Here is a 288,358-nt window from a genome sequence, read left to right on the forward strand (position 1 = left end):
AAGTTGCCATACTATAGGAGAGAAAAAAGAGGACCAGATTTTTATTTTATATCTAGGGAAGTGTTATTCCCTCGTCTGATTTTACCTTCGTTCTCAGGAATGGATGGAGCCAGGATGGTAGCCAACCTTAGGTACTTGCCTGTAGGTACTTTCACGAAGAGTGTGGATACAGGGAAGGCCTACATCTTAACGTCTGTCAAGTGTCGCAACCCCGAGTCTCACACTAGGTTCAAGTCCTTAGTATTGGCCTAGAAATGCATTAATCCTACCTGGATTGGTCTTTGATTTTTAGACCTGTGAGTTCTTTTGGCATTATCCAGGTTATCTCTGTGCTCCTTGTTTGATCTCGTTCCTAGAATCAGACACAAACATTAATCATAGTCCCACAACAATTATCAATAAATGGCAGGTTCCCATAGTCTAAAGCTGTTTAGGTACGTATTAATAATAACAGCAAGTATATATATTTAAACTAATATTGTAGAATAAAATTAATATTGATCATATGTACCTAAAGTACATAGAAATGAGAAAAAGGGAAAAAATAAAATAATGTAAAAATAATAATAATAAAATAAGGAAAAGAGAAAAAAGGAAAAAAGAAAAAAAATTAAATTTAGGAATTCAATGTGTCAAAAGCAGAATAAAACAGTTCCACTTGTCAATGGGTAGTTATCTCCAATGCATGTATAGGATACAGTCAATCAGTCTCAACAGAAGATGCTCTCTTTACATGAGAACAGTGAATCCAAGAGTCCTTTTCTCCAACCTTTATAGATGTTGGAGTAGTTAACAATATTTGGAATGGTCCTTCCCAGGAAGGCTGGGTTGCTCCTGTACGCTGGAAGTTCTTTATATACACGTTGTCTCCTGGGTTCAGGTCGTGAAGTGAAAAGTCTAGTGGTCCGGCTTGTACTGCAGCTCCGGATTCATGTAGCTCACGCAGTTTGTGCTGTAACTCCTGTATATAGGAAGCAACAGTAGTATCTCCCCCTAATAGCGATGTATAAGCCGGGGAGAAAGGCTTAGCCTGTATAGGCGGATGTCCAAAAAGCATCTCAAATGTGTAGTGTGGGTGTGCACAATTTTTGGGTGCTAGACCAAGATGGAGATTTTTAAAATTCACAATTCAGCTCCCATATCTCTGCCTCCGCACTGGTTGTTCCCCATGTTTGGAATTTGGGCTGTCTTCCTTCTCATCTTTGCCTCTTGGAATCATCACTGTTTTGTTTTGTTTTACTTTAAACTTAAGCACCATCTTCTATACAGTCTTTCCTGATTCCCACATTTAGTTCTTAATACATTCCATCCTTAAACTACCTTGTTATATATACACATATGTATATGTTTGTGTGTGGGTATTTAGAGAACCCCTAGGTGTCAATGTACATAGCAACAGTCCAGAAGTGGCAGGGGTGGGAAGAGAAGGCAGAATGGAATGAAATTAAAGTAAGAACTGCTTAGTCTTACTCTCCTCCATCCTTCCAGGTAAAGGGATATAGTTTTAGTTCCAGGGATCAGTGCTTATGCTCTCAGTTATACCCTTGGTTACAGCAAACTAATTCTTCTAGGGGAATAAAAAAACCAAGTTTATGTTTAAGGTTCTGCTTGTTGGAAGAATTATCAGATCATCCGTATAACTAAACAATATTTTTTTAAACCTCTGGGGAACATGTGGTCCCTCTTTTCATGTGGGATATTTGAGGTAGAAGCTTCTAGCTTTTATACCTAGTGAATTATTCAACCAAACATGACCTTTGTTCTCTTGGACCACAGTTAAGGCATCCAAGGAAATATGCTTCTAAGTTGATTTGAACTTTTATAAAGAGAAAGAGAAAAAGTCACTATAAAGAGTTGGGAATGATGGTGCATGCCCATAATCCCTTCTACTGGGGAGATTGAAGCTGGTTGAATCCCTTGAGTTTGGGAATTCCGGGCTGAATAGGGCTAAGTCAATTGAGGGTCCACTTTAAGTCCAGTACCAATATATTGAGTCTCCAATTGTGGAATACCACCAGGCAGCCTGAGAAGGGATGAATTGGCCCAAATCAGAAAAATAGAGTAGGTTAAAGCTTCTTGAGCAGACTCTACAACTCTCCAATAATCACCACTGCCTTTTCTTGTCCACATGTGCCTATTAAGGAAAATCTCTGTACAAAACCTACAGCCTCCACAGCTACGTGGATCCCAACTGTTTCTCTGCCATTTCAGATGCAGATTTCTGCTCCTATCATGCCCATGCTCTCCTGCTTTCTCTCTAATTTTGCAGGCTTGCCAAATCTCAAGAATTCTGTCCTCAAATCATATGATATTTATTTCAAAATGCTGATTTACATTTCCCAGAAGGCTATAGCCTCTGGAGGCTTGATCTTTTTCTTTAAATCCTTAACTTCTGTCTTAAAATCAATTCTAAGTATTGGTTCCAAGGCAGAAGAGCAGTAAGGGCTAGGCAATGGGGGTTAAGTGACTTGCCTAGGACCACACAGCTAGGAAATGTCTGAGTCCAGATTTGAACATGGGACTTCCCACTTTTAGGTCTGGCTATCTACTTAGTTCCTTGCAAAATCAAGTGTAGCATCTTGGCCTCTAAAATACTATAGAATATAATATGGAAATGTTTTGCATGATTCCACATGAATAATCAATATAATGATTGCCTTCTTAAGAGTTGGGAAGGAGTGAAAGAATTTGGATTTCAAAATTAAAAAAAAGAATTTTAGAAATTTATTACATGTAATTGACAAATATTTAATGAAATAAAAAATACTTTAAAAAATACTACAGTATAGCATCAAAGTACATTGGTTCCAAATAGAAAAAGGATGATTAGCTAAGAATCTCAGGTAATTACCCTGGAGTGTTATCACAGAAGAATACATAAAAAAGACACTGATACTATGTAAATCATGATTTGATAGGCTGCTTCAGTAACTACCATTCTAAATATGTAGGATTCATTCTATGCAAATATCACAACAGGACATACCTAACCATAAAATAAAAGCAAATACATAAAAACAAACATATAAAACAACAATAACAGGTCTACAAAATATCCCACACAAAATAACAAAACTGTGCACATAGAAAACTACAAAACTAAGGCAAACAAAACCAATGCAACCAAGATTAGAAGGGAAAAAACAAGCTGGGAAAAACATTTTTATAACAAATTTCTCCAATAAATGCCTCATTTCTCAAATATGTATTATAAAGGGGGGGGTGATTTATAACTGAGGGAGGTTCAGACTTTCAGTATTGAGAGGGGGAAAGAGAGGAGAACCTCCCTTCTCAAAGCGGGGTTTAGGGAAGGCAGCTGATGTTTAGGAATGGCTCAGAGAGAGAAGAGGGGATTTGAAGATTTTCCCCCTTCTGCCTTCCCTCCTTAGCTAAAGCTGCTCTCCCTGATTCACTCTTGCCCCTCTTGTCCCCCCTCCACTACTCAAGACTAAAGGGTTTCCCCTTGATCTATTCACTCACACTCAGCCTGGGGAACAGATAACTTTTAATATCAATTCAATCAAGTAATACAAAAGGAATAACAGGCAGGGAATAATGGGAAAGGAATGTGGGAAAACGGGGTCCCTGTCTCTATCTAAACCTTTTTCCTCCATCCTAGAGTCTGGGGAAACTCAGGCTTTGGCAGCCTGAGCCCCCTGAGAGAAAGTCAGGTTGACTCGCCCCTGGGTAACAGGAGCTGAAGTAAAGTCTGCTCAGGTTTCTTTTCAGCAAGTCCCTTCAATTGGGAAGTGTTTGGGGGGGGGGGAGAGTCACAAGCAGGAAAAGTGGGTAACCCTTAGAAGAAAGTCTTTTCCCAACTTCTCTCTTTGGCTTCTCAAGACCGAGTGCAATTCCTCTATCAGCCAGAGTCTTCTCTTCTACAAGATTCCTATCCCTTGGGGCCCCTCCCTCATGGAGGTGATCAATTTAACACTCTCTTCAGCCTGGCACTTTTTCTTTAGTGCCAGCCTCTGTCACAAATATATAAGGATGAATGAAATTTATAAAAATACAAATCATTTCCCAACTGACAAATGGTCAAAGGATATGGTTTTAAATGAAGAAATCAGTTATCAATAACCATATGGAAAAAAAAGTTCTAAATCTCTCTTGATTAGAGAAATGCAAATTAAAACAACTCTGTGGTACCACCTTATACCTATCAGATTGGCCAGTATGGCAGTAAAGGAAAATAGTAATTATGGGAGGGGATGTGGCAAAATTGGGACATTAATGCTTTGGTGGTGGAATTGTGAACTGATCCAACCATTTTGGAGGGCAATTTGGAATTATGCCCGAAGGTCTATAAAACAATGTATGCCCTTTGATATCTCTCCTAGGTATGTATCCCAAAGAGATAGTAAAAAGTGGAAAAGGAACTTACTTGCACAAAAATATTTATAGCTGCTTTTTTGTGGTGGAAAAGAATTGGAAATTGAAGGGTTGTCTATCAATTGAGTAATAGCTGAACAAATTGTGGCATATGATGGTGATGGAATACTATTGTGCTGTAAGGAATGATGAACCAGATGACTTCAGAAAGAGCTGGAAAGCCCTTCATGAACTGATGAATGAATGAAATAAATAGAACCAGGAAAATATTGTACACAGTAACAGCAATATTATGGAATGATCAACTGTGAAAGGCTTCACGACTCTCAGCAAAACAATGATCCCTAGATCTAGGAAAGTAATGGTGAACCCTTTAGAGACCATGTGCCATTCCCTCCCCAGAGACCTAGCTTACCATGCCTATCACTGTATGAGCTCCCCTATCCTTTACCACAGATAGGGGAGGAAGCGCTACCATTGGGCTGCTGGGCAGAGGGGTGGGTGAGGTGAAAAAAAGTCCTCAGGGAGGTATAAAGGGGGAAGGGAACAGCTCTCCCAAGTCCCTCTGCCTTTCTAGTAATGAACTCTGGTGGGTGATGGCTCTTGTGCCCACAGAGAGGGTTCTGCATTCCCTCTTTGGCACATCTGCCATGGGTTCACCATCACGGATCTAGGAAAAGTCTGAGGGACTTATGACAAAGAATGCTATCCACTTCCAGATAAAGAACTACTGGAGTAGGAATGTAGATGGAAGCATATGATTTATCACTTGCTTATTTGGGTTGATGTTTTGGGATTCTGGTTTTATAAGATTATTCACTTACAAAAATGAACAATATAGAAACATGTTTTGCATGATAATATATGTATAACCTAAATTGAGTCACCTGCCAGCACTGGGAAGGGCAAGGGAAGAGAGGGAGGGAGATAAGTTTGACCATATAATTTAGGAAAATATATGTGGAAATTTGTTATTATATATAATTGGTAAAAAAAAAATAATTTTAAAAAGGAAAAAAAAAATTAGAGATAAAGTTCTGGGTTCAAATCTAGACTCAGACAATTCTCAGCTATATGACCCTGGGCAAGTCACTCAACCCCATTATCTGGCTCTTACAACTCTTCTGCCTTGGAACCAATATACAGTATTAATTCTAAAATGAAAGTTTGTTTTGTTTTGTTTTTTAAAAAGAGTTTAAACAGTAAACATGGGCATCATCCCAACTTTTATTTCTTATGGCCTCTTTCTGAGTTGAAGTTGTAGTGTAAATCTTGAAATTTCTCAGACTTGTGAATGTTAAAAATTTCCACATTGGGGAATTCTCCATTGGAACAATTCCCTCCTGGGAACATTCCCCATTTTGACAGTGAGAACTCTACTTGGATCAGAAATGGGAGGACCTCTACTCCACCCATACTTAGGACTGCTTTAGGGGAGAAAACTCCTTGCTAAACAATGAGGGTACTTGGGTCCATACTTATAGTGAGGCAAAAAGTTCTTTAAGCCATGCCTATTTTTAGAAGAAATACAAAGGGGTGCTAAGTACCTATTAAAGGTCAGGCAACTTGTAAACTTGCCAGGAGCAAAGAGGTGAAAACTTATTCAGAAGTTTTTTTCTGGTACAAACTTACTAAAGGGATTAGTCGACCCAGCAATGATTTCAGAATGGGCTGTCCCTTGGAAAACGTCTACTGTAATTGGTAGATGGAAGAACTTAGGGGAGGTGACATAGGAGAAAACCCCCTATATAAGAAAAAGCAGAATCTCTTGAAAGAAAAATCCTTTTGGAGGATCTCTTGAGAGAGGCTCTGGAGAAGGGAATCTCTTGAAGGACAATCTCTAAGGAGGTCTCTCAAGGGAGGCTGTCTCTGGCTGGAAGGCTCTTGTAGGAGGACTCTGACTCTGTCACTAGAATCCTTGCTTAGACAGACCTTGTGGTGAGTGATAAAAGACTGACTGACTGATCTCTCTCTCTTAAGACTCAGGTCTAGGCCATGTTGGCTTAAGGCCCTTCATACTTATTTCCTTTTTCTCTCTTTCTCTCTTTTCTTTAATTCCTCATTGTATTATTAATTAAAATCTCTATAAAACCCAGTTGACTTGGGTATATTCATAATTGGGAATATTTCCCTGGCGACCACCCTTATATTTGATTTAAAACCAAGACACTGTAGTGAAAACATATTTCCTGCGGTCACAATTTACTCACTCACTCTTATATCTACTATAATTTATATCTTCCACCATTTTAACTCTTACAGTTTATGACCCCAACTCTTTTAACTGCCACAGTTTATGGCATCCACTTCTTTTAAATGACACAGTAGGTAGCTGGTAAATGTCATTTAACCTCTTTCTCAGCCAAGAGCAATTCTGATCATACATGTCTATACTTTCTCCATCCTTGGAGGGTTCAATATACAAATCAATAGGCAGGCCTAGTTTATGCCTAAATATTAGCAGGTAAGGTATAGACTGAGCAGCATGATTTGTGATAGAATTTTTGCCATGGAGAAGGAGAGCCATATTCTAGTCATTCTTCTCTTTCTGATCTTTGATCTCCTTTGCCTCATTTTCAAACTGATTAATTTTGGCTTTCAGTACACTATTTTCTGTTTCCTTATCTTGCTTTTTAAGTTCTTTTTCCAGTTGTCTTAAGCCTCTCTTAATTTTGTTTTGAATTGTATTTTGAGTTCTTCCAAAGCCTGTGTCCAATTTGCTGGAGTTTCTGTGTTTTTGTGTGGTGTTCCTTGATTCTCCTCTGTTACATTTGCTCTTTGTTCATTGCCTGGATAGAAGCTGTCAATTGCAATTTCTTTTTTCTTTTTCTGTTGTTCGCTCATATTTGACCCTTCTTTCCCTGCTGTAGTTGCCTTCACTCTGTGATAAAGGATGAAAATAAAGCAGATTTTTATGTTTTTCCTCTTGTGTTTCCCTTACCCAAAATCCTACTCTAACAACTCTTTCTCCTCTCATTGTGTTCGGTCTGTGGGTTTGGGCTTTTCTTTCAACCTTCACCCTTGGAGCTTAGCAAGGCTCTCAGAGCAGTCTGTGGGGGATGGGAATTGGAGCTTGAGCTTCCTTGCCCTCTGAAGGCTTGATAAGATTAAGCCCAGCAGAGTTGAACTTGCAGAGCTGAATGTGCCCTGAGGCCAAAACCTGGGGGAGGGGGGCAATATGGAGTGTGTAGGCTGCTCTGTACTTCTTCTCCAACTGCTTCCCCATCGCCTGTGTTCAGAGCCCTGAATCTGGCACAGCTTTGCCTGCAAGGTACTCCCTTGACTAGTACCCTTACCTGCTGAGAGATTCCAGCCACTGCTGGAGGCTCAGTACTGTAGGTGGGGGAGGGGGTCCTGGGACCTTCCTTCTTCCTTCCCCTTAAACCCAAGTGTTCTCAAATTCAGGCTTTTTGGGGGGCATACTTTTTAAGTTGAGTCCAGCAGGAGGGTTCCTTGGCTCTGTCCTGTTGTTAGGTTTGGTTTTCAGTCCCCTAGGAGCATTTGATTTTTAATTGGTAAGGAAGAGTTTTCAGAGGTCTGAACTTTTGCTGCCTCTACGCTGCCATCTTAACTCCAAGAGAGCCATATTTTGGCTCTACTGAAATGTTTGTTTTGGTCTCAGTGTTCCCAACTTGCTCATCAGTGATGTGAATTTCAAAACTACTCCACCCTGTTCAGACCATTCTTTGGAGGATGGGATTTAGCTATTTCCTGATCAATGACAATGAAGATACTTGGAGTAACAGAGTCAGCTCTTGAAAACTGCAGTCTCCACCCTACTCAGGTAGAGATTAGGAAGGGCTGCAGCAAAACTCAAGATTTAATTATTTGAGAATATGGCCCTCAACAGACATGTGCAAAAAAAAAAGGACAGACCTCTGGGCGGTCCTAGGGCAAGCTAGAGCCACCATTGGGACTGGTGAGGCAGGGAACAGCCTCTGGGATTCGCTCACTTCCTGGGGGATGGGGGGGGGGGGGTTCATGCTAGGAGCTTGAGCAGGGAGGAGGCCCGAAGACAGCTTCCCTTGAGATCGATCACGTGAATCAAGGACTGATTCTTCTTCTCTACCTTGGCCCCTTTGGCCCTAATCTCCTTCTGCCTTGGCCAGAGATTGAGTAACCCCTTTCCCTTTTCTCCTCTCTCCTTCTCTCCCTCTCCCTTTCTTACTCCCATTGTGATTAAACCACCACAAACTCCCTTCTGACTTGAGTGTTTCATTTTTAGGAATTTCATAAGTAAATTACTTGGCGGCCATAAATTAATATTATAACAATCTCTAAAGGTGATATATTCACCATTTACAGTGATCCATTGAGACTTTTTTTTTAAACCCTTACCTTCCATCTTGGAATCAATTCTGTGTTTTGGTTCCAAGGCAGAAGAGTGGTAAGGGCTAGACAATGGGGGTTAAGTGACTTGCCCAGGGTGATACAACTGAGAAGTGTCTGAGGCCAGATTTGAACCTAAGACCTTCTGACTCTAGCCCTGGCTCTCAATCCACTGAGCTACCTAGCTTCCCCTGTTTTAGACTTCTTGATGCTAGCCAAAGCTTAAAATATTTTTCAAAGTCTCTATCTTGGTCCAAACAGATTCTAAAAAGAAGGCTACATACTGAATAATACTTCTTCTGTCACTCTCCAAAATTTAGCAACCATGGATGTTTTCTGATTCCTAGAGAGGTATGCCAATGCATAGCTTGTGAAGTAGTCACTGACTATCAGTATATGACTTACATTCTTCTTATTACCATACAAAGACAGAGAGTGAGTGAATGTGAACAGATTTCAAAGGTTTGCTAGTACTTACATTCACCAAATTTGCAGCATGAGCTAATGACATTTTACTTTGCACACAATAAGCACAAGAATCATCCTTCTTGGTGATATTCTTGGTGAAGCATTCTTTTTTTGGTAGGGTAGGTGCTAAGATCTTTTGCTTGTCAGCATTATGGTTCCTTCTTGAACCATGTGTCCAAAAACTTTCTTGACCAGAAGTTGGCAGCATTAACTGATCCTGTAAGTCATATCAATGACAGTCTAGAGCAGTTCACTGTATAGTTCCAACTTTTGCTATTGGCTCAACAACATAATGCCTTCAGGTAACTAATACTTGAGACCTGTGGTATTACAGGTTTGATTCTTGGTTTGTATCATTTCACATAGACCTTCATCAGTCATTTGTTCTCTTTATTGATCCTCCACAACAACTATAAGTTAGAAAAGGTGGATTCAGAGAAGAGAGGTTCATATAAGCTGTTGGAATGCTATCCAGCAAAAATCCCAAATTTTTAGCTGTCCTGCTATCTGCTTATAATCCATTTCCCTTGATGTTATATTTGACCTTTCATTGTGATCATTATAGTTTTATGGGAAAGAGAGGAAAATAAACATTTATATAGCATCTACTCTGTGCCAGGTGCTTTACATATATTATCTCATTTGATCCTCACAACAACCTGGGGATATATATATATATATATACACACACAATTATTAGGCCCATTTTACTTTTGAGGAAACTAAGACAGATAGAGGTGAAGTGACTTAACCAAGGTCACATAGCTGTCTGACACTGTATTTGAACTCAGATCTTCCTGAGGAGGCCCAGTGCTCTCTTTACTATGCCACTGATGCTTTCTTTAGACTGCAAGCAATTTTGGGATTCAATTAGTATTATTCTACTGACTTCCTAATCTACATATCGGAACATAGTCTTACTCCTGTGCTCCATTCTTGTATTACCATATGCCAGTTAGATATCTGTACTTGGATGTCTCTTTGGCATTTTCAACTCACCATGTCCAAAATAATATGTGTCCCTCTTCCAACCTTCTTTCTTAGGAGAGAAACTCTCTACCCTTCTAGTCACCAAGGTTTTACAACTTCAGAGTGATCTTTGATCTATCCCACTATCCCCCATATCCACTCACCTGCCACATTTTGTCAATTGTATCTTCATGCCATCTTTCATATCTATCCCCTTCTCTCTACTAACAATACCACCACTACTTTAGGCCATCATCACCACTCATCTATTTTTGCAATAATACCTATAATATCTTTCTTTGTCAAGGATCTTCCTTCTCCAAATCATCCTTGACCTAGTTACCAAAATAACTGTCCTAAGCTATGGGTTTGACCATATTATTCTTCTCCTCAAAATTTTTCAGGGGCTCCCAAATGACTTTAAGAATGAAGCACAAATTCTTCAGCCTGCAATTTAAAGCCCTTCACAGTCTGGCTTCAACCTACTTTTATAGACTTTCCATCATGTATTTTTTCTTATACTGTGTCCAGCTACATTAGAATACAAGCTGTTCTCAAACTTGGCTTCATATTTCTAGCTTCTATGTATCTTCATGGACTGATAGTAAAACTCTTTAAGCTTCAAATTCATAAAATTATAGATTTAGAGCTGGGACTATGGAAATCATCCAGTCCAATGAACCCTCTCATTTTATAAATGAGAAAACTGAGGCCAAAGACAGGAGAAAATTTGCCCAAGGTCATGCAGAAGAAAGGAGAGCTGGAATTCATATCTAGCTTCTCTGATTCCAAGTCCAGTGTTCTTTCCACTACATGACAAGTTTCTCTTATGTAGTATTTCCAGCACTTTGTAATTCAAACCCTATTCAAACTGGGTCATCAGACTAACGTCTTCTCTTTCACAAACTATTTGCTAGACAATTTGGACAGCTAGCCATTCTGTGAATTCACACATTATTTCTCTATGTCTGGAATTCATACTCTCTTTGCCTTTTTGAATCCTTAATTTCCTTCCTCAATAATCAGTTCAGATGCTGCCTTTTAAGGGAAGCTTTTTTTTCTTTCCCAAGTTATTAGTGCATCTCAAATTACCATGTATTTACTTATCTGTGTACATGTGAGTCCCTCAGATAGACTGTAATTAAGGCAGATGCCATCTTGCATTTTTTATTTTGTATCCCCAGCTCCTAGTAAAATAGACAATAAAGGTTGCCTTCCGAATTTTCTAGGTAACTCTATTTTCCAGCAGTAGTACTGTTTGATTTGGACACCAAGGACTCCATGCCCCTCTCACTTGCTCTCTCCTTTCTAGGTTCCTTTTGGTTATTCCCCATGAGATTGCAGTCTCCTTTAGGACAATATAATATTTCTTCTTATAATTTGTATCCCAAGCACACAGTAAATGCTTAACAGTTGTTTATCGAATTCATTTGAATTGTTAAAATATTGTGAATTTGTGGTAGACCCAGTTGGCTTACTGGGACAACTACCTTCAGCCCATTTCCATAACATGGAAACTGAAGAAAAGTTGGTGGGGGAAGTCATCCAAATTATGTCAGTCAAGGACAAGACAGTCAAGGGGTTCATATGGACATTGTGCACTTGAATTGATTCATTCTAGGTTAAAGACAAAAAAGGAAAACAAATGAGTCCATAACAAAAGTAAAAGTCTTCAAGAACTGGAAGGGGTGGAGGAGATGAAAGCAGAAGTAAGAACAAAAGGGAATAGATGTTGGAAGAGTTAGACAGAGGGAGAAAAGAAAGGTCAGGAAGCCATAATTCAAGAGGCAGTGTGGTATAGTGAATAAAATGATGGAGTTGTAGTATGAAGACCTACATGGGTGTAAATCCTTCCTCAGACACTTATTGGCTTTGTGACCATGGAAAAGCCATTAGATCATTCAGTGCCCCAGTTTCCTTATTTTTAAAGTGGAGATAATAATACTTTCTTTTTTTTCACATAATTATTCTGAAGAAACTCTCTAGAGGGGAATTTCAGAGATCAAGGTGATTGAGATAATTGCTTTGGGTATTCCCCACCCTCTGATTCCTTGTCTCCTACTGTAGCTAAATGGAGTTACAGGAAAACCGTACTGTCTTGAGTTATATGGGGTGCTCAGGAAGGACCAGCATCTCTGGAGTGAGGGCTTGCCAACCCCTTTTCAGGGATGTTTATCCATCTTTGGTATTCATCTTTCGCCCAACTCTTACCTGTGACTCCAAGAACTAGTAGCATGTAAAGTGTTCACATCCTGTTAAAAACCACCTCAGCATACAGGCTCAGCTAGGTTGAGGGTAACCCACAGTCCTGAAATTGGTCAGTGAGTTGGGGGAGGATGTCTCCCCCAAGCATGTGAAGGCTTCCCTTGATGGAATGGGTAGATAAGAAGAATGTGTTCCAACAGCCATGAAGTGGGCTGAAGCAGGTACTGAGGAACACTTAGAACTTGGTCAGACATAGAAGATGCCAAGATTATCCATTGCATCCCAGGCCATTTCCAATCACCCTGGCTTTTGTCTTGCCATTAGGCTTTGATGATTCTGGAAGAGAGTGAGGTGGACAATTTTGTATAACTGTTTCACTTAAATCCAATTCACTCATGTCAGGCCACCACCTCATGATGCTGTTAGTCCTCTTCTTATCCATAGGATGAACAACAGAATCTCAGTTAGGTCCTTAACTAATACTCCTCCCTAATTAATTCCTTTGTCAGAAAGTATTCCCCATAGAATCTATTCTATATCTTTTCTTTTCTCAAAAGCCCTTGATCTATCTTTCCCTTCTCATTCTTCAAGCTAAGGATTTCATTGAGAAAATCAAGGTCCCTTGCCTCTCCCCTAATCACCCCAATGCCATTATCCTTCATTCTTCTCTGTTAATTTATTCCCTGATAAAGAGGCATTTCTTCCCCAGAGAAAGCTCAGGAGGATCTTAAGAGATATCTAGTCCAACTCCATCATTTTACAGTCAAAAACTGAACTCTAGGGTGATGAAGTAATTTGCCTAAGGTCACTATGTAATATGCCACAGAGGACAAATTTAAACCCCAGTTCTCTGACTAATCCCTCCTGCCTTCCTCAGCAGATTGTCCTAGAAACCAGACTCTGAAAGACTTGTTTCCCTTTTCATTCTTGGGGTCCACTGTGCTGATAAGTGATTGCTTCAGTAGCTTACTACATCTGGATGCAGCTCCAGGCATGCTTCACTTCATCCCCAGCCACTTCATTGACCACAATATATTTAGTACTATATACATGTTGCTTTTCCCCTTTAGAATATAATCTCCTTGAGGGCAGGAGCTGTTTTCATTTTATATTGGGACCCTGGCTTCTGGGGCATAGCAGAGTGTTTGACACATGGTAAACACAATATAAATTGTTGTTTGTTTTTTAAAATAAACCTTTCCCTTCTGTCTTGGAATCAATACTGGGTATTGGTTCCAAGGCAGAAGAGTGGTAAGGGCTAGGCAATGGGGATTAAGTGACTTGCTCAGAGGGGCTAGATTTGAACCTAGGAACTCCCATCTTTAGGCCTGGCTCTCACTCCACTGAGTTACCCAGCTGCCCCAATATAGGCTTTTTCATTCATTCATCTTCTCTTTTTCTCTAAGTTCCAATGTCTTCCACTATACAATTCCTTCCATTGCCAATTACAAACATACCACAAATGTTCTCATCTTAAATACAATAGAGCATCTCACAATACTCAATCATTCTCATTAACTTTTGTAAATTGTGTAAATTCTCTTCTTTTTTTTCCAGCCAAACTCTTAGAAAAAGCTATCTACACTTATTCCTTTTCTCTTCTCCCTCCTCTAGCCTTTGTAGTCTGGCTTTCAACTTTGGCATTCAATTGAAACTGCTTTTTTCAAATTACCAATGTAGCAAGGGCTGTTGCAGCACAATCATTTAGCTTCTTCTCCCCCCATCCTTCTCCAAGGGAGGCTTTACTTTTCACCAAAAAGGGAAGCATGAAGTTGGGGCCAGAGACTTGATCATACTCCCTCTCCTCAGAAAGAGGGAGTACTGGGCTGAAATGATATCTATTTGCTGCCTTAAATATTCTCAAGTTCAAGCTAAACTTTTGGTCACTGTTCATTCTTTGGAGAGACCAACCTTTATACCCAAGGTCTGATACCCTTTCCACCAAATACCAGTTCCAATTTCTCTCAGTCTCCTTTGTTGATTCTTCCTCCATGGCACATCCCTTAACTATGGGTTTGCCCTAGTGTTTGGTCCTAGATTCTCTTCCTCTTTCTCTTATTTAGTGACCTCACAACAAAGAAATCCTATTTATTCAAGCCAATAGCAAAACAGAAATTAGAGTAAATTATACATAATGAGGATAGATGCCAGTCAACAACACAGAGTGAAGGACCTCTCCAAGGGGAAGAGACATAATTCATCTCAACCAAGAGAGTCCCAGATCTGTTGTGGAATAACTGAGGAAAGAATTCGAGCTATATGATTTATTAGCAAAATAGGATAACAAACAGGTAAATGGATTCCCCAGTCAGTCCAAAGACCCTGAACATAGAGTGAAATAGGTTTCATGTATTAAAATTTTAACCAAATAAGACTAATTAATTAAAAGAAAATAATTAACCAGAATGCAAAATTAGGTAGTCTGATTTCTATTTGGAAGAAAGATTAGGGACTTTCCAAATTGGGTAGGGGTGCAATTCCCTGAGATCAGAAAAAGATGTGAGCCATTCCCCTCAAGTATCTGTATTCAATCAAAGGAACATTAAAACAATAATTGACCAATGGGGGCCAGTTTTCAGAAAAGACAAAAGAAAAGTTGCTTGAGTGTATAACTGAGAAAACTCCTTGAATCAGACTTTGGATCTGACTGGGATTCTGGTCAGAATAACTTAGATCCTTAGTAAGGGTCTTTAATCAGTAGGTAGAGGTGGTCTCAGCTTCCCAGCTACAGAGTTAGATTCCAACAATGCAATACGGTTTTCTCATCATTCCCACAACTAAATAGTTTCCTCACAAGATAGAAATTGGACTAGACCTGTAATTGAGTAGAAAGTAAACTGAGCTAGATCCAGAATTGAAATCACTAAATGGAGTCAGTGTGGTTCACTCAGTTCCCAGTACCACTTGCTGTTTTAATTCCCTAACATCTTATCCAAGAGGAAATCCCCTGAAGTTTCTAGTGCAGGAAGCTGAGGATAGGGACATGATGGAGACCGCTAACTCCTCTCATGTTAACTTCGCAGAGATTTATTTTTCCCTTAACTACCTGAAGAAAGACTAGCATCATCTAGCTTCTTTATTGAAGTTCAAAGTTAGAAACTCTGGAAGTCTGAAGAGATTTGGAGATTCCCAAGCATAAAGAGAGGGAGACCCTACCATGTTCTTGCCTACTCTGTCCTGCCCTTTACATAGGTTTAGGGCAATGATCTGTACCAAAAAAGAAGAAAGTCTGATACCAGTGGACTATGGGACAAAGATTACACTAGAAAAGAATAAGAAATGAAAGGGATGTGTGTGTGTGTGCATGTGCGTGCAGCTGGATGGCTCAGTAAATGGAGAGTCAGGCCTAGAGACAGGAGGTCCTGGATTCAAATTTGATCTCAGACACATCTGAGCTGTGTGACCCTGGGCAAGTCACTTAACCTCCATTGCCTAGCCCTTACTGCTCTTCTGCCTTGGAACCAATACATAGTATTGATTCCAAGACAGAAGGTAAAGGTTTAAAAAAAAAAAGAAATGAAAGGGATGCCAACTATTAGGGAAGAGATGGATTGCCCCCTCCCTGTTAATTGATGGTTATCAGAGGAGTTCTTTTCTTTAAGCTCCAACCAGAACTGATGAAGTATGAGTACAAAGACTGAAGCAATCTAATAGGATCTTGAGGTTCCTAGGGACATAATGAAATAAGTACAAAGGAGTGTGGGAGAAGTCCAGATTATCCAGGTGGGAAATGGGTAATCACACATGTGCTAACAATGCTGGCTGGCTGGAGAGGTCAATGAGGTGGATTGAATGCTGGACTTGGAGTCAGAGAGACCTGATTTCAAATGCTGCTTTAGATACTTACTAGGGGTGTGACCCTGTGGACAAGTCCTACAATTTCACAAATCCACACAACTTAATCTGTAAATTGGAGCTGTCTTATTTGGTTGTTACAATTATGTATGTGTATATATATATATATATATATATATATATATATATATCTTTAAACAAATCTTAAGGAACTATATAGGTGCTAGGTCTTATCACTAAAGTAGCTTTCATCTTGCTCTCGGTCATGCTGTTCCACAACACCTGGAAAATTCCACCTTTTTCCTTCCTTTTCCTATGCTTCTAATTTCTGATGACCTATTATAGGCATTCCTTCATTGAACAATCAAGAAATGTTTAAAGGGGCAGTTAGGTAGCACAGTGGATAGAGTCCCAGACCTGGATTTGGGAGGGCTTGGATTCAAATCTAGTCTCATACACTTTCTAGGTATGTGACCCTAGGCAAGTCACTTAACTCCATTTACTCAGCTCTTGCCCTTCTGTTTTGTTACCAAGGTGGAAAGGAAGAAGAGGAGGAGAAGGACCAGCATTTACAGTCATGGCTCTGGAGAACTGATAACAGGTAATGCTACCTACCAATGCTACTCAACACCTGATTGAAGGATGTATCTTCAGATGTACATTTTTGAACATGGCCAATATGAAAACGTGTTTTGGTTGGCCATGCATTGTCTGCTAAGAGTTTTGTTTTTCCCTAAGCCTCCCTCTCCAATGGAGTAGGAGATAGAGAAAATATATTTTTGCAGTTGAAAAAAAATGGAATTAAAAATAAGTAGAACAATCTTGGTGCTGAAACTTTCTATATCTGTAGCCTCTCCTACTAATTTGTAAGCTTCTTGAGAAATGAGACTGTCTTGCACATATCTTTTGCTTCATTTTGTATTCCTAGCACTTAGCATGCTGTCTAGCAAATTGCTGTTTACTCATTTTTAGCTATGTCCAACTCTTTTTAATTTTTTTTCTGGGGGGAGGTTCTTGGAAGCATCTTACTGGAGTGATTTGCCATTTACGTTTCTAGCTCATTTTGCAGATGAGAAAACTGAGAAAAAGTTAAGTGAGTTGCCCACATTTTCATAGCTAACATCTAGGGTCAAATTTGAACTCAGGACCTCCTGATTCTAGACCTGGCATTCTATCCACTTCACCCCACCTAGCTATCCCATACATAGGAGATACTTAATAAATGTTTATTGGATTGAATTTGTATTTCCATCCAGATACAGTTTTCGAACTGAGCTTTTAATGAATGGTTTTTCATTTGCTCATTCATTGTCTAGAATTTTTTCTTAAAAAAAAAAAGTCAGTTAAGTGATCAGATCCCAAAACAAAACATAACGTGCCTGCTCGCTGGGAGCTTACACTCTAATGGGGATTGCAACAAGTACACAATAAAATAAATACGAAATAAACACAAAGTAACTTCAGCAGCTCTCATGAGTCCTCAAAGAGCCCTCTATCACTCTGCCCCCACCCTGGGGAGGGCGGGACCTCAGCTCATCGCCTCGCCCAACTCCTGGCATCTGCACCAGTTCTTGGCTTTGCCTGCCCACACTTGTGTACGTCGGATTCGCCTCTTCCGGGTCAGGTGACCAACAATGGTCACATGACCTGGCCCGAGTTCCAGCGGTCTAAGGCGGAAGTAGAAGAGGAGTTCGGCGCCGCTGCTCGGCCTGTTGCAGGTAGGGGTCTCGCCTCGGAACCTAGAGGCCCTGGCTGGCGGACCTTGAAAGGGTCGTGCAGCTGGGACCGGGCCAGGCCGAAACTGCCGGCCGGCTTTTGAGGTGGGGGGGAGGTGGCTTCCTGTGGGAGGGGCCTGGGACGGTGGTTCCGGCCTCTGAGGAGGGGTTGTCCATACACCCACTTGGGTAGGCTGCGGGGTGGGGGAAGACTCGGAGAAGGGAGGGGAGGGGGCGGGAGAGCCCTTCTTTCTGGGAGAGACATGGGGACAGGGCATGAGCCGGTGACCTCTGGAGGAGGGGTCTGGAAATGGGCCTGTCAGCATCTATTAAGCTCTTATTCTAGGCTGGGTAACCTAGAAAGTCGAAATCGGTCAGTCCCTACTCTGAGTCCGAGAAGAAAGGGGAGGAGGTCGTTGGGAGACGGGATACCGAGTCATCCTGCTTGACATGAGGACAAGGAGTAATCCTTCGCACCTATTTGAACTTCTTCCCTCTCAGTTTCCCCGTCCTCCAACTCCCCCTTCCCCTCTGGAAGAGTTCACTTCATCTTGTTAATGTTTTAGTGTCTCTTTCATCTGACTCCCCAGTTTTGCTGGGGTGGTTTTTCCATTTCTGCAAGAGTCGCTGATATCTTCAGATCATCTTTCTTTGTAGCTTCCTTTAGCTCAACTCACTCAAAGTTTAAAAAAAAAAGGATGTGGTTTGCTTTGGCATTGAACCAGACCTTATTCTCAGGTGATGACTTTGCCTAGCTTTGGCTGTCAAAACTTTAAAATGTTTGCTTCCTGCTAAATAAAGTCCTAGACTGAGAGGTTTCTCCATGTTCTGCTCTATTTTTACTTCTTGTTTCTTCTTGTTTTTTACCTAAATTATTCAGTCTCCTTAACTAGGTGATGGCAGCAGTCTGGTCCTGCTTATCTAGATAAACAAATAGGTAGGGTTGACCTAGAGAGAGACCTCTGTTAATGTTTGCAATGACTGTGACTCTGAATCATAGTTTTTCCTTATCCCATTATGCAACTTGTTTTATATAGAGACCAATTCAAAGTCTTTGCAGTAGTTCTATTTTAAATTCTATCTACTGGGGAGCAGCTCAGTGGATTGAGATCCAGAGCTAGAGACAGGAAGACATGGATTCACATCTGACCTCAGACACTTCCTAGCTGTGTGACCCTGGGCAAGTTACTTAACTCTCATTTCCTGGCCCTTACTGCTCTTCTGCCTTGGAACCAATACCCAGAATTGATCCCAAGATGGAAGGTAAGGATTTGAAGAAAAAAAAAAGAAATTCTATGTACTGTTCTCCTAGAAGTTTGGACATCAATAATGAAATCCAAGGGAAAGGCAGTTTTGAAAATAAAATAAAGTTACATTTTTAAAAAAATTACAATTATTTTAAAGATTTCAAGGAGGAATGTTCTAGATTGTAACTTTTCACTGCCTCAATATGAGTTTCAGTGGCCAAAAACATTCATTACTTGGTGACTTTACTTTTAGTGATGAGGCTCTACAAACAGTAATTCATTTGGTCTTTGAATGCCAAATGTACAGGCTGTTACAATAATCTGTATATAAAGTCATGTACAGGCTGTTACAGTAATCTGTATATAAAGTCTTCCACATAGGTGAAGTTCATAAGAGTATGTTTTCTGCCGACATAGCCTTAAATGAATGAATGAATGAAAAATAATTTGTCACTTACTATGGCTGCGCACTAGGGATACAAGCATAGAAGCAATATTAACCCCTGTTCTCAAGGAATTTACCTTCTGATGAGGAAATACTCAATACTCATAGAATAATAGCGACCAGGAAAGGGCTTTTGGTCCAGAAAGTTAGAGGTGATTCAACCTCAAGGTCCCAAGGTCACTTCTTTGCCCCTGATTAAAACATTGGAGTAGGATTTAGAGCTGGAAAGAAAATTGAAGGTTGTCTGTAGTCTAGCCACCTCATTTTATAGATGAGAGAACTGGATGCTCAGAGGGGAAAAAATTTGTCCAAGGCCACATAGTAGAAGACAGCAGGGTTGTGCACTGATGTGCTCTGATGCCAAATTCAGCATCCTTTGCACTCAATGATGCTTTGGCTTCATGGAGGATTACAAGCACTGAATAAGAACTAAAATCCTACAGAATTCACATGATGCTTCATAATATTTTGGAAAATTATTGCTTCTGTTCCCTTTATGGAAGAAAACCTCAGTACTCTCCATCTGTCTCTCAGAGACAATTTAGTAATTACCTACAAATATTGCAAAAAGCTGTCTCACACACGTATTTCTTTATAAGTAAGGGACAGAGGTTAAGTTATGTTTCTAGCATTTCCTAAACAGTGCCATTTTATGTCCTCTGTGGGGACACTATATTTTTAGTCTATGTTTAAATGTCTATGTTAAATCTATCTACTTTCCCTCAATTTTTTGGCCTTAATTGTTCCCCAGTTTTAAAAACATGTTAAAATTGGTCACTGACCAGATGATTCATTTTGGGTCTAGGATAGTTATTAGTAAGAAGTAGAAATAACCAGAATGCTTTTAGATATAGGCTCATTTAGTCCAGAAAATACCCTGTGGCTTAGGCAGGGCTGTTGGCATTCCCATTTTATAGGAGAATAAGCCTATCGGAGTGACTTGTCCAAGGTCCTTTGGCAAATAATTGGCAGAGTGGAATTGAGAAGTGAAGTCTTTTGACTGTTTATTCCCTTCCCCCAAATCTGGTTAGACAAGCTTGTCTATTTTCAGTCACCAGTTCCAAGTTATTACTCCCATTATTTCTAAGGAAAGGGATAGAAATGGGGGGTGGAGAGGTGATGGTGGCAGGAAAGCTTTAGTAGACATTAGTTATTCTTTGTTTCTTAGAGGAAACACTTTATACATCTTAAAGGTCTGTTCTGCTAAATATCAAATTTTTAAGCAAAAACTTTATCCCATATAAAATTAAGGTATTTAATTTCCAATTGAAGTTTATCAAAAGTTAGTTTAAATCCTCTGGAAACTTTATATCTTTGCATGTTGCCTTTGAAACTATGAGGGCAGCGACTAAACATTTACATAGGACCTAATATCTCCTAAACACTGTGCCAAGCTCTTTTACAAATTTTATCTCATTTAATCCTCACAGCAATTCTTCAAGGTAGATACTCTTATTATCTCTTTGTTGGTGGGGAAACTGAGGTAGACAGATGTTATGTGATTTGTTCAGGGTCACACAATTAGGAAATGCCTCAGTCTGGCTTTGAACTTAGGGTTTCCTGACTTAAGGCCCCACACTCCATCCATGTGTTGTCTACAGAGAAAGATTTCAGTTGTGGCTTCTGGGCTTGGGGTATCAGGAAGAGTGGGTGTCAGGGAGTTCTTTCCTATTTGTAGGAGTAGTGTTACATATGAACACAATCAAAGGAAGTGATAGATAAAGATCTTTTCAAGGATCTTTGGAGTAAGTTGTTTTTCTTTTTTTTTCCTGACTTTCTTTGAGGCTCAAGAAAACGGGAAATCTCACTGAACTGAAAGCTGGCTTTAGGGATTATTATCCATCTCCATGTTCCTTGCATGGCTGTCTTCCATGCCTGGAATACCATTCCTCCTCATTGTGAACCTGTATTTAGCTATCTCCTGATTGTAACAATGAATATACTTAGCTCTTCCTTTATTGGGAAGATTGATTTGTAATCCAGTCTATTTTAAGTAGATCAACCCATTTTAACTACAAAAAGGTGTTAAGTAACTACAAAAGGTATATAATCTAACCAAAGAAGGTGTGAACTAAAGATTGGGCAGTCCTGGAGAGAAGCGTCTGCTGTGATTGGTAGATGTGAAATTTAGGGGAGGTGACACAGGAGAAAAAGATCTTTAAAAGAGTACCTGAGGCCAGAAGAAGATATATTTGATTTGATATTCTATTCGAGGACATTGAAGAGCTTTCTGACTCCGAGGAGAGACTGTGGAACTGGACCCCTGGAGGAGCTCGAGACCTCAGACTGCTTTCCATTTTAGATGGTCACCCTTGGTGACTTAGGCTGACTTAGAGACCCCGCCTTTCCGGAGGCCTGAAGTCACTCACCAACAGTGACCGCCAAGTTTATTTATTTAATTAATTGATTTATAATATTTTTCCATAGTTACATAAATCATGTTCTTTCCCTCCCCTTCTCCCACCCCCTCCTGTAGCCAACAAGCAATTCTACTGGGTTTTACATGTGTCATTGATCAAGACCTATTTCCATATTATTAATATTTGCATTAAGCTGAACATTTAGAGTCTATATCCCCAATCATCCCCATCGACCCATGTGATCAAGCAGTTGTTTTTCTTCTGTGTTTCTGCTCCCACAGTTCTTTCTCTGAATGTGGATAGTGTTCTTTCTCATAAGTCCCTCAGAATTGTCCTGGATCATTACATTGCTGCTAGTAGAGAAGTCTATTATATTTGATTGTGCCACAGTGTATCCATCTCCGTGTATAATGTTCTCCTGGTTCTGCTCCTCTCACTCTGCATCAGTTCTTGGAGGTCGTTCCAGTTTTCATGGAATTCCTCCAGGTCATCATTCTTTATAACGCAATAGTATTCCATCACCATCAGATGCCACAATTTGTTCAGTCATTTCCCAATCAATGGATGTCCCTCATTTTCCAATTTTTTGCCACTACAAAGAGTGTGGCTATAAATATTTTTGTACAAGTTCTTTTCCTTATTATCTCTTTGGAGTGCAAACCCAGCAGTGGTATGGCTAGATCAAAGGCTAGGCAGTCTTTTAAAGTCCTTTTGGCATAATTCCCAATTGTTTTCCAGAATGGTTGAATTATTTCACAACTCCACCAGCAGTATATTAGTGTCCCAATTTTGCCACATCCCTGCCAACATTTACTATTTTCCTTTACTGTCATATTGGTCAATTTGCTAGGGGTGAGGTGGTACCTCAGCGTTTTTTAAATTTGCATTTCTCTAATTATGAGATATTTAGAGCACTTTTGCATGTGCTTATTGATAGTTTTGATTTCTTTATCTGAAAACTGCCTATTCATGTTCCTTGTCCATTTATCAATCGGGGAATGACTCCTTCAAGGCTCCTTTGCAGGTGGCCTTTCCCAGCCTCTATTCATACTCTTGTGCCCCTGTACCCTCTACCCCCTTCCCTTTGAGATTTCCTTCCGTTATTTACACTGACATTATTTACATGGTGAAAAATATCTTATTTACACATTGCTGTTTTCATGTTTCCCCTATTAGAAGCAGAATTCCTTGAGGGGAGAAAGATTTCACCTTTCTTTAAATGCCCAATGTTTTGCACACACAATGCCTGGACACATAGTAAATGCTTTTTATTTGCTTGTTGACTGACTTCTCAGAGATTTGAAGGGGAGGAAAGGGAGAGGAATAAACATTTTTGTTGCACCTACTTTATGCCAGGAACTGTGCTCAACTGTAGAAATATTTCATTTAATCCTCACAACAACCCTATGAGGTAGGTGCTGTTATTATCCCCATTTTACAGTTAGCAAAATTGAGACAAACAGAGGCTAAGTGACTTTTCTATCACATAGCTAGAAAGTGCCTGAGGCTGGATTTGAACCCAGGTCTTCCTGACTCCAGGCCCAGTACTCTATCCACTATCTCTCCTAATTGCCCTTTATATGGCATCCCACACCCCCCATTTTTAGTCCTCTAGAGATTTGAAAAATTCAGGTTCCATTTATTTTCTTTTTAGTGTTTATGTTAGTGTTGATTTCATAGAATTCAGGAGTGGAAGGGACTTTAGCTATCATATGGGATAGTGGTTCATGAAGTGAGTTCCATGAATTTGCTTTTAAAAATGTTTTGATAACTATTTCCATGTAAGTGGTTTCCTTTGTCATCCTGTAATGGCTTTTATTTTATGCATTTTAAAAACATGATTCTGAGAAGGGATCCATCAGCTTTCTTCCATACCAGAAAGACTTACTTAAGAGCCCCTGCTTTAGTCTTGCTTCCTTTTTTGTCAGCTGAGGAAGCTGTAGCCACAAGAAGCAGCTGAGTGACCTGCTCAAGATCACATGGAGAAGGCGTTGCTGGCAAAGCCTGCACCTTCGCCCAAGTCTCCTGAACTTCTTGTACAGGACACTTTCCACTTCATTACACTCTGAGCGTAGTCTATTTGGTGAGGAGAAGACCAGAGGCTGGTATGTGAAGTTCTTTGAAGATACAAAGTGAGAGAATATGAAGCATTTCTTCTGTATTTCCTTCCTATCTGTCTGTGGAGACATTTCTTCTGGAGTGGGCTTGCTTCTGGTTAGGGAGAAAAAAAAACGAATGCCTCTTCCCACAGCTGGGTCTATTCCAAAGAAAATCCTCTTGCTGTTTGATTATCAAGTTCTTCCTGTATCGTCCTCTGTAGATTTCACTTCATCACAAAGTCAGTAGTCAGTGGTCTCTAGTCAAAACTAGAAGATAAATACTTGGATTCCTAAAATTCCTCCTAGAACCTGTAGTATGAGAGGTAGGAAATGTCAGGTGGTGATTTGGGAGTCTTAGAAGACTAGGTATAGTGATTTAATCTGAAGGGTCTTATTGGATGTAGATAATGATGGATTTTTAGAGATCTCATCTTCTGGGAATGTAATTGGGTGTGTCTGCCCTTTATACAAATCTATTCAGGTTGTTGATGGTGTTGTTTGAGGAGCACAAAGCCCTGTTCAGGAATTTGCTTTCTGAGAACCACCATTTAACTTTTGGCTCTTTGGGGTGTTTCATACTATGTAGCTGAGGGTGAGACATTTCTTCTTTGTAGCCCTCAGTTTCTTCATTTGTAAAATGAGAGATTACCCCCTAGGGGTCTTAGAAGTCTAATTCCAAAATCAAAATCCTTCAATGTCTCCAGCCTTGAGCTGAAGGGAATTAGAAAGCCAGAGTGACTTGCTTTAAGTGGAATATTGACCACACTGAAAAGAAACAGTGGGTTGGCAAAACTCATCTTATTTCAAGGTAACTATTCAGGCTAGTCTTGAGACTTAAGTATCTTTGTTTTTCAGAGGTCAAATACAAGAATCCACTGTTCTAACTCCTCCCTCCCTTCTCCTCCTCTTGTCTCTTCCCTCCTCTTTCCTTCTAGCTTTTTTTTTTTTTGCACCTGGCTATTCAAGTCCTTTGTTTCTTTTCTACAATTTTTTCTTCTCTCATTTTGGAACCACTGTTGCTTTTAAGTAATTCAGTTTAAAGGAATCCTAATGAATCTTTGGTGCTTATCTTCTGGAATGGGAGGTTGAAAACTTTGAACCAGAAGGTGGGGTTAGTCAAGTGTACAATTATGGCTGGGATGATGGGATAAGCTTGGGTGGTCCTTGGGCTTTGGGCAAGGGATGCTGAATTTTAACTTTTTAAGTTTTATTTTTATTTTGCTTAAAGATAAAGTTGATGATGATGATTAGGGTCCTTAGTCAGGGAGGGGGAAGGAGCTATCCCTGAAACATGGCAAAGTTAATGATAATGTCTCATAGTTGGCAGAACAAGACTTCTCTTTAGTGGCCAGAAATCTCTTTTCTTTCAATTCAGTTGGTGGTGGTAACAACTACTTGATGACTTGAATGTTATCTCATTAAATCTTCCTAACAAGCTTGTGAGGTTGGTGTTATATTGTTCTCCTCCTCTTAAGGGGGCTTCTCCAGGTTAACTGACTTAGTTTTGAAGTTAGTGCTTGAAGCAGGATCTGAACCCTGATTTTGAATTTGAAGCCCAGTGTTTTATCCACTTTGCCATGATCTATTAGTATTAAGCAACATCTGGAACAGATCTAAGGCAAAGGGAGGAGAAAAAGGTAGGGAAATAAAAAGGGAAAAAAAGGTTGGAAAGCAGACAAGAGGGAAGATAAAAGGGAGAAGAGAGAATAAACCACCTATGCTGCAGAATGAGAGCATTTGAGTCTAACAAATGGTTGCCTTAGATACTATTAAGTGGCACCATTACTGGATGCTATCTGCCTGGCTTTTGAACTAATCTTTTATTTGTTATTTCACTAAACTTTATTACACACATTCTCTCTTTCTCTCTCACACACACACTCCCCTTTTGGTGATACAAGCATGACATAAGAAATTAAAGAGTAACATGGGGCAGCTTGGTGTTGGTGTTCTAGAAAGAGCCCCATTCCCCTTACCCATCAGATATGACTGCATTCTGGCACAGATACTTACTTAATAGCTGTGGGTCCCTGAGCAAGCTGCTTAACTCCTGGCCCTCACTTTGTGTGTGTGTGTGTGTGTGTGTGTGTGTATACACATATATAAAAGGGATAAAAATATTTACATCATTTACTTCCTAGGGTTGTTATGAGGAAAGGTTTGTAAACCATAATTACAAAGTGCAATTCATAGTAATTAATAACAGAAAGTTGTTGGTGCAGGAGATAGAGCACTTAGGAAGACCTGAGTTCAAATCTGGCCTCAGACTTTAGCTCTATGACCCTGGGAAAGTCACTTAACCTCAGTTTGCCTCAATGTTTTCAACTGTAAAATGGGGATAGATAATGATGGCACTTATCTCCCAGAGTTGTTGTAAGGATCAATGGACATAATATTTGTAAAGCATTTAGCACAGTGTCTGGTACTTAACAGGCAAGTTGTTGTTGAGTCAGTTAATCACACACAGCTCTGTGACCCTGTGGACCATTCTGGCCATAGTGTTTTCTTAGTATTAACAGCTATTACATAAGTTTTTATTCTCTTCCCCTTCCATTATTAAGAACCACAATGACAATGAGAACGGATTTGCTTTTGGAAAGTTTGAGAATCTAGCCATCTAAAAATAAACACTAGGAAAAATAAACTTTTAAAAATCACACCCTTTAATAGCCCTATTTCTGTAGGTGGCCACAGTTAAGAAATTAGGGATAAACCGAGCAGGTCAGTTACTCACTGTCAGCCTGGAGGAACTGAGTTTGTGGTATTCATTTCTTTAAAAAAAATTTTTTTTTAATTTAGGATATTTTTCCATGGTTACATGATTCATGATACCCCACCCCTTTTCTCCCCCCTCCTGAAACTGCCAAGCAGTTCCACTGGGTTATACATGTATCATTGTTCTAAACCTATTTCCATGTTATTCATATTTGCAGCAGAGCGATCTTTTAATATCAAAACACTCATCATTTCCATATCAAACTGTGTGATGGATCTTATGTTTTTCTTCTGTGTTTCTGCTGCCCCAGTTCTTTCTCTGGATGTGGAGAGTGCTCTTTCTCAAAAGTCCATCTGGATTGTCCTGGCTCATTGCATTCCGCTTGTAGAGGAGTCTATTACATTTGATTGTGCCATAATGTAGCGGTCTCTGTATACAATGTTCTCCTGGTTTTGTTCCTTTGTGGCATTCATTTCTTAAGGAAAGTGATAGTGCTGGTTGGTGTTTGGGAGGTGCATTGAAGTTGATCCTAAAGGGCTTCTAATGAGATCAGTACATGTGTACCTTTCTTGAAAACTGTAGCCTTTTGCTTTGGTTAAATGTAGAGAGTGATTTGTTATTAATGTCCAGCACAGACATCTTCCTTTAGGCCGAGTTGAATGGTAGACTTCCTGTGGGAAAAAGTTGATTCCAAAGGAAGTGATGTGTTGTCTTAGACACAGATCAAGTTTTTTTCCCCTTCTTTTTTTCCTGAGGTCAGTGTTGTGGCTGGAGTGACCTCAGTGTGTTTTATAAGCATTTTTTTTGGATTTCAGAAGATAACATAATTTAGTCAATATGGACAATTCTTTTGTCTAGGCAGACCCCAATTACTCTCCCCCTCCCTTCACCCCTACAATTTAGTAGTCTTCCTGAAATGCTGTGGTAAGGGTAGAAAAAAATACTAGCTTATAACCAGTCTTCTGGTTATAGACTTCTTAGAATGTAGCTTAGACTGCTCTTAGGACAGCAGACTCACAGTTCTTTGGTAGGATGGTCCTTAAGGGCTTTCTAGGTTGTAGGTAGGACGGGCCTCAATTTGCATTCTGTTGGTATAGTTGTTGAAGATTTAGGGCCCTCTCCCTGTCATTTTGAAGCTTCTGAATGGGATCTTGGTAGAACCTGCATTTCATAAAGGGTTAGACTAGTTCCAATTTTTATATTATACCTCTTTTGTTCTGCATATTGTTTCACCTGGTTTGGGAAAAACATATTTATCCTTGTGGATCCAAGGTGATGATGGATTTTCTCCCAATTATGGAACTGTCTTTAGTTTGACATTTGCAGGGCATTTTTTCATATTGAATTCTGAAATATTTCCTAGTTGTGTTTGCTTGTTCTGACCCCTCCTCCTGGTACAGAGTACTTTCATAGGGTTGGGTTGGCTTTTTTTTTCTTATAAGATTTCAACAAACTCTTCCACTGAGCTTGAGTTTATTAGAGCTATCGCAAAGTGCAGCAGCCTGCCTCAGTGGGTAGTGAGTTCTTTATTCCTAGAGGTATTCAAAGATAACTACTTACTAAGAATATTTATTGTAAAAGGTACTTCTTGCTTAGGTGAAGGCTAGAGACCTTCCTAATCCTCCTTTCCACTTGGAGCTTTTGTAGGTTTTCTGAGTTACTGGGGAAATGGGATCAAATTTTCTTCTTTACCAAATATGATAATTAACAACACCATCACATTGATCTATTTTAAGACTGGCAGAGAACTTCCATAATAACTGGCTTTTGCATATGCAGAATCAGCATGAGTATGACATTTTAAAAGGCCTTTTCTAATTCTCTCAGCTTAGGCTAATGAAAAAGAGAATACTCCCTGATCTTTTGAAAGAGCCCAAGGGTAAACATCATTCAGCTATTAGGTTATTATCTGGAGTAGACTCAGGAGAAAATATTCAGAGTGGAAAAGTCACTTGAGTAGGTGGGTTACACCCATCAGGCTGTGCTGTTGTTCCTGGTACAGGGTAGTTTGTCTGTGGTTTAATAGTCTGGGGCGGGGGAGGCAGCTATGTTGCCTCAGTGTTAACAGTGTACATTTTGTAGGAGTTGTGTGCCTTCTCATCCCATACTTCATTTTAATGTGTATCCCAAGCAGAGAAATCAAAGTTAAAAAGTTGGTAGTGACAGGTTTATACTCCTGTAGGGCTCTTCTTTCTTCTGACATCTCTGGCTGTGCATTGTGGTCTCATTCCTCATACTGGCTCCAGACTGGGAAAGGGTCATTAAAAAAAAACCAAAACACCTAATAGGTCTGGACAAGCCTACAATGACAAAATCAGTATTTGGAAGGAGAGCCTGACATGCATTTGCCTGTCACCTATCCTAAAGATGTATATTTGTGTCCTGAAGCCTAATGTGACAACATGCAAATCTGGGTGCTTCAACAGTCGATCAGCATACATTTATTAAGTGCTTATCATGTGGGGCATCTAGGTGGTTCAATGGATAGAGAGTTAGGCCTGGAGATGGGAGGTCCTGGGCTCAAATTTGCCACAGAGACTTCCTAGCTGTGTGATTTGGAACAGTCACTTAACTCTAATTGTAAAGCCTTTATTGTTTTTCTGCGTTGGAACCAATACTTAGTATTGATTCTAAGACAGAAGGCAAAGAACCATTTAAAAAATGATTATTATGTGCCAGGCACTGAATTAAAAGCTGGGGATATTAAAAAAAAGGTGAAAATACAGTCCCTGCCTTCGAGGAGTTCACATTCTAATTAGGGGAGATAACCTGTAGATAACTGTGGACTTAAAAGATATGGACAATGTTAATACATGGTAATCTCAGAGGGATACACCTAGCGGTTGGGGGATTGGGAAAGGCCTAATGCTGGAGGTTGACTTTGAGTTGAGTCTGGGAGGAAGCTAGGGAAGTTAGAAGTATGAGTGGAGAAAGGACATTATTCCAGGATGGGAGACAGCCAGTCGGACAGCAAGTATTTATTAATCCTTTACTGCCTGTCAAGCACTATGCTAAGTACTGTAGATACAAAGAAAGTAAAAAAAAAATAGGTCCCTGCATATGATTGTGATGGGATACTTTTGTACTGTAAGAAATAATAAGCAGTAAGGTTTCAGAAAACCCTGGAAAGATGTGAATTGGTACAAAGCGAAGTGAGCAGAAGCAGAACATCCTTGTACCCAGTAACAGTTACATTGAACAATGATCAACTATGAAGGTCTTTGCTATTCTCAGGACAATGCCAAAAGACTTAGGATGAAAAATGCTATCCACCTCCAGAGAAAGAATGGATGAACTCTGAATACAATTACAAATACAAATATGAAAAGCAAATTAAAAATTTTTTTTCTTCATTTTTCTTAGGGCTTTTAACATATATATGTTTTCTTCGGCAACATGGAAGTTATGGAAATATGTTTTGCATGACTACACACGAACACATGTATAATCTATATCAAACTGATTGCTTTCTCAAGGAGGGGGGAGAAATGCAGGGAGGGAGAGAATTTGGAACTGGAAACTTGAAAGATGAATGTTAAAATTGTTTTTACATGGAATTGAAAAAAATACATAAATTTTTTTGAAAAAGGAAAAAATATCCCTGCCTTCAGAAAACTCTGCAAACAATTATACACATATAATATAATACAGTGTAAATGGAGATTTATCTCAGAGGAAAAGTACTAGCAGTGGAGGAGGGATAGGTGGGGTGAGGGAGAGTGAGGAGCTGAGGTTGATACTGAGGTGGCCAGCCTAGGTATCTGGGAATATGATGGTTGGTGTTCTTGATAGTGATAAGGGAAGCTGGGAAGAAGGGAGGTTTTTGGGGAAAAGATAGTGGCTTCTGTTTTGGACATGTTTGAATTGCCTACAGGACATCCAGTTGAGATATATTTCCTGAGCCACAAGGCTCAGGAAAGAGACTAGGGCTGGATATATAGATCCAGAAGTCTTAGACATCTAAATGATAATTGGACCCAAGGGAACTGATGAGATCATCAGGTGAGATAGCATAAAGGATGAAGAGAAGAGGGCCCAAGTCAGAGCCTTGTGGGACATGTACTCTGTAAAGATTAAAATTTAGGGAAACTGAGGCAGGTAGAAATTAGTTTCTCTCTGCAAAGGAGTATTATATTTTTATGAGTTTTATTAAAGATTAAGGATTAAAGAAAATACAGGATAAGAAAACACATGTCTAGGTCACAGAGAGGCCTAGGCACAACCTCACCTACATTATGAAAAGAGCCACCTCTGCTCCAAAACGGAAGTCCACAAGCCCCTCAGTAGGCGGAGAACTCCTTTAAATAATCATTTGTGTTCTCGCCCAGGGGAGAATTCAGTGTGATTACAAAGCACTCTGGGGAAGTGGAGCAAAGGATTCTGGGGATTGGAGTCCTGAATTCGAGTCTACTTTTACATTCCCCGTTTGATCGTTATTGGGGAGAGAAGTTTCCCCAAAAAGGATCATGAAAACATAATCAACTTAAACATTACAGTAATTTGAGGATAAGAGAAAACAAAAAAACAAAAAAAACCCAAAACCAATAATTGCTGGACGCATTGACAAAAAGCCAGTTAGGGGGAAGTCCCCTTTGGCATGAAAGTATACATACAAATAAATGTTCAATCAACCACACCCATAGTTCATTCTTGATCTTCTCATGCAGCTTGTAGTCTGGAGGCTTCTTCATTGTGTCTTCTCCAACAGTTCAGTTATGGATTCAGAGAGGTATCATCTTTCTTTACCTAAAATTCTTCTCAAAAAGAATTTAAACTTTGCAATTTAAATAATGATATTTTTTACAACTCTTAGTATACATATACAGGAGGGGTACTGGAGCTTGAGAAGGAATTAAGAGGTTTGGTATAATCCCCATGATGAGTGGGATAGTGAATACATAGGTAGCTTTTATCACTGTTGCCTACACTGAAAGCCCCCTCTGATGCCTCCTTATGGTGTAAAAGTAGCTCTAGATTCTTTCAGACAATTTCAAATGAAATATAAACTCTAGTAGCTCCTTCCAAGCTGGAAGGGTGTTTATGGAGTCTGAGAGGGCTTCTCTGTTATCCAAGGACCATTCTAATTTTTTTTTTTCAGTCACATTTAGAAACAATTTTTGATCATTGTTTTTGGACATTTTATGATTCAGATTTTATCTTCCACCTCCTTCCCTCCCCACGGTAGTAAATAGTCTGATATAGGTTATATCAGTGTTTTCATTCAATACCTATTTCCATACTGTTCATGCTGTGACAAAAGACACATACCCCAAAAAACTCATGAAGGAAATAAAGTGGAAGATGGCATGCTTTGATCTGCAGTCAGACTCCAACAGTTGCTTCTTTGTTGTGGATAGCTTTTTCCACATGAGTCTCTTGTAGATATCTTAGGAACTTGCTTTGCTGACAATAGTTTAGTCCTTCATTGATCATTGATTGTATAATATTTGTTTTATGGTTATACATTGTACATTGTTATGGTATACATTATACATTGTTCTCCTGGTTCTGCTCACTTCACTTTACTTTGCAACAGTTCATTTAAGGCTTTCCAGCTTTTTCTGAACTCATTTTATTTGTCATTTCTTATGGCCCAATAGCATTCCATTACAATCACATACCACAATTTGTTCATCCATTGCCCAAATCACATACAATCCCCTAGTTTCCAATTCTTAAATAGACCAGCCTAATTAAATGTATAGTGGATATCACTGGGAAACTGGCTGTTAGGACTTGTTCTCCCCAAAGCCTGGAATTAAAGTCAGGAGGAAGCTAAGCTTGGTAGCCATGTGGCTAGGAACAAGCCTCTTATAGTGTCTGAGTCTCAGTCTTTTCATCTATTAATTGTGGAAAACATTTCCTTTTCAGTTCTGAAGATGGACAATGAGATTGCCTTAGAGTTCTTTATGTGAAAGTGATGAGTGTTGTGATCACCATGGTTACCCAGGGATAAGTCTTTTGTATTATCACATTCAGGAGATAGAAGAGTTGAGTGTTTCGGTTTCTGTGAAGGTTTTTTGAGAAGGAAGATGCCAAGGTTAAAATGCCTGCATCCTTCTTGTAGAGGTCTTCAGTGCAACTTTGCACTCCTGGAAACTGTCCATGATGAGGTTGTGTAAGGCAAGAAAAGGAGCTGATCAAATAGTTATTGCATTTGTAGCTCTGAAAGCAATTGGGAGCATTTACCCTAGTGGGTTTCCCTACTGTGCTGAACCCTGAAGCCCTCTGGGACTTGGTCATGGAAGTATTTTGCCAACTCATTTTAGCCTTGAGGATTCAAAGTACTCAGGGCAGACCTTTTTCTGCTTCAGAAATTTGGGTTTCTAAGAATTGAGTTGTGCTTCTTTTGTTCTGTATACTACTTTGTAAGTTGCCACTACCCTGTAGTTATGCTAGAGATAAAAAATTTTCCCTATCCTTAGACTAAAAAAATAGATCTGACCCACGACATCCTAGGGCCTGGTTTGTATCAGCCCTGAACTCATTTTTCAAGTCCCTTTTAGTTTGCTCTAAAGAGTAACAGCTCTAAAGCATTAATTAGCATCTTTCATTGAGTGGAGTGCAGGTTGGGAATCATGTTGTAAACCTGAACAACCTCTCAGAAGAAAATGTGGAAAAAAGATCATCTACAAATGAAATCACAGGTGTGAATGAGGTGAAGAAGGATGCATCCCTGGCACTACTTTGACTAGTGTGTGGATTCCTTTTGCTTGACTGTGATTATTTGTACAGGGATTATGTTTTTCTCTTAGTATTTATGTGTGTGAGGTGCTTCTGGGGTAAGAGAAGAGCTAGTGATATGGTAACCGAAAAAAGAAAAGAGGGTCACAAAGGCATCTATTCAAAATGCTTAAAAGAGAACTGAAAGAAGTTCCTAAGGAAACACAGTCAAGCAGGACAGCTTTGAAAGTAACAAGTTCAATTTATTACATACCTTAAAAGAGCAAGTGGGATATTAGGGGCATCAAACTCAAAAAGAAACGAATCCCTGAGGGTAGCCTGTTGATTTAGAAAACAACAAATTAACATCTATTTGAATTTTATTTTTTATTTATTTTGTTAAACATTTACCAATTACATCCAATTTGGGCTGTACGGAGCAGTTTTGCCCGCATCATCTCTGCTGTACCTAATAGAAATTTTGTGACTCCATGTAATCTTCTTTTTCCAGTCTACTTTATATGTAGAAATGATCTTTCCCTCTCTTCTCTGTTTTCTCTCTCCCTCTTTCTTCTCTCCCTCTCTTCTCTCTCTATCCTCTTTTTCTCCCTCCCCCCCATCTCTCAGTCTGTCTGTCTGTCTGTCTCTCATTCAGAATAAAAAAGTAAAAGGGAAGGGTCATAGTGGCTAGTATCTTCCCTGTCTAGGGTGGTGTTCCCATCAGTGCCTTATACCTGGGGCTTTCTGAAGTGGCAATTCCCAAAGCCCCACTTTTCCTCCTGAACCACAGTATGGGGTGGTGAACAGAGTTCTATTTTGGAGTCATGAGATCGTGATTTCTTACCAATTCTGCCACTTACTACTTGTCTGATTTTGGGCAAGACCTAAAATTTTCTCATCTGCAAAGTTAAGAAGTTGAATTATAGGATTCCTAGGATCCCTTTGAACTCTAAAATCCTTCAGTGTCATGGAGGAATTTGGCATTGTCAAATCATACTTCAAAGGATTCCTGACTGCCCCAGGATGAAAGTGTTGCCTTCCTGCTCTTCTTCCCTGGGGACTTTTGTCAGGGTCGCTCAAGTCTGAGCAGCTGTAAAGTTCACTAAGGCCTCAGTAGTTCCTGGGTGGCCCAGTTCACATCGCTACTGATGACTTCTTGCCTCTATCCTATTTTAAAACTGAGTTCTGTCTGTAGTGTACTTCTTTTCTCACATGAACCCTCTCTAAAGCTTATTGATCTATTGTCTTACAGTTTCATGGTGATGATATGGCATCTGCTAGCTCCAGCAGGGCAGGAGTGGGCCTGCCTTTTGAGAAGTCTCAGCTTACTTTGAAAGGTGAGTGAAACTCATTTTTATTTTGCCAAAGGCCAGTGAGCTATAGCAGTAGCAGTAAAGAGAATCTTCTCCTGAAGGAACATCTAGCTTGGTCCTGGTCAGAGAGAGCCAGCCTCTTTGTGAACTTAGCCTTTTATTGAAAGGTCTCATTGTGTTGGTTAGCACTGTTGAAAAGGGAGGCCATGTTTCTCTGAAAGGGGGGACACCCCCCTTTGTCCTCCTCCCTTATACAGCATTCTAGATCTTCCCTTAAACAGTCTCAGAAGAATTGGTAAGGAGGGTAGTTTCTTGACCTGGGACTTGTTCCCAGTTCTGGATCTGGGCCTGTGGAATGATAGTGACAACATTTAGGAGTTGATCTTGGGTCTCTTGGCAGGGCCATCCCTGCCAGAACTCTATTGTTTGTTTTCAGGGCCCTGGAGTTCCATTTCTGTTATAGCCTCTGAGAATGAAGGTCAGTAGGGCATATGAAGGGAGGCCTCCACCAATGACTTCATTCATTCTTTCTTTTTTCCTCAAGAGTGCCCAAAGGCAAGAGGAAAGGAGAACTTGGTGGTGTACCAGACCATAATGTTCGCCTGAGATGCTATTTTTAAAATGAGAATGTAAGGCCCTGAAGAGTAGGGTCTTATACACATTTGTCTTTTTGTCTCCATTGTCGAGCCCAGTGCCTACTGTGCAGACATTCTTAGAACATTCAAGATCCCAATGTTTTTATTGTTTACTTCACTAAAACAATGACTTGCCTTAGAGGCCCTGACAAGGTGGTTCCCATGCACCCATCAGAACACACTATAAATATTGAATAAGCTCTTGTTGATTGATTGGCTCCCCGAACCTTTTGTTGACTCTTAGTAAACTACATTTCTTGCTCTTGGATGGAGGTAATTTGATGACATTTTCTATATAAATCAATATAATTGGAGAGTAGGTGTACCCTTTTCAGATGTTTTGTTTTTGTATTGAGACCTGCTTTGGGGATTGCTTAATTGTCTTTTAGGAACCAATTAACTGCTTCCTATTCCCCAGAAGTCCATTGACAGTTTTGGAGTAGAGGTTTAGGGGAAGGAGCACAGATGTAGAACACCTGGGTTGAAGCCGCTCCTTTGCTACAAGATTGGCTTTGTGACCTTGGACAAGTTTCTTCCCCACTTAAAGGTTTAACCTGAATGTAATACTATATAAGTTACTTACCTGACAAGGTTGGCATGAAGAATGTTTTTTAGCTAGTGTAAAATATTTCATCAGCTGAAAAGTATCATCTAATTGGGAGTTGTTATTGTTGTTAGAAAGGGTTCTGTAGTCGAAAGCACTCTGTCAAATGGGAGCTGTAGTCACCATTGAGACAACTGCTCACATCTAAGCATCCATTGCTTCTCCTTGCTGTGGTTCTCTACCACCACTAGGTGGCCTCCGTCCCTTGGAGTTGTGGGCATTTCATTCCTTGGATGAGATAGTTTCTTACTTTTGCCCTTCTCTCCCTTTCTCTCAGCCACACGACATTGACACTTTTGAAGTCAAGCCTTGGCTTTCACTTACTCCTTGATTTTTCTCTTCAACACTCCACTGGCCTCATGTAAGATTTTAAGCTTCTAAAATAGGCAGGTATTTTAGAAAACCAAGAGGCATTTATTAAGCACATATTCTGTAAATTTGTAGGGACCTTTCTCGTAGTGGGATAACAGCCTTAAAGGTGTCATAAGGCTATAGAACTCCAGCCTATGCCCATCTAAGAGATCTCAGAGAGCGGGAGGAGCTTGTAAAATCTTTACAAAACGGGGGTTTTTCTTTGGCAACACATACTAAGAGCACAATGATGCAGAGAACATTACTGTGGCCCCTGCACAAGGATGACACTCAGAAGTTCTGGAGTGTTTTTGAAAAGATCTAAACAAAGGGGATCACAGCAGTAAATTAGCTTCTAATCAGTTGGACTGAGAACTTGATAGGCCATTTTGGAAGGGAGTATATGTGTTCTTGTGGGTCAGAGAGAGAAAGCATGCCACCTACTTGTGGGAACTTAGATGGAAACAGACAAAGGAGACCAAAGGGACCATGCAATAGCTACTCAGAGTTATTCTAGCTTTTCCAAAAGGTAATACTTTATTTTTTAAACTTTTACCTTCTGTCTTAGAATCAATACTATGTATTGATGCCAAGGCAGAAGAGTGACAACAGTTAGGCAGTAGAGCTAGGAAGTATCTGAAATCAGATTTGAACCCAGGCTTTCCTGTCTCTAGGCATGACTCTTAATTCACTGAGCCCCTAGCTGCCCCCTCAGTAGGTAGCACTTGCTTTGATTGTTGATGGCTTAGGGGTCAAACACTGATGACAGCTAAGATATTTGCTTAGCTTATTTGCTTAGCTTTCTGTTCTAGGAACCTTATAACCAGTGAGAAACTGGTTATAACTCAGAAACTCTTTCAGAGATGGGTATGAAGGAACCTTGGACCTGGCTTTGATGACTCCCCTTGTCTCTCTTTTTTTTGCACAGTGGTGTCAGCAAAGCCCAAAGTGCACAGTCGCCAGCCTCGCATTAACTCCTTTGTGGAGGTGGCAGTGGATGGGCTCCCTAGTGAGACGAAGAAGACGGGGAAACGAATTGGGAGTTCTGAACTACTCTGGAATGAGATCATCGTCTTGTAAGAGAACCTTTCTCCCTTTTGAAGTAGTCATGTGGGAAGAGAAGGCGCTTGTTGGGGAGCACAGTGTCTGGTGTGGCCAGCCTCCCTTCTAGTACTTCTCTATCACTGTTTCTGTATCACTGCAGTCAAAAAGTATTTGTTACCAGCTAGAAAATTTTAGGATCACCTGTGAATGATAAGAGATAAGTTTGTATCCTCAGGGCTTTTTCTTGGGTTATAGCACTAGTACTGGCCTCCTTTGGGCTCCAGAACTGCTTGAGGTTTGAGTGGCATAAACCAGATACTTGTTTTTCAGGAATGTCACAGCACAGAGTCACTTAGACCTGAAGGTCTGGAGCTGCCATACCCTGAGAAATGAGTTACTGGGCACTGCTTCTGTCAACCTCTCCAATGTGCTGAAAAACAACGGGGGTAAAAGTGAGTATGAGGAAGGGGAGTTGGGGGCAGAATATTATGAGGAGTCACTAAGGCATGCACATACTACCAGCCTTCAGCATTTGTAAGTCAAAATCCCCAAGCATCATAGACAGTGAAATTCTGTGGTTAAACTGTTACTGGCATCAGGCAACCCCCAGGATTTTGTTTTCCTCTGATGATCACTTTGAACTTTTAGAAGAGTAAGGAACACAGGAAGAATAAGTCTGCCACAAACAGGACTCGAGCCCATTCTGTCAGAGCCATCAGTAGAGGAGAGAGAAAACTTGCCCCTGCTGTGGAGTACTTTGGGATGCTAGAGCACACCCTTTCCCTATTTGTCTTAGTAGTAGAATAGGAATGTGATGTGTGGGGGAAAAATAGCCCCAAACTTCCTGTTCTCAGTTATTTCCTTTCTACTCTTAGTCTCACGATAGAACAAGGCAGCAGTGAGTGTACACATAACAAACAGGCCCTCAGTAAGGCATGGTCAAACTATCTCTTGCTTTTTATGTACCTTAATTAGCCAAGGTGCCTTAGCCTGCCTGGAAATACAAACCCAATGGCTATTTCTCACCATTCCTGGTCAGTGGACCAGCCCACAGCTGTGGTATTCTGGCCCCATGTCATAAAGGATTCCATTCAGAGCGCTCTGAAGCGCATAGAAGGTGTTGCCTTCTATGGAGAGGCAAATTTGGTCCATCTAATCTCAAAGCATACAGTTTCTGTTGTTTTGTTTTTGTTCTTTTCATTTCTAAAGTGTTTAAGGCACTATATGTGCTGTTTTCCTGGTTCAGCTAACTTCTCTTTGTATCCGTTCAGATAAATCTTCCCAGCCTTTTTTCTTCTTGGTCATCATTTCTTAAGTTGCCACAATATTCCATGCATATACCACAATTGGTGCAGCCATTTTTCCCATCAATGAACACCCCCCCCCCCAATTACTTTGCTATTATAAAACGTCTTCTTTTTAACATTTTGGTATATATGGGATCTTTTTTCCGCTTTTGAATTCCTTGGCTTATATACCTAGCAGGGGGAATCTGTGGGTTCTATGGACATTTCAGTAATTTTCTTTGTATGATTCCAAATTGCTTTCCAGAATTGTGCTTGTTTCTTTTCTGAAAGCAGTTCACAGCTATCACTACCACTGGCATCTTCCCTATCTACCCGTTAGCAAGCCAGAAGAACAGGAATTGTCAGCCTGAAGCCCCATTTTTGAAAGTTTACTGGCTGCCTCTTGCTTTAGGATGTTGTTTGGGAGGCTGGTTTGGTTAGTGAAGTGTACCATATTGAAATATCATGGAAACAGTACCTTAATTAGACAGGGTGTTACTGCTTGCTTAGAAAAACAAACCCTATGGATATTTACTGCTGTTTGCAGTCTGTGGCGTGGTCCATAGCTGTGGGTTTCTGACTCCATAAAGCCTTCTATTCAGAGCAGAGCTGTATGCAGTGATTGTAAGTCAAATAGAAGTTTGCTTCTGTCTCCCCTGATGCTTGCCATCCTGGAAACATGGGAGGGACGGCATTCTACAAAGAAGAATTTAGGGGCCTCTTGTCTTGAGGAAAGGTAAACAGCAACCCGAGGCCTAAATAGGAGGTGGCATAGATTGTTTCCATGTTAGGTTGGACAGGAGGTGTGGAGGAAAATTGTCACTAATGATGACTGGCTTTCTTTAAAGTTGGCAGAGCACTTTACATATATTATCTTCCATGATCCTCATAACAGCCCTGTGAGGTAGTCTCAGGGATTTTTATCCCAGTTTTGCAGATGAGGAAACTGAGGTTCAGAGGGGGTGTGACGTTCACATAACTAGTACTTGTTAGAGTTAGGTTTTGAATCCGAGGCTGCCTTGCTCCCTGTCTACCCTTGTCTGCCTTTAAAAAGGAATATCTCCACTTTTCTGTCATGTTCTCTGTGTGGGTTTTCTATGCTGGAAATGTTTCCATAGTAGCAAATATCATAAGCATTGATCCTCAGCTAAGTCTTATATTAGTATTTTTGGATCACGTTGTGTTAAGAAGTTCTTTAAGTAAATGGACTGATCCATCCAAAACTGATTTTCTCAGAGGAGACCTGAGCAATGGCAGTTTGCCATTCTTACCTGTAGTTTTTCAGCTCCACAAGACACAGTTAGCCTTTTCATTAGTTCTTCTATTACTCTGCATGGATGGAAGATGACTGGAAAAGTCAACTGGCTGTTTATACCTATTTTTTCTTATTGAAGCTCTTGCTAGGATAAAAAAAAAACCCAAAAAACTATTGGATTTTTCCTTGGCAGAGCAAATGGTGATGGAGAGTTTTCTTAAAATCTTAGAAATACACAGTGGCCAGCAAGTACTGCTTTTGTGTTGAGACATCTCCCCTGCCTCTGCCTCCAAAGGGACTTAATTCTAGGCTCTGGTTTGCATATGGAAGCTACTTTCTGGGGCTTTCTCTTCATAGGAACAACTTTGGGTATGGGAGAGAGTATTTGAATGGGGATGTTGAGTTCTTTCTGCGCTAATGGCAGGTAGGTCTGAGAGTAACTTGCATTTCTTAAATGTGGTTTCCCCTATAATAATAACAGTAATGATGAATACCTCCCATTTCTGTCTTACTGTATGCTTTGTGAAATGTGCGGCTCATATTGGGAGGTCAAACAGTACAAATGTTATCATCATCATTTTGCAGATGAGAAAATGGAGACTTTTTGAGGTTAAGTTGACTTGTCCAGGATCATGTCATTAGTAAGTTGTAAGACAGGATTTAGATCCATTCTGCCTTTTAGAACTTTATCCATTGTGCTGTTCACCATATGATCTCCTTATCATTATGACTTTTGGCTCCTGCCAGATTTCCCTGTTTTTCAAGAAGGTCATGACCCAGGGTGCTTTTCTACAAGCTCTATTTCCTTCCTCCTCTTTGTATTGCTTGTTTTGCCTCACTCTGCCTTTTTCTGATTCTAGCTATCCCTCTCCCAGTATGAAGCAAAGATTTATTAATTTATTTTAATCTATAAGCAGAGAATTTTCTTTGGTAGATTATATTCTAGGTGCTAAAATTGTGAGCTCTACAGCATGCCTACCTATTCTCTTATCAACACTAGGTGTCCTTATGTATTTGAATGAGGTACCCAGGACATGTGTCCCGGATGTGTGCATATTTAAAAACCAACTTTAACATTTTTTTCTTTTTCTTAATGATACATTGTTTTGACACCATAGAAATTTCCCAGCAAACACCCTAGCACCATCATCTTATTAAGTTATACCCCATGAAAATGAGACAACTTCACACTATGTAATGTTTTGGTTGTAACCAATAGTATATGTGGCTTTGCAGTTGCTAACAGAGAGAAAAGATGTGTATCTCAATTTGGATCATATAGTGGCAGTGTTTTCTTTTGTATTGGATCCTTATTTTACTGCCTCTGAGCCTTGTCTTTATTTCTCTTGTTATCATCATTCTATGTGCTGTTCATTTGTTTATCCTACATCGGTTCACCCAGCTCTTCTCATGTTTCTCTGAATTCTTCATCATTGTCATTCACTTTTGCTTTTTTTGGTTCAGACCTATGACTTCAGTTATGTAGGGAGCCCTAGAAATTCCTTCTCAGTGCAGATTGAGACCTCCTCTATAACTTTTGATAACTTTTGTGAGAATTAAAATTAATATACAATAACTTCAAGTATTATATTTATAAGATTTATTAAAAATAAAAACTAGAGTTAAAAGAGAACTAACTAACTCCAGCCGCTGTCTCAATAAAGAAGAGAGAGGGAGGAGCCACAGAAAGTTAAAAACAATCACTTAACAATACAAACATGAGGATGCAGGGAAAGGGATGTTGGGAGATACAAAAGGAGTTCTGGGGAACGTCCAAAGGTAAAAAATTTCCACTTATACACTTTATTCTATAACTTTAAATAACTAGGTTGTTGTGTAGGTCCCCGAGAGTTGAAGTGACTTGATTGTCCCAATGCTCAGAAGCTGTCAAAGGCCTAGCTTGAAATCTGTTTTTCTCAGTTTCTCAAAGCCAGTGCTCCATCTGTTATACTATATTGCCTCTCTTCCCTTACAGGATAGTAATTTTCCATTAGTTTCATATGTGATCAGTTCTTCTGCCACTACCTTAAACTTTCTCTAATCTTCCTGTTTAATATAAATTAAACTTTTAATCTGCTAAATCTTTCAAGAAGGAAAAAAAAACAGACCAAAAGTAGATCAAATTCTCTTTTCCTTGACTAAACTGTTGTATTTTATTTACTGTTTCTCTAGCTTGACTGAAGGGGAGGGGAAAGGGAGGAGAAATTCAATTGTCAGAAATTTATTTAGCACCTTCACTGTGCCAGGCACTTGGGGACAGGGGGAGGGAAGTGGAGGATTGTATCTAATAATTACTGGAGCTGGTAAGAAGGTGATGTTGAAATAGTTCTCTGTGTTATAGCTAGGCCTGAAGAGCTTGTGTTCAAGAGCAGAAACTGCTAAGTCAGTTTCCAAAGGACTCCATAACAAGCTTTTTATATTTATAACTTTTGGAAACTACTGAGATCCCATTGTCTCCACCCCAGGACATCCCTAAAGCAGTAACACAGCCACACTTGGCTCAGTAAGGGGGCAGTCAGCTTTGGAAGAACAAGAGACAGCTTGCTGGGGCCATCCACGGCCCTGGGACCAGGGATGCGGGAACTTCACTGTGTTGTTGGGCCCTTGATACATCCTTAGGTGGACCCTATGCCGAATCAGACCACTGGAGCCCCATTGAGCTCTGCAGTGTACGTTAGTCTGCCAGCCCACAGCCTCCAAATGAAAGCTTTTGTTTTATTGCACTCTGGTCGGGTTGCAGTTACATCAGCGGCTACTGTTTCTTGATTGGCACCAGATGCCAAGGTTGGGTTTTTTTTAAGTCTCTGAAAAGCGCCTTGTGTGTTTGCTTTGCATCCTCCTGCACCTCAGGGGTACATACCCAAGCCAGAACCTCAAGGAATTCTGAAAGAAGCCAACAGCAACCCCACCCCCACCCCTAACCCCCTGAAAGCTGCAGTTGGACCTGTTTCATGATTTTGGTGTCAGAAGAGGAGAACTGTTTGAAAGAAAAGGTTCTTTTAGTCATGAGCCTTAAAAAGCAAACACACAGGCCCCTGAAATGAATGTTAAAACAAGCCTGCTTTCTGTGTTCAGGCTCTAAGGCTACCTTGTAAAATCTCCCTTTCAGAAAGAGGAAGAAAAAGGTCTGTGCTAAAAGTTGTCTTCTCCCCTGTTCTTGGCCCCTTCTGCAGAGCCTGGGATTTAGCTTCAGTATTTCAAGTGATTTGTAAGTGCATCAGCTTAGGAATGGGCATAATGACCACCAGAATGATTTAATTAAACCACATGGAATTTACAGGCAAATGTCCCCAATCCCATCCCTGCAAGTAGGGAATCATTCTATAACTAAAAACATAAGCTCTGGCTGAGATCATCTTCCTTTTCCTTTCTGCAAAGGGCTGGAGGTTAGCAGAGTTTTACCACTCAGTTCCTTGTCCCCTTGTTCTTCAGTCTCTTCTATATTTTAGCTCAGCAGATAAAGCTTTATATTAGAGTGAATAGATTTACTTTTGCCCACTTTTGATTGGGATCTTGTTTGAGAGAATTTTCTTGATTCTGGCATACAGGTCATTTTCTTAAAAAATATCAAGAATGTTAGGAGAATTTCTTCCTAAGTGGGATTGTTCAGGGAAGAATTAGAAGGGTCCATTCCCCCTCCTCACCAGACTCTCATTTGATTTAATGAAGGGGAAAGAGTATAAACTGAAAGGAACTTTAGAAGTCATTAATCTAAACCCCCCCCCCCTTTTTTTTAATATGAGGAAACAGATTGAGAGTGGTTAATGACTTGGCTAATAACTTGCCCAAGGTCAGAGTTAGATAGAAGTCCTAGAATTTCCTTCATTTTTTCTTTTTAACACCTAATCTTAAATGTATACCATGGAACCATTCTTCTATCCCTTAGTTGGCTGGTAAAGTATCTGAAAAGGCATTCCCACAGTTTTCTGCAAAGCTTGTTTTTTTAATAGGACAGTGAATGGCTACCCAGCCTCAAACTAGAACCAATGATATGAGAATGAGTCTATTCCCTTGTATATGAATTGTTCCTTTACCTTGCCAAAAACACAAATGAAAAATTTAGTTTTAAGTTATGGTCCCTGATCTGGACCAGTCCTTTAAAACAATAACTATCTCCTACTTGTTTATCCTGCCTTGACAGTTCTCCATAGGTAACTGTGGCTACTTGGAGAGCAGTGAGGCCAAGCCTAAGTTTACCCAGGTGTAGTGTTCATTCATGGTGCTCTTTTTCTTCTACTGTCAATCAGAATACTTTGAGTACTTTCTTTGACCCAGTCTTTAGAAAAGGAGAGAGTGCCACTGAATGAATATCGGAGATCATCATTATACTCATGTCATCTGTGCATTTCTTTGGGTCCACTAATTGCCATGGGGCAGCAGACTCACCTCCTTTTTCTAGCTTTAGAACTTTTAAAGTCTAGGTAGCCAAGCAGAAGGCTTTCCAACAGCAGGCTGCAGCTAGTGCCCTGTATCTTTGCCCATTTGGAATTTTGGCCATTTTTTTCTTTCTTCTTAGTAGAACTAGTTGTATTGCACTTTGTAGAAGAGGGAGGATAAAAATGAATTGGATTCTCGCTGAAATGGTTGCCTTCATAGGGTTTTTGTTAAGAAAATTTTTTTTTATGAGACTGGTGATTTCAAGGGTACAAAGAGTGTCTAATAATGGACTTATTCTGCTGATGCAGATATCTATCTGCCTTTCCAGCTGGTAGTCCTAGAGAATTAGGGCCCTTGAGAGGTTAATGACTTGTGCTAGGTCACAAAGCTAGTATGTAGTAGAGTCTTATTTTTGTTTTTTGTTAATGTAACCTTTAGCTTTTTTTAGTTATTAAAAACAGGTAGTGTAGTCCCTCCTTGGGGTGTGGGGTAAGTTCTGCTTTCACTGTCTCAATGTGGGGTGGGGTGGGGAGAGAGAGAGAGAGAGAGAGAGAGAGAGAGAGAGAGAGAGCGAAAGAGAGAGAGAGAGAGAGAGGGAAGGAAAAAGAGAGAGGGAGAGAGAGAGAGAGAGAGAGAGAGAGAGAGACAGAGACAGAGAGACAGAGAGACAGAGAGACAGAGAGAGACAGAGAGAGAGAGAGAGAGAGGGAGAGAGAGAGAGAGAGAGAGAGAGAGAGAGAGAGAGAGAGAGAGAGAGAGAGAGAGAGAGAGAAATTGTGCCTTCAGAATGTAGAACAGAGGAGTTAGAGCAGGGAGAGAAAGCACATGGAGTCATCAGGTGTTTGCTTATATTCACCAAAGGTCTTGGAAGGTATCCCTTATGGGTACAGGGGCTTTACTGTGATTAATTAAGTGGTGTACAGTAAGTACAGTTGGCATAAACCATCCCCTCAAAGTCTATGGCACACATTCCTCCATAAAACCTATAGAGTCCAGGAGAAAGTGGGCTCAAGCTTACAGAATGTCTTTTGCAAAAGGACAACTCATCTTTCCAGGGAGTCTTTTTGTGGGATGTCCTTTCTCTCCTTTTTGGGGCCTTCATAAGGTTTCCCTTAGGCCAACCCTTAGCCTTTGTGGTTTGCAGATTGAGTATTTTGTTTTGCTTCTTTCTTTGGCAAACAATCAGGAAAGATATACTTACTGATTTAAAAAGTAATAAATTCAACTTCTTTGTTCCATGACCCCTTCTCTGCTTCTTTTTTTCTGTATTTTGTAAATATCATTGGATATCTTTATTTCCTAGTTAGAGGCATCATGTTTGTGGTGCGTTTGGCTGTTCTTTCTTCACCCTTCAATATTCCCATCTATCTTTTAGTTGCTCATAGTTGCCTTTTTTATGGTATAATAATATTCTTTTTAAAAATTAATTAATTAATTAAATTAATTATTTTTATTTGGCCAATTTCAAACATTATTCCTTGGTTACAAAAATCATATTCTATTTCTCCCTCCCCTCCCCCTGCCCTTCCCATTGCTAACACGCAATTCCACTGGGTAAGGTATAATAATATTCTAATACATTCATATAGTATAATTTGTTCAACTGTTTTCCAAACACTGGGCACACAATTTTCCCTCCCTTTTTAGCTATTACAGAAGGTGCTAGGGATATTTTGGAACACATTGATCTTTTTTCTATATTTTTACTCTTTTTAGGATATCAATTCTCAGATTGGGGTCACTGAGTGAATATTTTTGTAATTTTCTTACATAATTTCCCTGTTACTTTTCAAAGAAGATTATGCTTATTTAAAACTCCCCTGATGAGATATTAGCATGCTTGTTTTTTCAACAACTTCACCAGTAATGAATTTTATCATCTTTTACCATCTTTGCTAGTTCAATGGGTATAAGATAGTATTTTAGTTTTAATGTATATTTTTCTGAAATTTAAAGTTTCAATACTTTTTTTATGTCTCTTTGTAAATTGAGTGCTTTTTGAGAACTGGCTGTAAACTTCAATTTCTTTTCAATTGGATGATGACATTAAAAAAGCAAGTTTATGTTAATTTCTTCCGTGTTTTAGATGTTAGACTTTATTATTAGAGGTGCTAATTGTAAGGACTCATTGCAGCCTTTCCTTCATAATGTTTATAATAATAATTTTGGCATCATGCAGCACAAGAGGGTAGTAGTTAGTAAAGTTTCCTAAGGGCAAGGGGGATGCCGGATTTGTTCAAATTGGGCCTGGTTCTAGGAATCCAGATTAATGAGGTGAGCGGGAATTTCACTCTTCTCTTGGTGAATAGAAGTACTGATGCAGGGCAACAGCCACTGATGTGAACTGAGACTTCATTCAAGTCAAACTCACCTGCTTTTCCCAAAATAATAATTATTCCCTTTAAATCATTCCTGTAATCTGAAAGTTGTTAGGGCGTAACAAACAGTGAGATTTACCAGAATAGATGAGGGCTTTGTATCCTGTTTTAAGGGGACCCTCTGTTTGCTCAATTGCGTATCTTATGTGACTTGTAGGATAGATTTTGATAATGAATGGGGAGGTTTTGATACTGCTTATATTTGCTATTTTTAAAGTAAAGAGAACTCTGTGTGTGTATGTGTATCCATACGATTTTGGAACGAAATATATTGTGGCTAGACTAAGAGAAGCCAAGAGGTCCATGAATAACTGATAGTTCTTATATGTGTATAGTTGAATAGGTCCTGTGAGATGAAGCTCTTTTCTCAGGGCAAGTTAGTGTAACCTCATGTGTTGTTAGTCTGCACTTCATCTGTAAGCCAGAGAGTTTGTGTGCAGATGGCAAATAGGATCAGGACTTTCCCCTCAGGGAAGAGATTGAAACAAAATGGATTCCATTGTGGGATGGTGGAGCTTGTCCAAGTAACAAGAATTTAGTTTTCTCAGGCTGATGCTTGTTTGAGGGAGACTCAAAATGTATTTTTCCCATCAGGCTATGACTGGTGGGAAGCCAGATGGTGGCAAAGACATCTCAAGTATGGCAGGTCCTTAGGAGAATTAATATTGAGTGAGGCCTGAAGCCTCCTTTTTCTGTAGCAGTAGTTTGGAGGAAGAAAGTTGGGATCAAGCCTTAGGAGCAGGGGAAGCTGGTGAAGCTACAGATCATATGGATTGCTCAGTTGTATGAAGGACCAGGGAGGGAAAATGACACTCTGTTCTTCTGGTATTTCTTCTGTGCTTTGTTACCAAATAGTTCTGGACATACACAGTTCACAATCATGTGCAAAATGAGCATTTACCTGTTAATAAATACACTGTTTATTTTTTTCCTTTTTGAGAGGAATATGGGAATGATGGTGGAGTGAAGAAGAAGCCTTGTTTGTTTCAGTAATCATTATGGTTAAAGCCAAGTGAACCACATTGTCAGTTTCCATAAAGAAGCCTTTCTGAGCTGAAAGTTTCAGTATTTGGTCTCCTCTAAAAGTACTGTATTGACTCTTCCCACCCCCCCCCCCCCACCCCCACCCCCAGAAAGGTTGATTTAGGAAGGTTGAATACTAAATGTTGAATGAAATCCTTACCTACATTTTTTGGGTTCTGAGAAGTCAAGGACAACATTTCCTTCTTTTAAAGTAGTGCATACATACTTTGGGAGGGAGGTTTCCAAGCACAGCAGAGCATCTTAATCAAAAGTGCTTTCTCACATACCCTGCAGAAATACATAGTAGTTGTATTGTTATTGTAGTGTGTAGCTATAATGATTTACCAGTTGGGATTTTCTTCTTTTTTTTTTTGTCATCACCATAGGGAAAAAAACTTTCAATATTGTAGATTCTATCCATCTGTGCTTATTAATATATTATTACACATCTAAACACCACAATTAAAAAAGGGAAAAGTTGAATTCTAGTTTCCCCCATTCCACATATGGACAGTCTTTTACTGGACATTAGTTATATGAAACCATTGGGGGAAATGGCTTAGGCCAACTTGAGAATATAAGAATTTGGAATCAAGAATCTCTATCTTTTCCTTGGAATTAGAGTTAGGATGCTTAAACTTATATTTGGATGAAATTTAATTTATTTTAAGAATCTAGTATTAATTATTTTCTAGTAGGAATGTGAAGGAACCCTTTGTTTGGCTCCTGAGATTCAGGTAAGGCTTAAGGGTTTCCACAGATCCTTTTACCTCTTAATGTGGCAAATTAGGTCAGCAGGAGCAGTTGACCTAGTAATCTGACCTTTACAGCTTATTTAAATTACAGGAGAGTATTTGTGAAAGATATCTATCATGGAGCCAAAACTTTTGTTTGTAGGGTAGGCACAGTATAAGAGAGTGTGTACATATGTCAGAACTTAAGGAATTTATGATTTTTTTGTGTGGGGGCATGAATCCCTCCACTGACATGGATTATAAATTATTCTTGCTTTAATAGGTGCTCTTTGTGAGTTGCTGTGGCAGAGAAACTCACTATCCTGTGATCAGCCTGGTGATGAGCCCTTCTAGTCCTTGGTTGATAGGCACACTCATTGCTGGGCCTGTACTTGAAGCCCTCCCACCTTATTTTTTCTTTATTTATTTTTTAAATCCTTACCTCCTGTGTATTGACTCCAAGACAGAAGAGTGGTAAGGGCTAGGCAATGGGGGTTAAGTGACTTGCTCAGGGTCAGCCAGCTGGGAAGTGTCTGAATCCAGATTTGAACCTAGGACCTCCCATCTCTAGGCCTGACTCTCAATCCATTGAGCCACCCAGCTGCCCCCCTCCCACCTTATTAAGAACAACAAGGACTGTCAGTTCATTGGCATAGCCTTTCAGATCCAGGGGCACATCTACCTCACAGTGAGGTTTCAGAGGAGGAAGCTAGCTAAAGACTGAAAGGTGTTTGCTTATGGCTTTCTCTTTCTTCGTTGATATACCACCATGTGCTTGATGTGGAATAAAGGGAATAAAGAAGAGGGGCATCCTGATTCCAGGTGTCAGGGCAAGTTTATTTTCAGTCTGTTGAACCTTTTGCTAAGATTATCTCAGGGATAACAAATCATTACAACCACCAACCCTATAACTTAGAAAGTACATCTATGCTGATTTGTGAGGTTGGCACAAAACTCATACCCTGGGCAGTAACTGAATTCTGCCAGCCTAGTATTTCCATTTGTATTTATGCCTTGTTCTTTCCTAATTTCACTGATTTATTTTAACCATTCTATAAGTTGGTCTCCTCTCCTGAAGAGGCCCCATGATTAGAATTGGAAGGTGACAGATCAGTGGGTCACAGTTGACAGAGACTCTAAAACATTAGTCAAAATCTGGCCTCAGACACTTCCTAGCTTTGTAACCTTGGGCAAGTCACTTAACGCCTGTTGCTTAGACCTTACTGTTCTTTTTCCTTGGAATCAATATTTAGTATTGATTCTAAGGTAAAAGGGAAGATAAAAAACAAACAAACGTAAGAAAGCATTAGTTATAGAACAAACAGAATCGGTCCAGTTGGAGACACTCCCAGTCAGAAGCCCCGGCTGAGACCAACTAGTCCATGCCGTCAAGGACATGACTTATGCTTAGTTGACATTACTGTAATAATTTAAAGGAATGGGTTGGAAGGCAGTAGGAAGGAGTACAAGAGAATAAAGAATGTCTGTTAAGTCTGTCAACTTTCCTGTTGAGTTCCAGAGGGAGGACAGCTAATGCTCCTATTTAGAGTTCCAATTCCATGGTGAATTTTCCAGTCACACACACTCCTCCTAGGCTTCACTGGGTACCCTACTCTGTCCTACAATTAGCTAATCACCTTCTCTTAGCCCCATTATGCATTGTATAGCTACCCTGCTATGTGGTTTTTTTTTTGTGAGGCAAGCTGAAGAATGGAAGATTGTATTCTCAGGGGTTTAATAATAAAAAAATATACATAAAATACCTCCAGAGTGAAATGAAGATAAAATGTACTGTACAGTACTGTGTGTATTGTATGTGTGTGTGTGTGTGTTTTATAAATAAAATAGATCTGGCTAGAAATAGTTAGTGGAAAACGAGGAAGAAAAGCAAAACTGGGGCTATGAGATACTGGAACAAGCAGAATTGGGCCATTGTCATCACTATCATCTTAAAAAAAAAAGCAAACAAAAACCCTTCGTTAATGCTTTTTTACTTTTGCATACCTCTTTCTCCCCCATTGGTCCTTTTACTTGTGACCAAGAAAAGCAGCACGCAAAAACATCTGCCATGACTGGGCCTGAGAGTGTATGTACCCTCTTGACCTAGTGGTCTCTACCTTTCTGGCTTCCTGGGGAGAGTCCAGGCCCTTCACAGGTCTGCCTGCTTTGGCCAGCCTTTTTAAAGATCAGGCTCCTTTGTCTCATATGAGAGTCCAGGAGTAGATATAATATCATAGATGTCCAGAGAGAGGTTCTTGCCTGGTGGTCTTTGACATTGTTGTCTTTGTTTAGAAAATGATGTCATAAGAAAGAATGAATATATCGTGTGGGTTGGTTATTGACTGTTTCTCCAATACTTTTGCTTGGTAGTTAATGAAAATGGATATCACAGTGCTCAGCACCATCAGGAAGTATCTTGGAAATAAATCAGAACACATTGTTTTATCCTGGTGTATCTGGTTGCTGCACCTTAAGGAAGGCAGAAAAAGAGGAAGAGGTCTGCATAAAGGCCTCTAGACTTGACAAGTAAGGGAAAAGTTCCCTTTAAGGATTAGATAGATTTGGATTAATTAGAACTCTTTCAGGAAGAAAGAGGAATATTGGGAGGGAACTATCAATCAAACTTGGAATTAGTGGACACTGAAGCTGAAAAGAGCTCATTCTAAGACAAGTAAAAAGTACTATGTCTTAGAAAATGAGTTATGGGACGTATTACCAAGAAGTGATGGTAGCTGAAAATATTAGTAGAATAAAAAAGGGATTAAAAAAGTTGCATAGACAGTACATTTGTACTAAATAATTCCTGGAGTAGAAAGGAATTAAGACTGATTGTGTATTATGTTGTACTTTCAAGAACTTTATAGCCACATTTAAATATCATATTTGCAGATTTTGTTGGTATGCACAGAATATTTGCCTCATATATCATCAGTGTTCTCCCTTTTGTGCCAGGTTCATAGATTTGGCTATTCTGAACCCCTTCCTTAATTTCAAGAGCCTCCCTCCTTTCCATCCCAATCCCAGGGCCAAATCTTGACTGCTTTGCTCTCATAGGACTGAGCTAGTGAGAAGTTGATCATGTTCATTTCCTTCTTGCCAATACTCTTGAGGGAAGTGTAGTAGATACTATTTGAAAATTCTCTCAAATGTCCTTTTTTCCCCAATATGTCACCTACCTTATAGCCCTTCTTTCAGATTTCTGTAAGAAAAAATAGAATTGAAACAGAAAAGACAGAAAAAAGGAAGAGTAAGTGAAATGGGAGGCTTTCAATTGAAAAAATCCTTAATGATGAAATTGGTTTGCTCTCTCTCTGTATTGCTTTCTCTATCCAACAGTGGAGAACACGCAGCTGACTCTGAACCTACAGACAGAGAACAAAGGCAGCGTTGTCTCAGGCGGAGAGCTGACAATTTTCCTGGACGGGCCAACTGTTGATCTGGGAAGTGTGCCTAATGGCAACGCCGTGACAGACGGTGAGTGCTGCCCCACTGCACATGGTAGTGCCTGAATAGGGGAGTGGCAAGGTTTGAGATGGGGGTTGGGAGGTGGAGGAGTGCTAGCACCAGGCAGCCTTATTCTATATACCTCTCAGTCAGTCCTGATCCATATCTGGTTCTAGTTCCTGTTTAGGTGAAAGGTACCAGAGCATCTTGGATTCACTAAAGAGCTGGGTGTATTTTCTGGTCTCAGATTATGTCTAAGTCAAGAATCTGGCTTTCTATAACCTGGTTTTCCCAGGCTTTAACTTGATTGAGGATGTATATGAAATTTAAAAGTAAATGCTTATTTCTCTGGTTTAGTAGCAAAGGCAAAAAGCTACATTTAGTTTTTGGAAATAGCTGTTTCCTCTTGCTCATTTTTCCTCTTCCTTATGTAGTTGTGCCTAATGGAGAGATCTGAGGATATACTGTGTGAATGCACATGTTCTTTGGAGATGGATTCATCTGTAATTCATATACTTACAGGCACTAATATTTTAGTGTATTCTGGATCTCCTCAGCATAGCTACTACCTCCATGGAGTAGATTTCAGCACCGCTAGGCTCATTGACTCTCGGCCATTCTTTTCTCTGTCTTTTATAGTATTTCAGAATCCATCCTTCATGATGGAGGCCTTTTTCTGGTTTTTGAGTTAATGTTTCATGGATGTCAGTGCAACATTCTGGTTATCCATTGTTGTCTGTCATTCTTACTGAAAGACAGATCATCCTGCTTCCCATCTTAACAATACAAATCTAGCAAAACATGTACAGAGCTAGGAGAGATGAACATTTTAGATCACTTGCTCTACTGTGAAACTGGATCTTTTGGATCCAGAAAGAAATTATTTCATGAATCCTGGCCCCTGAAATGGATTAGCTTTCCTCATACTTCCTTTGCTAAGTATCTTGTTGCATTTAGTATGACCATTTCCTTGTCTCAGAGAGGTTCTCTGTAGGACAGAGGAGGCAAGGTTCAGGGTATTCTGATTCTGGGATAAGGAGGTAGAGCATGGGGACCATGAAGAATAGACAGACAGACCTGTTCAGAAACTAGACCCTCATTTGCTAGGCTGAATATGGGCAGGCTAGGAAAATGCTGAACAGGACTAAGGGAGACTGGCAACACAGTCTCAGGGCCACTTTGGGTGCAAAGTTTAGGGTCTTAGTGGAGCATGTCCCATAGATCATTTTCTCCCTGTGTTTTCTTACACACTTGCTCATTTTCTGAGACTTTGAAATTAATTTCCATTTAAGAGACCAAGATCCATTGAGGTTTTACATCTCAATGTGGTCTCATCATAGCCTAGGGGGGCACAAACTGGTAGAACCTCTCAAAGAGGTAAGATTTAACAAGGCCCCATCTAGTTGAGGTGGAAGAGACTCATCACCAATTGGCTCACAGGCTAATGACTTTTGTAGCCAGAATATCCTTTAAAAACTGTTTACCAAGTTACTAAGAAATTGCATTTTTTTTTTGCCCTTGGAGGGACTATTCACACTTAGGAAATCACAGATATTAAAGCTATAAGGGACCTTATCATCCCTCTCAACTTATTAATGAGAAAATGGAGGCCTAGAGTTATAGATCTAGAAGTGGAATGGCCTTTAGAGGCCATCAGTTGAGTTCTACTCCTTCATTTAACAGATAAGGAAACTGAGGCACAAAGAGGTGAGAACTTGCTGAGGAATCATATGGCTAGTATGTGTCTGAGATAGCATTTGAACTCAGGGATTTCTCATTCCAAGGACAGCACTCTCTCCATTGGGCCACCAGCTATTTCCCAAGACTTTGGAAGGCCTAGAGCAAAATAACTTTTTTCCTAAGATTTGCATTTATGTCCTCTTTCTCATGTTGACTCTAGCCAAGTCTCCTAGCTATCTCTGTGTCCACTTGCTTTTTCTTGGATTCTCTCCCCTAGTGACTATAGGGTACTTGGCTTCCAATGTCCTTTATTTAATTTTCCATTGATGGTTCCTGCTGCCCAAACCAGGGTTCTGTCAGCTATGGAGGGAGAGGGGAAGGCCTAGCCCTATTGTAGAGACTGAGGGTCTAAGCTTTCTGTCCTCTTTGTATGGATATTCCCATCAGGAGCACAGTTATCTGGGAGAGAGCCCAGTGGGACAGCTCCAGCGACTGAGGCACGGCACCAGCCACCCAGCACAAACTGTTTCGGAGGCAGATCCAGGTATGCATTTCTTACCCCTACACATTGGGAGCACCCAAAATAGAGGAGGGTCTTTGGCATTATTGAAAAGTATTTGGAAGTAGCTAAGAGGCAATTTACATAGGAAAGTTTTCAGAAATTCCCAGTCTTAAGAATTGAAGCTTTTTCTGGTGGTCCAAAGGTGAGAGGAAAATCTAGACCTTTGGGAAAGGCAGGAGTTTAGGCTTATTGGTAGGGATGGTGGTTGACAGATTTGATTGTTCTGAGTGACCAGTTTGTGGGAGGGCATAGAGGATATCTTATCTTTGTCCTTTCCTCCATCAGGTGCTATTGTTACACTGCCCCTTTTAGAACCACCATATGTATGTGTATATTTATACATATATAACCCTTGGAGTCTGTGTCATGTGTCCGATTGCTCTCATCATAAGTGACTTCATTTTATTTAGTGAAATTTCCATTCTATCCTTGGGTTAATAGTGAAAGAACATTCCCATGGCAACAGTTATTGGGCAGAGAGGAGCTGTTATGACTGTATTGATGCTAGAGGGATTGGGGGTGGGGTCTGCATGGCTTGTTTATCACAGTATACAAAGTCTCTAGGCATTTTAAGGAAGAAAGCCATCTCGCTGTGGCTGTCTGGTTTGCTCCTCAGGGAACAACTGATGGATTGATTAGTACAATCCCCATTAGTCTTGGTAGATTTGGGCAGAAACACAGAGAAGCAGCAGGCTTTAAAAAGCAAAAATAATTAATGCTTGCGCTTGTGTGACTTCCAGGGAATAGGCATGGCCTTTGGAAATGTCCTTCTACCCATTTCAATTGACCACAGTGGCCTAGATTGGTTTCATTGGTTGATGAGGTGGAGGCATTTTTACATTTCTATAGTTTGAGAAGAGGGTGGGAGGGAGATTGGGTATTTGGTTTGCTTATGTACATTGTCACTAAAGTCATCCTTTGAAGAGATGGGATAGTCATGTTTAGACATGATCCATTATACAGTTTTATAAAAGTCTGAATGGGGAGCAATCAGGTGGCTTGATGGATTGAGAGCCAGGCTTAGAGAAGGGGGGTCCTGGATTCAAATCTTGTTTCAGATACTTCCTAGCTGTGTTGGAACCAATGCTTAATATCGATTCTAAGATGGGAGGGTTAGGGTTTTTAAAAAAGTCTTTATCTTGCATTACTGAGATGGATGGTGCCATTAGCAAATCCTATTTCAGCTAAAGGAGCTTCACTATGGGAAATACTATATCTGGTCCCAGGCTAAAGTGGTAATTAGATGTCTGTGGGGAGGGAAGGACAGCTTAACCATCTCACTCACACACATTGGAGACATTGCTTCTTTCTTATCTCTAGCTACAAGTATTTGGGAGTTCCAGTTGGTTTAGAAAGCTTTCTTTGTAGCTGACAGAGCTATTGCTCAGTTTTACTTAAAGGACTAGGGGCGGTTTTGATTTTGATGGGTAAGCTGTCACAGTACCTTGGAATTACATATCTGACCTGTGCCCCCAGAATTTCTCCTAAAGATTAATTTAAGGGAAAACACACACACATGCACATGTATTCTTTCTCTATATTGTAACTTGTTAAAAGTTAAGTTAAAATATCCACTGGACTCTACCACAAAGATAATTCTACTTTGGAGCCTTACATATTATAGAAGTCCAGTAAATACTAATTGCTTTGTGATGGACAAAGTCATTTCTGTATCCATGTAAAGCCCCATGTGGGTGACCAGACTGCAGCATTGTATGGCCAGTAGCAATGTTTTCCTATAGGTAACCATCTGAATTTCTTGGATGATGCCCTTGTGGGTTTACTGGGCATGCTGCGGGTTTACATGATAGCTGCTGCCATCATTCAGAAAATCATTTGGAAGATGTTGCTGGTTGGGTAGCATGTTCTGAGCCTCTCAGCTACTCCACATTTTATAGTTGCTATCCCATCTGGTAGCAGTTAATGCAATAGTAAATTTGTGGAACCTAGCAGATTTGGGGGTTTGAGCTAGGGAGAATTATTGCCTAGAGAGGCCTCGGATGGAAAGATGGGTTGGTGCAGGGAAGCAGGAAATCCACCTTCTACCTTTTCAGTGACAGCACTTTGCTCTCCTGCCCCTGGAGCACAGTGAAAGATTAGCTTCTGTGCTCAGCCCCCCAGACTAAATATTTAGTTCTCACTGTCTGAAGGGCAGGTTTTTCTTGGACTTAAATCATGCCAGGCCCCTTGAGGAGACTGAAATACATATGCATACTTAGTGAGGACAGTGGCATTGTCATGGTGTCATGGTGTTTCATTCAGTATCTCAGAGCTACTAGACTTTAACTCTGATTGGATTTGGTTTTAGTGGCTTTTTTTTTCACAGCACACTGAGATCATCAGGCAACAGCTAACTCCTGTCTTCCAGGCTAGGACATAAAGCTTTGTTTTCAAGTGGGACCTGCCTGTGCTTACGAATTTTGTGGATGAAATGTCTTCATAGATTCCATCTGATTTCCTGTGAGGGGGCCAGTGCTGAGGTGTCCTAGCAATGTACTTGGCTTGAATTGTTTTGGGAACAGGCTTACAATCAATGGATGTGTTTCGTTACTTAAAAGAAGACAGATATTTCTCAATCTTGGGGAAATGTGAGAGGAGAGGTTTGGGAACTGAAAAGGTACCCCTCAGTGCTCTCTTCCCAATGAAGACATACACATTTTAGAACTCATGCCTCTCCAGGCCCACTAATAGCTAATATGTTCCTTTTGGTTTATTTAGGAGAGACACATTGCAGCAGCTCTAAAATGATGCTTCATGGCCAGCATAGGATTGTGGATTTAGAGCTGACTAGTCAATTTCTTCATTTTACAAATAAGGAGCTTGAGGCCCTGAAAGGTAAAGGGTCCTATCAGAGTCACCCAGGGGTAGAGGTCATGTCCAAGCCCTCATGCTCTGACCCCAGTCTTGTCCTCTTGCTACAGCCTTACAGTTTATCATCTACTTCCCTAAAGTGTCATATAGACAATCCTATTGAATTTCTGAATTTATTTTGGGGGAGGAACAGCTATTCTGGAAAACTATTTATACTAGGAGTTGGGTAAATGATTTCCAAGCAAAAATTGAGGAGTATGGCATCTGACAAGTAACTATCATGCTATTTAATAAGTCCCAAGTGTTTCATGTTTTGGAGAATCTGATCAGATTCAATTCTATAATTATTCATTAAAGGTCTATTATGTGCTTGATGTAAAGAGGGATTGGGAGTTAGTTTCTCTATGTTGAAGATCTTCATGCAGGAGCTGGTTATTTGACCATATGTTTAGGGGCTGCTTATTCAGGGGTGGGTTGGACCCTCTCCAGCTTTCCATCTTGGGACTGCTCTGATTCTGAATACAACAAACATATAAGATAGAGTGGTTTTCTTCAGAGCAATTTACTGTCTTAGGAGAAGCCATGTGCATTGATTAAATAATAATATGAGATCTTATTTGATCAGGACCCTGAGAGGCAGTAATTTAAGAATTAGAGAAAGTGTAGGCAGTGTGGGTTTGAAGTATTTGGGGGAGATTTCTTGGAGGAGGGGTGAGGATATAAATTGGTAGAACTTTTCATAACACACAATAGCTCAAAATCACATCTGAGGATAGTTGAGGAGAGCCAATGAAATTTATCTGGAAGGAGAGGGAAGGAAAATTCCCCAAATATAGTCTAAGCTTATTCTGACAGCTTTCTTCAAAGTTACTATGACATTAGAAAATGAGTGTGAAATTCTAGACTTCAGTGTGGAAAGCCATGGTATTGGGGGGGCCTTTCATTAGTGACTGAATTTTCATTTACCTAGGATTTACTTCCACTACTATGTGAAAGTTGTAAGGGGACTCAAGAGAGAGTAAATAGATTATTTCTGAGAATCAGTTTACCTCTGCACTTAACCAGGTGTATTTTCAATTAATTAAATGATTCCTTAGTAAAAGACCTTCTTCATTCCCAACAGCCATCCATAGCATACATCTTGCTCTCCCGATGGAGAATGTAGGAGCTGTAGAAGTTAGAAAAATTTGGATCGAGTTTAATCTCTTATTATCAAAGGGATTTTCATGAATAATCCTGAAAATATGGGGAGTTTCCTTTAGTTAAGATATTATGGTGAATTTTTATTTGTTTACTTCATTTTACTTTTTTTCCTTTTGGTTTCTATTTCAATGAAAATGTATCAAGTATACCAGCTGAATAATTTTATCTGTAGTAACCTCTGAGGATATAATAGACTTGTAATATTCTAGATGTGAACAAAACTCCACAGACATATGGAGACCTCTAAATAGTTGGCCAACTGTGTCTGCAGACTGCCTGCCCCAGAATGGTTAGGAAAATAAACTCAAGCTGGGTGTGAGCCCACTGGGAATATTTCATTAAATCAAGGGAAGGCAGAAGTGGGGGATGGACTGAGAAAGGGGAGGAATTAGTGTAAGCCGGGAAAGAGGAACCAAGCCTCTAGACATGGGACTTCATCTTTTATTCTTTCAAGGTCCGCCAGCCTCCTTTCCTTGACCTGGGATGGAGGGAGCCAAAGCCACTTAGTTGGGAATTTCCATTACTTGCAGATGATGGGATATATGGTCAGCATGAAGTTGTTGATATTTTTTATGTGGTGGTTCCTATTCCCTTTCTGTATGCTCTGTTAAAGTCCATTTCTTATCATGGGGAAGAGAAATGAATATATGTAATATGGCAGGGACAGCAGTGATGCCAGCCAGCTTGCTATTTCCCCTCTTCTCTCCTCCAGGCAACACTCATCTTTGTGTCTTGGCACTGGCTGTCCTTCAGGCCTGGGTCACTTCCCTTCCTCACTTCTGCCACTGGGCTTCTCTGGCTTCCTTTAGGATTCAGTTAAAATTCTACTTTCTGCAGGAGGTCTTTCTTGGTTCCTTCTGGTTGCAAGTGCCTTTCCGTTTCAGTTTGCCTTCCATCTCCTCTGCCTAGCTGCCTGTGTGTAGATGTGTTTTCCCCCATTGGAATGTGAGTTCCTTGAGGGCTCATTGGGTTGTTTTCAACACTATGTACAGTCTCATTTGCTCAGCACAGTGCTTGCCACATAGTAAGCACTTAATAAATTCATGTTGATTGATTACATATCTCATGCTTTGACTTTGTCATGGCCTGAGCAGCTGGCATTTATAGAATGAAACAAAAAATACTGGAAATTACTCTTTCTATTTTTTGAAAGTAAGACTTCCAGCTCTTATAGGAGTTGCTTCATCCATTTATCCAGATATCTGTCAAGCTCAGCTCTGTGCACTGTTCAGGGTACAAAGCACAGCTAAGGCTGGAAACAGGAGGTCCTGGGTTCAATTGTAGCCTCAGACACTTTCTAGTTGTATGACCCTAGGCAAGTCACTTAGCCCAGATTGCCTTGCTCGTATGTACTTCTGTCTTAGAATGGTCAGAAGATAAGGGTTTAAAAAACAAAAAAGAAAAAAGGTAGTTATTTTTTAAAAAAAAGTTGAACAAAAGACATAATGGGAGCACAGATCTAGAGCTCTAATCTCAAAGGCCATCTAGCCCTACTCTATCATTTTACATATGAGGATGACGAAGTCCATTTTGAGTAGTAAGTGATTTGTCCAAGTCATGCAGGTAGTAAGCATGGGAGACAGAATTTGAACCCAAATCCCCAGAGTTGGTTGGCACTCTAATTTACCCAGTATTATGGTCTAAAAGACAACTTGACTTTGTCAGTAATGATCCAGATAAGTATATTTATTGCTTATTACTCTGCTTGGTAACTGATTGCCTTGATGATGATGAGGGCATGTAGGTTGTCCTACTCATTGTCACAGAGATTTCTTTGTGTCCTTTTTTTTTTTTAAACCTGGAACTCTTAGCTGTCTTTCATTAGAATTGAGAGTTTTGCATATACCATTTCAGATATTACTTTCTTTAACACTAACAAATAATACTAAGTTATAATAATTTTTTTTCTTCTTATCCTAGAAACTCATTTTCTTTTTTATTCAGGTTATTGTGTGCAAGGGCTTATCAATGAATTAATCAACCATTAGGCACTAATTTAATAAACAGTAGCAAGCAAATAAATAGCCAATGAACTAAATAATCAGTAAAGTGGTTGCTATTGGTCTGTCACTATGCTAGATTTGGAGGATATGAAGAAAAGCTCTCCTTTGATCTGTCTATCCCTGCTGCCATCCTATTTCTCTTCTGCTCTTAGTGGCCAACCTCCTCCGGAAGACCATCTACACTAGCGACCACCATTTTCCTCTTACTCTCTACTTAACTCCTTATAATCTGCTTCCAGACTTTATCATTCCAACTAAACCATTCTTTTCAAAGTTTCTACTGATTTCTTAGTTGCTAGATTCAGTGTCTTTTCTCAGTCCTTTGACACCATCAATCACTTTCTTTTCCTTGATACTCTCTTATTTCTAGGTTTTTGGGACACTTTCTCCCTTCTGATTCTCCTCCTGCCTGTCAGACTGCTCTTTCTCTGTCTCTTTTATTGGAACGTCCATCACATGATACTTTCTAGATGTAGTTGTCCCTCAGAGTTCAGTCCTGGGATTTCTCTTCTTCTCTCTCCATACTACTTGGTGATCTCATGAGCCCCCATCTCTGTCCTGGCAATTCTCAAATTTACTTCTCTACCCCAACCTCTCTGCTGACCTCCAGGCCTATGTCCAACTGCTTTTTAGACATGTCCATGGATGCCTAGTAGACATCTTAAGCTTAATATGTTCAAAACTGAATTCATTTTCTTTTACCCAAACTCTCTTTTCCCTCCTACCTCCATCCTTCCAGGCCCCCAAGCTTGCAACTTCTCTTGGATATGTCCCCTTCTGTCCTCTAATGTTGCCTGCACTCTGGTGCGGACTCTTATTGCCTTATGCTTAGACCATTGCAAAAACCACTGAGGGAATGGGATGGTCTGCCTGCTTCACATGTCATCCTGGATATGGGGAGGCTTGAAGCAGGCAGGCCTCCCCTCCCCCCACTGTTCTTGCATTTTACTCCCTCAAAAATGTGCTCTTTACTCCAGTGTTACCAATCTCTTGACGGTTCCACAGCCCCATCACTTGGCTTTGGGCATTTTACCTGGTTGTCCCCCATGCCTAAAATGTTTTCCCTTCTCCACTCTGCTGACCTTCCTGGCTTCTGTTAAGTCCCAACTAAAATTTCATCTCCTTCAGAAAGCCTTGCCTAACTCCTTAATTCTAGTGCCTTTCCTTTGGATAATTTAATAATTATATTATTCCTAATAAATAGGAAAAATTATTTCCTATTTATCTTATACATAGCTTGCTTTGTATATATATTTGTTTGCCTATGGCTTCCTTCACAATATTGTAAGTTCTTTGAGAGGAAGGACTATATTTTACATATCTTTGTATCCCCAGTACTTAGCAAAATGCCTGGCACATAGTAGATGTTTAATATATATTGATTGATTAAATGAAAAATAGTCCCTGTCCTGAGAGAGTTCATATTGTAATAGGGAAGGGAGGGGGATTCACCATGCAAACAACTGCACAAACAAGATTTGTACAGGATGAATTGGATGTAATCTCAGAAGGAAGGCATTAGCATTAAAGGGACTATGTTTTTATATTTTCCATTTCTAGAGTAACTATGCAGGACTGACTCCCCTCATAGGCTTGCTTTCCTTTTGCTTTGCCCTTCTCTTAGGGAGCTGGTGCTGCTTTCGATGTTGCTGATAATTTTGATAATAGTGTGTGGAATTCTGCAGTCAGCTGCGTGTGTCCTTTATTGGCTCCTGCTCTGAAGCTTCTGTGTTGGCCCCTTCATCTGGATGGTAGTACTCCAGTTGTCAGTTGGGGAGACTTGTGATTTAAAATAGCCTTTCAGAATCTGGTTCTTACTGACTGTATGGAGAACCCAGCCAGCCAGTGGAGGAAGAGACTAAATTATCACCAGGCACATTTTTTTAATGCATTTTCTATTCATCTTATAGAATTTGGATTTACTTTTGTTGTATCAAGAGCCTAGGGGAATCCTTGTGGATTATTTCAGGATATTCCCCCTCTGAGAGAGGCAGAGAGTCTTTCTTCTAGATTCTGTTTTTCTCTCTGTCTCCTCATTTCTCAGAACTGAAATGGGAGCTGACTGAGTAGTCCCCATTCCCCACTATATTCTTGGGCATCCTGGCCCTCTTGGCATATCCTCTAGGCCCTGTGTTTTATTGCAGCACCAACTAAAGGCCTTTGGAGCTTTAGCTTGGTATCTCTCTAGTTGAACACATCTATGTTCATGTTATAAACTCTCTTTTATCAGCTTGTTTGTCACTGTGGTTGGTGTTTTGTTTTGAACTTTTTCTTTTGACTGCTGCTTTAAAACCTAATCTAAACCTGCCCCTTGCAAATTGAAAGTTAGTTTTGGAATCAGAGAGAAGCAGCAATGTCAGCATATTTTATTCTGCCAAGCAGATGTGCCCTAGCCCAACTTAAGTGTTGCCCACTCATACATAGGAATAAGCTCTGGCTCCTGGATAGTCATCTCCCTTACCCCTTCACTCCCTCCCCAATCCCACGTCTTCCCCTGGGCTCTGCAGCCATGTAGAGTTGCAAATTTCATCCTAAGATTGTTTTCTTCACCATTGAAATTCTGTGTCCTCTGTAGAGACATTTACTGGGTTATATAGAGCAGAATTTCAAGACCAAAGACAAGAAGAGGCATATCCTATTGAAACTAAGTTAGGAGAGGGTGACTAGTTGGAGTTATCCAATGATTTTGGATTGAGGCTGCTAATTCCTCAAGTTTTTACCCTGGGATGTGTACATTTAAAAAGGGTGGCTGCTGGAAATAACTGTATGCTGATTAAGATTTATCTCCATTTCTCATGTTGAATCATTTAATAATAGTAATAGTGAACATTTATATAGCACCTACTATAGTGCTTTATAATTATTTCATTTGCCTTGTCTTTCATAACTTGGATGTGTTTGAAAAGTATAGTTAGTGCCATAAGTGTAGTATGTTGCACATATCCTCAGACTTTTTCAGGGTATTGATTGGTTTGGGTAATTATGCCTTCTCATTTTTTGTCCTTAAAATATTATTTATTATATGGAATGGCTCTCTGTGAAGGGGTGGGATGGGGGCAGTATAGAGAGATACTGGGGAAAATTATGGTGGTAAAAAAGAGACATGATTAAAAACTTATTTTTTAAAAAAGAAAAACATATAGCCAACACAACCTGTTGCCAAATAGAATTCCATTGTATTTGAAGATGAACTTTGGTCCTGGGTTCAAAATGTGACCTCAGATGCCTCCTAGCTATGTGACCTTGGGCAAGTCACTTAACCCCAATTGCCTAGCCCTTGCAGTTTTTCTCTTAGAATTGATACTAAGATACTAGAATTGATATTAAAACAGAAGATAACTGTTTAAAAGAAAAAGAAAAGATTCCATATGCCTCCATTCTGTTTCCTGGGAGCATTAGCTATATTCTCTTTATTCCCCAGTGCTTCAGAATAAGGCATTTTTGGGGGCTAGCTGTAAGTTTTGAAAACTATACTTTGTCCCCACCCTGGCTTCTAGAGATTCTGAACTCTTACCCATAACATATGCTATGCTCTATTTTATGAAAAAGGCATTCTGTGTGGGTGGAGGAGCAAATTTCAGACATTAGAAATGTATTCACTTAAAAAAAGGTTCCAAAAATTTTGTTTCTTAGCACTTGCCTTCCTTTCACACACCTCCTTTCTCCTTGTTTTGGGCCCTTGGGGGTTACTGCTCCTATACCAGTGATATCAAACTCAGATAGAAATAGGGGCCATGAATCCATGCAAAAGGATCCCTGTAGCTGCATATTGACTTAAGTTTAAAATGTTTGTTATCAAGTTTAAAATATTTGTTATCTATGTTTAATTGTACTTTTATTTATTTTGTTAAATATTGTTAAATAAAGTGAATTATATTTTAATCTCATTCAGGCTGCACTTGGGAGGGTTGAGGCCTTGTGTGGCACCTCTGGCCTAGGCAAAACTTGGTATTCATATCTCTCTCCTTACTCAGTATCCTTGTGGCTTTTCAGTGCTTTTTTCCTTTTCTCTTTGACTCTACTTAGAGGCAGCTATTTAGGGGCCACATAGGGTGCTGGGCCTGCGGTCAGGAAGATCTGAGTTCAAATTCAGACTCAGACTCTTACTAGGTATTGTGATAGGGAAAGGAAGTTTTGCAACAAACTGTGTAATGCATACGTCAGAGTGATTGACAGGAACATGTGACTGAGAGTCACATGGGAGCCTAAGCTCTAAGATCTGGGGAAAGATTCCAAAGTCCCAACTGTCTGGGCACTTCTGTCTTGAAGGACTTGAAGTTGGAGGTTTTGAAAAAATAGGTTTCTGGCTTTTCCTGATACCAACTGAAGAGAGGAATCCTGCTTGGACTGGCTGTTGGGTTTGGTTTTATAGGATGTATCTTTATTACATGATCGTTTACAGCTCTCAAATCCTGTATAATCTATAGATACTTCTGCCATCTTGATCCAGCTTTTGCTTTTTTATTGGAAGTATGGGCATATTGTATTCTGAGAAACATGGTATTATGATCCCTTGTTGAATTAGGGACTCAATAATAGGTCTTATCCCATCTGTAGCTTCTATATTCAAAAGATATTGAGGAACACAAGGAACTGGTCCTTCCTCGGTTCTCACTGTTACTGGAGTAGCTGATTTCAGTAGGCCTACATCTGTGGAAGACTTTGACTATAAGTCTTCTGGTATATCCTCAGGAATAGGATAGATGGAATCCAACTCATTTTCTGCACTGACTGAATCTAAGAACAGCAATGGAAAAGCTTTCAGAGATTCTTCTGGGAGTTGTAATGATATATTCCCAGTGTCAGTACATTGAATCATTGCTTGTAATTTACAAAGCAAGTCCCTCCCAAGAAGGTTCATTGTACATTCTGGCATACAAAGAAATGCATGTTCCACAGATAGTGGACCTAGAGTTATCATTTTAGGTTGTAATTTTGCTACTCTCTCTGGTTTTCCAGTAGCTCCAATCACTTCCATAGTACCAACAGCTTTATAATCTTTAGGAAAACTTTGCAAAACTGATTTGCTGGCTCCAGTATCCACCAAAAGATCATGTATCTGATCTCCTATAGTTACAGAAACATAGGGTTCAGTGCTATTTGAAGGTTGGAGGGTTTTAAGAATTGGTGCAAACACAGTAACTTCAATACACAGCTCAGTCATTTCCTGTCCATCCAAATCTACATATGCTTGAATTACATGTCTTTCCTAGGATTTTGTATCATCAGCTTTTATACTACTCTCATTGGTCCTTAAATTCTCCATCTTAGTATCATTGTTCCCATTTACAATTTCATTATTATTATTTAGTTTATTTTTTTCTTTAATTTCCCTTATTCTACATTCATTAGTATTTTCTATTAAATTTATATTATGATGTTCTTTCTCTGTACAATTATTTACACTAATTATATCCTCCTTTGATTCAATTAATTCATTTGTATCACCATGTATTTTATTTTCATTACTCCCAATTTCATTTATTCTCAACTCATTTTTATTTATACCACACTCATTTCTTGATTCATTGTCATATGTCCCTATGGAAAACTTTCATAAGACACTTGCGCCCTTGTTTTGATCACCTTTTACTATCTGGCTGTATTTTAGTCTGGCTCCAGAATTTACCCATGATTGCATAGTATTGAAATCTGGGGCTTGTTGTCCCTGGCAACAGGCATTGATTCACATATGTATTTTGATTATTATTGTTGTTCCATCTGTTATTATTATAACTATAATTATTACTCCAGTTATTGTATTGTCTATTAAAACCATTATTCCTATTCAAGTCTTCTAACTTGATTTCTGAATCTGCAGTCTCCATACAGATGACTGACTGATCACAAAGGAAATGGCGCCTAGGACCTGATCTCATCTCACTAGGCTTATAGTTATTATACTTTGGCTGCACAGATCTCAAAGCAGTCACAGCCTTTACTTCCTTAATTTCACTTTCTTTAGCTTTCATTTCAGCTTCCCTTAATTTTCTCTTCAAATCCTCAACAATGGAATCCTTTTCATCAGCTTTTTCATTTGGATCATTTGTCAAATAAGTAGCCTTTCTCCTTAATTTGTCTAGATTAAGTTCTTCCCAATTGGGGTAATTTGACTTAAAAATTTTTCTGACCCTCAGGACTGTATTCTTCACAAAGACATATTTGATGTGTGCAATGGTGCTTTCTTCAAGTGCATCCATCCCCAATAGAGTTTCAGCTGCCTCGGTTATCCTTTCCAGGAAAACTGCAGGAGCTTCAGAAACCTTTTGCTTTATGGCCTCAAACTTTGACCAAACATTGGACCTTTTAGTATATCTCCCCATAACATCTGTGATTGCATCTCTTGCTCCAATTAACATATCATAAACCGCATCATCTGCAGTATCCAGCTTTAAGTTCTCCGGCCAAGATTGTAACATAGGATCTGATCTTGTCTCTTCTATAAACTTATTTCTCTCACTTTTAGTTAGGAACTCTTTCATTAATAGGGAAAAATCATTAAAATCAGTCACTAAAATTTGGGGTTCTCCTTTTGATGGATTCAAGGTCCTCTGGGGAAAATAATCTTTTGTGCATTCCAACCTTATGCACCTCATTCTGTGTAACCACTGACATATCTCTTAGGGGACATAAATTCACTATTCCTGTTGCTTCTTCCTGCTCCAGCCTATTTAATCTTTTCCCTTTATTGTTTATATTGTTGTTATCATTTACACATCCCAGGTTCATATTAATGTTTTTTATAAATTGCTCCAGTGTATCCATTTGATGTTTCATGTGCACAACCATAAGTTTTAAGTTAGAATCCCTTCTAAACCAAGTTACTAGATCTTTTAGGCGATTTACACAAAGGCACACAGAGGCACGAGACTTGTACACAATACACCCACAGATAATAGTAAGGGGTACATAGGCCATTACATCACACAATTTCATATCCATTACAGGCTTCATACAGTCCATTTTGAATATATAGTGACAATAATTAGGGAAAGATACAAAAACAAAATAAGGAATACACATTACATCACACAATAGTATCATCATAGTACTAAACATGCCTGATGACATGTTAGCTTCCATAGTTAAAATATTATTCAAAATAATATTGTTACAATGTAATTTATACATACAACAAAGAAGATGTTACAATTTTTTTCAAATTTAAAAAAAACACGGTTTTCCCAAGATGGCTGCTGGGGATCTGTGATATAGTCAAAACAACCTCCCTGGGTTAGGCAAGCCCTCAGAATTCTATTTGGCTTTTTTGTGGTCCTGGGCAAGTCACTTAGCTCTCTTTGCTTCAGTTTCCTCACCTGTAAAGTGGAGACTAGCACTTACTTACCTTTCAGGATTGTTGTCAGGATCAAATGATAATATTTGTAAAAAGTTGCTTAGTATAGTGCCTGGCACATAGTAGCCCCTATAGAAATGCCTATTTACTATTTATGGACAACACTGGCCCTGGATCCTGCTTCATGCTCTTAGTGTTTTTATCTGGTAGCGATGAGCAGGACAGGAGTATCAGAGATTTTATTGCTTCTCCAATCTGGTGCTGCATGGGAGAGAGGGATGCCCTCAAGATATAGCATCCCTTATGTAACAGCTTTGCTTGTTGATAAGCTTCAGGGACAGGCTGGAGGTGCAGGCTTCCCCTCATTAGGCTATTTAAAAGAATAAGCACCCAGAAAACCCATAATGTAAATCAGCCATGAGTGTCAGACCTCTGGGTTACATGTATGTATGTTCTAATGTCTTCATCTCCATTTAATCTTTTTTTTTTTTAAACCCTTATCTTTTGTCTTAGCATTACTCATAAGACAGAACAGTGGTAAAGCTAAGCAATTGGGGTTAAGTGATTTCCCCTTGGTCACACAGCTAGGAAGTGTCTGAGGCCAAATTTGAACTCACATCCTCCCAATCTCCATTCCATCTTCACGTAAAACATTTCTCCATTTTGTGTAGTGGCTGCTTTAATTGATGGGGTGGGGGAAGAGTGAGATGAGGATGAGGAACAGGGAATGAATAAACACATATAATGCCTGCTATGTGCCAGGCATTGTGTTATTATCCCATTTCATCCTCCCAATGACTCTTCAGGGTCAGAATCTGGGACAAAGATTAAGTCATGTGCCCAGGGTCACACAGCTAGTAAGTGTTGGAAGTCATTTTCTTTGCCAAGCTAATTTCCATCTCCCCCATTATACCTTCCTTTCATCTTTTCTTGGCTGCGAATGATGTTATCATCTGGGACTTTTGTTGTAGAAACATTACATTTGGTGGTTATCTAAGTTGGGGGTTTATAAGGCTTCTCCAAGCCCCATTTTCTTCAGTGTCTGTGGTTATCATAAATCTATAAGGTGTTTCTGGTACTGACTTTTTTTTGTATCTTCTATTTTCTAGTCAAGTTGTACACAATTATTTCCTGGATCTGCCTTGTACAGAAACCTAGTATGTAGTCAAGACTGACCAATGGAACTATGTCTCTTTTGGGACCTTGTTAGGAGACTGTAGATCCTTGGCATTTGGTTTTGGATTGGAGCAAATCATGAGTCACAGAATGTGGTGCTCTTTCTGTTTAAGATACCTCAAAGCCATTGATTATTGAGACTTGCCCTTTTTGGGTCAAGGATAGAACTGAAGTCATGAATATATTTTTCCCTGAACTGGGGCTGTCTGCCTGACTCTTTTTCTAAGAGAGTGGAAGGAAGCTTGGATCATGTTTGGGTAATGCCAGTCTTCTGGCTTAGCTTTTTTGTGACTTGCCTAGGTCTCCTTTAAAGCTGGGTTTTTCAGTTCTTGCCAGATATGATTGCTCTGTGCCCTGATTGGAGCAATCCTTCCCCCACCCCCACCCCAATGGCATCCTTTTGTCTTCCTGAAACTTGCTATGGGCTTGACAAACATTTATTTTTACCTTGTCTGTCGTTTGTGAGGTTGGCAGTCTAGAGGTAGGGTGTGGAAAGGAGTCATAAATTATGAGTGGGATGTCTGGAATGGGCCTATTTTAACTCTTAATTGCTCCTTTTCCTTTTCAGTTTTCTCTTTCATTCTCCTCTCACCGCCCCCAACCCATGTCCAACCTGCACTTTACTGGTGAAGTTGGTATAGGGAGGGTGGGAGTTGGTACTGTCTCTCTCATTTTTGCTTCTCTGAATGGGAAAAACAGTATCTTCTCTCAACCTTACTTCCCATTTTTCTCTTTGCTTCTATTTTAAGTGCCTGTTTTCCTTTTGGGCTCGTCTTGCTGGAAGTTGGCTTGACCTCACTGAAATTTGTTTCCATGCTGCTATTAAAAGACAATGCCCAGTTAAGAGGACTTGTTGGAGAGAAGGGTTGGCAGAACTTGGAAGCACAGAAAACTCATTTGGTTCTAATAACTTTTTGGGATTGATTGGTTAGTTTTAATTTCATAATTTGGAGTACTAGTGGGATTTGGGGAACTTTTGTGCTTACTGGACAATTTTAGCTTTCATGTTGAGCTTATTTTGAATGGAGGAGCAGAATCAATTTTAGTTCTGTCCTCTGCAAATATTATAGGATCCTAGACTTTGCACTGGAAGAGACATTAAATGAAACTTTGTGTCATTAGGGAAGTAATTTTACTTCCCAGGTCCTCAGTTCCCTTGTGGGGTTGGACCTATAAGGTTAGTTCTAGTGGGGTAATCTTTGATTCTGTGATCTAGGCCAGCCCTTTCAATTTCATTGATGAGGGAATTAAAGCCTAGAGAGAGGGATAAAGGACCTGTCCAGAATCAAGAAGGTTATGGGTGGCAGAAGTGGGATTTAACCCACCTGCTTTGATGATAAATCCAGCCCTCTTTTTCATATCCCATATTGCTTTCTAAATCCTTATAGGATTACCGGAGAGTTACTACAGTGTTTAGCATCCATTAAGTCCCTAATAAATGCATGTGAGTTGGTTTTTCTGTTTTGGCTACTAGGTAAATGAGTAAACTTAGTAGATTTCTGATCACCCTTGACTTTTGCAACTTTCATCTGTTACCTGTCATGGCATTCTCCTCTTCTAGATAGCTGTAGTACCTCCTTGGATAGCTAAGGGTCCACTGAAAAAGGGCATTTTTCTTAGTTATGGAATCAGCATTTTTTTAAAGGGAAGAACTTTAGAGAGGAAAATGTCTTTTTCTATTTGGGATTCAGAATTCAGATTTCTGCAAAGTAAACTGGAGTTTCTGTGGCCAGAGATGACAGACTACATATGGGATTTGGCTGAGTTGGATAGCAATATTCAGACTGGTTCTGGGTTGTCAAGGAGACTGAATAACTTCTCCCCCTCCTAAAGTGGGGGATCAGGCCAGGTTTGAGGTTGCTGGCAAAATTGACACTCGGTTGTCTGTGGTGAAAGCCTAGCTCATCCCTATACCCACCAGTTTGTTTTGATGCTTTTTTGTGTGTGTGGGCTGCAATGGTTTCAGCAGTTGGGTCAGGTTCTAATCAAGATAAAGCTCCATCATTAAGGTCTGATCAAAGTCTTTAGTTAAAGGAAGCTGAGCTAAACAGAACCTTTTCTTCCAACTCTTAGTATTCTCTTTCTTCTGGTTTTTTTTACTTTAAGTTTAATATTGGAGTGAAAAATTGGAAACCTCAGATTTAGGGGAAGGAAGGAATCTGAGGAGGGCTGCAGGGGTGAGGCTGTGATCCATTCAAAATGGTCCCAGCTGCTTCTGGTTTCTTGCGGGGAATAACAGAGGCCCTCCTCCATTATACTGTGAGGCTAAGCTACTGTCATTAGTGGTTAAATGCTTCTTAAGCTCTTCTCTCTTGCCTTTGACCACATACCCTTTCGTGGAAGAGAGAAGAGCTGGGGAGTGAGGAGGATAGTGGGCCCCACCCAGTTGTCATGCCCAACTGCCTGGTAAGGGACAAGGAGTCCAGGCAACTGGATGTAATCATAGACTTGTCCGAGCCCCTGGGTGTAACAGGGCTGATGGTGAGGGCTCTCCATTGCTGTAGCACTCAGTGTGAATAATTGGAGTGGTTTTTGCCCTTAAAAGGGGATTCTTGGCTGGAATAAACCTGGTAGCAACTAACTTGGTCTCCCCCAACCATCCCCTCCCCCAACACTGCTGTAGACATTAAAGACAAAGCTTTCATTTTGGAATGCTGTCTGGGCCACCAGGCTCTTGATGTTTGTGCCTGGCTGAAGGTGCTCTAAAAGGCTCAGTGATGTTAAACATTTCTTCCCATGAGGGCGAGGAAAGACTCAGAGCTTTTAATTTTTTTTGACTGAGGTGCCTTGGCAGCTTTGACATGGAGTTTAGGAAAGAAAATTGAGTTAAAAAAAGTTCCACATTGAAGTTTTATTTCCACAGTTCAGACTTGCCCCTTACCCATTTTCAACAGTCATGTCTTTTGTAAGCATTCAGTGCATCCTTCTGCTCAGCTCTGGGCCAAAGAAAGTATATTTCTTCATGGTATTCTCGTTAAAGAAGGTTTATGGGAAGATGTTCAACTCTTTTTTTTTTAATATCTTTTTTTAAACATTATTTTATTTGGTCATTTCCAAACATTATTCATTAGAGACAAAGATCATTTTCTCCCCCCCTCCCCCCCACCTCTCCTATAGCTGACGTGCTCGATTCCACTGGGTATCACATGTGTTCTTGATTTGAACCCATTTCCATGTTGTTGGTATTTGCATCAGGGTGTTCATTTAGAGTCTCTCCTCAGACATGTCTCCTCAACCCCTGTAGTCAAGCAGTTGCTTTTCCTCGGTGTTTTTATTTTTTAATATCTTTTGCCTAGTTTAAAAAAAAATCCCAAGTTTCACCAGTAGTTTTCAGTTGTTAGTGTGTCTTTGTTCTCCCAGTAGAGATCCTTCTTCTCTGAGAAACTTGGTTATATTCCCTATTTAACACAGTTTTATGTGCTTGCTATGGTGAGAAGATTAAAGTTCAGCCAACAACTTTGTCATGGGCTCACTTTGCCCGAGGGGGCAAGCAAGCCAGTCTCTGGATCTGGAAAATGGGGGTCCTAGTCCACAAGAGGTATTAATAAAAAAAAAATCTCAATATTGAGAATAAATACCATGAAGGGAGTTGGTTCAGATTCTTTGGGAAATAGTTGAACCATAAATCCAAGAGTTTAGATATTCTCAGTGTGTGCATGTGGGACAACTAGAAGTGGTATAGCCTCATTGTTCTCTATTCTCTGAGGGATTCTACTACAGTTCTTACTATTCTCTATAGGACAATGGACTATTTTTCTCTGCCTCGTAGGGCAAAATGTTAAGGTTCTTTTGGTTAATATTTCCTTACTAAATGTAAAATTGGGTTTATAGTACTTATTTCTCATGGTCCTTTGGCTTCTTATCTGTTAGAAAGTATCTATAGGGAAATAATGTGCTTTTTGCTAGATAATTGATTTGCCCCTAGCTTAGTTCTCTCTTTCCATCTCCAGGAAGAGAGAGCTAGAGGTTGAAGAGCTCAGATCATCATAGAGCCTCTAGGTCAGCTGTGGTTCCTGATGAATATCAGGCCATCAGACACAGCACTGTGATCTAAGGTATCTGTGAGCTACTTTTGGACAAGGGAATAATTCACTCTGGTGTCAGTAATTGAAGCAAAGGATTTGAACTATCTATTTGTATATTTGCTCTAACTAGCTTTCTGCTTGATAAAGAAACTCCTCTGTGTCTCCTAGTCTATCTGCAGGGGTCATTGGGGGTCTTGGTTCAAGATAAAAGCCCGTGGTTACAGACAATGGATAAGAGGAAGAAAACGCTTTCTTCTAGTGGAAGAAAATGCTTTCTTCTAGTGGAAGATGCCTCTTTCTCATGGTGGCTCACCACTGTTTTATACTTTGTTTCCTAAGAACACACAGACATCCTGTCGGACCAACCAGAACCACCACAACAAATAGTGAGCAGAGCCCTAATAGCAGAAATCGACACCGGCAACCAGCCAAGAGTCAGAACCATAGTGGCTTGGCCAATGGGACAGGTGAGTTGAAACATATAATAATTTACATTGACTCAGGAAAGCAAACCTTAGCTGACACAATGAATGGTATATGACAGTTGTTTTAGTAAGTGCTGAGCTAGATTCTAGCTGTGGCATGAACCAGTGATAAGAAAAGATGAAACAAAATTATTGAATAATTCAGAATAAGAAGGTGGGTTGGGTGCTGAAGTAGATGAATGAATCAATTCTTTCTTCTCTTTACCTACCTTCTTTCTTATTCTTACTCTGCCCAGGCCTTATCTGAGGAAAATGGCTTTCACTTTTGTTTCATTTTATCATTAAGATATCAGTCAAAAGAGGATTTTCCTTTGTACAGAAACATAAAAATTTAATATTTCTAGCCATTTGTACCCTTGTTGTATCATTACCTTGGGAATTACCCTTTAATAACTATCCTAAATTTTCTTACATTGAATTGGGGGTGGGAGGTGGAGAGCAGGTATATGACTTAGTAAATTGAGAACCAGGCCTGGAGATAGGAGATCCTGGGTTCAATTCTGGCCTCAGATATTTCCTAGCTGTGTGACCCTCCCACCCCCACCCCATTGCCTAGCCCTTGACACTCTTTTGCCTTAGAACTAATACACAGTATTGATTTTAAGACAAGAGATAAGGGTTTAAAAGGATTGAATAGAAATCACCTATTTTAGAATAAGGGTTTAGTAATATTCAATATAAGAAACTTTACTTAATAAATACTATTCATAAGATATTTTTGTTGGGTGCTGGAACTACAAAGATTAAAAAAGGTCCTCTACAAATTTATGTTATTTGCTCCCAATTGGGCTCTCACTGTTGTACAGGAATCCTCTTAGTTTTTTCTAGTTGGACCCTATGTGATGGTCCCCATAATGGCTATTTCAAGTTTTATCTTCTATCTTCAAATTAAGAAATTTATATCTTATTTGCTTAGCATGCTCATGAGTTTATCTTTGCTTAAAATGATGGATTAAAGAAGATATCTGGGCTTTTGAAGTGCAGATAAAGGGCAAACCCAGTTTGCATTAGGTTCTTGGTGACCCATTTTCAGAGAACTGAATTTTTCCCATTTGCAAAAGTCAAGATTACTACAAGCAGAGAAAACTTGGATTTTACCTTTAGGCATGCCCGTTTGCACGTGGTAAAGAGACCAAACCAATTGCAAATGAATGCGTGCTCTTTCCTTATCCATGTTTTTTCTGTGACAGTACAGCATTGGCCAGATTATCTCATGCTGCCTTTGTGGAAAAGATGGATGAAGAGACATAGGCTAGAACATATTAGTGGGGGTGGATGCTTAGTGAGGTTCAGCCAGAGGAGATTTTTTCTTAGCTTGTGAGTTCTTTAATTGAATACCATGGGTCTTGACCTTGTTAATGGGATTTGATCATTGATCAAGGCTTATTGAACTTTGATGCCAATCTGGGTGGTGTAGCTAACCAAGGCAGGATTCCAAAACACTACATGAGGTGAAATACTGTCTGTATCTAATAGGGGAGAAATGGAAAGTATGCTGGGGTTCTGAAAGTCTGTTTTTCAGGTTCAAGGTGGAGAACCAGAAAAGCAGTTCATCTGGAGAAGATTTTTTGTTCCAGGATTGAGAGGTCCAGGGTTCAGTACTGGGGGATTGGTTATCTCACTGTTCTCCCTTGTGGTCAGATCCCATCTGGAAGGTTCAGTTCTGGGTCTCAAACTTTGAGAAGGTCATTGACAGTCTAGAGAGTATCTAGAAGAGAGCAACCAGAATTGTGGAGAGAATTCTCAAGTTCATGTTCAATGAGGAGAATGTTTAGCTTGGAGAATAGAAGATTAAGAGAAGACTTTGTAGTAGTTTTCAGTTATTCTCTTGGGCTCTAGACCTTTCCAAACCCAACTTAAGGTTTCTGTCACCATCTATCTTCTCTGCCACTTTACTGAAGGACTGATGAAAGCTAGTAGGTGTAGTGACATACCTGTGCTGATCAGGTCCTCTACAGATTTATGTTATTTGATCTCAATTGGGCTCTCACTGCTACACAGCAATCTTCTTAGTTTTTTCTAGTAGGACCCTTTGTCATAGTCCCCATGGTAGCTATTTCAAGTTTTATCTTCTATCCTCAAGCATCTTGATTTCATCAAGGGATCCTCACTTCCTTACAGGGAAAATAGAGGCTGTCTTTTTTTTTTTGGGTGATGTCTTCTTTCTTGTTTTATGCCTCAAAACTTCTCTAAATGGGCCAAAGCCTCTGCTTATGCTCTTGGTCCCATCTGCCTTGACTCCTCCAGAGACCTCCACCATCCTTCCTTCCTCTTACCCCATCTTCATTTTCTTCCTATCGCTGCTCTTTCTTCCTTTCTGTCTCTCCTCATTCCAGTGTTACCAAAAATCTTCCTAGAACACAGGTCATACTGTGTCCTTCTGCTAAAGAGTCTGTAGTGGTTTCCTATGGGTTCTTAGAAAAAAGGCAAACTCCTTAATGTGGTATTTAAAGAACTTCATATTTGAAGTCTGGCTCAAACTTGTTTTTCCATACTTATTTGGCATTACTCTCCTCACCTCCTTTATTCCTGCCAAACTGGCCTACATTTGTGTTTGCTGTTCCCTGAAATTGACTGTCTTCAACTTCTCTGCTTTTGCTTAGGCTGTGAGCTTCTTATCTGAAATGCTCTTCCTTATCACCTTTGCCTTTTGTAATCCAAGCTTTTGTTGTTGTTTACATCAGACACTTCATGAATCTAGTTGGGGTTTTCTTTTCCAAGAGAGTGGAGTGTCATTTGTCATTTCTATTTCTAGTTCATTTTACAGATGAGGACACTGAGGGAAATAAGGTTAAGTGACTTGCCCAAGATCATTCAGCTAGGGAGTGTCTGAGGCCAAATTTGAATTCAGGACCTCTCATCTTTAGGCCTGACTTTCAGTACTTCTGTTTTCTCCTCCTTTCTTTCTATCCTTCCTTGACCCCTTTTTATTTCCCCTTTTCTCTCATGATCTACCAAGTAGGAAGGATTTTCCTTGAAATCACTGTAAATTTTGTGGGTTCCTCACTCTCTACTAACTTAGGTCCATGTTGTTTTTGTATCCAGAAAGTGATTGTTGTATCTCTTCTTTCTGACAATGGCAAGTAGTTGGGAAGACAGTTTTCTTATAATGGCTTGAGAACAGAAAGGATTTGGAGAGATACAAGGAGTGGGGCACTTATCTGTGCCAGTGTGCTGAAGCCTGAGCTGCGAAGCAAGTCTTCCATCATAGAGTAGTATTTCTACACCTCCAGAAAAAATATTTCCTGCCATAAACACACCACATACAGAAGATAATCATTAAGGGAGGCTTTTTCACTGAATTGTGCAAGTACACATAAGAAAACATTTTGAAAGAGGAAATGAAGCAGAATTTCAGGTGCTTGTCATCTTGTCATAACTGTAAACTTTTCTACAAAAGGAAAGGTAAATAGAGAGGCAGTTTGTATGAACACACTCTCTAAAGAAGGAGATCTTTGAGGCCATCTGATAGGGAGAAACAATACAGTAGTATTCTGATTCATTGAAGACTTGAATTGCATGATTTTCAAGGTGGTTATTAAAAATGCTACCTAAACTTCAGATGAGAGAAACCCTTGTTCTTCAGTTAATTGCATTACCATGGTTTACACTGTGTTGATTGTACTTCAAGCTCAAAAAATGCGTCTTCTGAGGGTGACTAGCCTCTGAGTGTGTGTGTGAGGGTATGTGTATGTGGATGTACGCACGCACGCATGCCTGAAAAGACCACTGTTTGACTAACTGTTGAAGCCCTGCACACACATTAAGACCCTGGCTCATCACAGGCAGTTGGCAAGGTATCCAGGATCTGGAAGAAAATTTCCAATTCCCGTTCCCCTTTGCTAACCACTTGAGTATGTCCTAGTACTGAATGAACCTTCTGATTCATAAAACTAGGTTTACTAAGAACATGAACATTGTGAAATACCCCTGATCTTAGAAATTCCAAAGCTCTCCAATTGCTACTGATTTCAGCTGTGCCCATTTAGTCTCATTTAATATGATTATTAACATGTGTTGTTTATCTGCTTTTGTACATTTCTTTACTCTCTCCCCATACCATACAGTAAGGCCATCTTGATATCCTTTTTTCCCTATTTTACTTCCAAGCATTTTTCTCCTGTGAGAAAAACTTTATTTAACAAGTGCCCTATTGAGTACCTGTCAGCTAGTCAACAGATATTTATTGGGCCCCTTCAGTATATAAGACACTTTGGTAATAAAGAAATATTAGCTGTGGTCCTTACCCTTAAGGGGTTTCCAGCCAGGTTGGGAAGGCAAAGCCTAAGTACATGAAAAGTTAAATAAAAATATTAGATTTAAATCACAGCATAAGACATAATCCAAGGTAATAAACACTTGTCAGATGATTGATGTAGACAATAGGTGTCATGAATTCAGAAGTAGGAGAGATCTTTTTAGACTGGAGTTGTCTTAGAAGGCTTCAAAAGGCAAAGAGGGTGGAGAAGGGCATTCCAGATGGAGGAATCAGCTTGAGTAAAACATGGATTTAGGAAACCCCAAGACCTTTGAGGCACATAGTGAGAACAAGGTGCATCTTGGGGAATCCTGGGCCCCAAGAGATAGCAAGTAATACATTAATTAATAGTACAGTTCCTGCATTCAAGGATGTTCTGCTTTTTTTAGAGAGGCTTGACTTAGACATGTGCAGAAATTAGCACCCAAATGATTAGAAAACAATGCATGATAGTCTAAAATAAAGCACCAAGTTGAATATAACCAAAACATATGGTAAGTAGCAAGATCTAGACAAATTTTGCTTTTTTCTTCTTTTTAAAAATGTCAGTACACCTTTCTTTTTTTTTTAAACCTCTTACCATCTGCCTTAGAATTGATTTCAAGGCATATCTGGGGTTAAGTGATTTGCCTAGGGTCACACAACCAGGAAGTATCTGAGGTTACATTTGAATCCAGCCACTGTGTAGTTCAGGTCTGATGCTCTATCCACTGTGACACCCAGCTGCCCCCAGCCAGTATATGTTTCAGAGGCAGCACTTCTTGAACCCAGATCTTCCTGACTCTAAGACCAGCCCTCTATCTAGTCTTCCATACTGCATATTGATTTAACAGATCAATTATATGAGTATAGGAATAGTGAGACTTGGGATGGCAGCAAGTCATATGCAAAACATTTAGAGACATTAGTTAACTTTGACCTTGCTGTGAGCCTACACTGTGATGGTGGCCAGAAGTGATAGTGTCCCTGACACATACTAGCCACAGGTCCATCTTGGGCATTGAACTGCCCAGTGCCTCTTAGTGTTTAGCAATTTTTTGAGGCTCTGAACTTCAGAGCAGGCCCCAGGCTGCTTTGGCAAAGGCAATCTCTTTACTGAGATTTTCCTGTACCAATGAAATAAGAATTTCTGTTCTCCTTAGCCCACAAAGTGCTCGTGTATTCATACACTACATTGTTCTTTTTTCTTGTTATAATAATGTCACTCATGTTTATAGTGCTCTGTTAACAAAACATTTTCCATACATTATTTCTTTCTAGCCTTACAACAATTTTGTGCAATGGGTAGTATAAGTAGTATAAGTATTGACTCTCCTTTACCCTACTGCTTCTCATTTAGAGAGTGAATCATGTTGAGATTGTGGGAAGTTTGTTTTTGACTTGGCCCCATTCTGGTCTAATTAAATTGAGGATGTTGTGTTCATTTTGAGGTACTAACCTGTGAGGGGCCCTGTCAGAAATAAGGTATCCAGAGAAATGCCATGAGGTTGGTAGAAGGTCTGGAATCCATGTCTGTTGAGGGACAATGAAAAGGTCTGAGTGTGTTTAGTCTAGAGTAGGAAATACTCAGGGGAGATGTGATCTATATCTTCAGATGTTTGAGGTACTGTCATGAGTGGAGGTATCAGGTTTGGTTGTGTGCTTCAGAAGGCAGAACTAGGACTACTTGGCAGCAGTTTTGAGGAATTGGATTTCAGCTTAAGAAAAGAACTTTCCAACATTGAGAACTGTCCGGCAATAGAATGGGCTTCTTCCCATCACTGGAAGGTATTCAGACAGAAACTGAATGACCTTTTCCCAGGGATGCTGTAAAAGGGATTCCTAGACTTTTTTTGGGAGGTTGGAATAGATAACCTCTAAAGTTCCCTTCTGACCTTAGAATTATGTGATTCTGTGCAATATTCTGGTTAATATGAGGGATCTCAGAACTTATTAAAGCTGCTTTGGGGTCACCCAGGAGAGAATGATATATTCTCACATACTACATGTAGGCTACTGATTTCCAAAGATTTAGATTATCAACAAAATACCTTGACTGAACTTTAAAATGATTCCAAATGTAATTTAATATTTAATTCAAGTGGCATTTCAGGATCTTGGGTTCCCATTATGAACAACAATTATTATTGTGTTGGTGAAACACCAACTAGATAATAGAGGTTTTTTCCATTTGTTAGCATATCAGGTGAACTAGGACTTGCCCAGCTTCTTTTTTTAATGTAAAATTAGAAGAGGAGAGACAGTATGGCTGCCTGGAAAAGTAAAATAACCTTTTAGGAGCTGCACTTTTTAGTCCTGCAGTGATGTAGCTTATGATCATTGTGTTCTTTGATATAAATCCTCTAATTTTGGGGCCTCCATTTCCTCATCTTTCCAATGAGAAATAATCTTTGCCTGCTCTCTTGAGTATATCTGGTCTTCTTATAGGACAAATAATAATACAGAAGAGCAAAGCAGAGGGAATTATGTCTTTTATAGGTGATTGTCAGAAACACGATAAAAATCTAAGAGAAGAGCACTTGGGTAGGGGTAGATTCTTAACCAGACAAGCAGTAGAGGAGATCCTTGGGCAGATCTGCTGACACCTTCAGGTTCTTTTTTTCCTTCACTATACTGCTTCTCATTTAGAGACTCATTGGAAAGTGTGAGTCTGATGGGCTCCATTCTGGTCAAAGTGAATTGAGAATGTTGTGTTCATTTGAGGCACTAGATAATTTTGATTAAATGAAATTGAAAATTATTTAAGTGAACAAAATGAAGCCAGCATAAGAAGAGAAACAGTTAACTGGAGGAATTTTTTTTAAACTTTGCATCAAATATCTGATGAAGTTCTGATATTAAAGATACGTATATAATGAATAGAAATCTGTGACCAAAAGCCATTTCCCAATTGATGTGGCCAAAAGATATGAACAAAACCCTTCTTAAAAGAATTGCAAATTATTAACAACTATTTGAAAGAATTCTCTGAATTAGTAAGAGAAAGAAATCTAACAACTGTGAAGTTTTGGGTCACATATAGCAAATTAGCAAAGATGACAGAACAGGATAGGACAGAGTCATCTCTGGAGGGTTTTCAGAAGCATGGATGCACCAGGACATGGTTGGTAAAGCCATGAATTGGTCCAACCCTTCTGGAAAACAATTTGGAATAATAGGAAGAAAGTGACTATAATATTCATTTTGATCCAGAGACACCACACCTAGGCATCTACTTGAAGGTGGTCAGTGACAAAAGAGGCTTCACCAAAATACACCAAAATACTGGTAGCTGCACTTTTTTTTTTAATTGGAAACAGCTGGAAACACAGTAGCTACCCATCTACTGGAGAGTACATAAATGTCATAGAATATTACTGTTCTATAAGAGATAAATATGATGATTACAGAGATAGGCTTTTATGAACTGATATAAAGTGACGTAATAGGAATCAGGAATAAGGAAAATTACTTGCAGTGACCGCTGTCAACCAACAGCGCATTTGAAACTGACAAAGCTTGGCTTTGGAGAAGAGAGCGCTAATGTATATACACATAAAATATAGATATATATACACACATATTCAAGTGAGAGACTAGTTTGTAAAGCAAAGGTTTGCTAAGTGCTCTGCAAATATTATCTCATTCGATCCCACATCAACTCTGGGAGATGGGTACTGTAATTATCCTCATTTCACAGTTGAAGAAACTGAGGCAGAGAGAGGTTAAATGGTTTGCCCAGAGTTGCACAGCTACTAAGTGTCTGAGATCAGATTTTAACTCAGGTGCTTCTGATTCCAAGTCTCCTGTTTTATCCATATGAGAAGATACCCCTCTTGGCTTCTGTGTATGTGAGAAATTGCATATAATGCCAGGCTTTTTGAATATGTTCGTTTTGAGAAATTTTTTTCTTCCCCTTTTTCATATCTTTTATTGGAAGGAATACAGTGGGAAATGTAGGTAATTTCAAAAAAAGATATCAATAAAATTTATTTTGACAATTAAAGAAGATAAGCATAAAGCAAATTATCTGGGTTTACAGATTTTGCACTTAGTCTTGTTGCCTTTTACCAGTAGCTGCCCCTCATTATCCTGGTCACATCTGTTCTTTCCTGCTATCCTGTCATTGGATTAAAACAGGACCATCTTCCCCATAGTAGTCTGCTCAACCTATCCTTTATAAGAACCTAAAAAAAGCATTACAGAAAGTAGGTGGTGTCTTCAATTTATTTTAGAATCTCTGCCTGATTCTTTTAGGCCCAGGAAATGTGTTCATGTCAATTTTAGAAACTATGTTAAATCGATAAGTGTATCATTCCTGCTCTCAATGCTATGAGAATGTTCTAGTTTCATGTGCTGGCAAAGCAGAAGCTTAGTGAATATGGATCAAAAGCAGCTGGTTGATTCATCAAATTTCTTCACTTTCAGTGAATGGAGAGTCTGCAGTAGCTACTGATACTGAAGAGCGGCCTGTGGCTGGTGTGACTTCCCCGCCTCCTGCAGTATCAAGTGTGACCCCTACCCCTGGGGCTGCCTCACTCCCGGCCACAGCAGAACCCAGAGAAGGAGAGGAGCCAGCTTCCAGCGTGAGTGCCCAGCCGCCCCTTGCAGCAGCACAGGCTTCAGAAACACTGCCTCCTGGGTAAGTTTCTTCCTCTTTGGACTTAGTCCTTCTCTTCCACTAATGCAGCCTTCAGCAATATGGCTGGTTATTGCTATGTGGCCAGCATTTCCTGGGGAAAGGGAGAGCTGTAGATTGTTCCTGGCCAGGTGGGAAAGGTTGTTTTGGAACTTCTCTTCTCTTGAGGCAGTGAAATGAAGGCTGCCTTTTTTCACATCTTGAAGGAAAATCTTAACTTGCAATTATGACTTTTATAGGCAACAAGAACCTTACTTGGTAGAGCTGCTTAGATCTTCCCCTCAAAAGAGATCTGGGAAACAACTTCTTTCAGGGTCTTATCTCATTTTCTGTGGCAGAAAGCTAGTCCAACCTTCTGAGTGTTTCAGGTCAAGCTAAGGGGGGCAGTCATGCCACAGTGGGGTCTGTCTTTCCTTAACCATGGTGCTTGCTGGGCTGCCAGTCTGTCTTTTATTGGGGGAGGGGTGTCCAAGTAACTAGTAGCTATGGACTTGAGAGGAAGTGATGAGTCACAGGGAGTTTCAGGATTGCCTGTATAGTTTAGGTTTCCATGAAGTCATTCCCTCCTGGGCCTGGTTACAAAGACCCCCCTCCAGGAGGGTATGGTGTTTGAGCTTGCTCAGAGATCCTGATCTAGGTCTGGGTGCCAGCTGTAGGCTCTGCTGCCTGTTGACAATCCAGTGGTAGTTCTGTTGCCCCATTGTACATTTTCAGACCCCTGACCAGTAGATCAAGGCCCACCTGTGTGGTTGATGATCTTAGCTGATACTGCTCACTTCATTTTTAAAAAATGACTATCAGTATTCATTTTTATGTATTGCTTTTAATATTTGCAAAGAATTCTTCTCAGTCTGGTTTTATAATCTTTATTGTATAAGTGAGGAAACCGAGACTTAAGTGTCAGAGTTGGGACCTGAACCCAGATCCCTATGACCTCTAAACCCAGTGCTTCTGCCCCAGGCTACCCTGTAAATATGTAGGAAAGTGTAAAAATAATGGATAGGTGAGAAAAACTTGGGTGAGCCCTCCCTCTGACACATATTGGCTGTGTGTGTGGCCTAGCATGCATGGAATTGCTGTGCCCCTGGGAACTCTCTAAGATTGAAACACATACATACATGTGCTTGTGTACACACAAAAACACACGATAATACAGAGTGAGGCTACTACAGCCATGGAGCTCGTTTGGATTTTTTTTTTTCAGAATGATGTTAATTAAGTTTTTTCATTTTAGAACTTGAAAGGAAAATATGGATGTGTGTGTGTGTGTGTGTGTGTGGTGCTTGTCTTTCAGTGTCTCCTACTGAGCCCTTTTCAGCCATCTTGAAGATGAACAGTTTCAACTCCATACACATTGACTGTGTCAGCCCACGTTTTAAGAATACCTAAATCCTGGGAGGTGTGGGTTGGTGACAGTGAAGGATGAACTAATAACAAGCACGGAGAAGTTTTTGTGGCTTATGTCTACTCATGGGCCATTGCTGCCTGTTGGGCTGCTACATCTTGTGGCGAGAAATACGAGAGAAACCTTTCTTAATTTTTCATTTCACATCTGTGTTATAGTCCAGAAGCAAGAAGGCAAATCATTTGGAGGCAAGAAGGCTGTCTTAGGGGGAAAATAGCTGCCCTGTATTCCCTGTGAGCTGTTTGTTTTCCTTTTGCTAAACTGCTGCCTGGAAGGTGGGGGCTTCACTCATGTGTCCGTCACAGGTAATTAGGGTTAACAGCTCAGTGTGTCTTTATGTAGGGTGTGTGTGAGGGTTACTGTTCTCAGGGATTCGGCGCTTCCTGTTTCCAGGCAGCTCTGAAAAAAGCTCTCTTTATTCCCTCCCTGGCCATGGCTGTGTGCCCTCCTCCCTACCTCCTCCTGCCGCCAGCCCAGCCTCTTGTCTGGGGCCCGGAGTGCGTGACTGAGGAACTTCTGGATCTCCTGAGGGGATTTAGAACCCAACACAGCCTGCCCATGTCCCTGCAGCCAGTTTCCCAGGTCAGGGGTGCCTTTGGCCCTGACGATGATCGTTTGAGACTCAAGTGTCCCCTCCAGGAAGCCTTTCCAGCTCATGTCTAACCTCATGTGCTGAGGAACTGGCTGGGCGTTTCCAGCCCTGTTGGTTGTTTCTGTGCCAGCTGTTGCTTAGTGACATTGCTGTCCATATCATTAGAGGGGATGGCATGGAGGAGAGCAGAATCAAGGGCTTCTGTTTGGGGAAGGAAATGGAGAAAGACAAGATGTGAAGGAAGGAATCCTGTGTCTCATCAGTCTTCTTCAAGTTGTACACCCATGTCCTCTCTGCCTGCTTGTTTAGGGATTCAGTGTGTCTAGGACATGCAGGCTATTCATGGATTCCCTTTGTCTTGGCATCCTTTGTACATGTCTGGTACTTTCCTACCTCTGCACCTTTGCTCTAGGTCATTCCTCGTACAGGAATGCCCACCTGTGAAGATCCTACCTGTCCATCATGACTTAGGGCAAATGCCACTTCTTTCATGAAGTCTCCACTGATCTTCCCTTGATCTGCTCCAGCCAGACCAAAATGATCTTTCCTTACACTTTTTAAAAATTCCTTACCTTCATCTTAGAATCAATACTGTGTATTGGTTTCAAGGGGGAAGAACAGTATTGGCTAGACTATGGGGGTTAAGTGACTTGCCCAGGGTCACACAGTTAGGAAGTGGTTGAGGCCACATTTGAACCCGGGACCTTCCAACTCTAGGCCTGGTTCTCAACCCACTGAGCCACCTAGCTATTCCCTTTCTTACATTTCTTTATACCCTACATTGTACCTGTCTTAGACTCTAATCAGATTCTATTACATATTATAGTCATGATGTATTTGTTTTGTATTTTATCACTTCTGCCATATTATAAACTCCATGAGGGCAGGGAGTCTGTCTCACTGACTTTTGCTGGTGCTCTATCCAGGGAGCCATCTAGCTGCCCCTACTTATTTGTTTCTGTTGAGGGCACCACACTCCTTCTGCTCACCCAGATTCCAACCTCTTGGTCATCCTTGATTTTTCACTCTTCCTCATACCTCTTTCTATTCAAGAAGTTGCAGAGTTCCCTCTATGATATCTCTTGCATCCATCTTGTACACTCCCCTCACCCAGAGCCTCATTATCTTTGATTGGGACCATTGGGATGACTGGCTAATTTGTCTCTCTGCTTCGAGTTTCTTCCCTGTCCAAACCACTCTCCACACAGATCCCAAATTAATATTCCCAAAATATAGGTCTGGCCATATCATTCCCCTACTCAAAAATCTTTAGTCTCCCTTTTTGCTCTGGGATAGATGAAAATCTTCTCAACTGAACAGATGAGCACTCAACAGCCCGATTTCTGTCTTCCATTGCCAACACTTTGGATGACCCTCCATCACCCATTGCACTCCCTATTTAACCCTGGTAGGTTAACTGCCCCTTATACTTGACATGTGGGTTCCCATTTCTCCACTTTTGTACAGACCATTTTTTATTTCTGGAATAGGAGTTATGGATGGAAGTTTCAAAGAGTAAAATTTCCTCTTAGGGCAAGGAAGAATTCGTAATGATTAGTTCTTTTTAAAAGTGGAATGTGCTACCTTGAGAAGGGGTGGATTCCCTCTCACTAGAAACCATCAAGATATGGGTTGTAGTACTTAGTTCGTGTGATTCCTTACAACACTAAAATAATCCATTCCAGTTTATCAGTATCCTTCCAAAACTTTAGTGTCTACACCTGAACAAAAATATAAATACCAAAACTAACAAAACAGGTCACAAGCATTTATTAAATGATTATTGTATGCCAAGAACTACACTAAGCCCTGGGGATATGGAGAAAGGAAAGAAGAGAAATAGATCAGTCTTAGAGAGATTGAGAAAGTTGTAAATGAACTCCCATGGGAAACATTCTTTGGGTCCTGATGAATTTGGAATGAATTTTGTCATATATTTGAAGAATAAATCATTTCTATGCTATATCAGTAGCAAGTTACTCAACTAAACAATTTCTTTGAAGCAAAGATAGTCTGATTCTGAGGACAGGAATAGGATTTTGCACTTGGAGTCAGGAGGTTCTAGGTTCAGATCCTGCCTTAGACACTTTCTGGCTGTGTGATCCTAGTCCAATTGCTTAACTTTATGGTGCTCTAGTTTCCTTATCTACAAAATAGGAGCTTTAGACTCTAGGACCCCTTCATCCTAAATCTTTGATCCTTTGACCTCTCCCTCTGTTGGTTTTCAGGACCCTGGGTCCCATTTTTTTAAAAAACCACTTCCTTAGCTTCTTGGTTCTCTTCTCTGGTTTTTGGGTCTGCTTAAAAACTTTGTTCTTGGTCTTCTCCATTTTCCCTTTATCTTCTCTCCTTTGGTAGTCTCCTCCATTTCCACGGTGTCAGAGATCCACTTTTAATAGCAGTAACAATAGCTGGCATTTCAGTAGTGCTTTAGAGTTTGCAGAAAACTCTCCGATCATTATCTCACTTGATAATGTATGAAAATATGATGATTTTCACAATTATCCTGTGAGATGATTACCATAGGTATTAATTATTTTCCTTTTATAGATAAGGAAACTGAGGTCTAGGGAGGTCAGATAGCTTACCTATTATCAATCACATAGCAAGTAAGCATCCAGAGTGGGCCGAGATGGAGGTCTTTCTTGTCTTTCTTGTTCAATTACATGCTCTTCATCTTTCTGCCTGCTTGACCTCTTCACTCAAATACTCCAATAAGACTTCAAACTCAGCATGTCCAGATCTGAACCTGTTCCCTTCTTCCTCCAACTTACCTCTCCTCTTGGCTTCCTAATTTTTGTTGATGGCACTATCATCATTCGAGTCACTCAGGCTTTTAAGTCCTTGACTCTGCTTCTTCTCACCTACTATATCCAGTCAATTGCCAAATCTTGTTAATTTTTACCGCAGGAAACATTGATTTCTCTTCTTTCCCTCACATTATCATTATGCTAGTTCAGGCATTTATAATCTTTGACCAAAATTTATAGTAGCCTCCTAATAGATCTTGCTACCCGCCAGCCTCTCCCTTCTCTAATCAGTCCTTTGTTCAGCTACCAAAGTAATATTGCTCACGCACAGATCTGATTCTCTTGGTCCCTTTTACTCAAAAAACTCAAGTTCTCCTTTGCATACAGGATAATATGCAGGAGGAGTATTCATATTTCCAGAATTATGCATTTGCACAGGCTCTCTCCCTGATGCTTAGAACAGATTCACTTTCTTTTTTGAAATCTTTCTCTCTCTAAAATAAATTTTATTGATATCTCACAACCTGTTAGGTTGTAAGCTTCTAGAAACTTGAGACTAGTTTACATATTTCCTTCCCTACCTCCTAGCAGAGTGCCCTATATGTAGTAGGTATTTAATAAATGTGTCTTTAATTGAATTGAATCCTTCACAGTGTGTGAGGTTCTTTATTGCACCTTTTCAGGTTCTCACTTAATACGGTTTTCCTTTGTTTCTTAGAAATGTGTTGCAGAACACTTTCTTTCCTCGACCACTGTGTATTTGAATGCAGTTAAATTGAGCTTCCCAATAGTTCCCCAGCTTGTGCCTGTCCCAGCATGGTGTTTTGGACTCTTCCTCATCTCCGCTTCTGAACTTGTTCACATGGGAATTTTGAAGCATTGATTCTGGATTCAAAAATATATGGCAGACATTGTGAACACAACGGACTCTCGCTAAATAATATTGGAACTGGAGGACCCTGGGAGTGGAGTTGGGCTCAGTAAATCTAAATACAATAATGATCATTCCTTTTTTCTCCCCTTTCCATTTAAGCCATTTAGCCTTTTTACCTAGCTTGTTTTTATTTGGTTAGATTGGGAATTTGGGTGGGAGAAGAATTAATTTTAAAAAATACTTGAAACATCAATTAAAGAGGTTTTAGAGGCACATAAGACCTTGCAGAAGCACAGTATGCTGTGCCCTCCCAGCCTGGCCAGCCTGATAATGGTAAGGCAAGGCTGCTGTCATCAACCCATCCTGCATCTGGTTCCTATCAGAGAGACTCCTGCTTTGGGGACAGAGCCCTCATTAACACTGCATGCACAGGTATGGCTTAGGTAAACTCTGAGAGTGTGCATGCTCCCCACAGTACACTCCATTGCTTCACACAGAGGCATATTATGTTGTCCTGGCAAACAGCACGTCTCTGTGGTTTCTTACATAAGGGAAGGCGTTTTGTTTGGACTGCTGGGTTACCTCCCCACAGTCCCCCCCCCCCCCAGTCACTGGCTGCACGAGCTATTTCCTGCCCCAGTGCAGAATTAATTGGGGCGAGATGGCTTCAAAGGCCATCAGATTCGTGGTGACCACCATGTTGAGCTCCAGAGGCACCTTCTCAAGGCAGCCTGAGACCCCCCTCAGGGCTGACACTGTTCTCATGTGAGACTTGATTTGTAGAGACATTTTAGCAACAGTCAGGATTTGGATCTTCCCAGTTGTTAGAAACTAGCGTCTGCCTTTTCATTGCTTCCCAAACTGAATTTTGACACCAGCCAGATTTATCTCTGAAGAGTTTTAAAGCACTTTACTAAGAGGTAATGTGTGGGGGATCCTGAACAGTATAGCCTTCTAAGCATGTTTCCTGCATCTCATTGTTATTTTGTGGAGGGAAATTTATGGAGCCCTTGCTGTGTTAGTGCTAATGTTTATTTGCATTTTGGCAAAGGTTTAATTCATTCATAATCATACACATAAATATATATAAATAAATCATATATGTAAATGTGTATAAATTGGACTTGTATCCACTACAAAAACCTCCTTGCCACTATATGAAGGTATTTTTAAAAATGCTTTCACTATAAACTTTGGAAACTTGTTCAAGACAAAAAGAAAGGGACTAGTTAAAGAAGGAGCAAAAAAATCAGAATATAATTCAGGAACTTGAAGAACTGCTACCATCTTATCTTGCATGTACAAGAAATAAAGAGGGTGTTGTTTATAATTTTTTAAAGGGAGCTCAGTGTTCTTAGATTTAAAGGGTAGCTCAGAATATTGAGAAAAGGTCCTTGGAGAATCATTGAACTGAATATTCCTTACCACCAGTTTACAAAGAACCAACAGAAGCACTGAGAAATGTGGGCAGGAGACATCTTCCCTAAGGTATATACTGACAGCCTATAAAACATGCTGAAAACTTCATTTTAGAACAGGTCAGTTTTATTGATATCTTACTATCTACTAGGTTGAATCCCTGTTCTGCTACATACTATTTGTATGACTTGGGAAAAGTCACTTTTCCTCTCTAAAATGTAGGAGTTGGGCTAGATGACCTCTGAGTTCTCTGCTTGTTCTTGGTCTATGAGCCTGCTATTCAAAGATATGATCAGTGGTAGTGCATACCCAAGAAAAAGAATTTTTTTCCATCATTACAATTTTAGTCTATGTCCTGACAAAATGAAGACATAACCATTGGTTTATAATATAGAAAAACAATTCTGATTGGGACTTCATATCTCTTTAATTCCCCCCCCCCCAAAAAAAATTATTATTTCTTTATTGTAAACATTTAAAACATTTTTGAGTTTCAAATTCTCTTCCTCCTTTTGCCCCTCCTTTCCCACTGAGAAGGCAAGCAATATGATATCAAGTCTGAGCTTGAAAGATATCAGTTATACATGAGATCATGTAAAACATTTCCATATTAGCTATGTTGCCAAAAAAAAGCTAAAAAAATAAAGAAAAAAAATTACTTGAATTTGCACTTAAGAATTCATTAGTTCTCTCTCTAGAAGTGGATAGCTTTTTTTCATCATGGGTCCTTTGGAGCATTATATTGATCAGAATAGATAAGTATTTCAATTGATCTTTGTTAAAATGCTACTCTTACAATGTACAATGTTCTCCTGGTTCTGCTCACTTTACTCTGCAACAAATCATATAAATCTTCCCAGGTTTTTCTGAAACCATCCCCTCATCGTTTCTTATTAGTAAAGTAGTATTCCATCACCATCATATACCATAGTTTGTTCAGCCATTCCCCAATTGATGGCTATCTCCTCAATTTCCAATTCATTGCCACCACAAAAAGAGCTGCTATAAGTATTTTTGTATATAAAGGTCCTTGTCTTTTTAAAAAAATGTCTTTGAGATATATACCTTGTAGTGGTATTGCTGTATCAGAGAATAATCACAGTCTTATAACCCTTTGGGTATAGTTCCAAATTTTTCTCCATGATGGTTAGACCAGTTCACAATTCTAATAATGCACTAGTGTGCCTATTTTCCCACCCCACCCATCATTTTTCATTTTCCCTTTCTTTTATGTTAGCAAATATGATAGGTGTGTGGTGGTATCTCAGAGCTATTTAATTATCATTCCTCTGATCAATAATAATTTAGCATCTCTTTAATTTGGAAATCAGTCATTCAGTGTAAGGGAAATAAGTGGTGTCATTTTTACCTTCATAATATCTTGCCTACATGTCTCTACTCTCTCTCTGCTCACATAACCACCATCATGATGTAGGCCCTTTCCTGCTCTTTCTTGGGTTGTTGTAGGAGCTTCTGGTTGGTTTCCCTGATTCAGATTTCTCTCCACTCTAGTACATGAAGCTACTTGGGAAACTTTAATTTTCAGAGCTCATATGTTGGGGGTTTGGGATAGAAAGCATGCTGGATTAGGAATCAGCAGTCCTGAGCTTAAATCCTGGCCCTGCTACTTTGTATAACTTGGTGTATGGCACTTAGTTTCCTGTTCTGAGAAACAAGGGTGTTGGATTAGATGACTTCTAAGGACCTTTCCAGTTCTTGCTCTCTGAGTCCATGATTCAGAGAAGACATGATAAATGATTGCACAAACAAACCCAAGAAGAATCTACTAGAAATAGCCCCAGTCCTTGGCCTTGGGCAGAAAACTAGCCCTCTTCAGAATATAGATCTTAGAGATAAAGGGAACTTTTGAGGAGAATCTCATTCCAGGAATCTTCTCCTTTTTGGTGGATCCTTTTGGCAGGGTGATAAAACCTATGGATGCCCTTCTCAGGATCCTATTTTCAAATACATAAAGTAAAATTTATGGAACTATAATGAAAATGAATTGCATGGCAATACCATTATAAAAATATTATTTTAAATAGTTCTTGGACCCCAGGTTAAAAGTCCTTGATTTAGGTAAATCCTCTCAGTTTGCAGTTGTGGAATTCAGGGCCCAGAGAAGTTAGAGCCCAAGGTCTTATGGGTAGTGACAGTTACTGAATTTGAAAACTCAGGCCCTCTGATTCCAGGTCCAGCACTCTTTCTACTATAACACACTGTCTCAGAGTACTGCCAAAAAGTGGGATTGTGACTTCTTACTTATAAAGTATATGTATAATATTTATAAATACTAGAAGTATATTAGTTTTCATGCAGCAGTGTGTTTCTTTCTTACAATTAACCTAATAATATATATATCTTCCTATATATGTGATATATTTATATATGTGTATATGTATATACACACACACACACACTAATATATACATTATACATCTAATCAATGGAAAGTTAAAATTCTATAGAGATAGAAAGTGTCTTTAGAAGCCTATAAGCAAGATTAAGTGAAATTGCTAACTATCTTTTAGGCATCAAAAGTACAAAGGTCCTGAGTAGTTAGTTCATGGCTCTATTGAATGTCCTTCCCAGGAGGCCAAGGAGCAATGTGTTGGGTAGGAACCTGAAAACAAGATTGATGCTTTGAACGTTCTTTCTAAAACATCAAACAGAGCTATTCGCTTGAAGAGCCTATGATCTGTGGGGTGAAAGTCCAGAGTAGCCTTGAAACCATTGGAAGTTTTATGGAAAAGTGCTTTAATCTTACCATAAAAGACAGTTAAAAGGGCCAGAATCACAACCTCTGATGGGGGGAGTGTTTTTAATGAAAAGAATAGCACATACATGTCACCTGAGCTCAAGGAGACCCAGCTTAGGAGTTTTATCTAACTGGGTCAGCAGTTACTACCTCGAGTTAGGAGAATGAAGTATTGACGGGCTTGTTTTGATTGATGACTTTGGAATTTGGTAACTGTGCAGTGTGAATGAAATGAAGGCACCTATAAGGGTTGTGTGCATGACATAGCTGGCTGAATAGGGGTGGAGCGGAGTGCTACATAAAGAAACCACCTAGTTAATAGTTATGGATCAGGGAAACCACAATTAACATTTGATCAGAGCTTGAACTAGATCCTGAAGGGAGATAATCTTGGGGAAGAATGTAAATGAAGAAAGATCTTTTTCTTTTTCTTGTGGTACTTTTATTTTTTTAACTGAGCAAATAAAAGGATGCATTCATAGAAGTCAAATTTTGGACACTAACGGATCTCTCTTAGTAAAGAGAAACTTTCATTCCTGGAATCAGCTGGGATCAAAGAGAAGATGGTAATGATTCCTTAGCTGTAATTGAAAAGAACTCTGAAAAGCAAATTGGTTTTTTCTCTGGAAGTAGAAGATTGGGGAAGGGCAGGGCAAATGGAGGATAGTTGAAGGCATTTTAAAATTATTTGGTGAGTTTTAATTGCCCCCTCTGTGAGGATTGGGGGCAGAGGGATAAAGCCTCAAGGCACTAGTCCAAAATTCAGGCATTATATAAAGCATAGTAAAAGTGGCTTAACTAGGTGAAATACAAAGGGGAGATTGTCACAAGTTGAGACTACAGATGGAAGAATTGTGGAAAAAATTTTTGGTATAAAAGGAAATGTGTTTAGCTCTCTTCATCCTTCACACCTACAGCAGATAGTTTGCTCTTGACAAGGTAGAAACACTAACCCACAAATGGACGGTTGCCCAGGTGGCAAATTAGTGACTGAAAAATAAGCAGATAAACTCTGGTTTGGTTACTTTGTGGCAAGAAGATTGACCAAAAACTTTCATGTGGAAAATAGGGTATTTTACTCTCTTCTGTGTTTGAGGAGAAGATAGATAGGTAGCAGACATCTGGTTCAGAGCCTTGAAGAATTCTCAGTACTACCTCTGTACAATGGGCATCTGTGTATCTCAAGAGTGAGACTCAGATTCAGGAAACACATTGAGAAGCAAACCTCTTGATGCCTCAGAAACTTTAGTTTAGTTTAGATCCTTAGGATCTCTCTTCTTTCATGACACAGCTCAAGCACTGCCTTTCCTGTTCTTAAAATTCAATTTGATTTTATTTTCAATTCCCAATTCTCTTCCTCCTACCTCCCCCTCTCCTGTTGATGGAGAAAGCAAGAAAAACAAAGCCTGTTACAAATATGTATTGTCAAGCAAAACAGCTTCCTAGACTAGCCATGTCAAGAAAGAAATAAAGGAAGGAAGGAAGAATGAATATATTTTCATCTGCATTCTGAGTCCATCAGCTCTCTATCTCACCCAAGGAATTTATAATCTAATAGGCAAGACAGAATATAAACAACTATGTACAAGCAACATAAATAAATATGTGTGTGTATATATGAGATAAATTGGAGATAATCTCAAGAGGAAAAGCATTGAGGTGGACTAGGAAAGCCTTTTTTGCACAAGTTTTTATTTTAGGTGAGACATGAAGGAAGCTAGGAGATGGAGAAAAGCAGAGGTGCTCTAGGCATGGGAGATGAAATATCCTACATGAGGAGTCATGGGAAAGCCAATGCTACTGGATTGAAGAGCACATGGTGGAGAGTGGAAGGGTTGGAGAGGGCTAGGTTGTAAAGGGCTTAAAAAGCCAAATGGAAACTTTTAAAATTTGTTCCTACAGATAGAAAAACCACTGAAGTTTATTGAATGGGATTAAGCAGAGTCAGACTTGCAATTCAGGAAGTCCAGTTTGACAGCTAAGTGGAAGATGGACTGGAGTGGGGGGAGACTTGAAGCAGGATTAACCAAACTCTTGCAGTCATCTAGGAGGAAGTGATGAGTATCTGCTCCAGGATGGGTGGCAGTATCAGAGAAGAGAATAAGGCCCATATGAGAGAAATGGCAAAGATAGATTGGAGAGGACTTAGAAACAGATTGGGTTTAGGGGAAAAGAATGAGGAGTTGAGAATGACACCTAGGTTTGTGAGCCTTAGTGACAGAGAATGGTGGCAGTTTTAAAGGTAATAGGGACATTAGGTAGAAGGGAGAATTTTTGGGCAAAAGCCATGAGATGAGTTCAGTTTTGGACATGTTGAGTTTAAGATGTCTGTGGGACATTCAGTTTGAGATGTTCAGTAGACAGTTGGATATGTGACATGGGAGGTTAGCAGAGAGGTGAGGGCTGGATAAGTAGATCTGAGAAATCATCAGGATAGAGATGACATCTGAGTCTATGGAGGCTTATGGAATGAAGCACCAAGTGAAATTATGTAGGTGGAGAAGACTGCCTAGAAAAGAACCCTGGGGGACCCCCATGGTTGACAGGTATGACTTGAATGAAAATCCGGCAAAGGAGACTGAGGAGTGGTCGGATAGGTAGCAGAAGAACCAGGATAGATTAGTGTTTCTAAAACCTAGAGAGATACACTAATACATCCTTGGTGGCGCCATGATTTGGGCCAGCCATTCTGGAGAGCAATTTGGAACCATAGTTCTGCACATATCCTTTGACCCACAGATACCACTATTATATGTATACCTAAAGAGAATAAAGAATGAGAAAAAAGACATGTGTGTGTGTGTGCGCGTGCTATAAATATAAATGTGTGTGTATATATATACACATAACATCTATATATGTATATTCTAGTACAGATAGATAGATATAAACATATATCTTAGCTCTTTTTTGCAGTAGCTAAGAATTGCAATCAAGATGCCCATCAAGGTAATGACTGAAAAGAAATTATGGTATATGAATATAATGGAATATTATTGTGCCATAAGAAATGACTAAAGGAATGCTTTCAGACAAAACTGAAATTTGTATGAATTGATGCAGAAAGAATTAAGTAGAACCAGTAGACAAGCTTGTACCATAATCACAACATTATTAAAAATAAAACAACTTTGAAAGACTTGCTACTCCAGGGGATTGATGGTGGAGCATGCTTCCATACCAGTTGGTAGAGAGTTGAGGGACTAAGATTCAGTATCAGATGCATATCAGACGGGGTGGGGTGGGGTGGTTGTTTTGCTCTACTATACCCATTTGTTACAAGATTTTGTTTTTCTTTTTTCCAATTTGGTGTTTGTGGGAGGATGAGGCAGCTAGGACAAAGAAAGAAAAGAGGCAAGGAAAGAAAGAAGGAAAAGAGGGCCTTTGAAGCATTGAAAAATACACAGAAAAGAATGGAGGAAAAGCCAGAAAACATCATAAGGAATTAAGATAGTTTAAATGTTGTCTTAAAAACAAAAGTAAACTGGGCATAATAGAAGTCTGCATTTTTATATACAGCCCTCTTTTTTCTGTTCAAATATATGTGTGTGTGTGTGTACATATATATATATACACATATGCATGTATAGTAAAACACTTGATATTCACTAATATCAATATTAATACATTAATTTAAAATTTTAAAAGCACTTAAAAAGAAATCCAGGCAATGTGAAAACAAAAGATATCAATAAAATTTATTTTGTTTTCTAAAAGAAAACGAAAGATAAAGGAATTTTGAAGCAAGTACTATAGCCCAGCCTCTGTTTTGTGATACCTACTGCTTGAGCTCTTCCTGAGCCAAGAAAAGGGAGACTACCTCCCTCACCTTCATTCTCCTGTCCTGGCTCCATGCATTACTTTCATAAATGGCCTCTTTCAGGAACCTCACCAAAGACTACTTGGCATCTTTTGCACTGGAACAATTTTGTCCAAACCTAGCCCTGACACGTTAACATGTAAAAGACCTCAAAGACTGTTGTTCTTCAGTCTTGTATTGCTGACTCTAACTTGGGTTTAAGTGGCTGGACATTCATTACACAATATATTTTTACAAACCTTATTTAAATGGGAAATTTGGGTTTAAGTGAACTCTTGTCTGTATGATATAGTTAATCTTGCTTCTTAATAGAATTTAGTCATTGTGTCCTTTTTCTGATCTCTCTGAAAAAGTGTACTTCTACCTAGACAAGTCAAAACAAAACAGTTCAAGTTCTTTTCAAGTGGTCCAGTGTAAGGGATTCATTTGGTTTACCTGGAAAGGTTGGATATTCATGAAGCTCAACTTTGAAGAAATGGGTTTGAGTTGGAAGTAGGGTTTACTTCTGAGTGGGAGATATATTTGAGCACTGACAAGATTGCTTGCTGCATTCTAGAGTGAAATGATAATTATTTTTGGCTCCTCCTTTGCTTATGGAGCAGTGAGATGTAATGAAAACATCATTAGACTTGGGGTAATGAGAGACCTGTGTTGGAGTTTTGGTCCAGTGCTTACTATCTTAATGAATGTGGGCAAGTCAGTTTACTTCTTGAGAAAGCCTGGGTTTTATTGTTTCTAAAATGATCAGTCAGTCACTAAACATTTATTCATTGCCTGTTCTGTGCTGAGAATACAAAAGCAAAAAATGACAATTCTTACTCTTGAGGAGCTCACAGCCTAATGGAGAGATGATATGCAGACAACTTTGTACAAACAAGGTGTGTGTGTGTGTGTAGATAGATGGAGATAATCAAGAGAGAGAAGGCACCAGCATCAAAGGAGATTGAGAAAGGTTTCTTGCAGAAGGTGAGATTTTAATGGAGACTTGAAGGAAGCTAGCAAAGCCTAGAGGCAGAGATGAGGAGAAAGAGAATTTCCAGGCATGAGAAAATTAGTAAGAATGCCCAGTCTGGTGATGGACTGTCCTGTGTGAGGACAGCAAGGAATTCAATGTTACTGAATCAGGGAGCATACTGGGGAGAGTAAGATGAGTAAGAAGATGAGAAAGGTGGGAAAGACCAGATTAAAAAGTTCTTTGAGCACCAAATAGAGGATTTTCTATTTGCTCTTGGAGGTGATAGCGAGTCCCTGGAGTTTTTTGAGTAGGGGGATAATATGGCCAGATCTGCCCTTTAGGAAGAGCAATTTGACAGCCACCTGTAGGATGGACCTCTATTGGGAAGACTAGCAGGGCAGAGAGACCAACCCAGAGGCTGTTGTAGTAGTCTGGGTGAGAAGCGATGAGGGGGCTTGCACCAGGGCTTGCCAGTGCTGGAGGAGAGAAGGGTGTGCAGAGGAGAGATACTATGAGGGTAAAATCAACAGGATTTGTCACAGATTGAATTTGGGGGAGTGAGAAGACAAGGATGATGCCTAGGTTGTGAGTCTCAGAGACTCAGCAATAACAGGACAGGAGCTAGTTGGAGACCTGAGTTCAAACCTAACTCTGCAACACTGGGTTTAATCTCTGCCTCAGTTTCTTCTATCTGGATTGTAATAGTACCTGTTATTCAAGTTTGTTGTGAGAAAATGAGATGTTTGTTAAAATGCTTTGCAAATCTTAAAGTGCCATATAAATGCTAGTTATGATGATGATGGTGACTGAGGAAAGTTTGGAAGGGAGGTGGATTTGGCAACAAAGATCACTGAATTTTGTATATGTTGAGTTTAAGCTATTTATGGGGCATCCAGTTGGAGATGTCCAATAGGGAGTTGGAAATGCAAGTCTAGAGGTTTGGAGAGAGGTTGGGACTGGATAAGTAGATCTAAAAATCATTATTATAGAGATGACATATGAACCTGTAGGAGCTGAGGAGAACACCAAGTGAAATGGGATAGACGGATAAGGGAAGAGGGCCCAGGACAGAATCCTAGGAGACATCCATTGTTGGCAGATGTGACAGAGATGAGGATATATCAAAGGAAATGGAGGAGGAGTAATCAGTTAGGTAGAGAACCAGGAGGGAGCTGTATCATGAAAACCTAAAGAGGAGACTTTGTCAAAAAAGAAGGTGACTGGCAGAGCTCAAGACAGATGATAGAGAAAAAGCTATTGGATTTGACAATTAAGAGATTGCTAGTAACCCTGGAGAAATTGGTTTGAATGATGAGCTCTGAGGCCAGACTCTAAATAGCTAAGAAGAGAAGTGGAGGAATCTATTTTAACACAACTTTCTCAAGGAGTTCAGTCACAAATGAGAAGAGATATGAGACCAGGGCTGTACTAGTTTTTACTGAATCCTCTTCCAAATCATTTTCTCAAACCAAAGGTGTCCTTCAGGGGTTCTGACTTGGATCCTCTTCTCTTCTCCTCCTATACAACTTCACTTGGGGATCTCATCAGCACCCCTTGGATTTAATTACCATCTCTATGCAGATGATTCTCAGATCTGCCTATTAATGCCCCAATTACTCTGTTGACTTCTCACATCGTAACTGCTTTTCAGACATCTCAAGCTGTATGTCCAGTAGACATCTTAAACTCACAGGTTCAAAATGAACTCCTAAATCCTTCATTCCTCCCTCCCCTCAACCTTCTCTTCACTTAGAACACAACACCATCCTTCCATTCCTCAGGCTCATAACATAGGAGTCATCCTGGACCTTTCAATATCTCTAATTCCCTATATCCAAGCTATTTCCAAAGCCTATCAATCTCACCTTTTCAGCATTTTTCTTCTTCATCATCACCCCCTTCTCTCCTCTGACACTGCCACTTCTTTGGTGCCAGCTTTCATCACTTCATACCTGGAATATTTCAGTAACCTGCAGGTGGGTCTGCCTGCTTCAAGTCTCTCCCTGCTCCAATCCATTCTTTACATAGCCACTAAAATGATTTTCCTGAAGTACAGATCTGGTTATATCACCCTCAACTCAGTACATTCCAGTGTCTCTCTTGTCACCTCCAGGAGAAAGTAAAGATGCTCTGTTGGACATTCAAAGGCCTTCATAACTTAGCCCCCTCCTGCCTTTCCCGTCTTTTTATACCTACTTCCCTGACATGTATTCTTCAGTCTAGTGTCACTAGCCTCTTGGCTGTTCCTCAATAAGACGCTCCATCTCTCAGCTGCAGACATTTTCTCTGGCTGTCTCCTGTGCCAGGAATGCTCTCCCTCCTTCATTCCCTCTCAATTCTCATTCAGCAGAACTTTAGTAATGAAGACTGTGGATGGCAGAAGCAATCCGAGGCTGAAGCTTAGCTGAGCAATGTTGGCAATACAGTAAGGGGGCAAGGTACTCAAGAAGACAATATAGAGTTGAAATGGGATAAATAATATCCACACTGCCTATCTCATAAGGCTTTTGTGAGACTCAAATGATATATGTGCATGCATACATACACATCTAGTGCTTTTAATTTTTTAATTTTTAAAAACTTATTTTCTTCCTCCCCCACTCATTGAAAAGGCAAGAAATACAATATTCATTATATGTATGAAGTCATGCAAAATATTTCCACATTTGTCATGTTGCAAAATGAATAAAGCAAGAAAAATAAAGTGAAGAAAAAAAGCTTCAGTTTGTCTTTAAAGTTCATCAGTTCTCTCTCTGGAGATGGATGGCATTTTTTTCCATCGTGAGTCCTTTGGAATTGTCTTGGATCATTTTATTGATCAGAATAGTGGCAATACAATGATCCAGGACAATTCTGAGTGACATATAAAGAATGCTATCCACCTCCAGAGAAAGAACTATTAGAGAGAGAATATGCAGATGAAAGCATATAATTTTTCAATTGTATATTTTGGGGTTTGGGTTTTATATGATTATACACTTACAAAAATGAATAATATGGAAATATGTTTTGCACAAGGAGCTGTCTTTCATATTTGATCATTTCATTGTAATATTGCTGTTAATGCATACAATGTTCTACTGGTTCTTCTCACTTTACTTTGCATCAGTTTTTATGTCTTCCCAGGTTTTATAAAGTGCTTTTAAAACCTTAAAGTAATTTAGAAATGCAGCTGTTATCATTGCCTTGTTGTTCTTCTATTAGTACAAATAAGAGAATTAACTCTCATTCCTTTGATGACTGAGGGTAGAAGAAAAACTTTGCATCATTACAAAAGAGGGCAAATCAGCAACTCTTTCCGTTTGTTTTTTTGTATCATCCATTGTTCCTACATTCTGAAGATATGTTTAATCATGATCATCTATGATCAAGTCATCAAGCATTTATTAGATGTTTACTGTGTGTGGACACTGTGTTAAGTCCTGGGGATAAATAAAGAAAGGCAAGAATAATTCCTGCTCTTAAGGAGCTCCAAGTCTAATGGAGGACACAAGATACAAATCATTCTGTACAAGATATATGCAGTATAAATGGAAAGCACAAGTCTGGAGGGGAACTGAGAAAGACTTCTTACAGAAGGGAGGATTTGAGCTGAGACATGAAGGAAGCTAGGTTGCCAGGAACTGGCAGAGACAAGGAGGAAGAACATTCTAGGCATGGGGGGCCAGCTTGTGAAAAAGCAGCATGTGTTGGAGCTGTGTGTAATCATTTAACCACCCCTACCCCCCCTACCCCCACCAAAAGGTGATCTAGGCAGAAAAAGATATCTAGGTACATAAGGTATAAATCACTTCATGAATCACAAGTTAAGGAGTTATGGAATTCTTAGGTATTTATGGTACTTCCATAATCCTCTCAAATATAAATTCACTGGGGGCACAGCCTCCATTTAAAATTCTTTGTTCATGAAGTATCTTGGGCATAGTGGGCATTTGCTGGTTGCTGGATTTGTGGGATTCCTTGGGGCTTCATGGTTGGAGCCTGCCTTTCCTCAGTGCTCCTGATTTCTTTTCATTGTACTATCTCATACTTTTATTTCTTTTCAGGTGGGAACAACGAGAATTGCCCAATGGAAGGGTCTATTATGTTGACCACAATACGAAAACAACTACCTGGGAAAGGCCTCTTCCTCCGGGGTAAGATTCCATAGATTGATCCAAGGACCTTCTGCTTGTGGGTGCCCCTGAAGGGAATTCTACTTTCCAAAGTACTGTTCTCAGCTCTCCTTGCCTCTTCCCTTCCGCTTGTCTTTTCCCTTTTCCTATCTCTACTACATTGATCTGAGGCCTGCAGATGTCACCTGGGGGCATGGGTTAGCCTTGCCAAATAATAAGGTTAGCCTTGGGCTAAAATGGTTAGGGCCCTGACATTTAATGCCATTGGAGAGAGCTTGGGCTACAGATGCCCAATTGCAAGTCACTAGATTTCCCTTCATGGAAACTTTTCTATTATTGGGCCACATGTTTCTAGGACTTTCTGCTTGGTTTTACAGAGTATGGTAGCCCTTCTTTTGGGTCACCTGAATTCTTACTTCTCCTATGGGCCCATATGGAATCTGCTTTCATTTGTCAAGCCTATGTGAAGATTTTTAGAGCTTCATCATTGTAGCACTAAGAAGAGAGAGTTGGGAGGAGGTAAGGGGAGAAAGTGTTCTTGAAAAACTCATAAAAATGAGCTGAAGAGATCAGATATTAAATGTCTCCTTAGAAAGATCTGCCACTGTGGACAGTGTGCTTTTCTAGTCATCTGGGTTCTGGAGGGAGGGAGGGGCATTCTCTACCGTAACCAGAGGACATGAGGGGCTTCCAAGGGAATGAGAACTGTCCAAGCGTATGGAGAAGTGGTTGGTTCTCTGTCTGCCAGGGACAGAACGTACTTTCCAAAAGAGAAGCCCCACATTGAGAGCTTTTGAAGGGAATGTCTCCTACTCACAGAAAAAGAACCTTTTCTAGTAAAGTAGCCATGAAGGACTTATATGTCCTTGGGCGGGCAGACTTCCCTCCCTCCTCTTAAATGTGGTATGGGGGGGGCACAGAACCAGGCAGGATACCTGAGAGGCCTTATGCTCGGCTGACACCCAGATGCCAATCAGGCACTGAGCAAACACAGCCCCACCTTCTCTCCCTATAACTTTCCATTAAGAATCTCCTCAAAGCTTAGCCTTTTCCAGTAGGAGGATTTTTTCCCTTTCCTGCCCCTTCTGGGAAAGCAGAGTCTTTGATAACTTTTCATTATTATCCCTTTTTTCTTGCTTTTCACTTTGAATGGCTTTAGAATTTCATTTTTAGGATGACCCCTGTTAAGCATTATCTTTTAATGGCATATTTTGCAAATGTTCATATTGTGTGGTGAGGCTGTACTATATAGAGCAGCCTCACCCCTTCCATGTAAGTCTGAATGGGTGTGGTCTTGCTTTATTCCTTGTCGGGAAATTCTCTGTGTCTGTATCCCCCTCCTTTTCCTCCCCCCCTCTGTCTGTCTCTCTTTCTCTGTCTGTCTCTCTTTCTCTCTCTGTCTCTGTCTCTCTCTCTGTCTCTCTCTCTCTGTCTGTCTCTGTCTCTCTCTCTGTCTCTCTGTCTCTCTGTCTCTGTCTCTCTCTCTGTCTCTGTCTCTGTCTCTGTCTCTCTCTGTCTCTCTCTGTCTCTCTCTGTCTCTGTCTCTCTCTCTCTCTCTCTCTCTCTCTCTCTCTCTCTCTCTGTCTCTGTCTCTCTCTCTCTGTCTCTCTCTCTCTCTCTCTGTCTCTCTCTCTGTCTCTCTCCACTCTCAGAAGTCTAGACATTTTATTATTTAGATATAATTGTATCAGAGAGAGATTTTTTTCTACAGGCTATTCAGGCTTGGTCCTACTCAGTGTTTGGATGGTATGGAAATGAAGATATTCCATGATGTTATTTAGGAGCAAGCCTCTTCCTTTTTAGCACTGTGGAGAGACATGAAGTCTTGGATGGGGGCTTCCTCATTTCATTGTGGTATTAGGATTTTCATGGGAGTTGTTGCAGCTTCCCACCCTGATGAGACTTAACCCTAGCCCTTCTTGCCTCCTGAATTCTTCTCAAAGAAAAATAATTTTGAAGTCAAAATTTCATTCTTCTCAGTATTTCAAGCTCCCTTGGTGCAACAGAAGGGTTAAATACTTGTGTTTTCAACAGCAGTCAGTGGAAAGAGAACAATATATAACAAAGCTGTTATATGCAAAACAATGTACAGTGATGGGGCTGACCTCAGAGCATCATCTAGCCTTGACCACTACCTGATTTGTCTCTGAGATAAGTCTGAGTCAGTAGCTTTAGCTCAACCTATGCCCTTGTCTGTTCTTAGCACAAATATAACAGTAGTACTTGAACCTTTCTGATATTTCCCTGTTGTTTGAGAGTATTGAGAGTGGTGGCCTGGGGTTTTGGTTCAAACAAGCCTGGTCTTTTTCACTTTCTCAGTCAACAGTCAAGTCAGGCTTAACTCCTTTGCTTATAGCATCATCTAGAAAAGGAAGTTATCTCTTTTCTTCTTGGATCTTCATAAAATGGAACAATTTGGTTTCTTTCTTTATTTACTTTCCAGGGTTTTGTTTTTTTTTTAAGAAAGCCAACCCTTCCCTCCCAATTGGCCTTCATTCCTCTAGTCCTTCTGGTACTTTAACTCCATAGAGAGATGAGGTTCAGGAAAAGGTACTTGGTCTGGAGTCAGAGGTTCTGGCTCTCAATCTGCCTTTTCACATTTTTTATTTAGTTGACTGTGAGCAAGAGTCTCATCACCTGTAAGATGAGAAGCTGGATTGGATGCTTTTACAGTTCTCCCCAGCTCTAAATCTGTAAATCTGTGGTCCTAGCCATTATTTAACTTTTATGGGACCTTCATTTCCCCATGTATAAAATGAAGGAGTTGGACCAGAAGACTTTTAAGGTTCTTTCCAGTCAAGCAGATAAAAAATACTTATTAAATGGTTACTATGTGTTGGGCACCTTGCTGAATGTCAGAGAGACAGTAAAATGCAAAAAACAGGAACTACATTTCCTGTTACAATGTGGAGAGATAATATGCAAGTTACTAAGGTACAGAGAAGATGTTAGATACAGAACAGATGATAATAATCTCAGAGGGGAAGGTGTCAGCAGCAGGGGGCACCAGGAAAGGCCCCCAGCAGAAGGGGGGATTTGAGCTGAGTCTTGAAGGAAACCAAAGGGAGCTAATGGATGGAGGTGTACAGAGAAGAGCATTCCAGATGTGAGGCACACACAGGCAGGGCAAATGCATAAAGATGGGAGATGAAGCAGTGTTGGAAGAACTATAAGTAGGCCATTGTGGCTGGATTGCAGAGTTCAGATGTTATAGTTGGCTTGATTTCCCACTCTCACTTTGATCTCTAGAATGCCTTTATTGGCCTCTAGCTCTTAAACTCTTCTTTAGCCCTCACGGTAGAGTTAGAACGATGGGGAAGCCATTTCTTCCCTTGTGTACTCTTATTCTTGTGACTAACAGTCTGAAGATCATTACTTGGTCATTTTGTTCCTTTAAATCAGAGGTTCTTAATCTCTTTTTGGGGTCCTGGATCCTCTTGGCAGTCTAGTGAATGAAACCTATTGATTTCTCAGAATAAATTTTTTTAAATGTACAGGATTACAAAGGAGACCAAAAATTAGTCAAAGTAAAGATGTGATTCCCTCTTTTTTCCAATCCAAGTTCATAGCCTCAGTTAAGAACTTTGCTTTAAATATATTTTATTTCAAAAATATATATGCTTTTTATTTTGTAAGGCTATTGATCTTGTTTTTACTTCCCTGGTCTTCTCATATAGGTAGGGTGCCTTTTTTTAAGGCTTGGAAAAGGGGGACCCTCTCATTTGTCCATGTCACTCAGTCATCATCATCACCATCATCATCATTATCATCATCAACAAATGTTTATTAGGTACCAGCTGTGAAAAGGGCACTAAGTTAAACCTTGGGGACACAAACTTCTATAACAACTGATCCATGTCCTTTAGGTCCTCACCATTGAATTGGTCAAGCAGGCCATTTATATAGAGAGATGAATGGCAATATGAAACAGTATATACTTTGAGCCAGATGACTAATATAGACAGTGTTCTAAGAGTTCATAGGCTGGAGTGGTCACTATTAACTGGGATAGTTGGAAAAAGACCTCACAGAGAAAGGGACATTTGAGCTGAGCAGGCTTAAATGACATGGAGATAAAGAGTATGAGCATATCAAGTGGGGGAGTGCTAAAACAGTAGCATGGACTAAGAGAATTAAAAGATGGGAATGAGGATTATTGAAGAGAGCAGTTTGGCTTGGGTTGGGAGCAGAATTCATGTAGGAAGATTAATGGAGGATGGACTTGGAGAGTTAGGTTGGGGTCACATTTTGAAAGACTTTGAATGTTGGTCTGAGAATTTTGGATTTATTGCCAACAAATGGCCATTGGAGCTTTTTCAGCAGAGGCACAGAATAGGAGCAAAATGGTATTTGAGGAAGATTAAAGTGGTAGTAATATACTGGAGAAGGGAGATTATAGCTATGGAGAAATCACTGTAGAATATTGCAGTAAAATAAGTAGAAGGCTGAGATGAGGCTTTACAGCCCTGGGAACAGAAAAGGACTGACCAATACAAGAGACAGCGTGAAGGCAAGGTTCATATAAACTTGGTTCCCTACTGACTAGTATAGGAACAAAGGAAGGGGTGGGAGGTACAAGGATGAATCCAAATTTTCATACCTAGAGATATTGACAGAAACAGAAGGCAGGAAAGAGAGTAATTTAGGGGAAATATGATGAGGTTAGTTTTAGATATGCTAAGTTTGAAGTTATTTCCAGATGACCAAATGGTGGTATTTAGCAGACATTACTGAATTTAGTAATTCAGAACAGTGGCTCTAGAAATTTGGCCTGGGAAAATGGGTCCAGGGGTAGTGGGTGAGGGGGTCCAAGAGCCAGAAGATAGCAACTGGTTGGAAGACTGATCCAGAAGATCATTCTATTGAAGAAAGTATTAAGATAGGCCACAGCAGATTTGGGGGTAACCAGTTCATAACAAATGAGATCAGAGAGGGAAAAAACATGGATGTTTTCTAAAGTGTTAGGATTAATGTTGAACTTGCTTTGCACTGTATTGCTAACTTTTCTGTAAGGCCAGTGCATTCTTGAGATTTTGCTTTCGCTAGGACTGGCTTTCCTGGCAGGGTGTGAGTCACATTACATCCACTAGGTTTATCCACCATTTTTATTCTTTGCTTTACTCCTCATTCCCACATGTTAACTCCAGCACTGTGGTTTAGTCCTGGGGAGGCTACTTCATAACAAGAGATAGTAGAAGGTTTTGCTGTTCTATGGACCAGCTTCCTTCCTGTGTATGCTCCTCTACTGGGTTTTTGTTAACATTGCATGTTCTCTGTTAGGTTCAGATATTGGAACCTAGCTGCTTCCCTGATGAATCCCCAAGTTGTTGGCCCCCAAACCTACCCCCATTTCCTTCGGCCTGGGAGATCTTTGGGTCTTCACAAAATTTAGATGTTTTCTTTGTGACTTCATGTTTCCAGCTGGGAAAAGCGTGTGGACCCTCGAGGAAGATACTACTATGTGGACCACAATACTAGGACTACTACCTGGCAGCGTCCAACAGCAGAATATGTGAGGAACTATGAACAGTGGCAGTCCCAAAGGAATCAGCTCCAGGGAGCCATGCAACAGTTCAGCCAAAGATTCCTCTACCAGGTAAGAGTCATGAGTAGCAGCTTTCAATAGGATAAGGAAGATTTTTTAAGTATTGAGGGTATATGGCATAGCACAGTCCCTTGCTGTTGTACTGGCTGAGGAATAGGTCTTAGAAACTAAAGCATTTGACCTTATCTTGGCTCATGAAAAGTGAATTCCTCAAAAGATGAGTTTTACTTACTTGCCAATTTCAATCTCTCTCATTGATGTCTAAAAGAAATCTTGATAGGTCTTTGGACAGATCCATCCTATCTAAAACTGAATTCACTATCTTTTCCCCCAAAGTGCTTCCTTTTCCAATCTTCCTTATTTCTATGAATGATTCTCTTTATCTTCCAGTCATCCAGGCTTGAAATCTGGAAGTCAACTTTGATTCATCCTTCTTTTGTCTTCTGACTTTTACACCCTCATTTCCAATAGTCCTTGAATACTGTAGATTTGTCCTTCAAAATGCCTCACATCTGTAAAAACTAAATTAAATTAACACTCTCTGGTCCTTAACTTCCATAAAATTTATTAATATTACTTAAATAAAGTAAAGCAGACACATAGAGGGATGTTTAAAGCATCCTGTAACGCCATGTCCAGGGGAATAAATAGAGCGTACTTCCTGGTACATACGTACACACACACACACACACACACACACACACACACACACACACACACACACACACACCACCCCCTGATCCATAACCTGATCCTTTCCAGGTCAATGTGCCTAGGTCACTATCCTGACCCACGCTGGCACAGTCATGTGATGTAAAGCTATCGGAGGACACAGGTAAGAGGTGGAACCCCACTCCCCCAGAACTATGTAGATTTATAGATAGATAAGACTTTTATTAAAAACTTAATATGTGTGGAGGAGGCGAGGGGAAAAGATTCCAAAGTAGTATCAAGGCACTTGTACTTGAGGAGGAAGAGAAATCTGGAGAGAGAACCACAAGTAAAGGAAGCATGGCTGAGGTCCCTCCCAAAATAGTACTTCCAGGCATATTATATCTTCAGTGATATCTTTATGCTGCTTATTCCCTGCATGTTTGTCTTTCACAGTTTTCTATGGAATATTCCTTTTATAATTTAAATTTAATTTTTTTCCCCCAATTACTTGTAAAACAATTTTTAACATTTTAAAATAATTTTGAATACCAAATTATCTCCCTCACCCTTCATGGAGACTGTAAGCAATCTGATATAGATTTTACATGTGCAAACATGGAAAAAAATGATTAATGCATACTATATTTCACCTTTTTCTTTCTTTTTTTCTTCAATTTTTTTTCCCGCACACACGCGCACACACACACACACACACACACACACACACACACACACACACACACACACAAGTGAAATATAGTATGCTTTAATCTGGTCTATAGAAAGTTCTCACAGAAACTTAGTTGACGGGACCTCAAAGATCATTTCCTATAATCCATGCCTGAATAGGTATCCCCTCAACAATATCCTCTTCAAGAGTGGCCAGAGTCCTTAGTAAAGGGGATCTGCTTCCTCCCAAGGCGACACATTCCAATTTTTTTCATTTATTTTTAAGGCATTTTCTTCTTAATTGTGAAAAAAAATCAACAAAGACATTTCAAGATAAAGAAGAATAGAGAAGCTTATATGAGAAACTGATATTCTCTTACATACAGTTTTTTTTAAAGGAATGGATTAAATTTAATGTTAATACCAAAAATGCTATATTTATGTCCCCTTTTGAACTTACCGTTTTTCTTGTGCCTTTAAAAAATGTGATATTTGATTTCCTATTTTGTCATGTCTACTTTTATCTCTTAACTCTTTCCCTTCCCTTTCCCCTTCCCCTTTCACAAATATATATGGTCTATTAAATTGACCTTGTTTGAGAATGGCTGCTTTGATCTTTACTTCTGTTATATTATCTATGTGACAGTAATTAAGAGAGAAGTCCATCATCTCTCTGCCAGGAGGAGAAAGTATATTTCAATAGACATGTGATCTCATAATTGTTACTGCTTTGATCAGAGTTTTGATGTTCTCCAAAGTTGTTACTCCTCCTTATTATTGTTATTACATATATTTTCCTGTTGCAGTTCATTTCCATCTATATCATTTCCATACATGTCCTTCCATATTTTTCTAAATCTATCATATTCCTCATTTCTTTTTTTTTTTTTTAATTTTAAACATTATTTTATTTGGTCATTTCCAAACATTATTCACTGGAAACAAAGATCATTTTCTTTTCCTCCCCTCCGCCCCTCCCACCGCCTTTCCCTCTCCCATAGCCAATGCACGATTCCACTGGTTATCACATGTGTTCTTGACTCAAACCCATTTCCCTGTTGTTGGTATTTGCATTAGAGTGTTCATTTAGAGTCTCTCCTCAGTCATATTCCCTCAACCCCTGTAGTCAAGCAGTTGCTTTTCATCGGTGTTTTTACTCCCACAGTTTATCCTCTGCTTGTGGATAGTATTTTTTAGATCCCTGCAGATTGTTCAGGGACATTGCATTGACACTAATGGAGAAGTCCATCACCTTCGATTGTACCACAGTGTATCAGTCTCTGTGTACAATGTTTTCCTGGTTCTGCTCCTTTCGCTCTGCATCAAGTCCTGGAGGTTGTTCCAGTCTCCATGGAATTCCTCTACTTTATTATTCCTTTTAGCACAATAGTATTCCATCACCAACATATACCACAATTTGTTCAGCCATTCCCCAATTGAAGGACATCCTCTCTTTTTCCAATTTTTGGCCACCACAAAGAGCGCAGCTATGAATATTCTTGTACAAGTCATTTTCCTTATTATCTCTTTGGGGTACAAACCCAGCAGTGCTATAGCTGTATCAAAGGGCAGACAGTCTTTTATCACCCTTTGGGCATAGTTCCAAATTGCCCTCCAGAATGGCTGGATCAATTCACAACCCCACCAGCAATGAATTAGTGTCCCCACTTTGCCACATCCCCTCCAGCATTCATTACTTTCCATAGCTGTCATGTTAGCCAATCTGCTAGGTGTGAGGTGATACCTCAGAGTTGTTTTGATTTGCATCTCTCTGATTATAAGAGATGTAGAGCACTTTTTCATGTGCTTATTAATAGTTTTGATTTCTTTGGCTGAGAACTGCCTGTTCATGTCCTTTGCCCATTTGTCAATTGGAGAGAATGGCTTGATTTTTTTGTACAATTGATTTAGTTCTTTGTAAATTTGAGTAATTAAACCTTTTTCAGAGGTTTTTATGAAGATTGTTTCCCAATTTGTTGCTACCCTTCTGATTTTGGTTACATTGGTTTTGTTTGTACAAAAACTTTTTAATTTGATGTATTCCAGATTATTTATTTTGCATTTTGTAACTCTTTCTAATTCTTGCTTGGTTTTGAAGTCTTTCCCTTCCCAAAGGTCTGACATGTATACTATTCTGTGTTCGCCTAATTTTCTTATAGTTTCCTTCTTTATGTTCAAGTCATTCACCCATTTTGAATTTATCTTGGTGTAGGGTGTGAGGTGTTGATCTAAACCTAATTTTTCCCACACTGTCCTCCAATTTTCCCAGCAGTTTTTATGAAATAGTGGATTTTTGTCCCAAAAGATGGGATCTTTGGGTTTGTCATATACTGTCTTGCTGAGGTTGCTTGCCCCCAGTCTATTCCACTGATCCTCCTTTCTTTCTCTTAGCCAGTACCAAATTGTTTTGATGACCGCTGCTTTATAATATAGTCTGAGATCTGGGACTGCAGGTCCCCCTTCCTTTGTATTTTTTTTTCATTATTTCCCTGGATATCCTTGATCTTTTGTTCTTCCAAATGAACTTTGTTATAGTTTTTTCTAAATCAGTAAAAAAAATTTTTTGGAAGTTCCATGGGTATGGCACTAAATAGATAGAGGAGTTTGGGTAGGATGGTCATTTTTATTATATTGGCTCGTCCTACCCATGAGCAGTTAATGTTCTCCCAATTGTTCAAGTCTAGTTTTAGTTGTGTGGAAAGTATTTTGTAGTTATGTTCATATAGATCCTGTGTTTGTCTCAGGAGATAGATTCCTAAGTATTTTATTTTGTCTAAGGTAATTTTGAATGGGATTTCTCTTTCTAGTTCTTGCTGCTGTGCTGTGTTGGAATTATATAGAAATGCTGATGACTTAATGTGGGTTTATTGTCATCTGCAAAGAGCGATAATTTGGTCTCCTCCTTGCCTATTTTAATGCCTTCAATTTCTTTTTCTTCTCTAATTGCTACTGCTAGTGTTTCTAATACAATGTCAAATAATAGAGGTGATAATGGGCATCTTTGTTTCACTCCTGATCTTAATGGGAATGGATTTAGTTTATCCCCATTGCAGATGATATTAGTTGATGGTTTTAGATATATACTGTTTATTATTTTTAGGAATGACCCTTCTATTCCTATGCTTTCTAGTGTTTTTAGTAGGAATGGGTGTTGTATTTTATCAAAGGCTTTTTCTGCATCTATTGAGATAATCATGTGGTTCTTGTTGGTTTGCTTGTTGATGTGGTCAATTATGTGGATAGTTTTCCTAATATTGAACCAGCCCTGCATCCCTGGTATAAATCCTACTTGATCATGGTGGATGACCCTTCTGATCACTTGCTGGAGTCTTTTTGCTAGTATCGTATTTAAGATTTTTGCATCTATATTCATTAGGGAGATTGGTCTATAATTTTCTTTCTCTGTTTTTGGCCTGCCTGGTTTTGGAATTAGTACCATGTTTGTGTTATAAAAGGAGTTTGGTAGAACTCCCTCTTTGCTTATTATGTCAAATAGTTTGTATAGTATTGGAGTTAGCTGTTCTTTGAATGGTTGATAGAATTTACTGGTGAATACGTCAGGCCCTGGGGATTTTTTCTTAGGAAGTTCTTTGATGGCCTTTTGGATTTCTTTTTCTGATATGGGATTATTTAAGAAATCAATTTCTTCTTCTGTTAGTCTAGGCAATTTGTATTTTTGTAAATATTCATCCATATCACCTAGGTTGGTATATTTATTGCCATATAGTTGGGCAAAGTAGTTTTTAATGATTGCCTTAATTTCCTCTTCATTGGAGGTGAGATCCCCCTTTTCATCCTTGATGCTGTTAATTTGCCTTTCTTCTTTCCTTTTTTTAATTAGATTGACCAGTACTTTGTCTATTTTGTCCATTTTTTTCAAAGTACCAGCCTCTAGTCTTATTTATTAGGTCAATAGTTCTGTCACTTTCGATTTTATTAATTTCTCCCTTAATTTTTAGGATCTCTAGTTTGGTTTTCTTCTGGGGGTTTTTAATTTGTTCGTTCTCAAGTTTTTTAATTTGCATTTCCAATTCCTTGATCTCCTGTCCTCCCTAATTTGTTAATATATGCACTCAGGGATATGAATTTTCCTCTAAGTACTGCCTTGGCTGCATCCCATAAGGTTTGAAAGGATGTATCGCCGTTGTCATTTTCTTCAACTTCCTCATTTCTTATGAAATAGACTAAGGATAGGGACTAGAATTGTGATTTCATTGATAGGAGACTTCTTGATGAAGCTTAGAGAATCCCCAAGAGAACTGAGAGAGTAAGTATTAGTTTGCCCAGGGTCACAGAGTCAGTCTATATATATTAAAGATGAGATTTGAACCTGGTTCCAGGGATGGCTTTCTATCCAGTATATCCCACTCATTTCTTACATGTAATCAAATTCCATTAGTCTTTTGCCACAATTTGTACATCTGTTCCCTGATTGTTGGGCATCTATTTTGTTTCCAATTATTTGCCACAATGAAAAAAAGTGTTGCTATCATTATTTTTAACCATAGGAGTCTTTTCTTTCTGTATTTGACCTTTATGGGTTACCTGTAGTAACTTCTGAATCAAAGGACATGCACAGTTATATATTTGAATTATTTTTTATATTTTCACAATTGTTTCCTTTCTGATCCTATTTTGCTTATGCAAAAACCTTTCAATTGTCTGTAATAGAAATGAACAGTTTTATTTTATTTTTTATGATCATCACTATTCCTTTTTTAGGTAAGAATTCTCCCCTAGCAATAGTAGGGGATATAGAATATCTTTCCATTAGATCTTTTTTTTAACTCTTACCTTCTGTCTTAGAATCAATACTGTATATTGGTTCCAAGGCAGAAGAGTGGTAAGGGCTAGGCAATGGGGGTCGAGTGACTTGCCAGGGTCACACAGCTGGGAAGTGTCTGAGGCCAGATTTGAACCCAGGACCTCCCTTCTCTAGACCTGGCTCTCAATCCATTGAGCTACCCAGCTGCCGCGCCCCCCCCCCCCCCCCCATTTAGATTCCTAATGTTGTTGTTGTTGTTTTTTCTGATGTGACCTTTTATATTTAGGCTATGTATTCATTTGAAATTTATTCTAGTATACGGCTCATTAGAATATTGGCCTAAATCTACTTTCCTACCACACTACTTTACCAGTTTCCTTGTAGTTTTGGCCAGGGAATCCTTATTTCATTGAATGGTATCCTTCTACCTGATTGTTAAGAATTCTACTTTGAAAGACTCTTAGGTACTAGATCATACACCTCAGATTGGCTAAGTTGACAAAAAGGAAAATGATTAATGTTGGAGGGACCGTTGGAAAACAGGCGCACTAATGCATTGTTGGTAGAGCTGTGAACTACTCCAACCCTTCTGGACAGCAGTGTAGCTAAGCTATAAAGGTGTGAGTTCCCTGTGACCCAGCAACACCATTACTAAATCTGTCCCTCAGAGAGATCAAAGAAAGAGAAAAACAACTCATCTATATAAAAATATTGACGGCAGCTCTTTTTGTGGTGGTAAAGAATTGGCAACTAAGGGATGCTCATCTGTTTGGGAATGACAGAGAAAGTTATGAATGTAATAGAATCTTGTCGTTCTGTAAGAAACGATTAAGGGGATGGTTTCAGAAACATCTGGGAAGATTTGTATGAACTTATGCAGAGTGAAGCAAGGAGAACTAGGAGAACAGTTCTCACAATTGGAAAAATTTTGTAAAGACAAGCAACTTTGACAGACTTGGGAACACTGATCAACAAAATGAACAACCACAGTTCCAAAGGACTCATAACAAAAAATGGGAATCTGCCTCCTGATAGAGAAGTGACAGATTCTGAGTACGAAGTGAAGCACATTTTCTTCTCTCCCTCCCTCTCTTCCTTCCTCTTCCCCTACCCCCTTTTTTGATACATTACTGTATTTGTTGTGTATAACTATACATGTTTGTAATGGGCTTTTCCTTGCCTTCTCAATGAATGGGTAAGGAGGAAGGTAGATGTTAATCCTAAGCAAAACAAATTCTAAGGATTTACAAAGATATTTATAGCTTTTTTTTGAGGCAGCAAAGAATGAAAATCTGAGGAACTACTCATAAATTAGGGACTGGATAAACAAGTTACAGTGTATAAATATGATGGAATATAGCAGAGTCGTGCTGAATTCTTATCAGTGTAATAACCTACTAGGATTCCAGAACACTGGAACATAAAACATGTTACCCATTCCTGATAGAGAGGTGAAAGATTCAGAATGCAGAATGAAACAAATTTTTTTGGATGTGGCCACTGAGGAAATTTGTTTTGATTGACTTTATAGGTAATAGGTTTTGTTTTTCTTGTGTTCTCAGTAGAGGGGGGTTCTTTGTTTCCCAGATTAGAGGGAAAAGTGAAAAAGTGGATCTTGAATGATATTGAAAAAAAAATAACATTTTCATTTGTGTGCATGTGAACATAGGAATGTTTGTATATATCCCGCATGTACCTATATGTTCATATATATACATACACAAATATTAGAAAACTTGGAAACCGACTAACACAATAACCAACCTTAATTCCTGAGGACTTGTGATGAACCATACTGCTTACCTCTTGACAGAGGGGGGATGGAGTCAAAGTGCAGATTGAATCATGTCTTTTTTTAGGCATGACCAGTGAGAAATTTTGTTTTGCTTGAGTGTACTTATTTGTAAGAGTGGTTTTGTTTTTCTTGCCTTCTCAATGCAGGGTTGGGAAGAGGGGTAGAAAAGTGGGATGGAGGGAGGTTGATCTTTGAGAATAAAATAAAATGTAAATAAAAAAGTAAGTCTTTAAGGCATTATATAAATGCTGTTCTTATTAAAAGTGTGTTTTTTGGTGGGAAATAGGGAACAGTCTTACTAAGCAAAGATTTCATATTTAGTTATATCTAATTTGGTTCTGTTAACTGTACTTATTCCATTCTTTTTTTCTTTATTGAGTTCTTTAAGAAATATGTAGAACAGAGCTAAATTCTTGGAAAATCTTAACTGTTAAAGATCCATCTTTATAAGTGTTAGTATCTCCATTCCCCTGATTCATTTGCTAACCATATTCTTCATTATGTTATTCTTTTTTCATGCTTTCTTCTCTTTTTTCTTTTCTTCTTTTTCTTAGTTTTGGAGGGTCTGATAGATAGAGATTTGGTGGTAGGAAGGACTTTAAAAAAATAACTTTAAAGAGTGCTCATGTATTTTTTGAACTTTTCACATCTAAGAAGAACTTAGACCAATAAGTCTATCCTTTCTCATTACCTCCACCTTTCTAAGAATTGTCTTTTATATAACTCATCTCTAGGGGTATTTTTGCATCTTTCTACTTAATGCATTCTGCTGTCTTTTGGAAAATTGCTGCCTTCTGTTTCCCATCTGGTTCCAGTTCCTCTCCTTTATTTGCCTAAATGTGTTTATGGTGGTTGTACTTAATAAATAAACTACTGGACAGAATTTCAACTCAATTTGACAATTATACATCTCATAACAACTTAATTCAGTGAAGGATGGTACATTTGGGTGATTTTTCTGGTAATGAAAAGCAGAGAACCTCTCGTGTAGTCAGAGATTTTATGCATATCATGGGTGGGGAATGGTAGGCCAGTATCTATAAAAACAAGTTTCTGCCTTTCCTACCCAATTAAAATGCTCTTAAGGAGTGCAGCTATAGGGGCTTGATTCAATATGGAAGGCACATAATTGGCCTTTTCTTTTGTACCTTGTCAGGGACTCAAGCTTTCCTTTCTTTTCCTTTTTTGCAGTTTTCATGTTGAGCTTATAGGATGCACTTGGCTAAAGTAGAGCCATGGAGCCCCTCAAGCAATCCTTGGGTCCTAGACTAAACCTCTTTGTTAAAACTCTTGTGTTGAGTAGTGGGCTATGTTGAACCTTGGGGGAAAAAAAGTTTCTCTGTCTTATTATGGAGGGGTGTTGGGGAGGGTGATGAGGGTGGGGTGGGTGGCAATTTAGATCAGTGTTTTTACAAGTTCAGACTGAGCTCCATTCATATATTTCCTTTCCTGATCTATGGCCCTCTTTCCCCCAAGCTAGGCAAATAAGGCATCCTGAAGCCTGCATTTGGAATGTGATCCCCTAATACAACGATTAAATTTTAGTAGGTGAAATAAAAAGTCCTTTTTTAGCAACAATGCTTTTTTTATTTAACTATGAAAAGTGTTTGACAGTCCCCCCCTTCCCCCCCCAATATGTGAACATTCAGTCTGGCATTGCCATTCCCTGGGGAGCTCCCAGCAGAGCTGGGGAAGGGGAGTTATAATATAAACAGTGACACTGAAGCCCTTGAGCCAATTCTCCCCTCCCCACACTCTCTCTCTCTCTTGCCTTCCTCTCTGTATTTCTTTCTTTCCTTTTCTCTCCCCACCTCCCCAAACTTCTGGTGAGGCTGGTCCCTACCTCTGAGCATCCCCAGGTTCAGGCCGGGTGAAAAGCTGGCTCCTGGCAGGAGGAGGAATAAAGGTGCTTTGTGAAAGGCCATAAGAACATTCCGGGGGGAGGTGAAGGGGCTTGGGGGAGACGCCTGTCTGTGAGGGCATGAATGTCCCTTCAGTTTGAGTTAATATCTCACACTGCTGCTTACTCTCACAGCACGTTGAGAAAGGGGGGAAGGGAGTAGTGGAGGGGAGGGGGCTGTCTACAGCCAGGAAGCTCTGGGCGTGGGCAGGGCTTGTGGGAATGATTTCATTGGAAAGGCCTGCGATATTTTTTCCCCTCTTGTGTGTGGTTCTTGGAGAAAGTTGGAGGTGGTGGTGATTTCAGTCGTCTTGGCCAGCAAGAGCAGAGCAGACACACATGTCTGAACTTCCCGGGAAGTCCTGCTTCTGAATTTTCCTGCCATCCCTCAACCCCTTTCTCTTTACCTTAGCTGTCCTACCTGACCCACATTCAGCCATGCATCTTGTTTTTTCCCTCACCATCTCCTTTTAGTTCCCTGTTTGTACCTTTGGGGTACTGGGTTGGTGGGCTTTTAAATTTTGGAATCCTTGATGGAGCAGATACCATTGCACTTTTCTCCTTTATGCTCTATAAGTACCAAAGGGAAGTCTAGGATGGGAGGGAACCTGATGGCTCAGAATTTAAGAATCAGCCTTTGGCATTTGCTGTTGCTTCTTTTTTTTTAACTCATTTTTTTAACCTCTTTGTCTTGTGTGTGTGTTATTTTTTGTTGTGTCTGTTGTATTTAGTCTTCTGGTGCCTCATCTGATCACGATCCACTCGGCCCCCTTCCTCCTGGCTGGGGTAAGTAGTATATCTATTGCTCCTGTCCCCAAATCCGAACCCTCCTTAGCAAGGCATGACATTCTGCGCCTTCTCTTGCAAAACATTGAGCTTTTTTATTCTAGCTGTTGGTCTATAGTCCTAGGTTTCTTATTGCTCTCCTTCCCTGACATTGGGGATGCCCTTTTCAAAACTTATTTCGTTTTTCAGAGAAATTGTGGGCAATAGGTTCTTAGGGCTGAGAAAGTTAAGCAGAGGTTGTCTTCCTTCTTCAGCTTCCCCGTAGCCTCAGTTAAAGCAGTATGAGCTTTTGGGAAGATTTGATCCTCTTGATTTGGAAAGGATTTTTCAACTTGTTTTTTGGACCTATCTTCCTAGGTTTTTACTCAAGTAGTCAAATTAAGAAATATTGAAATTGTGAATTTAATGATAAAGGGCATTCATTTTTCGCCTGCGACCTCGAAGCTGAATTCAAACACTTTATTGAGTCCTCATGGGAGCTGAGATGCTGGAGACTTTAGCCTCATTGTAACTAGTAATGATAACTTCCCATTTTTGTTACCAACCTAATTCTTTTGATTGAGATGCTATTGGGGAAGGTGTTGAGACAGAACTCATGGGCCCCAGAAATTCACTGCTTCTTCATTCGCCTTGACTTCTCTTCTCTTTCCATTGGCATTGGTCACTTCCCTTTCCCCATCCCTCTAGGCATGAAATGAAGGTTCCTAACATTGTATAGTTGTGGGTTAAGGGGAGAACATAAAGCTATCACTTTAGAAAGACTGAGGGCATGAGTGCAGATGGACATCGTGAAGTGAATTAGGTTATAAGCTAAGAGTGTGAGACCAGACTAGGTCTAGTGATTAGACAAAGTGCAATACTAAGAATGCTGATATCTCCAACACAATGGAGAGGCAATTCATGATGATGCACTCTCCCATTGCTCCCCAGAATGGTTGTTAGCTACATTAGGAAGCTCAGAGTTCTTCAGCTTTCTGAGGTGCTTCTAATTAATGAATGAGTCTAGAGTCATCCCAAAGGCTTGTAGAGGGCTGACTAGAAGCTTGTAGAGGTCAGTTACAGCTGTAGGAATTGAGTCCTGGTTTTACTTACCATCAAAGTCTTGCAGAAGGGAGGCAGTATGACTTCGGATTACACAGATAGTATTACACTGGGGGCAGATGCAGATGCCAGGGAGGACAGCTAGATGAAGACTTGGAAAGGCAGAAAATGACAAGTAAGTATCTGTTTGGAAAACAGAAAGCTGATGAACTGGATTCTTCCAGCTCAGAAACTACCTCCTCCTTGGTAGTCAAATTAGGAAGGAGCATCTCCATTCTTTTAGACCACTCAAAGATCACTGAAAATGGGCTCTGTTCTTAATGCCCCTTTGGCAGTGCAAATAAGTTAACATGTGTTCCCGACATACTTCATTCACTCCTGGGGAGTCACTTACTTATTCAGGTAGTCTGTCTGGCTAATAGAAAAGTTATTGGAATTTTAGATATTGACAGGCTGCAGAAGTTTAGATAGCTGGAAGGGTGAAATTATAGAATCTAAGGGACCTTTGAGCTTCCTTGATCCAGTCCCATCCTTTCCTAGGATTTTATTCCTAGCTGTAAATGCTAATAGTAGCTAACTCTTAGCAATGTAGAATATGAAGGTTTACAAAGTGCTTGCCTCATAAATCAACCCTTTGAGGTAAGTATTGCAGGTAAACTATACCTGTTACAGACAGAAAATGAAGCTGGGGTGGAAAAAGGACTTGCCCTGAATCATATTACCAGATTGGGCAGTGTTGGGGCTAGAACCCAGGTTGTCTGACTCTCAGGCGAGTGCTCTTTGCTCTCCATGAAAGCTATTTCCAAGAAGTCAGAATGTGCATCAGATTTAGATGATTTTGTAATCTAATTTGATGTAAAAGAGCCAGCAGAATTTGGAACTTAGTGGTGGAGCATTGTGACCCAGTGCTCTAAACTGGAACAGAAGTTCTTTTCTCTGGCCCTGGGGAGGAGTACCACATTTTAGGCTGTTTATTTCTGAATTCCTCCCACTATTGACCTGTCAATAAAGAAAAGCCACTCAGGGTTTTTAAAGAAGTACAGTGGATGCTAGAGTAACATTTTTTTTTCAGGGCTAAGCATGAAGCTAAATTGGGATTGGAGCAGGCCAGAGGGCCAGGTTAAAAATTGTTTACAGGATGTAAAATTCAAGGGAAGAGGCAAAATCATTCAGAAAGGAATAGAAGGCTATAATAGGACAAAATTGAGAAAAAGAATTTTTTTGGCTTAAGCATCAGGAAACATTTCTTCACCACAAGTTCTTTTGGATTGTGTGTTGGTTTGCCTGGGTCCATGGTAGTAGCCACTTTTTTGGGGGTGTTTAAAAAAGGAGATAGAATCAAGCAGCCAAAGAAAATGAGAAATGATCCCATTTCTTCTGTTTTTGCTCCCAGAAAGCTGTCAGGACTTTTTTTTTAATTATTATTGGTGTTTTTCTTTATTCCAGGTGTCACTGGCCTAATAGTGTAATCATTAAAATTTTCCTTTTAAAGAGACTTATTTTCATTATCTTTGCAGTGGTCTTATGGAAAGAGCCCTGGAGAAGGTGTATCTAGAGATTTGGATTATTTCAGCCATTAATTGGTTGTATCTCTTTGGGCAAATGATTCTCTCCTCCTATCCCCCTGCCAGCCATACCTTAATGCCTCTCTGTTTTCTTATATGCAGTGTGAAGGTGTTGAAATTGATTTCAGATTCCCCCTCCACATCTGAAATCCTGTTATTCTGTGGGGATGGAGCTCCTTCAGTGAGCTGGGGTTAGTGTGCTCAGCCATCACCAGCACTCTCAGTTTCAACAACTTGAGACAGGCTGGACAGATCCTGGGCCCCAGTGGTTAGCTTGGCTTTTTGCCCAGGGAGGCAGACATGAAGGCTCTTATTCGAGGCTGCAGCAGTTCCTTTGCTGGGAGTGGTTCGCTCTTCCCCACAGACGCCTCTGGAAAGGGAAGGTTCCAGCCATAGGCTATTTGCCCAAGCTGTTTTGAGGTAGTTGTAGCTACTTAATGGCTCCTGGCCTTCTTTCCTTTCTCTGTCTATACCGATGAGAGAAGAAAGCAATAGAAAAATATTTGACTGTGAGGTTGAACAGGAAGAGACAACTTCAAATATATAGAGTGAAAAAGACCTGGGTTCAAACCTTGGATTATTACTACCTTTGGGTTCCTAGGCTATTTCCCTGTCTGGGACTCAGTTTTCTCATCCATAAAATGAGGGGTTGGGTTGGATGGGCCCCATAAAGCTTCTTTTTGCTCTTAAAATTCCATGATTGCTTGAAAGGTTTAGTGATTAAGGGGAAAAAATAAATGTTAAAACAAATACCTAGTCGTTCTGGAGATATACTTTAGATAGGGAGGTAGAGTTGGCATATGTTTTCTATCTTGACTCCTTTTTGCACTTCAAGTCTTTCTATGCTTCTGGATTTGACCAGCAAGTTTTATACCTTGGCATTGCAAAAGAGAAAGAGATTCATCACCTCTATAATAGTAATGATAATATTTTCATACTATAGTTATGATTTTTTAATTCTGTGGAATAGTGAGATCAAGTATCACGCTATTTTTTTAATGAGAAAACCAAGGCTCAGAGAGTTTAAAGCACTTTATAATAATGATTCTTGGCCTGAAGACTATAAATCTATAGGAAATTCTTGGTTTCCTGTGAGCTTCAGAACTGTAGCTTCTTTGGTAATAGTTTTAATAAAGTAACTTTGATAAAGGTTGGAGAGTCAGGATTCTGTTGGTCTGGAGGAACCCAAATAAAACTCTTAAAGACTTTCCCTAATGTTTATCACCTCAAATTGAGGGCCATTTAATCCTCAAAGGTTTATTTCCTCTCTAGAAGGATTGGTAATGGAATAAATTTCCATCAGCCAAATAGGCAGGGGCAGCAGCCAGGCCCACCCTAGGCTTAAATCCCCTTCAGCAAAAAGGGCCATAGAGGCATAAGGGATAGGAAAAACAAGCCAGAATAGAGAAATATCATGCTAGTCACCCCAGATAATCTTGTTCTTGTCTCTCTTTGGGTGTTTTTATATCCAAACCCAGAGGGGCACTATTCACAGGTCTATGCATGCTGACAACTGGAGGATTGCATGAAGTTAAGCTCAAATCAGAACAAATATCAAGAGTACCATTAGGGAGTAGTGATTTTGGCAAAGAATATTTTGCCTATTATGAGGAGGTGTGCAAATGTCAAAAAAGAAGCAGCAGTCCAGTGGAAAGAGCACTGAATTGGGAGTCAGACTTGGGTTGGAATTCCCTTTCTGCTCTGAGCCTCAGTTTCCTTAACTTTTAAATGATGAGTTTAGAGAATAATACCTCTAAAACTTATGATCCTGTTTGATAGAAGAAGGTTTCAGTATCTAAGGCAGTGTTGGAACAGTAATTAACTGTTTGAGATGGCACATAGAGAAGAAAGAAGATACTTGTAGAGCTGCTTTGCCTTACATAATAGATGCTTCTAGGACTTGGTTCATCTAAGTGACCAGAATCAGACTGCTGGCTCCCCTGTAGACAGAAACTCACAGAGCTTGAGACTTGGGCTAGAAAAAAGCCTGAAGGTAGAAGGGGTAGAGGAAAAGGTGTAGTCCATCAGCACTTATTGAGCATCTGCTATGTACTAGGCACTGAGGTCCATTGTTGTGTGTGGTGCTCAGCTGAGTGCAGTGATCTTGGGAAAAGTGCCACTGCTCCTCTTCTACCTCCCTTCCTGCCTATCCACAACAGAGGAGACAGTGCTTGCCCCAGAGGTAGAAATAGACTCCTTTCCCCTCTTACTAGCAAAGCCCAGGGGGAAAAGTACCAAGTTTTCAGTGTTGGCAGGAACTTCAGGATGGGTTCAGAGGAAAGAGGAAGCAAGGAAAAGAAAGATGCTAAGAAATATTTAAATCAGGTCTTTTCTTTGTATTTTTCTCTTTTCCAGAAAAGAGGCAGGACAATGGGCGGGTGTATTATGTCAATCACAACACTCGCACCACCCAGTGGGAAGACCCTCGGACCCAAGGGTATGTATGGACAAGGGGAAATGGGGGTGGTTAGGCTAGCAATTGAGTACCTGATGACTATGCCTGGGGCAGCATCCATCACCAAAGGAAAATAGAGTTGGTCTTTGAGCCAGAGACTTGTGTCCTAAAACCTACTGGGGATAATATTTGCTGTCAGGAGCTTCTAGAAAGCCATTTGCGAACTTGGCCATGCTGCCCTCCAAAGTAGTTGTGCAAGATCCCAGACAGAACCCAAAAGGCTTCCCCTTAGAAGATGGTGTAGGTTGGACAGTACCCTGTTATTGCAGATCCTCCTCCATGTCACTGCCATCTAGAAGGAGGCAATTTCTCTGTCTCTTTCTGCCTAAGGGTTTCTTTGGAACCTGACTATAGTTATACCCTGGTTAAATTAGAGATGGGTCAAGGATGGGGGAGCCTCAGGCCCTGCAGAGAACATTGTTTCCTGCTGTGATGCATTGCTTCCTGGTCTGGCAGGATGATCCAGGAGCCTGCCCTGCCCCCAGGCTGGGAGATGAAATACACCAGCGAGGGAGTGCGCTATTTTGTGGACCACAACACACGTACTACAACTTTTAAGGACCCACGTCCTGGATTTGAATCAGGGTAAGTTCTTATGTACAGAGAGCTGATTTATTCTCTTTCAGCCTGGCCCCGGAAAGGGCAGCTTTGGAGGAGATGGTCCCTCTGGTGAAACCCAGGCCTGGGTTTGTGCTGCTCTGTAGCACCCCCTGGTGGTTAGATTTGAAGTGTAGTTTGGCTCTCCAGTACTTCCCAAAGAAAGGTAGACATGCATTACTCTGATAGAAAGGTCTATGTTTATATTTGTCTAGTAACTCATTTCTGGATCTTTGGAGTTCTTTGAAATAAGAGCTCTTCACCTTTTTTGTGTCTTGTACCCTGTGGGTAGTCTGGTGAGGCCTGTAGATGTCTTCTCAGGTTTAAAAACCCTGGGAAAACAGCTGTCTGAGATCCCTGGAAGCAGAAGAGGAAAGAGCTAGCTTTTCCAAGTGCTTTGCAGGTTCATCATTCTTTATCAAACAGTAAGAATAGACAAATGTAAGTAATAAAGACAAATGGATTTGTCTATTCATTATTCATTATTACTTTTGGAAAACACTTGAATCACCTACTAAAACCATGTTGGTTGAACCTATGGCACATGTGCCGGAGGGGACTGCTCTCCTCTCCCTCTCCACGTATTGTAAAAATTAAATTATATCTCTAATAATAAAATATATTCTATTTTGAGGTTTATTAAAGATTATTAGAAAATCAAGGATACAAAATAAAAACCACGTGCCCATGGCTGATTAGCCAATTCAGAATCCCCACGCTTAGCTTACCACTACATTTTCTACATCATTGCAATGGAGGAGAGGAACGTGGGAGGCGTTGCTGCCAGTTAAATACTAATTGTGATCTTGCCCAGGTGGAGACTCAAGTGAGATTATAGGGAATTCTGGGAAATACCAAGGACTTCTGGGGATTGAAGCCTAGTGTTCAAAATCTCCATTTATAAAGTATGCCTGAGGACATTTCTCTCTTATCACCTGCCCTGCAGCCCAATGGGAATGCTTCATCCCTCCCCTGTTTGGAGTAAGGCGGGAGGCTCTCATGCAGTGTAAGGGTTGCAGTTTGAGCATTTGGTCTCTAAAAAGGTTAGCCATCACTACCCTAGAAAATGCTTACTGTGAGACTTATTGGATGGTAGTGGTGATGAACTAGGAATTCATTTCATTTCCAAGTGGTTTCCAGGATGGTCCTGGTATGTCTCCAGAATGAACTCGATCTGAGGCACTTGGTCAGGGTTCTGGGAAGCAGGAAATCTGAGCTTCAGTGGTACATTTGTCTGTCTTCCACTAAAGTCCTTTTCTGGTGCTTCATCGTAGTTTGGGGGTGACTGACTTCTCTGAGTGCAGAACTTGCCAGAATGTAGGAGAGGTTCTCCCAACCTAGAACGTCTTTGAGGTCAGACCAGTGATGGAGGCTGTATGTTTATTGTCACAGATCCAGTGTATGTCACCTGAGATGCTGCTCATTAGAGGATTTAATTGGGAGGGGAACATTGTGATCACTTAGGAAGCCATCTACTAAGGCATTCCTAGGGCTGTGATCTGTGATGTCAGGGAGAGTGGTCATACCATTGAGATCCTGCATGGTTGACTAGTTTTCTTAATAACTTAATGAAAGTAACTTTCTCTTTGTCTTAGTTTCTTCATTGTTAAACTAATCAACTTTCTTAAAATAAAGAACTTCAGGTCACAGAAAGGGAAATTGCTACTGTTTGGGGAAATTTGAGGAACCCTGAACATGATCTGTTTGCTTCTCATAGGAGCAAGCAAGGAGGTTCTCCAGGAGCCTATGATCGAAGCTTCCGCTGGAAGTATCACCAGTTCCGTTTTCTCTGCCATGTAAGTGACAGTATTGATTACGTGTTACCCAATTTGGGGGCATATTAACTAGAATTAACCATATTAACTAGAATTGCCTAGTTGTTTTCAGCCTAAAGTAGATGAAGATTTTTCCTGTACAGCCTTGAGGGGCTGAGGAAAGCTGACCTTTCTAGTTCTGGGTAGATAGATTGTCTATGGCTGACTTTTGTGCTGGGAGTGGTTTAGGAATTGTTGAGGTATTTCTAGGTGGAGCCAAGTTGGCTGATTGCTTTTGTAGGATCACTGGGTTGTTAGAGCATGGAGCAGAAGAAAATAAAGATCAATTTGATTCCTTGCTAAGAGATTTTTTTTTCTCTTTCCAGTCAAATGCCCTTCCCAGTCATGTGAAGATCAGTGTGTCCAGGCAAACACTTTTTGAGGATTCTTTTCAACAGGTAGGAGAGCATCAAGGGGCTAGACTTCTGCCTTCCACTTGAGACCAGGGGCATGGAGAAGCCACCCACATGTCCTTCTTATTTATTGACTGTCCAAGTAGAACATGGAGTAGTTTGAAAGATAGCATTTTTTTTTTGAAAGATGATTGTTCTTTTCATGTTGAGGACTTTGGAAATGGGGTCCCAAGACTCCTCCCTGATCCTACTCTGTGCTGTGATCTGGGAGAGAGAGAGGTGCTGATGCTTTGTGGGGGGTGTCTCTGTATTTTCTTATCCTCAGATCATGAACATGAAGCCATATGACCTACGTCGCCGGCTGTACATCATCATGCGTGGTGAGGAGGGCCTGGACTATGGTGGCATTGCCAGGTGAGCCTAGAAATGGAAGCTTGAGTGCTCTCATCAGATGGCTGTTCCTTTTTTTTCCTATCCCTCCTTGGGGAACATGACCCATAACCAGACAGGTTTCAGGTAGTACCAACTCAGGTATATTCCTTTCTTTCTCCTGGGTTCAGGATTAAATCACCTTTTGCCTCCCCCTTGAATTATCATGAAGCGTGTACCCAAAAAGAAGCCAGAGCTGTCTTCCTGTTTTTAAGATGGTGATATAAATGTTATAGTTTGATGTTTTAAATTCAAGCAAGACAGAAATTCTACACATCACATCCACTCCCCCAGGTCTGTAGGCATCTCCCTCCATTCCTGGATCACCTCTAGGTTTTTCTTAAAGAGTCTGAAGCACCATTACATGCATTTTCTATAATTTGGATCACAATTTGTAGGCAATGGTCTGCAGAGAAGAGGCTTCAAGTGGAGAGAGTAAGTGATGCCTCGAATCACTGGAAGGCCAGAACTACTGACCTTCTTCCTTTTTTGTCCACTTAATAAAGTAGACAGAGCCTCTGGGGAGAAGCTGCCCTTTATTCTAAAACAGGTAAATGGGCAGAGAAAGGAGGCTCCTCTTCCAGCTGGGGGCCTGCCCTCCCTCCTGGATGCGTCCTCTGCTGCTGCTGCTGCTGCTCTGGGGATTTCTTTTTGCTTGGCTCTGGGTTAACTTCTCTTCTGGCCCACCATGTCCTTTTCTTTTTGCACTTGTGTTTGTCCCACTCTAGATTTTTTGTTCCTTCTCCGTGGTGACCCTCCTCTTCCTCCTCCAGGCTTTGGTTTGTGGGCTTCCGGTGTGGCTCCTGCCCTTTTGTGTGTGTGTCTCTCTCTGTGTCCTGCCAGTGGTTTTACCCTATGGTAGGTTACGTCATGCTGTTCTACCACAGGGTAGAACCACGGACAGGATACTGGGGCGCTCTCTGCATCGGAGGAATCCTCGTCTCTGGCCACAAACAGCTGAGAAGCCAGGGAGGAGGGACTGAAGGAACCTGGATTACTTACCATAGCTCCCTTTGGGTTTAGCTCAAGTGCCAAGGGCTCAGCAAGCCTGGCATGAGCCTATACCAAGGAGTGGGATATTGGTTCAGGTGCATGCCCAAGAGGATGAGAGAGGGTACCATGTTGGGGAGGGGGCACAGGACAGGCTCCTTGGCGAATATCCACCGTCTGGCACATTCTCCACCCAGTATGTGATGGAAAACAGATCACTAAAAAGGTAGCCTAGATATCCCAGAAATTAGAGCAAGGCTAGGAAGCGTGTTAAGGGGTAGCTGAATGTCGTAGATCGGTATCAGCACATACATGCATGGAAAGTCTCTCCTCACTCTCCATGTTGGTGTTGAAGGTGCCCACTCCTCTTGTGTTCTAGAACACAGGGTGTGTACTAGAGCAGTCGGAAGTAGGCCCAATTCTGGAATCACCGAGGTGTAGGGGGCAATGAAAGGAGAAACAAGAGCCAGAAGAATTTTGGAAAGCGCTTTGCAAACCATAAAGTGCCCAATGTGTGCTAGTGGTTGATGTTGTTGTTACTGTTGTTGTTATTATTGTTACTTTTTTTTACTGTTGTTATTCTACTGTCCTGAGCTGAGGTAGCAGGAGATCTGGCAGTGTTGAACTGTCCTCAGACTTGTTAGAGGAAAGCCTCTGCTCATGCATGCCTCCCTGGGCTGTCCCTCTGTGTGGGGCTGGTAAGCTGTCGTCCCGTTCCCCCCCGCCCCCCCAAGCCCTTATATGTTCTCCTGACACCTGTTTATTGACTGTGGACACTGTGAGCTGAGGGAAGATCCCAAGGAGGACAGTTGAGGCCTTGTTCTTGGCTCCAGATCTCACTCATGAGACTGTAGCAGAAACTTAAGTGTAGTCCAATATCTTCGGGGTATTTTATCCTTGGTTCTGTCTTTTCTGTTCTCACAGAGAATGGTTTTTCCTCCTGTCTCACGAGGTGCTCAACCCCATGTATTGTTTGTTTGAATATGCTGGGAAAAATAACTACTGTCTGCAAATCAACCCGGCCTCCTCCATCAACCCGGACCACCTCACCTACTTCCGCTTCATCGGCAGGTTTATAGCAATGGTGAGGACTCCAGATGCCTGGCCTCTCCCCATCCCTTTCCTGTTTCCTGATGCCCAAGGCTTGAATCAGAGTACTGAGGAGAGAAGAGGAGAGACACAGTCAGGGCCAGCCTTCCTTGGAAGGAAGGACTGGGTTTGACCAACTGATCCCTCCCAACTGAAGGGAATTTGTAATTAAATAGGATGAATATTGTACACTGAGTCAGGTCACTCTCTGAATAAGAGAAATGGCCAGATGGCAGCTTAGTCCTTCGCAGAGTCTTATCCTCTAAGAGTTTATAAGCTTTTTGGCACTAAAACCTCTTGGACTCTGTCCTAAAATGGACATGATAAAGACATATATCTAATCCTAGTAACCGAGGCCTTTCTTAGCAACTCATCAGAGACTACCTCCCAAACCATGCACATATGTTTCCACTGACCTGTGGCTTCCTTGCCATTCCTGCTTGGGCCGCATCCTTGGGTATTTCAACTCCTTCAAGAGCTTTAGAAAACCCAGGTCAGACAGAGAGGAGTCAGGGATTCAAGGGCCCCTGGCCCTTCAGAAGTAAGTGGCAATTTAAGGCATCTGTAAGTAGAAGTTTGGAGAGAGAGTAGTAGGCAATACAGAACCAGTAATTTGATTACAATGGAACTTCAGTCCTTTTTGGAGGCCATTTGCTGGAGTGTTTTATCCAGTTTCATATCCAGTTTGTAAATGGAAGGTATTATTGAAATGTAATTTGGAAATATAAAGAACTCAAATTGTTATATGTATTAGGAAGGAGGTTCAGAACACATATCAAATGAGAGTTAGAGGGTATCAAAAGGCTTCTTGGGAGGTGCTTTGTATGTGGGTGACTGTGGGATGGAAGTCCCAAGTGAGGCGCTTGTCTGAATATGGTAAAGTGTCTGATTGTGGAAGGGTGGTTATGGTAAGGCAGAACCATATTGTGGCTTAGATTATAGTAAGTCAGGAGACCAAAGATGGATTGAGGGAAGCAACATGTTCTTCCTTGGGTGTTGATTAGCTGCTTCCTTGGTTTTCCCAGTTCTCTCTTCTCCTTCTCCCCCTGGAGGACTCCAGGGACCTCAGGACCTGTGCCTAAGAGTCTGGAAGTTGCTGGGCTCAGAAATTGGGTACATTCCTTCCAGGTCTCCCAAAGGCTGCCTGCCCTGAGAGCTGACAGAACAGACCCGTAAAACCCAGACTATTACTCATGACTGGCCCGCCAGCCCTCTCCAGTGTCTGCATTATTTTTGGCTGCCTCTGCCTCCCAGATCTTGTAGCCCATGAGTCAGGCAGCCCCCTGGAGCTGTTTAGACAAGTGCTCTCAATAAGCCCAGGGTCAGCTGCCTGCTGAGCCAAGGAGGAGCTAACCACCCAATTCTCCTGTGGGCACTGCCCAGGAATGGCAGCAGTGGTCAGAGGAATGTGACCTGTTCCCTCAGACCCACTTGTGACTTAGGGAGTACTCCTTCATCATTGGAGTGTAAAAGGTGGGGCTGGGGGGCTCTTGGTTTGGCAGAAGCAGCTTTCTTTTTGTCCCAGTCCCTCCAGGTCCCCACAGAGGCCAGAGTCTGGCTTGGTGGAGTTTGCCCTTGTTTTATGCCTTTGTTACAAGTGCTCCGGAATGACTAGTGACAGAGGCAATTTGACCTGTTCCTTCCTTCCCTAGGCACTCTATCATGGTAAGTTCATCGACACTGGCTTCACCCTCCCCTTCTACAAGCGCATGCTGAACAAGAGACCGACGCTGAAGGACCTGGAATCCATTGATCCTGAATTCTACAACTCCATCGTTTGGATCAAGTGAGTGGTTTTTGCTGCCTGCAGGAATATGGCCTTTTATTGGGTGTAGAGGGTGTCTAGTGTTCCTACCCAGGCGTAGGTATAAAGGACTTATCTTGGTCATCCAACTGGTTTTATTTCTTCTCTATGGAACTAGAATTCAGATAGGTTGAAATGAAAGCATTTTCATGACCTTTGAGATGTATAAAGTACATGTTGCATGATGTCCCCTTTGGGCAGCTGGATCAAAGCTTAGCAGCAGGTGAATGATTCTAGGAATCCGCTGCTTCTAGCAGGGGATCCTGTAGTCAGTAACTAGGAGCCTATCGACCATCTGGAGTCCTTGCCTTGGGCCCAAAGTGAGGATGAAGGTGGGAGTAGGGTCAGGGAGATCACTTCCTGCAATGTAACTCTTTCTTTTTTTGGTCACTTCCCCACTCAGAGAAAACAACCTGGAGGAGTGTGGGCTAGAGTTATATTTCATCCAGGACATGGAAATCCTGGGTAAGGTGACAAGCCATGAACTGAAGGAGGGAGGCGAGAGCATCCGTGTCACCGAGGAGAACAAAGAAGAATACATCATGTAAATCTCAAAGGACAGCATGAGGGGGTGGGAAGCCCAGCAATCTGAGCTGAGCTGGGGGCAAACAGAGCATAGCCCAGAGGAGAGTTGTACTGGTCCTGCCTCTGGGAGGCCATGAGGACCCAGACAGAGGTGCAGGGCTGAGGCTATCTTCATCGGGTGGCTGTTCATTTCCTTCTCCATCACTGCTCCACTTTGCCAGGGTGGAGCCGACTCCCTCAGCCAGCCTGTCCCTTGCCTTCCCCTCACACTTCCTGGCACCAGTGCTAGGGCACTAAAATAAAGGAATCCGTGTTTGAGGCAGACACAGTAAGCCGCAACCTCATTGTCCACTGGTCTCAGAGGCAGGATCATTGGTTTGTCCCATGCCTGGGGTCTTTGGCCACCTACTGGGTGGCTAGGTGCCAGCTACAGACTAGGGTAGGACCTTCAGCAAGGGTCCCAGTAATCACTTTGATGAAGCATTTTAAGACTCACAAAATATTTCCTCACAGACCAATGAGAAGAAAGCAGGGCGAGTATTGTGAGCCCCGTCTTGTAGGCAAAGGAACTGAGGGTCAGTAAGATTATTTTATAAGGGCAAGATCAAAGGACAAGTGAATGTGAATAGAGATTCAAACAAGGGACTGCTGACCCCAATTCCAGTATATGTCTACCCCACTACCCTGCCCTTTACCTGCTGTGAAAACACACTCACTTCTGGAGTGTGGAGAACCAATTGATAGTAACACCACCTGTCTACTACAGTAAATACACAGTCACAAGCATTAGTGCTTACCATGTGCCAGGCACTCTGCTTAGCACTGGGGCTACAGAGAAAGACACAAATACCACCCTTGCCCTGAAGGAGCTCACATTCTATGGGGGGGACAACATATGGAAAACTGTACAGAGAAGACAGGGACTGAGTTGACAGAAGGTCATTTCTTCTTTACTAAAACTTGATGACCCCATTACATAGCACCCTAAAATTTACGAAGTGCTTTCCTTAGCACAAGGCTGAGAAAGAAACAGAAATTCAGTATTATTCTCGTTTTACAGATGAGGAAACTGATATTCAACAGATATCCATGGATTAGGTGTTTGGCCTGCAGTGGCACAGCTAGTAACATCAGGCCAAGGAACAGCAAAATCTCACTGTTGGTCAAGTGGCATTTTCACTACAGAATCACAAATCTTTTTCAGACTTAATTTAATTGATTTACTTTTTATCTCCTTTTTAATGAATAATTTCTGTCACTTAAAAAAATACATTGAAAAAGTTTTAGCTCTCTGGAATAATGATGGCTCCATGCCTGGATTCCCAATGAGTGAGAAGAAAATGCCTCAAATAATAAAATCTAGAATTCTTACTCTCCTTCTCAAACAAGCCTCCAAGTTCTGTGTCCTGTTTTCATTTTGCTCAGTATGCACTCTTGAGTGCTTTCCTTTCTTCTGATGACCCCCACCACCTTCTCCTGGCTTCCATGTTTTAGCTTTTTCATTCATGCTTCCAAATCCTCCTATCTCCCCTCCACTCTTTCCCCCCCCCCCCCCCCCCAAGCTTTTGTTTGTTCTGCTTGATTTGGTCCTAATGTAGGCTGGGGTTCCCAGCCTTTCTCTTAAGCACATGAACCATATGTAAATCCTCTCTCTGATCATGGCCTTCCTGCTGTTTTCCTACCTCACTTTGACTGAATCTGCCCTTCTTGGGTATCAGAATTTCTAGTCCCTTACCTTGTCTTTATTCTCCCAATCTAGCAATCTCTTTTTTGATTTGCCCGCCTCCCTGCCCAGGTGATACCATGGCTATAACCATTTCAACAACATGACCACCCCACAATCCTTTGCCCCAAGACCATTTGATTTGCCTTTGTAAGTTTATCTAATATTGGAAGGCCTGAAAAGAATGTCTGCTGAGCTTCACTGCATCCACCTTGTTAATTCCTACTTGTAGAGAGAGAAGGGTGCCATTGAGTATTTGTAATGTGGGACCCCATTACTGCATGGCCCTTGGCTTATTCACATTTTATCATCTCCCTTTTGAATTCCATTGTCCTCACAAACCCCATCTCCAGATTCACTTCACCTGCAGGAAGTGATCTGGCCTCCTGTTTTCCAGGAAAGGCAACATCCAACACAAGCTCCCTCACCACTTCCTGTATGCCTTCGGACTCCTAACAAGCATATAATAATAGTTTTATTCTACTTCTCATATTAACTTAAGAAAAATTGGCATTTCTAGTCTGCTCCACTGGCTTCTCCTCCTCCCCCCACCAAACAGGCTCAGATATGTCCTGACCTAAAAAGACATCACTGCCCCCTTTGAGCTGTCATATTTCCACTGCCAAGCTAGTAATCGTTGATTGCTGCCTTACTCCTAATGGCTCCCGAAGCCTTTATTATCTGACTTTCCTCCTTTCTGCCAAAACTGTTCTCTCAAGGACCACCAGGTGCCGTCTGTTGCTAAATGCCATTACCTTTTTTTCATTCCTCATCCTCCTTGATGTTCCCACAGCATTTTCACATTGTTGGCTGCCTTGTCTTTTTTGACCTTTATTCTTTCTTGGGCTTCTGTGACAGAAATAGGTTCTTTACTTTCCTCCTCTTACCCACTGAAGTTAACCATTCCTTAGGACTCTGCCCTTAATGTTCTTTGCCTTTGCCTATCTGTCTCTGACTCCTTTTTCTTTTTTTTTAAAACAACATTTACCTTCTTTCTAATAATCAATACTGTATATTGATTCCAAGGTAGAATAGTGGTAAGGGCTAGGCAAAGGGGGTTAATTGACTTGCCCAGGGTCACCAGCTAGGAAGTATCCAAGGCCAGATTTGAACTCAAGATCTCCTGTCTTTCAAAGAAGAGGTCTTGGGGGCAGCTATATGGCTCAGTGGATTGAGAGCCAGGCCTAGAGATGGGAGGTCCTGGGTTCAAATCTATCCTCAGATACTTCCTAGCTGTGTGACCCTGGGCAAGTCACTTGACCCCCATTGCCTAGCCCTTACCACTCTTCTGCCTTGGAACCAATACATAGTTTTGTTTCTAAGATGGAAGGTAAGGGTTTGTAAACATAATAACAAAAAGAGAAAGTCTTTAAAAAATAAAATTATTTTAGAAATGGTAATTTAAAGATAATTATTTTTTTGTTCTTCATTCCTCTCCCTTGATGACTTCATCTATTCTCAGTTTCAGTTATTTTATCATTATATGGATGATATCCAAATCTATATTTAGATCTTTGACTTTTGCCAGACACTAGATTTGTATTTCCAATTATCTACTAGACACCTCCCTTGCATGTCCTGCTGGCGCCATTTGAAAATTGAACTCTTCATCTTCTGACTCTAACCACCCTTCTGACTTAGTGAATAACATCATTATTCTCTCAGTCATTTGATATTGAAACCTTATATTTATTATGAAGTCCTTTATTTGTCTTGCTTCTTTCTTTTGATCAGTGTGTCCTTAAGTTCTATGGAAGCTACCTGCTTAATGTCTCTGAATTTCCCTTCTTTCCCTGGCACTACTTGACTGCTGTCATCCAGGCCTTCATTATATCTCCTCTGAACTATTTCATTAGTCTCCTATCTAGATTTTCTGCCTATACAGTCAGATTAATTTTCCTAATGCATGCTTTTAGTCATATCACTTTCCTTTCTCAAAAATGTTTAATTCCTCCTGAATAAAGTTTAGACTTCTTAGCTTCATGGCCCTTCATCTTTCGAGCCCTGGTTCATAATGCTATTCTCCTTTGTGTACTTTTTCCCTTTCAAAATAGACTAAGCATTCTCATAGCCTTCCTGCCTGGGATGTTCTCTCCATCATCTCTGCCTCTGAAAAGCCTACCTACTCATCTTTGAAGAAGGCTAAGATTAAATTCTATCTCCTCCATGTAATCTGTTCATCCACCATTTTATTTCATCAAGCACTTACAAAAAAGTTTCTATATATATGTGTGTGTGTATATTTACATAGCCAAAATTTCCTTCTGTTTACTTCCTCTGCCTCCCTCTCAGTCACTCCTTATAATAGATTATTTTTAGAAGAAAAAGAAAAAAATTACAAAATCAACAAAGCTTATCAGTATGTAAAAAAAGAAAAATCTGGCAACATAGTGTCATACCTGTGCACCTCATCTCTGCAAAGCAGTGAGGGGAGATGTCTTCTCACATCTTCATCTTTGGGCTCTTTTATAGCACTTTTATTGGTCACATATCCTTATTATATACAATACTTTGGGTAGTTGTCTTATTGCTCTTCTTAGATTTTTAAGCTTCTTGAGGGCAGGGATTGTGTCCAATTCATCTTTGTATCTTAGCCTCTACAGCCCCCTACACCCAGTGCACACTCAGTAAATGTCTGAATTAATGAATGAATGAAAGTTGTGCTCCTGAAGCCTAAGCTTGAATTCATGCTTGCTCCCTGGCCTGTATGGATTGGCACATATATGGCAGCTCCAAGGATGGCAGACAATCTGAGAAAGAGGGTTGGAGGCTCGATTTGGTTTGGCACTGATAGACTGGTTTTTTATTTTAGGTTGCTGACAGATTGGAGGTTTACCCGCGGTGTAGAAGAGCAGACCAAAGCTTTCTTGGACGGCTTCAATGAGGTGGCTCCTTTGGAATGGCTCCGCTATTTCGACGAGAAGGAACTAGAGGTGAGATCCTCAAGCTTCTTATGGCTCTCAGATCCTGGTTGGCCTTGTAGACTATGCTCCAAGCCTTTTCCTTTGAAGTAGCTGAGAGGTCAGAACCTGCTTCTGGGGAATTTTTTCCTGGTAATTTTTTTCCTGGAATTTTTCCTGGATTTTTCCTGGTAATCTAGGCCACATAGAACTTTGGAAAAGAACGGAGGGTCCCACATCTGTTATTCAAGTGATCTGAGACTCATCACCACCCAAACTCTATGGCCTCAGTTTACTCACCTGTAAAACGAAGGGGTTGGACTGGGCTTCTTGGACTCCACAATTGTGACTTGTGGGCCTATTGCAAGCAAAGCCCCTGGTTAGCATGGTCAAGTGTTTCTGGAGTCAGGTGAGTTTCAGAGTAGCTGGTGACCCTTCCTCGGCTACTTATTTGTAGAGACATCCTCTTGTTAATGGGGAAGTGTCCTGTTAGGGGAGTGTCTGTTTCATACTCAGAGATTACTTTATGTCTTTTAGAACTTAATCTCCTAAAAGTTAGCAAAGGAGGAGGATTCTGAATAGCCAAAACACACAAAAAGGCCATATGCTCAGTAAACCGTGCTAGCTATACTCACGAGGGGGCTTTTAGACTCTCAGCTCCTACTTCCCTTTTTTATATAAATAAACAGATTTGATTTATTATTTGATTTTCCAGCCTGTTAGCATCAGAACAGCAAATTAGATATTTCAGGGAGTAGGCTTGGGCCTTCCACAGTGACAATAGCAGAACATGACAACTTACAGCCTCTCGTAAAATATAAGGCAGAAAAGCTATGAAAATAGCTTTGGAAAGCATTAAACACTTGAAATGGGATTCATGAGGATTTGAGGTACTTTGGCTTGGGACAGACACTGGTAGTCTCTACATACTTTGGTGTGTAGGTTCTAAGAGGCTTATTGTACAGTTACAACACATAGTTGAGATTTATAATGTTGGCCCTGAGTCGGTGAAAAGAGGTTAAGTTATGACCAGAATACTTGTTTTTAAAGAAAGCATGGAGGTATTAGATTCATTTTAGAAGGATTTCCATAACAGTTGGTTAAAACTAAAGCCTCGGTCCAAAGGGATAAACTTCATTTAACTAGGAAATTAAGGAATACAGATATGCTCTATGCCATATCCTGTAGGAGTCTGTGTCTGCTGAGGGCACAGAGAGAAGCACTTGCCCCCACCCCAGCTTCTGTCTCCCAGGGTTAGCTGTTGGGATGGGAACAAGTCATGGTGTTGATGACTCTCCTCATTTGTCCCTTAGTTGATGCTGTGTGGCATGCAGGAGATTGATATGGCTGACTGGCAGAAGAACACCATTTACCGTCACTACACCAAGAACAGCAGACCCATCCAGTGGTTCTGGCAGGTGAGTCTTGGGGATAGGCCCCTGCTCTTTTTAGGGAGGGAAGGGTGGGTACCTTGACCCCAGGAAGCCTCCTAAGTGGGAGCAGTCTGGAACTCCTCTTGCTGCCTTTTACTCCCCTCCAGTCCTCACACCCCCTCAGCCTATGTTCCTGCTGCTAGTGCAGACATACTTACACACATGTGCGTGCACACACATACACACACACACTTATGTGTACATGTGTGCACACACACATATTCTGTCTGTGGCTATTTGTCCTCAGACTTTCAGAGGAGTTTCCTTGAAAAGAAAGCCTGAGGCTCTCCTGGCCATGGCGAATGCAGAGTGATCAGTTGAAATTTGTGGTCTCCCTCCTCCCAGCTCTAATCACTGGTGTGTAGGAGGCAGGGCCCTGTAAGATGAGCAGGAGCTGGAAATGAAGCATCTAATAGTATGGAATAATAGTATTCCCTACCAGTCAGACAGTAACAGGAAGGCACATACTTGTCTTCAGAGAAGAGGCATGAGCTTTTAAACCTGCTCTTCCTAGTTGATTCTTTAAAAAATCAAAGGCTAACCAAAGTCATGGTGCCCCAAGGCCAAGTGTATTTCCCAGGTTCCATGGACTGATGGGTGCTGGGATGGGATGATCCTCAGATACTGAAGGGAGGCCCCATAGGCTGAATAAAAGGTCCCAGGGACCCTGAGCTACCTTGTGAGTTGCTGCTAATGTCCTGTAGTTATGTCCTTTGAGAGATGGTGAGATTGAAGGAATGCTGTCACACCTGAAATGGGCTTTGGGATCTCAGCTGAGAAACGACCAAGGATATTGTCCTAGCTTAGAGCAGTGGCAGGGACAAACTTCTCTCTGTTCTTGAGTTCTCTTTCATTGGGTCATTGGTTAGGACAATTTCTGGGGCCTAGCATCTTGTCTGAGCAGAGCTTCATTCTTTGGGTTTCAGGTGGTAAAGGAGATGGATAACGAAAAAAGGATCCGTCTGCTGCAGTTTGTCACGGGCACCTGCCGCCTACCTGTGGGAGGATTTGCAGAACTCATTGGTTGGTATTTTTCCTCCTGAAATCTATCTGGGGGAATAGATAAGGAGAGGGAAGGTCCACTTTTGTCAGGAGAAGAGACATTATGTGCACTGAGATGAACAGTGTAAAGCTGTGGAATTCCAGAGTACCCCAGGAACAGTGTTTGCTGGGGATGGTCTTGGCTTCAGTCACTTATAGATCCTGGGACAGGCATGAATAGGGGGAAGGGAAGAAGTAGCTGTGGAGCAATTCTCTACTTCCCTAAATACTGCATTTTTTATCATGGCCAATAGGTAGCAATGGACCCCAAAAGTTCTGCATTGACAAAGTTGGCAAGGAGACTTGGCTCCCTCGAAGCCATACCTGGTAAGTAAAGCCCATTCCCTGGGGGGGAAGGAAGCTTGACCTTAGGCCTCAGGGTCTCAGAGGCTGCTGTAAAATTTAAAATTACATCTCAAATAATAAAAATATTATATTTTAAGGGATTTAATAAAAACCATGTGCCCACGGCTGGTTAACCCTTTTCAAAATCCCCACCTTACTACCATCACTGCTGGCTGAAAGTCAAAGAGAGGAGAGGAGCAGGATTTCCCCTTGGATATTTATTCCCTGTCTACAGGAAGTATGTAATGACAGTCAGTGGGCTCTTGGGATATGTAGTTCTTTTTTAGGGTAACAGATTTTCAATTATACATTCCCTCTGAGACCTGTGGAAGACTAGTCTCTCCAGTGGGTCTTGTAAACATACCAACTTTGAAATTACAATAATTTGAGGATAAGAGGAAAAGAGAACAAAACTAATGTGGAATTCTAGACGCATTGACAAAAAGCCAGTTAGGGGGCAGTCTCCTTTGGCATGAGTAGACATACAAAACAAATGCATTCAACCCCACATAGTTCAAATCACTAAAGTTCACTCTGGATCTTCTGGTGCATCATGTGATCTGTGGAGGTACCTTCATAGTGCCTTCTCCAAACAGTTCATTTTCTGGATTCGGAGGGATAGCATGTTTTTTAACCTTAACCTAAAATTAATCTCAAAAAGAATTTAAACTTTGCACTTTAAAATAATAATAATAATAATAATGTATAATTGAAAATCTGTTACCCTAAAAAAGAACTACATATCCCTTCGTGGTTGCCAACTGTAAAATTTTAAAGTTAAATCTCAAATAAAGAAAATAGTATATTTTAAGGGATTTATTAAATGATCATTAGAAACCAAGGAATAAAAAGGATACAAAATAAAAACCATGTGCCCATGACTGGTTAGCCATTTTCAAAATCCCCACCTTACTTCCATCACCTCTGGCTACAAGCCAAAGAGAGGAGGAGCAGGACTTCCCCCTGGATATTTATTCCCTGTCTACAGGAAATGACAGGAAGTCAGCGGGCTCTCAGGATATGTAGTTCTTTTTTTAGGGTATCGGATTTTCAATTATATATTGCTGACCACTTGAACACAGAACACTCCTACAAGGGGGAGGGGGTGGATGCAGTTGGTGACATCTGTTCTGGGCATCTGATATTTACTCTTTTCCCATACAAGTAATGGCGTATGGATTAACTAAGAAAGAAATGCCCAGAGAGCTCTAGAGAGCGGTCTGTTTGACCTGTCTCTTGTAGTTCCTCCTTTTTGAGTGAGAGACATGGAGTGGGAGAGTCCAAGGCCAATGAACTCAGGGTGATCACTTTGTTTATTCTTTCTCACCAGTTTCAACCGTCTGGATCTCCCCCCCTACAAGAGTTATGAACAGCTGAAAGAAAAGCTACTGTATGCCATCGAGGAGACAGAGGGTTTTGGACAAGAGTAATGAAGAGTAGCTCCCTCTGGAATTGCCCACAGGGGCTGGGCAGTAATTAAGTCCTGTCTCTGTGGCAGCAGGACATTTGACTCTCAGGAGGTCCCCAGCAAGTGGTGTGGTGGGGGTCTCTAACTCCCCTTGCATTGGCAGATTTTCCCAGGCCCTAGTGCCCATGAGCTCCTGTTCCCCACTCTTGGCGGCCAGCTGTGGGGAACCTGGAATGGAGCCTGGAATAATCCATCAGTCTTCTCCTCCCAGTGCGTGGGTGTGTGTGTGCGTGCATGTGTGAGAGAGAGAGTGTGTGTGTGTGTGTGTGTCTGTCTGTATGTGTGAGCATCCTGGATCAGAAACCAGAGGTCCAGCATCTCAGTGAAGGTGAACCTTCTTTCTTCAAGTGCTGGAGGATCACATTTGTGAATGTGATGGGGAAGACGCCCCTATTCTCATAGGACCAAGCAGATGCCCAGAAAGGGTGGTGAGAGAGATAGGTTAGATAAGCTTCTTGGGGGAGGGTTCCCTGGTCTTTCCCAATAGCAGAAATTTTGATGTTTGAAATAGAAGTTTAAAATTATTTTTAGTGATTCATTGACATTGAATGTGAGTGTGAAGGATTTTAGGGACAGGCTGAAGGCTGGGCTGAGCCTGTTGCACCTCCTCTGTGGAAGCCCAGCAGGACAAGTCACTGACTGGGTAGAGGAGGAGGGTGACACCATGGCAGTGGTCATTCTAGATCGTTTTCATCCTTTAAACCTGAAGCAGATCATGGAGGGCTTTTGTTAGTTCCTTTTGGGGTGATGCTACTGCCTCTCCTTTGGGGAACCAGGCTCCAAAGGCTCAGGTTCTCCCCTAACCTCAGCCGAAGGTCCTCTGAGTCTAGTGGCCCTAAGAGGACTGCCTAGGCTTGCGATGGCCATTTCCTTAAAGGCAGGGACTCGGTGCAGAAACGTGCTCTCCTGAAAGCTCCCCTGGAACAGGGCCCTGCTTGGCAGCAGCTGGAGCTTGGGAGAACCAAGCGGACTGGTTCCTCCTCCCTTCCTCTGGGGTCCTTGAGTCCCTACCAGAGCAGGGGCTTCAGCCGGTGAACCCTGACTCCCAGGCTCCTGGTTCTCGGGGACAGGGTCCTTCCTCCCTGCTCAGTGCGCCCCATTATCTCCAGTTTGGGAATGGGATGGGAAGTGCCATAATTGGCTGGTGAAGGCGGTCTTTGTTCTGCCCCTCGGAATTTGCTCCCTTAGCTGTCAGGAAAGGAAGTCGGGAAGCAGCACTTTCTTCCCCCCAGTGTCTGGGCCTCCATGCTTGCCTTTCCCCTCTTGCCTTCTGGAGTCTGGCAGGCTCCTGACACCTTTTTATTTCATTCCTCCTTTCTGAAATGCGTTGATTTGAAGGCGGGCTTTACTCAAGGAGCCCCCAAATGCCTGCGCCCCCTCCTCCCTGCCCAGCCTGACCCGACCTGTGCCATAGGGTTCTAGCTTTAAAGTAGGCTCTTCGGCAGCTGCTCCCTGGCTGGTCCATTTCTTTGGACCTGAGCCCGGCAGCGCCACGTTGATGTGTGTCGTGTGTCCGCCTCTGGATGATGCCTTGCTCGGGGTGGGGGGACCAGCCTTTGTTTCTTCACTTGTTTGCCGTGTGGTCCCACAAGCCTTTGGGTCCTGCCAGCTGCGGGGGCTGGAAGCCGCCTGCCTCCGCTCTGAGGTGTCACGACGAGGTGTGTGCGTGTGCTCGTGTGTGTGTACATACGTGTATATAAATGAAGTATCTGTATAAAATCTCCTTCTGTAGCAGCGGGCTGGCCACCAGCCCATTTTGTACTCTCCCTCCTGCCTCAGTAAAGCTGATCTCTTGTGCAATAAACAGTCAGCAGCTGCCGGTGGTGTTGGTGTGGAAGTCAGTGAAATCATTCCCAGCCCTCACTGGGGAGGGGAGGGGGATCACTTGCCCCCCCACCCCCCTGGCATTCTGGGAAGCCGGCCTGAAGCGCCTTTTGGGGCTCCTTGGGCTGTGCCCGGCTTGTGTCCAGCCACCCGACTGCCCCTCTTCCAACATCTCCAGCCTCACGTTGTTGCCGTACAGGCAGCTATTTCTTTGTTTTACAGGAAGAGACCAAGTGGCATCGAGGCACCAAGATTGGGGCGGCCAGGGGTGGCCTTGAAACTAGCACAATGGCTCGGGGGGTATCCACAGCAAACGGGCGAAGCAGGGAGGGTTCAAAGACTGACTGCATGAACGTCAGGCCCTCAGAGGTTGGGCAGGCTGGGGCGTCTGACGCACAAGATGCTGCTCTCCTGAGATGCTCCCTCTGAGCTCTGGCCTTTTCTGGAGGGAGGAGGGATGAGGAAGGGTAGCCGTTGAGCTGTGCAATCCAGAGGGAGCTGGTGTATGTGTGGGGACCGGCCTCGAGCCGAGATGGAGCGTCACCTGCGGAACAGCAGGGCCAGTGTCGCTGCATCCCCTACAAGGCAATCTGTTGAAGGGTTCCTGTGCTAATGAGCAGCAAGTGATTGGCTGTTGATTACCTGCCTTCATCGGTTATTGTGAGGCGTGCTAGTATTTTACAAATATATTATCCTCACGACAAACCTGAAGGGTATGTGCTGTTAGAATCCCCATTTTACAGATGAAGAAACTGAGGTAGATGAAATGACTGGGAGTCACACAGCTAGAGAGGGTCTGAGGCTACATTTGAACTTGTATCTTTCTCATCCCCATTTTACAGATGGAGAAACTGAGGTAGATTCATGACTGGGAGTCACACAGCTAGAGAGGGTCTGAGGCTACATTTGAACTTGTATCTTTCTCATCCCCATTTTACAGATGGAGAAACTGAGGTAGATACATGACTGGGAGTCACACAGCTAGAGAGGGTCTGAGGCTACATTTGAACTTGTATCTTTCTCATCCCCATTTTACAAATGAAGAAACTGAGGTAGATGAAATGACTGGGAGTCACACAGCTAAAGAGGGTCTGAGGCTACATTTGAACTTGTATCTTTCTCATCCCCATTTTACAGATGGAGAAACTGAGGTAGATTAATGACTGGGAGTCACACAGCTAGAGAGGGTCTGAGGCTACATTTGAACTTATATCTTTCTCATCCCCATTTTACAAATGAAGAAACTGAGGTAGATTAATGACTGGGAGTCACACAGCTAGAGAGGGTCTGAGGCTACATTTGAATTTGTATCTTTCTCATCCCCATTTTAGAGATGAAAAAATAGTTAAATGACACCCAGAGTCAATATCTGGCTCTACATTTGACGTCATGCCTTCTCCACAAAGGGTACGGTTCCATCCAGCATGCCAGGGCCCTTTCTCTTATCTCTCCACATCTTGAGGATACCAACGGAAGACATCCTATTGAATCCTGTGCAAAATGTTGGGTGTTGTTATTGCAACGTCACCCTTTGTAGTTACTGCCAGCTGTGACGTGGCAATAATAACACCCCACATGTTGCACAGGATTCACTACAATCTTGAACATTATTAGCCTGGTTGAGCTCAAGAAAATTAACCCCAGAGCAGTGGGGCTTAGGGAGCGCCTGGGGAGGCCATTAGAGCTTCTCAGTGAGCCCGTAAATCACACAAGCAGTTGAGCTTGAATCGTCAAAGGGTTCCTTGGTTTGTTTTCAGCTGTTAAGGAAAATGGTTAAACCTTAATTTTCTTCATTGGTCATGGCGTGTGATGTTGCTGCTTTTCGAGGTGCTCCTTACTCTCCTGGCTTTTCGAAAGGGGCTATTTATATCCTAGAGAATGGTGCTGTTTCTGGATAACTGGGTTCGAGTGGAGTCCTCACTTCTCTTCTCTTTCTACATCCAGGAAAGCTCCCATTACGCCTACAACGAAACAAAAATCTTCTGCCGGTGGGGCCTCCTTTAACTTTGTAAAAGTGGAGGTTTTTGAGACATTTTCAAAAGCTTCCCTCCACCTACAATCTATTTTTACCAGGGCAGAGTGGAAAACCTGAAGCGCACAAGTCTCCATCCCTGAGCTGGGAAGGAGACAAGCACTGCTCATTCTGTCAGCCTTTCCAGCTGTTGACTTCTTTGTGTCTTGATGTGCTGACAGCCACTTCTTTCCTTGCCAGTCTAGCAGAGGTGTTAGTTCTTGGGACGGTCCAGGTGCCACTAAAGAAAACGGTGAACACCCACTTGCAAGGGGGACGCCTTACACCAGTGCCTTAAAGACGCTGGAAAAGACTTGTCTCCTATGGATCGTCCAGAGTCAAGCCCACGGTCTGTTCCTGCCAATGTAAGCATGCCCATCCAGGACTTTAGCCCAGAAAGCATGGGCTCTCCATGCAAGGCTTTCAGCTGAGCAGTCATGTTTATCCTCTGGGTACAGGGATAAAATGAGGCATTGGCTGACATGGATTAATAGGAACTGTGTTGGAAAAGGTCATATCTGACGTGAAACTCAATGTAGAACATCATTCACATTTTCCATGAACTCTGCTCGCCAACTGTACCCAGGGAGAGGAGCAGCAGATCCCAGAATGAGACTAGCAGAGAGTGTGAAGACTTTCCCTAAAGGTAGTTTTTAGAAATAGGATGGCAAAATGGCAGTCTGACAGCTAGAGCTGTTTGGATCATGTGGGTATCTTCCTTGTGAAAGAAAATTTAGGTCCAGTCTCACCATCTCATCAAGAGAGAGATTAATTAGATTCAAAGTCCTAGAGCAGAACATAAATCCATTTCAAATGTGGTCCTTGAAAAGAGAAAGAAGAGGAAAAAACCCTCCACTAAAACCAACAGTATTGCTTTGAATGTGTTTCTTAAAAGACTCAAAAAACTAAGTTGTAATATAAAGGCATGAGGATAATTTAATGATGAAGAGCCCAATAGTAGAGTGGAAGGAATGCTAGATTTGGAAGGTCTGTTTAAAATCCTGCCACTTGTCTAGGCCTCAGATTTCTTCCTTTGTAAAGTAAGGCCTTTGTTGTGTTTTCCAGCTCTAAAACTATGGATCCATTAGTCTATTATTTCTTCCTGCAGAAGGAACAATGGGAATTGCCATCATGAACAGCCTTCTCAAGGAGGAACTAGGTCTTGGGGTAGGAATGACAAAGAAATGAGTACGGAAGGAAGAAGAGGAAATCTGAGCATATGTTGGTTGATATCTTCCATGACTTTGGGGAAAATAGATTTTGGAGGATTCATAGAGAATGAAGTAGTTTACAGAGTAGGGTCCCAGAAGCTCTCAAGCATTACATTACAAATGCACAGAGATTTCCATGAAGAAGAAAAAAGAAAGTCTGCTAATGAGACCAAGGTAGATACATAAGGGACTCAATGAATAATGTAGATTTTTTTTCCAGTGTCAAACATTTTTTTTTTTAATTTTATTTAGTCAATTTAGAACAAATAATGTAGATTTTTAAAAGCTCCAAAGAAAAGCTAAATCAAGGGCAGGTAACAGAGGAAGAATACGAAAGGTGTCCTGGTTCCATAGGAGTAGGGTTGGTAGCTGTAATGGGTTACCCTCTCTGTTTTTAATCATGTTTTTAATCACACAATTGCAAATCACCCCGAATACATGACGTACCATTCAGAAGTCCAGTTCCTTTGCTTGGGAAAATCAGTTTCTTCAGAAATGAAAGGAATTTCCCAGAAGCCTTTTAAACCCAGAACAAAAGTGATAAAGCTCAGAATAACCTGACCACAAGAGGAAAGTCAAAGATAATAAAAGCAATACTGGGCAAAAGAAAGGATCAAAGCAGCACCAGGCTCACTGCTTTGATTGGCCAGGACCATAGTGATGGGTGCCAGAGAAAGTGGAACTACTCAGTTCTTTATCTTGTTCCTCCTCCTCTCTTCTGAGAAGGAAAATAATCTGGAAAAGACAAAATCAGAGAACCACGAGGAATTGAAGCTCAAGATATATTGGGAGACAATAAGAGGGCACCTCGCTGTCCATCATGAATTCAGACCATCAGACCACAGCAAAATACAAGGAGAATACCGAAAGTATTGGCAGATGAGATAGCTAAGCCAAAGATTATGGAAAAGGGGAGAAGTGCCTATGTTCAGTCATGTCAGACTCTTCTTGGCCCCATTTTGGGGGGATTTCTCGGCAAAGATATTGTAGTTTGCCATTTCCTTCTCCAGCTATTTAAAGATGAGGAAACAGAGGCAAAAAAAGGTTAGGTGACTTGCCCAGGTGACCACCCAGCTAGAAAATATCTGGGGCCAGATTTGAACTTGGGTCTTCCTGATACCAAGCTCATTGCCAATTCACTGCCCCAACCATAAGGTTAGAGGACAAATGTTCTGATTTTTAAAAAAAATTTTATTGGGAGTAGAGTCTATAAAATACAGACCCGTGTGTCTGACTTTGGTTCTAGATGACATCAGAGTTAGTAAATATCTGAAAAAGAAGACAGTTATCACCAAGAGCCAGCATGGTATCATCCAGAACAGGTCATGCCAGACATAATTTCCTTTTCTGAAAGGGGAATGGAAGACAATGGGATGATGGAAAGAGTGCTGCCTTAAAAGCCTGGTAACCTGGGTTCAGATTTTGCTTCTAACGTATGCTACTTGTGGGTGGGCAAGTTATAAAAATGAGGGTTCTAGACTAGATAGAAGGTCTCTTCCTTCCCTTCTACCTCTCAACCTATGATTGTGATCCAGATATATTTTACCTAGACTCTATCAAAGAGTAGGATGAGGTCATTCATGCTCTTCTTTCGAAGAGATGTTGGCAAGGGGATAGTTGATAGGTCGCTTTGAAATTGGCTGAAAGACTAGGAAAAAAGTAATTATTGACAGGTGAATGCTAACGTGGAAGACCTCAAACGTTGTAGCCCAAAATCTACCCTTGGTTCCATGTCATTTGCCATTTTATCAGTGCTTTATACAAAGGCATACTTGTCAAATTTCCAGCTTAGAGCTAGGAGGGAGAGCAAACATGGGTGTTGGATTTTTGAAAGGTTCTTAGTTTGATTTCAAAAAAGTTCTTAATAGACCAAAAAGTTGGACTAAATCTAAGAATATAAAGATTGACAGGGAGAGATGCAAATCCATAATATTTAGGGTAAAAAAAAACCAACCTCACAAAATGTGGGGATTTTGTGGTTAGATATCAAATTATCAACATTTAAATACCTTTTTTATGCCAAGCACTGTTCTGAGCAACGAGGGCTACAGAGAATGGGAAAATATAATTCCCTCTCTCAAGGAAATCAGTTAGGGAAGCAAAAAAAAATTTTTGTAAACAAGATCTATAGTGAGTAAATTGGAGATAACTAGTGGGGAAAACAAGATTAAGGGAGACTAGAAAAGACTTCTTATAGAGGAGGAGATTTTAAGGAAACCTGGGAGGCCAGGAGGTGTAGCTGAGGAGGGAGAGTACTCCAGGTGTGGGGGGCAGTCAGTGAGGATGAAGTCAGGACATGGAGTATCTTCTATGGGGAACTGCAAGGAAGCCTGTGGAGTGTAAGGTGTAAGGAGCCACTGGAATTTATTTAGTAAAAGGATGACAGTGTCAGACCTGTATTTTTGAAAGATCATCCACTGTTGAGTGGAGGATGGAATGGAGGAGGCAGAGACTTGAGGCAGAGGAACCTATCAGGAGGCTATTGCAGGTCATAATGATGCAGGAAAAGCTTTGGACAAAATATAACACTCATTTCTATTAAAAAACACTAGGAATAAGTGGACTTTCCTTAAAATGATAAGCAATATCTATCTAAAATGATCAGCAAGCATTTTCTGTAATGAGGATAAACTAGAAACTTTCCATGTAAGATTGAGGGAAACAAAGATTGTCCATTATAACCATTATTATTTATTGTACTAGAATTAGTAACTATAGCAAAAGATAAGAAAAGGAAATTTATGGAATAATAGTAAATGAGGAAACAAAACTCGTTGCAAATGATATGATGGCATACTTGGAGAATCAACTAAAAAAGAGTTAAAACAATTAACAACTTGAGCAAGTTGTGAGATATAAAACAAACCCACTTAAACCTTCAGCATTTCTATATATTACCAACAGAGTCTGGCAGGAAGAGAGAGACATTCCATTTAAAATAACTGCAGACAACATAAAATACTTGAGAATTTACCTGCCAAAACAAACCCAGGGACCATATGAACACAATTATAAAAACACTTTCCACATAAAGACAGATCTAAATGAGTGGAGAAATTTTAATTGCTCATGGGTAGGCTGAGCCAATATAATAAAAATTATAATTCTGCCTAAATTTACTTTGGTGCCACACCAATCAAACTACCAAATAACAGTTTTATAGACCTAGAAAAATAATAAAATTCATTTGGGGGGCACAGCTAGGTGGCTCAGTGGATTGAGAGTCAGGCCTAGAGATGGGAGGTCCTGGGTTCATCTGGGAAAGTTGCTTAAGCCTTGGAAACAATATATAGTGCTGATTCTAAGATGGAATAAGGTTTTAAAAAAATTAATCTGGAAGAGCAAAAAATCAAAAATATCAAGAGAATAAATTTTTTAAAAGTGAAGGAGGGCAACCTAGCAGTGCCAGATTTGAAACTAGATTATAAATGGTAATCATAAAAATACTGGTACTGGCTTAGAAATAACATAACAAATCAGTGGAACCTGATTAAGTATGGAATGCACAGTAGTGACTATAATAATTTAGTATTTGATAAACCCAAAGATCTAAGTTTAGGCACAAGAATTCACTATTTGACAAAAATTGCTGGCAAAACTGGAAGTCAGTTTGGCAGATATCGGAAGAGACCAAGATCTTACCCTGTAAACCAGGATAAAGCCAAAATGGGGAACATGATTTAGACATAAAGGGTGATATGATACCATGAGCAAATTAAGGAAGCATGGAAAATAGATAAGGGAAGAAATTATGACCAAACAAGAGATTAAAATTAAAATTTTGCTCAAACAAAATCAGTGCAACCAAAATGAAAGGAAAACAGGAAACGGAAAACATTTTTATAGCAAGCTTCTCTGATAAAGGCTTCATTTCTCAAATATATAGAGAATTAAGCCAAATTTATAAAAATAAGAACCATTCTCCATTTGATAATCAGTGGATATGAATAGGTAGTTTTCAGAAGAAATCAAAGATATCCATAGTTATATAAAAATGCTTTAAATCACTATTAGAAAAGTGCAATTTAAAGAAACTCTAAGGTATGAGAAACTCATACCTATCATATTGGCTAACGTGACAGAAAAGGAAAAGGAAAAATGTTGGAAGAGATAGGAAAAAAATGGGAACACATACACTGTTGGTGGAGTTGTGAACTGGTCTAACCATTATGGAGAACAGTTAGGAACTATGCCCAAAGGGCAATAAGACTGTGTACCCTTTGACCCAGTGGTGCTACTACTAGGTCTATATCCAAAAGAGATAAAAAGGACCTACCTTACAAAAACATTTATATAGCAGCTCTTTTTGTGGTGGCAACGAATTGGAAACTGAGGATGCTCAACAATTGGAGAATGGCTGAACAAGATGTAGTATATTATTGTGATGGAATACTATTATGCTATTAGAAATGTCAAGCAGGATGCTTTCAGATGGGAAGACTTCTATGAACTAATAATGCAAAGTGACCAGAACTAGGAGAATATTATACACAGGAACAACAATATTGTAAAGAAGATCAATTGTGAATGACTTAGTTACTCTGACCAATATTGTAATCCAAAGCAATTCTGAAGGACTCATCATGAAAAATGCTATCTGTTTCCAGAGAAAAACTAATGGAGTTTAAATGCAGAACTGAAGTATTTTCCCCTCCACTTTTTCTTGGCTTTTTAAAAAAAAGTTTCTCATACATATACTTGTTTTATTTAACCAAAAACTGGGGGCAATGAATGGAAGTTGCAGAAAAGAAATTTTGCATAAATTCTAGCTCCTTTTTTTCCTTTTCTTTAAAAAAATTTTATTTTAAAATATTTTTCCATATTTACATGATTCACTTTCTTTCCCTCTCCTCTCCCAGATTTCTTGGCTTTTTTTTTTTGCCACATGACTAATACAGAAATATGTTTTTCATGATTTCTCATATACAATTGTTATTTAATTTCTTGCCTTCTCAATGGCTGGGGGGAGGATGTGTGGGAGGGGAAAATTTGGAACTCAAAATTTAAAAAAGAATATTAAATATAGATTATATATATATTTTAGATTTTTTTATATTTATATAAATATGTATTTAAAAATACATATATATTTTAAAAAGCGATAAGTATCAGAAGACATCTGAATAATGCGAATTGAGGAAAAGGGAAGAATATGGAGCTCTTGAATAGGAGGGAAGTTTCTCAGCTGAGAGGTTAGCAGTAGAGGGACCTGTAGAAGGTAGGAGAAGGGATTAAGTTTTGGAGAACCCTTCTGGTGAGGGGATAGTGAATTAAACAGGAAAGTGTAAAAGGATTGTCTTGCTTCAGCAAAGACCTAGTTGAGATGAAGCAACACAAATTTACATGGACCAATCAGTTTGTTTTCATGATTTTTCTCTGACTTTGTTCAGCAGCACATGTGTAGGAGGGAAGACGGTGAATGGTGGGAGTGATCCAAGGTGATTGGTTTGAAATATTTATTTGATATGAGTCAATAATGTGATGTAAGACAGAAAAATGAATGGGATTTTTAAGCTACATTCATAGAAAATCTTCCTAGTTCTATTAGAAATCTCATTCTTTTCTGAGTGTCACCATTTTAAGAAGGGAGAAATGTTGAATAGTTCAAACCACATGAGGATTGGACAAGGGACCTGGGGCTGCTTAACTTGGAGAAAACCAAGAGGGAACAAGAAAGATTTTTATCAGTCATTTGAAGGACTGTTGTTTGGAAGCAAAATTAGACTTGTTCTGACTGGCCTCAGAGATCAGTTTTAGGGTGAACATTGCCAAGGCAGAATGAAGCTTGATATAAATAAAACACTTCCTAATAATTAAGACTCTGGGGCCCCTTCCAGCTCTCAGGTTCCTCTCTAATTAACCAGCCCTATCTCCAGGGTCTCAAATGAAGGCATTTAAGTTGGGGAGGGGTATTCTTGGCATCTGTTGCCAGTTACCTTGATGACTTTTAGCTCCTTCCCTTGGTCAGATCAGTCTTGTTTTGTTGACGAAAAAACTAAAGTATGGACAATTGGGGCAGCTAGGTGGCATGGAGGATAGAAGACTCATCTTTGTGAGCTCAAATTTGGCCTCAGACACTTATAAAATGAGTGATCCTAGGCAAGTCACTTAACCATTTTGCCTTAGTTCCTCATCTGTAAGAAGAACTGGAGAAGGAAATGATAAACGTTTCAGTATCTTTGTCACATCAATCCCAAATGGGGTCACAAAGAGTGGGACGTGACTGAAAAACAAGGAAACAAAAAGTGGGTATTTTACAGAGATACCAGCTCACCTGGCCCAGAAATGTCATCAGAAGTCGATAATAGCCAATGAAGTTTAAATCTTCATTCCTAGCCCACCCTTATTAAGTGTCTTGGGGAAAACCAAAAGAATTGGGAGAATCTGAGGTAATTTTCCTCCCAGCTTCCCACCAAAGGTCTGACATCCCTTGCATAGAGCAGCAATTGTTACAGGCCACCTCTGGTCTGGCATGCTCCGTGCCTTCAGTGCCCAATCCCTGAATGTCATTAGTGTTTCACTGGGCTTCGAGCCAACCCAACTTGGCATAAGCCATATTGAATCAGTCAAGGATAATTTCTGTGCAATTTTCTGGGTAATTATAGGACCGAGAGGCAGGGGTTAATGGTGCCATTATGATTATCAGTTAGTTTGAAGGATATATAAATCAGAGACCCTCCACTCCCCTTTCTCAAACAGTAGATGACAACTTTAGAGAGAAGAAATGGAGAATGAATTTCACTAGCCCACCATAACGTTTGATTTTTCTTTCCTTTGTTTGCTTTGGCTGTTTAAAATCTGGGTTGGCACACAGAATAAAAATGGTCTAGTAGAAAGAACATTGGTGTGGAGTCAGAATCTGAGTCTGAATTCTAGCTGTTACTTATTTCTCAGATCTTCCTCCTTCCTTTTTCTCATTTGTAAAATGAAATTCTTCCAGATTGGGGGCTCTTAACTTGTGTGTGTGTGTGTGTGTGTGTGTGTGTGTGTGTGTGTGTGTGTGTGTGTGTGTGTGTGTCCTGGACTTGTTTGGCCATCAGGGATGGATTCCCCTCTCAGAAAACTGCTTGTCAACTCCATTCATAATGGAAAGAAATGCTAAATTCCATTTAGGCATTAGTGAAGACAAAGATGCAATATTCCCCTTCCCCCCATAGAAGTCGCGGCCCCCTTTATATTTATCCAGGTTAAGAATCTTGTCCTAGATGACTTATAAAGTTCCTTTCAGCTCCAAGCCCTCCTTTAAGGACCCTCTAAGGCCATTGCAGTCTAGGACTGCCTTTTATTCTGATCACGACTCATTAGTGCCCTCTCCCGTTTTCTTCCTGAATTCCCTTGTACTGTTTTGTTTTTTCTGCAACTCACCCACTTTTTTCATCATCAATTCAAAAATCTCTTGTATTTGAGATATCTTTGACGGCTAATCTCCACAAAAGTTACATTGGTTGGCTAATGTCCAGTGCAGAATTGGGAAGATTTTTGTTTGGTCTAGTCACAGCAAGATTAGCCACTTGACAAATGTTAACATCAGTCCACAAAAGTTAGAACAGATCTTTCTCCATAGTTTGGTTTTTAACTGGCTATTTTGGTCAAGAGATTGGCCAATTAGCATTGACATTTGCTGGTCCCAGATTTTTGGCTGTAACACACATGAGAGGAGTCTGAACACGCCTATCATCTTGGAGGGCAGAAGAAATAACAACTAATTTTATTTGGGCTTTAAAGTTGACAAAGCATTTTTCTCATAGAGAGATAAAGTCAGGAGGGAAAGAATGATCATTCTGATTTTTCAGATGAATAAACTTGAAGCTCAGACACTTTTGTGACACGTTCGAGTTCCCACAGCTAGTAAACATCACAGGTTTCAGATCAGTATCTCCCAGGTTCCAAGTCTAAAACTTATTTTCTTCAACTACATTTAAAAACTAGGTGTATGGGCTATTTACATGAAGATATCTAGAAATAGTAAATTGAGAGGTTTCTACAATTTAAGAAAAACAAAACTAAAATCCAATTTTTACCTGTACTCAGGACTTGGTCTTCATCTACAATTTTTGTGGTTCCCTGAAATAGGCTGACTTTCAAAAAAATGAGTCCTAAAACATTTTCTTTATCAAAAGAAGAGAAATATCAGGGAACTTGCTGAGGATATAAAATCAGAAAAAGCTGAAATCACAGCCCCTGTTGGGGCTCTCTGAAAATGGTGGGCAACAACCATAAGTGCATTAGTGATAGCAAGGACATTATGATACAGTGGAATAGGTCCAGGAGGACTGGGAAGCTGTATGGCTTTAAAGAGATTTCATGATGAATCATCCAAGTGGGAAATCTTCTAGATAAATCAAACCAAAAAATAAATAAGAAAGAGGTAAGAGAGGTGAATGAAATCTTAGAAAATTTGTAGTTAATATATATGTGGAGAAAAATAAATAGGGACAAAAAGGAATACACTTTCTTTTCAGCTGTACATGGTACATTCAGAAAGATGAACCATGTACTAGGGCATAAAATGTGGCAAACAAGTGTAAAAAAGCAGAAATAATAAATGCAACCTTTTCAGATCATAATGGAATAAAAATAATAATTAGTAAGGGTACATGGAGAGGTAAATAAAAAATTAATTGGAAATTAAATAATATGATTCTCCAAACTCAGTTAAAGATCATAATTTCATTGAAGAGAATGACAATGATGAGACATTCTATAAAAATCTATGGGATGTAGCCAAAGCAGTACTTAGGGAAATTTATATCCTTGAGTGCATATATTTACAAATTAGGGAGGGCAGAAGTCAATGAATTGAGCATGCAAATTAAAGAAAACTAGAAAGTAAACAAATTAAAAATCCCCAGATGAAAACTAAATTAGAGAGCCTAAAAATTAAAGGAAAAATTAATAAAATTGAAAGTAAAAGAACTATTGGATTAATAAATAAGACCAGAAGCTGGTACTTTGAAAAAAACAAATAAAATAGACAAAGTACTGGTCAATCTAATTAAAAAAAAAAAGGAAAGAAGAAAACCAAATTAAAAGTATCAAAGATGAAAAGGAAGACCTCACCTTTAATGAAGAGGAAATTAAGGCAATCATTAAAAATTGTTTTGCCCAATTATATGGCAATAAATATGGTGACCTGGGTGATATGGATGAATATTTACAAAAATATAAATTGCCTAGATTAACAGAAGAAGAAATAGGATACCTAAATAACCCTATATTAGAAAAAGAAATTAACAAACCATCAAAGAACTCTCTAAGAAAAATCCCCAAGTGGGAAATCTTGGGCATAAGAAATCTAGCTGGCAGAGAGAATCTATTATATTAGTAATCTACTTTAGGTTGGCCAAGGTGCTATGGTTTGGTTAGGTAGCCTAGGAATATAAATTAGGAATAGAGTAATTTCAGCAATTAGCTATAAGAAGAGAAGAACAGAATTTGGATAAAAGCCCTGTGGGAGGATTCTGAGGAGAGGATTATTCCGTTTCATAGTTTTTGCAGGACATGCTTCCACTATACTCCTCAAGCCTTTCCTAGTTGACTAGAGCCAAAGCCAGAAGGTAATGTGGAGTGGTTTTAAAGGATACTTTTTAATGATATCTAGTTCCTTAGAAACCTATTCATGGAGCCCTGAATTTTTCATATTTCAAGAGTAGGGATTCAGTCAGCACTGCCATCTAGTGCCAAAGAACCCTTAGTCCATGAAACCGGCTCTGTTACAGGGGTATAGCTAGAAATTAGACAGAACAACAGATGGTGTACTGGACCTGAAGGGAGGAAGACCTGAGTTCAAACTGGTCCCAGATACTAGCTGTGGGATTCTAGGCAAGTCATTTCCCTTGTTTGCCTCAGTTTCCTCATTAGAAATAATAGCACCTCCCTCCCAGGTTGTTGTGAAGATCAAATGAGGTATTGGTCAAGTGCTTTGTAAACTTTTCAGTATTGTGTAAAGGTTATTATTCTGTTATTAGTAAGATCTATGCAATATTGATATCAAGCATATTGGGGAGTTAGAGACAAGAAAGGAACAGCAACAGAAGTTTGGGGAAGAACCACTTGGGTAATCTGTTTATGGGTGGGACTAGATGGTTGCTGAGATCTCTTCTACCTCTCGAATTCTATTTTGTGATTAGGGGCTGAGATGAGGACAAGGATGTTGCAGAGGAGAGAAGGGAGCCATCAGGGGTAGGAGAGAGTAGCCTTAGGAAAACCCAGAGAAGAGAGGCTGGTGAGGTTCTCCCGGAGGAGAAGACTGTCAAGTGTCAGAGGTTGATTAAGTAAGGAAGGATGAAGACTGAGCTTTTGCCAAGATCATTCATTGGTTACTAGATAGAAGTCAGAAGTCCTGCTGCAAAGGGTTGAAAAGTAAGAGGCAAGGAAGAGAAGGTTTTTATGTGGCTAGGAAGAGGAAGAAATATATCTAGAATGACAGCTTGAGATGGTGGCATCTAACGAGGATTTTATAAGAGAAGACCTGGGCAGCTTAGCTTGTAGGCAGCTGGGAAGGAACCAAGAAATAGGGAAGAGATTGAAGATTAGGGAAGGGGTGGCTGGAGAAGACAGGAAGAACTGGATGAAAAATAAATATCATAGAGGGGATGGCCTAGGTGAGAAGGGTCATCTTTTAACCAGAGACTATAGTAAAGGAGAAAATGGGGAAGACCTCAAGGAATTATGTAGAAAAGGGAGAAAAAAGGAGTGACCTCATTTTTTTACTCACTGTTTGCAAACATTGAGTGTCTGTCTAGACAGCAGATATTTAACTGTCAAAATGGGAAGAAAAAAAGAAAGCTTGTCAAGTACTGAGTTTTGGTTGGTAGTAGGCCATTATTCTTTGGTATTTTATTTAATTTATTTATGTTTTTAAAAGACTAAAATATTTTTTTAAGTAGTAAAATAGCAACCATGGCTGTATAGCATTCTGTACCTTTAAACTATCAATAGGTATTTCAGGACATCTATTGTAGAAAATGAATGAAAGGTCATTTGGAAAGATGGCAAGATCCTGAGGTGCCTTCTTTTCTTTAAATTGTATTTTCCACCTTTTTCTGATGTTTTTTTTAAAATTATTTATTTACATTATTTTTCTATGGTTATTTTTATGGTTATTCATGATTTTCCCCTCCCCTCTTTCCTTCCCCCCTCCTGGAGCTGACAAACAATTCCACTGGGTTATACATGTATTATTGTTCAAAACCCATTTTCATAATATTACTATTTGCAATAGAGTGATCTTTTAAGCCAAAATCCCCAATTATATCCCCATCGAACCATGTGATCAATCATATAATTTTCTTCTGCATTTCTGCTCCCCCAGTTCTTTCTCTGGACGTGGATAGTGTCCTTTCTCACAAGTCCCTCAGAACTATCCTGGATCATGCCTTGCTACTAGTAAAGAAGTCCATTACATTTGATCGTTCCACAATGTTTCACTTTCTGTAGTCAACGTTGTCTTGGCTCTGCTCATTTTGCTCCACATCAATTCCTGGAGGTCTTTCCAGTTCACATGGAATTCCTCCATGTCATCATTCCTTATAACACAATAGTATTCTATCATCATCAGATGCCACAATTTGTTCAGTCATTCCCCAATCAATGGACACCCTCTTATTTTCCAATTTTTTTTTGCCACTACAAAGAGTGCAACTATAAATATTTTTGTACAAGTATTTTTCCTTATTATCTCTTTGGGGTACAAACCCAGCAGTGGTATGGTTAGATCAAAGGGCAGGCAGTCTTTTAAAGCCCTTTTGGCATAGTTCCCAATTGTCTTCCAGAATGGTTGAATTAATTCACAGCTCCACCAGCAGTGTATTAGTGTCTCAATTTTGCCACATCCCCTCCAACATTTACCATTTTCCTTTACTGTCATATTGGCCAACTTGCTTGGTGTGAGGTGGTACCTCAGCGGTTTTGATGTGCATTTCTCTAATCAGGAGGGATTTAGAACACTTGCATGTGCTTATTGTCAGTTTTGATTTCTTTATCTGAAAACTGCCTATTCATGTCCCTTGCCCATTTATCAATTGGGGAATGGCTTGATTTTTTGCAAAACTGACTTAGCTCCTTATAAATTTGAGAAATTAGACCTTTGTCAGAAGTTTTTATTATATTTTTTTCCAATTTGTTGCTTCCCTTCTAATTTTGGTTGCATTGTTTTTAATAAACCCTTTTTAATTTAATGTAATCAATGATTCCTTTTATATTTTAAAATATTCTCTATCTCTTGCTTGGTCTTAAATTCTTTCCTTTCCCATATCCTTTGTTATTTTATTTGCTCAAACTATCTGTAATTCAGATCATTTACTTATGATTTTTGGAATGATCTTATGCTGCTGCTGCTGCTGCTATTTAAAATGGGCATTCAATTAAGGACTGAGATAAACACACCTTCCTTAATATATGTAGCAACCAACTGGATTGCAGAAATTTGTACTGGTCATTCTGAGGACTTTAGGAAATGAAAATACATGGGGCAGCCCACAGGTTGTAGAAGCTAGAAGTAGGACTGGGTTAGCTATTTATGGTGTTTTTCACTTTTAAAACAGCTTTTCAAATCTCTTAGTCAACCATGCCTATATGATAGAGGATTGGTTATGAGCTACAGTGGACCAGATGCTGTTAGATCAAAATAACTCCAATGGTATTACCAGTAAGTGAAGTCCTCCATCCTCTTGTGGAAGGCAGCATTTGCTGTAAGAATGGTTCTACCCTTAGTGATTCTATAGGTCATGTACTGGTTTTCAACAGAAAGGAGGAAGGAGAAAGCCAGGCTGTTTTTGATGGGTCTATTGATGTGGGTTGACAGTGGGCAGTAATAGGAACAGGATCCTCATACTTTGAAATCTTGCATTTTTCACTAGTTAGCACTCATTAAACATCAACTACTAAGCCTGTAGTTTCAGTGTTAGTTAAGCATGAATTATAGATTGTTCCATTATACACTCTTGTGTACTGGATCTGTAACGCTCTATAGTAGGCATCAGCTTTGTGTTCTTAGAGAAATAGTTACCTTTAGTGATCCTCCAATGCACCACCCCAACCCCCATGTTTTCGCTCTGGAAGGGCAGTAACACCTCTCCAGAGTTGACAAAAGCTGAAAGGTGGACAATGGAGGAACATGGTACCTGTGTACTGGGGACTCCCCCAATCTTACGCATACTCCTTATTCCCCATGGCAACAAACCCCCAAACATTACCTCCATCTGAGTTTGGAAAGGGAGATGCTAAGCTGCCAGACCTCAATAAATATACCAACCCTGCTCCCATTTCTTCAAATAAAATTCTTTTCTTTTGGATTGAATGGAGTTTAAGTCTTCCATTCTTGGGCAAGACCTGGCTACAAGACCTGGCTACAAACCTGGGTGTGTTTCTCCCACATCACTACGATATCAATAGAGATACTTCCCCTTTAGGTTTAGAGTGCGAGTTAAACAATTTGTTCTTTTTCTGTACCATTCTTGCCCATTTTTTTTCCTCCAAATCTTCTGCAGAGAATCCACACCAAACACCAGTTTTATGGATAGAAATACTCTCAGTGTATGATTGGTCTACAGGTATCCTCTCACTGTTGCTCAATGGTTGCTTCTAGAAATGTGCAGTTTTAAAAAAACAAACCCAATCCTTTATTATTTTGCCATTTTTATCTGACTCCATGAAAAATGCTTTTTTTGGAATCTTGAGGACTTATTGGCACATTGATGGGAACTTTGCAGGTACTTCATAATTACTAGTCAAATTAGATACAATCATCTGCCCAATGTCCTTCCAAAATGGCAACCAGCTTGAGGGTGGAAATTTACATGCCTTACACATTATAAACTCATTTGAATTATTCCACTGAATTTATCCAAGTAGGCACTGGTGATTGGCCTCTTTTATGAAGGTATTTCAACTGCTTTTTGGGAAGCTCTGGTGACCAATTTCTTGGAATTAGAAATCATCCTTTCCCATGAAATGGGGTGACTGATACAGCCAGGTATTACAGTAACTCAATTGTTGTAAAGTTGAGATTTGAACTCTGGACTTCAATCCCCACAAGCCCTTGCTCCACTTCCCCAGAATGCTTTGTAATCTCACACAATTCTGAGGTGGGCCGAGATCGAGGAAGGATTTAAGCTGATGGCAAAGGCTTTTGGTCTTTTTTTTGGACTTCCATTTTGGAGCAGACGTGGCTCTTTCCATAATGTAGGTGAGGTCTTGTCTAGGCCTCTGGCCTAGGCACGTTTTCCTTATCCTGTATTTTCTTTAATCCTTAACTTTAATAAACCTCTAAAAAAATATAATACTCCTTGCAGAAACTAATTCCTACCTGCCTCAGTCTCCCCACATTCCTAAATTTTAATCTTTACATTGTACCAATAACTTTTTTCAAAGAACGATGGAACGTTGAGTTGGAAGGGACCCTAGTATTGACTAGGCTGCCACCTAATTGCCCAAGAAGCAGACAGCATAGATTACCACTGGTTCAGTGCTAATAAGATTAAGGAAGTTGCTAGAAATTGCTTATCCAGGTTTGTATATGGGGTGTGAATCTTGTTAATGACACTGAGAATTATGGTTATAGACTTTAGGCAAAAACTCATTTTTCGGCTTTTTCCTTCACGAGGTAACTTGGAATTGATTTTCTTGAGCTAAAAGGCCTTAAGAAATCCTTGGTCCTCCATCTTACCAATGCTGACATGGGTCTTACAAAGGTGACAGCCTCTTGTCAGGTAAAGTTGGGAGCACAGCTGGGACTAGGAACCATGTCTCCAAACTCCTGGTTTAGTGTTATCTTCACTACACTAAGCTGCCTCCTTAGCTCAGGCATTTAATAGGTTGAGATCCACATCTTTCAAGGGTCACATGTAATGATTTCTCTAAAGGAGTTTCAGTCTCCTGCTTTTAACAGCTTCAACTGAGTCGTCTCATCATCTACACTCACTCTAGACCCACAGATCACCAGCTTCAGTCAAAAATGACTAGAACACAAATTTACAAACCAAACCATTTAATTATTTCTTTGAAGGTAAACAATATGAAGCTGAATCTCAAAATTCAGAGACCGCTGAGGCAATCTAGGCTCAGAAATCCAAGTCCCTTGGTGTGGGATCCTCCACAAAGAGTTTAGGAGGAAGGACGGAATGCAGGCAGGTAAAGGCAGTGTGCATGCATTTATGCAGTCTGGCAGTTTTCACCCAGCTGTGGACAGACCCAAATAGTCTTAAGGATAAGAAAAGGGCAGGTATTAAGTTTCTAAAACATGGTTTTACTGGGGAAAAATAAAGCTACACTAAATTTTTGCTCCTCCCTCATTTTCCAACCAATGCTTAAGAGCTGGACCACAAAACCCCAATACACATGTCTGTGTTGTGGCTGCCACTTTAGGTGAACTCAATCCCCTTCACCTTCCTACTTACTTGAATGATCCTACAGCAAGGGACTTCTCTTTCTGGGCTAAGGCAGAGAACTATCAAAACAATGTTATAACAAGCACTTCAAAGTGAAAAGAACCCTCTAGCAGCATACTCATTTAGCCTGTAATATTTTAATTTTCCAAAACACACAACCAAGTTTTATTTTTTCTCCTTTTTCTCTTCCTTCTTAGCATCTCCTTTTTCTTTATCCTTATCTTTCTCCTTGTCATCTTTCCTTTCCTTTTTGCTCTCCTCCTTCTCCTGCCCCTCTTTCTTCTCTGCATCCCTGTTGGCAATCTTGTTGTTGATGAGGTTGTGCAAGGCAACTACTGAACGGATCAGTGAGGCCAGGTATACCACCACCATTTGGTCATTGGTCTTCAGGTAAAATGCCTTGACAAATTCTTGCAGGTTGACATCAGGCAACAAATTGAAGACATCCTGTAGCTGGTAGATTATTTGGTGGTTGATGGGCAACTTGCCCATTGCTACTTTCTCCAGGTAGCCCCTGATGTCCAGAAGCTTGGAGTTCAGTCCCTTTAAGCCATGGACCTGATTCGTGATACGCTGAGAAAGGGTGCCAACTGTGGTGTCTTTGATGTCTCTGCAATGGCCCAGAACAAGATGGGAAAATATATTAGACAATCATGCTCCTCTACAGGCTCCATTTTTAGGAAAACATCCAGCTTTGTCAGAGAATGGAAGCAAAACAAAGAATCTTGTGTTTAAATTATTAGGTAAGTTAAAGATTCAAGGAGGTATATTAACTGTTACAGACTTATGTTTAATATTGATGAGTCTGTAGGATCATAGATTTTGGCCTGGAAGTGAATGCAAAGATCATATGATCCATCGTTTTAAAGAGAGAAAGTTGTCTTCCTAAAGGAATTCAAGGCACAAAAGAAAAGAAAAATTCTTTGTAAAAAGAGATGGGTTTTCAGGAGAACATTGTACACAGAGACAAACACACTGTGGTATCATCGAACATAATGGACTTCTCCATTGGTGGTGGTGTAATGTCCCTGAACAACTTGCAGGGACCCAGGAGAAAAAAACACCATTCATAAGCAAAGGATAAACTATGGGAGTGGAAACACCGAGAAAAAGCAACTGCCTGAATACAGAGGTTGAGGGGACATGACAGAGGAGAGACTCTAAATGAACACTCTAATGCAAATACTATCAACAAAGCAATGGGTTCAAATCAAGAAAACATCTAATGCCCAGTGGACTTACGCGTCGGCTATGGGGGGTGGGGGGGGGGGGAGGAAAAGAAAATGATCTATGTCTTTAACGAATAATGCTTGGAAATGATCAAATAAAATATATTAAAAAAAAAAAAGAGATGGGTTTTTGGGAAGAGGAAGGAAATCTAGACAATATGAAAACAAAGGACATCAATAGAAATTTTTTACTAACAAAAATATTTCTTTTTTAAAAAGAAAAAGCTGAAATCAACTACAACTATTCAGGTAGCTCAGGGTGGAGAAGCTCCTCATCAGCTTGGCCAGAGGGTTCTGTCAAACAGTAGAAAAGCTGGGATGGAACAGTGGAGGGAGCTCTCAACTCATGAACTCACAGACCCTTCAACTACCCCACTGGAAAAGGGTTATTTTTAGCAGGATAATCATTACTGACTTTTAAAAAACCTTAATGACTACATCCCTGGTCCTGGACATTTGGAAGCCACGTCACATAGAATGGCATGGGAGAAGAGTACTGGAGCTGAAGGCAAAGGGTTTGGCTTTGAGCTCTGGTTCTGCCTCTTACCATGTGTAAAAGCTGGTCAACTTCCCTGAATCTCAGTTTCTCTATTCATAAAATAAGATTCAAATAGATCGTTTATTTCTAAGGCCCCTTTCAGCCCGAAACCCTTGGGTCCTAATATGTGTACCACCCACTTCAAAGTGCTGCTGTAAAGAAGGTGTTTCACAAAGTTAAAAATATCATATGTAAAAGTGAACTGTTATCTGACCATAGGCAAGTCAAGCTCAGTACCTCAGATATCCCAATTCCACAAAGCGCTACATCAATGGGATGCTGAAGCTGAATTAGGTAATAGAATCACAAGTGAAAGGAGTCTTAACTTGTGATACAAGAATCACATTCACTAGGATGTAAAATAAATAAATGACTTCTAGAATATAAAGAGTGTCTATAGAAACATGGCTACACTGTTTTAGGCAAACTGTAGGAGGCAGGGGAATTAGTGGAAAGGGGATGGAGTTCAGATCTTGTTTTCTGATCTTGAGCAAATCCCCTCACCCCTGAGACTCAGTTTCTCCTCTGGAAAGCACGGGTCCCATACCACCTCCTTTTCAACATCCGGTCTGTGATTTTATGGCAATTTTTGCCTTGTTCTACCCTGTAGTGGCCACTATTTAAAAAAGCCATTTCACTAAGGACAAGGTCTCACCGAAGTAGATGTTCTACTCCAACCTCTTCTGCTTCCTCTGCTCCGATTTCACTGGTCACATGTTCAAATGTCTTGGAGGTTGGAGTTCCATCCTGGAAGAGAAAAGGCCTAACTGTCATTCCTCTACAAATTCATGAAAATTTAATACACAAACCAGAGGAAATGTACCAAGACACTGGAGGGATGGATACTCTACTGAGAACAGACACAAAAGATAAGGGTAAGAATCACACCAGAAAAGGAAGTGGATGGTCTACAATCTACATTAGCTGAGGATGTGTCCATGCTGCTCAGGGAACAAATTCATACAAACACTCGAGCAAATCTGTAGCTATCTCTTTCCTAGCTGCTCATACATGTATCCCATTCCCAAATACTGTTTATATGACTGAACACTAACAGAGTTGAAATAATTTAAATTTAACTTTTCTTGGAAGCAACTTTAAATACTTTCATAAGCAGTGCTGCATAATAGTTTACCAAAAGGTCTTGAAAATAAAGTGAAACCGCTGGCTCTGGCTCGCTCCCTCTCGCTCCCTGCATCACTCCCGTGGCTGTAATGAGGAGATCTACAGAGGTCAGGGGCTCCTGTCAAACCAAGGGTCAGATCTGCAGCAATACTCTGCCCCAACTATAGCTGAGGCGCTCCGGGCAACAAGCTGGGTCAAGGCACATGTTGAATATTTCCTCTGGGTGTCCTACCAGCCAGCCAACCAGAGGCCTGATGGTTTAAATGGATGGACAACTCTATCATTTGAAAATATCTCCTGATACCAAAACCACAAAAGGTGCCCGGCTCAGGCTGGAAGGCAAGGACTAGGAACTCCTTAGGACCTGGATCCAGTTTAGTTACTAACGTTTCACTTAACTCTCTAGGCTTCTGTTTCCTTTTCTATAAAAAGGAGGTGATCAACTAGAACTTTAATGTGCTTTCCAAGTCTAACATTCTACTATTCAAGAATTAAGACATAAAGAAAGAGCATTAAAAAAAATTAAAGTGTGAACAGGAACTAATGAAGTCTTTTTGCTTTTTTGCAATATGATAGAGGTTTTTGTCTTGAAAACACAAGTGCCAAACAGAACCAAAGCTGTTTCCTCTCGGAGCAAATGGAAATATTTTTTTAAAAAAAAAGCAGTTTTTTAAAAACCAAAAAATGCTGAAATAATGACTCACATCATGAACTTCTTCAACTGAAATATATGCTTCTGTGGGCAGCCCCAGGTCCTTTGGTTTCACATCAATAATTACCAGTACCTGGAGGAGAAAACATTTTAGCAAACCATTTCATGCATGGAAGGGAAAAGAATGCACAGGACAGTTTTAGTTTCTTCAAGAAACAGGTCTCCAAGTTGTAACGTATAAGGGTTATTTATAAGCAATGAACCAAATCTTTCATTTAAGTCCACCCTGCAGAACCAGCTAAATGTTCTCAATTCAAGGAAGGAATAAGTTATTTATCATGATATATGGAATCACTTCTTTTTGACCTTAAAAAATTTACTCTAATTCAATATTAGTCCTTTCTCTGAATCTCCCAATTTGAGCTTGTTGGCAGTATAAGTAACAAAGGGGCAGGCTTCAATAGTTATTATTTGGAGAGTACTTACTGAGTTAGGACAGTATCTCTTCATGAGCTCATTGATAGCAATGTCATTCTTGTGTAGTTTTGGGCCTGTATGGTACCACCCAACTATTCTTTCTCTGGCTGGGAAAGGAAAAAAAAATTAATTCTAATAAGTATAATTTTGAAAAGGTCACTCATTAAGATATTAAATCCAAATTGTTTGGAAAGATTTATGTTCTGTTTTCTGAAGTTCTAACCAAATGAAGTCTGATGGAGCATGGAACACTTGATCTCTATTCTCTACCAAGAGGGGAAAGGGAATGAAATGTCAACAAGTAATTATTAAACACCTTCTCTGGAGTGAGTAATGTGGGAAATAAACAGGGCAAAAAGGCAAATTTTAAATTTCCACAGAGAATTTAAATGTCTGCAATCTATATTATTAATACATACCCTCATCACTATGCCTGAATACATAGAATTCTTAGTTTCTATAATATAAAATTGGCAACATTTTTGTTTATTTCTAAAAAAACAGGAACTTTAAAGATATACTTAAGTTCATTTTATTTAACTTCTCCAATAAAAGACTATGCAGTTTGTGCTTTCTCTAGATGCTAAGAATCTAATCTGAAATGGTGCAAAAACAGAAAAACTAGAGAATTTAAGGTAATTTTAAAATGTAGGATATATAAGGATCTGAAGGAATATATTTTGTTTGCTGTCAAAATAATTTTTCTGAAAAAACATCTCTGGTCTTAGAGCAGTAGCATAATATAGCACAATGGAAAGAATACTGAATTAGGATCTTGGTTTCTGAAGAGGGGCAGTGGACAGAGTACCAGGCTTGGAGTTGGGATGATCTGGGTTCAAAACTGGTCTCAGACACATGTCCTAGTGATTCTAAAAGAAAGGGTTAAAAAATGAAATGTTGTGGTTTCTGGTCCTGGCATTGCCCCTTTTAAAATGTGATCATAGGTAATTCATTTAACCTCTCCAAGTCTAATTTTTTAATCTGTAAAATTAAGGGATGGGATTAGGTACTATTTCAGACTTTATACAGTTAGCTTTTTATTCATAATCATAAAATATTACAACTCCCTCTAACAGAATACATACCATTGACCTTCTTAAACATTCCATACATATTTTCCAAATAGTCATGATCAAGAAACCAGACTGAGTCATCTTTGTCATCTTCATCAAAAGGGACTAAAAAGAGAATAAACAGTAGTAGTTTATTATGTTGGTTAATGAAAAGCATAGAAATATATAAAAAACAAATGGTCCTTAACTTTATCAGCTAATAATTTATACTGAGATGAGGATCAGTAAAGATAAAAATCTGAATTTATATAGCTTGTTCTGGAATCAATTCATATAAGTCAGTTAAAATGAATAATAATGTTTATTTGTGTGGATAACTTTTAGTTTTAGCTAAACTAGTTAAGTAGGTGGAATGTTTCAGAAATGGTTAACAAAAAAACTACAAAACTTCAAAGGTAGACTGATGACAAGTCTTACTTTTGGCCAGAAAGATGTAACATTATTTCTTACCTGCAAAACTGTTGGATACATCAAGTACTTTTTTCTGCCATGACCCTAAGAGCACACCAACAACACGTTTTTGATTTCCAACTTTTCCTATTCTGAAAGAGTAAAACAGAAGATACTCAATTTGGATAAACATACACAAAAATATGAACCCAGAAGGGAATATTCAGTATTCCACAGAAAATACTTATCACAAAATAACAACCCTGCAAATGGCAGAGATGACAAAAGACAAGTGTAGTAAATGTTGGAGGAATGTAGGAAAATAGTGCATTGTTGGTAGAGCTATAAATCAGTACAACCAATCTGGAATTAAGCCTATGAAGTAACTAAAATGCCCATATACGACAACTAGGCTTATAGCCCAAGGAGGCCATTAGTAAGAAGAAAGTTCTCATATATACCAAAATATTTATAGCAGTACTTTCTAAAGTGATAGTAAGGCATTGGAACAAAACCTAATGACTGATTAATAGCCAAACAAATTTTGGAGCCTGAATGTAATGTAACATTACTATGCTTTAAGAAATGACATATATGATGAACACAGAGAAGCCTAATTAATATGAGATCTTCATAAAATGATAGTGAAGAGCCCAGAACAATATCCACAATGACTACACAATGACTGCACCAATGCAAATTGAACTATCCTCCTTTCCCCCATCCCTGCAAAAGTGAATGTTGCAAAATTATAAAAGCATTCATTCAAAGAGATGTGAGAAGGCCCCCCCCTCCTCCTTTTCTAGAGAAAGGAAGTTCATGAGCAAGTGTGGTACACTGACATCTTTTTGAGGATATACTAATCAGATATGCTGATTCTACCTTCTTTTATTCTTTTCATGTTTAAAAATATTACTTCTTTAAATTAAATTAAAAATTATTATTGATATGGAGGGGGTACTCTTTGAGAGAGGGAGGGTTACTGGGGCAAATTATGGTAATATTAAAAAAAACCCAAAGGTCAAGAAAAACAAACAAAAAAAGAAAATATTGATTACACATATATTTATATACATATATATCTATAGCTCATTCTATTTGACGGTTGTTATAAAGTAAAAGGCAATAGAAATATTTTCAGTTTTTTTTTTTTAAACATTTGCTGGCAGCTGGGTAGTTCTGTGGATTGAGAACTAGGTCTAGAGACAGGAGGTCCCTGGTTCAAATCTGGCCTCAGATACTTCCTAGCTGTGTGACCCTGGACAAGTCACTTAACCTTCACTGCCTAATCCATATCACTCTTCTGCCTTGAAACCAATACATAGTATTGACTCTAAGGCAGAAGGTAAGGGTTTAAAAAAACAAAACAAAAACAACCATTTGCTATTAGAAAATCTTCAAGTCAACTAGAATCTGATACTGATGCATCATTGAAAAATTTGTGGATTCAGTAGCCATCACTGAATTCAGGAATATTGGTATTCTAAGGATCTGTGGTCTTTAAAGAGGGCCTTTTTATATCTACACACCATGCAACCTGTGCAACTCTTGGTTATGTCTTTTTATAAATTCTTGAAAGGTTTATACAATGTAATGGAGGTCTTTCTTTTATTTAAAATAAAAATTAAAAAAAACAAACAACTTTTTTAAAGCCTTACCTTCCATCTTAAAAGCAATACTGTGTATTGGTTTCAAGGCAGAAGAGTGGTAAGGGCTAGGCAATGAGGGTTAAGTGACTTGGCCAGGGTCACACAGCTGGGAAATGTTTGAGCCCAGGTTTGAACCCAGGAGGTCTTTCTTGAAATTATGGATCCTGAATTTTTGTGTCATAAATCCCTTTGGAAGTCTAATGAAGTCAAATATTTCGACAGTTTGTTGCCTTCAGGAAACCTTAGATTAATAAAAATAAAGATAAAATTATTTCCCCATCTACTCCCTGCACCCCCCCCCCCCCCATCCAATCTATTCATGGATCCCAAATTAAGAACTCTTGCTCCAGACTTTGACATTATATGGGCATGAATGGAGGCATATTGGCTTTACTCCTCACTCTCACAATTTAATTGGCCCACTTCTCACCCTCTCCCCCCCTGCATATAATCTCTTTGAGGTCTTTTACATATTTTTTGTTGTACAATTCTTTCTTGGTAATATGCTACAACTGATTCATACCTGTTGTTCACATCTATCCATTGCTATGTGGGTGACTCAATTTTAATTCTATGGAGACTGTGGCACTTCATGATCTGGAAGTCATGTTGCAGCACGGGAAGAATATTGGTATTTAAAAAGAGGGATTTTTGTTTTAGGGAAAAATTCAGGGTTGTTTAAAAACACAACAAAATTTCCAAAATGCAAGACAGCCTATGCTCTTCCTGCTATTCAATTATGGCCCAGTTCACTAACCATCTGCAATATAAACATACTGATAGACTAACTATGAAAGTTGAGTCTCTAATTGAGCATCAGTTTGAACCACAGGCATAGCATTCTTTAACCCCTTGATTTTTCTGCTATAGCAAGTTAAGGTTAAATGCTTTTGAATGAGTATTGATCTCCTTCAGGAGGATATCAATGCTCTGAGACTTGTATTGGCAAACAAGGGCATTTGGAAGAACTTGATCACATCATCTATTGAGAATCCAATCCCTCTTCCACTAGGACTCTATGGTGGGCACCCTCTACGTCTATACAGTGTTTTGCATCATTTATTCAGCATCTTTATTGAGTCAGTTTTATGCCTCACTTAATACCGAAACCATGAGGTTACAGTCCAAATGTGGTGGCTTAATAGTTGTTAATGGAGAAAAAAAAATTAAATTTGGTAAATAGGTCTGCTTTTTAACTATAAGGTTTTCGAATGTGACTTGACCAGAATTTGGAAAATGTATTTAAAAGTTACTATACTTAGTATTTTTTCCCCAAGTTCTTCAAGCTCTGTGTTCTCCATTTTCTAATTTTTCCCCCCACTCATAAGGCCTTATTGCCTTTTGTTTTTAGTGTTACTTCTGGAAATACCTCTTCCCACCAAAACCTAATCATGTCTAACAAATGCATATGATGTTATGCCCTAGAGGTCTCTTGCCTCTCCCTGATGAGAAGAAAGAAATATATTTAATTCAGTTTTGGGAGCTCATTACTGGTTTCCTAATGATTCAATGTGGCTTCTTTTTAGTACTCTTCTCATTTACAACACTGTTCTTTGATTTTGCTTATTTCAATCTGCACCCATCTGTAAATATCAAGAAACTCCAAGTTAAATTCTGCCTCAAATGTTTACTATAATAGAATCCTGGGCAAACCACTTAAATCTTTTTGTTTCTCAGTTTCCTCATCTGTAAAATGAAGGGGTTGGACATACTGGCCTCTAAGATTCTGTCTAACTCTAAATCTAGAATCCTATTCCTATAGTTTTCTGAATTACTCATATTCACCACTCTTCCCGCACAATTATAGCTTATTATATTTATATTCCATGGTTTATTCAACCATTCTTCAAATTATGGGCACTTATTTTGTTTCTAGTTTTTTCTGCTACTATAAAAACTGCCATAAATATTTTGGCATATACAAGACCTATACTTGCTTCTGACTTCCTTGGGATGTAAGCCTACAAATGGTTTTTCTGGGTCAGAAGGTACTGAGTTTAGTCACTTTTCTAGAATAACTAAAATATAATATCAATAATGGTGAGAATAATTTGAAGTTCCAGGTGTCAATTTTATCCTAGCCCCAAATCTTTTCAAGCTGAATAAATGTTACTATGAAAGAAAGTTACTCTTTTCTGCATATTTCTTTCTGGGTTTCATTGATGCTAAGAGAATCCTAATACAGCTACACTCTCTAGGAGAAGCTCATTTTCCATAAGGCTGGCTGGAGTTAATAGTACTATGTACCTGGTATCTACCAAGTGCCATACTTGGCAGTTATGGAATGAATTCAAGAACATTTAAACCATGGAGTACACAACTTTTTTGTGCCATGGATGCCTTTGGCAGTTTGGTAAACCTTTGTCTGAATGTTGCCCACATTTATAATTGAAGAAAATGCTAAATTTCAGTTAAGAGGGTTTAGTGAAAATAAAGATATAATTTTTTTCTATTCTAAGTTAATGGACCTGAAGTTAAGAATCCGTGATTTGAATATTTATATTAAAAAATTAGGGATGGTTAGGTGGCACAATGGTTAAGAAAGTTGGTTCTGGAGTTGGGAAGGCCTGATATCAAATTTGTGCTCAGAACATGACTAGGTTCTGTGACCCTAGGCAACTAATTTCACCTCCATCTGCATCTGTTTCTTCATATGTAAAATGGGGATCATAAAAGCACATGCTTCTCTGGATTGTTGTGATGACCAAATAAGGTAACTGTAAAAATGCTGAATAGTGCCTAGTACATACTAGGTCCTATATAGGTTTGCCATTTAGCTTCTGTGCTAGTGAAGCATGCAATTAATTGCCAGAGATAATCTGGTGACCCTATTTGAACAGGAAATGGGAAAATGATGAACTTATATATTCCCATCATCATTTGAAATTTCTAGTATATGCTTTCCAAATGTGTTCCAAAAATTTTTATTCTTAAGTTAGCATTCAATTTGTATCAAAAATTTCCTGGGAAATGGGAATCAGTGGTGGCAAGCTCATTTTACAGATAGGAATCTTGAGGTACATGGGTAAAGTGATTTGCTGGCAATCATAGCAGCTGATGTTGTTTTACATTAGTTTTATGGTTACAAATCACTTTGCATATATTATCTCATTTGATTTTAAAGTCAACCTGTGAATTAGATACAGATGTCATTATTAAGAGAAGTTAAGTAAACTGCTCAGGGTCTGAACCCTCTTGACACCTCCTGTGCTTTCCATCACTATCAAAGACCACTGACAAACTCCAGTGGCCATACTGTTTTTCAATGTAATCTAATTTTTCTTTTAATAAATTACTACTGATATTCATTCTATGCCAGAACAAACCAGAGAAATATAGGATAAACCAAATTCTAGGACTTTTGACTATAAAATCTTACTGATTTGTTTATTCATCTTAGACAAAACTTTATTAAAGTTGACTTTCCACACCTGCTGAAATGAGCACATATCATGCTCCATATAAATCAACTCTTAAAATAAACAATAATGATGCTTTTTCACACAAACACAAAAAATGGAAGAATGCCGCTGGAGTAGTTTTTAATACATGAGAAAAATAAAGCAAAGATCAGTAGCCTAAAAAACATATATATTACATCCTAAGTGGTATTCTTCACTCACCACATAGGTTTGTTTTGTTTGTGTGTTTGATTTTGATTTTTAGGTTGAACTCATTATATAAAGCCAAGTTCAAACAGAAGCAGTTCCTTCTTGGAACAATGTGAATTTAAGGTTCAGAGAAAGCATGTCCAATGGATATTTCTATCTGAAAATTTAAAAACTAGCTTAAGTAGAATAGCCTAATCAGTCCAAACATAAGCAGGAGCTGGAAGAATGCAAATCCCCCCAAAAGCCAGCAGGATTACTTTGCTGAATATTTCTCCGCCTCTAAAATAGTGACAATTGATTAAAGATAAAATGACAATTGATTTATCACCAACTCCAAATTGGTCTCATTTTTACAAACTAATCACTTTGTAGACCTTGCATGATACCAGAATTTTACAATGTCAATAAGCTGAATCTAAGTAGAAAAAAATTTTTTTTGGTCTAGTACAATCCTTTTCCAAAAGGGAAATTGCTCTGACAGGGTGCTGGTGCAGGGCTGACTTTCAGTATAGCTGTCAAAAGGCAAAGTTGGTTGGAGAAAGATACCTTAATTCTTTAGATCTCACATAGCATTTTTAACACTCTCATTCAGTTTCCACTAATACTGAATATAGCAGCTATTTTTCCTGATGGAGTCATCCCCCCTACCAGACTATAAGCTCCATGTAGGTAGGGACAGATGTTTTTAACTAAACTTTGAACCTGCCCTAGTTCTTAGCATGGTGCTCTGCACAAAGGAGAATAATAATTGAAAGCTGACTTGATAATACCCTTGGCTTTGTTTTCCTTACTGAAGCTGAGAGCAGGGGAAGGGATATGACAGGCAGGCAGAAGAATACTTCCAAGTCTACTTCCAGCCTCTTGGGAAAACCCTGGAGTTTAACACCTTGATGAAGGAATAGAAAGAACAATGCCACTATCCTGATTTATAAGCAAATAGTTAATTTTCATGTAAAAATGTCATACTTTTTGAGAGAAATTTCCTTCTGAATAGTCAGAAGTTCAGGTCTTTGACTCCATACACTGGAGAAAACTTTTTCTGCCCCAGTTTCTCCATCCAGAAAATGAGTTGGCTTAAATGAACTTTAAAATCCCCTTCTGTCCAGCATCATAAGTTATTTTTATAGTGCTCTTCCACTTGCAAAGCATTTTGCATAATTATGTGCATTATCACATATCTCTCCACATAGGTACCAATAACATTTCCCCAGAACGTAGTTTTACAAAGCCCTTTTCAATTATCACAATCCTCACATAACCCTGGGAGGTGGGGAATCATTATTATCTCAACTTTACAGTTGGGAAAACTTAAGCAAATGGGGGTGACGTGACTGGCCTACCGCTAGGTAGGGTCTGAGGACGAATTTGAACTCCAGGCCTATAACTCCGTGCAATGGCCTACTTCGGGTCCGTATCTATAGCTGTATAAAAATAATGCAGAATTTACATACGTGACACTGGCGCGTATCAATAACCTTGTGGGATGGCTGCTACAAGCGTGGGCGCCCCTATAAATGAAGGACTGCCCCAGAGTCATACAGCCAGCAAGTTTGGCAGTCCGGATTTGAACCCTCACTCTGGGCAGGGGCTTGATTGGGGGAGGAGGGTGTTGGAGAAAGGCAGAAAGCTGCGGGCAAGAGGAGGCGATTTAAGTAGGAGGTAAGGGGTTCCACGGCAGTTCCCAAGGCCTCCCCTTCGCTGAGCCGCCCCGTGACTCAGTCACTGCCGTCAGCCTAGGCCTCTGCCCTTCCCGTCCGCCTGTCCGCCCGCCCACAGGCCGGCTGGCCAGGGCCGCGCTCACCGGTTGAAGTGATCCACCACACTGAGGAGCACGAGGGGGTGAACCACGACCTTCTGCACCGCCAGCTCCGGCATCGCGCCCGCCCGCCAAGCTCGTCTATCCCCGAACGTAGGAAGCCGCAGCGACTCCCCTCGGTGCTGCAAACACCCGGCTCCGACTCGGCCCCTTCCGTCGCGTCAGGCAGACGCCCTCCTACTTCCGCTTCCGCTCCCGGCCTGCACCGCGCGCCTCCACCTTAGGGGAAGCTGAGGGGGCGAAGATTAGGGCAAAGTGAGCCTTGAGAAATTCCAGTTTGACAGATGGGGGAAATCGAGAACCAGAGAGTTTCTTGGCCCCCGAAAAGGCCCATGCTGGCCCCCCATTCCGCCAATCCCCGGGGCTCTTTGTGTTTTGTGGGCTTGGAGGGGCCGAGCTGGAGTCCTTTCACCCTTGTTCTCGACCCGGGCATATCAAGCCGTGATTCTCTAAACAAGAGCCTGCATTTAGGCTGGGAGAGTCCTTTAAAGGCCAGAATTCCTGCAGCTTCCTTTGAGATATAAAGTCTTATTGTTGTTTATGGTATGAAGGCTTCTAGTGGAGTATAAGTTAGTTCTGGCAGCAAACAATCTGTTTTCCTATGATCAGCCTAGCTAAGTATTGAGAGGATCGTAACTAATGATCTGGCCATTTGGCAATTAATTCTTTATCCATAACAACCCATAAAACAACAACAAAATATAAAACATAATTTAATCTTGTGCTTTTCCCTTTCTCTTAGCCTGATGGAAGTTCTATGACTGGAAAGGGGGAAAAGAGTGCTAAGAACCTCATGATTTTTAGTTCATCTATAAATATTAGTTATTGTTTCTCTAAAAGTCAAGTTCTTGTTCAGTGATGGTAGACACACTACAAAAGGAAGTGAATTCTACCGAACTTGACTTCACTATAAATTAAAAAAAAAAAGGAAGTTGAAGATAAAGGAAGGATGGCTCCCAGGTACTTTTTGGAGAAGGAAAGAAAAGAGATAGAGTCAACTTTATTGTTTGGCCAAAGGCAACAAGAAATATTTCATGGTACATTTGATCATTTTATAATAAAGTTTTTATAAGCATTTGTAGAAAGTCCACCATGAAAATAACTTATATGCCAACATCAATTGTATAGAATGAGAAGGTAGAAAAATTTTGTGAAGCACACTGAGATTTTAAATGAATATACACCTTGATAATTAGTATACTATTTCATTGGTACAAGGAACTTATAATAATAATTTCTAACATTTATATAGCACCTATTATGTGTGAAGCACTGTACTCAATGCTTTACAAATGTCTCATTTTATTCCCTCAACAACCCTGGGCCTCAAAGTCAGAAAGCTAGTAAGTGTCTGAGATCAAATTTAGGATTTAAGAGGTGGAAGTGAAAGGGCAGTGCCAAAGAAGAGATGAAACAATCTGGATTCTATAATATGCAGAGAGGAGCAAAAAGTAAGAAGACTGGAAAGGCAGGAGGCAATTAGGTTTTGAAGGACTTTAAATGCTAGACAGAAGACTTGATATTTGATCCTGGAGTCCATAGGAAGCTATTGGAGTTTAATGAGTAGATGGAATGTCTTGGTGAGACCTGTGTCTTAGGAAAATCACTTTGCAGCTGAGTAGTAGATAGATTTAAGTGAGGAGAGTCTTGAAAGCAAGGAAACTAGTTTGAAATCTTTTGTTGTAGTTTGGGAGATAAATGATGAAGGTCTTAACTACAGTGGTATAGCAATGGGAATGGAGAGAATGGGACATAAAAGAGATGCTGTAAATGTAGAAATGGCAAATTTTGACAATTAGGATGAATGTGTAAGGTGTATGCAAGTGAAAAAAAGGAGCGCTATTAATATTTTGATATATATGGATTCTTTCTTTTTATTGTTAATTTACTTGAAGTATATATATATATGCCCAATAGTGGGATCTCTGGATTAAAGGGTATGGACATATTAGTTACTTTTCTTTTAAAAGCACAATTCCAAATTGCTTTACAAACTTGTTCAATCAATTTGCAATTCTACTACAGTATGACTACTTTTTTGAGCTCCTCCAGTATTGTCTAAGCTAGTTTTTGCACAATTTTTTATAATAAAATTTTCATCTCAGTTACTAGAATTATCCCACTTGGACTCTAATATCATTGTCTTTGGATGTGCTTTGTTAAATTTGTTTGGACTGAATATTTAATTGGTGATCACCAGGGATTTAATTTCTAAATCCCAAAATGAATTACTCAATTAAAATGTAATTTAAGGTAGTTTATTTTTATAATAGAGGGAAGATATTAAGGAAGAGAAAAAAGGGGAGAGAGAGAGAAAACTAGAGCTCCGGTTTCCTCTGAACTAGTTAGAAATTCTAAGGCACCAGTCAGGGGAAAGGAGTCTCAAGATGATGGGCCTTTCTCAGAGGTTCACACCTCCAGAAAGGGCAAGGAAAGAAGTCAGCTTTTATACTCGCCACGGTGACCATCTAAAAGGGAAGCAGTCTGAGGTCTCCTGCACAAGTTCCTCCAGGGGTCCAGTTCCATAGCCAAGTGTCTTTACTCCAAGTCTGAGTGTTTGTCTTCCAGTCTCTCCTCAAGTGACTGTCTTCACTCCAAGTCTGAGTGGCTGAAATCTCTTCTGTGTCTCTGTTTCCACTATTTAAAGACCTTTTTCTCTTGTGTCTCCCTCCCCTAAATTTTATGTCTATCAATCACAGCAGATGCTGTGTCCTATCCAGGACTCCCACTCTTTCTCACGTGGGCCACAGACCTCTCACTCAATGAGTGAAATGGGTGTTCATACCTTTTTGTGGTTAGTTCACATCTTTTTGTAGTTAGTTCATATCTTTTTGTGGTTAAAATGGGTAGATCTACTTTAAATACTGGGTTTACACTTTGGGGATTAAAATCTAAAAATAGATGATTACAATTTAATCTCCACAATAAAGGAAGAGCTAAGTATCTTCATTGTTACAATCAGGAGAGAGCCAAATCCAATCTTCACAGTTTATAGTAGTAGAAATGGCACTAGAGGTAGGAGAAGCAGCCAGATTGGACAGATGTATATGGAAGTGATATGTGCTGTATGCAAGATAATTGTGATGATATTGCAATATTAATTTGTAATGTATGAAGAAGGGGACCATACTACAATTATGGGGAAAAAATTTGGGACCTTACTAATACTGAAAAGAAGTCATTGAGAAAACACCAGTAACTATTTATTGACTTATATGCCTACTTTCTCATGTATGTAAAATCTTCTATTTCCTCAGTTTTGTTTTGTATATACATCTTTTTTTTAAAACCCTTATCTTCCATCTTGGAGTCAATACTGTGTATTGGCTCCAAGGCAGAAGAGTGGTAAGGGCTAGGCAATGGGGGTTAAGTGACTTGCCCAGGGTCACACAGCTGGGAAGTGTCTGAAGCCAGATTTGAACCTAGGACCTCCCATCTCTAGGCCTGGCTCTCAATCCACTGAGCTACCCAGCTGCCCCCTACATCTTTTTTTTAAGTGTATTTCTTATAAGCAACAGATTGTAGGGTTTTATTTTCTTATTCAATTTATTACTTTTTCATTTTGATTGATTGTTCAAACTATTAATGTTTAAAGTTATGAATTAAGTTCATATTTTCTTCCATCTATCCCTATATTGATTTCTTTTCAAGTTAACCTACCTTATTTTAAAAAAAGTGACACTATTTCCTCACCACCCCATATCTTCTCTTGTTTGTTACCCCTTTCCTATTGGAGTTTTGCTTGTTAATTCCTTTCTCTCTCCTACTTTTATCCATTTATACAATTCTCCTTACCCTTCTTTCTCTCAGGTAGTTATGTAGATTATTCTCTTATTTCTTTCCTCCACTCCAAGGAGAGTCCTATTCATTAGTTTTAAAATTTTTACTCTTTTCATTTTTCTATTCTTCAAGCTCGCCTTTCTCTAGGCTTCTCTCCTACTTTTTTGATTGACCTCTCCTATGTATTTATTACATTCTAACACATTTTGGTTTTAATGCATGTTTTATCCTCCTGTTAGACTCAAAACTCTGAGGACAGAATATATTTTTAAATTTTTTTTATCTCTAGCTGTCCTGCACATAAATATTTAATAAACACTTTTTGAACAAAAAATGCAATTGGGGGCAGCCAGGTGGCTCAGCAAATTTAGAGTCAGGCTTAGAGATGGAGGTCCTATGTTAAAAAGTGGTCCCAGACACTTCCTAGCTGTGTGACCCTGGGCAAGTAACTTAACTCCCATTGCCTAGTCTTTACACTCTTCTGCTTTGGAACCAATACCCAGTATTGATTCTAACATGGAAAGTAAGGGTTTAAAAAAATACAATAGTATCTAGAACAGGTTGAACTTGGGGGAAGTTGTGATAAATAATGTGGTTAGGTAGTATGGTAGAAACTAAGCAGAATTTATATTTGATGTGGTAGGAAGGAAACAACAATTTATTAAGTGCCTACTATGTGCTAGGCACCATATCAAATGCTTTACAAATATCTCATTTGATCCTTACAAGGCTTAGAGGCAGGTGCTATCATTATCCCCATTTTACAGTTCAGGAAACTTCAGCAAAAAGAAGCTAAGTAACTTGCTCAGGGATATAATTAGTGAGTGCCTAAGTCCAGGTCTTCTTGACTCCAGTCCCAGTGCTCTATCTACTCCACTGAACCACCAGTCTTCCTTGTACCAGAATGAGGTAGTTTCATTTGAAGGCTGGCAGAGAAATCTACACTGAAAAATCAAAACCTGCCAAGGAGAGCCATCAATAGGAGTCAGTGAATGAATAAGGTAGAGTTGATAGAGTAATATGGTACCCAGGCAGGGTTGCTGGACTTGTCTAATAGAGAACCATTATAGAACTTTGGGCAGCTGGGTGTCACAATGAATAAAGTCAAGAATACCTCACTGGAGTCAAGAAGACCTGAGTTCAAATTCAGCTTAGTACTTATTAGCTGGAGCTTAAAATGAGCTAGAGAAGGAGATGGCAAACCGTTCCCAATACCTTTGTCAGGAAAACCTCAAATGAGGTTATGAACAGTCAGACATGACTGAACAACAACAATAACAATTTGAGTAGAATGATAGCATAGACATTTTACAAAGCATTTTCGGAAGGTTAGTCAAAAAGTGTTGGAGAGGAGGTGGTAGACCCTGGAATTAGGAAGATGAGTGAAGAAGAAAAGGATCCTAGAGTGATCTATGTGAAAGGTACCAAGAGCTTATACTATATGAGAAGAGTAGTAATGGAAAAAAGACTGATTTGAGAGACATTTAAAAGTGTAATCCCTATCCCAAAGCCCATTGGTATGGGACTCTTATTAAAGGAGATTAATTCCCTGCCTTATGTGAAGGCATGGGTAGCGTTGATGAGAAGTGAGAGGGCTTCAGTTCTCTGCCAATTCACCTTTGAGACTTTTCGGAGCTAGTCCCCTTTGGACATTCATCAATCTGAGTCTTCTGACCTCCAGCTTTGAGAGAGATGATGAAAGAGGCCAGTCCCACTCTAAATTTCTGAAGGAAAAGTCTCTGGGAGGATATGATTAGGGCTGGCAAGTCTCTATCATTTTTCTACTTCCACCTTGCTACACTAAAGGCTTTTAGGCATTTCCCCTTGTGTGAGAACTGGACCTTCTCTTGATTGAGCTGAGTTATCTCACTTCCAATGGAAGAATTTTATCACTCTGTATTGTCTGGTATATACTTTCTTATGCAAATATATAGGCAATTTTTATTGTTGAGTTGTTTTTCAGTTGTGTCTGACTTCATGATCCCATTTGGGGTTTTCTTGGCAAAGCTACTGGAACAGTTTGCCATTTTCTTCTCCAACTCATTTTACAGATGAGGAAACTGAGGCAAACATAGTCAAGTGACTTGCTGAGGTCACAGGACTAGTAATTATCTGTTCGGATTTGAACTCATGTCTTCCTGGCTCCAGGCCTAGTGCTATATCTACTGAAGTACCTAGCTGCCCTGGAGTGTACAACATGTTCAGGAAAGACTAGTACCTCTGGTATGAGGGCTTGCCAAGCTCTTTTCAGGGCTGCTTTCCTCCTTTGATGCCCACCTATCACACAATTCTTACCTGTGACTCTAAGAAGCTGTAGTATGTTCAGCAGTCACAGCCCAGTAAACCATCTCAGCTGGCTGACCAAACCAGGTTGAGGATAACTGACAGGCTTCAAACCCTTTGGTGAGTTAGGGCTGGCCCAGGTGTGAAGGGCAGGAGGAGCAGATGAGAACAATTTGTTCTAGTGGTCATAAAATGTGGCATAAGCAGGCACTGTGGAGCTTGGACTCAGAGCTTGGACAGACAGTGATGAAGCCAAGGTCATCCACTGCAGCCTGAGCCATCTCCAGTCATCCTGACTTTTGTTTTGTCACTGGACTTTGCTGACTGGAAAAGAGAGTGAGCTAACAACTCTGTGCAACTCTGACTCACTTAAGCGCAATTATGTGCCAGTCAAAAGACATCAGCAGTGATGACATTTTGGTCCTTTTTGAACATGAAGGACCACCATATTCTCCTATGTATGCCTCCTTTCATTTCTGCTCTGCTATGATTTGAATAAATGAGGTTCTTTTCCATTAACTATGTGTGTTTTATTATGGAACTGGTATTATTTAGTGGGGAAGAGTCAAGCCTTAGATTTAGAGCTTTGTGTTCTACCCCTCCAAAATGATAGTGGTGAGAGGATAGCTTGAACCAGGTCATATCCCTTAGACTAATACTATTCAAGGGAGCAGATATACTTCTAGACTATTACCACTCTCTCTCAGGAGAGCACAGTGGCCACTTGTTTCAACCTCCTGTTTTCTCTCTTGTCAGGAATGAAACTCTGCTTTGTAGAAGAGTTGGGGGAAAAGAGGCTGGAGATGCCTATTCTGCCTCTCTTCAAGCCACTGAATGACAGCCTTTGAAACAGGTAGGCTTTTTTTCTACTACAAAAGGTAGTAAATTGATAGGATTTTTCATTTACTCAGTATGAGGAATAAAGGAGAGAGATAACTAAAAGATGAATCAATCTCTGGTTTTCCTCAATCATCTCTTTTTTTCTCATTACCAGCTTCTAGATTAAACCTTCCTATAAATCATGTTCCTCACCTCTGCTTTAAAGAATCTAAAGCTTTTTGTGGGAACAAAGACTATATATGTATCAATTTTTTAAATTCTATGTTGAGTGAGTTTAATAGTTGTTTTTCCTTTTTTTAAATAATAGTAATAGCTAATATTTATATAATGCTCTACATAAATTATCTCAATTGGTTCTCATAATAACTCTGAGGTAGGTGTTATTAGAAACATTTTACACAGATAAGAAAATTGTGGCTGAAAGGTTAAATGATTTGTCTAGGGTTACCGAGCTGATAAGTATGTGGAGTGGGATTTGAACTTAGGTCTTTTTGACTCCAAGTTCAGCACTGTATCCATTCTGCCACTTACTAATATTAGAGGCTATGTGATAATTGCAGGACTATGTATCAGGGTTCCTACATGGAGTAGGATGTTGGAGTATATCATTGCTAGAATCACTTTCATTTATTAAATTCATTGATTCCTAAGATGAATTGTGTTCTTTAGTTATGACAATTGGGGACCTCCTGGTCCCCATAAAGGTCCTTTCAATGAGAGAGCCCTGAAACTCTTTATTTCTAGTGGCATTTGTTTTAGTTTGCTGTTTTTTGGATTTGGCATTCTTGCTCATCCTTTTAAAAATGATGAATATTGAATTAACTATATGATACAAAATAAATATGTATATCAAAATGTCAACAAAAGCAAAAAATAAATTCCATTATATGTTCAGATTATTATTTTTATGAAGATACATTGCCCATAGTTGCATTCAGTGGGTACTTGTTGTTGCCATTTTCATTTGAATCCTCCCTTCAGAGGTGGTTTAATTGTTTCTTTTGATGTCGTTTATAGCTAGGCAGGTACATAGGCTTCTTTACTTCTGCTACTCTTAAAATTAGGTCCTTTCTTTCTTTCTTTCTTTCTTTCTTTCTTTCTTTCTTTCTTTCTTTCTTTCTTTCTTTCTTTCTTTCTTTCTTTCTTTCTTTCTTTCTTTCTTTCTTTCTTTCTTTCTTTCTTTCTTTCTTTCTTTCTTTCTTTCTTTCCTTCTTTCCTTCTTTCCTTCTTTCCTTCTTTCCTTCTTTCCTTCTTTCCTTCTTTCCTTCTTTCCTTCCTTCCTTCCTTCCTTCCTTCCTTCCTTCCTTCCTTCCTTCCTTCCTTCCTTCCTTCCTTCCTTCCTTCCTTCTTTCTTTCTTTCTTTCTTTCTTTCTTTCTTTCTTTCTTTCTTTCTTTCTTTCTTTCTTTCTTTCTTTCTTTCTTTCTTTCTTTCTTTCTTTCTTTCCTTCTTTCCTTCTTTCCTTCTTTCCTTCTTTCCTTCTTTCCTTCTTTCCTTCTTTCCTTCTTTCCTTCCTTCCTTCCTTCCTTCCTTCCTTCCTTCCTTCCTTCCTTCCTTCCTTCCTTCCTTCCTTCCTTCCTTCCTTCCTTCCTTCCTTCCTTCCTTCCTTCCTTCTTTCCTTCTTTCCTTCCTTCTTTCTTTCTTTCTTTCTTTCTTTCTTTCTTTCTTTCTTTCTTTCTTTCTTTCTTTCTTTCTTTCTTTCTTTCTTTCTTTCTTTCTTTCTTTCTTTCTTTCTTTCTTTCTTTCTTTCTTTCTTTCTTTCTTTCTTTCTTTCTTTCTTTCTTTCTTTCTTTCCTTCTTTCCTTCTTTCCTTCTTTCCTTCTTTCCTTCTTTCTTTCTCTTTTTATAAAACCCTTACCTTCTGTCTTGGAATCTATACCTTTTGTAATACAAGACCTTTTGTAGTTTATATTATTATAGAGGTATTCATCTCATTCAATACCTCATTTTGCAGGTAAGGAAACCGAAGCCTAGGATTTTATTTGACTTATACTCAAGGTCACATAGAAAATAAGTGGTAGAGCAGGGATTTAAATTCTTTGCTTCCCAAATCCCAAATCCGTCAAATCATGTTCACTTAGAAAATTCCTTATCTCCTTTCCTGGTTTAGGTGTCGTTTTTCACCACTTAATTTCTTTTCCCATTTTCTGTAACATTTTTTTTTCAAATATTTGATATGGATATTAGTTAGATGACTGTTTTTACTTCCTAAGAAAATAGGCTTTCTGTAGTAAGAAAATCTCAAACCTTCTTTTTAGAGTATTTAAAAATTTCCTTGGCAATCTTTTTAAAGAAATTAAATTTTAATTTTTAAAGTGAAAATCCACATTTTTCTCCCTCCTTTCCTTTCCACTGCATTGAGAAATCAATAAAAACAACACTTCTCTTTTGTTTTATTTTTGTTTTATCATAGTTAAAGAAAACAAATTATTGTATTGGCCATGTCCAAAATGATGTGTCTCAAGCTTTACTCTGAGTCCTTCACCTCTCTTTCAGGATGTGGATAGCATGTTTCCTCATGAACCCTCTGGAATAGTGGTTGGTCATTGTATTGATCAGATCTGGTTCCTAAATCTTTCAAAGATTTTTGTCTTTGTGATATCATTGTTATTGTATAACTTGTTCTCCTTATTCTTCTCACTCTACTCTGCATGATTTATATGGCTTCTTGTATTTCTCTGGAACCATTCTTTTCATAATTTCTTATAATAGGGTTCTATCACATTCATGTACCATAACTTGTTCAGTCATACCCCAATTGATAAGCATTCCCTCAATTTCCAATTCTCTGCCACCCAAAGAGGTGCTACAAGTATTTTTGTACACATAGCACTTTCTGTTCTTTCTTTGATCTCTTTTGGTATAGATCAACTGCTTTTTGGGCACCAATCCAAATGGATTTTTAGAATGGCTGGACCAAGTGTTCATAGCACAATAATATATCTGTTTTTTTTCAGAGCACCTACAGAATCTGTCATTTTCTTTTTTTTTTTTGTTCTTTGGTCAGTCTTGCTAATTTTATAGGAAAGACATGGAGATTCAGAGTTTTTAATTTACATTTGTCTATTAGTACATTTCTTAACCAGTTTCACAATGTTTTGATGATTACAGATTTGTAAAATAGTTTTGAGATATGCCATTTCTAGGACCTATTTCTTCCTACTTCTTTCATTAATTCCCATGATTCTTGGCCTTTTGTTTCTCCAGATGAATTTTTTTTCTAGCTATATAAAATAACTGCTTCATAGTTTGATTGGTATGGCACCGAATAAGTAAGTTAGGTAGTTTTACCAATTTTTATCATATTGGTTATACTTATCTGTTAACAATGAAAATTTCTCCATGCATTCTAGTTGTATTTGTATAGTTCTTCTATCTATCTAGGCAAGTAAACTCCAAGTATTTTATATTCTCTCTAGTTATTTTAATGGATTTTTTCTATTTCTTTGTGTTGGATTTTGTTGGTAATAGGCAGAAATGCCAATAATTGATTTGTATTTATTTTATATATTTTCAACTTTTTTGAAGTTAATTGTTTCAATTAGTTGACTAGAGTTATCCAAAGGTGCCATCATATCATCTACAAGAGGGACATTTTTGTTTCTTCTTTACTTATGCTTTTTCTCTCAATTTCATTTTCTTCTCTTATTGCTATAGCTAGCATTCCTAGCACTACATTTAAAAGTTATGGACCTATTAGACTGTGAGTTCCTAGAGGGCAGAAACTCCTTTTGCATCTTTTTTGTACTTCCAGCATTCAGCACAATGCCTGGAACATAGGAGGTTTAATTATTGATTCTCATTAGAGATAATGCTGGCTTCTGGTTTTATAGATATATATTCTAATTTTGAACCAGACTGGCTTTCCTGGTATATATCCATTTTGATCTTACTATATAATAATTATTATGGAGTACTGTAGTCTGCTAATATTTTATTTACAAATTTTTGCATTGAAATTCACTAGAGATATTGGCCCATAGTTTTCTTTTTTGTTTTGAATCTCCCTGGTATAAATATCAAGACCAAATTTGTATCATACAACCTCTTCTTTTCCAATATTTTCAAATAGTTAATGTAATGTTAGAATTTATCTTTAAAAATTTGATATGAGATGAATCCATCTTTTTTTTTTCTTCTGAAAGTTTATTTTTGGTATGTTAAATTTCTTTTTTCTAAGACTTTGTTATATTTCTATGTCTTGTCCTGTTAAACTGAATATTTTATATTTTTACAATTATTCATTCATTTCATTTAGATTGGTGGGTGGGTGAAATAGTTCCTAATAATTTTTAAATTTCCTCTTTATTGGCTGTAAATTCACCAAATTAATTTTTGACACTGGTAATTTGGTTTTCTTCTTAATTCACTAGCTGATGTTTTATTCATTAATTCAAAGAATGAATTTTTTTTGTTACTTTGATTTTTTTTTTAGGATTTCTATTTTGGCAGTTATTTAGATATTTTTAATTTGTTGGTTTTCTGGGCTATTTTTTTTAGTTGTATGACAATTTCTTGATCTATCCTTTCTCTCTTCTATTGATGAAAGTGTTTAGAGATATATTTTCCCCTAATGACTGCTTTGTCTGTATCTCAAAAATTTGATATGTCATTTCATTGTTATTTCAATGAAATTATTGATTGTTTCTATGATTTGTTCTTTTACCTAACCATTCTTTAATATTATATTATTTAATCTTTAATTAATTTTTAATCATGTCATCAGCGGATCTTTATTTAATGTAATTTTTATTGCAGTGTAGTCCATAAAATGGTTGTGTAATGGTGATTTGGTGTAATGTGTTTAATTTTCTACTTTTCTGCATTTGATTGTGAGATTTTTATGTCCTAAATACATAGTTAATTTTTGTGAAGACAACTTAGTTGAGAAATATTATATTCCATTTCCATTCCATTTTAATTATATCAAGAGGTTTATATAACTTTACTAAACTTTAATATATTTCTCTTTCATTTCTCTTTTGTTTTGATTTATCGTTGAGATTTATTCATTTGAAATCTCCCATTGCAAGTTTCATTTTTTATTTTATCCACAGTTCATTTAAGCTTTCTTCTAAGTCTTTAGATGCTATACTATTTGGTGTATATGTGCTTAGTATTGATATTCATTCATTGTCCATCATTCTTTCTGCAAAATGTGGTCTCCTTGTTTATCTTATTTAAGTTTATTTTTGCTGTTGCTTTGTCTGAGATTATGATTTATACTTCTGTTTTTTTTAAAAAAACTTCAGCTGAAGAATAAAAGTTTCTTATTTTAACTATGTACATTTTTCAGTTTCAAGAGTGTTTTTCTTTGTAAACAATATATTGCTGGATTCTGCTTTTTATTTTGTTATGCTGTCCTCTTCCATTTTATGAGTGAGTTCATCCTTTTCACATTCAATTCAAATTGTTAACTGTATATACCTTTTCTCTTATATGTTTTCTTTTCTTTGTTTCCTTCCCCCTTTTTATGAAGAAGTGAGTGATTAGAGAGGAGTGACCTGAGTACCAGTGCTCTAGCTTTAGTGTATTCAGTTTCTGTTTCCCTGCATCTCTTCTGTTTTCCTCACCTAAAGTCCAATGGCAAGTTCTTATTCTTTCCTTTCATTTGAGTTCTTCAAAATCTACCCTCTGTAGTAGGAACTTAATTTTATTCCCTTTTCAATCTCCCTTTTCTCTTTTGAACTTACTGAGTGAAATTTATTTCTATTCAATTCCATGTTTTTGTGAGTGTATATATGTATGTTTTTATTCTCACATCATTTGACTAATTCAGAGTGAGATTCAAGTCTCTTTAGCTCTCTCTACTCCCTCTTCCTTGGTTCCACAAATGTCTACCTGGGCACCTATGTGAGATAATTTTCTGCTCTCTTCCTTTCCTCCCACATTTTGTGCATTCCTTTACCCCTTCCTTTCCATTCTTATTTTTAGTTCATCAAAAAAATATAGAATATAATTAGATTCTGATTATGACCCTTGGTGATGATTGAAGGGATATTTATATCATTTTTTTGTATTGGAATGTAAATTGTTCTTTGGTATGATCCTTCATTCAATTTTACCTTTTTTTGTTTATCTTGTTCTTTTGTTTACATTTTAAAGTTTCTGTGCAGCTGTAATCTTTTCATCAAGAATGGTTGGAAGTCTGTTTTACTTTTATTTATTTTTTAAAAAACCCTGACCTTTTATCCTAGAATCATATGGTGAATTGGTTCCAAGGCAGAAGAGTGGTCAAGGCTAGGCAATGGGGGTTAAGTTACTTTCTCTAGGTCATGCCACTAGAAATTGTTTGAGGTCATATTTGAACCCAGGACTTTCCATCTCTAAGCCTGGCTCTCAATCCACTGAGCCAAATAGCTTCACCCAAGAAGTCTATTTTATTAAAGGTAAATTTTTTTACTTTGTGGGGTTATACTCTGTTTTCCTGGGTATTATTCTTTGTTGTAAGTTTATATTTTTTGGCATATAATATTCTGTAATATTGTATTCTAAAGCTGTATTGGTGAATATATGGCACATGTACACTGGTATGCTGGAGGGGGCTGCTCTGTTCCCTCTCTCTACCAGCCTGAGGACATTTTTTGCATGCTCTGCCTCTCTGCCCAGCTACCCAATGTTAGCACTTCCCCCATTTCTGTCTATTATAATGTGTGTGTGGGGGGTAGGGGCTTGAAGATGCAGGTGGGCATGTGATCTCTAAAAGGTTCACCAATGATGTTCTAGAATATAACTTTCCAAGCTCTCTTCTTCTTTGTAGTGATGGTTGATAAAGCTTGTGTGATCTTGACTGTGGCTCCTTAGTATTTGATTTTTTTCCCTGGCTGCTTACATTTTTTCCCTTTGATGTGAAGTTCTGGATTTGGGTTATAATATTACTAGGAGTTTTCATTTTGGGGTTTCTTTTAGGAGGTAACTGGTTGATTCTTTCTATTTCTACTTTGTCCACTGATTCTTTTTTTTTATATTTTATTTGATCATTTCCAAGCATTATTCATTGAAGACATAGATCATTTTCTTTTCCTCCCCACCCCCCATAGCCGACGCATAAATCCACTGGGCATTACATGTTTTCTTGATTTGAACCCATTGCTATGTTGATAATATTTGCATTAGAGTGTTCATTTAGAGTCTCTCCTTTGTCATGTCCCCTCAACCGCTGTATTCAGGCAGTTGCTTTTCCTCGGTGTTTCTACTCCTATAGTTTATCCTTTGCTTATGAATAGTGTTTTTTTCTCCTAGATCCCTGCAAATTATTTAGGGACATTACACCGCCACTAATGGAGAAGTCCATTACGTTCGATTATACCACAGTATATTAGTCTCTGTGTACAATGTTCTCCTGGTTCTGCTCCTCTTGCTCTGCATCACTTCCTGGAGGTTGTTCCAGTCTCCATGGAACTCCTCCACTTTATTATTCCTTTTAGCACAATATTATTCCATCACCAACATATACCACAATTTGCTCAGCCATTCCCCAATTGATGGGCATCCCCTCGTTTTCCAGTTTTTGGCCACCACAAAGAGCGCAGCTATGAATAATTTTGTACAAGTCTTTTTGTCCATTATCTCTTTGGGGTACAGTTTGTCCACTGATTCTAAGAGATCTGGGCAGTTTTCTTTTAGTAATTCTTGAAGTATGATGTCTCGAATCTTTTTTTTTGCTTATGATTTTTATGTAGTTCAATAATTCTTAATTTTTTTTTCTCCTCTATCTTTTCCCTAGTAGTTCAGTTGTTTTTGTTATAAGGTATCTTACATCCTCCCCTATGTTTCCAGTTTTTCAAGTATTCCAATATTTCTTATTGCCTTATTGAGTTTTTGTCCTCTATTTGGTCCACTAATTTTCCCTATTGTTTGACAGTGAAAGACCCTCTGTCTATTTCTCTTTCCTGAACTGGGCTTAAAATATGATTCACTGTAATTTTTTCCTTGAATTTTCTGGTCATGAATCAGTCTGATTCATTTTCTAGATCTTTATGGAGGGATTGTGTTGGAGAGTGTAACTATACTCCTTACTCCTCTGCCATCTTCTTTCTACTTCATTTCCTCAGTAGTTTTTAATGAGTAGTTTGCTGTTTTCACTAGTTGATTCAGAGTAATGGCTCTTGTTATGTTGCTTGGATACTGTCCTTTAGTTTAGTAAAGGCATTTGTAAAATTATGGAAATAATAATAGTACCTGGCATTTATAAATGTTATTTCTTATCTTCCCAATCCTGGCAGCTAGGTAATATTATTATCCTCATTTTATAATTGAAGAAACTGAAGCAGATAGTGATTACATGACTTGTTCAGAGTCACAGAACTAGAATGTACTCCAGCTTCTTCTGAGCCAGGTAGAAATTCTAAGGCCCCAGCCAGGGGAAAGGAGTCTCAAGATGGGACTTTCCCAGAGGCTCACACCTCCAGAAAGGGCAAGGAAGGAAGTCAGCCTTTACACTCACCATATTGTCAGTTCAATCAGCAGATTCTTTTTATCAATCAGCCTCAACTCCAAGTGACTTCTCTCCAAGTGACTCCCTTCAAGTCTGTCTTCACTCCAAGTCTGAGTGTCTCTGTTTCCACTTTTAAAGACCTTTTTCTCTCGCATCACTTCCCCTAAATTTTATATCTACCAGTCATAGCTGATGCACCACTCCAGGACTGCCCACTTCAGACCTCCTACTCAATGTACAAAATTGGTGTTCACTCCTTTTTGTGGTTAAAATCCCAAATGGGTAGATCTCCATAATCAACTTTAAGTACTGTGTTTACACTTTGGGGATTAGAATCTAAAATAGACAGGGGATTACAATTTAATCTTCATAATCAAGGAGGAGCTAAGTACCTTCATTGTTACAATCAGGGGAAAGCCAAATACAATCTTCACAATACCCATTGTCCCAGATCTCTGCAAAGGCCTGGGGGGAGGTGTTATATTTCTTTTTTTTTTTTTGTGGGAGATAAGCTTATTCCTTATAGGTTCATACCTTTCAGTTGCCATTTTTTCTGGTGGTTGTTCTTTCCATTTCAACAGTTATAGTCATTGTATATATTGTATTCCTGTTTCTACTCACTGTACTTTTGTATATTCATAATGTTTATTGTTTCTTTTAGAACAATAATAATTCATTTTACTTATGTACCACAATTTTTTAGCTAGTCTCTGATTGCTAGTCATTTTGTTTCATTTTTATTTCATTTCCAGTTCTTTGCTATCACAAAAAATAGTTATAAATATTTTAATGTATGTGGAATCTATCTTCCAGTGAACTTTTCACTGACAAATCTGATGACTTTTTTTCAATTTTCATCATTCTTGACCTACCTGCAGCATTTAATGCTTTGACACTATTGACATGCTTCTCCTGAATGCCCTCTGATAGTTCTCTCTTGACTGTCTTCCTACCTATCTGGCATTCATTCTTATTCTATTTTACTATCTCTTCATTCATATTAAGCCTACTAATTTTGTACTCCAAGGATCCATCTCACTGCTCTCTTTTCTTCTTCTTTTATACTTTTTCTTAGTGATCTTATTAACCCCTAGGGGTTGAATTATCATCTCCATTCATATGATTACTAAATCTGTATATCTACTCCTGGTCTCTCACCTAACATTAGTTTGTGCATCTCTCTCTGCCTATTGGGTACACCATACTGGATGTCCCTTGATTGTCTTAAACTCAATATGTCCAGAAAAGAAAATGAATTCGTTATTATGTTGCCCTTCTAGTCCACTCCTCTTTTGAACTATTGTTTTTCTATTGAGGGCACTACTGTCCTCCCCATTAATTAGATTCACAAGCTCAGTATCATTTTAGACACCATATCCAAATTATTAGTTAAACCTTGTCCTTTCTTTTTTTCTCAACTCTTACCGTATGTCTTAAAATCAATAGTATAAGTTTCAAGGCAGAAGAGCAGTGAGAGCAAGGGTGATGTTAAATTGAGATGTAATTATAGCATGTTATGAAGATTTTTCAAATTTAGGCTTTTCTGTAATAGCTGATTTATTAGAATATCTTAATTTTATTATTTGATTATTTAATTATCTAAGCTGAGAATCCTAAAAGACTTGTCTAAGACCATATAGGCAGTAAATGTAAAAGGCAGGATTTAAATCCACATTCTTGACTCTATAGCCAGTGCTCATTCCACTATATCACACTGTCTACCTCTTCTTGATGCCTTATTTTGTTCTTCTGTAGAATGAGGATAGGACCTGCCCACCTAATTTACAGTGTTGTAGTAAGAATCCTCAGGGTGTTGGAAGTAGTTTTGATTCTATCTTGCTATATTAGCCATGTGGATTTGAGCAAGTAATTTAATTCAATTAAATTCAATAAATATTTCTTAAGCATCTACTATGTGCCAGACACTGTACCTTGCTTTTAGTAAAAAGAGGCAAAAGAAAGTCTCTATCCTCATGGAGTTTACAATCTAATAGGAGAGACAGCATGCAAACAAATATATGCAAAGTAAGCTATAAATAGAATAAATAAATAAAATCCCACCTTTGTGATGTGGGATTTTAGTTAGGACTTAAAGGAAGCAAGGAAGGGAGGAGACCAATAGTCAGATTGGAGGAGGGAGAACATAACTTTTCTTGGATATGAATTCCTTATTTGTAAAAGAAGGTTGGACAAAATGAACACTAAAGTCCCTTCCATTCAAAAATCCATTGAGCTAATGTATGTGAAAGTATGTTGAAAATTGTGAGCAGCTATAAAAATGTGAAGTGATATCATCATCATCATCATCATCATCATCATCATCATCATCATCATCATTATTAGTGTTCTAGTGTCAAGTAGAATGCAAGTTCCTTGAGGGAAGGAGCTATTTCATTTTTGCCTTTATATCTATATGTGGCTAGCCTAGGTAGGTGTTTAATGAATATTTGTTAAATTGAGATGTAATTGTTACTGGTTATGAAGATTTTTACTTTTTTTTAATTCCCAGGTTTTTCTGTATTAGTCAATTTATTTGAATATCTTAATTTTATTATCTAATTATTTAATTAAAATATATTTCAGTTATTTTTAACTACATAAAAGTTGTTCTTACTCTTTCTTCCATTTTTCAAATGTATTAGCTTTCCCAAATGGATAAGTATTGCAGAAATACTTGATTCATTTATTTCTTTTGTTATATTTTTTTGTCTAAATGATAGCATTGTATCTCTTCTACTGGCAGAATCATTATTACTTTTGTCCATTTACTTGAAAGTGAAAAAACCCCCAAACATAAAAATAGCCAAATGATACGGTTGCATTTTCTTCCTTACATCACAGAAATAGTAATCCATGGAGGAAACTTGGCACACTACAAGAGGATTACAAATAATTTTTTCCATTCTGGATTTGGAAGTCTTAAAGCCTGGGATACAGTGGCATTTAGTTGAACCTGTCTTGGATGAGGCTTAGATGGATCTTGGTGCATAAACTACAGGGAGTCTTCCCTCTGAATAGTTAATTTTCTTGTAGAATCAGAGTTAGGGATTACTATGATTAAAATAAAACATGTATGTTTGGCACACGAACACATAAAAATCAAAGAAACCCTGGAGACAAGCATTTGGATTTTGCAATTGCTTCCTCTCAAGCCAGTTTTGCTCAGACTCCTATTTTTCTGCTACCTCTCCTCCTTCCATTCCTTTCTTCTATTAGACAATTTCAATTGTAATGAAAAGAATTATTGAAATCTAGTTTAACATCATTATAATCTTTTAAGATGAATTAAATTATGTTTTTTGCTCTTGTCTGTGCTACAAATATTTTATACTTACCAGCAGCACCATATTCTAAAAGCGCTTTGGTTATTACCCTGACTCATTTACTTTGGACCAAGTTGTTTCAAAGCAAATATAAGATTTGGAGACAGATTAAAGAGCATGAACTTTTTGTCTTTTTTTTTTAAGGGCCAGAGACATTATTCCTTTCTTCTAAGACTGAATATAAATGAACCATTTTAACCTAGCTGAGAAAAGGAAGTGAATGCAAGGAGATTCACATGTTTGAGTAATAGATGAGATGATACTGAGAAGTGCACTTGACCTACTTTTAGTGACATGTAGGTATATACTCTGACTCCTTGTTAAATGGAATTGAGTCAGAAACTCCTGGTTGGAACTTTATGCCCAAGGTTGTCTGCTAGAGACTGTGAAGGGTGATTGTGCCAAAAAGGACCGAGTAACTAAGCAATAAAAAACGACCTGCTCAGGGGGCTTAAGAGGAGTGGCCAGAGTCCCCCTTTTTGTTGAGCGTGTTGCCTAGAACTCATCCAACTTTCCTTTGGACTTCCAGTGGAGGAGGACTTTCCCCCTTCTTCTTGCAACAGTTGTGGATGCCTGGTTGTTGTCCTTCATCTCTGAAGAGTACCAAAATGACCTCATTATGTTGGGGTCAATGTTCAGTATGCCCAATTATAGCTGATCAGTAAGAGCTCAGAAGACTCTACCATAGGTAGGCACAAGTAGCCTATGTGAAATGAGGTGGAGATGTTTCTAAATTTGTACATCTCACATTTCTTTTGAGCTATTGCAATTCTGCTTGGTTCTTAGGGCACAGTGCTTTCTTTCATGCAGGTATGCCGTGCAGGATGGTTCTGTGTCAGTGTCTCCCATGTCTCCCCTGTCTCCCAATCTTTACAAAAGTTTTTCAAAGAGACCTTGAAAGTGTTCTTGTATCGCTTCCTCAGACCTCCATATGAGTGCTGGCCTTGTGTGAGTTTTTGGTAAAATAGTCTTTTAAGTAAACGTGTACTTGGCATTCAAATAACATGGCTTTCTTGTTGGAGTTGCACTGTGTCGTAGAGTTTGAATGCTTGACAGTTTAGGAACTGAAAGGATCTCAGGGTCTGGTACTCATCTTGCCGGGTGATCTTCAGAATCTTCCAGGCATTTCAAATGGAAGTGAATCAATTTCCTGGTATGACATTGGTGTTCTGTCCAGGGTGCACAGGCAAACAACAGTGAGGTCAGCCCAATGACTCTGTAGACCTTCAGTATGATAGGAAGCCCAGTATCTCTTTTCTCCCACACTTTCTTTCAGAATCTCTCAAACACTTGTCTATGACAGCAAGCACAGCTGATGTCTAGGTAAGCTTGAGTCTGGATCTCATGTTCCTAGCTGCTATTTCTGTTTTGTGTTTCCCTATGCACAGTGGAGGAAATAATAATTCTGAGATAGATGTTTTTATTTGATGTCCACTATGTGAGTTTTAAAGAGGTCAGCCATTGAATTAGGTGTTGGTTGCTTGAGGGAAGTGCTCTCTGCAACCATATCCTACTTGAAAGAAAAGATGACTACCAACAGGAAAATTAGCCAACATGGCTGGTTGGATAGAAGATTGGGTCTTTGAGTGAATTTTTTGAGAAGTATAGATCCAAGGTGAAGGTGAAATACTTGTTCAACATTCCCACAAAGTATTTCATGTTTTAATGATCAGCATCCAAGAAGAGTAGTAAGAAGGGGTTAAAGATTACTTTTTTATGTTTTAAGAATTTGTCAATGTGTATTTATGAGTCTTTGTATGTTTGGAGCATTTTGTGGTGATGAAAATGGTTGTCCTATAACTGCTACCGTATAATAACTCTTCTAGAGAGACTCAGTTCTTTTTGGAAAGACTTTAGATGTGAGCCACACTGAAACTTTAAGAGATTTTTCCTGTGGCTCTAATACAGAGATGGGGCATAACAAGAGAGAAAGTATACGAGAAGCCCGATCTCTTTCTTTGGGGTCTCTTAGGAAAATACTTTGTCTACCTCTGCCCAGAGCTGCAGCCTCTTTGTAGGTTACTCCCTTGTTCTGTTGCTGATGCCTATAGAGTAGAATGCATACTCCTTATCATGTAAGGCCTGGCATATAGAGACCGACACTATCTGGCTCTGAAGTGTTATTACTTCACAAATTCTACCTTTCAACTAAAGAGTACTACTGATGGAATGATTTCTTATTTTCAATTTAGCTTCTCCTGCTTCTTTCTGTTCACTTGTACAAAGGCTGTCCCTTATGTCTGGAAGACATTCCATCAACTTTGATTTTTAAAATTCCTTTTCTTCAGTGAAATCCTTATAGTTCTTATTCTCCAGAAATTTTCCTAAAGCACTTGTCTGGATCTCTCCTTTTGCTCTTATCACATTCTGCTGTACAAATGTTATACTCTGCCCATACACCCAATGGACTGTAAACTGTTTGAAGCCAGGAATTTTAATTGTATACTTTTTTCATTTTTGTAACCCCATCACTTAGCATAATGCTTCACAAAACAAAATGAAACAAAAAAACCAGGCACTTAAAATATTAATTGGATTGAACTGGATGGTAGGAAAGGTTAATTTAGGTTCATGGTTATTATATTCTTCCTCCTTGAAAATCTTCCAGGTGTGTGGTACAGTGGATGTGGGTTTGGAATAGATGGTCACTAAAGATCCCTTTCAACTTGCAAATTCTTTGACTTTCAGTTCCTAATAGTGAAATTCAGTTTTCTATGAGCCAAATCAAATTCTGTTTATTAGTCTTCTCAAATTACCCTTTGTATAGCAAAAGCTTCATTGAATAAAAGAAAATAATGAAAAAAGAGACTTTTTGTTTATTTTCTTAGTCTTTGGCAAGGATTCTACTGGTAATCTCATATAGAAATTATTGCTTTATTCTTCAGGCTGTGATGTTTTTGCTGGTGAAGAAACACCAAAGCCAACTCACCCACAATGTTTTTTTTTTTTTAAGACTTTCTTATCTATAGTAGTCCATTTGTTTTAAGTACACAAAATTAAATAAAATTGAAATGCAGAGAACTTTTCTGTGTGGAGAGTTGTGTGATCCACTATTGATGAAAATATTCCAATTAAAATAATTCAAACATATGCAGATTTTAAAGTTTACCTCAAGATTTTATGTATCAATTTTAAAGTAGTTACAGATGACCTCTCAACATGCTATATAAATAATTTCTGAAGCTGCCTTTGCCATTGTAGCTAAAATTCCCCAGCCAAACTCTTCAGAACTCCAAAATCAGGTTGGAATTTATCTGGCACAGAAAGGTATAGAACAGAGATTAATTCAGTGATAATAGTAGGAATAGAGGCTGGCGGCATTTTGCAAAGGCAAATGAATTTTCAAAAAACACCTATATATTTTAAAAATTATAATATTAATATTATCAGAAACTCATATAGCCTGTCTACTTATCATTTATACTCCAAGACTCTCTTGTGCTATGAAATAATGAATTCAAACCTTAAAGTTCTCAAAGAATTAATTTAAAAAAGATAGTTCCATCCAGACTTCATATTAAATCAGTATATTAAAATTGCAGACATTTCCTTGAAAATAGATTTAGCTTTCAAAAAAAAATCAAACTACAAAACAAAAATGAAAAAACAACAACAACCCTATACCCAAACAAAAACCAAAACCTTTTGACATAACAGAAAGTATCTAAAGCTATTAGAAGTTGAATCCTTATAATGCCTGAAAAAGCTTATGGTTATATGGTGATTTTTGAGCACAAACTTAGTTTGCTTTTTATCAGTTACTTACAGGGTCTTAGATATGATTCATATTTTAAATGAATAGATTACAAAGCTGTTAAAGAAGTGTTTTTATAGGAAGTCTTTATACTCAAATAAACTTTAAAAGTTATTTTTTATCAAGCTGCATGAATTTAGAAAGTCTGCAGAGATTCAGGGACCTCTTGTGGAGTTTTTAGAGGTTACAGCTTTTAATTTTTATATCTTTTTGTTCCCTTCCAGAGAGAATTTAAAAAATTTTTTTTTCCCAGCAGAGGGAGACATTTGACCATGAAAGTGATACTGTTACTTTCTAGTAGTATTCAGTAACCTATTTTATCAATATACATAAAAAACTCAATGTTCAAATTAACTAGTTCAATAAGTAATTTAGCTCATTGATTTTTGGGCATATCCTAAGTGCCATTACAAGCTACGGATATTTTAAATGCCATTACCTAATAGAAGGAATGTTTTAAGCACCTTTTATTGATTTTATTACTGCTTTATTTTGCTGTCTTGGTTTAAAATCATTTTAACCACTCTGTAATCAAGAAGAAATATATCGTCAGTGAAATACAGTCAATTTCCTAAAACCTTTGACATCGTTAAATAAGGAATTACAGTTGTTAAATCATGTCAGGCAATAACTGAGGGACAGAAAAGATATAAAATTTGGAGCAGTGGGCTAGCACACTAGTGAGTGGCATTGACCTCTGGCTTTTAGATTCTGCATGTGACAATCACACAATCTTTTCTTGGTTGTGACATCATTTGAAGAAATTTAAAATCTCAGGTGGCTAGGAAGAAGGCAGAATGAAAACAGATTATGACCTGATGACAAAAGATATTTGAATGTCTTAGTCTAGCTTTTGTTGAAAATTTCTCTCTGAAAAATTGAAATTTCATTGCCATATTTACTTATTTGCTGTATACTGATATTCTGAATAAAAGAAATTGAGAGTAATCACTGATTTAAAAAAAAATGTTGGTCTACTTTAAACCTTGGGCAAGTTACTTAATCTCTCTGGGCCATAGTTTCCTTCACTATAAAATGAGGGATTTGTGTGAGATGATTTCCAAAGTCCCTCAAAGCCCTAAAATTCCTATGATTCTTTTAGCCATTTGACTTCAGAAGATCAGCTGTATCATTGAGCTAATCAGTCAGTGGATGTAGACAGGGAATATAGTCATTGCTTAATCAAAGAATTGCAAAAGTATATAGCGAGCACTAAAGCTCAATAACAGCCAGCTAATGAGTTGATTGCATTGATTGACATTTGATGCAATTTAGCTGTAGAGTGGCAAATATCAATATCTGTATATGATTTGGCAGATGGTTGTTGAACTGTGATTAGAAGTTTAGAATGATTCTTCAGTAAAAAGAAGATCTGGCAGTAAACCAAGAACAGAGTCCTGGATTTTCCCCATTAGAAAGATTAGGTCTATAAAGTCAAGTGTTTTGATTATTAATAGAACCTTTCTTTTTCTTTTTTTATTAAATATTAATTTCACAGTGAAATGTCTACATCCATTAAATGAGTTTGGGGAAAGCCAGGTTCTTTCCTTTAAACAAGTTCATATTTATGATTGCAACAATTGACTAGTAGGGTAAAAAAACTTGTCAAAAACTCCTCGTAGGAATCAATTTAAACATATCTGAAATCCTGAAAATGCTATTGTGAAATCTGTTTGTATGAAAACCAAATAAAACTGCAACATCACCAATCCAGAAGTATGCACACTCCTGGAAGATACTTTTATTATAGTCTTTGTTTCTAATGCTAGGCACAGTACTGTGACAATAGTAGGGATTTAATGAATACTTGTTGAATGAATGAAAGAAAAAGTATTTATTAAGCTTGTATGTCAGGCAATATGCTAAACACTGGGAATAAAAAGCAAGTAAAATAGCCCCTGCAAATTCAAGGAATTTGCATTCCAATAGGGAAAGACCACTGGGTCCAGAAAGGAAAGTTTTGCTGGTGTTGATTTGATTAGTGTTCAGAGCCATTGTTAGAAAGTAGGGAGGAAGATTGATAAAGAAAGGTAAGTATACAAATGTATGGCCTCAAGGTGACTGGGGAATAGGGAATAGTTGGGGTCTTAGTCCAAGGTCTTAGGGTGGGAGCTTGGAGTGCTTAGTTGGCGGTAAATGAATGAAAGAATGAGTGAATATGTTACAAAAAATGTGGTAATTACAAATAATAATAGTAGAAACATAGTCAACAGTAAGTAAAATAGTTTTATAAGAGCATTTAAGCCTTATTTGAAAAGAAATATGAAAAAGAAGTCCCTTATATTTAATATTTTCCTCTTCTTTTCTGTTTAACTTTTCTTTATTTCTGAGACATTTAGGCAAGACCAGGGACTATGGGATTCCACTAAACTTAAGCCCTGTTAGTATCTCCTATTCCTTTAATAATCTTATGCTTGCATAAGGAGTAATGTACCCCTTTGGCGTTCATATTTTAAAATCTGTAACTTTTTCCTTCTTTACTTTTGGGTTGGAGAAAGAGGGGACAAAGTGCAAAATAGAGCTCATAGCTATTAGTGAATTCAGATTGTCTAGACAAGTATTCAAGAAGTAATCAGACAAACTAGATTCATCTGCCAAACTCTCTACTCCTTCTGTACTTTGTAGACCTATCTTTTTTAGTTAAAAAAAATTTTTTTTATGAGGGATTAGACTATTCCAGAAAGAACAAAAGATTTAGACTCAAAGGAGGACCTGGATTTTAAATCCTCACTGCCACTACTGGGTGACTGGGAAAATCATCTGACCTCTTTGGCCTCAGTTTCCTCATCCAGAAAATGAAAAGGTTGAACTAGATGACTCCTAAGGCTCCTACTATCTCTAAATATACAATAATTATCATTTTATAACTGTTTATCTCACAGTTATATGGAGAGCACTTTTGAGAACTAGATGGAAATGGTCTCTAAAAGAGACTATCAAAAAAGTGCCATTCTCATATTTAGAGACGCTATATAAATCCTATTTGATGTTCTTTATTATTTTCATTTGTAGTACAGCTATAATTGCATTTCCCCTTTTTATTTGCCTCTATTTCTGGGAAGGGACGAGTTAATTTTATACTGAAGTTAATATCAACCATTCAACTTGAAGCATTTTTTTATTTCCATTTCTTTTCATTAAACTTTGTGTCCCACACATTCAGTTATATCAATCAGTGCTTTAGTTGTTTTGTTCCTCAGTAGAAAGGAGAATCATTTGGTGGGGAGGGTGATAACAAGAATTATAGTGAGATGGGAGAGTAGTATTAGTAGTGAGTGAATTCCTTAACAGAAGCAGGACTTATTTCTTTTAATTTTTTCCCTCTGGGATTATTTAAACAGTCAGATTCAACTTATTATCATTCTTATCATCATATTGCTAGCATTGATATAGCTCTTTAAGATTAGAATATACAGAAATCTTTAGGATGAAGAGACTTGCTGCTTGTTTTCTTTGACATCGTCTGTGTATGTCTGGCAGTTTGATTATTCAGGATAGATAAATGTACACACTTTCACAAAAGTGAACTGAATTCACATTGAAGGAAATCTCTTTTTAGGTTACTAAGAAGTTTTGAAAATTAGTTAATTCCTAGATATAGGAAGGAATGGGGGTCTACCATTTAGTTTTATCAAATTCTGAGACAATTGGTTTCTATTTGCCCTAGTAAAATAAGAGATATTAAAACTATCCTGCACAGAAAAGTTTTAGTTTGGATCTTTTTAATGACTTCTTGAATGTCAAATTTGTCAATAAGCTAAGTCAACAAGCATTTAAGAATTTACTATGTTCTGGGCATTGTAAGACATGATAGAGATATAAGAAAGGCAAAAACATTGTCTCTGTACTCAAAGCTTATTAGATGCATATGTATACATAAATACATTTATATGAAGGCCCTGGTTATGAGGGAGAACTAGGAAATGCTTCCTATAGAAGGTGAGATTTGAGCTTAGTTTTTCTTGATCCTCTTAATGCTAGTGCTCTGCCCCATCAATTATCTACAATTTATTCTTTATATATCTTGTTTGTACTCAGTTGTTTTCATGTTATTTTTCCCACTGAACTTTGAGCTCCTTTAAATTAGGGACTATTTTTAGAGCAGAAGGTTCTAATTCTTCATTGAGGATCTTACAGTAGACCATGGAAGCCAGGAGCTGAATATGAGATGGGAGAGCTAGAGAAAAAAACCCATGGAGATAGGAGATGGAATGTTTTGGGTGAGTAACAGCAAGGATATAGATTGAGGAGGGTTATACCAAAAAGTATTCTATTCCTTTGGGAGAACTTAACCCCATAATGCCTCATATTGTAATTATTCACATATCTGTCATGTGGTCTACTAGACTGAAGGCAGAAACTATCAAGTTAGTTCAGTGCTTCATATATACTAGGTTGCTCAACAAGTACTTGGTTAATTAATAATTAAATTTGAAAAAGAAGGCAATTGTCCTCTCAAAATTGTGTTAGTTTGGTTTTGGAAAGAAGCTAGAAGAGAGTGCTTTGAAAGTCCCTTTCAGCCCCCAAACTATAATAATGGGACCACTTATATCATTGTTCCAATTCCTAGGAAGCCTATTTAAACTTCCTGACACCTTGGAGTCTATTTTAATAATAACATCAATGACAATAAGTTTTAATTAAATTATTGTTATTATTTATTATTAATAATATCAAAATATTACTTTTAATAATAATAACCAGTATTTACATGATACTTTAAGATTGGCAAAGCTCTTTACATAAATTGTTTCATTCCACTCTCACCATAATCCTAAGAGGGCTTTATTTCCTTCATTTTGTCGATAAGGAAATAGATTGAGAAGTGGTGACTTGGACTGGGTTACATAGCTCAGAAGCATCTAAAGTAGAATTTGAATTCATGTCTTCCTGACTCCAAATCCCACAGTCCATCTATTATGTTTCCTACCTGGCTCTTAATTCTGAAGTTCGTTGAAAACTTACAGGGTGAACACTTGAATATATTTACCTGGAGAAGATCTACCCAATATTTGATTCAGCCTAACTATCCTATGAGTTCTGAATCTTTGTCCCTCTTGTTTTGTACTATTATAGCTCCTATAAAGACTTTGAAGGTCCTTATTCTAACTCTCAGTCTCATTGACAATTCAGGAAGGCAGAGGGCTTTATCTGCCCTCTCCTTCTCCTAATGCCTCAGTGTTTCCCTAAGACACCCCTGAGTTGTCCTTTCCTTTTTCAAAGGGATATTACTGAGAAGATATAGCAAGAGCAGAATAATTACAAATATATTCTCTTCTTCCCTTTCCCTTTGCACCCTGGGCTAGAGTAGGCTTCAATTTAAGAGTAGTTGCTAAAAAGCATTTGCTCCACAAGTTCACTTCTGAATGGAGTAAAACTGATAAATGAAGTCGTTCCCTTGTTTGCAGAAAATGCCAACTTGCCTGCTGGAGTTAATTCCTTGTCTACTAGGTCAGGGAGGTAGCTCTTGGGGGTTGGTGGTGCACCTCTCCAGGCTTGGTTGTTGGCAAACTCTGGGTGGTAGGACCTTTAGTTCATGGATGGTTGATAGCTCTTCTGACCTTTGAAAGCTCACACAGTTGCAGCCTAGTCTAAATATTCCTTTAAGAATAAGAAAGAATAGATAGAATAGAGCCACGCCATATGTACTTGGGCCACATGTTGGCCCAATTGGGGAGGCCAAGAAGTCTTTCGGCCTATACCAGCGCTTCAGCATGTCTTCCCTTGATGACCAATGGAAAAGGAGCTCATTTTTAGGGAGGTTTGTGACCTTTTGTATGCATATTCATTTCTGGCTCAGCAGCAAACCAAAAGGTTTTTCTTTACCATATGGTACATTAGTCAATCAGTCAATAAACATTTATTAAGTGCCCACTATGTTCCAGGCAGGAAATAGTCATAGAATAGCCATGTATGTTCTGAGGGACATGTGGTGGTTCTCAGCAGGTAGAGCATGCTGTGTGGACATCATTATAGGGCCTGAGCTATCAGTGTCTAGTGTCCTATCAGCCCATATTTGGCTAAGTTTCTGCTGTAAAGACAAAGGAGAAAAAGGAAGCAATTTGTTCAGTCAATTCAGAGTTTTTTTTTTCTAGAAAAAAATTAATTTTAAGTTTCATGTTGCCTGTGGAATTTGTAACTTTAGGGGACTACCATCTATCTGGTGGACTGAGGGAGACAGCCATGGGATAGTGTCTTAGCACCGTTGGCTTCATTCAGATTATTTACAAAGTAAATTTAGTAATTTAGTACTTTAGCAATTTGTCAAAAACTCCCAGTACTCTCTGTTTAGATAGGAAATCTGTTTCTTTTTGTCAATCAGTGAATGAATATGGATTCTTGTTCATTTTGAAAGAGTGAATTAACAAAATTGGCTTTAGTAAGAATTGGGCAGAATTAGACTAGAATGATATAAGCCACAGAAAAGAAAACAAAATAATCAGAACATTAGTTCCAATTTGTTTCACTGAAATGCTGTTCAAAGAAACCCTAATGTTAAAAGCTGTGTACTGAATGTATACGACAATGAAATGTGTGTTTAATAATCAGAACTGTGTAAAAGAATACATTTTAAATGAGCTATTGTCTTGTTCTTCCAACTCTGTTGTACTGTACATACCAAACTATGAATTGCTTTTTCCAGGTGGATTGTTAGAAAGTCCCATTTTTACTAAATTTGATTGCTTAGTGCCAACTGGAGTTTTTCCTCTATGGCTGCAAATGAGCCAGTTTGCTCATTTTTCATTTAATCAGCAAGTATCCCTTTGGTGGTGTGCTGAAACATATTGAGGCAAACCTTCCAGGTTAGAACTGTCTCTTTGTTAAGCAGAAGTAACGTCAGTAAGGAAATATAAATTCAGAATGATTGTTTTCTTATTTATTAAATCAACCAACTAACCAATCAATCAGACAACAAGCATTTTGTTATTTGCTATCTGATTGGTATTTCACTGGTTACTGATGATACTGAAGTGGAAAAGTAAAGCAGTCTCTACCCTCAAGAAACTTATATTCTATCAGGGGACAAAATATGTACACATATAAGTATGCACAAAATGCTAAGTCATTTCTGGGGAAAACATCAGCTATTGAAGTGGGATTAGGAAAAAAAGATAATATCTGCTTTTTTCATGAGAAGATAACGATGTGGTAATGATAAATGATCTAATTTCTCTAAGATTTTTGAGCTCATCAGAGAAAAGTATGACTTACTATGGTCACTTTTAAATTTATTTTTATGTAGTCTATATTATGGGGAATATTATTTATAGGAGGTGCCCTAAAGTCTTATATCTGATTTAAGAATTTCAATATCTTCATACCTTAGTGGGCAGTTGATTAATTGACTTTTTGCTTCTTACACTATCCAAGTGGAATTTGGGATTTTTATTTCTAGACATGGCACCAAAATTTGCTTTGGCTAAAAGAGGTAGAGCATACCATTTTGGGTAGAAGCCCAACAATAAATCTATAGTAACTCCCTTCTTTCCACCACATACCTTTTCTGGTGTTTAGTATTGCTTTTCTGAATATTTAGGTTATGTGAAATCTAAATATTAAACAAAAACTATATTAAATCATTTAAATGGATATTTTAAAAACATTTGCAAATGAAACCAAGGTTGTGTGTTTTTTAAAAAAAATAATTAAAGAAGAAGACAAACAGTTAAAAGTGTGGAAGTCCTACTTGTGCTGATTTTTTCCACACCTTGAGGACTAGCAAATTCTTTAATATGAGACTTTATTTGTACAAAGCAAAACTTCAAAACCACTCAAAAGCTTTTCTTATTAACTGCTGTCAGTCCTGTGATTTACAGAGGCAATAAAGAACTAGAGGGGGCACATTTATCATGGAGTTCAGCACACCAGGAGCCATTTTCTCAAGCGGTAAAGCCAAGTGATAAAATGAGTTCTTTTGTTCTATAACCAAGACACATTCTCTGTTCCCTATTTTCTAAACTCGAGCATGTTAGACTTTTTGGTTAGCATTTTGGTCCTATTTTCACATAGTACCTTTCATATTTAATGGTGAGTGGATTAGATGCAAATAATGATGATACATCTGGAATGGCAGCTGGTCATCTGAGGGATACACATTGATCCTTAATATTCAGGGATTTCCTGATATTTTTATAGTATGGGGAGTAGAGGATGAGTGGAATTGTTCTTTGGTAAAGATCATAGAATTCTGATTTCGTAGTAAATTAGAGTTTTCTTGTTAGTGTAAAGAATGGCACACCAGAGTTTTGATTCTAAAATAACAAAACCAGGTGCATCATCTACCTTCTTCAAAGACTTTGTACTTGATTTTGGTTGTGAGATTTGCTCTTTAGTGTTGGCAGGTGTGAAAACTACTGTTTAAAGTGAAGCTGTCATGAAGCATTGATTGCACATTTAAAATGAATTAGTTGGACTTGGAGTTAATCTGGACATAAAGGACGTGACTACTTGGCTATTTTTAGGGCACTCAAAAATGCAGCATTTTGAATGTTCGCAAATTGAGCACATTCATCACCAAATAGTATTTATTAAGCTCTCACCTTCACATGGGGCTATGTGAGGCACACAGGCTATTGGGAACAATCTCAATGCTGTGGAACAGTACACACTAGTCTGGGAAAAATGAAAAATGAGTACAACTGCTAAATTGTGCATGTCATTCCTGATGTGTGGAGGTAATGTAGGTCCATTTAGACTCCTTGGAAAGGACATAACACATTACAATTATAAACTACTATCAATTTTTAATTATCTAAGGACTGATTGTCAAATTTGTATCTACCTCCAACTGCCCAGTGGTGAAGTTATTGATGAGAAGTTAAGGTGTCTCTCCTCAAAGTAAGGCAGCAAGAGCCCAGGATAACCCTGGAGGAAAAATTAAAATTAGTTTTGTGACATATTAGCAACTCTTATAAAATTTTTAGTGGGGAAGAGATTTGGAACCCAGCTTTTTTTTCTTTTCTTTTTTTTTTTTGCGTGTGTGGTTGTTTTGAATTTATGTGTGTGAAAATTTACTGATTCATCCTTTAAAAATTTCGTAATCTAATGGTTAACTTTCTTGTCATATGCTCGTCACTAATCGGTTTCTTTTTATAGGAAGGGGAAGTAGCACCTTCTTCCAGTGATTTGCCAAAAGTGCTGAAAAGTTCATTATCCGAACTCTAGAGAAGACATACATATCATCCTTGGCATGTGAAAGCAAGGCAGACCTCACAGATCAATCACATGATTATGAATGAGTTGCTTTCAGAGTGATTTTTAACCGTTTGACTTTCTTTTTGACTCATCCAAACTTAAACATTTTTGAATTCTTTTTTATTAGTGTGTAGAGATTCTTGGCATTTTTCATAATATAATTAAAGGAGAGAAAGATAGAGAAATAGAAAAAATGAAAAGATTGATTTTAAATGAATTAATAAATAACATTTAAATAATAATACTTAATAATTAATTTATACATGTCATATATTCCATAAAACTTGAGGTTATTTTGAGTGTTTTTTGAGGATGCATCATGCTGGGAATTTTAATGCTAGGCTTCATGATGCCCCATATTGGCATTTACTTCAAAAGAGAAAGAATCAGCTACTGAGATATCAGAGAAAGCTCAATCTTGCCAGCTTAGACAAAGATGGAAATATGGAAGTTCTCCTAGATGTGGGTAGCTGCAAATCATGGGAGAAAGATAGGGTTTGAATTGTCTGTTATCAGTTTATATTAGTCCTGAAGATTTGGAAGGAAAAACTTTTGTATTAGAAGCCTACTTTTTACATAACAGCTTTTGAAGAGATTTATTTTATTTATGGTACTTAGAGTATTGCAAAATCCTTAATTTTTTCTAATACATAAGGGCGAAAGTGTATCTTTTCTATTTTTTCCTTGTCTTCTCTGTCTTTCTTCCTCTGTTAAAACAAAACAAAGCAACACAACCCACAACTCTAGAGACCTTTTAGTGCTATAATCTCTTGAACAATCCCAAGGCTTTGAAAAATGAAATATTTTATTTTATGAAGCAGTTTTGGGGTCATTTAAAAAAATGTGTGCTTTTATGTTGGATAGTTTAAAGACCAGCTGTTAACTAAAACCAACCGTCAATGAAGTCGCAGTTATGTTTCTTATTAGTCTTGTATCTTTCCTATTAGTCATATATGAAAGGATACAGGGACATCGAACAGAACTCCAAACAAAAATGAAGAAAACAGATGTTGCATTCGTTTTTTAAAAATCAGAAACTGTAGAATTATGGATGACTTACCAAATATGGCTTGTTTTTTTCCTTCTAACTTTAAAGTACTATTATCAAGGAGCTTATGGTTGAGTATTAAAACATCTTGCTAGAAGCTATTTAAGAGAATTCTTTTTAAAATAGTTGAAAGTTATGACTGGAAGCACACAATGTAAGATAAAATATAAAATTTTAAATAGTTATGCATTTCTTAGTCTCTGAGGGCTCATTTATTATGTTGTCATGGTGAGTAGTGAATTAAAAAAAAATAAAAAGGCCGATCCTTGGGTAGTTGTGACTTATTGGTAGTTATCTTTACAAGAGTTCCATGCTGACTTAAGTAAAGATCTCTGAGAAAAAAAACAAACTTTATTTTTCAAATAAATTCAACTAAGAGCCCACAGGCTTCCATGACACCACACTGAATTATTATTAATGTGCACTGCTGTGAGAATAACACTTGCTGCTGTTTAACAATAACGCCTTCCTCTGGAATTTCAGAAAGGCAGTAGGAAAATGAAAGGCAGATTTAAGGGCTGCTGCTGAATTAAATGTGCCTGTTTGACGAGCAAAACATTTTCATCGTTAGTTGTGAGAGAGAGTATAGAAAGGAGCCTTTATTCAGGGTCATGCCACATATGGGCTCAAGTTGTATGAGGGCCTTTTTTGGCAAGTGAGTATATTTCCTCCTGGCCATGAAAAAGTTTTTTTAACCTCCTACCTTTTTTTGGATGCTCCATTTCCATCATTTTCTTTTGGGTCATTTAAGTATGATAACACTTGAAAGTAGTGAAGTAAGGTATATGATCTCTTGAGGCTTCTTCATTGTTCCCCTGGCCCTTGCCTTATGATTATAGCCAAACTCAGGTATTAAACATTTTATTTTTAAATTTATTATTCATTATTGATAATAATGGTTAGCATTTACATAGCATTTTGAGTTTTTCAAAATGCTTTACAAATGGTCAATCAATTAGCATTTATTGAGTGTGCAAGAGAGCCAGGTCTTGAGTGGGAGATCCTGGGCTCAAGTGTGACCTTAGACACTTCCAAGCTGTATGACCCTGGGCAAGTCACTTACCTCAATTGCCTAGCCCTTATTGTTCTTTTGCCTTGGAACCAACACTTAGTATGAATTCTATTACAGAAGGTAAGGATTATTAAAAAAAAAAAACCCCAACAAAACAACAAAGAAGGCAAAAACCAAACAGTCCTTACTCTGAAGGAGTGCCCAAATCTTCATCTCAGAAGTAGGTACTTTTATTATCCTTATTTTATAGATGAGGAAACTGAGGCAGACAGAAGTTATATGACTTGCTCAGGGTCACACAGCTGATAAGTTTCTGAGGCTTGATGGAATTCAGGCCCTCCTGACTCCAGGTCCAGCATTCTATCTACTGTACTACCCACTAGAGTAACCTTAGTATTTAATATGATTACTAATTTTTATAAGCACATATTATATCTCCCTTCTTTTCCCCACAATGAATAATTCACACATTGGCCAAGTCCAAAAAATGTATGTCACCTTTTGAATTTTAAGCCCATCACCTCTATATCAGGATGTGGCAAGCATGCATCATCTCTGGTCCTTTGGCGTCATGGTTTATCCTTTTAACTGATGAGAATTATAAATCTAACCAAGTTGTTTTTCTTGATAATATTGTCATTGTATGCTGTGCAGTTGTTGATTATTAGTTATTATTAAAAATAAAAATATTATTAGTTTGTTGATAATTAGTATTTTTATATGAATGCACATGATATTTGATTTATTTTTAGTAATCAGGATTGGAGACCCCAGTTTAATTAATCTCATGCTTATTAAGTTCCTACTCTATGAAAGGCACTGTATTAAGTGCTGTAATCAATGGATTATTATTCTATAGATTGGTTCAAGAGGCCAAGTCCAATTCTAACCCCGTCATTGTAGCAAACATATATCATTTGTTCTGGGTTCCTGTGTTCTTTCTAGAGGTTATGTCCTCTCTATATACTGTTTTACTTAGATTTCTGTTTCCCAAGAATTAACCAAGCTTGGAAAGATTTCATTTTGAAACTGTGATGAAGCTCCAAAGAGGATAATGGCTGTGGTTGTATTTCTTGACCACTTGGGAACTGGCCTTGGTGGAAAACCCCCATCAGTTTTAGTGTTTTTCCCTAGTTTCTGATTCTCCTTGCCCAGAGAAAGAATGCTCATTCATTTCTGGAGTAGCAAATCCAACTTCCATTGGGAAATTCCAGTTTATAGTTGGCCTGTTGTACACTCTAGTAAGTTAGAAACTGAAGTTCAAGGTGAGCTGCCTGTCTGGTGGGATTGACAGTTCAAGACCTTCAGAAATTGTCCTTATGTTGATACAACTAATTCTGCTATTGGAACTATTGATTGATGCCTAATTCTTTGTTTTCTGGCAATAAACTTTGATTCATTCTGTAACCACAAATCTATTGTGAGTCACTTTTTTTTTTGCATCTTACAATTCACATCTGAGCATTTATTGGCTAGTCTATCAGGTTAATGTAGAACTTGAGTTACAAAGATGAAAAATGATTGGCCATTTGGGATAAACACAAACCTCTCAGCTTTGTATTGAAAGCCCTTCAGCTTCAGTTTTTGACTTACCTTCCCAGCTTATTTCATAGTATTTCATAGTCTCTGCCCTCAAGAGACTTTCAATTTATCAGGTAGGGTATTAGATCTATACAGTTAAGCAAATTAACAAGAAGAACATGATGGGACAAAGGAGCCATTCAGACAAGATATTCTAGGAAAATCCAAGGTTGGAGAAAAATACACATTTAGCTAGGAGGCTTCAGGGAATCCTTCATGAGGGAAACTGCCTTAAAGACCAGAGTTCAATTTTCATCTCAGATACAATAGCTATATGAGACTAGAAGAGTCATTTACCCTCATTTTCTTTATCTGTAAAATGAGGATAAATAATAATAATACCTTCTTCACAGGGTTTTGTGAGGATCAGATGAGATGACACAGGTCTGGTGCTTTGCAAACCTTAAACCACCGTATTAATGCTATCAATGTCATCATTACGATTGTTGTTGAAGGAATATGAGGAACAAGTATATTCTAGGAATGAAAACATTACATGAAGAGAAGGAGGTGGGACAGAGAAGGATGAGACTGGAGGAAAACTAGTGGTTTACTTTGGCTGGAATTAGACTGTTTGAATGAAAGAAGGTGAGATGTACATGAAATGAGGTTATATGAAATCAGCATGAAAGGTAGGTTGAAGGCAGATGGCAAACATTCTTTAAAATACCAGTTTAAGAGTTTGTATTATGTCCTATAGGCCACTGAAGGTTTTTGTGTAGAGGAATCATGTGGTCATGTTGGTACCTTAGGAAGTTTATTTTTCCAACTATGTAGAAGATGAGGAAGAAGATGGTTTCCAAACTTTTTTGACTGTGTATTGTGTATCAGCAAACATTTCTTGGAGCAAACTACTCCCATCCTCTAATATGTATATGTATAGTTTCTCTCAGGCCTGGGCTCCTATTTCTTTCCATCTCCTCCACTCCTCTCAGGGATCCCAGCTTGGTGAAGTTTCTTTTCTTTGCCATCAGTTTGAGTTTCTACCAGTTATATTCTTCCCATTTATTAGAGGACCAGTGACATATCTGGGCTTCATTTAATCACTTAGTACTGGGTAACTTTTTACAAAGAGATCTTTACTTCACAGATATGGCAAGAATAAATATACAAAATACATATAACATCATTCAATATATTGAATATAACATATAACAAGAATAAATGATGCTTCCAATACCTTGGGGGACATAATCCCACCTATATTATTCAATCTTTGAGAGGGAACTAGATTTGAAACTTGGCTCAGCTTCTACTTAGCACTGGCTCTACTATGTTTACATTCAAAGGTGATATTGAATTGAGTCTTTTCATTGGATTGGGGTCACTCCCCAAAGATTTCTTGCTCTTTGGGCATTGATGTTGGGCTAACTATAATACCAGACGTGGACCTGGACTTGGGGATTCCGTGGCTCCCTCTCAAGGTTAGAGCCTTAATTCCCTGCACATAGAATGGAAAAGAATAAGTGAGAAGACTAAGGAATTCCTATTTTTGGGATCCATATAACATCAGAGCGTGAACCTTTCCTTTATAGTTTTCACTGAAATTAGTGAAATCAGGTTTTGGATGCCAATTGTAGCCCCTTCATACCTATTCTTCTTGAGTGACTCACTCTGTCCCACCCTAACCAAAAGGAGTAAGGTGGGACTCACTTATAGGTCACTGCCTGAGTCCATATTCTTAGAAATGCCTACAGCAATCATGAAATTATGGGGAGGAGAGGGAGTGAATATACTGAGATGGGAATGGGGAAAAATTTCCCAGTGGCACCTATGGCTCCTGGTTCTCCTTGGAGAGACAAAGAATTGGTGGTAGAATTGCTTTTATTGTGTGCCCAAAGGCAACAAGAAATATCTCTTCATGGCACTGTTGATTATTGCATGTTGTACTGCTCATGACAATTATCTGCAAAAAATCACCATGAAAATGATTGCAATTTATGTACTGTCAGTTTCAGAGAACGAAGAGGTAGAAAAATATTATGAAGGATTCTATAAGATTCCTCCAAATTAAATCAGCATTTATTTTGATACTTGATGACTTCATTGCAAAAAATTGGGCACAGGGGTAGATGGTGGAAAATATGTTGAAAGAGATGCATGATGGGTAGGGTAGGAAGAAAGCCAAAGGTTTATAGGCTACACGAAATTCTGAAGTCTATATTTCTTTATATTTTTCTTTGAGAAGTGAATTGGTGGGTACTGTACATGAAGAGTAATGAACAACACCACAAAAATGAAATTTATTTTATTAGAGTGGAGAGAAAATAACTCATTACCAATAAAGGAATTGTTCTGAGAGCAGTTGCCTGTGTACATTCAGATCACTGATTTGTCAGAGCAAAGGTAAAAATTAATGCAAAACCAAAAGAAAGTATAAAAAGGAAAAAAAAGATGTGGAGGCAATTTACATGACTCCAGTTTGACTTACTTGAACATTATACTGATGCTGAACTATGTGAAATGGATGAAGGAAAGGATATCAGTGTCAATTAGAACGCTTTTCAAGGAAGTTTAATGAATGTAAATAAATAGTTGTAACAAAGAGACCATTTGTTGCTGGTGTGAATGTGCACAATTCATTAAACCTTCAATTTCCTCATAAGAAGGTTGGACTAGATGAATAATCCTGTGATTTTTGTAACCATCTTTAACTACTGATTTGATTACATTTAATAACCAGTTACTGGGCATATACTATGTGTCAAGTGTCATAGATACAAAGACAAAAATAAAACAGTAACTACCTTCAGGTAGCATTTGACCTGGGAAGCTCTATGATGGAAAGGAGGAGGAGGAACACTCCAGACATTTGAGACAGCCTATGTGGTTGCCCCTTGAGGTGGAAGATCCTATGTTATGAATAGGGAACAATAAGTAAGTCAGTTTGACTCTGAGATAGTATAATGTGGAGATAGCTTGGAAAGGTGGATGGAAGCGAGAAGAGTTTGTATTTTGCCTTAGAGCTAATAGTCTATGAGTTAATCTACAAACATAAGTGCCAGGCATTGGCTAAATTCTAAGGATATAACAAAAACGGCAAACATGAAGTCTGCTGTCAAGGGATTCACATTTTAACAGTAGCAATAACATGCAAATAACAACATACATACAAGTTATGGTTATATGGTTATGAAAGGGAGGAGTTGAGATTAGCACCTAGTTTTAAACTTGAATGACAGGGAGGATTGTGATACTGTTGGACAACAGAGAAATTCAGATGAGGGAAGGATGGGAGTGGGGAAGATGAGTTCAGTTTTAGACTTGTTGAGTTTAAGATGCTTATAAGGACATTCAGCTTGAGATATCCAATGGGTGGTTGGAGATTGAAGAGTATAGGTCATAATAGAGGTTAGACTAGATAAATAAATCAGGGAGTTATTGGCATAGTTGATAATTAAATTAATTAGAAATGATTAGACTACCAAATGAAATAGTATGGAGGAGGAAGAGAGCCCAAGATAGAGCTTTGGAAGACAATCAGGGTTATTGGGTTGAATTGGATGAAGATATAGTAAAGGAGACTGAGGAAGTACTGTCAGATAAGTAGGAGGATAAACAGGAGAAGTAGTGTCATGAAAATATGGAGGGAAGAGTGAATCGGGGAGATGAGGGGCGATTGATGGCATCAAAGCAGTTGAGAAGATAAATTGTATTTCCAGAATACAGTCTCTCTTAGACTTGTCTGTGACTAATGGGAGGTATGGGCAGCCAGATGGCACAGTAGATAAAGTGTCAAGCCTAGAATCAGGAAGACATATTCCCAAGTTCAAATCCAGTCTCAGATACTTATTAATTGGGTGGTCCTGGGCAAGTCACTTAACTCTGTTTGCCTCAGTTTCTAATCTGTAAAATGAGCTAGAGAAGGAAATGGTAAGCTATTCCAGTACATTTGCCAAAAAACCAAACCAAACTCTAAACAGGGTCATGAAGAGTCAGAAATAATTGAAAACAACATGACAACAAAAAATGGTGATGTGTCTAACTCAACTTGCCCTTGCAGTGTCATAGTAAACAATCTACAGAATCAGAGAATTTTAGAGTTCAAATAGACCTCTATGGCTCTTCAACCCAATCCATTTCATATAAGGAATCTCCCCCTATAACATACTGAACACATGATTATACTACAGAGGCTCTGCTTGTAGATTGGCAAGGAAAGGGAATTTGCCATATCTCGAGGTAGTATCTTCCACTTTTGTTCAGCCCCTATTTTTAGGAAGTTTGTCCTTATATTAAGCCTAAATTTAACTCTGCAATTTCCATGCATTGCTATTGGCTTTTCTCTGTGGAGTCAAATGGAAAACTTTATAATTAATATTTTGACAGTCTCCATTAAATTATTCTTTCTGGAACAAACCTATGGTTCGTTTTGTTGGTTCAAATTTACTGGCATGATAAGATCAGAGGTAAAAGATCCTAGGATCCTCGCATCTTCAATAGATATGGGATACAGCAGATTCAGATGGTAGAAATTAGGTACAACCTCTTCCTCCCCTCCACTTCAGGCTCATCAATAGTGAGTAGTCACAGGTTTTTTCCTTCAATGGGGCCTATGCTGACTCTGAATCTCTCATTCCTTTGAAGAAGTGCAAAAAGCAGGAAGATTGTTTATAAGCCATCACTAAGGGGTGGTTCCAAAATTCCACAGTCAGAATGAACCAAATCATCTATAACTCATGCACAATTCATCCCCTGTTGATTAAATATAAAGTTCCAAGTAAAGGTTCACTACCCTGAATGGTCATCAAACTTATCAAGAACTACTTCTGATCCATTCCCTACACCTGCTCTGTCATTTGAGCCCTACAGTAGATATTATAGGGATCTTGTATGTGAGGAAACAGAGGTTGAGAGAGTAAGTGATTAGTCACTCACTGAAAGTCAGAGGTGGGATCTGAACCTAGGTTTCTACTCCTTCCACTACATCACTGACTTCACAGGAATTCCCCCCAAACAAAAACCTCACTGAGGATGGTTTGACTTCAGCTTCCACATGATAATAAAGAGATGACAATTTATTGGAGATTTATTAAAGAATTAAAGAAAATCAGTTATGATTTTGAGGAAGGACACCTTGTTATTGAAAAGTTTAACTGATTTTTACTTTGTTTCTGAATAACCCGCCCCCCCCCCAATGTCATTGATAAAACAGGAAAATTCATTTTTAGGTATTTTTGGATTATCTGAATTAGCTGGCAACAGACTCAAATTCACTGGATAGTTGCATAACCTTTTAATTTAATTTGGCTGAGTGGATCAGTCCATAGGAAGTATTTCTGTATCGATTCTCAAGATTTCTTTCTCAGTTTATGGCAAAAATGTCATCCTATCTCATCTGTTCTCACAATCTGGTGAAGGGCCCTTTAATTTCCCCTTGCTTTTATTGGATTTTGGAAAAGGTTAATTAGTTATCCACTGAGCTTGGTGGAAGGAGATTTTTGTAAAATATAATATTAAGAAATGTCCTATTGGGGTATGAAGGTAACACCACAAGGGGGTACTATAATTTTATCAAATTTGTCCTGCTAAGTTGGTTTATAAGGTGAAGTGATTAGAGCCTGCAGAGTTAATTTTAATATGCTAATACATCACAGCAAGTTGGGAACTTAAATAAAATGATACAATTAATATAAATTTATGGAAGGTAGGAAGGCTTAGTAAGGTCATTTGTAGATTACATTAGAGCTGCACATTGGCTTATCACGTTTAAAATTCAGTTTTCTTAGAAGTAAGCTATATGTCTGATGTGCACTTTAATAATTTGAATGAGGAAATGAATGTTGAATTGTGTGAATCTTGCTTAAGGTTCTTAGAAAAAAATTTCCTTCTAGTCTTTCCAGTATAAAAACCCTAGCATTAAAGATTTAGACTTTAATAACTTTAGTATGGCAAAATAATAATGTTGCATTATACCAATCACAGGGTTGTGAGAGATATCAGAAACCCCTTAAGTTGAAGTGTCTTTACTTCTTTTAAAATTATATATATATTTCCAATTATATATAATAATAATTATTAACATTTATTTTTCAAAATTCTAAGTTCCAAATTCTTTCCTTGCCATCTTCCCTTTCCCTGAAATGGTAAGCAATTTTATCTAGGTTATATGTAAACTATATTTCCACATTGGTTATGCTATGTAAGAAAATTCATGTAAAACAAACAAAAATTGAAGAAAATAAAGTAAAAAATAATGATATGATTGGAATTAGTGTCCCCATCAGCTCTTTCTCTGGAAGGAGGGAGCATTTTTCATGGGTCTTTTGGAATTATCTTAGATGATTATATTGCTGAGAATTGTTAAACCATTCACAGTTGATCATCTTGCAATATTGCTGTTACTGTGTACACTGTTCTCTTGGTTCTGCTCACTTCACTTTGTATCAATTCACATAAATCTTTCTAGGTTTTTCTGAAACCATCCTGCTCATCATTTCTTTTAACACAATAATATTCCATTACAATCATACACTACAACTTGTTCAGACCTTCCCTAATTAATGGATGTCTCCTCAATTTCTAATTCTTTGTTAACACAAAACAGCTGCTATAAATATTTTTGTATAAAGAGATCCTTTCCCTTAAAAAAATCTCTTTGGGATACAGATCTAGTGGTGGTATTTCTGGATCAAAAGATATGGATAGTTTTATAGCCCTTTTGGCATAGTTTCTAATTGCTCTCCAGAATGGTTGGACCAATTCACACCACCAATAGTATGTTACTATCTTAATTCTACTTTTAAAATTTATAGAAGCATTAAGACTTTTTGCTGGCTTAAAAAAGACCAAAACAACAAAACATATACAAAATATTAGTATTTGATGAGTCTATGTTAAATAAAAAACTTGGGAAATAATTCATTATTTAACCAATGTAATTGGGAAAATAGATTAACAGTTTGGAAGGAAATAAATTTAGACTCAAAACTTATACCACATACCTCAGTGGATTTCAGACAGGAAATTGACTGAAACATTTAAAAGAATAAAATTTAAAAGAATAAAAGATGGAATAAAATAGAATAATAATAATTGTGAAGGGAAAGTAATTTTTTTTCCTGTTCAACAATTAGGAGTTATTTGAGATAAGAGATATATGCTCAACTACATAAAATATAGGTCTATTTTTATATAATTAAATGAATAACTTATTGGGAAATATTAATTGCAAATATGACAGATAAAAACTTGAAATCTAAAATGTATAATTCCCATTAAAATTCAAAAAAGTAACTCCCAGTTTATAATAGGTGAATGAATATCAGCATTTGTTAAGTACAAAGCACCAGTGATACAAATAGAACAGTCAAACAGTTCCAGCTTCCAAGAAGCTCACATTCAAATGGAGGAGACAATATCCATGGAAGGTTTGATGCAAGTGTGATGGAAAGGTTCCATGGTTCTTAGGGTAAAAAGCAAAAAAAAAAAAAAGCAGATGTGAATACCTCTTTTTATTGGATAATTTATTCTTAAAAACTATTTATTTCATTATGTTTAAATATCCAGTTAATTTCTGCCTCTCTTCCCCTCCCCCATTCATTTGACAAAAAGATTTATTTGCATATAAAATTGTCTTTTTTCTATTTATCAGTTCTTTCTCTGGAGGTGTATATACACAAGTCATTCTTCAAACAATATTCCTACTGCTATATATAATAAGTCAAATCTTGGTACTCAGTTTTGGAACTCCTTGAATTTGGCAACTGACACATTTTGATGAGAAAAAATTATGTAGGTATCTGATGTTTGCTTGACACTCTACAGGCTTGCTGGAACTTGTTGGCATTGTGATCTTGGGAAGCATATGCCTGCTATAGCTGAAACAAAGGATCATGGGTTAGTTCAAGAGCATAAAGAAGAGCTCAACCCTGAGGAGTTACAGGAACTTCAAAGGGAACAACAATAGCTAATGGCAGGGGAATTTTCTTCAGGTGAGGAAGAGGCAAAGGAGCATGCCCCCTCTTCATTAATCAAGGAAATATGTGCAAAATGGGTGGAAGTGCATAACTTTTTTGGAAAAAATAACATCTTGATAAAGCTTTAACAAGCAGAATTGTAAATTTGTTAAAAGACCAGACCATTTCTCACTTTAGAGGAATTTTGAAATGCAGATAGAAATAAATATCATTGGAGAGGTTTCTTGTGAAGCTTATACCTGGTGAATCTCAAGTAGGGTTCAAAGGTGATAAGGGACAGAAAAGAGAAAGAACTCGAGAAGTACAGTTGCTGTCAGATATTATAGAAGGGGGCTCCTCATGAACTCTCAGTATAGGTAAAGTTAGGTTAAAACTATTTAATTAAATTCAATTATTTTTCATTTATGTCTATGTACTATTAATGTTTACTTAGTAAAATACAACTCCATTAATGCATATAATACCATATAAAATCTGGGTTTTCTAGGTGTTTGGAATGGATTAATTTAATTTATATTATTCCTAATGGGAAAAATTCATTTGGTATTCAAACTTTTTGATATTTGATCTGTCTTCTGGAATGAATTAATGACAAGTGCCAAGGTTCTACTGTTTTCTCTTGGTTCTGCTCATTTCATTCACTCTTCATAATTTTGTGTAGATGTTTCCATGTTTTTCTAAAATTAACCAGTTTGTCATTTTGTATAGCACAGTAGTACTTCATCACAACCATATGCCACAGTTGTAGATCTATTCCCCAATTGATGGGCATCCCTTCAATTTCCAGTTCTTTGCCATCCCAAAGAGAGCTGCTGTAAATATTTTAGAACATATAGTTTCTTTTCCTTTTTCCTTGGTTATCTGAGGAAAATTTTTATTTATGTATTGCTTTGTCAAAGTATATACAGTTTTATAACTCTTAGAGAATAATTCCAGATTGCTCTCCAAAATGATTGGATCGGTTCTCAGTTCCACCAACAGTGCATTAGTGTCCCTATTTTTCCTTATCCTCTCCAACATTTATCATTTTGCTCATGTCTCATTTTAGCCAATTGGATAAATGTGAGATAATATTAGAGCTGTTTTAATTTGCATTTCTCTAATCAATAATGATGTATTTTTCATATTGTTATATGTAGCTTTGATTTCTTCACCTAAAAACTGTTTATATCTTTTGATCACTTATCAGTTAGGGAATGGCTCATATTCTTATATATTTGAATGCTTCTTTTATGCCATTTCCACTGAAAATGTCAGTGGTTTCCAAGGATGACAATGCCAAGGACTTCCATGGTAGGAGAAGGGGAAAGTGTTTATATAGTTTTTTACAAATACATTTCATTTGATCCTCACAAAAATCATTCAATATAGGTGCATTTATTATCCCCATTTATAATTTAGAAAACTGAGTCAATCAGAGACTAAATGACTTGTTGAGGCTTACACAACTTGTATTTGAATTCAGATTTGAACCCAGACCATTATGATGCCAAGCCTGCCTCCAAGAAGAAGCAAGAACTTCCTTTTCTAGGTATTCAGTAATGCCTGCAGGAGTAGTTGCCAGGAGTTGCTTTTCCACAGGGATTGATTCTAAGGATGATGGCTTAGGGTACTCACTGGGCTGGAAACATTGCTGGTCCCAAGGGCTCTTGGGTTTCAATCAGAGTCCAAGTGAGAGATGGTGGTCAAGGTGGTGGTGGTATTGGTGTGACTTGTCTGGAGGCACTTGCTGTCTCTTGTCACTTCCTCAGGGGGGCTTTGATGCTTCAGCCAGGCAGGTCCACCTGCTTTGAGAGTGGCAGTTGTTTGGGAATTGATGGGGATAACTGGCTCCTTCCCCATGGGAGTTGCTTTCCTGACAAGTGGTCTGGACTAGAAACAGGATTGCTACTGGTGATGTAATACTGGCACTCTTAGGGCTCCTGTGTTTATCTGTCTATTGGTCAGTGGTTGTTGCTGCTCATGACATAATATAAACAATAACATTAAAAAGCAGAAACAGAAGAATAGTGCATATATGCTGTGAGGTCATATAAAAGGGAAGGCAAATGAGAATGAATGGATTGGAGGAGGACTAGAAAGAGGGACTAAAAAGTTGGGATGGGGGGGCAGCTAGGTGGCTTAAGTGGATAGAGAGCCAGGCCTAGAGCCAGGAGGTCCAGGGTTCAAGTCTGGCCTCAGATACTCCCTAACTGTATGATCCTGGGCAAGTCACTGGACCCTCATTGCCTAGTCCTTACTGTTACCTTAGAACCAATATATAGTATTGATTTTAAGTATTACAAAAAAGTTATATATTTTATGCATTGAAATTAATTTTAAAGCAAATAGATTAGTCTTTATTATTAAGTCTTTATTATTAGTGAAGTTGAACACTTTTAAAGTTAATGATTGTTTTAACAATGTAATATTGCACATCAATGCAGTTAAAACTTAATCATTAATTTAAAATGCTCAAATTCACTAATAATAAAAAGACTAATCAAAGTAACTTTAAAGTTCTGTCTCACATCTGTCAGATTAAAAAAAATTAAGACAATGAAATTTAAAATTGTGGTGGGGATGTAGAAACAGGAATGCTCATTCATTGTTGGTGAAACTGCAAATTTTGGAGAGTGATCTAGCAGTAAAAATTAGAAAAACAACCATACTTTTTGGTCTAATAATTCTGCTTTTGGGAATATACTTCAAATGCTTTATAAGAAATATTAAGGAGTATCTGCTCAAAGATTTTCAAAGTAGCATTATTTGTAATTTTAAAAATTATGTGATTAAAGAAGGTTGGAGCAATTTAAATATCCAACAGTAAGGGTAATAATTAAATATATTATATAATAAGTGTATCACTAAATAGATTAATTTAATAGAATCCTATAAGAAGTATAATCCTATAATTAAAATGGACAAGTATGAAGAATATAAAGTAATCTGGGAATAGCCTAATGAAATAATATAAAACAAAGCATAACAAAACAAAAACAGAACCAGTATATATTGTAAGGTCATTAAAAAGGGAGAGTGAATGAGAATGAACAAAGAATCTGGATAGAGGCTTAGAGAGAGTGACTAAAATATTGTTATATTTTTGTGCATTGAGATTAATTTAAAAGTAAATAGTTAATAAGCAAATTTAATTAGTGTCATTGATATGCAATATTAGGTTGTTAATAAACCATTAAACAATCTCCAGAAGTGATTCAGCAGGTTTCCTGGTAATACATTCCTATATCTCAAAATCCTCCCAGTTGGGAAATTCTTTCCTATTATTTAATCTTAACTCCTCATGGTGCTTGTATAGTGACAGGTAGAATTAATGCAATCTATTCATACCATCCTCTTCCAATCTTTATTAAAGTCAGCTACTGACCTCTAGATAAATTTCCTCAATGACAAGTACTTGGTTCATGGACTTTCTCTCTACCTAGTACTCTCTGATTATCCTTAAGAACTGCAGCTTGACTGAATCAGCCAGATGCCCTCAGAGAGAAATGCTGGATTTGGTTCCACTGATGCATTGCCATCAAGCATTAAAACTTATAGACAGAATTTTCCAGGAGAAAAACCATTCCTCTGACATTGTTGTTCATATAGGGTAGGACCAAATGTGACATTTTCACATGACAAATTAGTTCCTTATTCATTCATATTTAGATATATCTTGGTCTTTAAAATCAAATGAGAATTTTCTACATATAAATTAAATAATTAATAAGCAAGTCCTTTTTTTTCTATTTCATTTCCTGGGCAGGTATTTTTAAAGATGGAAAAAATTGTAAAAAATGTTCATAGATCTCTTTTTCATAAATATATATATTTTTCTCTTTCTGAGCAAAGGTGAATTTGAGGACTTGCATTGATTCCCTTACTCAGTTTTTAAAAGATATCCACCAAATACACAAGTTTGAAGAAGAAACTTTTGTTATAAAATGAGTTTACTTCATCTTTATTATGATCATTAAGAAATATTTCTTAACTTGAATATCCTTTGAAGTATTTTGGCATGAGAAAGCCAGTATGCTTTGCAATAATGTGGAAGTTTGCACAGAGGCTTCCTTATAAAAGACTTAAAAACAAAGCCAATTACTCTTGTAACTACCTGAAACACTATTATAACTCTTTCTTTATATTTCTTGCTTGATAAAAGTAATTGTATGTGAAGCCTTAAATGTGTTCAAATTATATGGAGGTTACATTTTTTAACCAGTACTTGTAGACTTGTATTTTGTCCTGACATTCATCAAGCTTTTAATATTGATCCATTCATCCTCTTATAGTGCAAAATATGAAGATTTTAGTTTTTCAATGAATTGATTGCAAGAAGCTTTAAAATATGGGAACTTCTACACCCATTGTAGTATCTGGAACTGTTTTCTATATGATTCACCAAGTGTCATTTCAACCATCAATAACAATGGTTTTCCTTTCAAATAAAGCTTTGTGAACTTAGCAATTCTATATACATCCTTATTCAAGCAAGCTAGCCTTCTCATGTCACAAACATGGCTTTTTGGGGAAAAATTGTTTTGCTCATTAAAAGTTTCTAAATTTCTCTGGCTATCTTGCCAACCTAATTTTTTTTAATGAACCCTTTCAAAGAGTAGTTTTAATGTTTAAGTTTCATGTTCTCTGCAACTAAGGTTTTCAAACAAGGCAAACTATTTTTTTCTTCTCCATCAGTAATAGAAATTTTAATTTCTATTTAATTCTAATTAATTCAATTGTAAATATATTGTCTTTTCTGAATTGGCCCCTTTATGTTTCTGAATTTCTTCTACTTAAATTATCTTTTGTTGACTTAACTAGTTTTGGTGATGTTAATGTTAATCTTACTTCCATTAACTTTAATTTTTATTTGTTTTTTATGAAATAAATGTATTTATGTGGGAATTATATTAAAAATACCCAATAATTTTGAGCATTACTTTGCATACTTCCTTAGAGTGTCTTGCACTATGGGTAGGAGAACTTGTCCTACTATTTAGAAAACTAAGTAATTTGGATAATATTGAAAATGGTGTCAGAACTACAGGTACATGCTGAAGTGAGCGGTTGTATGTTTGTAATGCCTTGGTCTTGAATTATGTCTAGGATGGAGAGTAACTATCAGAGTCATTGAATCAAAATTTCAGATTTGGAAGGGACTAGTGGCTAGCTCATCCAATTTGTGTCTGAAAAAAGAATTCTTTTTATAACATACTTGGCAAGGTGATATCTATTTAGATGTTTTTTTTGGAGACCTCAAGTGAGATCAGAATCATTCTCTAGGCACTCAATTACATGTAAAAATTGTTTTATTAATGTATTTATTTGCACATAACAGACACCTCCTTACTCCCACTCTAGTATCTTTTTTTTTAAATAGGCCAAACTTCTGCCATAAGAATGAGCAGAGTATGGGGGACAGCTGGGTGGCTCAGTGGATTGAGAGCCAGGCCTAGAGACGGGAGGTCCTAGGTTCAAATCTGCCCTCAGACACTTCCCAGCTGTGTGACTTTGGGCAAGTCACTTGACCCCTATTGCCTTAAAAAAAAAAGAATGAGCAGAGTATGTAACGTTTCACTCATTTCTTAATAGAGAAGAAGAAAGTATATTCTGAAATCAGTCAGCAGAGACCAACAATGCTTACTTTATTTGATCTGAATTCTACTGTTTTTTTTTTTCATTAATGGAGTCATTGTGTATATGGTTTTCCTTGTCTGTTTACTTCACTCTGCCTTAATCTTATAAGCATTCTCATCTTTCTCTGAACCCTTCATGATTATTATTTCTTGTGGTACAATAATATTCCATTGCATTCACATGTCGTATTTGTTTAGCCATTCCCCAACTGATGGACATCCACTTTGTATCCAGTAATTTTTGCTATCACAAATGTGCTTCTCTGAATATTTTGACATATATCTCACCTTTCTATTTTGACATCTTGGTCAAAGGGTATGATAATTTTAGTGATTTTTGCATAATAATTCCTAAATTATTCTTCAGAATAACTAGACCAACTCACAGATCCACTAAAATATATTTGTGTGCCTATCTTCTTGTAGCTCCTTCAATACTTATTGTATAATCTTTTGTCATCTTTTCCATTTTTCTTGGTGCCTGATGAAAGTTTAGAATTGTCTTCACTTTAATTACTCTTATTGTTAGTGATTTAGAGCCATTTTTCATATTGTGGTTAGCTTATAGTACTTCTGAAAATTTTGTATCCTTTGATCATTTATCCAAGGGGAATGGCACTTGCTTGTATATATTTGTTTATCCTTATGTCTTGGATATCAGATATCCAAAGATTTCATTTTAAATTGATAGCTTCCTATCTTATTCTAGTTGCATTTACTTTGTTAATGTAAAAGTTAATGCAAAAGATTTTTCATTTTAGGTGGTAACAATTGTCTATTTTCTCTCTTATGAGCTCTTCTCTTCCTTTTTCACTTTAGAATTTGCCCTCTAGCCATAGTTGTATGATAGGAAGGAGTATGTGTATACATCCCACTAGGTAGAAGAGTAAAAAACAAAACAAAACAAAAAAAAAACCTTCTCTCTGGTTGTCAGCTCTTCAGAACCAAGTGGCCTCATATTTATAGTACAGATTATCATGGATTTACCCTACCAGAATTAGTTTACTAGTCTTTCTCTCTGGCAAACCCTGCCTCTTCCTCTTTCTTTAAATCTGTGTTTCACTGTTCCCTATAACATTGTGATCTGAGTAGAATGGAGACACTTCCCCCAAATGAATGGGCAACATACTTAACTGTGTAGTCTTTTATATTTGGTATAGGATAAATGCATAATAACAATAAAAATTAATAATACCACATCTGCCATTTAGCTACACTCCGTCAGACTCTTCAAGATCCTGGCAGTTTCTAGATAGTGCATAAACCTCCGAAAATCCATGAGTCCTAGAAATGTACAGAAATGTTCAAAAAATGTAATTTTCTTTATATCTTAGGGTTGTTTGACTTTTAAGGTGACAAAGGAATGAAGATGCTATAGCACAGTTTGAAAAGTGAATTTTGATTCATGAATCTAACAGGGCTGGTCATCACATGAAGACTTAAACTCTGTAGGGACATTGGATCCAGGACTTCTCTGAGCACTGGGATCCTATGTAAATGGGAATTCCTACAGGCCATTTCATATCTTGTGATTGACCGGGACCTCTGGCTAATTCTCTTGGGTATCTAGCCCATGGTAGAGTAAGGACTCAATGCCTTTTTCATTATGCCCAGACTACTTCCCAGACATCACTATTCACCTACCAGCTTTCGCAGGCTCTTCCAGGCCAAGGACACCTTCATTCCCAGAGCCTTCTCCAGGACAAGCCATCAAAAGCTTCTCCTGTTCTGAGTCTTCTCAAGTCAATATGTTACTCATACTCTTGATTAAGTCTCTTCTTTTTGACCTCATTGTCCTTTGTTAGAAATAGCTATCCAATTTAGCGTTGAATAATCTCCAAATGTCTCTGGTTTAACTTGCAAATAAATTTGAGGCAGAACAAAAAAATGTCTAAGGGGTCATTGCTCTCTAGCACCGAGCCTGCACTTTTGCCTTTAGTGTGTATACTTGTCATTATATAAGCCTGGTTGCTTTCAGTTGTATTGTGGCTAGCAAAAAAAGCCTCAATCTTCCTACATGAAGCTCAAATATGCTCCCTTGATAGTGTGATTTATCCCACAAACATTCCTATGGATGGCAAAGAGCCTGGGGAAAGAACTGGGTTTGATGCTAATGGATAGCCAACTTTTCCTAGCATCAATAAGGTAGCTCATTGGAATGGCTAAAGTACTCTGATGAGGAGTTGGGGGATCTTCAAATCTTTTAAGGCTTAGTTATCTGAGGGTACATGGCTCATTTTCAAAGCAGAGATGGAAGCCATGTGCTGAGTTCAGTGAATAAACAAGCTTTATGGAAAGAAAGAACATAAAGATAGTTGTGATGATTCTGGTCTATCAACTATTACTCATTTGTGTGAATTTTTGGCAAATGCTATAACTCTTCTGGGCTTCATTTTTCTTTTCTATTAAATAAGTGGGTTAGATTAGATCAGAGATTCTTAACCCTTTTTTGTATTCTAGACCCCTTTTGGCAATTTGGTAGAACCTCTGGACCCCTTTGATTAATTAAAGAATAATGTTCTTAAATACATAAATTAAATAATAGGATTACAAAGAAAACCAATTATGGTAAAATATAAAATATATAAAATATTTTTAAAGAAACAAGTTTATTGTTCTCAGGTTAAGAACTCTTTGATTAGATTATTTATAGAATTACACCTCATTCCCTAAACTCTATTAATCATATTTTAAAATTGATGAGATCACTCAAGAAGCCCCCAGGTGAATAATCTTCTAAAATCCTATGGAGTATTCAGGAAGGATAAGCATCTCTGGTGTGAGGGTTTGCTAAGCTCTTTTCAGGGCTGCCCATCCATCCACCTTTGGTGTCTACTAACCCAATTCTCACATGTGATTCCAAGAAGCTATAGTTTGTGCAGTAGCCACACCCTGGTAAAACTGTTTTAGCAGATAGGCTAAACCAGGTTGAAGGTAACCAATAGATCCCAAACCCATTGGTGAGTTAGGGTTAGTCTAACCCAATCATGTGAAGATCTTTCCCAGAGGAATGGGCAGATAAGAAAAATTTGTTCCAATGGCCATGAAGGTGGTTGAAACAGATTCTGTGGAGCGCTTAGAGCTTGCTCAGACATAGAAGTTACCAAAGTCATCTACTGCACCCTGGACCATCATTAGCCATGTGTACTTTTATCTTGCTACTGGACTTTAGTGAATCTAGAAGAGAGAGTGAGGCTTGATGACTTGGTTCAATTATGTCTCACTTAAATCCAATTCATATACACATCAAGACATTGCCCCATCCAACATTTATAATTTTACTTTGTTATTATTTCACTATTTTACCTATCTTGAGTCCTATGGTGATGGATGAGTGATGAAACAGTAAGTATGGATATACTAGGAACTGTACTCACAAATCTACACATAGGCAGCCCAGAGTGTAGGGTAATCTTCTCACTAGACTAAAGTAGCAGAAGGATTTGACAGCTTTCTGGGTATCTGAGCAGCTCTTTTTTTTTAAAAAGGCAACACCACTCACCTTCTGGAGTGAGGAAGGTGAAAAGGTACCCTAAAATTTTATGTTTCATCCAACCTTAGACTGCTTACTGCTATAGGTCAAAACATGACTGACAAATGAAGGTCAACTTACTGAAGTTGGGGCGGAATACATACTTTTCTGGGGTGGTCACCATGATGATGAGTGCTGTAAACTTGGTGTAGGTTTTGCAATATGATCTAATCTAATCAATAAACTTATGTGCCTCCCAAAAGGAGTGAATGAGAGTCTTAGGACAATGTGACTGCCACATGCAGGAAAGTGACCATCATCATCAGTGTGTATGTTTCCTTATTATGATGAACTGTGATGAGTTCAAATAAACATTTTAAGAAGACCTGGAAACCTTCATCACATATGTGCCAAAAGAGGACAAGTTTGTAATTCTAGGTGACTACTAGTAGAGTAGTTATAGACTATCAGACAGTAGGGAATCTTTGGGAGGAATGGAGTCAGAACCAACAACAATGGTCACTTACTATGGAAAACTTGTGTTTCTCATGCCCTTTTTTATCACCAATATTATCTTCTACTTAGCTTTGTTGGGGGATGCACCCTTATAGCAAATAGTGTCATTTAATAGACTACTTCATTGTAAGAAGAAGAAGCAGGCAGGATGTGAGAGTAATGAAGACCATGTGTGTCAAAGAGTGCTGGACTGATAACAGACTTATCCTCACCAAGATAAATATTCACATTTAATAAAAGCACTGGCCCAAAGACAAGATGACTGTCAGAAGAGTCAACTACAGTCAATAGATTACAGTGCTTCTTTGTGGGTGAACAATTTGTTGCTGACCCTGTGGGGTAGCTGAGTAAATACACATTTAGTGACAGTGGAGCAGAAAAGGAGTGGGTATCTTTCAGAGATTTTGTGTACAGCACCACATTTGCTCATCTGGGCCATGGTAATGTATGGCCTGAAATGGAACACTCATAAATATCAGGACAAATTTCATTAAAATGATGGGGAAATTCAAAAGTTGCTAAACAAAAAATGAGAACACCACAGGGTTTACCCGCTAGACAGTTCATCTGACTCTAAATTAGGCAGTGTTTAACTCTATCACAAGTAAAATGCAAGTAAAGCTTAAAGAGATATAGGATTCTTAGCTCAGTAAGAAGGTAGATGAAATTGTTTTATGCTCATAGCAATAATTCAAAGTGCTATTTCAAAGAAACTATGTGCCAAGACCTCTGGAGCATTGCAACTAGTAAGCAGTGATAGATCCAAATGATCAGTGATAAGGACTGGAGAGATGGGCTGAATACTTCCAAAGTTCAGGAACTAGCATCAGCTAATGCCCATATACCTCAGGTTGAAGTCAATCCTTCTCTAGTCAAAATTCCAAATGAAAAAGAGTATTTAATGATATTAGGCTCACTTGTCTGGCAAAGTACCTGGTGCTGATTCTATCCCAGAAGAGATTTACAAGGTAGGGAATCCACTGCTCATATGGAAGCTGACTGAGATCTTCAGAGTTATAAGGCAAGAGAAGTTATTACCCAGGAGGGCAAGATGCTTCCATGTCTAAGAATATAATAAAAATAAATAAACTTATAAAAGGATGCTTCCATGTCCATTTCTATAAAGGAAAAAGAAATAGGTTATCCTGTGACAATCACAGGGGAGTCTCTCAGTTATTGCTTGCAAGATATTTGTCAGAGGCTTCCTTTCACCTGAAAGAGAGCCATCTACCCAAGAACCAGGGTAGCTTCAGAAAAGGGTCAACGAATGGTCAACGTGGTGGTTGCTGCCTGACAAAACTCCAGCAGAAAAGCCAGGATCAGAACATAGGTCTATAAACATTTGTTGAGCTGATCAAAGGCCTTTGATGCTATCAGTTGTGAGGGTTTGTGCAAGGTCATGGCAAAATCTGGTTATCTGGAGAAATTTATCAATATTGTATGACAGTAGGGGGCATTTAGGTGGCTCAGTGGATTGAGAGCCAGGCCTAGAATTGGTAGATCCTGGATTAAAATATAGCCACATATATACTTCCTAGCTTTGTGATGTTGGGCAAGTCACTTAACCCTCATTACCTAGCTCTTACTACTCTTCTTACCGAAATCAAATACAGCATTGAGTCCAAAACAAAAGGTAAGGGTTTAAAAAATATTGTATGACAGCTCCATAATGGTATGCTTGCCTGGGTTCTGGATAATGGACAATGCTCTTGTACTTTCCCAGCCACCAATGGGATGATGTAGGGCTGTGTGCTTGTGCATGATGTTTCTAGTGATGTTGACATATATCTTCAATAAGGATGAAAATAGCATTGAGGTCAGCTATAGCACCTATGATAAATTATTTAACTTGAAAAGGCTACAAGCTAAGACTAAAGTGGAGGGAGAATTGGTACATGATTTTCTTGTTCATAGATGGTTATTCATTCAATGCAGCCTCTGAGGCTGAGATGCAATAGAGTGTGGATTGATGTCTGACACTTGTGCCAACATTGACCTGACAGTCAACACCAAAGAAAATAGAGGTTCTCCACTAGCTAGCACCCCATCATCCATATATGGAACCATTAGTTTCACTAACTGGAGAAATTTTGAATTGTGGAAAAGTTTACTTATCTTGGCATATTCATACTTTCCAGGGATGTCCACATATATATGCCTCCGAGGGAAGGTATGAAAGAAAAGAGGTATTAGGCTGCATACCAAACCGAAGGTCTACAGAATTATTCTACTGATTTTATTGTTGTATGCATGTGAAACCTGGACAGTCTACCAGTGTCATACAAGAAAGTGGATCCATTTCCATTTGTGTCTTAGAGAGATTCTGAAGATTACCAGGCAAGATAAAGTGCTGGACATTGAGGTCCTCTCTTGAGCTGAACTCCAAGCTTTCAAACTGCAGAGAGTGTAACTTCTATGGGCTGGCTACATAGCTTGAATGCTAAATGCATATGGTGAACTTGCACAAGGAAAGAGCTCACACAGAAATCAGAAAAAGTGGCACAAGGACTCTGAAGAACTTTGGTATAGATTGCAAGACATGGGAGATACTGACACAGGACTGTCCACCATGCCTGTTTACATTAAAGATGGCACCGTGCTCTATGAGCAAAAGCAGAATCGCAGCAGTATGTAGGAAATATGAGATGCAAAATCTAGAAACATCTCCATCCCAAATGTTTTTGGTCCAAACTGTGGTAGACTTTGAGAACTTGATTTGGCTTCATTAGCAACAGTTGGACCTGATGTAAGTTGACCTCAGCATCACAATGTCATTGATCCTCTTCAAATACAAAGGATAGATAATGTTATGGTCAGCAACAACAAGAACAACAAACAACAACACTAATTCTTCTCTTCCTTTAGAAGAGGTGTCACAGCTCACTTACAATTTAGTGGCTGGGGCCAAGATACAATTCAGGTGGGTAAAACATTTCCAGCAACATTTCTTTGTCAAGTCCCACCTTTTACCACTCCATTTTTCTCTCCTGTCTCCCCTACCACATTCTCCCCTCTTCCCCCTATTTCAGGAAGCTATGACAGCTTTCTTACTTGCCTGCTTCTATCAGCTGTCTTCTCAACTAATTGTCCTTGATGTTTGCTTTTAGTGAAGTTAGGATTGAATGAATTATATTCTCTCTTCTCTGCCTCAGTGCTCAGTCAGGCACTACTGACCATGTCAGGAAAAACACTTTGTACTCTTTTCCATTGACCTTTTTATCTCCCTTTATCTCTGTTGGTGACCATACAAAGCCCCAAGAAAGAACTAGAAGCACTCAAGAAGGAAGGGTTGTAAACCCTACCATGGCAGTAAAGACTCATGTACCCATTACACTATTTAAGCAGTTTCTTTATTGCCCCTCTTACTGGAAATAACTAGGCAAATCAGAATACAGCTATCTTTGTATTTCCATCCAAGTCCTGAAAGGCAGCACTTTGATTTTCTTGATTATCTCTGTGAAATTTTAATTAGAAAGATATAGCAATATAGCAAAAAGAAAATGCAGAGTCATAAAATTATAAAAATAATACTTGAAATAATTCTCAATTTCTGTTTGGCAAAATCTGATCTACTGCAGAAATCATTAGAGTGATAAAGTCCAACTTATGCTAGTAAATTTGACTAAAAGCCAGGAGCAACACAGTCAGGACACTTATGCTCATATTTAAATTACTCAAGTGCCTAATTGTATAATTTCAGTTTCAATTACCGAGTGCCCCGGCTTTTCAAATGAGCCCTGTGAGTATTGGCTGCACAGTGTTGTTATTAAAGTTGAAAATTTGCTATTATGGCTTACAGGATTATTGCAGTGTTGTTGGCATATGTCTTGTTTAATAAATAGATTTAATTGTGCATGTAATTTGGCAATTTAATAATGATCTATTTTACAGAAATGCGAGAATGGTTTCATTTATCTTTTCTTGGAACAAAGCAAAATAGCTTCTCAATAAATTTTTCTAAGGAAACATTTTCTTATTCTGAATGCTTCTAAAATGCTTCTTCATAGGTGAACTTTTCTAATTCACAAGAGAAATTCAAGTGAGACATTTATTCCTCTTCTTCCCCCATCCCCACCATATTAAACAATATTCACTAGTTAATAAACAATATGTGTAATGATTTCTGTTTCTTTTTTCTTTTTTTGTCCCATGATATTAAGTTTGTCAGTCTTGCTTTATACCTTAGATGAGTGTACTTCTCTAAGACAAAAGTCTTCCTTTAGATCTGAGTATATAGATGCTATTAATGTTAATGGAAGCTATATATGTTCATCATGAGACAGGAATGTCCCTTGAGCTTTTTGTGAATTACCTTGGGCAGGATCTTCTGTATGGTATATATTAGGCATGTTTCCATTAACTGTGGCTCTTAGATATGAAATTCCAGGAAAAAATCCCAACTCTCCATTTTGACTCTTAGGATAAAAGGTTTTGAAATTTTTGTACCAGTATGGAATTTCTCTGCTAAGAAGCACTAATAATCTTTTATTTATCTATCACTTTATACTTTTCAAAGTGTTTTCCCATAAATCATTTTGAATTATCCCTCCAATCATCCTTTAAGGTTGATGGGACATATGCTGTTAACAGTTATTCTTGTCAGTCACATGAAGAAACTGAGGTACAAAAATGATTTGTTCAAGGTCATGTATCTGATTATAATCCAATCCAATCCAAGTTGAAATTTAGGACTCTTAACTTCTCCAAATTTTCTACACCATATCAGGGGTATACGAATTGTTTAGGGAGGACTTGCACCTTTGGTGTGAGGGCTTGCCAAGGCCCTTTTAGGGCTGTTTATGGTATCCTTTGGTGTCCACCTGCCACTCAACTCTCTCTTGTGAATCTAAGAAATGGTAGCGTGCATAAGAGTCACATCCTGGTAAAACCATCTTGGCAGATGGGCTAAATCAGATTGAGGGTAACTGACATACCTCAAACCTGTCTGTGAGTTAGGAGAGATGCTTACCCCAAGCATGAGATGACATTCCCTGGAAGAATAGGTGAATGAGAACAATTTGTTCCAAAGGTCATAAAGGCAGCTGAAGCAGGCATTGTGAAGTGCTTAGAACTTGGTTACCCATCAAAGGTGTCAAATTCATCCACTGCATCCCAGGTTTTTGCCAGTTGTCCCGACTTTTGTCTTGTTACTGGATTTCAATGACTCTGGAAGAGAGAGTGAAACTGATGATTTTGTGTAATTCTGCCTTACTTAAATCCAATTCATTTGCAAGTCAAGATATCACCCTTGTGAAGTCATTAGTCCTCTTTGAAAACGAAGAACAAATAACATTATAAATCAGGAATAAACTGTCCATATTTTTAAAAATTTGAATTTTGGGAGTGTCTGGTATATGTATGGAAATTATTAATAGTATCCCAGATGAGTATATAATTTGTAATTAGTAGCATTCTACATGAGACCCATTCAACATGCAACAAACATTTTTTGCTTCTCATTTTGGCAATGATCATATGTGTTATAGTGGTTAGATAGTCAGCCTTGGAGTCTGGAAAATCTCTATTAAGATTCTGCTTCTGACACATAATGATGGAGCCAGGCAAGTCATTTAACCTCTTGCATACCAAGCAGTTCTCTAAAATTAAAAGTTTATTCTTTCATCTTATAAGCATCTATTAAATATGTAATAATAATAATAATAGCTAGCATTTATATAACAACTATTAAGCACTAAGCACTCTGTGCTTTATAAATATTATTTAATTTGATCATTTCAAGGATCCTAGAAAATAGGTGCTGTTATTATCCCCATTTTATAGTTGAGGAAATTAAGGTTAAATAACTTGTCCAGGATCATACATTTAGTAAGTGTCTGAGGGTAGATTTGAACTCAGATCTTTCTGACTCTAGGGTTAGTGCTTTATCTAATGTACCAGCTAGTTACCTACACTGTGCTAGATTCTGATGATAGACCAAAATGAAATTATCCCTGCCCTCAAGGAGCTTATATATTCCATTGGTGGAAAATAACAGTACAAAGAGAGTAATTGTTGTTATTTAGTCATTTTCAATTGTGTTTGACTCTTTATGACCCCCTTTGTTTTCTTGGCAAAGATACATGAGTGGTTTGCCATGTACTTCTCCAGCTCATTTTACCAATAAGAAACAAACAGGGTTAAGTGGCTCAGAGTGCTGAGATTAGAGTCAAGAAGCATCATCTCCCTGAATTCAAATATGGCTTTACTAGCAAGGCATCTGTTTACCATGATCCATTGGATAAGGAAATGGCAAACTATTTGAATATTTTTGCCAAAAAACTCCATGGACAGCATGGTCCAAGGGGTCACAAGAGTCAGACATGACTGAAAACCAACAACAAAGCTTTATATACAAGATTTTACTTTCCATAAAAGCTTAGTTCCACAACGATCACACAAACATCAAATAACAAGCATTTATCCAAGTTCTTATGAAAACAGACATCAGAGAAAGTAAGCATTTGTGAGAATATAACCAGACGTAATATAGATTGAAGGAACTCTTTCATAGGAAGTGAACTATCTCAGCTCAAGCAAGAGAGTCCCAGATCTTATCCAAGAGAAAAATTCCCTGATCTCTAGTACAGCAAGCTGAGGATAGGGACGTGATTGGAGACTCTTTACATGCTAGCTTCTTCCAAGAGTCTTTCTTTCTCTGTAGTGACTTGAAGAGAAATTGGAATAACCTATCTTCTTTCTCAAAACGAAATGACAGAAGAACCTGAAAAGTCTGGAGTCAGAATCTCTATTCTCCTATTCTAATTCAGTCCTAGGCTGCTCCAAAGCTTGAAGTATTGTTTTCCACGAAATGAGGAGAGGTACTCATACTTATAGGCTTTGGGTCTCAGGTTACACAATAACAACAACAATAATAATAATAATAGTTTACTACATAGTCCATTATGGTTACAAAGAATTTTATACCTATTATTTAAGTTGATATATGCCATGGTATAGTGAATAGAGAGTGCTGGACACTGAGTCAAAGGTCCTGCTTCTGACATTTATTAGCTATGGGACCTTAGTCATGTAATCTCTGTAAGGTTTAGTTCCCTCATCTGTAAAGTAAGGTTAGACTTGATGACCTATAGGTGATGTAATTGTATTCCATATAACTTATAACTTTGTTATTTTGGGGGGAAGTAGGGCCCCAAATTCTATATCCAAGACTTAATGACTTTCCCACCAAATATCAGTTCCACAATGAATACACAGAGAGAATAGCAAAGAAGCTATTTATCCAAATCATTTGTTGTTTTTCAGTTGTTCAGTTATGTCAAATTTTTCATATTCCCATAGTATTCCAGGTCCTTCTATCTTCCACTGTCTCCTGAACATGTCCAAGCTCATGTTGATTGTTTCCAGAACACTATCCATCTTGTCTTCTGCTGTTTCCTTCTTTTGCCTTCTATTTTTCCCAACATCAAGATCTTTTCCAATGAGTCTTGTCTTCTCATTATGTAGCTCAAGTAATTAAGCTTCATCTTCAATATTTATTCTTCCAGTGAATAGTCTGAATTAATTCCTTTTAAGTTTTGATTGACTTGATCTTCTTGATCTCCAAGGGACTTCCAAAAGTCTAGCCAAACAGAATTCTGAGATGATATACATAGGCAAATATAAACCAGATAATACAGAGTGAAGTATTTTTCCCTTTGGGAGATAACTCAGCTCAACCAAGAGAGTATCATAGATCTCACCCAAGGGGAAACTCCTCAAAGTATTTGAAGTAGCAAGTTGGGAATAGGGACATGATGGAGACTACCATCTCCATTTTGCCTGAAGTGGGATTGGACTCTTCCATCTTCTCTCTCAAAGTTAGAAAAAGAAGAAGCTGAAGCATTTGAAGGACTCTCTAGGGCAGAGTCCCAAAGGACTCTCTTGTCTCTTAAAGGACTGAAGCATTCTCTCCTTTGGCCAAATTTGCCCCACCCCTCACACAGGGCATTTATCTTTACCAATAAGAAAAGAGTTCTGTATCAATGGACTTTGAGATTGGGGTTATATGTGTGTGTGTGTGTGTGTGTGTGTGTGTGTGTGTGTGTGTGTGTGTGTATCTACATATCTCCATAGCTATCCATTCATATTTCAGATGCCAAAGGTACAAGGGAGGCAATGTGACAATAAGGGTAGAGTGTCAGATTTAGGTTCTAGGAATCTGGGTTCAAATACTGGCATTGCTATACCTGAGTGACCTTGACATAACCTATTTGGGTCTCATTTTTCTTAGTCTGTAAAGTGAGGGGTTGGATTAGATGGCTATTCAGGTCCATTTCAGCTCTAAATACGGGCTCCTACAACTTTATTATTTAAAAGACTCTTTAAAAAAGCAAATATTTTTATAATGTGATTTCTTAGTCCCTAATTTATCTTTGTTGTTGTTGTTGTTAGGACTTTGTACTCTATGCATTTATACTACTCATAACAATAGTGCTAATATTCTTTTGAATGCAATATATATTCTTCATAGCAACTGAGGGAGATCTTGTTGCTACAGCAAGCTATCATCTCCAAGGAATTCCGTGTCAGGTGTCTGAGGTTCACTTTCAGGCCTGTATCTAGAGACCTTCAGCAGTGTCCTGCAGGTTTTAAATGTCCAAAAAAGGATAACAAAACCTTTTGCATCTGGAAGCATGCATTATTAAAACTGGCATTTGAAAACATCCTAAATTTCTGGTGGCCCTTATAAATCTGAATGTGGGCAGCCCTAAGTGGATCCATTAAAAATGTTCTAAAAATAAAACAGAGCAGACTAATTTAAAAATGCCTGACTAATTCTCTGTGCCTTCCAAGAGGTCTGCTTCTAGCAGACCACCTTGTGTAAACAGTTGTCATTGGTGACTGCAAGGAAGGAACAGAGATTCTACATCAGAGATGGTGAAGGTGAACCAAAAGTACTTGCCACTATCATCCAGGTATTCGTTTTCTCTACAAATAATGCAATCATTGTTCATGAATATGGCCTAAGAGTTTTCTATGCAAGTTGTGGGAAAGAAGAGAAGAGGAGAGAAGATAAGGTAAGGAAGAGGAAGGAAGAGAAAGGGGGAGAAGAGGAAAAGGGAGGAGGGAGGAGAGGAGCATGTAGAGAGGGGATGAGAGGAGAGAAGAGCAGAAGATGGAAGGAAGAGAAGAGGGGGAGGAGGTGGGAGGAGAAGAAAAAAGGAGGAGAAGAGGAAAAGAATGAAGAGAGGAGAAGCAGAAGAAGGAAGAGGGGAGCAAATGGGAGAGGGGAAGAGGCAGGATGAAGGGAATGTAGAAGAAGAGAGAATCTCAATTTCATAATATTGGATTGAGCTATAAAGTGTGTGAGTCTAACATGTAGAAGAGGCAGAAGTTTTTGTAGTCCTGGTCTTATGTTCAAATAATAAGGGACATGGAGAGTGGGGTATATGTGAGGGATGGGGGAAATGTTGGTCAAGAGATTTTTTTTTCCTGATCATTTCTGGACCATTTTAACTTAAAAAAAAAAAGTAATGTGTGGCTCAAAGCCTGTTTGCATATGATTCTCCTCATTGGTGGGGATTGATTACTCAATGTTCTAGATCTGCATGAGGGGTGGAGCTGGTGAGAGTTTGAGAGAAAAGAAATGCTGGTTTAATGATAACCAGCTTAAGAGAGACAATATAGTGTTGCACTCTCTTCAGGTTCCTGAAGGGTGAGAGACCCTGAGAAGAGGATGACATGTAAAGGAGCTGCCACCTCAATCATATATATCCTCTCTCTCATTTTCTCTAGAAATTAGAAGCCAGATCAGCATTTCTCTTCTCTCAAGTTCCAACCAACTCTACTGCTCATGCAGTCCTGAAGCACTGAGTAATCACTTACTCCCCACCAATGAGGAGAGTCTTCTACAAGTGGGTTTTGAGTTACATATTCCATCAACTTCCTAGAAATGTCTGAAACCACTCTATTCACTGACTTAGGAGAGAAGTTGGAAGTGGAATTTCCATTTGTTTCCATAGATGCTATAGGGTTAGCACAATAGGAGATCACAGGGATTGTTACTGCACAAAGGTGAGAAAACAAATATGAACAAGCACTAATTCAATCTGAAGAATATGTGTCTGGACAGCAGGGGACACTGCAAAAGTTTTGTTGGTAAGGGTCCATCATGCTATGCATGGTTCTCTCTCTCTCTCTCTCTCTCTCTCTCTCTCTCTCTCTCTCTCTCTCTCTCTCTCTCTCTCTCTCTCTCTCTCTCATTTTCTTTCTCCTCTTTTGGATATTTTGTTTCAGAGACTAGGATATGACTAGTATGTTATTAATATGTAATTTTTAGGACTCTTCCTTTTGGTCCAATCCCATACACATTTCTTTACACTAATGAATTTTCAGAAAATTTCTAATTAAAAAATTTAAAAACATCCTATTTTAACAGCAGATATGTTGGGATGGCTTGATCATCCAGTGTTGGTGAGGAATTTCTTTAAAGGGGACCTGAGAAGTCTGAGTAAGGCCAGACTTAAGGGAAATGGAATAGGTGGCCATTGCTATGATAGGATTTGAAGGAGATTGGGAAGACAATCTTGCCCTAAAACATTTCTTCTGAGCTTCCATGGCACTTGGAATTTTAACCTTCCTTTCAGAGTAAGGCATTGTCAGTCTTAAGAACCCATTGTTGAAATGTAGTTACTCCTAGAACGGGGAGCACGTTAAACTTATTATCAGACCTTAAGATTTTTAAAGAAAGTTTTATTGTCTTCTTATGTTTTTATTCTATAGTCATATTCCTTTATCTGGTACCATCCCCATTTAACTTTTCATTGTAATAAAGGAAAATATTTAAGTAAACCCAACTTTGTGTAGTCTAGGTCTGACAGTATATCACAGTTCACATCCCTGGACCCCTGCCTCTCTCTATAGGAGAGGGACTAAGATTGGCCATTATGACTAATTGGAGTTTACTTTTAGGATTCTTTTTGTTTACGCTACAGCATTATAGCCATCTCGTATATTGGTCTCCTGGTTTTTTTAGTTACCTGATTTTGTATTAGCCTTTTCATCTTTCTCTGAATATTCATGGTTCCTTACAGCATCAGCTTTTAACATTTCAGTGTGAATGAGGTTATCAGATTATCTAACTTCATACATTTTTGCAGAAAATTGGTCAGGAACAGGATTACTTGGGAAAATTGTGAAAGGACAGAGAGTGCAATCCTAGATTTGTAATGAGGTACCCAGGGAAGATGGATCTGAGTGGGACTTTTCAGTGGGAGTCTTTGCAAAGGTCATTGGGTACCTTGATGGAGGAGTGTAACAAAATACTGTGAAAGGAGGAAATGACTTCAAGGGATAGTGGTGGTAAGATCTACCATTAGGCACAAGACCAGCTTTGGTTTGGGGGCATTTACTTTGATCAGTAGAGGAGAGAGGGATTTCTTTGTGGATTGGCACCTTACTCATTAATGTTGATCAAATAGCTTCAAAGAATTAATGCATTTAATTGGTTCAAACAAGAAAGAATAGATTTAATTTGAATTCATGCTGTTTCTCCTCCTCCAGTCAAACTAGTAGACAATCAAAAAGGATGTTAATGAAGTCAGTTCTTAATTATCACACTAATCACACTAATAAAAGGGAACAATGGAAGGGATAAGCCAAAGAAATGGGAAATCTAAAAAAAATTGATATTTTGGAGATATAAGTTTTTTGTTCACATGTTTATTTCTAGTTGCGTTTTGTGTAGACTACTCAATACTAAAATTAGTTAACATTCTCTGAGCACACATCAGTAACTAATGATAAAAGTGAATGGCTCAGAAGTACATGGTAGAGAAAGACAATCTGGAATAAAAGATTTGTTGAGGATAATCTAAAAAGTAATACAAAGAATCGATTATACTTTCTATTATGGGATAGCTAGGGGACAGTGGATAGAGGGCTGGGCTTGGAGTTAGGAAGATCTGAATTCAAATGTGGCTTTGGACACTTAATAACTGTGTGACCCTGGGTGAGTCATTTAACCTCATTGCCTTGATTTTCTCATCTTTAAAATGCCCTGGAGAAGAAAGTGGTGAACTATTGTAATATCTGCCAGAAAAACTGGGTCACAAAGAGTCAGACACAAATGAAATAACTGAACAACAAAATTTTCTATACTGTTGTTTCTATTATTGATATGAGTAACGAAGATTATGAATCTCTTTTCTGCCGCTTAACTCTTGTGGAAGCTTTCTTTCCTGATCTCACCTCCAGCTACTAGTGCCTCATCTCAAAATTACCTTGTATTTATTTTGTAAATTTTGTGTATATACCTATTCAGTGTTTGTGTTGTCTCTTCTGGCCAGATGGAAAGCTACTTAAGCAAAGGTAATATTTCACTTTTGTCTTTATATCTCCAGCACTCACAAAATGCCTGGTATATAGCCAATACTTAAATGCTAGATAATTATAAGCATTTAACATGTTCTAGGTAATGTGCTAAGTGCTGGAGATACAAATAAAGGCAAAATTATGGTCTCTTCTCTGAAAGAGTTTCAATTTCATTGAGGAAGACAACATGAAAATAACTGTACACATGAGATAGGTGCTACTAATTTCTTTTGCATAATAATTGGTGTGGAATGCTTTTCTGTTAATGTGCTTAGGTAGACTGCCTCCCTCTTTCGTTCACCCTCCTTCTTTCCCTCCCCTCCCATCTCTTTCCTTTATCTTCCTTCCATTACCTTTCACATTAGAATCAATACTGTGTATTGGTTCCCAGGCAGAAAAGAGGTAAGGCTAAGCAATGGGGGTTAAGTGACTTGTCCAGGCTCACACAGTTAGGAAGTGTGTGAGGTCAGATTTGAACTGAGGACTTTCTGTCCCTAGGCCTGGGTTTCAATCCACTGAGCAACCCAGCTACCCTGCTTCTTTTTCTTCTTCTTTTTGATTTTAGATATTTATATAGTCCTTAGAAAATGTTTTTTTCTTTGAGTCTCTTTATGGAATAGATTATCAGCATTTTTTTAATGTTGGATGGGAATTCCTTTGATTAACCTACCATTCCATCTTTAGTTAATGCTCCCTGCTATGATTTTTAATTACTTCCTTTTATTGTTTCCTCTTGCAAATTTTTCTTTACCTCTCCCTTCCCTTCTTTCCAAAAAGAAGAAAGTTGTGAAAGAAGAGTGTGTATAACATTGGCAATCTTTAGTGGACACTACTTTTTTCTGCTTTTTTTTTTTGCTTCTCTTACCCATCCTTCTCCTCAACCTTTAATCCTTCAATCACAGGTTTTTGCTCTTTCTTTTCTTTGTTTCTTTCTCCCTCTTTATGACCTAACTCTAACATTGGCATTTATTCGTGTATGACTAATTCTTTGTTCATTTTACCCTATTAAACTCTCTTCTCTCCTTTCCCTATTCCTCTTTATTTCCTTATAGAATTTAATGTATTTCAACATCCATTCTGTGTGTGTGTGTGTGAGTGTGTGAGAGAGAGAGAGACAGAGAGAGATAGAGAGAGACAGATACCCCCACACACAAACACACAGACACAGAGAGAGACAGAGAGACAAAGAGAGGGGAGAGAGAGAGAGAGAACTAGAGAGGAGAGAGATAGAGAGAGACAGAGATAGAGAGAGAAAGTTTGACTCCTTTCACCTTTTCTATCTGGTTCAGGTGAAGCTGAGATTCTTGTGGTTCCTGTTCCTCCATCCTTTTCTCCATGTTTGAGTACTCTTCATTTGCATACTTCAGTTATGTGAGATAGATAGTGAGTTTCCTCTCATTCCTCCTCTTTCTTTCCTTTAATAGGTTATTTTATCCATAGATGGTTCTGTTAGTCTTATATAACTCCTAGATCCTGAAGGCATGCTTGCTTTGTTTTCACTGTTAAAATATAAGTGGCTCATCATCTTTCAGTTCCTTAACAATTCTTTTCAGCCTCCTCTTAACTTTTATGTGTTCATTTTAAGTCTTGTACTCAGCTCTGGTCTTTTCATCAGAAATGTTAGGAATTTTTCTATTCTATTAAAAAATTCCCCCCTGCCCAGTAGGATTATATACTAAGCTTTGTAAGGTAAGTTTTTCTTTTCTCTAAGCCTGCATTATTTTGTCTTTTGAAATATTGTATTCCTAGCTTTCCTCTTCTTTTTAGTTATAGTTTCCAAGTCTTGTGTGATTCTGACTATAGTTCCTTTGTATTTTAACTCTTTCTTTCCAATTGTTTGAAGTATTTTTAAAAATTTGACCTGGAATCTCTGAATGTTAGTTATAACATTTATTGGAGTTTTCATTTTGGAGATTCTGTCAGGAGGTGATCACTGGGTTCTTTTAATTTCATAATAGGCCTATTTCTAATAGTTTCAAGCATATTTAATTTGTGATTTCTTAAAATATGGTGTTCAATTTTTTTGTCATTGTTCTCAGATAATCTGATGATTCTTAGATGGTTTCTCCTATGTCTGTTTTCCAGCTTAGTTGTTTTTGATATGCTATCTTATATACTTAAAAATATTTTAATTTTACTTCTATTTTTTTTTGTTGAGTATTGTTTTCTGTGTGACCCATTCTAGCTTTCAGGGAGTTCAGTGTACTTCTTATCAATGGTATTGATTCTCTTTCTGATTCTTTCCTTCATAGCTCTTTTTTCCCCAAGTTATATTTTATATTTTGTAATCTTTATGACCAAACCACTTTTCCCCCTTTGAGGCTTTCTTGGACTTGTTGTTCTGGATGTTTTTTTTAGTTTATATTTTTGTTTGTTTTCAATTTAGAGTATATCTTCATTTGATTTGGCATATTCTTCTATTTATTAATATTTCTATACTTATTAAATTGTTCATGAGAACAATTTATTCCAACAACCATGAAGGTGGTGGAAGCAGGTGCTATGGAGTATTTAGAGCTTGGATAGACATAAAGAAGTCAAAATCATCCATTGCATCCAATCCATCACTAGTTATCTTGACTTTTGTCTTGCTACTGGACTTTGATGATTCTGGAAGCGAGAGTGAGGCACATGACTTTGAGCAACTCTGTGTCACTTAAATCCAACTTAATTATGACTCTGGTATGGACTTCTCAGACATTGGTCTGGCCAATTAGTTGTTCCAATGATTAAAAAGAATTCTTTTGCTGTGGCTGGGATGTGGTCTGCCTCAGAACTAGGCTGCTTAGGCACAGCTCTGACACTCTATTGTAGTGGCTCTGATGTGGGATGCCGGGGCACCGTGCTACTTCTGGCCTTCTCATTCAACTGAAAATACTCTCTCCAAAAGTTATCAATGATCTCTCAGCCAAATTTCATACCTTTTCTCAATTCTTTTCATAATGTTTCTTGAAGTATTTCTACTATTGATCACCTTTTCATTTTCTCTCTCTCATCTGGTTTTTGTGACACTGCCTTGAAATGTTATTCTTTGATCTCTCCTAATATTCAGGGAATAAGAGATTTTTGCCAATTTAAAAATCTATATTCCAGCATGCCTTTTTTGAGAGGGGGGTTAGCTTTTATTATTGATATTAAACAACATAAAGAGTATTTCCATACATAAAACAATATATGCAAACAAAAAATTGGATTCTATATGAAATTATGAACTCTATTTCATACCATTTGCTTTAAGTATATACTATACTTTCATTTCAAAACATTTGTCATGCGTCTATTTGAACTTCCTTCTCCTCTTTTGTGAGAATTTACAGTATTTCAATGATCATTAAAACATCATTTTTGCTAACCCCAACCCTTCATGAACCTCACTTCTCCTCAAAAATACAACTCCTAGTGGAAGGACTTGTAAAACCAACAGAATTAATCCACATAGTGGATATGTTAAAAAATGTAGGTCTCTTTATCCTTCTTGAGTCCATCCCTTCTGTCTGGAAACTTGGTTTGTTCAATTTTTTCCATTAGTTTCAAAGTTGTTTCTCTTTATATTATTGTTGTATTGATTTAAGTTCTTCATTCTGCTCATTTCACTCAGCATCAGTTCATACTACACAGGATTCTTTCTAGATTTCTCTGGACTCATGTCTTTGAGTACACATTTTCCATTTCTGTTTTTCGTAATTAGGTTCACCTCTTTGGAATAAAAGAAATTCAGTGTAGATAGAAGGCAGAACTCATTAGATGTGCAGTTAACATGCCTATTGTTCTGTGCAACTTTTTCTTGGTCAATTTGATTGTTGTGTGATTACTATGATCCATCTCACAATTCTAGGTGCTACTAAAGTTTAAACTTCTCTCTGTAGAAATTCCCCACTTTTCCTATGTTGACTACCCATGTAGAATTTTAAATGAAGGGATCCTATCTCTGAAACTATGAAACCTGTTTTTTAAATAACAACTGGTGCTGGATTTTGCTTTTCTTCAGGACAAATTCTGTGACTGCATAGTCACTTCCACACAATGTTTCCATAATTTCCATTTTAGTAGTCAGTTCTTTTGTGATGTTGGGAATCATATCCACAATTGTATTTTTTCTACCTTTGGAAGCATGAAACTGTCATTCATCTAGGTAAAGAAAGCACTAATTGCTCTTTTGTGCAGTGAAAGCATGAGAAGATTTCTGGTTAATTGACATACCCTATCCCTATTATATCATACCTCTAGGACAGGTTTGTGTTTGGTTTCCTTATCTCTTTTTTCTTTCTATCTGTCTCCATTCACTTTCATGCACATGCTTACATTCTGCCATGCTTACCTCCCTCTGGTCCTTGGATTTCCTCACATGAAAATATCTTCTTAATATTCTACACTCCTCTGCCCATTCACTTATCTTATTTCTTCTGAATAACGTTTGCCCTCTCCAAGTCATTTTCTGGCTACAAATCTTATCCTACCTAGTTCCAGTGATATTTAGGTACTAGGAGTAGTCCTATAATTTCATTGATACAGGGAACTCATTCATTAGGAAACTCCTTCTGCCATTGTGTATATTGGTTCCAAGATAGAATATTATGGTAAGTGCTAGGCAATCGGGTTAAGTGACTTTCCCAGAGTCATACAGCTAGGAATTGACTGAGGCCAGATTTGAACCTCCTGTTTCTCAGTCTACCTTTCAGTCTACTGTTTCAAGTAATTGCCCCTGCTATTTCCCCCCATCTTTTAATCTATATTAATCTACAACAACATGCCTTGGCGTTTGCTTTCTCTTTTTGGTTTAAAGCCCCTTTGATTAGATTTGTAGAGTTTCAGATCAATACATCCTCCTCCTCCTCCTCTTTTCTTATTAGATACATGGCTTCTCGAGTTTCTCATTTCTATGCCAAACATTGCCCAGGATCCTCCACAAGGAACTTTGGGCGCACACAGATACAAGTTTAGTTTTGAGGGGCATGATCTCTCAAGACAGCATTTCTGGCTGTGACAAGGAAATCACCTTAAAAGACTGATATATATTAATTTAAGGTCGCCAAGGAATTCAGCTATGTAATTCCTAAATGAAACTCAAGTCAGCAGTCAACCTTTTATGGAGTTTTTATTTACAAACAGGAGGAAGAAAGGTATTAGAGAGAGAGAGAGAGAGAGAGAGAGAGAGAGAGAGAGAGAGAGAGAGAGAGAGAGAGAGAAGGGGAGAGAAGGAAATAGGGCTTAAATACCCCCTCTGTTTAGGCTGGGCCAAAAGGCCCAAGCCCTTAGATAGCTGAGGCAAAGAAAAGAGATCAGTCCCTATCACTCACGTGACCAAAATGGAGAAACAATCTCAGGGGCCTCCACCTCCAGCTTCCTTCAGAGCAAGCTTCTCAGAGCACCACCTCTCAGAGCAAAACCTCTCCAACCCCTTCAGTCCTCAGACCCCGCTATCTTTAAGGAAACCATCCAAGTTCCCTCCCCTCAGTTCTCACATCTACCAATCACTGTCCATGTCTTCCCTGTGCCAATGGTGGATCTAGCTTAACCCAGGACCACCCAGAGGTCTCTCCCCTTTGCACATGTCTGTTGAAGGTCATATTCGCAAATAATTAAATCTTGATCCTTTGCTGCAGCCCTTCCTAAATCCTGTTACTCTGAGTAGGGTGGAGATTGGAAGTTCCAAGACCTGGTTCTGTCATTCCAAGTATCTCTATTGTATCAATTCTAAAATCAATCATGACTCAAAGAACTTCCTGTTCTATGCTTAAGCATAGGTCAAAGCCCTTTCCATTGTTCAGCAAAAGGTTTCTGTCCTAAAGCAGTCCCAAGTAGGGAGGAGAAGGAACCTCCCATGCCAATGGGGTTCACATTCCAATAGAGTTCCCACTATCAGTAGGAAATTCCCTCCAAGCATGAAACCTTCCAATAGTGAAATTTCCAACATTCACAAGTCTAAGAAATTTTAAGGTTTACATAGCTCTATCCTTATACTAAATTAAAAATATCTAAAACAAGCTTAAAGTATTTTGTTGGTGTTCAGGTCTTTCAGTCATGTCTGACTCTTCATTACTTGGAATTTTCTTGGCAAAGATTCTGGAGTGGTTTGCCATTTCTTTATCTAGCTCATTTTACAGATGAGGAAACTCAGAAAAACAGAATTTGAGGCCAGAATTGAACTCAGGAATTCCTGACTCTAAGCCCAGCATTTTATCCACTGCACTACTTAGATGCCCAACTTAGGTATGGTTCATGTCTAATGTTTCCTTAGAGTAGTCCTGTAGTCAATGTGGAATATGGACATTGATCATAGGACAACTTTTTATTTCTTCCACCATCCAAAAATGTGTAATGGGGATTTGGTGTATGCCTAGACCACCAAAAATGGTGTAATCCACTTGCAAGTACTGGGGACCTGCTTCTGGGTGACTGCAAGACTGGTGTATATGTGGACATTCTATTTTGTCCTATTACATGGCTGAAATAAAACCAAATAAATCCTTTTCCCATTGACTACATAGCCAAAAATTTAAAATTCAGTTTCATTAAAACTTGCCTGGCTCAGCAATGGGAGGGAGGGGAGGATTGTGAGTATTGGTGGTTGTGGAGGGTTTTTTTTCCCTGCACTGTAACTGAATCAGGAAGGTTTCAAAGCCACTGACATTTCTCACTATGCAGTCAGAGGAAAAAAGGCTGCTCCTAACTCTGTAGTAGACCAGCAAAGAATATCCATACATACCTCCATCTTAGGTCATTTAGGCAAGCACCAAACTCTTATTACAAATGCATAAAACTTAAAGAATTTTATAGGAATGTATGACAGGGGCCTCTAGATAGTATAGTGGATAGAGAGCCAAGCCTGGGATTGGGAGGACCCAGGTTCAGATTTGACCTCAGATACTTCCTAGCTGTGTGAACTTGGGCAAGTCACTTAGCCCCAAAATGCTTAGCCCTTGCAACTTGTGACATCATCTGTCCTTTCCTAGATCCTGTTCCCTTTACCATCCCAAATCCTTTTCTCCATTACATCTGCTATCTCCCCTGAACCCAGCTTTGAGAAGGGAGGTCTCCACTCTTTTTTTCTCTATACTGAAAGACTTAATCCTCCATTACAAACTCTTTTTCCTAGAACCAATATATAGTATTGATGCTAAAACAGAAGGGAAAGGTTTTAAAAAAGGAGGTGACTGTAGCTAGGTGGCTCAGTAGAGTGAGAGCCAGGCCTAGAGACCTAGGCTCAAATCTAGTCTCAGACACTTCCCAGCTGTGTGACCCTGGGCAAGTCACTTAACCTCTGTTGCCTAGCCTTTGCCTCTCTTTTGCCTTAGAATCACAGTATTGGTTCTAAGATGGAAGGTAAGGGGTTTTAAAAAAAGGAATGTATGAACAAACACAAGAAAATCAAACCAATAGTCCATTATAACCATTATACTAACCTCCCTTCAAATCCTCTTCAAGAAACTAAAGAGCACTGAATGTTTATTTTGCCCTCATCTTGGATCTCCCCTCTTGAAGATATCTCATTATAATAATCAGGGAAGGTCAACAAGGTCCAAATCTTCTGATGAGTTCACAGCATGGCTTTAGTCCTTGAACCACTGGTTTTGTAGGTTCTGGGGGTGGGATGGGGGTCCTCTTTTCCTCTGAAAAGTGTTGCTTTGGGGCAGCTGCTCCTGGCTGTGGAATTGAACCCTCCACCTAAAGAAAACCTTTGAGGAAATGCCCAAGGTTGGAAATGTCTGTTTCTCAGGATCAGTAGTCACTGACCTGTGCCCAGAGAAGGGAGCCAGAAAGGCAGCAAAAGGCAGCTGGGATTAGGAGGTGTAGGTCCTATTGTTCTTTGCTCTTGCCAGTACTCAATTGATTTAGCATTAAAGTGACACAAACAACATCTGTAAAAAGCTTTACAAAAATGCACCACAGTGTTTGCTAAACACTTAAAAGATTGGAAGTCTCAGACTGTAACAAATCAAACAAGCTAACATAAGTGCTTTTTACGTTTTTATATAGACCAGAGATCCCAGTGGCAGGCTCTTCTGGGCAAGCAAGCAAGCAAGCAAGCAAGCAAGCAAGCAAGCAAGGGAGCGCCTTTGCTTCTGATATTGCTTCCGAGTGTGTTCTCTTCTAAAAGTACAAGGGAGGAGGAAGGGGAGAAAGAGGACCCAGAGGTGGCAGGCACTTCTATGGTTCCCTCCTTTCACAGAGAGTGGAGGTTCCTCTAAGAACAACTCTTGACTCAGCTGGCAGCTATCTTCAAGGTGGGTAGCACAGTCCCTGAATCTTACCTGGGGAGCTCTTGGTGTCCTCTCAGAAAGGAGTGAAGATGCAGGTCTAGCTTCATGGAACAGAGACCTTGGCCTGATCACTAATCAAGTTGAAATGAGTAGAATTTCTCCTGCTCACCCCTGCAATCCTTGTATTTGAAGTTGTGCCCCCCATCCAGAGCCTGGTTTCAGATGCCATCTTCTTGAGTTGCTGTGCCTTTGTGATGCTGATCTGAATATTTCTCTTCTGTAGGTTCAGTACAATAGTTTCTTCAAGCCACCTCCACCACCACGATAGTAGCTAGCATTTAGAGAGCACTTTGAGATTTGCAGAGTTCTCTACATATATTATTTCATTTGAACCTACAACAGCCCTGTGAGGCAGGTGCTACTATTAACCCCATTTTACAGATGAGGAATCTGAGGCTGAGAGATTAAGTAACTTGCCCTGGACCACACAGCTATAAGCATATGAGGCAGAATGTCCTGACTTCCAATCAGTCCCTTCTTTGTCCCCATCCCATTTGTTTTTCTCTGCACACTTTGCAGCTTATCAGCATCCTTCTTAAAATGTATCATGTTAAGTGAAACACAACATTTCATGTGTATTCTGGTAAAGGCTGCAGAGAGTAGGACCCTTCCATCATTTCTGCACACTGGGCCTCTCTAGGATAAGATAACATGCTAACATTAGATTTTGACTGCCACATCACATTATTGATTCAGATGGAGCAGACAATATTCTAAACCCATTTCCCCCCCATTAGCTGTTGTTCCATTCTATCCTTAAGTTAATTTTTGAGTCCAAGTGTAGAACTTAATTTTTCCCCTATTAAGTATCATTTCCTTACATTCAGCCCATTCTCCCCCCACTTGTCAAAAATTCAACTCAATTCAATAAATTTTATTAAGTACCTTCTTAATGGCAAGATACTATTAGTTAGAAATAGAGCATTCAAAGAAAAAAAATGAAACAGTTTCCGATCTCAGGAAATTTACATTTTGAATATCATTTTGGATCCTGACTCTGTCATCCAACATATTAGCCCTCCCTCCCAGGAATTCACTATTTACAGATGTCATTTATGCCTTTATCCAAGTTATTGGTAAAATTATTACAAAGAACAGGACCATGCTGGCTTCGAGTAGTCACTGTTTCCCTTACAAGTGATCACTCTTTTCACAAATCAATTTAGAATTTTGCAAGAAATTAAGATCAACAATGATACATGGAAAACCCAGCAGAATCACACACATCAGCTATGGGTTGGGAGGGGGAGGAAGGGAAGGAAAGAACATGAATCATGGAACCATGGAAAAATATTCTGAATTAATTAATTAAATAAAATAAGAATCTAAGATCAAGCTATAATTTGCAGTCAGTTTCTAGTCTTTATTCAATCCTTTCCTTTTTTTTTTTAAATAAGGGAAGCATTTATTTTTCTCTAGTCTTTTGGTGTCTCTTTCTTACTCCATGATTTGGTCAGTTAGTAGCTTAGAAATTAAATTTAGAAGGCTCTCCCAGGGAATCTGATGACTTGAGCTCATCGAAGGCAGATAGATGCAACCTTACCTTTCCTTTATTGACCTGAGATTTTAGAATCCAATTAAATACTTTAAAAAATTCTTTGCAGTCTCTGGATCATTCCTCTATCACAGCAGTCCAAATAGTCATTCCCCTTGGAAGAAGCAACAGAAGCAAAGTATGAGATGTTAAGAAAAATTCTATTTTCTTATGTTCATCCATTAGTATCATCCCACCCACCTTGAGCAGGAATCCTAATCCCTGCTTTAATCTTTCTTTTGCTCCCAGTATAACTAAAAACATCCATTTTGTTAACTTTAATCCATACACTGAAACATAAGGCTCATCTCCTTGAAACCACCTTTGAGCTATCATGTACTCATCCAAGACAAAACTGTTATTCACTTCCAAGGTTGATTTAGCCCTATGATTTTCCCCTTGTAGCATATTCATATTTATAGTATCAAAGGTTCCAAAATTGCTATGAAATCATAGATTTTTGATGCGAAAATAATCTTAGAAGCTAACCTCCTTCTATAGTTAAGGAATTTAGGCACTGAAAAGCTAAATATCTTGCCCAGGCTCATACACTCTCTTTTAAATTAAAAAATTCAAATTTATTTTCCCAATTATGTGTAATAATAATTTTGAACATACCTTTTCCAAAATGATAAGATCCAAACCATCTCCTTCCATTCATTCTCTCCCTCCCCTCAGAGAAGATAAACAACTTGTTTGGGATCATACATGAGTTATCATACAAAGAATGCTTCCATATTTCTCATTGTTGTAAGAACACACTCATACAAGACCAGAACCCCAGAATAAAACTGTAGATACACTGATGTGATAGATAGAATGCTTTGATCCACATCCATCCAACTCAATAGTTCTTTCTCTGGAGGAGAATAGCATTCCCCATAAGTCTTTCAGAATCATCCTAGATCATTGCATTGCTAAGAGTAGCCAAGTTTTCACAGTTGATCATCATACAATATTTCTGTTACTTATACACTCTTAAAAAAAAAGTTAACCCCTTCTTCCATCTTGAATCAATTCTGTGTATTGGTTCCAAAGCAGAAGAATGGTAAGGGCCAGGCAATGGGGGTGAAGTGACTTATCCAGGGGTCACAGAAATAGGCAGTGTCTGAAGCTAGATTTGAAAGGGTTACATACTCTGAAGTGCCTGGGGTGGAATTTGACCCTATATCTTTTGTGTTCTATATTCAATGCTCTAGCCACTAAGCCATCTTGAGTGCTAAGAAATAAGGAAGGTTCTCTAGCTGAAGGAAATTTAAGAGAACCTATAGGCTGGGATCTAGAAGAATATCACAGGCTTTGGGTATTTATGTGAATGAGTTGGACAAATTGACAATTTTCTGGTCTGGCTAAATAACCAGTGACTTGCCCTGTGCCAGAGTTTTGATTTCTGCACCTCTAACTATGCTTCCAACCTTGACCTGGTGCTTTTGGATTTGACCGAGATGTCTCTGGGTATTACTACTCCTTGAAACTTTTTTCATCTTGATAATTGGCCACCCCAGCTACTGACTTTAGCCGTGCTACTTCCTGGTCCTATCAATTTAAAGACTTGTCTTTTAAAGAACCAACTTCTGCTTGCTGATTCTATGACTTCCCTTTTGCCCCGCCATGATGTTCTAGTTGAAACCTTTCTTTGTATCTCTTCTACCCTAGAAAGCATCTGTCAGCATCACAGAATCTGAGCCGACAAGGGCCTTGTTGTCTCAACCTTGGCCACAGGATTGAACATAGATAAAGGTTGGAAAGAATTTGAATCTGGCCAAAATTTAAAAAAAAATTGCTGTCAGCTGCGTTGGTACAATATGTCCTGTGGTTACAGTTTTTCTCCTGGGTGCATCTTTTGTTAAGACCCTGGCAAGTGTGGGAAGTGATGGTAAGGTAGTTGAAATTGTTGTGGGTTGATAAAATTGGTCTAATCTATAAACTCAAGGCTTTTATGCACTTAGCTTTTAGACATTTTTTTCTTGTTCTACACCCCCTCCATCCCCCCATCAGCATCACCTCTGGCTTTTTTAGAGGTATGGAGAGAATCCCTTGTGGTTTGAGTGAGCTTCAGATAAATAAAGCAAAAAGAAAGGCCCAAATTGCCTCGGTTCTCTATTCGTGCTACCCACACGAATACCCACCTACTGCTTTCTTTTTTGTGACGAGCAGAGCTTAATATACATCACATTCCAATCCACACAGCTTCAATTAAACAGTACAATCTCTCAGTTCGGGTCATTATGCAGAATTGACAGAAATTTCTCCTCCTGCTACAAGAAATTGCTCCTATTCCTTTGGGAGAACCAAATAAAGGCCCCATATTAAGAAGAATGTTAAAAAAGAAAAAAGAAACCTGACAAATGAGAACAACAGATGTTGATCAGACAGAAAATGTATAAAAGGAAGTGAATACAATCTCGGTTGCTGTATTTTCAGAGAGTCACCCTCTTGGCTGATTAATATAGCTTTTATATGCCAACTCACGTGTTCTTCCCATGACACTTGATATATTTTAGTTGGCCCATTTGGGTGCTTAGGACATGCACTGACACACCTGCATCACATATACTCACAATTTGAAAAAAAAATTAAAATTTCCTTTTTGTTTTCTCAATAATTGGTGCTATAGGCACAGTGATGTAACCATGTTTGAGGGTGGTAATGAAACATGTAGCCCTTAAATTTGAGCCAGCAGATCAAATGAAACATTTTTTCCTATTTGTAGAATCATCAATAACATACAACCAGAAATTAAACACAGCTGATATTGTTATTTCAAATGGAGCCAGAATCCAAATAGGTTCCAAAAGAAAGGATAGGATCATGGAGGAAGAGTCAGGAGAGGGTTTAAATCCTTCCAGCCTTGTGACTATGGGAAAGTCACTTAATTTCGTAGCTTCTCTAAACCTCATTTGTCTCGTCTGCAAAATACAATGCCTGTAGTAAGTATCTCATAAGATTTTTTTTTAAGATCAGATGTTATAATGTGGATAGAGCCCTTTATTAACTTTAAACTGCTATCTACATGGTCCCTGTTATTATACTATTCTTATAGGGCAGACTGCTCTCTTCAGGTAACAAGGTTCATCGGACTTCTAGATCTTAGCATCAGAGATTTACAGTTGGAAGGGACCTTAGGGGTCACTGATCTCAACTCCTTCATTTTACAGATAAGAAAACTGAGACTTAGACAGGCAGTGACTTGCCCATGGTCATCCAATTAGCAAGTGTCAGAAATGGGATTTGTACCAAGGTCTTCTTGATTCCAAGCCCACTATATTCTCTAGAGTTATTTTAGACTGTTCTGTTGCCTTCCTTTCCATAATGTCCATTTTTAAATTTTTGATGACTTCAAGGATCTAGCTCATGTGCTTCTTTTTCCATGCATTTCTCCCATGCTCATCTTTACACATTCCCAGCATTCATGATGACAAATCTTCATATTCTTTGACTTCTTAATTCCTTGCCCTTTTTAATCTTGAAGACTTCTAACTCATAACGCCATCCATGAATCCTCTTGGGCACACGAGGGCCCTCTTAATAGCCAAGATCTCTGACTCAGTTCTCTTCCTTTCCAAACAACTTCTTGTCTCACTGGCTTTTCCATTTCTCATCTACCTACCAAACGTTTTCTATCTTCACTAGTACCTTCAATCATTTAGTCTCTCCAACTTAATCCAGGTCATCAGTCTGCTTCTGGCTCTGTTGGAAGCCAGGCTCAATTTACTTAGTGTCCCTGCTCTGGGATCTTAGACTTCTTTACCTTCCTTACCTTTTCTCAAACTCATTATCTTAATCCCCATCATATGGTTTCTCTGTGGGTCTTGGGCTTATAGAGTGCTGCTGGAGACAATGTGATTATAGAGACCTGGTCTGTTATAGAGATAGAGTATGTAACTTTGCTGTGCAACTCTATTATACATACTGTATAACTTCTAACACATTGTATAACTGCATATATATAATGCAACATACAATAATGTTTACTGTATCATTTTATTCTGCTCCTCAATCCTTTCACCCCTTTTCAAATAGGATAATGAAGAAGAGTTGGAAACAACTGAAAAACGACTGGACAACAAGAAGTCTACATTCTTCTCTAATAAATATCATCTTATTTTATTTAACCCAGTGACCTAGGCCAGAGGATCCCAGATTTTCTTGGTTCATGATGTTCTTAATGTTTCAGGAATTTTTTCATGGTGTCCTTAGGCCAAAAGGAATGTCTCATAATTCTGCTTATTAAACAATTATGTCCAAACAACTCAATAAGAATTTGTCCTAACAACATAGTAGCTGCTTGAAAAAGAACACAAACCAGTTTTTATTTCATTCCATTCTTAAATAGCCAGTATTACTTATTAATGGGATGTGTGTTGGGCACAACTTCATCAGATTGGAGACTGCTACCCTCATTTCCTGTTCCACATTGATTTTTACATGTTTTTTTCTTATTTTGTTTGCATCTACTTGTTTTTTTTTTAAATTTTATTCTATTTCTTATTTCCCCCTACCATTGCATCTACCTAAAACAAAACTATGCAAAGATATATTACAAATAAGAAATTACTGGTCTAGCTAAAATGTAAGTACACAAAAATCATATCTCAAACATTCAAAAATATCATCAAAAGGAATTGCACTCAATTTAAGGTTTACACTACAAACTATTTCAAGCTAGTAGTTTGTCTAGTTTGACAGATATTGATTTTCACCTTGCTTCTCTCAGAAATTTAAAATATCTTGATGGCCCTTGTGTGTTGACTATCAGAGATCAGAGATAGTTTGGAAACTTGAGCCAAATCTGCCAAGATCCTTTTGAATCTTGACTCTACCATCTTGTGTGTTAGTTATCTCTTTCAGCTTTGTGATTGAAGTATCAGTTTGGAAGGACTTTGTCAGGTAGAAAGGACTTTGTGGAAGACTATTTTATTTTATTAAAATTTTTTATGGGTTATAGATATATTATCATACATAACACATTTCTATATTATTCATTTTTGTAAGGGAATAATCTTATAAAACAAAAGCCCCCAAACATATATCCAAGTAAGTTATAAATCATGTTTTCCTCTGCTTTTCTATTCCAACAGTTATTTCTCTGGAGGTGGATAGTATTCTTTTTTCCTAAATCCCTCAGAACTGTCCTGGATCATTGTACTGCTATTAGGGGTAAAGTCTATCACATTTAATCATTCCACAACATTGCAGTTACTATATACAGTGTTCTCCTGGTTCTCCTTATTTCACTCTACATCAGTTCACGTAAGTCTTTCCAGCTCTTTCTGAAATCATTCTGTTCATCATTACTTATAGCACAATAGTATTCTATCACCATCGTATACCACAATTTGTTGAGCCATTCCCCAACTGAGGGACATCTCTTTAGTTTTCCATTCTTAACCAGGTGGAGGACTATTTTTATGAGCTGTTGAGTCTAAAAAAGAGCTACAGATGAAAGAAAAGATGACTTTAATAGCTGCAATTTCTTAGAGATGTTTGCCTCAACAAAGAGATCAAAATTCCCAAGAAACCTGCCCTGAATTTACCACCAAATACTTGGCAAATGGAGACAAATGCATATCAAATAAGGGCAAAACTAGTTTTGAGTTCAAGCAAATTTACAAAACATTATTAAAGAAGATAAATAATATAGTTTCAGAAAATCACAAAAAGCAGTACAGGAAAAAAAAAGAATTTACAGGAAGTTTGCTGTGAGACAAATAATTCAGGATTGATCTAAGAACATTTATATATAAAATTGGAATAAATAGAAGTCAACTGGAACAGAACTGTGTATTAAACAAAGTAACAAACTATCCTCGTGGTATTGATTGCCAATGTTCTCACCACTTTAGAACACTAATATATCAAGAGTCATTGTGCTCTATGAGAAAATGGAAAAGACAGTCAAGAAGGTAGTGTATGAGTGCTGCATTTGGAAGCAGAGGGACTGGAGTCATGCCCTGGCTCTGACAAATAACTCCGTCTCTTGGCTGATTGACTTAACTTCTCTGGGTCTTAGTTTATTTATTTGTAGAATGGAGTAGTTGTATTAGAGAAGTTCCTAAAAATTTTCCAGTTTTAGACCTGTGAGCCTATGAAGTCAGGAAAAGAAGATGGACTCCAACAAATATTTAAACCAAAAAATAATCTGTGCGAAATGTTACAAAATATTAAGGATAGCCATGAATTGATTTTTTCTAAGTCAGAAGAGTGTAAGGGCTAGACAATGGGGGTTAAGAGGCTTTCCCATGGTCACATAGCTAGAAAGTACCTGAGGCAAGATTTGAACCCAAGGCTTCCCATCTCTGGGCCTGGCTCTCAATCCACTGAGCCACCTAGATGCGCCCCTTCCAACCATGGATCAATTTTTCATTATATTTTAAAGAAGGGAAGATACCTCCCAGCAAAAAGTAGAATATATTAATAACAAAAAAGGGGAGGGAGAAACATACACACACAGATAGACAGACAAACAGAAAGAGACAGAGAGATACAGACACACAGAGAATTCTTTAGTTAGCTCACTTTTATGTATTTTGGGGTGAAAGGAGTGGGGAGTTCTTCAAGACTCCTTCAAGAGTCTGAAAGGAAGAGAGGAAAGAAGAAAGGACGGAAACAAGTCTATTAAGTACTTACAATACAACAGATACCATACTAAGTGCTGGAAATGAAAATATAATCATTAAGAAGAAAACCCCTCCATTCAAGGAATGTTCTGTTGGGGAAACACAATATATGAAACGGAGTAAAAAAAGGTAGAGAAGAAAGCAGAGAGCATAACTTGGAAGATTTGAAGCTAGGAACAAGTCTGAGAGAGAAAGCAAGGGAATACACATTTATTAAATGCCTAACAAGTGCCAGGCCCCGTGCTAAATACTTTATAAATATAATCTCATTTAATCCTCACAACCATCCTTTGAAGGAGATGCTATTACTATTATCCTCATTTTATAGTTGAGAAAGCTGAAGCAGACAGATGTTAATTGACTTGTCTGGACTAACAGATAGCAAGTGTCTGAAACTGGATTTGAACTCAGATCTTCTAGGCTCTGGTTCTAACATTCTCTCCAGTGTCACTTGCCTGATCTCTTCTGTAACATAGAAGTTCCAGGAGGAGCTCACCAATGGGGAATAGTACAGGCTTACAGATGGGTAATTTATTCTTTAAAAAGTATATTTCATTTTTCCTCAATTACATAAAAAAATCTTTAATCTTCATTTTTTTGGAAGTTTGAGTCAAATTCCCACTCTACCTCCCTTTTCTGGCCTCCTTCCTGGCTTGGCAAATGATCTGATATAGAACTTACATGTGTAATAGTGTAAAACCTCTTTCCATATCTCATTTTGTGAAAGTGAATTAGAAAAAACAAAAGAAATGTGAAGAAACAAAGTGCAATATAATATATTTTAGTCTGTATTCAGATTTCATCAGTTCTTTCTTTGGAGTGGATGGTGTTTTTGAGTCCTTGAAGATCTTCTTGGATCACTGTATTGCTAAGAAAAGCTGTCATTTATAAATGTTCATCATAAAATTGCTGTCACTGTGTACAGTGTTCTCTTGGTTCTGCTAGCTTCACTTCACATCAGTTCATGTAAATCTTTCTAGGTTTTTCTTAAGTTGTCCTCAGCATTTCTTATAGAATAGTAGTATTCCATTACAATCATATGCCACAAGTTATTCAGCTAATCCCCAATTGATGGACATTCCTTCAGTTTCTAATTCTTTGCTACAACAAAAAGTTTCTTGTAAGATTTATATTAATATCCAATAACTCCAAGTATTATATTTTATAAGATTTGTTAATAATCACTTGAAGAAGAGGAAATAAAAAGACAAAAGTAAAGCTTGAGTGAAGAGTTTTCCAACCGTGATAGTGGGAGAAGAGAGAGAGAGGCAGGGTTACAGAAACTTTATCTCCAAAATGTAAAGATGTAATGTGAGGACAAGAGTGGAATTCTGGGAAATAGAGTCCTGAGGTACAAAATTCTAATTGCACATGCTATAAATATTTTTGTACAAACAAGCTCTTTTCCCTTAAAAAAACCAAACCCAACCAAACTAAACCAAACCAAAAAATTCTTGGTATACAGATCTAGTAGTGATATTGCTGGATCAAATGGAATACACAGTTTTAAAGTCCTTTGGGCATAGTTTCAAATCACTTTCTAAAATGGTTGGATCAGTTCACAGCTCTGTCAGCAGTGCATTAGTGTCTGTTTTGCTACATCTCCATCATTTTATTACTTTTCTTTTCTGTCATATCAGTCAATCTGATAGGTGTGAGGTGGTACCTAAGAGTTGTTTTAATTTGCATTTCTCTAATCAAGAATGATTTAGAACATTTTTTCATATTTTTATGCATATAGCCTTGATTTCTTCATCTGAAAACTGCCTATTCATAGCCTTTGACTATCAATTGGGGAATGATTTGTATTCTTACAAATTTGACTCAGTTCTCTATACATTTGAGAAATAACACCTTAATCAGAGAAAACACTGTAACCCCCCACCCCCAACTTTCTCCTTTTCTTCTAATCTTGGTAGATGGATAATTTATTATGCTAAAATAACACTAATTATGGATAGATGGGGCAGCTAGGTTGTGCAGGAGACACAATATTAGATAAGAGCCAGGCAGAGCTGAGTTCAAACTCTGTCTCAAGTACCAATTGTATGACCCTAAGCAAGTCATTTGTGAAATGGGGAATAATAGCCACTCGCTCACAGAGTTGTTTGGAGATTCAGATGAGATAACATAAATGAGGTGCTTTCCAAATATTAGAATGCTACATAATTGCCAGCTATTGCAATTATTAGTGCATTTGAAGTGTTAAAAGATCCTGAAGAATACTTATGTGCATTGGATGGATTTTCTTTGGAGGATTTATGAAAGGAAGTAGACAGGAATTGTACAGGGTAAATAGACATGGAAGAGTTGTGATTTCCACCAGTGGAGGGAATATGGTACTGACACCATCACAAATTCACTGGGACATAAAGGTGCAATGACCTCACTTTTCTCCCAACACACCATGTTCATCCTTTTATTTATTTCTATCTTCACTCATTCTGTTTCCTTCTCTCTGGTCCTGCCATATATACATACCCACTGTACACCTCCTAAGCATCTTTTCTTACCCCATTTCAGCCTCCTTTCTTTCCTAATGTCTTCTATTACTTTATCTCACTAATCTTTACCTTCTTAGAACTCTTAAGACATTTAATAGTCTCATCTCTGGGTATGGAGCATATGGGGAGTGAGGTGGACAAATGCTGAGCCTGGAGTAAGAAGACCTCAGTTCAAATCCCACCTTCAGACATTGACCATGTGATCCTGGGCAAGTTACTAAACCTCTGAAACATCAATTTCCTTATATGGAAAGTGGGAGTAATAACAGCACTTCCCTCCCAGGGTTGTGATAATAATTATAATGTGCTTAGCCTAGTGGCTAATATATAGTATATAGTAAGTACTATTTAAATGTTAGAAATTATTATTAGCTATTATATTTATTTTTTTTACTCTCTAATGAGAAGGTAAGTTCCCTGAATGTAAGGACTATATTCTATCTTAGATTTGTTTTTATCCCCTCCAATATCTAACCATAGTGTTAAGCATATAATGGGTGTTTTTTAAACACTCAGATTAAAATGACTTGCAATAGCAAAAAGCAAAATTGAAAAGGTTTTTGCAGTGAGTAATGACCTTGACTATTAATATTGGTGATGGTCATTTCCAATTCAATACAATCTAATAGACATGCATTAAGTGTCTGCTATGTGCCAGGCATTGTGCTAAGATCTGATGACAAAGTTAATAAAGAGAAAGACAAACAGTCCTCAAAAGGGGAGACAGTATACAAAAGAAGGCAGGAAAGTGGGGTGGGAGTGGGACCAGGACACCAAAGGGTACCCCAGAGCATCTTTTTGTGAGGAGCTGAAACCTTGCAAGGATAGCAGATGGCAAAGTGGAATGAGCTGAGTTCAGTTTCTACCCTCTATAAAGAAAAGCATTAGGAGGAGTTTGGTACTCCAATGTGCCAATCAGAGGGGAGAAGAGGCTAAGGGAGGTGGTATCAAGCAGAATTTGATTTAGAGTGGCATGGTGGCGAGTTTAGAAGTGATGAACTTATCCTGAGAGGGGCATCTTTTTACATGGGGTCGAAACCAGGCAGGAAAGCAGATATAAAGTAGAGTTAGCAGAATTTCTATACTCAATCCAGTAAACATAATTTAATAGGTGAAAATGATACATTAGATAATTATGATTCAGCAAAAATTATTGGATACTAAAGCTCTTTCCCAAAGCACTAATGTAGGAGAAAGAATGCAAATATATTCTACCAAAATGCAAATGTTTCTGCAGATTTATTTTTGCTAAATTTTGGATCATATGGATTATTCTCTTCTTTATCTTTCTTTACCTTCTTGGAACCTTCAAGCACATTGGAGGTCTTCTTTGTTACAAAGAATCCCACTCTAACTGGGGTCTGTATGTGCTTCTCTGTTCACTGCTGAGAGAAACCACTGAAGGACCTTGGACCATTTTCTTTTTATTAGAGAGCAAAATGACTTTAAAGTTTCCCCAGTCCATATTACTCAGACTTTCTGAGTTATCCTTTGCTCAGTGTAAAGCACTGGTTTTCTGCACTGTGAGGAGGGAAGACATTTCTTGTTTCAAAATACCAGCATATAGCCTCATACCTCTCTAGAAATCTGACTTAATCAGTGTCTGAATGTTTGGGAAGAAATTAAATATACTATTGATGCCTATGCATTTTTCTTGTTGTGTGATCCCTTTTTGGGCACAAATTATGTAATCTTCCTTTTCCATAGTATAAAAACAAAAGAGGAAATTCTTTTATAGGTAGTTAGTAAGCACAGTAGATAAAGTACTGAACTTGGAGTCAGGGAGATCTGAGTTCAAATTTGACCTCAGACACTAGCTGTGTGATCTTGTACAAGTCACTTAACCCGTCTCAGTTTTCTCAACTGTAAAATGGAGGTTATAATAATAGCATCTCCTCAGGTTTTTTGGGAGGTTTTTGGGAGGATCAGATGAGATCATGTTTGTAAAGTACTTAGCATAGTGCCTGGCACATAGTAAGAACTACATAAATGCCAGCTATTTTTCTTTTTCTCATTTTTTCTTCTCTGAGACTCAAGTTCAGGATGATCAGACAATGAATCCACAAAACACAACTGGTTACCATGGTACAGCAGAATAAGATTAGATCTCACCCCTGGGAAATTCAGCAGAAGTTGACAGGAGGAAGGTGGAGGGGTTACATGTCACGTTTATGCCCCTAATCCTGTCCTTGGCTTTGTATGTTGACCAGAGCTTGCCTGAGCCATGCTGTTAAGTCCTCTTGTTGTCCTCCTGGACCCTGGTGTGACGCAGGAATTGTAAGAATATCTAATTGGCCTGGAGGGTCCTTCCACTCCACTCCAGACATAGACATTGGAGGGGACTTAGAACATAACTCAGGGCTCAAAATAATCTCCTGAGAAGAGGCACGCTTACGCTTCCTCTGCCATTTGACCTCCAGGCAGTCATTGAATTTATTTTCTGAGACATTTGTATCTAAGGTGACATAAAGTACTTAGATAGCAGAGGGACTGGGAACACTAATGGAGCAGCTGTTAAGCATTAAGCACTAACTTGCCGGACGTAGGAACAGAAGAAATGTGCATCATAGGAGCTAGATATAGGAAGAGGCTTTAGAGTTCTTTTTCTTTTTTTTGCTTCCTTTTTTTTTGTCATCCACTTCTGGGATGAAGGCAAAGGCAGTATTGTTCCCTAAAGTATATTATGCTCCCTGCCCCTCCTGTCCCGGCTTGTTTTAATTGTCATTAAGGAGGAAGCTTACACAATTACACTTGGGAAAAATATTCCATGGCATGCTAGGAAAACTATGAAGTTTACCCTAGGCCTACATTTTCCTTTTATTAAATTTCATCCTCTTACTTCATCATTCCAGACATCATGCTAAACAAGGCTCTTCCCCCCTCCTTGGTGTTTTCACCTCTCAGGCATTTATAGACTATTATCATGGCTCCCTAGCCAACTGGGATGCTGTGTAGCCAGGAAATTCATATTTAATTCCTTTTTTTTCCTTTTAAACACTCTTTCCTCCTAGTTCTGTACTTATTGCTGCTTGTCTCTCTAGACTGACTGCTTTTGTCAACTTGGCTTCAGGCATTGTTCCATAGGGGCAAGGAGATTTTCTTCTATGATTTCTTCTTTTTTTTTCTTCCCCTTTTCACAATGTGGAAATGACTATTAAATGGATCTAGAGCAGTGTTGTCCTAAGTGTGGAGTTAGTCAGAATATTCACCTTGGGGCCTCTGCCTTGGAGTAGTCTTATGGTCATCTTGGTACATAGACAGGCAATAAAGAAAACCCAACACAGTACCAGTTTCATTCCTCTTCACCTATGTACCTGGGGACTAAGGAAGTTGTAGCTCTCAGTTCTTTTGCCTCAGACCTTAAAATTCCAGCGAGTCAACCTTCTAACTAATAACAGTGGGCCTTATCCTCCTTACTAATTGTCTTCACTGGCATCTTTTAAGACCAAGCTCCAGAGACTTCCTGTTCTGGAGCCAAGATGGTGAAGTAGAAGAAGGGAAGCTCGAAACCACCATGAGAATCCTTTTTAGCCAATCTTAAAATAACACCCCAAAATGAAGACAGGAATGCAAGACTAAGTTCCAAGCCAGTAGTCTGTTGGAGATCTTTCCTGGTTTCCCCAGCTTTTGCTGCCTTCCCTTTTGACATTATCTTCTATCAATTCTGTTTATCTTGCACATGCCTTGTTATCTACATGTGGTATCCCCCATTAGAATGTGAACTCCTTGAAGGCAGGGAATGGTTTGAATCCCCAGTAGTTTGCATTGTGCTTGACACATGGAGAGTATGTAGTAAATGCTTGTTGACTAACATTTACCATTACCAATAGAAAAAAGAGAAAAAGTAAAGGGAAGTTTCCAGATTAGGACTTTCAGAATAAGGTCATTGGAGAGAAATGCATAGGATGGGGAGTTTGCCAGAAAGACATGTTCAGTCTCGTTATTAACAGTCCTGAATTCTCCACACTGACATGTTAGTTGACGGTGTTTTGCTTTTCTCCATGGACTACGCAGTGTCTGAACTGTATGAAAGACTCAAGCATTTTTAATCTAGACCCATAAGGGATTTCATTCAGGATAGGTCCTTATGAATATTTATATTGAAATATTTAGCCTCAGGGTGTGAAATATTAATCTCTTACCTGAGTTTTACATCTAATTTTTTTTCAATGTCACAGAGAAAAATTAAATGTTACTTGCCACCAGGGGCATCATTAGGATGAAATCTTTGCATTTGAGCTTGGGAAATTGAAATAATATTCTCAGTTTCCTGGCTATCTGTTTCCTTATCATGTGACAGAAAAAAATTCAAGAAGGAGATGGTTTTGTTTTACGAGTTGATAGTGTTTGTCTGCATGGGTAGTAATATTTGATCGAAGATAAATATGGCATTAAAGGTCAAATCCTATCCTAAATGAGCAGAGGATATATTCATATTCTTTCCTAGGCTGGGATTTGGTTTTAATGACTAAAGTTTTGGAAATTTTAATCTTAAGCTTTAGAAACTCCAGAGAAGGAGCTAATATCAATCCTTTCTGTGTTGGTGTATATATAGTTCAGTATTCCTGGAATATGTGATTTCTTTGTCTTAAGTACAGCCTCTTTTGGCACAGATTGAACCCCGATACAATCTAGTAAACAGTCAGTTAATAAGCATTTATTAAGTCCCTACTATGTGCCAGGTACTGTGCTAAATGCTGGGGTTACAATAAGAGGCAAAAGAAGATCCCTGCTCCCCAGGAGCTCACAGTTTAATGCAAGAGACAATAAGCAAACAGATAGGTATAAACAAGCAAATTCACAGTATGAATAAGAAATAATTAACAGAAGGTGGGCACTAGAATTAAGATGGGCTAGAAAAATCTTCAGTATTCACATTTTGCCGTGGCTGAAAACAAATCATCCCTCTTTGGCTAACTTGGTGATGGGTTTCTCTAATACACTGGATCCCAGATAAAAGGCCTGCGTCATGTCCCCGAGACTGCATTCAAAGCTTTCCCAACTGAATAAAATCTGTCAATGTTCATGGTCCACTGATTCAGATTTAGAGAACTAAGGGTCACATCTATAATACAATTCAATTAAATTCTACAAAATTTATTTAATGCTTACTATGTGAAAGGAGTGGTGTGAGGGAGTAAATGTACAAAGAAAGAAAAAAATGACAAACCCTGACCTTGAAAAAATAAAATGGGAGGTTATGGCATTTAACATATAATTATAATATGAGATAAGGAATGACAAGAGGTAAAAGAGAGATTTAGACAAATGTTCTCGGAGAATTAAAAGGAAGGGGAGAACACTTTTAGTTGGAGTGTTTTATGTTATTTAAGACTTAAAATTTTTTTAAATATCAGATCATCTTTAAATTAATTATTCCCAGACTCCTTTATTCAGTGAGACTTCCTTTGTAACAAATATTGAAAACAAAAACTTCAGTAAAACATAGCTTCTACTTATTGGACATTTTCAGACGCCTCCGTAAAGTCCTCATAAAGTTCCCCTCTGCTGGGCTTTGAGAGTTGAAACCCTTGTAGAAATCTGTACCTCTCTTTTGTCAGGGGGTCTAATTTATCTTCTATGGACAACTCCTAATACAGTTGTGGCTGTCAGCATTGCAGCTCTGGGGACATGGCTACCAGCTTTGGTGGACCCTACTCTTGAAATTAGAGGAAATTACATACTGTCCTAGCTTCCATAAAGTCATCAATCAATTAGTAGGCATTTATTAAGTCCTTACTTTGTGTGAAGATACAAAGAAAGGAAAAAAAGAAAAAAAAGGAAGATCCTTCAAGGACTTCACAGTCTAATGGGAGAAACAACATGCAAATGATTTTGCACAAATAAAATGCATGCAAGATATATTGGGAGTAGTCTCAGAAGGAAGGCACTAAGATTAAGGAGGACTGAGAAAGGCTTCTTGTAGAAGATGGGACTTTCACTAAGACTTGAAGGAAGCTAGGAGGTTGAAATCAGGAGGAAAAGCCTTCTATACATGGGGGATGGCCAGTGAAAATGCCAAGGCTTGGGAGATGGAGTGTGTGTGAGAAACAGAAAAGGGGCCAGTCACTGAATTGCAGAGGGTGTGGGAGTAAGGGGCAAAAGCCTAGAAAGGTACAAAAGAACCAGGGTATAAAAGATTTAAAAAATCAAACAGAGGATTTTATACTTAACATCAGAGGTCATAGGGAGCCCTGGGGGTTTATTGAATTGGAGCATGTGACATGGTCAATTCTGGGGTTCAGGAAGACCAATTTGACACCAAGTGGAGGATGAATTGGAATGGGGAGACACTCAAGGTAGTGAGACTCAAAAATACCTGATGCAATAGATCAGGTGTGGGGTAATGAAGGCTTGTTCCAGTTTGTAGCAGTGTCAAAGGAGAGAAGAGGGAGTGTGTGAAAGATATGGAGGTAGAAACAATTGGATTTGATGACTTATTGGATATGGGAGCGGGATCATGGTGACATAGTAAGGGGTGGAGGATGACACTGGGGTTGTGAGGCTAGGTGATTAGTAGGTTGGTGGTACTCTTTTCATCTGATTACCTGGAGGGAGAGGTTTTGCTAAATTCCATAATCTCAAATTCTGGATGGATCTTTAGTGACTGGGGAAGCTTCCAACATTGCCTTTTCTCAGTGCCTTTAATGTTGTCTTGTATTAAAGAGTCTCAGGAAAAATGGAATGATAACAAAGCACTCTAAAGTTTGAAAAGTGATTTACATATGTTATTCCAGCTGATCCTCACAACACTTTGAGTTACATGCTATTTTTATGTGCCATTTTAGCTTGTTAATAAATTTTTATTTTCATAGTTCATAAATAAATCCAGAGAATGAATATTCTTCAAGGCTTCTAAATACAAGATGATTCAACTTAGATATAATTTTATTTTTTAAATTACATTTTATTTTATTTTTAGGCCTGAATTCTTTCTTTCCCCTTCTCCAAATGGAAGAGCAAGAGCAATATAATCTTTTACAAACATATATAGTCAAGCAAAATAAATTCCCATTTTGGCCAAATTTTTATAAATCTCAATTTACATTATAAATATAATCTTACAAATTTTTAAAGGTTGCCACTTTGATACTTCAAAAGGCCATTTTGGACCCCCCCCCAACAAATAAAAAAATAAAGAGAACAAGAAAAGCAAACTTTCTCTTTCAGAAGCAAAGCTTGGTACCTATAAGTTTCCTAATACATGTGGGGTTCTCTCCATAGGGATTAGAGACCTGGAGTTGTGAGGCTGTCATTCCCTCACCCTTATATGCTAAACCAGATTTTCCTGGACGAAAATTCTTTCATGATTTCCATTAGCATACAGGGCAAACCAAAGAGATCTGAATAAAACATTTCTTCATTTTCATACAACACAAACCAAAAATGTTTCAGGAATCCCTTTCGTTCAAATAACAATCACACTGGAAGTTTAGACAAACATTTTTCTTTGGGTGTCCCAAAATTTTCTCAATGGATCCTTACTAGAGCAAAGAGGAAGTCAAATAGAGGCTCTACCTGAACTGAAAGAAAAATTACTATCTGGGAAGAGGGATTTCAGTGATATTGAGTACTTTTGAGAATTCAGCAGTAAATTGAAAAATGATCTGTGATAAAGGTTGTATATTTAGAAGTCAATGTTGATTTTTAAGCAGTTTCATTAATATGATGCAGTTGAAATACTGATTTCAAGGGGTCAAGGAGGAAGGTAGTGAGGAAGTAGGGATAAGGAATACATACTTCACAAACATTGAAGTAGGATTTCAATAGAGACAGCGAATTACAGAAAAAAGTGTGAAAGGAGAAAAAAGAGAAAATAGGAGATATAATGCATGTCCTTTCTTTCAAACTCTAGTATCTCTTTGTGTATGTGTGTGTATATTTTTATTTTTTATGTTTTTGGCATATGATTTACGAGGTAGGGTATGGTGTTTTGATTGTTTTAGAAGGATGAGATAACTGAGGTGCAGGAGACTGAGAAAAATTGAAGGGCGGTGTTTCTGAAGGGTACAGTAGAAGAATCATACAAATTCCTCCCCTAGCACGTTCCATCTTGGAAACAGCTTAAGGTCCCAAAAATGGTGATTATATGTTAGGGTCTAAAGAAAGTTTTTTTTTTATACAACTCCAGAGAATATGTTGTTGTTTCTCCTTCATTTTTGAACAGGACCAATGTCATCAAAAGGGTGATATATTGATGTGCATATGAACTGAATTTAAGAGAGGCAGGGCTGCACAAAGTTTTTGGCTTTACTCTCTCTTCCAGTCATCAGAGTCTAATGGCAGAACAAGAGTCACGATGACTGGTGATAACCTGGGATGCAGTGGATAACCTTGGCATCTTTGATGTCTAACCAACTCTAGGTGCTCTATAGCATCTGCTTCAGCCACATTCATGTCTATTGGAACAAATTTGTCTCATCCACCCATTCCTCCAGGAGAAGAACTCACATGCTTGGAGTAGATATCCCATCTAACTCACCAATAAATTTGAGGCCTGTCTCTTACCCTTCACCTGGGTTAGCCTGCCTGCTGAGATGTGGATACACAGCATGTTACAGCTTCTTGGAACCATAGGTTAAAGTTCAAGGCAAATGAATACCAAAGTTGGATAAACAACCTTGAAAAGGCAAGCCCTCATACCAGAGGTGCTAGTCCTTCCTGAACATCTCATATATCCCACCTCTGGGGATAAGTAATTAGTTATTTTAATATAATTTTTATTGTAGTATTCTTTTATCTATGCATTATAATGCAAATTAACATTTTCAAAATTGGGGGCTCAGAGTTTCAATAAGAGGGAAATGATAACACTTAAGCATAATTCTTCTCTATCACCTTAACACAGCAAGAAATTCTCCAAATGAAATTAAAGTATAGTATATAGTAGTAGTCTCTCTGTAACTGAGGATGACGATTGTCTTTGTGCGTTTTCATCTATGGTGTATAGATGAGTGTGCACAAAGATACTTGTGCGTGAAGGAGATTTAAATGGAAAAGTTGATGCACAGAGACAGTCCCACTCTCTTAGCGTTGGAAGCCTGGGTCCATTGGCACGAAAAGTCATTACACCTGGAGACTTCCTCAGCTGCATTGGATGGCCGTGTTGTCTTTTGTGCTCCAACAGGCACTGAGCACTCCACAGTGCTTTGCTGCGTCGCCATCTCAGCCGTTGAACCTTCTTATTGGTTTCTTCCGTCTGTTCAGCCGAAGCAGTCTTCACATGCTGGGTGAGCAAAGCCCTGGTTCACCAGGGGTCGACGACCCGATAACTACCCTCACAAGGTTTAGCCGGCCTGTTGAAGCCATTGCCTGGGGTGTGGCTGCTGCCGCATGCTAGCAGCTACTGGGAGCCACAAGTGAGAGCTGGGTGTCAGGTGGGGGTCAGAGGCTGGAGAGCTGCCCTAAGAGGGCACGACAAGCCCTCCATACCAGAGATACTACCCCTCCAATAATGAGCATTTTTATAATGCCTTAAAAATTTCAAAGTTTTTTGACTATATTATACCATCTGATTCTCATGACAACTCTGTGATATAGGTACTATTCTTATTCCCATTGTATGGATATTGAAACTGAGGCTTAGAAGAATTAAATGATTTGCCCAAGCTTACACAGCAAGTGTCTGATTCAGGATAAAAATTCAGGTTTTCTTGATTCCATATATAGCATTCTGTCCTCCATCTTGCCTCTTGCTTCTTCAATTCCAAAAAAAGAGGAAAAGAAATTACATTCTCAAGAGAAAAATCAGTAAAGAGACTGGTTTAAAAGAAATACTGATAGAGTAAATAAATCATATGGAGTAAATTATATACCTATGAGAAGAAGTAATTTTGCAATAGTAATAACTAAAACCCCAGAAATGAAAAGTGGAACTTTTACAAGAATCTACAGAGTAAATGGGAAACTTAAAAGAATTAAAGGGAGATAAGAGAATTTAGATTTCTTAAAGAAGAAATTGGAAAGACATAAGAATAAGTGGTTTAGAACAGATGGTAGAAAACTTTATCTGACAGAGGACTACTCTCTGAAGCAGATTACAGAGGTGGTGGTGCTAAAACAAACAGAAATGGAACAAATATAGGAGGAAAAATTATCAGACTGAAAGTATAATTGAGGTATCTATAAACAAAAACAACTTAATGTGAAGACAGAGGCAGTGAGTGACTTTGATTTCCCCCAAAATGTGATGAATTATAAATGAAAGAGGATAACTTTCCTATTTTATAAAAGCAATTAAGAAATATCACAAAAAGCACATTAATAGAATCTACAAGCAACTACCAGAGAGGAACTCCATGTTTACTTTCCCCTGATATGTAGTTACCAAGTTCCCAAATTCAGTATCAAGTAAAGACTTTTCTAAGCATCCAATAGGAGGCAATTTACATATCAAGAAATATCGGTTTGTATTTTCTAGTACTTCACAGGTAAAAATCATTAAAAGAAGGTAATAGGGGAAAGGGGAAAATACAGGTCTCATAATGCACACTTATATCTGGGCTGGGCAAGAGGTGCAAAAACAAATATATCAACTAAAAGAGAATTAAGACATCTGATTTGGTAAATATTGGAAAGGTCTGTGGTCAGAGATAAAGACTGGAATTCAATTGCTTCAAGAAAAAAAAAGTTGCAGATATCAGGGATAATTTTTTTTAGAGACAATATGGGGACCTGGTCTGGATAAGGAAGTAGAAGGAATACACCATTTATCTATGAGGGAAGACACTGGAACTAGAATACTTTAAGCAATACAAACTGTAGGTACTTTTTGCTGTTGTTTTTTAAATGTAATATAACAAGATCTGACATAGGAAAAACCCAAACTAAATCATATTGGGTAATTTTGTCCTTAAAAGAGAAGAGTTTTGCAGAATAGATTAGAAACAAACATGTAGTGCATCCAAAAAATGTACCCGAAACTTAACAATGTATCATATCAAGTCTGAATCTAAGAACACCAAGTGTCATAAAAGATTTCAGATGAGAATAGAAATAGATCCTATCAAGAGAGGTGGACAAGAACCTTTTTCTTAAAAGCAATATACTAAGTAGCAAAAAAACAAAAATTTTTTTGGACTGGGCCTGGGATTTCAATGATGGAGTGAAATACCAGTGGGAAAATCTCTTTATCAGTGCAGGTTGGTACTTACTTGGCAATTCTTAGTCTAAGAAAATTGCCTGGAACCACTTGGAGGTTAGGTGACTTACCCAAGGCCCCTAATATGTGTGAGAGAAAGGACTCTTAGCCAGTCTTTGGCCAATTTTCTGTCAATAGGACCACACTGTCTGTAAATGGTAGTATCCCCTGGCTAGCAAGCCTAATGTTAAGCTCTGAGTAATCAAACTGGGCATTTCCAACATGTAACAAAGGAAAAAAAGGAAGAATTTGTTAAGAACCTACTATGCGCCAGTCATTGTACTAAGCATTTTACAGATAATACCTCATCTGACCCTCTCAAGAACTTTGGGAAGGAGGCAGATAGTTTATTATTCCCATTTTATATTTGAAGGAACTGAGGCCAACAGAGGTTGTGACTTATCCAAGGTCACACAGCTAGAAAGTATCTGAGGCCAGATTTGAATTCAGAAAGATGTCTTCTGGATTCCAGGCTTGGCATTCTATCTACTGCTCTACCTAGCTGCCCTACACACTATGTAAAGGTTAACTATTTATTTTTATTACTAGATCTAGAAGAGAGCAGCCTTTCTTTAAGAAGCCCTGCTTCCTGGGACTGACTAGGGTCACTTATACCCATTTATTTGATTAATGTCAGGGACCAATGGGAAATCTGTGTAGATCTTATCTCCTGAAACACCTTTATTGACCTGTTGCATATGCAGATGTTTTAAGTCTTTTTCCAATTACAACCTAGAGCAGTCTGACATTGACTACTTCAATGAGGAGTGGCAGAAGTGCATTATGGCCCATTGTCCAAAGGCCAAGCAGTGCTTCTGAGAACCTGTAATGGCTATTCATCCACAATACTACTTAAGATTGTCAAAACTGACTGGATCTGATTGAGAAGGGTAGGGGTTGTTAGTATCTATTTCCTGATAAATTGCCTAAAGAAATAATCCAATGCCATCGAGCCCAAGATCTACCTTGTGAGGGTCTGGTGCAGGATTCTTGGTCTCAGATAATACTATCTCAAGTAGGAGCTCAACTTCATTATCTACTACTAGGGTGGGCTGGTAAAAGTTCCAAAGTTTAAGATAAAAGAGATTTTAAGTCAGCTTGAGGAACTGAGGTGTTGTGGAAATGATTTACATCATTCCTTTAGCTTCCCTGTGCAAGTTGCTTTCTTGAATGATTTGGAGGGCTGAGAATATTCTTCTCATCCCATCCCAAAACTTTCCACAAGTTGCCTAGCTCTTCTCCCATCATGAGACACACATAGGGTGGCCTCCAGTCCAAGTTATAGATATTGCTTTGCAGTTTTTCATTGTGGACATTCTATTTACTCTCTCTGTTATTTAAATTAACAACAAAATATATTCAACATGTGGCAGAAAACTTGCCATATATGGAATTTTTAGAAATAAAGCTATAATTTTTTTCTCCCAGAAAATGAAGGCAGATCAATAATTGGAGTGATATTTAGTGCTTATGTCTGATCTGTTCTAATATAGGAAAAAAGGATGATGCCACCCCAATCGCAAGTGCCATACCAATCAAATTTCCAAACAGATATTTTATAAAAATAGATTAGTTAATGACAAAATTTATTTCGGAGGAAAAAATTCTAAAATGTCAAGGGAAATAACAAAAAAGGAATAAAAAGGATCTGGACTAATCACATATCAAAGTATTCCTTTGATTCCTTACATTCCTTACAAAATGATAATTTTTTTCAGAGTGACTCAGTTTTGAATAAAGAAAAGGAAACTAGATCACTGGAATAAATTAGACAAGCAAGAATTAGAAGCAAATACATATAGCAGTCTAGTGTTTGATAAATCCCAGAACATTAACTACTGGGAAAGGGATTCTTTATTCTCAGGAAGTCTGGGGGAACTGAACAAATGGGTTAGGAAACATATTGAGAATAGCATAATATATATATGCTACAATAAATTCCAAAAGGATAAACAATCTAAATATGAAAAAATGGGAGGAAATGGAGTCATATCTTTGACAACTGAAGAATTTATAACTAGACAGAACATAGAAGACTACAAAATAAAGATAAATAATTTCAATCATGTAAATATAAAAAAGTTTTACTTAAAATGCAGCTAGAATTAGAAAAGATCTAGACTGAGGAAAAGTCTTTGAATTTAACTAGTATTTATATAGATCACTAAAGTTTGCAAATCACTTTATAACTATTATCTTTTTTTAATCCTCAAAAGAGCACTGGGAGGTAGGTGTTATTATTATCCTCATTTTATAGATGAAAAATGGAAAAGGAAATTGCAAACTATTCTAGTGTCTTTGCCAAGAAAACCCCAAACATGACTGAAATGACTGAATAACAATAAAAATAGGAGAAGAAACTGAGAAAGACATAGGTTAAGTTATTTGTTGGGGTCATACAGCTAGTAAGCATTTAAAGCTGGATTTGAACTTGGCTTCTTGACTCTAGGCCACCTACCTGCAATATATCTGAAAAAATGTAAAGTGCAAATTTTATAGGGAATGGGCAGAAATGTTAGTCCTTAATATACAATGATGCATAAATATAATCACAGAAATACATAATCATCAATAGATAAGTAGTCAAAGTAAACAATCAATAACTATCTGAAAATGATCTAAAATCATTAGTAAACAGAAAAATATAAATTAAAACAGATTTGAGGTTTTGCTTCACCCCCTTACAATTGGCAAAGATGATGACATTTAGAGATGGTCAATTTTGGAAGGGCTATGGGAAGACAGACATGCTAAATCATTGCTGATATAGCTGTGAACTGGTCCAGTGATTCTGGAAAACATTTTGGAATGACTAGTCAGTCAATAAGCATTTAAAAAATTAATTAAAATATGCCATGTACTGTGCATACACTGAGAACACCAACAAAGACAAAAAAAATCATCGTCCCTTGCTCCAGGAACTCAGATTCTAATGATGACAACAACCTGTAAACTCTGTACATATGAAATAGATACAGAAGAAATGGAAAGAAAGTTCTCTCAAATGGCAGACATTAGTAATGAGAGGTAGGTGGAAAGAATAGACTGAAAATCTTCCTATAAAAATAAGATTTCAAGGCAGCCAGGGAAACCTAGATGGGGAAGTGAAGAAGAAGTGCATTCCAAGTTTGAGGAATAGCCAGTGAAAAGGCATGTAGCCAGGAGATGGAGATGTGAGGAACAAACAGTATGAAGGTCACAAAAGAAATTGTTAAAATATTTGTATCCTTTCAGAGCTCTCACTTCTGGATTGATGTCCCAAGATGGTTAACGAGAAGAAAGAAATACTCATGGTAGTTTCATTTGTAATACCACAAAGCTTGAAACAAAAATATGTGCTCATCAATTGGGAAAAGGCTGAATGAAGTGTGACCTATGAATGAAATGGACTGTTACAGTGTAAAGGATGGCAAGTAATAATAACTCCCGTCTCTCATACACATAGTGATTTAAAATTGGCAAATAACTTTATAGCCATTATTTCATTGGATCCTCCCAGATGTTCTCTGCCTACCATTTGGATTTTTCTTTTCTTGAAAGTTGTTTCACTCTGTCTCCTGGTTGGTGCTTTCACTCTTGAATTCGTTTTGTGGTGATATTTTAATATTGTTTAGAGAGGATTCCCCTGGTGACTTAGTGCTACTCTGGTTTACTCTGCCACCGTGGCACCACACCTGTTGGTCCAGATCCTCTCAACAAGCCTGTAAAATAGGCACCTCCATCTTCCAGGCAAGGAAGTTAAAATTCAGAGAACTTAAAGACCTCATTCTGGATATGCACAGATAGTCACTGGAGCCAGAGGAAGGATTTGAACCTATGACTTCCTGCTTCCAAGTCTAGCACTGGATGTCTCTCAATAAAGATAATCTCCTTCTACCACCCTGACTGTTTCTTCTTAGATTGACAAGTGTTTGAATCTGATTAAGTTGTACTTAATTTTCTATTTAGTAAATTATCAGAGTGAGATTAGGCTAATCTATAGCAATTTGGCAATTTTCTACCCCACGATTCACTTCTAAATAGAAAGAAGAATACCAGATGGCTGTGAAAGACAGAGCTCTAGCTCAGGAAGGTTGATTTCTAATTTAAAATAATTGTTAAAGAAAATACTATACATATGTGCTGTAGATACAAATAAGTAGAGGTTGGTTTTATTTTTTTCTAGCCATGACATGTTTTTACTAATATTAAATTCACAGATTTGAACACGGATAATAGGTTAAGTCCGTTTATTTTGGAAGTTTAGTTGGAAGATCAGCCAAGGGGATTGGAGACCCAAATGAAAAACTGTAGCCTGTAGGCTTCCTACATGTTTGTATTAATCTCGGTGCTACTGTCTGCCTATTTTTGCTGAGAAACAGCTGCTGGTGCTTCATGGAACAAAGTATCAAGCCATCCATTTGAATGGTTGTTTTCTTGAGCAAGTTCTATTAAGAGTGACTGTTACAGATACATCCTCCACCGAAGACCTGCCCTGATGTCTAATTCTGGTGTGCAGGTAATGTTAATTTTTTGATGACCATGCCAGGAAAATTTGGCCAATAGTAGGTTCTACCAACCTAGATAAATAAGGTCGTGACTACTTTCTGATCACAGACAGCTAAGTATTTGGAAAACCTCACCTCTAGCAGGTTGACTACTAGGTGATGAATTATTTTATCATGGTGACCTTGGAAACAAATCAAAAACCCAAATGGCCTTCTGTCTTTTTGGTTCTGAAATGGTGGCGTCGGAGCAGCAGCAGATCAGGTTAGTGGGGGGAATCACATGTATTTTTGGACCATCTACCAAAATGAATTGAACTGTTGGTTTCATGAATATAAGTTCTATGGCATGAGTTGATATATTATTAGAGAAATGGAAGCATTCTTGAATTGGTATTCTTGTTTTAAGAGTTTTGCCTTAAAAAAAGATGATTCACAGGTTCCCTGCAGAGTTGAGTTCAATATGCATCCAAATGAGACATCATTTCAAGGGCTACCTGAGCATCTCTTCTTATCTTGCTCAAGGAGACAACCATGAAACAAGTCAAGTTAATGTACGTACGACAGGCACTGTGCTAAGTGCTAGAGATATATCTGCCACAAGGGATGAAGAAGAAGAGAGATTTTAAAAGAAAATTTGTCAAAATTTTAGTCTAAAAGACACTAGCATGTATCTTGACGATTTGTGATTTCTATTAGCTATGTGTCTACGAAGTGCCAAGACTATTCGAGGTGCTAGGATAGAAAGACAAAATAAAATACCTACTCTGAAGGTAATTTGAAGATGAAGATATAAACTATTGAGGGGAGGATGAGAGGCGAGACATGGATAACTCAGTGAGACACCAGAGTGCCATGGTGTCAGGAAGACTTAGGTTTGAATCCCACCTCAGGCACTAACTGTATGACCCTGGACAAGTCAAATATTGCTGAGTCTCTGTTTCTTCATCTGTACATAGCACTGAAGAACTGTTGCTGTGCCCATTCTCTCTCCCTAAGAGTCCCATCTGCTTTGGACTCAAGCTTATGGACTAGACCAGGTTTACTCCTAAGGCTTCTAAAGAGAAGGGCCACATACCCTTTGTTCACACTCAATGGCTAATTATGTTCCTTATCCTGGTACCCTCTTCCCTGCTTTCCCTTTTCCCCAGGAAATATGGTCTAAAGTTTAGGCTGTTGGCTCATGTTTAGGTCTCTCCTAAGTGGGGAGCAAAAAGGTACTCAATATAAATCATGTGGGCAGGTACATGATGCAGTGAATAGACCATTGGGCTTGGAATGAGGAAGACTCCTCTTCTTGAGTTCAAATGTCGTCTCAGAAACTAGTTGTGTGACCCTGGGTAAGTCACATAACCCTCTTTGACTCAATTTTCTCATGTGTAAAATGTGGTGGAGAAGGAAATGGCAAACCTCTCTTGTATCTTTGCCAAGAAAACTCCAAATGGCATCACAAAGAATCAGATATGAATAAAATGACTGAACAACAACAAAATAAATTAGGTACAGGAAGGAAGAAATAAGCATTTGTTAAGTGCTCATTATATGCTGTAAACTTGCTAGGCATTTGACAAATGTATTATCTCACTTGATCCTCACAATGACCTTATGAGATAAGCACTATTATCTCCATTTTACAGATGAGTAAACTGAGGCTGTCAGAGTTTGTCATATAACTATTAAGTGTTTAAGGTTGAGTTTGAACTCTGATCTTCTAGACTTTTAGACCCAGTACTCTATCCACTATGCCATCTAGTTCATGCAGATATTTATTTCCAACACACAAAAGAAATTCTAAAACATACACAAAAGATGAAAACACAAGACTTACATATGTATATTGATACAATGACTTCAAGCAGGATTTAGAAATAACTTTCAGTAATTTAGGGCAACTAGAAGACTTGGATTAGGCCTGGAGTCAGGAAGACCTGAGTTTAAGTCTGGCTTCAAATATTTACTAGTTAGGTGATCCTGGGCAAGTCATTTCACTTTGTTTGCCTCAGTTTCTTCATCTGTAAAATGAGCTGGAAAAGGAGATGGCAAACCACTCTAGGTAGGATCTTTGCCAAGAAAACCCCAAATGGGGTCTTGAAGAGCAGACAAGACTGAAATGATTGAAGAATGAGTAAGTTAATTTCCATTAGAATCTCTCAGGAGACTGATCCTTAAGCCTCATCAGGATGTAAAGCAGTTTGTGGGATTGTTGGTTAGTCGCTTTACATTCCCTTTGGCTTTCTCTCTTTGTTTCCATGGGCAAAATTGGATTTTCTTAAGTCAGTCTTCTTGTCAGTGGTCAGACACTTCCCTTGCCCCATTGGACTCAAGTTCTCTTAGTCTTTCAAAGTCACCGTGTTATCTCCAAGCCCTGGCATAATCACTTGGGGAATACTATTCAGTCATCTACCCTTGGAAGGAAGCAAAGAGTCAGACAAGGGCAGCCAGGGGCAGAGGCACAAGCTTGCTTAGTAGAGTCCCCATCTCTTGCTGCCATGGGAAAGTGGTTGCCATAATGCTGGGCTGGAAGAAGGGCACCTTGACCTATCTCTCAGGGTTACAGTTAGGTAATATGAAATACAAAATAAAATGTGAAAATACTTAGCCTCAAACTTCAGGCCCTCTATAAGCTTTTCTCATTGACCTTTCCAGTCTTATTTTATACTTCTCCCCATTATATATTCTCTGTTCTAGTCAAATTGGCCTGTTTGCCACTGACTGCTTCCCATCCTCAGTATTCCGTCTCTCATCGCTATGCTTGGGTATTAAGTAGTCCCCCATATTTAGAATGTCCTGTGTGAGAGAACCCCTGTTTTGTTCAAAGCAATGCTTTGAACATATGCATATGTTCAAATATAATATATAATATAATATAAATCAAATATAAATCAAATCAAATATAAGCATATGAAGCCTTTCATGATTTCCTTCAAATACCATGATTTGTTTAGCCATTCCCCAATTGGAAGGCATTCCCTCATTTTCCAATTTTTTTGCCACCACAAAGAGTACAGCCATGAATATTTTTTGTACAAGTCTTTTTCCTTATTATCTCTTTGGGGTATAAACCCAGCAGTGGTGTGGTTGGATCAAAGGACAGACAGTCTTTTATAGCCCTTAGGACATAATTCCAAATTGCCCTCCAGAATGGTTGATCAGTTCACAACTCCACCAGCAATGTATTAATGTCCTAATTTTGCTGCATCCCTTCCAACATTTATCATTTCCCTTTACTATCATATTGACCAGTTTGCTAGATGTGAGGTGGTACCTCAGCATTGTTTCTTGATTTGCATTTCTCTAATCAGGAGGGATTGAGAACACTTTTTCATGTGCTGATGGATAGTTTTGATTTCTTCATCTGAAAACTACCTATTTATGTCAATTAGGGAATGATTTCCCATAGTTGTTAGTGTTGTTATCTTCTTGAAACTACTTTGGACATGCTTTGCATTTATCTCCAAAATTGAATCATTGAAATGCAACATATGCTCCTGGACTCCAAATGACCAGTTTGAATGTCTCCAATGGCTTCATCTTGCAAAGAGATCCTCCAAATAGAAAGCAAGCTCCTTGAGGACAGGGGCAATTTCATTTTTGTCCTTGTATTATCCCCAGCACCTGAAATAATGCCTTCTATATAGTATACTCATATTAAATGTTTATTTTGAATCCTCTAGTCCAACTTCCTCTATCCCCTTTACAATAAATACTTATTTTTAAAATTGTAAAATTAAAATGTAAAAATCTCCATCAGATCATGTTCTCTTTTAGAAATGTTCAGATCTAACCTTATTATTTTAGGCCATTTTTCCTCCCCTCACCATTTTTCTTTTTACATTGCCATAAAAAGACAAAACTTTGATTTTCTTGAAGCATCATTGATCTGAGAGTCTGGGAGCATATGATGCATTTCAATGAAATATAACCTTCATAGAGTCTCCCCTCCCTCCCCCCTGTGAGTCTCTTTGGAAGAAGGGGAGCCGGGCTCAGGGTAAAGGCCTGTGGGTCCACTCAGGTCACATTGGTAGCCGGCCCTGAGCTGGGAAAATGGAGCTAGAACTTAGGAAGCCCCTCCTTTCCCTGCCCTCATCCTTCTCTTTCTTAATGGAAAAGAAGTTTGGGTCAAGTTAAACCAACTTCTGCAGATTTTAAAAACAACTTTGAAATGCTCCGACTTGCAGGGGCTTCTAATGGGACATGAATGTTCTCTGTCCTGGTTCTCCTCCTGAGGCTGGGCTTCCTGCTGAGCAGTACAATGCTGTATCGTTACAATGGCAGCCCCCACAGAGAGAGACAACAGCCCCATTCTCTGAGGGGAGAGACTGAAACACTACCAGGTATTTTTAAAAGCTGCTTTGAAAATTCCCCTTTCTTTCTCTCTTCTTTTTCTGCTTATTCAAAGTATATTTATTTAGCCATCGGAGACGTTCAAACTGGTCAGTGCAGTTTTTCTTAAATTTAACCTCTTGTCCCAAATTGGCTTGTCTCGGGTTGCAGAATGTCTGTCTGTCTCCCTCTACCCCGACCTCCGATTTCTAGGAGGACTTCAAATTCTTTTGGTGCAAGTTAAAAAAAAAAAGATGGGAGATGGTCTTATTTTAGCAGTGGCTCAAGATACAATAGTAAATCATACATAAATAATGGGAAAAAACCATTCGTATTTTAACCATCATCCTTAGGATCTCTAGTCAGGTTTATCTTTTCTCCACCAGAGGGCAGAAAAGTCTGTCACAGGACTGCAAATGTAATTAAAAAAAAAAAGACTAGCGGAAAAGAGCTCGGCTCTATCTTCAATGCACCCTTTTAGAATGTTAAAAAAAATGCCCTTTTCTTTTTTCTTTTAAAAATAAGTTATAAAAGCGAATGCCTTTAATGGCTCTCTTATTTTCTGGACAGTCACCGTACAGCATTGGTCATCACTTTTCTCCTTCTCCTGGTCCTAATAATAGATTCTAATTGCTGAATTTAATATTGCTGGGCTACTGTAAGTTCAGTGCCTGAGGCAGCTCATTTCCACTGACTCATGGTTTTAAGCTCTTAATGCATACACAGGGGATACAAAAAAGACCAACATTTCACCAGATGTCTTTGCCAACATGAAAATAATGCCTGTGTAAAAGGAAAACAAAAATGGCATAATGGGTTGGAGGCGAACCCTGATCCTCTACCCTCCCCCTCCCCCAATCTGTCTGTCTGTCTGTCTGTCTGTCTGACACAGTTGTTTTTAGAGCTTCATTGCTTTCTGGGCTATTGTCCCCATCTCATCCTCTCCCCCCTTTCTGGTGGCTCCTTTTTCTCTGAGATGTAAATTATAGGCTATGATACAGAACCATCTGAGTCTGTGATCTCAAATCGGGATGATTCTCCCTTCTGGAGATTGCAATAGGGTTTTGTCCAATGTGTGAGATCCAACTGTGCTGTGATGACAACTGGCTATGTAAGGTGAAGAAGTCATTTGGCAATTTGGGTTTATTTCCATTGCGACTGTTGTGGAAATATTTGCGAATTTCAGATGGGGAAGATGAATGCCCCTAGAATAAGTTGGTAGCATCAATTGAAGGATTGGATTTTTTTTTTATTTCTTTAAGAGCAAACACACTGCTCCAAAAGATAAATGGCATAAAACAATAAAGCATTAAAGACTCAATTTTTGTTTAAGGCCGATGGTGATTCCCCCCTGTAGGGCATGAAATTAAAATGTGTGCACAGAACCAAATGATTGCTCCAGTACCATGTTTCCAATGGCAGTTGTCTCGTTGAAGTAGTTAGTGATGCTAAGATGAAGTGATGTGGAACAATCCAGGTGGCAAAAGCTTGATTCAAAGAGGATGTTTATACAGAAAAATTATTGACTGCTACCGACATAATCAGCTGGCATAGCCGCCTGCTGATGGGTTTTGCAAAAAGATGTGAGAAAGATATCACAGAAGTAACACAGGGACTTTCTGTAGCCTCAAAATGTGAGTTGCTTTACTGTGTAATGAATGTGGACAAATAAACCTCTCCATCCAAGAATATAAGCAATCTATATGGCCACCCACGTACATGGTTTGTTGTGATTGCTCTATGCAGAATTCAACAAGTCATTATTGGGACTATTTTCTTTTAACTACCATAATAGCTTGGTAGCTTTAGGAAAGGTTTACTTGGAATCCCTATTGTTTCCCCCTTAATTGCTGATACAGATGGTTTGCAGTGGTAGGAAAAGAAACTTCCATCATAGACATTTTTAGAGCCCCAAGAAGCTGGATTCTAATCTGGAGAATGCCTTGTGTCTCTTTTCAAAACAGAGTGAATGGTACTTATCAGTTTTCTCTTTAGAACTAGTATAATGGGCAGTGTCTGTGTATACACACATGCATAAAGTTTACATTTTTCCCCTACGTTTTTTACATTATGACCTATTCTTGCCTGTGCTTAACATGGTTAATCTTGGTAGGGTGAGTGGGATCCCAGAGTCTTGGCATCTTCCCAGCAGCCAGCCCTTTGCAGATGGAAGAATGACAAACCTTGCTTCTAATGTCCTGGCCTAAGATGAGGAGGAATGTACTAAACAGGCCTCACCCAAAGAAAGCAAGAGGAAAACATCTTATTAGAAGAGATCTATTTAATATGGTTTTCATATTTGGAAAGGAGGGTCGATGTCTGGGAATGTCCTTTGATTCACCGGCCAGGAGGGTTAGGCTTGCTGTATATTTTCCTGCTCCCCTCCTCCAGTGTTCAGATTAAAAATGATTTATTTACAACCAAAAGAACAGCACTTTGATATGCTATACTAATGTTAAACATTTATAGGGTTTAAAACTATTTATGAATGTGTAAGAGTCATTAAAATCAATGTGTTTTGAGTTACTCTGTGATCAGGTATGCCATGAGGATGGAAATAGAAATCCAAGTGCAAAAATGCGAAAAGATGGAAGGCACAAAAAAGAATAGAGAATGAATAGATTTGAAATATTTTATATAATGCTTAGGTGTATGCATGTGCCAAATTCTGCACATGATTACAAATACAGAGTCTTAGTAGTACATGGTCATGATCTATGTATTTTGGAGTCATAGTAGCAGACGATAACATCAAGTTTCAAGTCAAACATCAAGGGAGCCCTTTTCATTTTCAGCCACTCAGATATAGAATGGGAAAAAAAAAAACTCTTCTCAGATTGGAAAGTTTTATATTTGTTCTCCCTGAAAAGGTAATTGCTTGGCAAAACATCAAACTGGATGTTGTCTTTAAGTATTGTAGAATGATATTCTTGGATTTGAGGTTGCAAAGACATTTGATCTCAAAGCCCAGGCAAGTTAGATGACTTGCCCATGATTACATAGGTAGCAAATGACAAGGTCAGGCTTTGTACCCAGGTCTTTTGACTCCGAAGCTAGATGGTGCAGTAGATAAGAGTACTGGGCCTGAATTCAAATATGGCCTCAGACACTTACTAGCTGTGTAACTCTGGATAGCTCATTTAACTTCTCTCTGTCTCAGGCCCCTCAACTGTAAAAAGGAACTAATCATAGCACCTAAGGTTGTTGGGATAATATTTGTAAAGTGCTTAGCACAGTGCTTGGCACATAGTCGGTACTTAATAAGTGTTTGTTTTATTCATTTATAAAATAAATGTTTGTTTCCTTTTGTCTCTGTTCCCTCCCTCCTTCAATATTGAACGGAACCTCTCAGGTTCTAGTAAGATTAAATCAAAAGAAAATGTTATCACAAATTAAAATAAATGAAAACCATAGTTGTGTGAACCTGGACAAGTCTCTTAACCCTGATTGCTTAGCCCTTTCTTCTCCTCTGTTTTAGAATTTATACCATGACAGAAGGTAAAGGTTTTAAAAACTGAAGTCAATGAAAGAGGATATTGTTGATATAAAGACCATTTTGAGTTTTTGACCATTCAACATTGGGAACTTTTTTTCTTAACATTTAACCATTTTTGTGGATATTTTTTATTTTGATATTTTCATTTCTAAATAAATCCTGTCTCCCTTTTCTCTTGAGAGTTATCTCTTGTGAAAAAAGAACAAAGAAGAAATAGAAGGAAAAAATAGTTCAGCAAAACTTGCCAGCATGCCAACTGAGTCTGACAATATATGTAATGTTCCCTGCCCATTGTCTCCACTTCTATAAGGAAGGGACGAAAGCATATTTTCTTCTCTTTTATCAAAGTCAAACTCAATCATTATAATTGCATAATATTCAATTTATTTTTAGATTTTTTTTCTGTTTAGATTGTTATAGTCATTGGGTGTCTATTTTTTCTGTTTTGACTTACTTTATTTTGTATCAGTTTGAATCTCCATGATTCTCTGTATTCTTCATATTTATTGTTCATGATTAAAATTCGATCACTTTAATGTACAGCATTTGGTTTATCTATCCTCCAATTGTAGAGTATCTATTTTGTCTCTAAATTTTTTTTTTGCTACTACAGGAAGTGCTGTTGTAAATATGTTGTTGTATGTGAGATGTTACTTTCTAGCATATCTCTTTGGGATGTATGCCTAGCTGTGGGGTTTATGGATCAAGGGAATCACTTTCTTAGCACAATCCCAAACTGTTTTGTAGAATGGTTGGACCAATTCATAGCTCCAGCAGCTAAACACTATATACCTACTTTTAATGACAAAAAGAAGCTTTTGCTACATCTTGAATAATTTTATTCCTCTGGAGACATACATATGAAATTAAGTTTGGAGAATCTCATCACTAAGTAAATCTTCTAGTGATGACTTTTTTTTGGCAACAACAACACTTGGAAAGCTATTTGCTAAGATACAGAGGGGTTTTGATCTGAATTGGTGAGGGAGTTACTGTACCAAATAAAGATACAACTACTTGTATCATTGAAAATATATATTTTTTTAGTTTTCTAGAGAAATTTTTGCAGTTTGTTTACCTCTTCTTCCTAATAATCCTGCAAACCTCAAGTTGTGATACAAATGCCAGCTATTATTATTTAGAGGCAGTTGGTGGCACTGTTGATAAAGAGAGGGACACAGACTCAGGAAGACCTGAGTTCAAATCCTACTTTAGACACTTATTCCCTGTGTGACCCTAGTTTGTAAATCTCTGAATCTCAACTTTACAGGGTTATTATGAAGTTAAAATGAGTTAACAAATGTAAAGTGCTTTGAAAACCTTAAAGTACTATATAAATGCTATCTATTATTATTGTCATTATCTCTCCATTTGGAGATGATGTTCTTATATAGGAAGGATACCAAGAAATTCAAAGATGATACTGTTGTCCTACTGACTAGAAAAGTAGAAATTATGTCATGGAAATAGAGGTTGTGATTAAAAATTACATTTTTTTCCTGAAATTAAATTGTGATGATTTCATTTGAGGGTCATCTTTCAAGAGCTTGGACTAGCATTGAGAATAGTCAATGTGTTGGACCCAGAATTGAATAAGAGTATGGCCTGAATTGATTTAGGAAATTAATGACCCCAAGCTTCTCCTTGAAACAAAGGTACCAATATTCTTCTAGTGATACTGTTTAGATGCAAGTCATGGGATATTATAGTCTCCATTAAAGTTGAAGATCATCCAAGTGGCAATGGAGAGGAGCATGATAGGCATGAACAGGCTGAAATACTATATAAATAATAAATTATAGAGGAAAAGCAGTGAAAATTACCTAAGAAATGTATGGGTGAAAAAGATGGACTGGTATTGTGCTGAGAGTAGGGGATAATTGATGGACAACCCACATGTTCCAAAATTCTTCTGTTGTCTAAATAGTGCAATTATGTTGAATAGACCTTCTGGGGAAAACTTATGGGAAAAAGTGGACAAGAATTGCACAGGATGGGTCAACTTGGATAGTTAAAAGTCTTTATGATTGGAGGGAATACTCATATTGATGAGATCAGAGATACACACAGCAGAGGTTCATAATCTGGGGTCTGTGAACTTGTTTTAAAAATGATTTTGATAACTACATTCCAATATAATTGTGTTTTTTTGTAATCCATGTATTTTATTTTTATGCACTTAAAAATATTATTCTGAGAAGGGTTCATAGGCTTCACCAGACTGTCCCCAAAGTGGTTCAGGACACAAAAAAGGTTAAGATCTTCTCCATTAGAGTGAGCTTAAATTGTATAGTCTCTTCTCTTAAGTAATGCATGGTAATTTATAAGAGATGTTTATCTAATATAGAAGCCCTGCTTAGCTGGGAGTACTTGGAGCTGGTGACCTTTACCATTCCCTTTCTTGTATCCAGCCATGGTGTTTTGCCCCAAGTTCCTTTATGGGGAAGCCATGACCCCTAATTAGGGGAAGTAGATTTCCCATTTTTCATACTTAAGGATTTATCAAATCCTCATCTTGGTATTCCAGGGATAATTTAATTTGCAACTCTCATCTAGGTTTTTCTCTCCAAATTGAGGAGTAACAAAGGACTTAGAGGATAATATAATATATGAGAAAGGAAATTTATTTCCTCACAGAAAGCAGTTATAACCATAAAAGAATCATAGATATTTACCAGAACAATTAAAATAGAATTGAGTAACTTAACTTATAACCACTGGTAAAATCTCCTGAAATCTCATTAGGACCTAAACCAGTTTTTTGTGATGCTAATAATTAGTAATGTCATATTTTCACTCTTTCCTTGCATTGTACATCAAATGGCTAGTTTGATGTTCTTTCTGGTGACCTCTCTCCTGTTGATGACCTGACTTTCTGGCACTGGTGTTTCCCATGCCTTCAGCTAGATTCCTCTTGTGAATGCAAGCAGTGTTGACCAACACTTGTCTCTTTGGTTCTCCAGACCTTTCAGATCTCATAAGGGAGCACTGCCTGAGCAAACCTGTTTTGAAGTTGCTGCTTAGTTGCCTATTTAGGAAATGACACACAAAAGCAGCACAAATCTAGATTCAGTCTTGCCTAGGCAGTTCATGGTCTCATGGCCACCATGGAGCTTGGTGGTAGAATGGGGCCAACTGGCTCACTTTCTACAACTTTTGGGAGGCAGATCAAAGTAGTCCTTAGGCTTCCAAAGAAAAAGGAAGAAAGAAGCAAAAGGACAGATCATCATTTTTGTATATCCATTGAATTCTGGCTTAACTAACAGTTAGAGTAGTCTTAGCCATCTTTCCCTGAAAATGTCTAGGTCACAGGTGGTGGGACACAAGCTCATCCCAAGCTTCCATGACATTGCCAAGAATGATGCCTGGGCATGCTCTAAGGTGGAGATGGTGGTCAAGGGAAGATCTCATTACACTCATTTATCTCTAGTTCCTTTAAGTAAGTCATCTATAGGTTATTCAGCATTGGGAAAGAGCTTTTCTTTCTTCTCTAGTAATAAGATTAGTAAGTGTTAATATTTACATAGTACTTTTAAGGCTCATGATATGCTTTACATACATAATCTCACTTGATCCGCATAATGATAGTCATTATTGACTATTGACAATAGTCATTATTATCATCCTCTGTTACAGATGATGAAATTGAGGCTGAGAATTTAAGTGACTTTTTATCCCTTGTCTGGTTCCAAAGGGCATTTTATGGTATCTGGAAGGGTTTGGTACATTTAATAAACAAAAATAAAGTTGGCAGTTCCCATTAGTTGATTGAAACATCAACCTCTCTCTCTTTTCAACGTGCCATTTTCAGGAATTGATAATACAGAATAGGTAAATAAGAACAGTTCCATACTTGGCCTTGTAGCTGAATTTACCCTGCATTAAGCAACAGTGTGGGCAGCCAGCCTTCACATGTAATGCTGTCAAGAAGCTCTGTTCAAAACCCTCAACAAGCAGATGCCTGAATAGACCGACTTACCATTATGACAATACTGCACAAAGGGAAAATTTCTTTGAATAATGTTATCATATGCATGAAAAAAGAGGTTATTTGCCCAGAAGTAGCAAACCTGAGTGGAAGAGCTGTCCTTATTATGTAGAATGCACTTAATTTAATTTTCTGGAAGATAACTCACTTAAGGCTTTGGTCCAATAGCAAAGTATGTATGTCAAGAAAGGTATACCATTTTGAGGGGTTAGAGGACTGGGTTTGGGAAGGTATCTATTTAGAAACTAGATACCTCCAATGATTTCCCTACTTGTAGCTATTGGCCAGTTTACCACTCTAGGCATATGAATTCTACAGCAGAGCAGGAATTCTTGAGGACAGCCATTAGGATGGGCTCCATTTTGCCCTAGAATTATGATGTTCTTCAGCTGTGGAACATATGGAAGAGAGTATAGCCACAGAATATAACAAAGTTCTGAATTTATAAATTAGATTTTCCTGTCTCTGAATTTATGGGAGGTTGGTATCAAGGGAATTTCTGTGAGGAGAAGGAAGTGATACTTAGCATATCTGTGGGCATCAATAGTTCTTGCTCTCCAATGATAAATCAAATGATTGACCTGGGCCAGAAAAGAAATATCTGCAGGGTATGTCTGTGTATGTATGTACATGCATGCATGTGTATGTGTGTGTCTGTGTGTATTAATCATTTCATGTTCTGCTCACAACCGGAACTTATGTCAACTTTTTTAGAGGGAACCTTATTTTATCTTATCATGATGAAGATAGGTCATATTTAGATAGTATCTGACTTTGAGAAACTTAAGGGGATTTGGTGAATTCTCATGAATTTTCATCCCATGGATCTTTAGGACAATTGTTCTTAACTTTTTTTTTTGTTACCTTGGACCCTTTATACATTCTGATGAAGCTGATGGGTCCATTCTTTGAATAATGATTTGTATTCAACATTTATGTTTGAAAGAAATGCTCAACTTCATTTCCAGGTTATTGAAAATGAAGATATAATTTGTTTTATCCCATTCAAGTTCACAGATCTGAATATCCACAGATATGTGTACTTTAAGAACTATTCTAGGGAATTATTTTCTCTTTCTGTCTCTGTCTCTCTCTGTCTCCTGCTCTGTCTCTCTCTGTGCCCCTCTCTCTTTCTCTCTCTCTCCTTGTCTTTGTCTCTCTCTCCCCACATGCATACTTTCCTTCTCTCTCTTCTTTTCCCCCTTTACCTCCTCTCTCTTCCTCTCCCTTTCTTTCTCCCTCCCTCCCTCCCTCCTCTCTCTCTCCCCTTTCTTTATCCCCCAACTCCTGACCCCCTATTTCTCCTGACAAGGAAACTGAGACATGTCAGGTATGATGGACTTTTCTAAAATCACACAATAGCAGAACCAGATATAAAATTTAGAGTACTTTTCATCTTGCTTTTTAAGAAATTAAGATGAATAGGACCACTTCTAGGAAAAAATGGAACCTTGGGTCTTATTGCAGAACTGACAAGTTAGGAAAAGGGAAGAGAAGTTAGAAGCTAGAAAAGAGTCATGTTCTGGCTGCTCACTGCTCTAAGCCTGGTTTAAGAAGTGCATTGTGGAAATCTAATTCTAGAGATGGGACATGGAACTTCACAGGCTACCTTGTTCTCCTTTGGATTGCTGAGTTGTTCCCATTTTATGGATAAGTATTTTTGGAAGCAATACATATGTCCAAGAGATAAATATAAAAGAAGTTGTTTCTCTTGACTTTGATAAGCATTAATTAAGTGCTTACTATATGCAGGACCTGGGATCATAGAATTCTAGCTCTTGAGCTGGATGGGAAGTGAGAGGCCATCTGGTCCAACTGTCTTATTTTACAGAGGAAGAAACTGAGTTCTAGAGAAGTTAAATGACTTGCCTGAGCTTTAGAGGTGAGGTTTGTACACATCACCTATTTCCAAAGCCAGCAATTTTCCCATGATTACTATGAAAACAAACATTAGATTGGGGGGTAGTGGAAAGTAAGTATATAAATAAGTTAACGCATAATACCTACAGAGTAAGTAAAGAGTGCTTTTGTGGCACAATGGAAAGAAAACTGACCTGGAGTTATGAAGATCTGGGATGAAATCCTGACTCTGACACTCATTCTAGCTATGTGATCCTGGGCATGTGGCACAGTGCCCCCAGGGAACCCTCTAAGTCACAGAGAAGGTGCTAACTTGTCTTGGCTACCTTACTGGAAACATCTTAACTAGGAGAAAGAGTTCTCATTTGGAATTTGAATTTGGAAGGGATTTCTGGATTCCTGGAAGCCAAGCTGAGGAGGGAGGGAACAGAAGCTGCAAACATATGGAAAAGGATAATGTATTCTTATGCTAAAGAAACAAAATAGTGAGTGGGCAAAAGAATAAATAGCAGCCTAAGTGGCATAGAAGATAGGGTGTCTAGACTGTAGTCAGGAGGACTTATCTTCCTGTAATTTGGCTTCAGATACTTACTGGCTGTTTGTCTCAGTTTCCTCATTTGTAAAATAAGCTGGAGGAAGAAATGGCAAAAGACTCCAGTATTTTTAAGCAAATTCGAAATGGGGTCATGAAGAATTGGTTGTGACTGAAAAATGACTGATCAATAACGAAAGGGAATAATGTTCCATAAATCTGGAAGGATGGGCAGTGATGGGTGTTAAATTTCAGATAGAAGTATTTAGGTAAAGATTATTGCAGGGCTATGTGGAGGAAGCATTTTTGGAAGTGATTTAGGAAGAAAGCCAATGGTTCTATTTGTTATCCTCTACTTCCTCACACCCTCTTTCCTGCTCTGTGGTCCTCTTTGACCTGTCTAACCTTTTTAGCTAAAGTAAGGACTCCAGTGAATTAGGAAAAATACAAAACAAAAGCCCCTGAGTTGCTTTAGAATTGCTCCAGAAAATATTGCCTGTGCTTGCCTATGAATTTCATTGCTCAGACCTCCATTTTGTAGAATAGCAAATTGTACTGAGCTATAGACAAATCTGGGAAAGCGGCTGCAAACCTGGAATATGGGAAGATTTAGGGAATTGAGCAGAAACTGACACTTGAAATTTTAAGGTGTTGCTTAGTTCTTGAGCTATCTCCCTTTTCTGAGAAAGAGCTTTAGCCGTAGGCTTTTGTTTTGTTTAAGTGACCAATATAGCCAGTCAAGGGAATTTCAATGCTGGTAAAGAATAAGAAAAACATAAATGACCCATAATCCTTTACTTTACCATATACCAAGAAAAAATGTAAGTGCTTTTTAAAGAGTTGAAAAAGAAATGCCTTTTTAAAGTGTAATGGGGGATTGAATAATAAGGGCCCACCTGGTCCTTGGTATATGCCCAATCTGTTCTGCCATGTGCCTGGAGCACTTTGATTGGTGGGTGCTTTGGGACCTTGTTTCAGGCAAAGTGGAATTGAGGGTCCCTGCCTGCTACTTCAGAGCATGCTCTAAGGCATGGGCTCCTATTGGTCAGTCTCATATAAGGCAAACCATTTCTTAGAATACAAAACTGTCTCTATGTTAATATTGAATGGAATTAGGCTGCGTTGAAATAGACTCAATGGTGAATTAAAACTGACAAAGATGTACCATGTTAAAGATGGGAATCTTTCTGCTATGAGCCATTGGAATTCAGATCTTTACTTTTGCCTTCTAATAATTTTCTGCCTCAAGCAATGACATGTCTAATTAATAATAATGCTCTATTAAACACTATGATTAATCTGAATGATCGTTATGCATAAGTAGGTTAAAAGAGCAACCTAAATCCCCTCCCTCTGATTTAGAATGAAATAAATCTGATTTTCTTATTCAGAGTGCAGATTTTTTTTTCTTTCCCCACTCTGGTGAGATATAGAGGTAAATTTCACTTCTGGGATCCACTCATTGACCCCCCCCCCAAAAAAAAGTCATTAACCTGATTAGTTTAATGGGAACTTTTGAATGAATAAGACCTTTTTGGTTAATTACCAATTTAATTATAATATTCCATCAACTATTTGTGCCTGAATGTTGTTTCTGCATGAAAATTCAGAATTGTGATATTTTGCTGTTGTAAACTTTAGGTGGGAGTGCTTTAGCAACAGATATGGATTTTGGGGAGGAATTAGATAGAGAAAGACTTCTCAGCCTCTCTCAGAGCTGTAACTGAAACATAAAACTTCAGAGAAATGGCTTCAAAATTCAATTTATATAAAGAAGGGAGGAAAAGGATATTTGTTATCTGCAAGGGGGACTAAACTCTTTGAACATGCAAGGCAATAATACATACAGATGTACACATTAGCATGTGTGCTGTGGACAAACATTGAAGTTAGGGCTTTTCCAGATGTGCTCAGGCAAATACAGATGTGCCCACTCATTATGGAGAAATACCAACATTGCCTCAGGAGAAAACCAAACAAATTAAAGCAAATTATATCAATTAGCTTGGGTAAATCCAGAAGTGGCCCACTGTACTCAAGCAAATCTAGGGCCATTCTTTCTATTGTAGTTTTTACTCAACTGTGTAAATTTTCCGGGGCAGCTCCCTTTTAAAAGTACAGTAATTGAAAAGAATGTAAACTGCCTTGCTTTACTGGAAGATGTAATTTTAGGCAAAGCTAAGTATTTTCACAGTTGCTGAGTCATGATTTTCATTCACTGATTATGATATCTTTGATTACTATGTTAAAAAATTACTGCAATGGACAATGATCGCCAGATTTTGGTTATTAGAAAAAATGATTTTGGAGAATGATTTAAAATTTTTTCAAATGGAATTTGTTTAATCACTTTTTAACACTCTCAAAAAGTGGGATTTAGCCAAACTTAGCTGGGCATCTCCCAAGATGCCATTTATCCCTTTCTCCTTGTAGTTTATGGTTCATAGTGTATGCTAGGCTATACTGCTTTATTAATAATCCTCAGTTTTACCTCCTTAGACATTATGATATTATATTATTTGTGGACTAATAGAGGGAAGAATATTATTATTAAAAATATGGGTCCTTATTTCAGAGAGAAGCTTTGGATGATTTAAATCCTTGTGTATTTTTTCCAAAGGCAATCTAGCCCGTTTTTCTGCTCCTCTGAAGAGCTTATTGCCCATTACCATTGTCTAAGATAGGAGTACTATGGGTTGACTATCCAACTGCATGTTATCTATCATTTAATCAAGAAGTATTCTTCATTCACTTGGTCTTTCATATGTAGATAGTGAGGCCAAAATCTTTTGAATGATTATGGGATGTCATTTAGGAGGCTCTATAATAATTTAGCACTTGACAAATTCAGAATAATGTCATACACAAATAGGAGTATCTGGAGGACCTCACTGTCTATAAGGAGTATTTCTTCCATTTGGATTTTGTGCTGGACTTTATCCATGACAGTGACAAATACTTTTGATACATTTATGTTTCTTAATTTTATGTCACTCAAAAATGATAATTGGGCATTGTTGAACAAATTTACTTTTGTAATATCTTTCAAAGAATCTTAAAAATGATTTTGATACATGCAGGGATGGTACTTCTGTGTTAAATGATTTTTATAGTCAACAAACAATAAACATAGTGTGTGTGTCTCTACTGTGTCTTTAAAGATGTGGTCTGCTGTGGAATATTACTTCTGATAATCTGTATGCCCTTCCCATACTTTCATCAAGAATGCCCCTGTTCTCATGTTTATTCTCATAAAT

At 38.6% G+C, this 288,358-nt stretch overlaps 2 protein-coding genes, 2 long non-coding RNA genes and 2 other non-coding genes across 10 annotated transcripts; 3 read left to right on the forward strand and 3 right to left on the reverse strand.

The window, feature by feature from the left end:
• The first annotated feature begins 17,715 nt into the window (after nt 1-17,715).
• On the forward strand, nt 17,716-140,092 carry WWP2 (WW domain containing E3 ubiquitin protein ligase 2). 3 transcript variants are annotated; one of them, XM_001367005.5, is made up of 24 exons: nt 17,716-17,816; nt 34,596-34,680; nt 37,175-37,322; nt 37,621-37,742; nt 51,680-51,817; nt 53,915-54,011; nt 72,881-73,008; nt 81,692-81,905; nt 100,522-100,611; nt 106,012-106,186; nt 116,650-116,704; nt 121,666-121,747; nt 122,222-122,350; nt 124,080-124,158; nt 124,503-124,574; nt 124,855-124,943; nt 126,873-127,032; nt 128,690-128,823; nt 129,245-129,385; nt 133,902-134,022; nt 135,303-135,407; nt 136,349-136,445; nt 136,718-136,790; nt 138,139-140,092. In XM_001367005.5, the coding sequence occupies exons 2-24, from the start codon at nt 34,611-34,613 to the stop codon at nt 138,236-138,238; spliced, it is 2,619 nt and encodes an 872-aa protein (XP_001367042.1). In that variant the 5' UTR covers nt 17,716-17,816; nt 34,596-34,610; the 3' UTR covers nt 138,239-140,092. The 3 variants fall into 3 exon arrangements, with proteins under 3 accessions (XP_001367042.1, XP_056667418.1, XP_016283426.1); XM_056811440.1 differs by lacking the exons at nt 17,716-17,816; nt 34,596-34,680; nt 37,175-37,322; ... (1 more) ...; nt 51,680-51,817; nt 53,915-54,011 and adding an exon at nt 72,371-72,571; XM_016427940.2 differs by lacking the exons at nt 17,716-17,816; nt 34,596-34,680; nt 37,175-37,322; ... (5 more) ...; nt 100,522-100,611; nt 106,012-106,186 and adding an exon at nt 115,789-115,924.
• On the forward strand, nt 69,169-69,224 carry MIR7249 (microRNA mir-7249). Its single transcript, NR_127434.1, has one exon. It is a non-coding gene; the product is annotated as a microRNA mir-7249 (primary transcript).
• MIR140 (microRNA mir-140) lies at nt 125,794-125,863 on the forward strand. Its single transcript, NR_034976.1, has one exon. It is a non-coding gene; the product is annotated as a microRNA mir-140 (primary transcript).
• An 18,202-nt stretch (nt 140,093-158,294) lies between the features above and the next one.
• Nucleotides 158,295-177,628, reverse strand: PSMD7 (proteasome 26S subunit, non-ATPase 7). Of its 2 annotated transcripts, XM_001367055.5 has the most exons (8): nt 177,347-177,628; nt 171,257-171,501; nt 164,256-164,347; nt 163,818-163,910; nt 162,742-162,839; nt 162,308-162,388; nt 161,134-161,225; nt 158,295-159,321 (listed from the first exon to the last, which is right to left on the reverse strand). In XM_001367055.5, the coding sequence occupies exons 2-8, from the start codon at nt 171,328-171,330 to the stop codon at nt 158,877-158,879; spliced, it is 975 nt and encodes a 324-aa protein (XP_001367092.1). In that variant the 5' UTR covers nt 171,331-171,501; nt 177,347-177,628; the 3' UTR covers nt 158,295-158,876. The 2 variants fall into 2 exon arrangements, with proteins under 2 accessions (XP_001367092.1, XP_056667427.1); XM_056811449.1 differs by lacking the exons at nt 171,257-171,501; nt 177,347-177,628 and adding an exon at nt 170,907-171,188.
• A 15,400-nt stretch (nt 177,629-193,028) lies between these two features.
• On the reverse strand, nt 193,029-202,549 carry LOC130456375 (uncharacterized). The gene is made up of 2 exons (XR_008915137.1): nt 202,469-202,549; nt 193,029-193,186 (listed from the first exon to the last, which is right to left on the reverse strand). It is a non-coding gene; the product is annotated as an uncharacterized LOC130456375 (long non-coding RNA).
• An 18,639-nt stretch (nt 202,550-221,188) lies between these two features.
• Nucleotides 221,189-229,051, reverse strand: LOC103094631 (uncharacterized). Of its 2 annotated transcripts, none has more exons than XR_001626253.2 (3): nt 228,982-229,051; nt 224,981-225,110; nt 221,189-221,343 (listed from the first exon to the last, which is right to left on the reverse strand). It is a non-coding gene; the product is annotated as an uncharacterized LOC103094631 (long non-coding RNA). The 2 variants fall into 2 exon arrangements; XR_001626254.2 differs by having other exon boundaries at nt 229,017-229,041.
• Nucleotides 229,052-288,358: the final 59,307 nt, after the last annotated feature.

This window comes from Monodelphis domestica, chromosome 1 (assembly GCF_027887165.1).
Source record: "Monodelphis domestica isolate mMonDom1 chromosome 1, mMonDom1.pri, whole genome shotgun sequence".
NCBI lineage: Eukaryota > Metazoa > Chordata > Mammalia > Didelphimorphia > Didelphidae > Monodelphis > Monodelphis domestica.

Bases quoted from the DNA above. Each gene is read 5' to 3' on its own strand.
- WWP2 (XM_001367005.5), top strand. From the start codon at position 34,611: ATGGCATCTGCTAGCTCCAGCAGGGCAGGAGTGGGCCTGCCTTTTGAG. The intron at 34,681-37,174 runs GTGAGTGAAACT...TTTTTTGCACAG, and splicing joins GTCTCAGCTTACTTTGAAAG to TGGTGTCAGCAAAGCCCAAA. The intron at 51,818-53,914 runs GTGAGTGCTGCC...TATTCCCATCAG, and splicing joins TGGCAACGCCGTGACAGACG to GAGCACAGTTATCTGGGAGA.
- PSMD7 (XM_056811449.1), bottom strand. From the start codon at position 170,992: ATGACTCTGGGGCAGTCCTTCATTTATAGGGGCGCCCACGCTTGTAGC. The intron at 164,348-170,906 runs GTATGTAAATTC...TTACTCTTTCAG, and splicing joins TTGATACGCGCCAGTGTCAC to AATAGGAAAAGTTGGAAATC. The intron at 162,389-162,741 runs GTAAGTACTCTC...TTTCTCCTCCAG, and splicing joins AGAGATACTGTCCTAACTCA to GTACTGGTAATTATTGATGT.